The 288,358-nt window shown below is 34.5% G+C and overlaps 10 protein-coding genes across 16 annotated transcripts in view; 6 read left to right on the forward strand and 4 right to left on the reverse strand.

Annotated features, from left to right (window-relative positions):
• The window catches only part of LOC129000011 (putative ATP-dependent RNA helicase TDRD12), a 62,003-nt gene extending 44,457 nt beyond the window's left edge, over positions 1 to 17,546 (forward strand). Inside the window, exons 21-29 of the mRNA XM_054426855.1 lie at positions 5,789 to 5,936; positions 6,580 to 6,699; positions 6,905 to 7,046; positions 7,506 to 7,640; positions 8,457 to 8,801; positions 13,462 to 14,033; positions 14,589 to 14,713; positions 15,569 to 15,673; positions 16,224 to 17,546. Coding sequence (XP_054282830.1) covers positions 5,789 to 5,936; positions 6,580 to 6,699; positions 6,905 to 7,046; positions 7,506 to 7,640; positions 8,457 to 8,801; positions 13,462 to 14,033; positions 14,589 to 14,713; positions 15,569 to 15,673; positions 16,224 to 16,336 — 1,805 coding nt within the window. The 3' untranslated portion in view covers positions 16,337 to 17,546. The remainder of the gene's footprint in view (positions 1 to 5,788; positions 5,937 to 6,579; positions 6,700 to 6,904; positions 7,047 to 7,505; positions 7,641 to 8,456; positions 8,802 to 13,461; positions 14,034 to 14,588; positions 14,714 to 15,568; positions 15,674 to 16,223) is intronic.
• Positions 17,547 to 24,867: 7,321 nt separating this feature from the next.
• On the forward strand, positions 24,868 to 38,721 carry LOC129000107 (tudor domain-containing protein 1-like). 2 transcript variants are annotated; one of them, XM_054427004.1, is made up of 7 exons: positions 24,868 to 24,992; positions 28,184 to 28,328; positions 30,687 to 30,834; positions 31,996 to 32,115; positions 34,443 to 34,584; positions 35,346 to 35,489; positions 38,234 to 38,721. In XM_054427004.1, exons 3-7 carry the CDS (start codon positions 30,701 to 30,703, stop codon positions 38,471 to 38,473), a joined length of 780 nt encoding a protein of 259 aa, XP_054282979.1. In that variant the 5' UTR covers positions 24,868 to 24,992; positions 28,184 to 28,328; positions 30,687 to 30,700; the 3' UTR covers positions 38,474 to 38,721. The 2 variants fall into 2 exon arrangements, with proteins under 2 accessions (XP_054282979.1, XP_054282978.1); XM_054427003.1 differs by lacking the exon at positions 28,184 to 28,328.
• Positions 38,722 to 40,366: 1,645 nt separating this feature from the next.
• On the reverse strand, positions 40,367 to 48,012 carry LOC128999838 (peroxiredoxin-6). Of its 2 annotated transcripts, none has more exons than XM_054426543.1 (5): positions 47,952 to 48,012; positions 44,998 to 45,154; positions 43,928 to 44,145; positions 42,561 to 42,633; positions 40,367 to 40,786 (listed from the first exon to the last, which is right to left on the reverse strand). In XM_054426543.1, exons 1-5 carry the CDS (start codon positions 47,963 to 47,965, stop codon positions 40,652 to 40,654), a joined length of 597 nt encoding a protein of 198 aa, XP_054282518.1. In that variant the 5' UTR covers positions 47,966 to 48,012; the 3' UTR covers positions 40,367 to 40,651. The 2 variants fall into 2 exon arrangements, with proteins under 2 accessions (XP_054282518.1, XP_054282517.1); XM_054426542.1 differs by having other exon boundaries at positions 40,371 to 40,786; positions 47,747 to 47,985.
• Positions 48,013 to 76,298: 28,286 nt separating this feature from the next.
• LOC129000875 (uncharacterized) lies at positions 76,299 to 92,148 on the forward strand. 2 transcript variants are annotated; one of them, XM_054427935.1, is made up of 9 exons: positions 76,299 to 76,433; positions 77,162 to 77,313; positions 80,987 to 81,165; positions 87,889 to 88,138; positions 88,720 to 88,989; positions 89,809 to 89,936; positions 90,361 to 90,461; positions 91,226 to 91,361; positions 91,954 to 92,148. In XM_054427935.1, the coding sequence occupies exons 1-9, from the start codon at positions 76,307 to 76,309 to the stop codon at positions 92,099 to 92,101; spliced, it is 1,491 nt and encodes a 496-aa protein (XP_054283910.1). In that variant the 5' UTR covers positions 76,299 to 76,306; the 3' UTR covers positions 92,102 to 92,148. The 2 variants fall into 2 exon arrangements, with proteins under 2 accessions (XP_054283910.1, XP_054283911.1); XM_054427936.1 differs by having other exon boundaries at positions 91,229 to 91,361.
• A 6,212-nt stretch (positions 92,149 to 98,360) lies between these two features.
• LOC128999548 (UNC93-like protein MFSD11) lies at positions 98,361 to 154,310 on the forward strand. Its single transcript, XM_054426119.1, has 8 exons — positions 98,361 to 98,610; positions 122,286 to 122,455; positions 125,567 to 125,743; positions 132,345 to 132,640; positions 136,504 to 136,629; positions 141,351 to 141,525; positions 149,055 to 149,190; positions 150,219 to 154,310. The coding sequence occupies exons 1-8, from the start codon at positions 98,467 to 98,469 to the stop codon at positions 150,378 to 150,380; spliced, it is 1,386 nt and encodes a 461-aa protein (XP_054282094.1). The 5' UTR covers positions 98,361 to 98,466; the 3' UTR covers positions 150,381 to 154,310.
• A 1,403-nt stretch (positions 154,311 to 155,713) lies between these two features.
• LOC129000918 (UNC93-like protein MFSD11) lies at positions 155,714 to 172,606 on the reverse strand. Its single transcript, XM_054428002.1, has 8 exons — positions 172,455 to 172,606; positions 162,855 to 163,024; positions 161,671 to 161,847; positions 161,187 to 161,452; positions 160,476 to 160,598; positions 159,162 to 159,336; positions 157,868 to 158,003; positions 155,714 to 156,427 (listed from the first exon to the last, which is right to left on the reverse strand). The coding sequence occupies exons 1-8, from the start codon at positions 172,560 to 172,562 to the stop codon at positions 156,275 to 156,277; spliced, it is 1,308 nt and encodes a 435-aa protein (XP_054283977.1). The 5' UTR covers positions 172,563 to 172,606; the 3' UTR covers positions 155,714 to 156,274.
• A 10,205-nt stretch (positions 172,607 to 182,811) lies between these two features.
• On the reverse strand, positions 182,812 to 206,174 carry LOC129000939 (apoptotic chromatin condensation inducer in the nucleus). Of its 3 annotated transcripts, XR_008491377.1 has the most exons (16): positions 206,079 to 206,174; positions 202,788 to 203,148; positions 199,363 to 199,520; positions 195,280 to 195,813; positions 194,464 to 194,613; positions 192,281 to 192,380; positions 191,773 to 191,824; positions 190,967 to 191,100; positions 190,278 to 190,376; positions 189,454 to 189,634; positions 189,036 to 189,253; positions 188,026 to 188,250; positions 185,167 to 185,317; positions 184,470 to 184,582; positions 183,735 to 183,953; positions 182,812 to 183,319 (listed from the first exon to the last, which is right to left on the reverse strand). XR_008491377.1 is itself a non-coding variant. In XM_054428033.1 (15 exons), exons 2-15 carry the CDS (start codon positions 203,124 to 203,126, stop codon positions 183,837 to 183,839), a joined length of 2,565 nt encoding a protein of 854 aa, XP_054284008.1. In that variant the 5' UTR covers positions 203,127 to 203,148; positions 206,079 to 206,174; the 3' UTR covers positions 182,812 to 183,836. The 3 variants fall into 3 exon arrangements, 2 of the variants coding, with proteins under 2 accessions (XP_054284008.1, XP_054284006.1); XM_054428033.1 differs by having other exon boundaries at positions 182,812 to 183,953; positions 190,967 to 191,094; XM_054428031.1 differs by having other exon boundaries at positions 182,812 to 183,953.
• Positions 206,175 to 208,389: 2,215 nt separating this feature from the next.
• Positions 208,390 to 221,379, forward strand: LOC129001557 (ras-related protein Rab-5C). 2 transcript variants are annotated; one of them, XM_054428886.1, is made up of 6 exons: positions 208,390 to 208,539; positions 213,949 to 214,124; positions 214,677 to 214,828; positions 215,804 to 216,020; positions 217,369 to 217,512; positions 220,533 to 221,379. In XM_054428886.1, exons 2-5 carry the CDS (start codon positions 213,962 to 213,964, stop codon positions 217,479 to 217,481), a joined length of 645 nt encoding a protein of 214 aa, XP_054284861.1. In that variant the 5' UTR covers positions 208,390 to 208,539; positions 213,949 to 213,961; the 3' UTR covers positions 217,482 to 217,512; positions 220,533 to 221,379. The 2 variants fall into 2 exon arrangements, with proteins under 2 accessions (XP_054284861.1, XP_054284862.1); XM_054428887.1 differs by having other exon boundaries at positions 208,396 to 208,539; positions 213,955 to 214,124.
• A 30,397-nt stretch (positions 221,380 to 251,776) lies between these two features.
• LOC128999897 (eukaryotic translation initiation factor 3 subunit H) lies at positions 251,777 to 259,965 on the forward strand. Its single transcript, XM_054426654.1, has 5 exons — positions 251,777 to 251,959; positions 255,107 to 255,263; positions 256,609 to 256,776; positions 258,739 to 259,124; positions 259,721 to 259,965. Exons 1-5 carry the CDS (start codon positions 251,885 to 251,887, stop codon positions 259,925 to 259,927), a joined length of 993 nt encoding a protein of 330 aa, XP_054282629.1. The 5' UTR covers positions 251,777 to 251,884; the 3' UTR covers positions 259,928 to 259,965.
• Positions 259,966 to 260,040: 75 nt separating this feature from the next.
• LOC128999896 (cullin-3-B-like) lies at positions 260,041 to 282,441 on the reverse strand. Its single transcript, XM_054426653.1, has 16 exons — positions 282,182 to 282,441; positions 281,243 to 281,437; positions 280,440 to 280,625; positions 279,364 to 279,567; positions 278,740 to 278,919; positions 277,721 to 277,909; positions 273,294 to 273,470; positions 272,614 to 272,781; positions 270,694 to 270,801; positions 270,230 to 270,354; positions 268,929 to 269,094; positions 265,438 to 265,607; positions 264,607 to 264,742; positions 263,507 to 263,634; positions 260,837 to 260,877; positions 260,041 to 260,162 (listed from the first exon to the last, which is right to left on the reverse strand). Exons 1-15 carry the CDS (start codon positions 282,293 to 282,295, stop codon positions 260,853 to 260,855), a joined length of 2,271 nt encoding a protein of 756 aa, XP_054282628.1. The 5' UTR covers positions 282,296 to 282,441; the 3' UTR covers positions 260,041 to 260,162; positions 260,837 to 260,852.
• Positions 282,442 to 288,358: the final 5,917 nt, after the last annotated feature.

Below are 288,358 nucleotides of genomic sequence, written 5' to 3' on the forward strand. Positions count from 1 at the left end.
AGTACGGTTAGTACTCATAGTCACTGTGGAATCCTTCCACCATGGTTAGTACTGAAAGATTTGGCACTTCGGGGATGGATTGGTCAGATTAAGATTGGAGCATTCCATACACAGGACTAAAACGGGATGCATGATAAGCCCCCTGCAGACGGGGACCGTAGTGGCGTCCAGTAGACCTAGCCATTAATGGCGGCCAGTAATTGTACGCCTACTGTCTACGCGTGATGAGGTACTGGACGCTTCAACGGCCAGTAGCTACTGGCTGCCAGTAAAGACAAAATAGTTTGAGTTAAGTGGCCGCTCAGAGGACAGTAGCGTGGTCACGTGACCTACTGACGGCCATTTTTCCTAACCTTAAATGTTCTAGTCGCAAATCTAGAGCACTGAGGAAACTGTTGTCGATCCGTGATTTCCATAACGAAATGTACAATCTAGGCCTATTATTAAGTTGGTAACCTATAACTTATAGACGCTGGACACATTCATTTAACTTACTATCAGACATGAAACTTGACATTGTTTAATGGTACTGGAAAAAATATTGCGAGTGATTGATAGGAATCGCCACTGGCTAAAAATCGGACTATGGGAACGGCGGTTTATGGGGGGTACTTTATGGGGTAAAAATAGGGTTTTCCCATTTTTGACCCTAGAACAAAAATTTCACAATTTCTTTCCAAACCATTTTGTATAGCTTAAAAAACAAATAATTAAGCATATCGAAGCGTTATTGTGCGCCTAATGGTTACGGAGAAAATTCCAAAAAAATTTAAATTTAAAATTCCCATGTTATTTTTATGGAGAATAAGTCTGCTGTTGTAGTTTGCTTGTTTATGAACATATTTTGATTGAATTTGGGAAAAAATACATTCATTTCTCACTAAACTATTTAACTAACATTTTACAACAAAAACACTTTTTTACCCTCCCTGTTGCAGCAAACCTAAGTACTCGTCAAACTAATTCCATTCAAATAGGACATTTTTAAATGTGACATTTTTAAGGAGGCATTTTAGTGTAAATCAAATCAGGCTAATGGAAATTTGCCTATTGTCTGCAGGACTGCAGGTTTGCAACGGCGGGGGTATTTACTATATCTTCCAATTCTTCACTCAAAACATTAATTACTTCATCGACAACTTCTTCAACAACTTCATCCACTGCATTTTCGTATTCCACGTCAAATTCATCCATTTTGATACTGAACAAAAACACTGTTGTGTCACACTGGCCGCCACTAAAACAGTTTCTGTGGCAGCCAGTACTGTCCCCGTGTGTAGGGCTACTGTCTTGACAGTACAGTGGCCGCCACTTGTGGACGCCAGTACTGGACGCCACTACTGTCCCCGTCTGCAGGGGGCTATAAAATGGGAGTTTCGGCTATGACGTCTGTTTTTATTTTATATGCTTTATTTTGGTGAAAACTAACCTCAATTGATAAAATTAGTGTAGCAAAACATAATAGCAATGTTTAAACAACTTCTTGAATCTTTCATGATTCAAAAGTGGGATTTACAGAATCTTTCATGATACAAAAGTGGGATTTAAGGATAAACTAAACTGAATTCAAATTAGTAAATTACAACAGTAACACAACCTCAAATTAAAACAAAAAGTATGTGTTAAAACAATAATCATTGAAGCAACTACAATTTCATTTGGACGAAAATAGGCTTGGTTTAGGGCTAGCTTAATTGCAGTATTTGCCCCTTAACTCAAACGGAAGAGTTAGCCTAATAGACATTTTCGAAGAAGTAGAAGATGAAGATTATTATGACACTTTAGAACCTAGAACAAGAGGGCCTACTAAAATAAGGGACAGAATTGACCATTTCAATAAAAGCCCACCGAAGATTCCACAAATGCACATTCAGGATCAATCAATCAATCAATCAATCAATTATTGAGATGGGGACGCCACCTAGGTGCGTATTGCCAACCCCTCGAATTGCCGTTTGTTGGAGAAACCGAACACACATTTTAAACGGAGTTTAAAAATAAACTAGTTTATTATAAATGTAGTTTACACCATTTTGGGGGAACCGGGCCAAATTAATACCTAGTTTAAATTCGGGAAAACACAAATCATCGCCGTTTAACTTAAAACTAAGTTTAAATGAGTTGGGAACACCGGAAACGGGATTTCTGAACCCAGTGGAGTGAGTAGACTGGAGTAGACTAGTGTCAGTTTCAGTGAGTGGGTGTGGTCACTGTGGTGTGGCGAGTGAGACGAGACCGAAACTGCGACGGCGGACCGCGAGGGCGAGGGCCGCGAGACGAGACGATTTGATTTTGATTTGACGACTGAGATGAGTGCGGTACTGTACTGACTGACTGACTGCGGACTGCGGTTTTATTTGAGGTAACCAGTGTTTCCATTTGAGGGATAAAAATCCCTTTCTAGGGATATTTAGGGCCTTTGAGGGATTGAAAAGGGATTGAGGGATAACTAGGGATAATCAGCGAAATTGAAGGATTTTTGAGATTTTCTGGGGATTTCAGGCCTTTGACATTATAAAATTGAAATATTGATAAAATAATACATTATGGCTGTATTTCAACAAAGTTAAGGACCTATTTTGGCTAACTTTGCAAGGTATTGATAACAAAGTGATTATACTACTTTTTCCCTAGGATTTTCCCTTAAGGAGGATGTTTTATCTATGGTTGTAGGTATTAGTGACGTAGTGTTTCAAAGTCGGAACGGGAACACTCAAGAAGGGGAAGAGTAACAGTAACAGCCAAAACTGCACGAAACAAGCGAAGTTGGAGTTGGTCGGTGGAATGGAATATGGCGGATCTAGATTACTGTATTTGTTTATTAGTAGCCCTGTGCCCTGTGTCAATGTCGAATGTTTGTTTTCGTTTTGATTTTATTTGCCGGTGATTTCTGTGATGTTTTTTGGTTAGTAAGTGAACTTGGTCTAACCTTTTCACCAAGGCATGGTGGCCATGTTTGAAAAAGACTATTAAGTTTGAAATTTGGACACTTGAGTAATATTTTTGAAACAATTGTAAATGCTTATAAATGAAAATTATTAGTTTATAGAATTTTAAAAATAACTATTTGTTTCATTTTTTAGTTAATTAATCTTGTTTTTGTACCACATAGACAGTTTTTAATCACGGCTACCTTTAATTCCAGGCCGGAGGCCGCGGCCTTCGAAGTGGCAACGTTGCAAGTATAGGTAGTGTTGTAGAAGGTGTTTGTTTCAAGAACGCTAAGCTAATGATATTTATGAATTTTTTTAAGAATACGAAAGCTTGGTTACTGAGCTATGAAAATGTTGACTCCACATTGAATGTACAGAAATAGATTTTCAATTTATATTGTTTTGGTTTTCGATTCTATATGTTTTATTTCCATGTTAACTTATGGGACATCTGGCGCTAAACAATACTACGGTACTTGCAACGTTGCCAATTCCACCAGGCCGCAGCCTGCCATGAGTTAAAGATGGCCGTGGTTTTAATGGTACAAAAATGTTTTTTATATAGTATTAATTTATAAATAATATGGGATATTGAAGAATAATATCACCAGTTACCATATTTTAGGTGGCTATACATGATATCCATTGGTATTGCTGCAACAATAATAAGTTATCTAGATATGATATAGAGGGATAATTGGAGGGATTATTAGAACACGGACTAGGGATAACTAGGGATTTTTTGACGTTGGCCCAGGGATATTTTTTTCTTGCGGATGGAAACACTGGAGGTAACCGGTGAAAAGAAAAGTAGAGTAGGCTACCGGCTACCTACCTGTTGAATTTGGTTGGTGGGAATCAGGATGGAAGCTGAAGATATGGCTTGTAAGTTTCTGAGTTACAAACTTACAAATTATTTAGTGTGAACAGTAAGTTTGATTTTATTGAACAGCTCTTATTTTTATTTGGTTGTATGGAACCTGTCGTACCTAACCTAATCTTCAATACACGAGTGACAAAAAATACGCTGAAGTTAGTTAGGTTATCATACAGTAAGTTTATTACCTTGATCAAGAAGTTTAACAAATCGTTAACAGAACTTTGAAAGGGTGAATGGTAATATTTGAGGCCAAGATGCTAGGCTATCCAAACTAGGCCTAGGCCTTGTAACTTAGGATATTAGTTTTTTTTATTTCCTGTCACTTATGCTCCTGTGCTTATAACTTATTTTCCTCTCTTTTCAAATAAACACACTTAGCCTAATAAGTAATAACATAAAGATGGGCTAATACTGAACTTACTTAACTTTATTAATGGTAGCCTACTTTCCTGTTATAGGGAACATTTATTATTATCGATGATTTCTTTTTGATAGGCCTATAAGTTATCGATAGCCTATTTATTTTTTTTTTTTGTAATGCCGAGCAATTAGGCTACTTGGTCAACCCCAGACTTTTTCATATTTTACTACGGTCATAAGGATGTTCTCAGAAAACAAGAAACATGTATGTTAGGCCTAATTCAAGGCCATCGTACAGGTTGCCGAGCGATGAGCAGGTTCAAAATCCACGCGATAACAGTGGCTTGCGGGAGATGCGCGGAAGGCCAGTTGTGACAGTACCGTTATGTTAGGCTGGGTTAGGTCAGGTTAGGTTAACCCATTACCTACCTAACAATTTATTCCTCATCTTCAACGTATTGATAATTAATAACCTAGAACCTAACCTTGTGGGGCTTGAATTATATATGTTTCTCGTTTTCTGAGAACTTTTTATGGCCGTAGTAAAATATGAAAAAGTTTGGCGTTGACTAAGTTAGCCTAAGTAATTGCTCAGAATTACCCTTTTTTTTTATTCTATAAGTTATAGGCAATTGATAACTTATTAACAAATTGAAACTTAATTTGAAACTTTTTTGTCAGCTGACAAAGGCTATGATTAATAAATAAATATTGTTTAGTATCAACTAACAATAAAAAAAAATCTATATAAGTACGGTAATATAGGTAGTAATACGCTAAGCCGATTTTTGTGAACAGAACTCCTCCCTCATTTTTGGACCGATTTTGATGATTGCGGTGTCAAAAAAATGGCCCTGATCTGTAGTTTTGCTATGAAGTTTTTTTTTTCATTTTTTTATCTTTAGGTATATTAGTTTGGGCAGGATCTTCCATCAAAGTTAGGTTTTCTCCCATAAGATTAACTTGGGGGGATCTAAATATTTGATTGGAATCTTTGTCTCCACTAATTTGAAAGAACGGCAGGGTGTAGAAACTTGGTAGAGGTGTCCAAAGAAAGGTCTCGGTCTGTAGATGAGCCATCAAAATAAAAATTAAGTAGGCCTAAATTCCCTTAGGGCTCTGTCTCAGAAGCCTTTAAAGTTCCTTTCCTAGATTTGTTTACATTATTGTCATTATATAAAAAATGTTTCTCCACTTTTTAATGTAACGGCTGTTAATATTTTAATTGTATTTTAAACAACATATGGGAGTTATTGAGTTTGTCCAATAGGCCTAGAAGTATTTGCTATGTAATTTTCTTATTTTAAAATTTATTTTGTTCTGCATCATCTCATGTTTTGCAATATAACATTCAATTACGAAATCATTGGAAATTCTTAATATTACAGTAACTCTTTAAATGATTTCTTTCCATCCATGATTCATTCATTGGTAGGAAAAAATCATTTCACCTTTTGCAAGTTTTGTAAACCGTTCAAGATTCTCGGAATTCACTGTGCGTAGCCTACAGATTTCATCATGTCTGTTCAGTTTAGAATAGGAGATCAAAAAATGTTTAGAAATGTTTTTATTTTGTACCTAAGATTTTTGTTGTTAGTCATGACACTTGTTGCAGCTCAAGAAGACCCTGTGGTGATGAAGAAAGTCAAGCAACCTCACCCCCAGTGGGCCTGGCTGCCAGTGGATGAGATGGAGGATGTACACATTGTAGTAGTGGAGAATCCAGAAGCGATCTTTGTACGACAAAACAAGTTTAATGACAAGTACGTCCTTTAGCCGGAGTTGAAGAGATTAATAGTTAGCTATTATCATATTTTGTATGGAGATTCATAAGTGGACTGTTGTTGTGATTTTTCTGTTGGCTACACGAAAGATCACTAATATTAAATACGTCAGGCATCAGTTGATACAAAATTTCAAAAACACCACCACTGCAGTAAACCTGCATACTGTAATTTGTTTAGATACCAAAGGTAGTCTCGGGGACAGGTCCTACTACAGTCCTACAAACTATTTAAGCTGATTATTATACTGTTCAAAGCTAATTCCCTCACAGACTGTAGGCTACAGCATTTTAGTGATGTAAAACTAGTAGGCATAATGCTGCCGCTGTAGAATGTGTCTCTGACTAAAGAATGTTGGACTATTGACATTCTTTTTAAAACACTAAAGTACAACAAGGTTGTTTTTATGTGCCATAGAAAACCTTTCATTCAAAGAAAAAGGTTTATTATTTTATTACAACACATTTATTTATTTGTAATGTAATCCAACAACAATAACTTTGGAATTTATGGGCAAATAATTACTTAGTGCTTGTCCTTCTTTTGACTAATACAAATTTGCCTTGTAGTCAATTGCCTTTGCTATCTGTTGGCCTTAACAAATGTATATTTATTATTTTAGCGTGGACAGACTGATGAAAGAAGTTCAAGAATATGCAATTGCTGAAAAGCAGCCTCCTAATTTTGACAAGATGCTTGATGTTGGTGATTGTTGTTTGGGAAAACTGTCTGAAACTGAAGAGTAAGTGGTGTTTTATTATTTTATAAACTTGTACATATCGCTTGAATAATTATTTTTTAAACTCGAAAGCAACTTAATAGGCCTAGTTATCAGATTGTAAAATTAATTATCGTATAAGAAGGGTATTTTAAAAATAAGTTTTATTCAGTGTAGCATTTTTTATGGTTGTAAGTTCATTTGAGCTGTAATTGATTTTATCTCCTAGATGGAATCGAGCCCTGGTCAGGAGCAAGCCTACTGAAGATACGGTAGAGTTGTTCTTCGTGGATTTTGGTGACACCAAAGCCGTACCTTGGAACCATGTGTTGCCGATTCCTAACAAGTTCATTACTAAGTTACCGTTCCAGGTAAGGTTTATCAACAATTTTCAATGTTACAATACTTGTGTGAAAAGGTCCACATCTACTTGTATTAAGATCATAGTTTATTTGTTTTGCACCAACTTTTAGAGGGCTTAAAACGAACTCATCTGTCAATACTTTTGGCTTTTGTACCTGATAAATAATGTTTAAGTCATTAGCATTGTGTTATAAATTATTTTTGTATCCATTGTTCATTTTTGCACCTTGAATTTGTGAGTGAGTAAACATTTTTATTTTGAGAACATTCATGTGGCTAAATAGATCCCACAATGTTGATATTTTTTTCTAAAATTAATCTAGCTTTTTTGACAACATGTAATGTAATGGTCGTAGAGCAAGTATAATCGGGACTAAGTCGCAGTGTGGCTAGGTGGTCAGAGAGATGCGGGGAATTTAGGTTTTTTAGGTTGCAAAAATAACTACAAGCATTAAACGTTTTTACAGGTCGTAGAATGCTGCTTGGCTGGAGTAAAGTACTTCCAAGACTCAGACAGCAAAGACTGGGAGGATCAAGTGATCGACTTGATATACGATCTATCAAGAGATGAGAATGAAGGAGCAATATCCTTAGCTCTTAAGGTACAATTTTTTCATTGTTAAGCTCAAACAACTTAATTGTAGTATATGGTATATGAATGGATAGGCCTATGTAAAATCTGAAGAAGAGGACTGGTCATAGAATATGAATTCACTGTTTACCTGAGTGGCATCCAATTTCTATTTTGAAGTGCGAAATAGTTACCTAGTTAATCAAGAACAAAAACTTTGACTTGAGCAAAGTGTTACAGCGGCCCAACTCAATCAACTTAATTAGTTACCTTACAGTAAGTAGGGCTGGACCCTACCCTTGAGTATAACTTAGCAACAAACAATTTTGTGATTGTTTTGCATTTGAAATTAATAATAATTAAAAGTTTTTTCAGATAACAAACTTATTTGTCCACCTAAGCCTATCACTAAATACAGTCCTTTTTTAGTATGCATCTGTATTTGTGTTTTTATAACAAAAAATAAAAATGTATGCACTTCTGCCATTCTAGACCACAAAACTACTAAAAGCCTCAACCGGTTTTGTTTTGATGTTTTATGAACAGTGACATAAAATAATAATTGTAGTCTAATTGGATGGATTTCACATAGGCTACAAGCACTAAGCAGTTAAAAAATTGACTTTTACTGTCAAATTTGTCTGTTGAATCTAGAATTTGGATATTTGTTATCAACTGTTGGGTACCGGTATTAATATCAACTCTTGAGTAACAATTCTCGATACCGTTATCAATGTGGTATTGAGAATTGGCACATTCCTTGTTGTTTTTAAGGGAACAGTCCAAACACTCATTGAAAGAGTGAAAATACTGTAAACATTTTAGTAACACAGTTTATTGTATCTAGGTTTGTTCAGTGGAAGAGAATGCTGTATACACTGGCGGAAGGCGGTACAAAGTGATTTTGGCAAACCTAAATGTGGAGCCCGACATAGTAATAAACTCCAGACTATTATCTTCTAACTATGCTGAACTTTTAAACGAAGACATAGTTAGTGGTATCAAAACCATGTCAGTTGGAGAGAACAAAAGCAATGAGAGCTCCGATAGCGAGGAAGATAAAAAAAATCTAGATGTCGCTCTTCCTAATGCTTTCAAGACAGAAGATGAATTAAAGATGGAGGAGATTTTGAGAAGCTTAGAAGCAAGAGTAGATGACTTTGATTTTGGAATCGACTTTACTAATGCTGAGGTATGACAGAATATTGTCTTGAGTTAGTTTTAGTTGCTTTGCTTTGGTGTTTCAAGACATGGGTCAAACTATCACTTTTTGCTTGCAGGATGAAATTGCATTTTTGCAGCAGCCGTTTCAGTCATGGTTTTGACTAGAGGCCGATGAGGTATAGAAACTTTATCTTTTGTTCGTGTGCGGTGGTTTTTGGTGTGTTTGGGTGGTTGAAGAAAACTATTTGATGTTTTGTGCTGGTAAATCCAGGGTGTCTGCCAGTCACGGGAAATAACTAATAAGTCACTGATTTTCCATTGTAAGGGGCCAAAAAGTAACAGAAGAAGTCTGGCCTAACTAAAATTTAGTTCCCCAGTTCTGTCTTTTGTTTAACACTCAGCTGTAGGCAGTGATTAGATTCATAAGGCCTCTTTTATGCAGTTTCTCCACCAAGCGGAATCTGCTAGTTTGTTACGATGGGGGTGGTCATTGCTGCCAACTTTGTTCATTTTTCTATCGTCAGTGACCCAAGATGGATACTTGTTTAATGGTTTATACATATTTGTGTGTAAAGAAAAATAGACGACGGCGATGGAGGTGGGCTGTACAGTTTACACCCGGTGAATGAAAGTCTTAGGGTTGGCAGCAATGATAGTGTTGGCAGTACTGCAGGGTTGCCAATGAGATGGTGTGATTGCCTTTTGTACAACAATTCCAGGGTGTCCACCGACCGGGAATTATGCGTGAATTTTTTGAACCGGGAAAAAACAGGGAATTATGCGTGAATTTCGTATTTTACCGGAAATTTTCAATTTACCACAATTGCGCATAAAGATGACGTTTCTGTGACCGCGGGAGACGATGGCGTTTCTGTGACTGCGGGAGACGACGACGCCGTTTCCGTGACCGCAGGAGAGGATTATAATGTTTCCGTTACCACTGAAAAATATCAGATTTTTGTCACGACTACTAAAGACAGTGGTCATGTTTCTGTTACTGAGTGAGATATTCAGGATTTTTTAGTTATCGTATAAAACGATGATGGTGTCTCTACGACGTTAGATGATCACGATATAACCTCGAGTTTGGCTTGACCAAAAATTTCTAAATGGCACACTTCTTCTCGTTTTATTTTTTATATTTTGTAGGTAATATCTTCATTTACCTTTAATGTGGTATTTATTTAATGTGTTTAGAAGGGTTTAAAATTTAAATTGGCTACGTGAAATTTTTCTAGTTTCTGCATTAATTATTTCTGCAGGTCACTTGAGACACAACCTATAACTCCAAAATTACATGAAAGTACCGTACATAAAGACAGGGGTTGGTGTAGTAATCATTACAGATAGTTTGGTAAAATTGAAATTATCAGTACTAAGACTCTATTTTTCGGGTGTCTGTACAGAGATTCAAAAAATTTGGTATCGACATACGGTATCACTGTTTTTAAGAAGTTATTGACAAATTGCAGGTTTAAGGATTAGTTTTTAATTTTTGGAGTATTTAATCAGTTAATATATCAAAATTGAATACTTGTGTCAGGCAATATTACAGTAATCATAAATTTTGTGTCTTTAACTGTTTTTTGTTTCTCTTTCCAATAACTAAACTAAAATAGCGAGCTGTGTTAGCGCTAAAACAGCATTGTGAGGTTTGGCGCAAAACGTGTTGGAAATTTTAGTATGAAAAGTACGAACTGAACTAGGCCTACTTGGATTTTTTTACTCATGAATTACTCATGAATTTTTCCTGGTTTGCCCTGGTGGACACCCTGAATTCCCATAATAAGTCCTCCGTCGGCCCCCGAAGGAACGCTGAAACGCGACGGAGATTCCGTCATGCATAAAAGGGTCCCATGTTAAAACACTCACTGACGGAAAGCCTGATAGATTCTGATAGATTCAGCCCCACGGAAAACACTGTGCTTAAAAGAGGCCTAATGCTGAATCAGTGAGATCAAACAGATTTTGGGAGCGGGCAACCAGCTCAAATTGTTATGGCATAAAATATTCTATGCCCGACTATCTCATGTATAGGTCACTGAAAATGTATTATTTTCATAAAGGTATCAAGGGTCCTGCATATTCACTCTTAAAGTTGTTGTACCCCTCTAAAAAAGTCCCTGAAATTTAGTTTAATCAACTGGTAGACACCCTGGAAATCTATGTTTTCTTATTCTCAAACCCTTGAAATAAAATTTAAACTAAGATATTTTCAGTTTTGAAAACTCAAAAATTAGTTCTCATTCAAATAATTCCCACAAATACCTTAGCTGAAGTGAATCTGCAGACTAAGCAAATTCCCATTTGGATTGCTTTTTCAATAAAAAACGTTTCATTAAAATGGTCAGATCTATTCCATATTTAAATAACATATTCCTATTGTTAACCTAACAAATCAAACTTTCTTGTACTGATTACAGGACACAAAGTAGCTAATTCTTGCATTTACTTTGCCACCCTCATTTTACTTCGTCGCACCCCAATATTTCAACCAAACAACACAAAAAAGTGTGATTGTATTTGGCAGGTAATACGAGAATGCTTGAAAACAAGTTGTCAACGCTTAAAGAAACTACGACTTTAATCAGCTGTATATACGTCAGTTTATTCGTAATTTGATTCGATCATTGATACGACTTAGTGTAACCTATAAGCATTAAGCCTGTCATTGCGTGTTAACAATTGTCATTCAAGGCTTGTATCTAACCTAACGTAAAATGTGTTGTTTAATGTTTGAAAGACTAATAATTTATAAGTAAAATGTTTGCAAATAATGAACACAGTGAAGGTGAGTATAAATCTGTTGTTGTGTGTTTGTGAGACAACTTCATTTATGTTTGAACTTGTACTTGTGAAACTGATAAAAAGTTTACCTACCTACAGTCAGGTAGGTAAAAAATCTGCCCTATCCCACAGATCAGTAATTTTTTATTTTTAAGTTAAAATCAATTTTCAATGTAGGCCCATAGGTATTTGAGTTCTACATGAAATTCCAAAAATAATGAGTCCAAACACGATGTGGATACAGATCTGAAAGTCGGACAAAGCTGGTGATGATACAGAGTAATTGTACTGCTTTCAGATCATAGATATTAAGTATTCACATCGTGTTTGGACTCATTATTTTTTTTAGTTGCATGAAGAACTCAAATTTATAAAGAAAAATGTATTTTAACTTAAAACAAAAGTTACAGATCTGTGGGACTGTGACAGTGGGTGAGTCACTGTTTGTCTCCGGCCAGCCCGACGAACGGGGCGAGAGGGTGAGTTGAGTTCCGAGAAGGTCCATAATCCGCTGGGTATCATAGTCAAACGGACGGACTATAACACTTCAGCAGTTGTTTGAAATTATCCAAAATAGCTGCTAGACTCCAAAGACTCTTAATGCAAAACCTTAATACCTTAACTGAACTGTTATGTACCTATTGTAAGTGGGAACAATAATGAAAGTTCTCGTTAAATATAGCTTTTTATATGGTTGATATCTTCAGTTTCGCCAACTCTGTGAGCCATAGAGATGTTTTTGTATCATAAGCACAATTATAAAAAAATTTTCATTTTACGATACTAACCCACCTAGGCTAACGGGTTATAATCTAACGGAAGAGGAGGTTGGAATTGAATGGTTACATTGAACTGAGGTTAATGTAGATTATATACTGATTTCTACCATCCCTTTTTATCTGAGGGTTTGTTTCAACATAAATTGGCTCTCCTTCAATTGGAACCTTGGTTTGACAAAAATTATAATTATTCCATGTGTTATTTAAATGGACACAAGACAGTTTACCATTTTGTTTCAGTTTGCAATATATAAAGCCTAATTATAAAACAATAATTTAGGAAAAATGTCCCCCAACGAAGTTTAGTATATTGAAACTTAATGTACCTATAGGAATACCCTTATTTTGTTTTAGTTTTTTGTCTCTTTTTAAAACTAATTTCTACCTGATTGAGGTAGAACCTATTTCATAGTCATAGGTTGTTTTTAACACGTTCGCGGCGGCATGGGAGCGATTGCTCCCATACGGAACCCTAATGCCATCCTGGTGGGTGCGATCGCTCCCAAGCTGCAATGCAGTAAGAAATGATTTATTTTTAAGCCAGGATTAGAGCTAGAAACTTGAAACCTCGCACAGCACTGCTCAATAGTATACTGTATTTTGTTGTGGTGTTGGTTGGTAGTAAATCTTCCCGTAAATCCCCGTCTGGCAATCTCAAAATTCTACTTTTGTCCCATATTTTTCCCTCCATTTGGCAATACAATTCCAATGGGACCGGCTACGTTACAAGCAGTGCTGCTATCTGTTGGTGTTTAGCGAACTACGTCGACTCTCGTTGTAAAGCAGGACATCCTCGCACGTTATTTGCTATTTGTCAGCCCGAAATTGGAAAGCCAATCACACGCGGCAATCGGGTTTGTTCGATGCTGAGGGCTGCGCCGGACCTGGGATACGCCCGCCATTTGACGTGCCGCCGCGAACGTGTTAACTTGCTTATTCACAGTTTGTGTCGAGTTGTTGGTTAAAATAGTACGGATTAATCGATATACAAATGTCCATTGCGATGCATCATACACAAATAAAGCAAACTGAACACTGTTTCATTGTAAACTTTGATTAAGTAGAAGTTTGCTACTATTTCATTTATTGAGCCAATGACTATTGATGCTGTTTGTTTGACAGGATGACGCAGAAAGATCAAACTCCTGCTGGGCTCTACCTCCAGCAGATAGTGAGGACTTGAGTGAATGTCCCAGCAACACCATCAATCCTCCCATCTCATCTCTGTCCTTGTCTGAAGTGGAACAACTACCGGAGGCTTTATCAACGCCTCTCACTCATAGACATTTACAATCTCACCTATCTACTTCTGCGAAAAACTGGAATGTCAAGGAACTAATGACTTCCAACATTCTAGGCCAGTCCGGCGGTTCACCGTTGCTTCCATTTGCTCAAAACATCAGTCCTCGTTTGAAAGAGCTTTCACAAATTCCCTCTGCTTTTCAAGACGATGATCTAGATGAAGATCCAAGAACACTGCAATGGATCGGTTGTATACCTGAATCAGACAGCTCACTTGATCAGTCTCACATCAATGAGGACTTGTCGTTTTCACAAGTTGCTGTACAGTCAGATGAAATCAGAACCCCGATGGTAGAATGGTATCAGGATGATATCTTTGTGTTTATACAAATAAAACTACCAGCCCTCGAAGCTTACAATATCACTTTTGACATTGGCAACGTCAATTTCAGGTAATATTTTTTTATAGTCAAAACTCCTTGAGATAACTAAAAATTCTTTTACGATTCTTCATTCTTATTTTAACAATACACAACCCATATGTGGTATTGTTTTACTTGAATAGCAAAATTTATGAATAAATTGGTAAATTACAGTCTTATACTCTTTTTTTCACTCAATAGCTTGGCAAGTGTAGCAGATATTCTTTCTGGTAACAGATTTACAGTATTGAACTAATTTATTATGGTTAGAAAATAAATATTTATTAGATAATGCTCATAAGTGCAACAGTCTTAAAAAGTTACATTAAATTTATATATTTTTAGGTAATTTTACCATAAAAATCAAAAAAATAATGTAAAACTCTGATTCTCAAGGATGTTATGGTCCTTGTAATTTACACAAGCCCAATATTGTTAAATTGCTGTTCAAAAGTTATTGCCACTTTAGTTATTTTACCCTTAAAATACCATAGTTACTCCCTCCGCTTGTTCATGATAACAGTTGTTGAGAAGCTAAAGGGAGAACGTATGTAAAATATTGCTGATGACGTTTATTTTTTACAGTGCCAAGTATAGCGGAGTGATGTATCAAGTTGATTTGACTCTGTTTGGAGCTCATCATAGAGATCGAGCTGAACATTCTGCAGAGGCTTTCTACGTAGAGATAAAACTTGAGAAGATGCTAAAAGGTAAAAATCTTAAATATTTATATAAAGGGTGGCCGAGAAAAACCTGTCTTAAAATAAGCATTGCTCATTTGTTTTTGTTTCAATTACAACTTGTATTAGGTACATTAAAATGTTTGTAAACCCTTGCCATTTAAGAGTACACTATTTACCTAACATTCTTGGCTAAACAAGTCTGATATCCTTTACTTAAAAAAAATACAGAAGTCCACTTTTATACAGGTTTGAGAATCATTTTTCTTATATTCTTCCATTAAACGTCCCAGCATGTCACGCTCATCTACAATTTTTTCTGCCAAACCCTGCTTCCTTTAAGATCCACCAGAGTACGCGGATTGTGAGTGTAGGCGCAAAATTTGAGAATGCTTAGATGAAAAAAAATCCACATTAGCTCAAATCTCATGACGTTGGGGCCACAGAATATCACAGACAGGAACGTTAAATAACACTTCCTAGGGACATGATAGACACCACAGCCATTCAGTGCCATCAACATTTTGATAGAACTATCTCAGAACTAACGATTTACACTTATTTCAAAGCTTTTTTAAACATAGGTAGGCTTGCGTGAAATTAGCACGCCCCTAAATGAATTTGTATGATTACTATTTCAGAACTAACTATTAAAATGCATAACTGTTGGTAGGCTGTTTTGGTTAGGTAAAGTGACTTAGTGTGGCCTTTTGTCTATTTATTAAAATAAATGAAAAATCTTTGAGGATTGGCAAAATTTAAACCACAATCCCAGAAAAAACTTACTATGCTATAACTACAAGTACAGCCACATTCTTTTTAATTCATTAGCCTAACTGTAAAGAGATGACCCAAATTAAAAGAATATTTTCTTTTTGATTTTAGGAAAGAAAAGATGGTGGCCAAGACTTACAAGGAACGAGGAGAGGCTGCATTGGCTAAAGTTGAATCTTGAAAAAGTTTGTCCTGATTCTGGAAGTGAAGCATCAGGTTAGTGATTTTAAATTTTGTTATTCAATTCTTATTATACACAAAAAAATGTTAATGTGATCTGAGGAGTGTCTGATAAATAGATGTAGTTTTGTACAAAAGTGTTATGTTAAGCCCAATAGAACAATTTCTTTTAAACATGCTATTGTGTGTCCTAAGTTCGATAGGTGGATAAAATTTTGCCCAATTTATAAATTTGGAACTTGGATCCAACAAATCATTTATTATAAGCTTCCATTAGCTTATTCAAGCCCTTTTGTCATCTGCTATTTCACTCATATATTTACTATTTCTTTTAATTCAAATTTATATCAATTATATCACAATTGATCTAAGATAATATTTAATAGACAGTTCAACCATACAATGAATTTGATTTGTGGAATTGCTATTGCTGCTTGCTCTTGTATTTGTCACACAATACATTGGAACCAACAACATTAGAAATGTTATTGCTGGATAAGACCTATTATTATTACATTCCTACAAGTTCTGCTTCATTGATTACTTATTTGAGCTATTTATCTTTACATCTTTTTCCCCCACTTAGAACTTGAAGATATGAGGATCAGACTCGGATACTGCGACAATAGAACAGAAACACCTACCTCCATTGCATCTTCGGAAATGTCCGAACTAGCCAACTCAGAGTTATCCATGTGAAGAGCACTAGTGTCTTTGAAACCATAAGTGATCAGTTTTGGTGCTGTGAAACGTAGAGCATTTTTCCTATTATGCATATATTTTCTATAGAGATTGGTTTATGAAAAGTTGATTTCGAGAGATATGTGTTTTGTTTCATGATACAGGTTTTATTACAGAATTGTAGTGATGACTGTGATGAGTTTCCCGAAAAGACAGTTTTGCAAGCATACGTTTATACAAAATCTAGTGTCACTATGAAGAGTTAAAGTACAAACAAAGTTTGTATCAAGTTTCTTACTGTTATTTAGTTTATTGTAAAATTTGATACTGGTTTTAGCTCGTTAAGCATTTTATTGTTGCTCTAGCTTGTGATGCTATTTTTATGTAGTTAACTAGTTTTCTAACTACTGTTATTTAACTTGACTGAGAATAGGACTGACAGACTGAGCTTGTGTGTTTTGTATCACAATCGTGTCTTGTAATGTTGAAGATTCCATATTTTCCAATATGTTTTATCAATATGATGGATAAAAGTAAAATGGCACAAATGTGCAGTACTTTTATTAGTTTTACATAAAAGTGTTATATAAACATGATTTCAGGTTGAGATGTGTTGAATATTCTACTTTTAGTGTTGTCGACCTAATTTAATTTCCACAAATAATTTTATTTAAATGCAACCTCACATCTCCATTTATCTTGTAAATGTATAGTATTTGATGCCTGGGAATTGTGGGCCTTTGCCTACCAATTGTCATTTTTAGGCTACCTGGATTCCTGGATCTGAAGATATGTTAAGTTAATTGGTATCTAAACTTTATTGATCTTACCATGTTCATTCTCTTTTTATGAGCGAGAGAATGATAGTTTTAAATTGATTCCTTGAAATAACTTATATTTTCAAATATGTATTTCCATCCATTAAAAAATTTTGTAATTTGATATTTAAACCACATATGTTTGCATAAAGGGTTTTGTGAACTTGCAGTTATCCCATAGTTTAATATTGTTCTTATTTTAATGCTTATAACTGTGATTTAATTATTATGTTTTTGTTTTTTATGTTTAAGGAAATTGTTTATACGTTTGTCTTTATTTTTTTATTTCTGTTTTGTAAGTACTAGTCTTAGAATTCTTTCAACCATTGTATTGGTATTTCCTAATTTAATATAAACCAATAGAAAGGTTAATGAATTGAGAGTTTTATAATAAACAAGTTAAAACCTGTTGTATGTGAGTTAATTATTTTCATTTTTTCTTCACTGAGTGATAAGTTTACAGTTTACACATTCGTAATAGGAAAGTAGTATAGGTAAAATTCTGCCAAGTAGAAAACATAAAAATTAGTCTGTTCATGAAACTTGCTGGAAACATAGTAATTACCATTAGTTTTTTCAATCTGATGAGTCCCTAGTGATTGGGGGGTGGGTACAATTTTAGGGAGGTTAAAAATTGGGGGTAGTGATTTTTGGGAACATTTTTATTTATGGGATCCAAACAATAGGGTGTCATTTTCTATGCTTCTTAGGATGTAGAATTGAAAAAAAAACATAATAAAGTCAATACAACGGACATTTTATGAGAAATACCCCCGCCGCAGCAACCCTGCCGACTAAGCAAATTTCCATATATTTGAATCTTATACAGGGTGAGTCACTACTGAATGCATTTATTTTAACAGCTTATTCTAATCATCAAACGAAACCAGAAAATGTAAACCCTGGTCTGACCTTTACCGTTTAGCTGTTATGGCGTCATTTGTGATTTTTTCAAATAACAGGACTTTTCACTGTTAATTTAACGTTATAAGCCAAACCCACGTTTGAAATATATTAAAACTTGTATCATTTGAAAGAGGGTTAAATTTACTGCAAATTAAACACAATACCAAAGTAACAACTCTTCATACAATGGTTTGCAAATAGCTTCAAATGTAAAATTGATTTTTATTAAAAATTCTGTTTAAATTTTATAGCTAAAAAAAGTCAGTAAAATGTTTGATATTCGAATATTCAACTAACTAAAAAACTTCCTTATTTATCTATCTTTAAAATGGTGTATTAACATTAGGGGGTTATGTAGGGGAAAAATGCAGCTATTCGTAAAAAACGTGAGGAAGGAGAAGTTTGGATTCATGGCGTTTTTTTTTTTTTTTTACAAGTATTTATTTACAATCTATTCAACAAGAGAATAATAAGTAAATTCAATAACCATTTTAACATGGGTTAGTTACACTCCATCAAGTGCACTAACATACAAAAACTTTAAAAACTTTTTTTTTTTTAAAGTTTAACTAAAAACGATTTGGAAGGTCTATTGGATTAACTCTTTTGAGCCTATATGTAGCTTCACTATTGTCGAGGAGGTTAACAGCCAGGAAATTTGGATGGGTTTCTAATTTTCTTTGGTATTTTTCACTTCGTTTCTTTATTTCTTCTTTAACATAGGGTAATTTCGTATCTTGATGAATTACTTTATTTGTGACAAACCAAACCAAGGTGCTTGTAAAATTTTTCTCAGTGTTTTCGATTGAAACCTTTGAACTATTTCTATGTTTGAGTTGGAAGTGGTTCCCCAGAGTTGGATACTGTAGGTCCAAATAGGTTTCAATATAAATTTGTATAAAAGTAATTTATTTTCAACAGATAATTTTGAATTTCGACCAATGAGCCAATTTAGTTTGTTTGTTTTTAAATTTAAATGAAGTCGTTTGTTCCAAATGTGTGAATGCCATGTAAGCCGTCTGTCGAGATGCATACCAAGGTACTTAACTTCGTTGGATTGTGGAAGCATGACATTATTCAAAAATGTTACTGGGGGACAAGTTCTTGTAGACATAGTAAATGTAACTTGAACGGATTTTGTTTCATTTACTTTAATTTTCCAATTCTGTAGCCACTGAGGCAAATCGTCTAATGCAGCCTGAAGGTTTGATGATGCCAGAATAGGATCCTGATTTGATGATAAAAAAGCAGTGTCGTCTGCAAATGTTGCAACCGTAATACCCTGAGTACTTGGAAGGTCATAAGTGAACAAAATATACAAAATAGGTCCAAGAACACTGCCTTGTGGTACACCTGATTCAATTTCATGCACATCTGTAACTATATCTTGATATTTAATTTGAAAAAAGCGTTTGGACAAATACGATTTCAACACTCCATAGTATGTATGGGGCAACAAAGTTTTAATTTTGAACAATAATCCTGTGTGCCAGACTTTATCAAACGCCTGGGCTACGTCCAAAAAAGCAGATGAACAAAAACGTTTATTTTCAAGATCTTCCTTGATTACATTCACTATTCTATGCACTTGCTCAATGGTAGAATGCCTTCGGCGGAATCCAAACTGATGGGAAGGCAACAATTCTTTTTCATCAATTATAATTTGGAGTCTTTTTAAGAAAAGTTTTTCAAAAACTTTGGAAACCACAGGAAGAAGAGATATAGGCCGATACGAGGATGCTTGATTTAAAGGTTTACCAGGTTTCGGAATAACAACAATTTGTGAAACCTTCCACTGTATTGGGAAGTATTCAAGGCGTAAAACTGCATTGAAAAGTACTGTAAGGAAAACTATTCCTTTTCTAGGAAGCTCTTTCAACACTTTACCTGTTATCAGATCATAACCGGGGGCTTTTTTGCCGTTTAAATCGTCTTTTATTACTTTAGCTACTTCAGATGGTGTGAACAATTTTATTGGTAAATCAAGTTGATTTGGAGAATCGAGGAATTCCAAAATTTCTTGCTCAACATTTGAATTAATATTATATGGCTTGAACACTTCCTTGAAGTATGAAGCAAATACATCTGCTTTCTCGATGTTGTTTTTGGCCCAAGAACCGTCTTCTTTTAGAATAGGTGGAATGAAAATTTGTGGACGTTTAAAGTTTTTTGTAACTTTCCAAAGGGAGTAGTCACTAGCTTCAGATGGAGAAAGGTTTGATGTGAAATCTTGAAATCTGTCATTGTTTAATTTAAACAGTAACCTTTTCAGTTGTTGAGTGGCCCTGTTTAGATTTCTTTTATCCGTCTGGTCTCTAGAGTTTTGCCATATTCTACGGAGTCGGCGTTTTTCGGCTATTTTCCTATTAATTTCAATTGGATAGTGTATTCCTGATTTTAAATTATGTTTATTCTGGTCTGGAGTTGCTCTCCAAGCGGAGTCTTGAACTGTTTTGTTGAAATGTTCAACAGCAAGATTTAAATCTTCTTCGCTCTTCAAACACACAGAAATCTTTAAATTTTGATCCATTAATTCACGAAAATAATTCCAATCTGTATTTTTGTTGCCCAAATGTGGTGGAATAGGTTTGAATATAACATTTGAAGCGATCGTTAAAATTACAGGTGAGTGGTCTGAGGAAAGGTCCAGAGATTGCTCGATTGTCACAAAATCTCGGGATACACCTTTTGTAACAAAAAAATCAAGAAGGTCTGGTATTTTTTGACGATCAGAGGGCCAATATGTCGGTTCACCTGTCGATAGAGTATCAAGGTTCCGTTCTTGGATTGACTGCAATAGTTGTCGACCCCTAGGAGTTGCCAGACGGGAGCCCCATGTAGGATGTTTGGCATTGTAGTCTCCTCCTGACAAAAATTTACAGCCTAAAGTGCAGAAGAAATCATTAAACTGTTGGCGTGTAATGTTGTGTCTAGGTGGGCAGTAAATAGAACTTATAGTAAGTGGGCCTGTCTCAAACTCCACTACAACAGATGAACTTTGGATGAAATCGAACTGATATTTTGGCAATTCATGGTGCTTGATATGACTTTTAATCAAGATAGCACAACCTCCATGAGCTCTATTGCTAGGATGGTTAGTGTTGTATAGACTGAAATTTGGAATTTTACAAAAGTTTAAATCAGTAAAGTGAGTTTCAGAAATAAGAATAATGTCCAACTTATGTTTAGCAATGAACAGTTTTAATTCTTGGCATCGCTGTGCCAAGCCGTTAGCATTCCACAAGGCTATTTTCAAGGTTTTCACCATTAATTGAGCTTTTTAAGAACAGTTGTAAGTAGGTCAAGTAAGGAACCTATTTGTTTAGATTGTTGCATAAACAGTTTTTCAAACCGATCAAAGAATGAAGTTATTGTATTTCTTAACTTTTCTGTGGATGCATCACTAGAAGCATTACTTGGCGTGCGTGCATTCACATTATCAGAACTTGTGCTGGGTTTAGTTTTGTTACTTACTCGTGAGTTGCTAACTGCCTCCGCATACGAAGTGTCAGGACGTGTTAGATTGTCAGAAGAGGCAGAATGTGATGATTGAGTAACTTCAGCTTGGTTTGGTACGGTAGTTCTTCCTCGAGCCTGGGGATGTGTTCGACTCTGGATATTTTTGAAGACCATGCATCCCCTGTAATTGGCTGGATGATCTCCTCCACACAAGGCGCATATTGCAGGAGTAGAATTGTCTTTAGTGCATTTGATTGTATCGTGTTCTTTTCCACATTTAACACATCTAAATGGATGCCTACAGTAGGTTTTTGTGTGACCATATTGTTGACATCTTTTACATTGAACAGTTTCCCTTTTCCTATAAGGGGGTTCAAAAGTTATCTTAGCATGTAACAAATACTGAATATTGAAGATGTCTTTGTTATTTGAACTCGGCTCTAAATCAACAAAGAACATTGACAGTGGCTGTTTGGTGGTTGAATGAGAATGAAGTACATTAGAAATATTTCTTACCTCATGACCCATCTGTCGTAGTGCTTCTTTTAGTTCTTCTGTATCAACTGAATAGTGCATATTCTTCAATACAACTCTGTATGCTCGATCTTGTTTAAGCTGAAATATATGGAAGCTAACATTACTCTCGTTAAGTTTTCTCACTATTTTTCTATAAATATCAGCAGATGTTGGAAGAATCTTAACTGAATTGTTATTTATGCATTTGTAGGCAAAAGCAATAGTGTCAACGTTCATGGCGTTAATGCTAAAATACTAAACAAATAACTGTATCCCTTTAATTTCATTACCAAATAAATCAGTTTACCTAATCTGCTGATTGAGAATTGGAATTGGAAACTAGCAGCAGAGTACAAACTACAATCTGCAGCGTCCTCACATGCACCGTGGCTCCACTAGCAGTAGCGCCGAGGTCAACTTGGCCCTGGATCATGCCGCAAATTAACATTCATAGTGTTTTTATCAGTGTACTTTTATCAAGACGACGCCGATCACAGCAGCGAAAATGGTGGATCTATCCAATACAACAGAAAGTCCGAAGGGATGTTCCACACATTGCATACTAAACTACAAAAGTATTCAGAATTTTTTTTAATATTATCGAATGTCCCAAAACGCTTTTTATTAATTAATAGAAGCAGTATCAACACGTTTGAAGACGAAGGATACCAAACTATGACAAGCAATTGGAGTAGAGGAAAGGCTTTCAGTGACATTAAGGTAATTTTAGTGTACTGAATTTTAACTCATTAATTGTAATACAGTAGTGAACCCTCGCTTCAACAATCCTCGATGTGTCGAATTACTCTACTTTAAATGGTCATTTTATCTCTATTTCTATTCTATTTCCATTTTAGTTTTATTTCACTCATATACCCTCAGAAGTAATATTTCTAAGTAACCAATGTATGCTGAATATCAATGAGTTTCGTGAGTTTTTGTTGTACCTATTAATAATAATCTAAAACAGCCATTAGGAGCTTTTCATCATAGGTCTAATAATCATAACAATTTTATGACTGCTGCATTTAAAAACCAATGGAATGCTTTCACTATTTGTTTCTCCAATCACTACTGTATTACTTTATAATATACAGTAGGAAACCTCTAGACAACCTTAACCTATATAAAACAAGATTCCCACACTCCCGATATAATAATTTAATAATTGTGCCTGTATGCCGGTCGGCTGTACGTACAGTGACTTGGCGCGGCACTACAATCTACAGCTAGTGGAGCCACATGTTGGCTGCAAAATGTAGCGCGAAAATGTTCCGAGTTCCATTCCCGCGCGACGCTACATTCTACCATAGATAAAACATACTCCCTACCATTCTACGGCGCGCCGTCAAATGTAGCGCGCTGCAGACTGTCGCTATAGTTCGGCCGCTTAGAAAGCGACCTCCTCCAGCATTGGTTTAGCATTAGCGCGCAGGTCGTTTTCTAAGCGGCCGAACTATAGTGGAGCCACCTTCGTTTGATCGCTGCCTTCCCATTTCGTCAACTGACCGGCTACAATTTGCAGCGCGGCAATCTACGGCAAATGGAGCCGCGGCCTAATCGGGTTGGTTCAATGCAAAGGTTCAGTCTGTCAGTCGTTCAGTCCAGTCCTCGGTGCCGAGCCGACTGGTGGAGTGGAGTTGAGCGTGGGGTAGGGACTAGAGGCAGGATGGAGTTGGAAGTTGGAGTGATGGAGTGGAGTTGCACGACCTTCTAGTCGAAGGGGGAGGTGCAGATGTCGCGCATGCGCACAAGCTGTCACTGTTGTTATTTTCAAAGTAGCAGTAGCAGTTTTGAGAACCTATTGCGTTACTTCCCGTTCCCAGTCACTACACCTTGTAACGTTGTAACCGTTAACGGAGTTGCCACGCATACTCACTCAGTTTGACAGATATTATTTTGGTTTGTTTGTTTTGTTTCCTTTCACAACCTCGAACTTCGAGTTAAAGTTTAAAGGTACTAACTTAGACCAAGGATGTGGATGAGTTATGTTAACTTCGATTAATTTTTAATATTGAATGTAAAACTTGTAATAAACTATTTTCTTCGGCGTAATTTTAGATTATCATATTTACTAAAAGCCATTTAGAAATAGAGAGATTTGAATGATGACAAAGCTGTCCGTAATACTAAAGGGCTATAACAGTGTGTAGGAGAGTGGCTGGGTATAACAGCTAGTGGGTACGGCAATACACATCTATAAAGCACAAAAACTTTTAAATAGGCCAAGTTAAATGCTGCCTTTTTGCCAACGATAATCGAGCTTAGTATTTTAGTTTGTATTTTAAATCTTATTTGTGTAGGTAGGCCTATGTACCTACTCTTACTTTACTTTAGATGAGAATGCGGATCTGATAGCCATAATTTCTAGCCTAGTTTTTGGCTAGGCCTCTTTTTGACCTAGGCCTACATTTTAACATTCTCACAGATTAGCGGATAGCTTTGAGGATTTAAGCTTTAAAGGGTGTAAAAATGTAAACCAACACATCCTAATTACTATTAGCAAGTAATATCATAGACAAAAAGAATTCTTATTGTCTATGGTAATAATAGGCCTAAACGAAAATAATAATAAAATCCACCACTAAAATGGTTAGCAATATAATTCTAGCCTAGCCCTAGCTAGAAAGAGACCTATGCTTCACGGCTTTAGTGCCAGCCTCAGCCTGTGGTTTGGAGAACTTTACAAACCTGCAAACAGCTATAACGGTTACACGGTGGCCGTGGAACGGAACCAAAAGTTTACTATTGCTAACAATGCTAACTGTGCAAATAACAGTGACAGCATAGCAGTGCTTGTACGCATGCGCGACAGCTGCACCTCCCCCTTCGACTAGAAGGTCGTGGAGTTGCAGTCGAGTTGAGTTGAGTTGGTTGGATTTTGTTTTGATTGAATTGCCGGATTTCCAATCCGCAATCCATTGCCGGTGCCGGTATTTTCATTTTGGAAGAAATTAAAAGCGCAAGAATGACCTGTAAGTTTCTAAGTTAAGCTAGTTGCAATTATTTTGTGTGGTTGTTATGTTATACTTCTTACTTATTTTATTGGCCGGTTCATGTTTTCATTTAATGTTTAAAACTACATCGTGATGCTGGTCTAATCTTCAACGCATGAGCTTAAAACATCTTTTGTAGGTTATGTCATGTCCTGTCTTTTATAATAATAGCCAAGCCTAGCCTATGCAAATTTTCCTCACACTCAAGTACTAGGCAGTAGGCCTTGCACAACTTTGTTATCATCTAATAAAGTTAAAGGATTAAGTTAGTCTATAAATTAGCCTACCTTGATACAAAAAGTAACTTAAAAAATTTGTTTAGGTACCGTATTTGAGCAACTTAAGCCTACACACCAATTTAAGAGGCTAACATAGTAGGCTATAGGCCTAACTTAAAAGGCTACTTAGTTTTGTTTTTGTACTTTTTGTCATTCATAAGCTTAGAAATTTTCCTTTATCCACATTAATAATCACAAAAGTCAATATTTGAAAGCACTATTATTTACAAGAAATTTCAATTTTTATATTAGCCTAGGCCTAAGTTATTCATTACAGCACGGTAAGTTTTATTAATCATTAAGTAACTTGAGGGTAGATTTCCGTATCTGTTGACATAAACAACCGAATGAAAATAGCGATCTAACTTATATTGAATGAACCAATCGAATAGCCTAATCGATATTTCCATTCAGGTGTTTGTGCCAACAGATACGGAAGACAAGTAAGTTACCCTAACTTCAAGTATTTGCCCTAGGTAACTTGAGGTTAGCCTCTTCAATTGTTAACCCTCCGAGTGTTAAGCGTTGCATAATCGGCGCACAACACACCCGCCGTGGTGTTATGCGTCGCTTTTGCGACACACCAACATCGTTTACGGGGAAGGCTCTGGGACTAACTGAATCAGATTGAACTTGATCGAGATTGGTATCGTTGTTTTCAGCAGATTCTAAGCTTTCTCCTGATGTCTGTTTCTAGACGCTTTTCATTTTAGTTCCAAAAATATTGTAGCAGACAGCTGACGTGTGTATTTGTAAACAACTTGGTTAACCTCGCACCGATCACTGATGTGTTTTATTACGATTATCATTGTTTTAGTGTTAAAAATAAAAAGTAGTGATAAACTTATACGTGGTGCATTATAAGAAGATTTAAGTGATTTTGAAGGGCTGGTTGATGATCCTGAAGAAGTAGATAGTGATATTGATGTAAATTATCAGCCAGATTCCTAGCTGTGGTTTGGCTATGCATTCTTCGCTAATGCCAAATGTACGAAATCTGTTTTTCACCCATTATTTATTTGCAAATTTACTTCCTTGGGCCTATATTATTATATTTTTGTAACCTTATTAAATTTAGAACAAAGTGGCTATTTTAAAATATTTGTCTAGACTTATAAATTATAAAAATTTATTGAGCGCAAACATAAATTTTTTTCATTTATTTTATATAATTTTTGAAAAATGTTACCCCAGAAAAATTGTTGAAATTTTTTTTTTGTACGAAAATGTTTTATATATATTACATTGAAGCCCATAATTTCCCAAACAAAATGATATATAAAACAGTAGGCCTATACTTTACATTGTTTTTAAGTTTCTAATACATACATTTTAATAAAACCCTGCAATTGCGCAATAAATGGGCGGACATTAGTACCATTAATATATTTTTGTAGGCCCTATATTGAACCATTGAATATCTACATCAATTCACTTGTAGAGATAGTATACACTCTTACAATACAAGAGGCAAATCCAATCTAGAAATCCCTGCCCATAGATTGGCCAAAACACATAACTGCCATAAAATAAATTACTTGATACTTACTTGATACTTGGTGATCTCCCACTGGTAGCGCAGCTGCGCCGTGGTCGTCAGTTTTTTTGGCCTATTTTTCTTTTAAATATTCTTCAACAGAATAATATGGCCTCTTCAATAGATATTCTTTAAATTTCCTCTTGAATTCATCTTGATCTTCAATGCTTTTTATATTTAGAGGGATCAAGTTGTAGATTAAGCTTGATAAAAACTTTGGTCCGTCCTTTACTAAACTTGAGTTGACTTGATTTAGATGAATGTTGTTTTTTTGCCTTGTTGAGTAGTTGTGAATTGTATTGTTTTGTGGAAACGTGTTCGGGTTCTTCTTAACTATTAGTGCAGATTCCAAAATAAATATTGCTGGCACCGTAAGGACTTTTGCTTCAACAAAAAGGGTTTTACAATGGGCAAGGTATGGAGCATTATAAATTGTTCTTATTATTCTTTTTTGAAGAAGTAGTATTCTGCTTGCGAGAGGACTGTTTCCCCAGAATAAGATTCCGTAGTTGACAATACTTTGAAAGCAACCAAAGTAAATTTTCATTAAAACATCATTATCAACAATTGACTTAAGCCTACGGACCATATGGCACACAGCTGTTAATCTGGGCGAAATTTGTTGGATCTGATCCTGCCATTTAAGATTGTCACTGATGGTTAGGCCTAAATACTTTATGTGATTGTCAATTTTGATACTGGTGCCTTCAAGTTTGAGTAATGGTGAGTTATCTGGGATTTTCCTGTTGTGGAATTGAAGAGCTTTGGTTTTTCCTTTATTTAAAATCAGCTTGTTGTCCTTACACCAATTGTTCATTTGGTTTAACCCATCTTGAGCTTTGTGCCTAAGCATCTGTTCGTCTCTGTCCTGCACCAGGTGGCTAACATCGTCTGCAAATAGCCAAATCTTTCCTATTGAGACAGATTCAGGTAGGTCGTTCACGAACAGCAAGAACAGTACAGGGCCTAGGTTGGAACCTTGCGGTACACCGGTGTTTACAGGAGATGAGGTGGCCGATCGATAATGGCGACTTAAACCATCTTGCCCAGAATACCTGACACTAACAATTTGTTTCCTGTCTTTCAAATAAGATGCTACCCAATTTAAGGCTTTACCTTTAATGCCGATAGCCATTAACTTTTTTATAAGAATATCATGGGAAATTGTATACGGTTTTTTAATAAATTAGGTCTGGCAGCCAAACTGGTTCCTTTTAATAGGTTTAAGTCAAAAATGTTTGAGTGGCTCATCAAAAATCCATTTTATTGTATAACAGAATATTTACTTTCTAATGTTGACATTGATTTTTAATATAGAACCCACTAAATATTTTAAATGCATTATACCTGCACAGTAAGCAACAGTTAATCTACACTACCCAACTAAAGTTGCCCGTTGCCGTCACTACTACCGCCTGAAGAATTGATTCTCAGTGTTCTCAATTTTTTCCACGCCAGTGGCATTTTACAAGGGGACAACGCTCGCGCTACTAAAGTTTTGTAAGTATAAAGTTTTTGTGAAATGTTTTTGTGGTTATACCGGGAATAAAATCTGTCACTCTAAGTCCGCATCTAAGTCTGAGACACTAGCCTACCCTTTTATTTTGCTTTTGTTTCGTGGCTAGCAACATACGGTACCAATTGGGTTGTGATATTTTTTAGTGATATCAGGTGCTCTAAATATGAATATTATTTGATAAGGGCCAGCGAGAGCCGTCACGAACCCCTGGGCTGAGCTATCCTGGGCCCCCTATTTTCCTGATTTAGTAGTGTCCAGCTGCCTCCGTGCCGTTTTGTTACACATATAACAATATTTAAAACGCATGTTAATTCTCGTGCTTTTATCTCGTTGCATTAATTCTCATGCTAAAGAGATGTCATTTCCCCTGAGTTTAATCTGGTGAAACCGATGTCTGGTTAAAATTTGTCCGGATAAGAGGGAGTCTACTGTAGGCCTACCTTTCAAGCGTTGATTATTGATACAACTTCTTTTCTTTGTCCAATACCCAATTCAAGTTTTCCAAAAATGAATGATAATTTATAAAATGCCAAAAAATTAAATGAAGAAGAAGAATGCGGCGGAACGTTGAACGCCAGCATCGCACACTGTCGTTGCCGTGTGTGGCTGAAAGCATCTGTCTGCCGATCTCCCCTACTTTTCATAACGTTCAAAAAATATTTGAACTTTTAGGTCAGAGTTTGTAATTATTCCTTTCGTTTGCCGCAATTGTAAAGACTACAATGAATTTGGTAGAACAATTTGCAATAAAAATTATTACTGGTAAGGTTCCCCTAGTATAATAGTTAATCTATATATAAACAATATTTTGGGTTGGGGTTTCACGGCCCCGTGACCCCCCCTGGGACCGCCCTTGGTTTGGCATTGACTTAGGCTAACAATCCATCGCAAATTAACTTAGTCTTGTCCACATCTCTGATTAGACTTGACCATCACTGGAGGACCTTGGAATGCTTTGTTTTTAGCGAATTTCCCTATAGGGAAGTAGCTATTACCGTAGGTGGCATGGTAAGACCTAGACCCGGGACCGATTTACTTTTTCATTTTGATGTCCCCAGAGGCCAAAAACACCATTCGTTCAAATTTTTATATATGTATATATAGACTTATATATATATACGTCCGTGAACGCGATAAGTTGAGTAATTTTTGTCCGATTTTGATGAAATTTGGTTTAAAGGTGTAAAGCGGGATAAACTTGAATGAGTTTGCGAACCAGCATGATCGGACCATGGGAACGGGGCTTTACGGGGGGTTTTATGGGGTAAAAATAGGTTTTTCTCACTTTTGACCCTCAAAACACAAAATTTCCCAATTTCTCTTTAGACCTTTTTAAAGAGCTTAAAAAAACAATTAATTTAGTATATAAAAGTATTTTTGTTCGGTTAATAGTAACGGAGAAAATTAAAAAAATTGTAAATTTAAAATTCCCATGTTATTCTTATGGAGAATATTGTCAAATGTTGTAGTTTGCTTGTTTATGGATATATTTTGTATTTTGATCAAATTTATTTATTTTGTACTAAGCTATCAATATTTTACAAAAAAACACACTTTATTAGTTTCCTTGTAGCAGCAAACCTAGGTACTCGTTAAACCTAATGTTATTAAAATATATTTTATTGAAAATCAATTAAGACAAATGGAAATTCGCTTAGTCGGCAGGTTTGCTGCGGCGGGGGTATTTTATTGCTAATCTGTAAGGTGTATTTTTTACCTGAGTAAGTTAGGTGAGTGGAAATAGTTGCCTCGTAATCTGAATGCTGCTGGTTCGATCTGGAGAAAAGTCACTAGTTTTTTGCTGATATGATAGACTACTTGGCCCATCTGTCTTTGATCATTTGGCAGATTGGGCTTTTATATTAAACGATCCTGACCAGAAAAACTTTTTATATTAGTTGATAATGAAGCTATCATTCCATTCATTCTACACTTAAGAAGGCATTAGTAGACAAATATGTACCGTACAGTCAAACAGATTTCTATTTAGGCCACACAAAAATAGCCCACTAAGATCAGTCGATTAATTTTTTTTTCACCAAAATCAGAAGCAATTAGCAGATGAAAAGTGATTTACCGGTAGTTTACCAGACAAATTAGGAATAATTTGATGTAGGCCTAAATATAATCTGATAAAACATGAGGTTTAACTTTATCCTTAGCACATTTAAATCAATTCTTATAATTTAATCCATTTGTTTTATCTTTGACTATCGATGCTTTTATCAGTTTTGATCTGATGATAATAATAGAAATATAGGTACTGTAGAACGTTGTGTTATATAGCTAAGATTTTGTTGTATCCAAGATTTTCGTGAAAGTCATGACACTTGTTGCAGCTCAAGAAGAACAGATGGTGCTGAAGAGAGTTGAACAGCCTTCTCCACAGTGGGCCTGGCTGCCAATGGATGAGGTGGAGGACGTTCACGTCATTGTAGTGGAAGGTCCTGAAGCAATCTTCTTACGACTAAGCAAGTTTTACGACAAGTACGTCTTTTAGTCGGAGTTAAAGAGTTCTGTCTAGATCCATAGTTTATTAACACTCAGTATAGGTCTATTGTTTAGACTGATCAAATCCAATACACTCTAGAGATACACTGAAATTGCTTTTTACTCTTTAAAATTTGTACATTCAATTAGGTACTTTTCTGTTAAAGGGAACATTAATTATTATCAATGGTTTTGTTCGATATATCAATATTTTTGATTTTCCTTTACGATCCATTTCTTCTGTTTTAATACCGGTATCTTTAATATTTAAATAACAAAGTAAGTTTTCCTTTTCAAAATTTCATTTTATAACAGAAAAGACTTGTGGAGAATATCAAACGGAATTTTAAAATGTTGACTTACAGCAAGATTCGTTGGTTAGTAACGTTAGCTTAGAAGTTTTGTTTCTTTTAATTGTTCGTTGGTATTGAACAACATTTATTTATCGTAGTTGTCATCTGATATGTTTCAATTTGTTAATATCGATCGATATCAGATCAAAATATATAATATCGATGTTTAAAAATATCATCAATAATAATGAATGTTCCCTTTAACAGGAAAGTACCTAATACCTTAAGTAGTTTTTAAGAAATAAAATAATACATACGAAACAAAAATCTCGCTAACGAGGCCATTTAGGAAAAAAGTGTTATGATATTCTTTATTTTCATTTTATTTTTACCCATTAACTTTTTTATAAGTTGTTTGTACTTATTGGACACCCTGTAAATATTTATTTATGCAGGGTATTACAATATTTTATTATATTTATTTGTATAATGATCAAACTTTCATTTCAGTGAAGTTTATATAGACAAAATTATTCTTAAGAATTACTTCTTGCATTTTCCTAGTTTAACAAAAGACTACTGAAGTTGTAAATTCACAAATGCTAGACAAGAGTAAAAATATGTATATTTAGTAAAAAGATAAAGTGAACAATAATAATTGAATGAATTAGTAAACAAAAAAATATCATCTGTTAAATAAAGATTTATATACAGGTAAGTAGTTAGGCACTACAACTACTATAGGCCTACTAAAACAAAAAAATACTGAAACCTATAGTTTTATGTACTATACCTACGTATTTGTGTGGTAGTTAGCTTCCTCTGCTGTCTGTGGACCTAAATGAATGTGCAATTCTTATTTCAGCTTGGAGAGACTGATGAAAGAGATTCAAAAACATGCAAGTATTCAAAAACAGCCTTCTAATTGTCACATGATGCTCGAAGAAGGTGATTGTTGTTTGGGGAAACCATCAGAAAGTGAGGAGTAAGTGGTATTTTACCATTTAATAAAGTTAAACATCTTACTTTAATATTTTTAGAACCGTAAAACAACTGATGAGTCAAATATTAAAATTATTGAGTAAACGAAGCTCTTTGGGATGGACATCAATGCAAACTTTGTTCCCAATGATGCCTGAATATTTTTCAGCCAAACTTATGCAAACTTTGTTCCCAATGATGCCTGAATATTTTTCAGCCAAACTTACCAACATTGTTCCGACAAACAGTAGGGAGGTTTAAGAATAAGAATATTTTATTTCCATTGATCTGTTTGTACAGAAATAGGACAAGTCAATTTGTTATACAAATGTTTCCAATGTTATACAAATGTAACATGTAACAAATAAAAATAAAAGAAGACATTAGTGTATCAAGAAGATATAAAAACTTGTGTTTCAAAAAACGTTTTAGAAACAGATTTCAATTTAGTAATGTCTATGTATAAATAAATAAAAATGCTGTTATTTACAAGCGTCTTGGTGCGGCATAAAAACCAATCTATTTTATACAGCACCATTGAGTATAAACGTAACTAGAGAGCCCACCGCTATACTATTAGTCGGTACCGATTTTGACGATGTAGTTCGGGCCGCTGACGCTTGGGTCATGGTAGGCAATGGTAATTCAGTACGCCGCTGAGCTCAGTCACAGAAAACATACTACTGTAACCCAGAATGCCAACTGCATGGTAAAAAGCATTAAGTGTTTTGAGAGAGCTTTGCCTGTCAATCGTAAGCAGCGCCACCAGCGTTGCTATGCTGAGTGAATGGCAACGCTGGTGGCGCTGCTTACGATTGACAGGCAAAGCTCTCTCAAAACACTTAATGCTTTTTACCATGCGGTTGGCATTCTGGGTTATAGTAGTATGTTTTCTGTGGCTCAGTCTGCGTTGAGACACGCTGTGCTAAGGGAGCCTGCAACTCGCTTGCGCGTCAGTCCCCCCATACTTATTGTCGATTCCCCCAGCAGTTAAACCGAACTGCCCACTAAACAAGGTCGGATAAAACAAACTGTAACATTTTACAAGCAAGGGTGAATAATCCGATTATTGGTTAATGGTTAATGAGAGGTCGGTTAAGAGGGGGTCAACTGTAGTACCCACCTGAATACCTACAGAAAGAGTATAACCCTTGTTTTGGATGTTAATAGTCTTGAGATGAGCTGATAATTCTAATTAGTATGAAAGTTTAATTCCATCTAGATGGACGTTGTTTTAATTTGTGACTTCATAAAATCATTATACAAATTTATCACAAAGTTTAAATTGATCATTCACTGAAGAATATCCGTAACATAATTTCCTTTTTGCATGGACTGGGTAAACTTAGTAGAACCCCTGATATCTGGCCTTGGTTTTACCGGTCCTCTGTTTATCAGGCCACTTCCAGGAAGCCAATATCAAAATGTTTTTCTCAAAGCTTACAGATGTTTAGACGCAAGCACTAGTCTTTGCGACTTGTCTGAGCTAAACTATTTATCTGTTTGTTTAAATACATTTTACTGTTTCACTAAACTCAGTTGAGCTAAGCCTAACCTCTAAACAGTTGGTTGATAATTACACATGGGGATTGGGAAATTAATCTTTTGTATTATTTCACAAAATAGATAAGAAAGTTGAGTAGAAATGTATTTACTATTTAGGTCCTAAAAATCTTCATTGCCGATTTATTGTAATTTTTACTTCCATTATTTAGCCTAATAGTTTTTGTTACCTGAAATCTCAATACTCGTATGTTCATTCCTTTACAACTTTAACTTACAAATAAATAATTTTTTTTTATTTCTACGAACATGTTAATTCTTCTAAAAATAATCCTAGAATAGACTTAAATGATACTTTTGACAGCATGCATTGATTAAATATTATTAGGTATGAATTATTTTCATTTTCATAGTTGGTTGGTTTATCCAGCCAAATCGCTATCCCGCCAGGGGCTTGGTCCCATGGTGGCCGGATATGAGGGGTTCTACTGTATGTTAAAAATTTGTATTGTTTTGTTTTTTGATTAGTTTTCTAACAATGCTATTTATTAGAGATAACTTGCTGTTTATGAAACATGCAAGTACATGTGCATTGCCAAACTATGTAGTAAAAGAGATAATTTTGCTTTTAAGAGAAAGTATGAAATATTCAGATGATTCAAGCGATGTTTTGTCAATTGACCCTTTGTAGCGACTATCAGATATTTTATAATTTTTTGTTGGTACAAAAATTGTATTAATTTTGAATTTTTTTGTATTTGTGCCAGAAAATCATTTTACCTTGTTCCTGTTGAAATTCAGTTTGAGGTGTAATTTTTAACCCCTCAGGTGGAATCGAGCCCTGGTTAGGGGCAAGCCAACTGAAGATACTGTGGAGTTGTTCTTTGTGGATTTCGGTGACACAGAGGTCGTACCTTGGAGCCATGTGTTGCCGATTCCTGACAAATTCATCACTCAGTTACCATTCCAGGTAAATATTTTCAACACCTTTCAATGTAACGTAACTGGTGGGTTACTCTCTGTATACAAGTTCACCATAGAACGAACATAGAATAAACGGTATCAGCAATCTGGCTCTTACTTTCTCCCATTAGCTTGATTAACAACCTTTATCATGGGTAAGTAGTAATAGGTAAAATAACTAAAGCTGCAATAATTTTTGAGCCGTAATTTTTACAGCAGCGGGTAGTTGCACTATTTTGTTTAAAGCAATAAGGACAGTAAAAAAAAATGTAATCAAAACCGTTTTTTTTCTTTTTCAAAAATCCAATTTTTGTTATTTTATGGTTTTTAAATGAGAAAATAACATATGTTACAATAACTTTTAAACCAAAATTCTTACAGCAATGAATGCTATACAATTTTTTAAAGAATTTAAAGGGCTATAACATGCAACATTTTTGTGAAAATGGTTTTGGTCATTTTTAAGAAAATACAATTTTTTGCTATTCTATAAGTTTTTAAGAGACAATCACAATTAAAAATCTAAATTATGGGAAATATTAAATTATCTAAATTATTTTTGGTTCCAGGGGGACCCAAAACGGATATATCCACTCATAACTCAAACTCGAGTTATGAAAATTTTGAGGAAAACAATTACTTTCTCCATATACTGTGGTATGGCCGAGAAAGTAAAAATTACCATTATTTAGTCAGATTCAATGAGTATTAGTTTTTCATTGTTATACACTGTAAAATGACTAAAAAATACATTAAACCTTTCTACAGATCATAGAATGCTTTTTGTTTGGAGTGAAGTTTTTATACCAAGACCCGGATGACCAAGAGTGGGAAGATGAAGTTATCAACATGATCTACGATATAACACAGACTGATGATGAAGTACCGGTAGCAAAACGTTTAAGTGTTAAGGTAAAATTCTATTTCTTCTGTACAGTTAAAACAATTAATGTGTGGTATATTGTATACGAGGGGGTACCTAATAATAACCGTGATAGCGCTGCTGCAGGTAGTCGCTGCTGCAGTCAAGCTGGTTGGTTGCTTGACATTTTATTCTTAAGTGGACCAATAATTCCTTCCATTTTACTTATCATCGATTGGAGTGCACTTGAATACCCTAGTTTAAAAAACTCTTGTTAAATTTACACTGTTGATTTGTCAATTGTCAGCTATCTACAACATCTATAAAGTAATTACTAAACACTAGCTTGTACCTGCGGCTTCGCTTGCGATGGTATAACAATAAATATTATACAGCATCTATATAAATAAAATTATAGTTTTGTCTGTACATTGCTCAGAATCATAAACTTTTCAGTTATTTTTACGTTTAATACATTAAAGAAACCGAAACAAGTCTCATCTCTATTTCTGTCTGTCTGCCTGTCTTCCTGTCTGTAACAGGCCGAGAGCCATTTTACGTGGCCTTCTCCTGAAAAACGAGAGTACCTATCAAGTTCCGAATCGTTTTAATGTATTCACTGGATTGGCGAGATTGTCTTTAGCCATTAAAATATGGCGTCACTACTTTGTAAATAAAATGACGGACGTTTAAAAACCCAATTTTATGCAAATTTTTGTAAAGTTTTCCCAATGTTTATCACATATTCATCTATGAAATAACGAACAGCTGTTCGAATCAAGATTATTTCTTCTAGCTGTCACTGATATGTTTACATTGAATGTTGTTTACAAATACCGCAACCATTTCAGATCGCGTTTTGAAAGCAAATCCAAACCAAGTAAGATTAAAAACGTTTTTCCTTACATAACGGATTTAATTAATTGCCAGTGCAATAATTTGTAGGGTATCCCTAAATGAAAATAGAGAGTCTTTGTGTATAAGATTGTTCTTGAGTTTTGACAACCGGGAAAAAGACCTTGAATCAGTGTTGTATATGGCTGGGAAACTGACATTTTTTGAATGAGCATTTTTCAGTCGAGAATCGGCACACGACCGACGTGCGTCTTACATGTCCATAGTAAAAATAAAAGTAGGCATACCGTGTATTTATGTTTTATTCGTCATGTGTAGTGTATAGTGCGTGTATGTGTTTCAAAAACTCACAGACACACCTGGGGAAGCTCAAAACCTTATATTAAGACTGATGATGGCGATTTAATTTTGCCGAAATGCATCTCCTGTAATAGGGTACATTAGGATCGACTGGCGGTCACAGGTAATTTAACCTTTTATTGAATTTTATTGTCATACCGATCCGGAACAACAACAAACAACATAAAATTAAGCTATGTACAATAGTTTGGCCAGCATATCTGAAAATATGCAAACCAACTGCTGTTTTTATATATGAAGGTTTCAACTGAATACTAAAAGATCCCCATGCGTAGAACGGGTACACAGCTAGTAAGAAATAAACATAGTATTACAATCATTACAATAATTATCTGTAGTGGCTTCCCCAATGATCACAAAAAAACAACACTGCCTAAATAATGATAAACCGATTTAATTACAAACTACAATACAGTTCACTCTTGGTAATTCAAATACTCAATAAATCACAACTTTCGATAATTCAAAATAAAAGCTCACTCCTTAGAGATTCTCTCAATTTTTCAATTTTTTACCATGTATTTTGATAGGCCTACACTCGGTATTTCAAAGTCCAAATAAAAGGCAGGCCAATTTAGAACACGCAGTAATTCAAAGTTTCGTCCCCAAAACACTCTCGTCAGCAAAACATTCAAAGTCAGGGCTCCCTTCATGTTATAACAGAAAACTAAAATTCTGTTCCACTGTAGTTTTGGACGTTTTGATGTTTAGTTAGAGCAATAGGTACTGTCTGGTTGACGGTGTTTGCGGTCAAGCACAATTTTGAGGTTAGGTTCCTTAAACAATGATTACAGTACTTTCATTATCGTTTTCTATTGCATGTCATTAGATCCAAGCCTAAACCCCACACTATAATAACCCACAATGCATTTTTAACATTCCCTACCACCAATAAAATAGTCTGATCTGAAAACCAATTATAGCAGATTGAAGTATAACACTGGAACACTAAGCGGCAACTGAAACAACGTCTCACGGCAGTGGCTAGCATTGGAACAATAGTTTGTTAAGGGTACTTTGACGAGTGAGTATACTCGTCGCGTGTCGGCAGTGTCGAGATTACTCGTCATGCACAATGAACGTATTTTAAGTTCTGTTTCATTGAAGCCTTATGTTGTGCAGAACCGTGGCCGAAGCTAAATTATTTGTTGTTTTGTCATGGAACCTAATCATAAATACAAACCCCTTTCGATTGCGGAAAAAAAGAAGTGATCGCGGCAGTAGAAAGTGGTGCAGCCCAGTCAGAAGTTGTGCAGTATAACTGTTGAATGGTTTATTTTTTCCCAATAAATCAAACTCTTAATAATTCAAATTGATTTGCTTGACCCACCAATTTCGAATTGTCAAGAGTCTCCTGTACCTGGAATTGCTTTGTCTGTGCATAAAACAGAGTGGCAGCTAGCTAATAATACGAGTATAACACATCAAAGAACAAACAAATCTTGTGATGTAAACATTATTTGATTTTGTATTTAGTTTATAGTGTGGTAACAATCATTAATTGTTTTTGTAGGGAATAGCCTAACACTCATTGAAAGAGTGTAAATGTTTTAGTAACACTTGTTTATTGTACCTATAGGCTTCTTTCGGAGAAGAAAAGGGATTGTACACTGACGGAAGGAGGTACAGCGTAGTGTTGGCAGACTGCAGTGTGGAGCCTCTGAATCCCTCTTTTATCAATTCTATAATGGCCTCTTCCAATTATGCAGTGCCGGCAATTCTGATGGACTATGTAAGAGAAGATGACTTTGACGATGAAGACTTTAACTTTCTTTTCTTAGATTATAGATCTAGGCCTAAATTAGCTCAGAGGGGATAGTGCAGAAATTTAATCTTGAGGTAAAGTTCATTCTTTTTTGTGTTTCAAAACTGAATGTACCATCATAAATAATGGTTTTGAATAGTGGCCATGATAAATCACGGTATTGAATAATGGCCATGATAAATCATGGTTTTGAATAGTGGCCATGATAAATCATGGTTTTGAATAGTGGCCCTTAAGGTATGAAAAAAATTTTCTTTTGTTTGTTTTACATGTGTTTGAAGTAAATTAATGTTTTGTTCTCATGTGTGATTTATTATTTCCGAATCCTTGGGCTAATAGGGAAATTTGGGGGGTTGCAGCTTTCCTAGAACCTACACAACAAAGAACCAATAAAAGGTTTTCACAGCCATTTTTACTCCCTAATGCCAGTGATACATTTTTTACCACTAGAAACCTACATACAAAATTTACTTAACCTTCACTCATCTGATGAATGTCGGTATTGTATGTTTCTCATGGTCAAAAAAACGTACCACCGACCTCATATCGCATGCATGGAGATTCAATAATTTAAATTATTTTCTTACACAAAGCGTACACGTCAGCTACAGAGCTGTAAATGGCGTCATTCTGTTCACAAATGATGACAGAATAACTATTTATATTGACTGTAGGAAAAATATAATGTGTAACACAAGCACAAATGGCCTTTGCTGCACTCAAGAAACATTTTGCACGAGCCGCATGCAGCAAAGTGCCAGTTACACATGTAACTATTTTCTACAGTTACTATTATAATTACTACAGAAATTATAATTAGTCTTTCAAACAGTAAACATGTTTTAGGTTAGGTTGAATCCAAACTTGAATGAAATGAGAAACAACTGCTCCAGCTGATCGTAGTCGTAGTGTCTTTAAGTTTGAATTATTTCCAAGTGTACACGGACGGATTACAACATAACAAAACCTTGTTGTTTTGTATTGTTTGGTTGGAATACTGGTGTGCGACGAAGTAAAAACTGTGCGGCAAAGCTATAATCAGTGCAAGGAAGCCCACTTTGTCAGGAATGTAGGAAAAATCATTTTCACTTTTGTTACGTCAATTTTTTTTAGATATGGGCACAGAAAATATACTACTATAACCCAGAATGCCAACCGCATGGTAAAAAGCAGTGTTTTGCCATTCAGTTGGCATTCTGGGTTATAGTAGTATGTTTTCTGTGATATGGGTTAAGCCATGATATTGTCTACATTACCTATATGTCTTCTAATTTAAAAATGAACAAAAAATGTGTTCTCTACAAGCTAAGTTGACAGCTGTAGCTAAGTACTAAGCTGACATGGATTGCACATACGGAATTCAAACCCGAATAGAAAGACTTCAATGCTAACTGAGGTACCATGCCATAGGTTCTCTGCAGTAGGGTATTTTTGTTTTGACCCACTTGCATGTTTTATCTTTCCCATTCACAAAATTAATATAAACATGATCTAGGTTATTACAAAATATTTATCTTTTCTTTATTGGATTTTTACAACAAACTTCACTTATGGATTTATCTATTGTTATCTTTTCTAAGCTCTTATCACCATTGTGACATATGGCTACAATAAAATTAAGTGAATTCACATGTTCACTTAACCTGGATTAAACCTTCCACAATTTTTTAGGTAAAAGACATTTATAAAACTGATCTTCTATGGTCATTTGATTTCATTAATACATCTTTTACTCAGTAGATCCTGAAAGCGTACCACAAAGATTTCTTCTAATTCTAAGATTTTTATGTTAGCAAACAAAAAACACGAACATTAAGGGGGCCGATCCTTCTAAGTGCCTTACATACCCTTAAAAATATGCTTAATAAATGTGATAAGCATTTTAACATAACAATGAAAGGTAGTAGGTAATAAATTAAATATACAATTTTACAATACTAAATTGTTATTATTTTATTAATTTACATAAATAACATATTTATTACAAACAAGTATCTTAAACATACAAATGGTAGGCACTTACTTCTTCCTTAGTAGGTAACACAGTACAACTTTGTTTTAAGGTTTTAAGGAAAAATTTAAAAAAATTTCACTTAATGAAAATAAACTCCTGAAACTAAACAGAGTAGTTGCAAAAAAACAAGAGTCGTAAGACTTTATCCATTGTAAAATGGAATTTAAGAATAATATTCAATAATTATAAATGCTGAGATCACTGAAGAAAAAGACTTCTTACTCCACTGGCTGTGGTGTTTCCCGGAGATATTTCTTTCCTGAAGGGACTAAAACTGTTGAAATTCCATTCGGAAACAACGATTTGGCTTCTTCTTCACTTACTGTGGGCAACACCATAACTTCTTGCCCTTGCTGAAACAAAATAATGATAGTTAAAAGGGTTTTATCATTCACTAACATTTATTTTTCTATTAAACATTTTTTGCTCAAAATTAAGAAGTTATATATTATGTTATAGACAAGTCATATATCAAGTTGGAATTAGTGTATAAGCAAACCCCATAGTTAAGGTTGCAGTAAGAACAACTGTATTGAATCATTGCAGAATACGCTTATCTTAATATTACATTTTGATACTGTGTATAATGTGATGATAATTGATGTTTTAGGACTAGGAAAAATTATTGGAAATTTTGTGGTATATCATATTGTGAGACATGAAAGCAAAGGTTTAGTTAAAATTTTGTTCTATAACTGTTTGTTAGTGTGAGGGATATGAAGCACACTATTTTCAGCTTGGGCAACAACTGTAAAAACTATTTTACTCCACCATAAGTAAATATGTATTAATTAATTTCCTAATTGACATATTTTTACATTCCACCACATCATTTCAAAATAATGAAGATAAATTTGAAAGGGTGAATCACTTGAATTGGGAGTATATTAGGAGGAAAAGAAACAGATTAACAGTTAAAAACACACACAAATCACACTGTGACTGAAAAAAGGGTGGTTTACAGTAACTGACTTTGGTTGACACTTCTTTGGCAATGTCAAATAGATTTTACCTGTTGATGACTGTGGGGACCATGAATTTTTGATAAATCTGGTAATCCATGCTTTGATTGATATGTTTCAAGCTACAAACTGTTAAAGTCATAACAAATAACCAATAATTTTTAGCTCACACTTTTACTGCCTTAGCTAAATATTCTCAGATTCAAGTCATAACGAAGTATAACTGAATGATAAATTTTCCTATAAGCATTCAAGGGTAAACTAAGTTAAGCATATATTATCGGATGTTATTTATTATTTTATATAAATATTAATTAAAAGAATATAATAAATATTGAAGTTTTGTAATTTTTTGGTCCCTTCAAGTAGAGGCCAAAGAGGGCCTACCACTCTTTTACAGAGCGCTGTGGCGTTCGGTTAGTTTAGATCAGTGCAGTTTATGATAATGCCAAACAATATATCATTTACAAAATTTGATTTGTTTATAAACTTAAGAAAAAGTGTACCCATCTAAAATTTAACGTCTTTGAATTTATCTCCTTAACAAGGCTACATAAATGTTACATTGTTTGATATTGTTGTAAACTAAACTAAACTGTCGTAGAACAGTCTAAAGATTAAAAATTGTTTTTTTAAAGACCCCATAGCTTAAAATTTTCATATTCAATACATACGACGATCGATACTATATCCGTAAAAACAGATATCTGATACAATATATGTATCGATCAAACTAATATTTCATCCGATAACATGTCGTATATTCCCTGCAAAACCACCCACATTCAATTACAAATTAAATTCATTACCTAGCCTTTCTTGACAAAAGATTTTTTTAATATCTCGACAGTTTAAAATAGAGCTTTTGGTTAATCATATTGCAAAGAAGTAAGGTACTAAGGAAACTCGCTAATGGAACCACAGTGCGCTTTCAGCTCAAGTTGTGTCGGAAATATACTTATGAAGAGCAAGAGTGACAAGCACTGTGCGAAATTCCTATCGCACAGGGCACAGAGCTTTCCTCCACCGTGAGCTTGAAGTACATTAGGGCGAGGGGGACCTGTTAGACTTTCTCCTAGACACCAGCGGCTAGCGCAAGACACCACTCATACCATTGAATGTTTCCTCTGTACCTTACTTCTCTGTGATCATATGGAAAAATTACCTTCCAGTCTGCCGGGGTGGCCACTTTGTACTTGTCTGTCAGTTGAAGAGAATCCAGAACACGCAGAATTTCACTGAAATCAAACATTTTAACTTCAAGGTTGACATTCACTTAAAAAGTTAAGGGTAGGCTAATCAACTTAAATACATAGTAAATTATATTGATCACAATTCAAATAAACTTTTAGGAAAAAAGAATAGGACAAAGAGTACAATGAAAAAATAAAACTTGAATGTGAGACGAGAACATATACACTGTAGGCCTATTTTAGTACCTACGTTTGGTAACCCATTGCTCACTCAAATATATGAATACTAAATTTAAAGCTCAGTTGACTAAATCATTACCAAGACCATGCCTTAAAGAGTTAAAATTTAATTCTGTCCGGCACAAATCTAAAATGTATTGAAGCAAACTACTCACACAAACTAATTTTAGAAAGAAGCCTGTTTTAAGTTTATTATTAGGTACCATTAAGTACAAAATATAAGTTTACAGAATTGAGACCGTATCCCATAAGGTTCATGAAACAAGATTATTGTCTGAATCCTGCAATCGTGATAAATGATGTTGAATTTCCATGACCGCGTGAAACAATCATGTCTACGACCTTAGGATAAATTTTTCCGCCATCACGGAAGCTGATAATAATGTTTCTGCGACTGTGGGAGACGATGAAAATGTGTACATGACGGCAAGAGAGACCTTCTTAAACGATTCTTATTACTGTGGTTGTACGTTTTTAAAATTATTATTGCTGTATGCCATTCAGATTATCGGCAATTAGGACCGTTGGAGGTCTACTGTGTTTACTTTGCAGGATTTTAGTTTCAGCCCAAAACCAAATAACCTTTTAGACGTGGCAATGTTATGGAGCCTGGGTTTTAGCGATTTTTGTTAGGAAGCAGGCATACATGGATCTCAAAAAGTCCATTCTGGCACAAAAATAAGAAAAACAAAAGAAAAAACACACTAAACACAAAACTGGTACATTCAGCTAGGTTTCAATCTAACAAGGTAACCAGGATTATTAATTAATTGGAGATTATAGAGAATTTATGTTACAGTATTTGGTCAATTAATAATAATAATGTCGTATTGGTTGTATCTTACTTATGATTTCATACATGGGTTATTGTAGGTAAGATACAGCGTGAACAAGTGTAGTAAAATGTGTTTGAGGCAAATTTGCCAACATCAACTTCCTGAAACCACCATTTGAATATAACAGTTCCTAACTCAAACTTTCCCTGGTTGAAAATACTGTGACAGTAAAATATTCAAACTTTTGTGTAAGTGTTATTTTTTTCTTGTGCCAAAGTGTACTTCCTCCCACTCAAGATTAGAGGCAGAAATCCTTCACTTACTCAAAGTTTCTGCCAGTTGTTGCTGGATACATGAAGTAAAGCCTCAACACCTTGTTGGGATCTATGATGAAGACTGCTCGGCAAGTCAACGGCAGCCCATCCTTGTCCTTCTCTGCAGGATCTATCATGTCAAACCGGACAGCCAGGTCTCTGCTTTCGTCGTCAATGATCGGGTATGGAAAAGCATCTCCTTGAATCATCGAGTAGCTCTTAATATCCTGAAAAATATAGTGGTGTAACAGTTAAAGGGGGCTACGTGTCATTTTTCAAAATTGGGCACATAGTATAATATAACTTTTTTTCCATGGTATGCATGTATAGGCATTGGCTCTAGCCTGGGATAGTTTTTTCACATTACTTCAGGCTAGACCTAGGGGTTGCGGCTTTATCACTTAGCTCAAATCCATTGGTGATTTGGCAGGATTTGATTCGGGAACCAAAGTCACACACTCTATTAGTAAACAAGATTGATTAGCACATAGTGGTTAGCTGAACGATGCTCGGCTACAAAACAGAGGTTTGTCAGTTTTATTCTGAGAAAAAATGTACCTAGTAGCTTTTGATACATAAAAATTGGACCCAGCTGACCATAATTTGAAAATAATGAATTACGCTCGCTCAAAGACAGCTCTGCTGATTTCAGTCAGTAAAAAAGCTTGGATTAAACCGTTTGGATAGTTTACGAGTGTTAAAGGGTTTTAGGTGATGTCTTAACTGGGAAAGAGGGAGTCTACTGTATCTCATTCAATTCTATCTACACCCACCCTGCATTTATTAAGCATAAAATATGTTCATAAGTAAGTTGCTGCCTTTTAAATAACTGTCGGAAAATTCAGATTAATTGAGCTGTGGCACAGTACAAAACAAACAACACATTAGTCTGCAAAAATATTTGTGCAAATTTTTCTTAAATTTCTAAAAATATAAATCTTTTCTAGAGTTATTGAAGGTCTTAGAATACACATGTTTCACCCTGATGCAAGATGAACCTTATACTAGATTGTGTTACATTTCCTTAATTTTTGTATTTCATCTCAACCAATTTTGGGTTTGAAACAAAAAGTACATACCTCAATCCAACCTTTGTGTGAGTTAACACTGTTGCAAGACAAAGCAATAACTTTGACATTTCTTTTTTGGAACTGTGGAACGAGTCGAGCAGCCTTCCCAAGCTCTGTAGTGCACACGGGCGTGTAGTCTGCTGGGTGGGAAAATAATATACCCCATCTGAAAGAATTCGGAAATAAAGTTTTATTTATTGGTTCAGAAATAGATCAGTTATAGTTTTTCTTAGGCAGGAAGGCTAATAAAGGTTTTTAATGTTCATAAATTGGAAAACCCAATTTTTACTTTCTCCCTTATACATAGTAGGCCTACAGTACCTATACCGTATGGAGAAAGTCTTGTATTGTCAAAATTTTCCAGTTTGAGTTTTGAGTAGGCCTAGATATATCCGTTTTGGGTCTCCCTGAACCAAAGTGATGTGTGTCTGTATGTGTGGATGTGTACAGAGCTACGGACTACACCTGTAGTCCGATTTTGATGAAATTTGGTATGTAGGTTAGTAGGTACGGTACTAATTCATGGTATCTCCAGGCGTTTTTCATGTTTTTGAAATTTAGATTTTTAATGGTAATTTTCCCATCAAACCTTTTCAAAAAATCTGTTGTGTATTACGAGCAGTCATTGCCGCTCTCAAAATGTATGGCTGCACTCAGCTTAATATGCTTCATGCAGCCAACTACAGTGATATATTTTGTTTGTATTCTTGTTATTGATATACCTAGCCTATAGTCATTGTTATATTTTGTTATTGTTATTTCTATATATTGTTATATTTTTTTGTAACATCAATATCCATTGTTTTTGCCATGTAGGCTATTAATTAGTTTTAAAGATTGTTTTCAGCACCTCTGTAATTGACAGCTAAATTTTCATAATATTTTCCTATCTGTAGCTTACTCAATGTAAAATGGTGTTTGCCGTTGGTGTTCAGTAAATAAATACAGCTCTCGACATTCTTTGCTCTCTTAAAACACAATATAGCTATTTTAAGACATCAATATGAGAGCTTATATGATATATAAGTATTAGCTTTGACTAACTTATTAGATACCCTAGTGAAGGTATCAGCAAGTAAATTGGATACTAAAGATAGCAAGTAGAAATAGGCCTAAGCTCCTTGGATTACAGTAACAACAAGTTCTTACGCTTCTCAGTTAATCCCATAACAAGCTTATGTGTGTACGATACTACAACCATAACTTATGTCTCGATTGATTAATTTAGTAGCCTATATACTGTAAAATCTCTTTCAACCGCTCCCAGTTAAACTAAAATCCGAGTTAACAGAAACCCAAGCAAAATTCTAAATGAAAAACAAGCAAGACAATAGAAACTGTCCACCGTGGCACTTAAGTAAGTTTAGGCCTAGATGGTCCAGCATAGAAAAAGGAAATAGAATGGAGCAGACAATATGGATCTCATAAGCTACCGTGTTTGTGTTATGGATTAAGTTCAGAAAGCAACTGGTTGATTATTTTAAGAAATTAATTTTGTGTTTAGGCTACAGATCTAGATTTGAAGACGACAGAAATAAAAATAACACTCTCCAACGCTATGTTAGCTATGGAACTAGCGAATTTCCATGTGTCTGATTGGATTTTCATTAAAATACTAGGGGAAACCCGTTGAAATCGACGGTTACTCTCGAGGTTTTTTTTGGATGGGATGGACCATAATTGTAGTGAATTTGACCACAAATCTTGAACATTTGCTGAACCACACCCATAATAGTCTGGCTTGGTTGGCAAATGAGATGAGATAGGCCTAAGTTACATCAAAGTAAAAATCCTTTCCCCCTTTTACCTGAACTGCCATTAATTCACCTACTGCACCAAACCATAGATTAAACCTATTCCGTGCTTAGTCTATTCCAAAACTTGTAACAAAGCTCACATCCTCAACATAGTACCGTACATTAGGTAGCCTATGTCTCATTATTATGCAGGTGAAGAAATTTTGTATCAAATAGGCCTCTAATCAGTAGATTTACAAAAGTAGGTAAACAAAACTTTCAAGAGCTGTATTTAGTTCCGTTAACTTAGCCTTAGAAGTTATTATTTTTTAGCTAAAAATCTAGTTTCTGGTGATCATAAATAAATAAGTTATAGATTCACATGGTCACTTAAAATCAAATTAATTACCGTAAGTAGCCTACCTTTTTTTATCTTTTTCCATGACTCAGTTAAGTTAAAAGGCGTGGCTATTTAAGTAGATAGGTACTAAGTTACTCTGCCTCAGCCACTTAAGTTAAAACAATCCTTCAATCCATCATTGGAACAACTCCATTGAGCATGAAATCTGAAAACTTTTAATTTTTGGAGGCTTTAAAAATACTGGTGGGCTTATTTTAGAAGTGTTTCTTTTTTAAATGTTATTCTTTGGAAGGTTTTTTCATCAAAAATCTATGAGTGGACCGCTGTTAAACCAATCTTTTTTCCATTAAACTCAAGGCCTAGGCTAAAACTTATTTAAATTCTAAAAAAATAACACGTTAGACGATAAGTTCTTCCAGAAATTACATTGGGCTATTCTATTGCCTGTTGACATTGGCCTACTGTAATTTTGTAGATAACGAATGACTGAAATAGTAATTGAGCTTTGGAGACCTACCCTAACTTTAACTTAACTTATGAGGCATAGGCCTAGGCTATTTGGGTTGTGAAGGTTTACTCTAACCGCGCAAACACCTAACGATTTCATGATGTTTGTAGTAATAACCTTAACTTATGTATAGTTTGTTAAATTAGTACTTACGAGTTTCCTAACCATTCGTGGAAGTTTATCTTTCCAACTGTTGTTTCCGCAGAGAAGTCTGGAAATAACTCTCCCAATCTAGGTTTTCCGGACATAATAGTAAATAGCCTATACAACTATTCAGAAATAAAAAGTAAAATAACTCAGTCACAAATCTAGACTAACTTAATAATTATTCAAAATCTGAAGGAATGCAAACTTTTACCTCCAACTCCTCATTCCTCAACAGACGAACATAAATAATAACCTCCTCAACCAAAACGATCGTGAAGACAGCTATCGCCAGCTAACGGCGGGCGGAGAATTCCACACCCCACTACCCTACCTGTGTACAATCTAATACAACAGTAATAGACCTCAACTGTGTTAAAAATGTTAATACCTTAATTTAAACGATATAACACATGTTGTAACGTTTTCCGGCACATTTTCACAAATGAAATGGGAGGAAATACTTAAATTCATAACATATAAAATAATATATACATAAAATCTTAAGTAAATTTGAGTCTGAAATCCAGCGCTCGGCGTACTAAGAATGTTCGGACAAACATTTACCTATGTTGTGACGGTATTCCCCAAAATTTTATCATTTTAATTTGAAGTATACACTTGAATGTACAACATATTAAAAAATCATTAAAATCTAAACATATATATTTAGGTTAATTTTAGCTTAAAGTCCAGCTAACGAATTAGCGCTCAGCGTACTAAGAATGTTCGGACGAACATTTACCTATGTTAAGACGATATTCCCCAAAATTTTATCATTTTAAATTAAAGTATACACTTGAATGTACAACATATTAAAAAGTCATTCAATTCTAAACATATATATTTAGGTTAATTTTAGCCTAAAGTCTAGCTAACGAATTTGTTCTCAGCGTCCTAATAATGTTCGGACAAACATTTACCTATGTTGTGACGATATTCCCCAAAATTTTATCATTTTAAATTAAAGTATACACTTAAATGTAGCACATATTAAAAAATCATTCAATTCTAAACATATATATTTAGGTTAATTTTAGCTTAAAGTCCAGCTAACGAATTAGCGCTCAGCGTACTAAGAATGTTCGGACGAACATTTACCTATGTTAAGACGATATTCCCCAACATTTTATCATTTTAAATTAAAGTATACACTTGGATGTACAACATATTAAAAAATCATTCAATTCTAAACATATATATTTATGTTAATTTTAGCCTAAAGTCTAGCTAACGATTTTGTTCTCAGCGTCCTAATAATGTTCGGACAAACATTTACCTATGTTGTGACGATATTCCCCAAAATTTTATCATTTTAAATTAAAGTATACACTTGGATGTACAACATATTAAAAAATCATTCAATTCTAAACATATATATTTAGGTTAATTTTAGCCTAAAGTCTAGCTAACGAATTTGTTCTCAGCGTCCTAATAATGTTCGGACAAACATTTACCTATGTTGTGACGATATTCCCCAAAATTTTATCATTTTAAATTAAAGTATACACTCAGATATACAACATATTAAAAAATCATTCAATTCTAAACATATATATTTAGGTTAATTTTAGCCTAAAGTCTAGCTAACGAATTTGTTCTCAGCGTCCTAATAATGTTCGGACAAACATTTACCTATGTTGTGACGGTATTCCCCAAAATTTTATCATTTTAAATTAAAGTATACACTTAAATGTAGCACATATTAAAAAATCATTAAAATCAAAACATATATATTTAGGTTAATTTTAGCTTAAAGTCCAGCTAACGAATTAGCGCTCAGCGTACTAAGAATGTTCGGACGAACATTTACCTATGTTAAGACGATATTCCCCAAAAATGTATCATTTTAAATTAAAGTATACACTTAAATGTAGCACATATTAAAAAATCATTCAATTCTAAACATATATATTTAGGTTAATTTTAGCTTAAAGTCCAGCTAACGAATTAGCGCTCAGCGTACTAAGAATGTTCGGGCGAACATTTACCTATGTTGTGACGATATTCCCCAACATTTTATCATTTTAAATTAAAGAATACACTTGGATGTACAACATATTAAAAAATCATTCAATTCTAAACATATATATTTAGGTTAATTTTAGCCTAAAATCTAGCTAACGAATTTGTTCTCAGCGTCCTAATAATGTTCGGACAAACATTTACCTATGTTGTGACGATATTCCCCAAAATTTTATCATTTTAAATTAAAGTATACACTTGGATGTACAACATATTAAAAAATCATTCAATTCTAAACATATATATTTAGGTTAATTTTAGCCTAAAGTCTAGCTAACGAACTTGTTCTCAGCGTACTAATAATGTTCGGACGAACATTTACCTATGTTGTGACGGTATTCCCCAAAATTTTATCATTTTAAATTAAAGTATACACTTGGATGTACAACATATTAAAAAATCATTCAATTCTAAACATATATATTTAGGTTAATTTTAGCCTAAAGTCTAGCTAACGAATTTGTTCTCAGCGTCCTAATAATGTTCGGACAAACATTTACCTATGTTGTGACGATATTCCCCAAAATTTTATCATTTTAAATTAAAGTATACACTCAGATATACAACATATTAAAAAATCATTCAATTCTAAACATATATATTTAGGTTAATTTTAGCCTAAAGTCTAGCTAACGAATTTGTTCTCAGCGTCCTAATAATGTTCGGACAAACATTTACCTATGTTGTGACGGTATTCCCCAAAATTTTATCATTTTAAATTAAAGTATACACTTAAATGTAGCACATATTAAAAAATCATTAAAATCAAAACATATATATTTAGGTTAATTTTAGCTTAAAGTCCAGCTAACGAATTAGCGCTCAGCGTACTAAGAATGTTCGGACGAACATTTACCTATGTTAAGACGATATTCCCCAAAAATTTATCATTTTAAATTAAAGTATACACTTAAATGTAGCACATATTAAAAAATCATTCAATTCTAAACATATATATTTAGGTTAATTTTAGCCTAAAATCTAGCTAACGAATTTGTTCTCAGCGTCCTAATAATGTTCGGACAAACATTTACCTATGTTGTGACGATATTCCCCAAAATTTTATCATTTTAAATTAAAGTATACACTTGGATGTACAACATATTAAAAAATCATTTAATTCTAAACATATATATTTAGGTTAATTTTAGCCTAAAGTCTAGCTAACGAATTTGTTCTCAGCGTCCTAATAATGTTCGGACAAACATTTACCTATGTTATAGGTAAATGGTTGTTTACTCAGAATATTAATGATGGAAATGGAACTGGAAATAGCTGCAATGACAATTTAACCAGAAATGAAGAGGAAAAAATGTCCGTAAAAGCTTATAATGAGTATTGTGAAGGAAACTGGTATGAAAAACAACCTGATAGTGACGTCAATGTTGAAGCGAGAAATAACAAAACTGACTCATCTAAAAAAATCCAGCAAAGTACACAGCATACGAATGAAATGACTTTTGATGATGATTTATTATTACCATTCAATGATAGAAGTATAACAAAAAAATCATTGATTTCAATCGGTGCCGAAAATAGGGAAACAAAAGATTCTTTCGTACATGACAAGATTCCAAATCAACACTCTACAACGAAACAAGACGTTAGTCGTGACGTTGGCTACTGGGAGTTTTGGATTACGTCAGAGGACTGGAATAAAGTTAAAGTAAAAGGTGACAGCTATTCATGGTTCATGATTCGCGAGTTGATAAAGCTTGTTGCTGCTCCAGTTTTTAAGATTTGTTTGGTGAACTTTACAACCCACAGAAGGAATAAGTGCAATATTGGAGAACCTGAGATTGTTTACTATGGCAAATGTAAACATGAAGGCTGTAGACAATTTCGGTTTGATTTAACTCAAAGTGCTGGTGGAGTGAAACTTACTATATCTGCAAGTGGTAATAAAATACATCAGGGTAAATTGTCATCGCGTCTAAGTGGCTTAGAGAGAAGCGTAGCAAAGCAAGAATTGCTTTCCAAAAAGGCGCTGAACTTTAGGAGTGAAAAGATTCTACAAGCTGAATCACAGACTGTTCTTTCAGGAAATCTGTTACAAATAAGATCTTTGGATGTGTTCAGGCAAGCCAGAGCAGAAGCTGCAAAGATGTTGGATAAGCACAATGACGATGGAATAGATTTGATACTACGATTCCGTGAAGACAGGGATGGGGATGAACAACAGAAACAAATTTAAAAAAACGAAAAACAAGAAACTGAAGATGACGAGAAGATAATTCAGAGAATTGGCGAGCCACTGCATGTATACATGTTTAGCAAGATTCAGTTTAAGACACTAAAATTTACTATTCAAAATGAAAACAGTAAAATATGTGTTCTTCATATTGACAGCACGGGCTCGGTTGTAAGACCTTTGAAAGGTGATAGAAAAACTGTTTACTACTACTCAGGATGCGTGAACGTATCTGGAAAACTTCTACCAATGATGGATTTCATTAGCTGCCAGCATGATGTGGCTTCGATAACATCGTTTTTCTTGCAGTTTGTTCACTTCCAGAAAAAGTACTTTGGAAAAAGGCTCATTTTTACGCACATCGTCACAGATTTTAGCACCGCGCTTCTGCCGGCGGTGATTTTGGCTTGGAACCGAATGACAGTACTTGCATACCTAATAAAAATGTTCAGATTTTGCTTGAAACCTCAGTACAAAATTAAAGGAATCGTAACACTTCATCTGTGTTGCAGCCATTTCATGCATATGGTAGCAGGTGATTTGTCAAAGATTGGAATGAACAAAGATTTGAAAAGATTTTATATGTATTGCATGGCATCTTTGATCAACTGCAGCTATTTTGAAGAATTTAAACTAAAGGTACAGGCACTAGTAGTTGTTGCAAAGAGCAAAGAGGTAAGCGAAGCAGTGGAAGCAGCTAAACATATGTTTGAAAGGGATGAATCTGCAATCCAACTTATCGACCAGCTCGGAGATAAAGTTGACGAATCCACTTTGATAGAGAGTGAAAAGAAGACGATTTACCAATCAAGCCCTTTCTACAAAGTCGGAAAAGAATTAGAAGATAGGTTTGACGTTGAAGAAGGTGAAAACAATAACAGTCCAACTGAAAATAATAAAAATCTCCTGCAATCGATTCAGTTCTGGGATTTGTTTTTGACCAAGTACATGCCCTACGCTCCGTTATGGTCGGGCATTGTTATTCGACACTCGACGAAAGATAAGTGTAAACAAACCAGGTTTAGCAATGCACCTGTAGAAGGATGGTTCAAACAAATCAAAGAAAGTGTGCTCGATGGATTGACAAATATGAAAGTTGGTAGATTTGTTGAAAGGCTGAGAAATAGAATAATTTCAATTTGTAAAGAGATTTATTTAGAAATCCCAACTGCAGCATGCAATAAGAAGAAGGGAAATAAAACTAGAAAGATGACTAAACTGAAAAGTAATAGTTTTGATACCGGTATGTGTTCTATCATTAGTGGGAATGATGAAGAAGTTGAAGAAAAATGGGTAAAACGACCTGTAAAAAAGCCTGCCACATACTTCACAATGAAATTCCCAGAAACCGCGCGGAATGAAGTTGCAGTTAAACAGACGGAAAAGAAAAATATTTATGCGAGAAATATAATGGAAAGCACAGCTATTGAGCTTATAGAAGATCAAACTGAACAGATGGCCCAAAGATTATTGGTTAAGGATGAAATACAGGAAGAACAACGCATGGAAACGTATTGTAATGAAATGTATCAGAAATGCCAAATACATGTAAAAGATAATCTGAATCAAACTAAGGAAGGATTGGAAAATGTGAGACATTGCGACCCAGACGTTAGAAAATCCAATAGAATTGTCAAGTATGGTCCGCTGCAACTTGAACTTGAACCCAATGACTACGAGTCTCTCCGAGGAAGCAACTGGGTGACAGGCGCAGCAATAGACGCAGTGGCAGAAACTTTATTACGTTTCAAGGCGAATTGCACATACTTTCAGTCAGTTTCGATATAGCGACAAGAATATTTCATGGAGAGAAAATATACGACGCCTCTTGTATTAACATTGAAGACTTCAATCACAGTCAGTATGTGCTGCTTCCGTACTCCACAGCAATGATGGACTCACATTGGTGCTTGGTTGTAGTTGATTTAAAAAACAAGTTTGTTTATAATTTCGATTCGTTGGACTCAAAATCACGAAATAATAATAACATTCTTGGAAGAGTACTTAATTTTCTAGACAGTGTGAATCTAATGTCTGAAGTGGGTGCAAAAATCGATCTGATAGACTGGACTGACAAATCTGATACAATAACATACCCAAAACAAAATGACGATTACAACTGTGGAATCTTTGTCATATATTACATGATGAAAACTGTTGAAATGGGATTAGAGAGTAATAAGCCATTTGAAGAATTTGATACACACGAGTTTAGAATAACATGCTTAATGATATTAGAAGATCCAACACAAAGTTTGATTCTTCCATGGATGGCAAACGGCTTGATTGCATTATCAAAGTATTACACTCCAGAAACAACAAAGATGAACTCAAAAGAAAAGGAATTAGTCCAGCGATTAACCGTAGCACGGATGAAAAACAAGAACATGGGAAGATACTTGGAACATATTTCACAAAAGGATTTTGCATCACTCACGAAAGGACACTGGCTGACTTCTGTCATAGTTGATTACTGCAATGCTACATATGTAAAAGATGGACAGTTTTGTTTCGCCATTGGGGAGGCTACATTTGCTCTCCAAGAGGGAAGACCTCGCTACACCCAGGTTTTCAAACCAATTTCAACTGAATTCAAGAAACTAAGTTTGGTCTTTGTCCCATACAACGAATGCAGTCACTTTAGTTTGTATGTTGTAGATCTGAAGAATAAATTGTTGACCCATCTAGACCCAATGAATGATAGTCCAACAACAAATGAAAGGAAATGTGAGAAAATCAAGGAATTCCTAAATATCAGAAACCGTTTATCTACAAAGGAATCAATAAATGTTGACGAATTAAACTTCATTAAAATAAACTATCCCCAGCAAACTGATGGCAACAGCTGTGGTGTTTACGTAATTTATTACATATCAGTATTAAGCGAAAAGAACATGATTGACAATATAGACATGACATTTGACAGCACGGAATTTAGAGAGAAACTTAAACTACGGTGTCTACGATTATCCGAGCGTATGATAGACATTTGCTTAGTATGCGGAAAAGGGTCTGATCAACGTCGTCATCAGTGGTGCCAGTGTCAAACATGCAAAAGATGGCTACATTACCTCTGCATGGAAACACAGCAATCCTACGAATGTCTTCAAAGAAGAAGCATTTCATTTCGATGTTTACTTTGTACTTTATATAAAGCAACTTAATTGTTCTCTATGGTTTATGTGGGTAAAATAGTATTCCCAAATTCATATTGTAAACTTAATGTATTCTTAATAGTGTTTAATTTAATTATGCACCCAATTTGTTCTGCGCCTACAATGGCTGCAATCATAATAATTACAAATTGTTTTCAATTTGTTCTGCGCCTATAATGGCTGCAATAATAATAATTACAAATTGTGTTTCAATTTGTTCTGCGCCTACAATGGCTGCAACCATAATGATTACAAATTGGTTTCAATTTGTTATGCGCCTACAATGGCAGCAATCATAATTAATACAAATTGTTTTACAATTTGTTCCGCGCCTACAATGGCTGCAACCATAATGATTACAAATTGGTTTCAATTTGTTATGCGCCTACAATGGCAGCAATCATAATTAATACAAATTGTGTTTCAATTTGTTCTGCGCCTACAATGGCTGCAACCATAATGATTACAAATTGGTTTCAATTTGTTATGCGCCTACAATGGCAGCAATCATAATTAATACAAATTGTTTTACAATTTGTTCTGCGCCTACAATGGCTGCAACCATGATGATTACACATTGGTTTCAATTTGTTATGCGCCTACAATGGCAGCAATCATAATTAATACAAATTGTTTTACAATTTGTTCTGCGCCTACAATGGCTGCAATCATAATAATAACAAATTGTTTTTCAATTTTTTCTGCGCCTACAATGGCTGCAATCATAAACAATTTAACAATAACTTACTATGCGCCTAAAATGGCTGCAATATGGGAGATAACTGTTGTTCGCGTCCGTCAAACGGTATAGAAATAATGTTTCTATATTGTTTGGCACGTGTCTCCTGGGTAACGCTAAATGAACAACGCCTGTTAATATTTTGTTTAGGTATGTTTCAGGTAAAGTACAGTAAAATCACCATTGTAAAAAACAGTCGGGAAGTAAGGCTGTTTAATAACTGGAGGGAGATAACAAAAAACTAGAAGTCAGACTAACATAAAGTCCTGAGGTAAGCCCAAGTTAACCTATATATATATATATATATATATGTTTAGATTTTAATGATTTTTTAATATGTGCTACATTTAAGTGTATACTTTAATTTATAATGATACAATTTTGGGGAATATCGTCACAACATAGGTAAATGTTTGTCCGAACATTCTTAGTACGCTGAGCGCTAATTCAATAGCTGGACTTTAAGCTAAAATTAACCTAAATATATAAGTTTAGAATTGAATGAATTTTTAATATGTTGTACATTCAGGTGTATACTTAAATTTAAAATGATAAAATTTTGGGGAATACCGTCACAACATAGGTAAGTGTTCGTCCGAAAACTCTTAGTACGCTGAGAACAAATTCGTTAGCTAGACTTTAGGCTAAAATTAACCTAAATATATATGTTTAGAATTGAATGATTTTTTAATATGTTGTACATTTAAGTGTATATTTTAATTTAAAATGATAAAAGTTTGGGGAATATCGTCACAACATAGGTAAATTTTTGTCCGAACATTATTAGGACACTGAGAACAAGTTCGTTAGCTAGACTTTAGGCTAAAATTAACCTAAATATAAATGTTTAGATTTTAATGATTTTTTAATATGTTGTACATTCAAGTGTATACTTTAATTTAAAATGATAAAATTTTGGGGAATATCGTCACAACATAGGTAAATGTTTGTCCGAACATTCTTAGTACGCTGAGCGCTAATTCGTTAGCTGGACTTTAAGCTAAAATTAACCTAAATATATATGTCTAGATTTTAATGATTTTTTAATATGTTGTACATCCAAGTGTATACTTTAATTTAAAATGATAAAATTTTGGGGAATACCGTCACAACATAGGTAAATGTTCGTCCGAACATTATTAGTACGCTGAGAACAAGTTCGTTAGCTAGACTTTAGGCTAAAATTAACCTAAATATATATGTCTAGATTTTAATGATTTTTTAATATGTTGTACATTCAAGTGTATACTTTAATTTAAAATGATAAAATTTTGGGGAATATCGTCACAACATAGGTAAATGTTCGTCCGAACATTATTAGTACGCTGAGAACAAGTTCGTTAGCTAGACTTTAGGCTAAAATTAACCTAAATATATATGTTTAGAATTGAATGATTTTTTAATATGTTGTACATTTAAGTGTATACTTTAATTTAAAATGATAAAATTTTGGGGAATACCGTCACAACATAGGTAAGTGTTCGTCCGAAAACTCTTAGTACGCTGAGAACAAATTCGTTAGCTAGACTTTAGGCTAAAATTAACCTAAATATATATGTTTAGAATTGAATGAATTTTTAATATGTTGTACATTCAAGTGTATACTTTAATTTAAAATGATAAAATATTGGGGAATATCGTCACAACATAGGTAAATGTTCGTCCGAACATTATTAGTACGCTGAGAACAAGTTCGTTAGCTAGACTTTAGGCTAAAATTAACCTAAATATATATGTTTAGAATTGAATGATTTTTTAATATGTTGTACATTTAAGTGTATACTTTAATTTAAAATGATAAAATTTTGGGGAATACCGTCACAACATAGGTAAGTGTTCGTCCGAAAACTCTTAGTACGCTGAAAACAAATTCGTTAGCTAGACTTTAGGCTAAAATTAACCTAAATATATATGTTTAGAATTGAATGAATTTTTAATATGTTGTACATTCAAGTGTATACTTTAATTTAAAATGATAAAATTTTGGGGAATACCGTCACAACATAGGTAAGTGTTCGTCCGAAAACTCTTAGTACGCTGAGAACAAATTCGTTAGCTAGACTTTAGGCTAAAATTAACCTAAATATATATGTTTAGAATTGAATGAATTTTTAATATGTTGTACATTCAAGTGTATACTTTAATTTAAAATGATAAAATTTTGGGGAATACCGTCACAACATAGGTAAGTGTTCGTCCGAACATTCTTAGTACGCTGAGAACAAATTCGTTAGCTAGACTTTAGGCTAAAATTAACCTAAATATATATGTTTAGAATTAAATGATTTTTTAATATGTTGTACATTTAAGTGTATACTTTAATTTAAAATAATAAAATTTTGGGGAATATCGTCACAACATAGGTAAATGTTTGTCCGAACATTATTAGGACGCTGAGAACAAGTTCGTTAGCTAGACTTTAGGCTAAAATTAACCTAAATATATATGTTTAGAATTGAATGATTTTTTAATATGTTGTACATCCAAGTGTATACTTTAATTTAAAATGATAAAATTTTGGGGAATATCGTCACAACATAGGTAAATTTTTGTCCGAACATTCTTAGTACGCTGAGCGCTAATTCAATAGCTGGACTTTAAGCTAAAATTAACCTAAATATATATGTTTAGATTTTAATAATTTTTTAATATGTTGTACATTTAAGTGTATATTTTAATTTAAAATGATAAAAGTTTGGGGAATATCGTCACAACATAGGTAAATTTTTGTCCGAACATTATTAGGACACTGAGAACAAGTTCGTTAGCTAGACTTTAGGCTAAAATTAACCTAAATATATATGTTTAGATTTTAATGATTTTTTAATATGTTGTACATTCAAGTGTATACTTTAATTTAAAATGATAAAATTTTGGGGAATATCGTCACAACATAGGTAAATGTTTGTCCGAACATTCTTAGTACGCTGAGCGCTAATTCGTTAGCTGGACTTTAAGCTAAAATTAACCTAAATATATATGTCTAGATTTTAATGATTTTTTAATATGTTGTACATCCAAGTGTATACTTTAATTTAAAATGATAAAATTTTGGGGAATACCGTCACAACATAGGTAAATGTTCGTCCGAACATTATTAGTACGCTGAGAACAAGTTCGTTAGCTAGACTTTAGGCTAAAATTAACCTAAATATATATGTCTAGATTTTAATGATTTTTTAATATGTTGTACATCCAAGTGTATACTTTAATTTAAAATGATAAAATTTTGGGGAATATCGTCACAACATAGGTAAATGTTCGTCCGAACATTATTAGTACGCTGAGAACAAGTTCGTTAGCTAGACTTTAGGCTAAAATTAACCTAAATATATATGTTTAGAATTGAATGATTTTTTAATATGTTGTACATTTAAGTGTATACTTTAATTTAAAATGATAAAATTTTGGGGAATACCGTCACAACATAGGTAAGTGTTCGTCCGAAAACTCTTAGTACGCTGAGAACAAATTCGTTAGCTAGACTTTAGGCTAAAATTAACCTAAATATATATGTTTAGAATTGAATGAATTTTTAATATGTTGTACATTCAAGTGTATACTTTAATTTAAAATGATAAAATTTTGGGGAATATCGTCACAACATAGGTAAATATTTGTCCGAACATTATTAGGACGCTGAGAACAAATTCGTTAGCTAGACTTTAGGCTAAAATTAACCTAAATAAATATGTTTAGAATTGAATGATTTTTTAATATGTTGTACATTCCAGTGTATACTTTAATTTAAAATGATAAAATTTTGGGGAATATCGTCTCAACATAGGTATATGTTCGTCCGAACATTCTTAGTACGCTGAGCGCTAATTCGTTAGCTGGACTTTAAGCTAAAATTAACCTAAATATATATGTTTAGATTTTAATGATTTTTTAATATGTTGTACATTTAAGTGTATACTTTAATTTAAAATGATAAAATTTTGGGGAATATCGTCACAACATAGGTAAATGTTTGTCCGAACTTTCTTAGTACGCTGAGTGCTAATTCGTTAGCTGGACTTCAGGCTGAAATTAACTTAAATATATTATATATGGTTTTTAATAATTCTTTAATATGTATTTAAAACAATAATATTTGGTCGAATATTGTTTCAACATAGTTTCAAGTACGTCCAAACACTCCTTGTATGCTGAGAACATATATATGATAAAATTTATATGTTTCGATTTATTTATACTTTTTGGTGCGTATATGTGCTATATTACATATACACAGTTATTAGTTTTAGTTCGGATAACTATTAATTATCCATAGAAGGTAAATTCAAATGCGAGGTCTTTTTTTTGTGCATCGACTGTACTGCTCAAACCTAGGCGTTATCTGATTGGTCGAGAGGGCGAAGAGGGGAAATCGTTGTGGGAGGGGGAAAAATGTAGGGTCGACAGCTGGCGATAGCTGTCTTCACGATCGTTCAACCAAAACCAATCAACAATCAACCCAACCTCAACCTCAACCTCGACTGGAGTCTGGGACCGACTGGGACTGGGACTGGGACTGACTCACTGTAGTGACTGACTACTTTTATCTATGCTAGTGTCTACTCTTTTACTCTACAGTACTTCATATTGACTGACTGGGCTCGGGCTGGCGCTGGCGGGCGGCGGCGGCTGCGGCCGCTGCGAGACGAAGACGATTTAGCCCAGTTAATGAATGCAATAAAACACCCTTTTTCGCAACTAAATGGTGAAAAGCTGGATTTTTTATATGTGATAGAACCACATTAGAGGTGTATTTTCCCAAAAGTCCCCACTTCTACCCCTTGAGCTTTCCCCCCATCCCCCTCCTAATATAGAAATTGCAGTGTTTTACTTAATTGGTCATAATTCGAATGCTATGTCAGCTATGGAGCTGCAATTTATTTTGTTTTATTTCCAAAAAGTTTCCCTACAACTTTTGTATTTACAACATTTTTCTAAAACCAATACTTAGGGAGATATAGAATTTAAACTTCGTTAAAAGCTTAGTTTCAGAGTGCAAAATTTTGTTTTTCTCTATGTATACTTTTAAATAGAAATAATACGCAAATATGGTTCACACAAAAGTTTTAGTACGTTACGTTTTTCAAGGTTTACAAATATATTATTGGTTAGTCATCTAGGTGACCGGGTGAAGAGCTGGACGTCGGCAAAAGAGCGCGTGCGGGCTAGTTGAAACATTTGCGCTGCGTCATCTCATCTGTCCCAGCCAATAAACGCACAAACTGACTTTTTCGTTGCTAAATAGTGGAAAGCTGAGTTTGTTATATGTGATAGAACCACTTAAGACGTGTTTTTTTTTTTCAAAAAGTTCCCGATGTTCCCCTTTGACTCTTTGAGCTTTTCCCCCCAAACCTGCAAATTATAGTCGTTCACTTTACTGGATATAATTCAAATTCTACGCATGCCATCGTAGTGAAATTTGATTTGTATTATTTGTAATTAGTTTATCTTCAACTTTTGTACTACAGGTTTTCTTATAAAACTATTAATTAGCAGCTGTGTCTAAGGAACATGTCGGCCTTAGTCACTAACAAGACTACAAGATCTGAAACTATTATACATAACTTCATTTTATGTTGTTTATGGTTGTTTCGGATCGGTATGACAATCAATAAAAGGTTAATTACTTGTGTCCGCCGGTCAATTCTCTAATGTATCCTATCACAGGAAATGCATTTCGCCAAAATTAAATCGCCATCATCAGTCCTAATATAAGGTCTTGAGCTTCCCCATTAGGTGCGTCTTGGAGTTTTTTAAACACAAACACAAACTGTACACTTATACGTATGACGAATAAAACATAAATACACGGTAGGCCTAATTTTATTTTTACTATGGACATGTAGACGCCCGTCGATCGTGTGCCGAGTCTCGGCTGAAAACGCTCATTTTAAAAATATAAGTTTCCCAGTCATATACAACACTGATTCAAGGTCTTTTTCCCGGTTTTATTAAAAATCAAGAACAATTTTATACACAAAGAATCTCTATTTTCATTTACGGTTACCATACACCTTATTGCACTTGCGATTAATTAAATCCGTTATGTAGGGAAAAACGTTTTTAATCTTACTTGGTTTGGATTTGCTTTCAAAACATGATCGGAATTGGTTGCGGTATTTTTAAAGAACATTCAATGTAAACATATCAGTGACATCTAGAAGAAATAGTCTTGATTCGAACAGTTGTTCGTTATTTCATAGATCAATATGTGATAAACATTGGGAGAAAACTTTACAAAAAATCGTACAAAATTGGGTTTTTAAACGTCCGTCATTTTATTTACAAAGTAGTGACGCCATATTTTAATGGCTAAAGACAATCTCGCCAATCCAGTGAATACATTAAAATGATTTGGAACTTGATAGGTACTCTTGTTTTTCAGGAGAAGGCCACGTAAAATGGCTCTTGGGGCCGTGACAGACAGGAAGACAGACAGAAATTTAGATGAGCCTTGTTTCGGTTTCTTTAATCTATAAAACGTAAAAATTTCCTAAAAGTTTGATTCTGAGCAATATACAGACAAAACTCTAATTTTATTTATATAGATATAGATATGAATTTGAACGGATGGTGTGTTTTTGGTCTCTAGGGACCTCAAAACGAAAAAGTAAATCGGTCCCGGGTCCAAGTCTTACCTTGAGCACTACGATAATAGCTTAATCTCTATATGGAAAATTCTCTTTTTCAGTCTTCTTTTCTTAGTACTGTAATTTTAATTATTTCACGAGGTTTTGAGCACGTTAAATCGAGCAAAAATGATCCCATTTTGATGAAATTTGTTATGAACGTGTAAACATACATTTATTTGAACTAGTTCGCTAACCAGCTTGATCGGACTATGGGAACGGAGGTTTATGGGGTAAAAACAGGGTTTTCCTATTTTTACCCTTAAAACACAAAATTTCATAATTTTCTTTCCAAACAATTTTGTACAGTTAAAAAAACAAATAATTTAGTATATTGAAGCGTTATTGTGCGCCTAATGGCTACAAAGAAAGTTCTAAGAAACTGTAAATTTAAAATTCCCATGTTATTCTAATGGAGAATAAGTCAACCGTTGTAGTTTGCTTGTTTATGAACATATTTTGATCGAATTTGGAAAATACATTCATTTTTTATTAAACTATTCAGATTTTTACAACAAAAAACCACTGTTTTACCCTTCCTGTTGCAGCAAACCTAAGTACTCGTTAAACTAATTCTACTTAAATAGAGAATGAATGTGATATTTTTAAGGATGCATTTTAGTGTAAATCCAATAAGGCAAATGGAAGTTTGCTTAGTCTGCAGGTTTGTTGCGGCGGGGGTATTTTGTATTTTTATTAAAGACATTTCCAAAAATTGTGGGGCACGAGGGGGACGCCTATGCTTAAAATAAATAGAATAAGATGAATTTAGCCAACACAAAACAAAGGTTCATTAAATATTTTACACAATGTTTATTGTTAATTATTAAGACTACCTGCAGTTTCCAAAGTCAATGTTATTATTTATATGACCAAAAACAGCAGGTGTTAATATAGAGAGTATTTTGTCTATGGTAGTATTATCAAAACATAACATGAACCTTCTAACTGTTTCAAATTTGATTAAAGTATAATTTATAAGAACATTTATAGAATGACACAATATTAAAAAATGCAGAAAATAATGCCACCTGGATAAATTTACACCATTTATTAGTCTTACAACATCAAACAATTGTGTTCAGTTTGCAATGAGAAGATATGATTTTGATTTTAAGTGAACAAAAACTGTGACCAGAACACTTGATATAAAAACCATTGACAAATACTTTAAACAAGTAAAAATTATGTGTTCGAAGACAAAATGTGCATTTTCTAAAAGTTTGTTCGGTTTCTTTTGAGAAATTATCACATTCATCACCCTATGACTTGATGGTACGTCCAAATGAATGAGAATACAGAATAAAAATATAAAACATATAAGGATAAGTGTTAACAGAAAAAACACTATGTTTAGTGAGAGTTTAAAAAGTTGTTGGACTTGGGGGAACATGTTTTCTGATAACAGCAGCAATAAAGTCCTCAGCACACTGATTAGTAAGAAAAACGCAAGCATAAAAACAATATAGCTGTGAAAACTCATAAATCTGTCAAAGTCAAAGTAGTTGTGTCTCTTGTTGTAGTACCTTTCCCACAAATCGTTAACGTTACACTTGTATAAATGGAAGAGGTAGGCCACAACAACAAGGTTACTTGGAATCACAATCAACAGGAGCAAGTTGTTTTTCACATCCTTAAAGAACTTTATAAATCCGTTGTAGTTGATTAGATAAACAATTTCTAACATATACACAAGAGTCAATACGATAAAAGCTATGTGATGAAACCTGATACCGTCACAGTCAATGATGACAGATGTCACTCTAGCTGCCCTCAGAGATACATCTGCCGTTAGAAACTCTATGATCAAAGTGATTTGACTCAAGCTGCGGAGGTCGACGTTGTATAGAGTCAGTTCTATAAACACAGATTTGGTCATTTGATCTATCCAATGGTTCACCACTAACTGTGTTGTAGTCTTGACTGTTTCTTTTATTGAAGACCCAATCCTGGCCTTATACCCTCCATTGTTGTAGACTATATCAGACTGTCCCTGAAGTCTGTAGAATGTTTCCAGCCAGTCGGCCGTCGGAGGATAGTAGACCCAAGGGTCCTCCATGGAACTTTCCGATGTTCCGGAAGGTGAGTAGACAGACCAGCCCATATTGTAAGGATCCTTATCTTCTGACAGAGAACTCCAATGAGGGATACAACGGTTAACCGGGGGTACAAAACTGTTACAAGGAAAATCGTAGACTCGCTGTTGCCTCAAAGAAGGGGTTCCGACCAATCTCCACGAGTAGTCAGAAGTCCAGTACATAGAGCTATCCGTTTGATTGAGAGACCACATATTGTACCATCTGTTTTCAAAAATGACTTTCAAAAAAGCATTATTAAAATAATTATTGAGTTCTATTAAACCACTAGCTTCAAAAAAGTCACTGTTATCTCCATATTGAGGTGCAATCATCGTTTCCAAATGGCTGATCCTAAAAAAGTGTGAACGCCTTAAATGATGTACAGTGATGACCACAGTGATGATGTAGCATACAGATATTACGAATCGTAGAGTTTTCACAAAATAAATAACTTTAAGCCATTTCTTCAATAACTCTTTTCGATTTTCAAGTTTAATTGGTTTGTACATGGGGTGTTTCCTTTTAGCAAATAGGTCTTCAACACTATTGTTTTGTATTATCGTCACAGAAAAGTTAATATCTTCTTTAGTCGCTCGATAGTTAGATAATGCAACAAAGCCGAAACTGGCAGTAATTGAAGTGGCTAGGAGCACGATGCTTATTGGGTTAAGGAACACTTGATCGTAAATATAGGATATACAAATAGCAGAAAGCCACTTTTTACTACTCACTAAGCCCATTTGAAGACCGTAAAGCATTATGAAACAGACACTGAAAAAGATAATGGTAGCACATACAAACCAGGCTAATATCAGCCAAAATGCATTAACACGTATCGTACAATCAGTGTGAGGTAGCACTGCGGGGATTAGCTTTTCAGTTTTAACAATTTGTTGAACTACTCGAGCAATCCTAGACCTGAAACCTCTTGATTTAACAGTTATAGCTGCTGGCTTAGGAATAAAAGCAGCTGTATTTCTGGAGTAGTTATCAGACTCAAAATATTCATCCAAGAGCTCACTGCGCCTTAAGTACAGTGAACTACGATTGCGTGATATCACACAAGTGTAGCTTCTTTCAAATAGCAATTTGATAATATAGTTGACTGCAACCATAATTATTGCTGTTATGAAGCTAACAAATAACTCTTTGTTTCCCACGTTGTACCTGTAATAGTCAGGTCTGGTTCTTTTAGGGTTAGTTGTGTAAAACATTATACTAAACAATAAAGCGATGAGTAAACTACAAGTAAACATGTTGACTCTCTGCACTCGCTTGACAGTGCTCCTAGGATGTTGTGTGAGAACTCCTGTCACAAACCGTTGTTCTCTCATACACTTGGATATGTTTTCGCTCAACACATGTTTTATCTTGAGAATGTCGTCACTGCTGGCCGGACATATCAGAGCCTCAGGGTAGTTTGTCTTGTTCAGTACTAACCATTGCTCTACAATAAAGAAACACTCTAAGCTACTGTTGATGTCATAAACATGCACTTTGACACAATACCAATCTGGACTCATGCCGGAATTGTCATGCCATATTTGAAGATATTTTATAATACCCAGAGGTTTGGGACACATCATGAGGAACCAGTCATCGGAATGTCTACTGAACACCTTGTAGTAGCTACTACTCAATATGTGAGCTCGACTTTCAGCTAGCTCTCCAAAGAGTTTAACTCCAACATTAGAGGAAGTCCCAGCAAACAGACGCGAGCTTGTGTAAACTGCCAGCAAATAAGGGTGTTTGTCTAATGGAAAATTGTCATTCAGCACCGTAATAGACCCACGGTAGCGATCTTTTTTGTCCAAGTGATGAGCAATCACAGAAAACACTATGTAGAATATAATTACGATCACCATTAAACATACGACAAGTGGATTGTCCCAAACAGTCAAGAAAAGTTTTATATCGGATATAGGATCTATTTGGGTTGGTGTATAAGGAAATAATGCCCCAAATATTGAAAGGTGGTTACACTGACAGTGGATTGCCCCACCTTCAGTGTCTGAACCTACATTGCAGCTAGCAGAACTCCACTCAACCGTTTCCCAGGATACACAGGCTATGCTGTTTACCGTAAATGAAAAAGAATATGTTTCATTTACAGGAATTCCAGGTCCTGGTAGCACACCCATGTAATAAAATGCGTGATCTTTAGTTCTCGTATAATTGGGAGAATAGTGTGGTGATTGTTGAGAAATCAAGCTGGAATCAGTCATCATCATCTTGAATGTTGGCCGATAATTTTCCATGATGAGTACTCTTAGAGTGGTGCTCGTTGGTGGAAACTGAAAAGTCACATTGAGTTTGCTGCCGACAAAAGGCTCTAGCCTATGAACCCTGACTCTGAAGTCTAAACTGTCTTCGTCTGAGGTATCGGCTATTGGAAAAGTTTGACTAAGTGTCTGAACTTCTTCTATGGAATGATTCAAATACGTAACGATGTCTAGTGGGGAAGAGAGTTCTCTTATGTTTGAAATTTCATTTTCTTTGGTACGTTTACTCAAAGTAATAAACAGCAGGTTGGAAAGAGAACCACTGTAAGACCACTCAAATACATTCATGTTCACAGTAGCAAAGCACAAAGATAAACATTCATCAGGATCTAAACTTTTCTCCAATCGATTCATCAGCACTGAAGACATTTTAATGGGCAAATCAGAATAATTTTTTAGCATGTGTGAAAGTTTGACGTTGTACTCAGGATCCTCTTGTAAAACTTTAAAAATAATATTATTATTCTTAGAAGAAATTGTTGTAGGTGGTAGGCCAGACTTTTGTAAAACACTTAAAGTTGTTTGAATATTTCGGAATATTTCTATCAAATCTTCACTGGCTTGTAGTAAGTTGTGAAAATTATTTATAGTTGTATGCTTACTCATTTCTGTTAAAATCTTTGTTTTATTTTCATTATCAAGTATTTGTTCTAAAGTATTTATTATAGTCGTTAAAGTTTCTTGAACTTCTTTCGGGTGAGCTGGCTTAACACTATTGGAAATCAAATACTTTACCTCATTTGTAAATCTGACAAATATTTTTTTAACAGACTGTAATACTTTGAAATTTAAATTCTCAGTACCAAGTTTTGATAACATGTTGTATAAAACCAAGCTTAATATTTTCACATCCTCAATTAGAAAGATTTTGTATGACAGTAAATTCTGTAATAAAAGATCAATCAAAGCTTTTTGGATTGTGTTTTTTGTTACAATATCAGCCACAGATGAAACATGCTGCACAAGTTGTGGAAATTGATAACCTTTTAGGTAAAGTGGATTAAGCAGTATTTCATTCAGCATTCCACCTTGTTCTGTACTATTATCTGTAAGCTTAACTTTGTACACCTTACTGACACGAGAGTAGCTATAACTTCTCACATAGACCACGAGGTTACCTCTTGTCAGGAGTACTGCTTGAAGCTCTCCATTGTTCGAAGTTCCTAGCATTCTACCGTTCATATAAACCTTATCACTCACTTCTTCAGAAGTTTTGTCAAAAAATTCAAAAGTTGTAGATATAAGATCTACCGTTGTACAACTAATGTCAAAATAAGTTACACCCCTAATACCTGATTCTGGAACTACGGTACATGTCCCTTTATAACCATGATCTTCAGTTTTAAATTTATATTTTGCCAATGTCTCATTTCCGAAAGACACCAACACGATATAGCTAGTTGAGGGTTCTAAAGTATTTTCAGGAATTTTAAATATGTACGCAAGATCTTTTGTAGTAAAAGCGTCTGCTGGAGCATCATCAATTTGGTTTACAACTTTGTAATAAGTCCACTGGAAAGCTATTTCGTCTTCTGAGTCAAGATTAGAGTCGTCGTCTGTGTTAAGATTAGAGACCTTTAAAATCAATTCATCACTCACAATAACTGAATTTCCACAATTCGTTTGACACAGAATTACCGGTTTCGACCGATCAGTGATTACTACAGTTTGGTAACTAAATTGATGCTTCTTGACCATCTCTGTTTGAGGAGATTCTTCATCCTTGTACAAATTTGACCAAACCTCCAAAGTAAACTTGAATTCTCCCTCTAACAGTCGCCATGGCTTTATACGGTAAATCTCTGTACTTGGTAGCTCTACTGGATCACACATGTCTCCAATATCTTTCCCAGGCGAATCTAAGCGGACAACGGAGCAGCTCCATTTGGTCATTATTGACTTACCTTGTTGGTTCGGATCCACCGAGTTCACAGCACTGAGTAACAATTCCTTGTCCTTTGATTCACTTCTATAATCTCCACCCTCTATTACTGCTTCTAACGGTAGTGATTGAATTTCAAAATAACAAAATGCAAAGTTTGTAGAGACTGTTTCGCTAAAGACATTTTGGACCACGAGTTCAACCCTGTACAAGCCGAATTGTAAATGGTCAAAAATAGGGTCTACGAGTATGGATTCCTCTTTAAACCTCTCTACAAATAATGTGTCTTGCGATCTTCCTCCTGGAATCTGCCAAATCTGCCATTTTAGATTAACTTTTGGGTCTTGACACGATCTTCCGTATTTCTCTTTAGATTGACTGAGACTGTTGCCATTAGGAACTATAGTTACAGATGATGTTATTCGGAACGAAGACATCTTGTTGTAGGTTTGAGGTCTATTGTGATTTTTGCTACAGTCATACAGTTTTATAACAGGCAAACACAGATTTTTTTCCGGATAAGACACAAACTGTACTATTCCTGCATTGAAAATAGTTCTACGCTCATGTTCGACTTGTATCCCCAACCTACTGAAATACCCCAGTACATTTTCGTTTAGATATAGCATCTCCTCATTCTCAGTACCATAGGGTTTGAATGAATAACGCACAACGCTTTTGTAAATGAAATTACACGCTGATCCATCACATTCATTATTTTCATGGCGATCTTCATATTTCATACCAACGTAGTAACCATCTTTTGTGATCACTGTTATTTCAGATAGCCTTATGTTTGTCGATAAAGATAGTTTAACATTAACTTTGACATGCTGCATGACCATAGGTGAGGATACATCAGTAAATATATCACTTACGTAGAATCTTTCAATCTTGTCATACTTTGTTTCGCAGGACTCCCCAACATAATATGGTTTACACTCGCATAGATATTTCATATCATATGTATTATCATGACACTTGCCGTTATTTTTACAGGGTTTTAGTTTTGCACATGAATTTCTTTCCCCTTTACGTTTGCATTCCAAAGTGTTGGGATCAACACTGTACAGATAGTCAAAGGGATATATACATGATGAAACCCCGTTGTCAGAGGACACACACAGTGAACAAATTGAACTTTGCAGTTGTGTTGAACAGTCCTCTTTTGTTTTACAAGATTTTCCAGTCAAATTTTTTGTCCAAATAATAACAGGTAACATGAAAAATATTAAAAGATTATTGACATGCATTTTTGTTACTTTGATATAGATGTCTCTACAATTATTTACTAAAATGTGAGGTTATAATGAATGTATTGTTTTTATTTTTGTATGACAACTTTTCAACAAATGGACCATGTGATAAAAAAGTTCACTACAAATCTGAACACATATGTATTAAACATTTGTTCATATAATATACTGTTACCTTTTGGATACTGAAATAGAAATCCCATCTACATATACCTAAGTATTTATCCAAATAGAAAGAAGTTGAAAGCCACGAGATTAAAGTTTAAAATTCTATTTTCGCCCTCAGTTTTCAATATTCTGATGATATTTGACTGACATAAAATTTGCTACAAGCTTCCATAAAGTTCCCTTTCAATTTTACTTGGTTTTTTAAAGTGTTGGTGTGCTGTAAGAAAATCAACTAATTCAACTTTACAAGTTAATGGATTGTATTCTATCTATGGTCTAAGATCATGCACATTTTGGTTTACAAAATATGAGTCAATCTATATTGCTCAAAATCAAGCACATTAGTATATAGTATAATATGGCATTTTGACATTGACAAAATCACAAAGTTAGGTAATTTAAAGATTATCCTTATATTTTTTGCTGCTTTGTGTATACATGATAATAGTTCAATTTTCTTGCAATCAACTTATAAAACGATAGTTTGACATTGTGTAGCATATAAAGTCCAATTGGATGAAATCCAGAGGATATTATAATGAGATTTTCATCCATACTAACATAGATAAAACATACTCCCTTGGTAGATTTCTCATCCTTATGGATCAGCCAAAGTAAGTTTTATTGTTAGTTCTGTCCATTGCACTGTGGTAGAGGTTGTGTGTTGTTTACAATTCATTTCTTGTTATTTCAGACATTAAAAACCTCGGTCAACCAAATAAATGATAAAATCATAAACATTTTTTCTTGTGTTCCACATTACTTCAGGCTGGATGTATGGGTTGCAGCGTTACCACTTAGATAAAATCCATTGGTGATTTGGCGGGATTTGAGCCCGGAACCTCAGGGACCAAAGTACTGTACTAGATCAGCTGGCTCCTCAATCATAAACAATAACTCGTCCTCTAGTTATATAACCACATAGTAAAGCACAAATCATTAAATTAACAGCATAAAATTAATAGAAACAGAATTTCGTCGACATTATTGCGATCATCGTCACTGGACATAAACTAGACGCAAAAAACAATTAAGCTTCAAAATTTACAATGGGAAAGTCTACTTGTGTTCGTTAGTCATGATTTTACCTCGTTTATTATTGTAATGTTGGGGCTACTCTGTACCTGGTATGTTATATTGATTGTGTGTGTGGAGTAGGTCAGTTGGTAACAGATTGTGTTGTTCTTGGTATCTCCCTCTTCAGGTATTTATCTACATACTAGAGGTTTTCAGTGGTCGAAAACTCGACCAAAAATATGTAATGTAAAGATATTTTCTACATTTTCACCCCACGCTGTAAATAAAACATGTTATTTGAATTTCTTCCATTTGTTTTGATTTTCTGTTCATATTTCATTGTTATTTTGTCACCAGCAAGACAACCCATGTTAACCTTTTTTAAATTTTAAATGCATTTATTGTGCTTATTTTTGAGCCTAGGGATATTTTCTGCTAGGAATGACACCGCTGTTATTAATACCAAATAATATAATCTGAATCAATTAAACTGTACCCTACTAATGTACAAGTTAATTTGACTGTCCAGCTTTTTAAAGATCAACAAGCTAGCTGCCATGTTATTCACAATAAATTGCAATATAAAAAATGCAAAGGAATCTCATAGACTTCACACTGTAAAGAAAAATAAAAGATTCTTTACTTATTTCTTTTGTAAGAAAATATTACTACTTTATTTCCTTACTTAATTGATCATTCCATCTATATAAATAAAATTAGAGTTTTGTCTGTACATTGCTTAGAATAATGAACTTTTTGGTTATTTTTACATTTCATAGGTCAGAGAAACCGAATCAAACCTTATCTCAATTTCTGTCTGTCTGTCTGTCTGTCTGTCTGTCTGTCTATCTGTCATTCTCTTGGTAACGCTAAAATACGCACTTTATTACAACTACTCCTCAATAACTATAGCACTGTCCCGCCTGAAACTTATTTTCCAAATACTATACATATATGAGATGGTTTTAGACGTATTTCATCGAATATGAGACAGTTAGATATTTAACAGTAAACCCTTGAAAATCAAGTTTTTGTCGATTTTTGACGTGGAATTTCTGGAAGCCCATGTTAACCTTATGAGAAATGAAATTATTGAATCTTAACAGCTGTTTCAATTAAACAAGTTGGTTCTGTTCTGTGATGTTCAATAGCATTAAAGTTACAAGGATTACCAACAGGGTGCAGCACTAGCACTATTATTTCTTTTACATTTATGACAACAGCTAATTTGCAACCTGGAGGCGAGTGAGCGTAGCGAACGAGCTAACCTGAAGGCAAGTGAGCGTAGCGAACGAGCTAACCTGAAGGAAAGTGAGCGCAGCGAACGAGCTCCAACATACAGGTGAGTGAGCGTAGCGAACGAACTTCAACCAGGACGTGATTGAGCCATGCAAACGAGATCAGATAGTAAAAATAAAAGTAAGCCTACCGTTATAGGATCGACCGGCAGACACAGAGGTAATTTAACCTTTTATTGATTGTCATACCGATCCGGAACAACAAAAAACAACATAAAATGAAGCTATGTATAATAGTTTGGCCAGCATATCTTAAAATATGCAAACCAACTGCTGTTCGTTATATAAGAAGGTTTCAACTGAATATTATAAGATCCCCGTGCGTAGAACGGGTACACAGCTAGTCAAGTATAAAATCACCTCACACCTTTATGTAATACAATTTAGATATTCCATACAGGTGTGAATATACTAAAAGTTGCCCCCTGGTGGGGTTTGGAAAAAATGAAATTTAATTAACTTAATCAGACAACTGAGGACCAATCACAGAGCTGGCAGTGGAAGTAAGATGTTGAATTGAGCCCTGGTTATATACCCCAGAAATCCGATTTATGGACCGTGAGAGGTCTGATATGTCCTCCAGTAATGGAAGCCTATCCTCATAGCCTCTACTGCAACCCTACCCTTCAACCGGGGCTGGTTCAAAAACTGAATTTGATACACAATCAAACACTCTCAGATATCTATATATACTTTAGAAATGATTTGATCAAATATTTTATGAAAGAAGGAAGTTCGTAACAGCTTTATATGACGGACAGATGATAATGTTGAAAATGAAATTAAATATAAAAATTACAATATAATTTCGATTGATTGAAAATTTCCTCAAATTATTTATCTAGTAAAATCTACAAATGCATTACAGTATATATTTAAAATAAGTAAATGGCACTAACTTTGAAACAATGTGACTGAGCTACTAAGACATGAAACCTGCAAGAAACATGATCAAACAAATATGAAATATGGACAGATTGGCTCATCTAATTGATATAAATACAATTTACACAGAACATTTACTTACATAGGTACACTGAAGACAATTTGACGACACTTAAACATAATAAACATAATAACTTAAACATATGCCTATAGAGAGTTGAAAAAGGAATATAGATCCAAGATTAAATCGGCAAAGAAAAAATCAAATGATAATTTAATAATTAATTCAAAAAATACTGTCAAGTGTATCTGGCAAGTCGTAAAGGAAACGACTAAGCCTAGTGTAAGTAAAGATGAAGTAGTTATATCACCTGATCATTTCAATGAATTTTTTGTGAGTAATTTAAGTGAAAAGGGCCATAAACGTGAGACAGGCTTGGATGGTCATGTTGAATCTTTTACTGTTGAAGCTTCAGTACCTAACTCAATGTCATTATTAAAGAATCATAGTTTTGTGGCAGATGTTTCTAATAGTTTTAAGTTTAAATGTATTAATGTTGCTGATTTGTCTAAAATTGTGTCTTCCTTGTCTTGTAAAACTAGTAAAGATCATTTTGGTTTCTCTAATAACCTTGTCAAAGAAACTGCAACCTATTTTATGGATATTCTCGTCACCATGGTTAATCAGTGCTTGTATGAAGGGACTTTCCCAAGTGTGTTGAAAATCAGTAAGGTACATCCTATTTATAAAAACAAAGGTGCCAAGCAAGAAGTAAATAGCTACCGTCCCATTGCTATAGTACCTGTATTTTCAAAAATAATTGAACTTGTTGTAAGTAAACAGCTTATTGATCATTTTAACACGCACAACATTCTAAGCACAAGGCAGTATGGCTACAGAAAGGGTGTTTCGACAATTACAGCCTTGACAGATCTGGTTGAGGAAATTTTGGACTCTTTTGAGTCGAGAGATCTTGCTGGGGCCGCATTTTGCGACCTCAGCAAGGCTTTCGACAGAGTCAACCACAATTACTTGTTGGATAAGCTAAGTTTTTTTAATGTTAGAGGCAGGGAGTTGTCATTTTTTAAAAGTTATTTAGAGAATAGAAGTCAATATGTTTTTGCCAATGGTAAATGTTCAAAGATGTTAAATGTTACACAGGGCGTGCCGCAGGGCTCCGTATTGGGGCCCCTGCTCTTTTTAGTATTAATTAATGATTTAGAAGTTAATGTGTCATCTGAAATTTTCATGTACGCAGACGACACTACATTGATCGCTAGAAACAAAATCAAAGAATTGGCTGAAGTTGACATCCAGGAAAATTTAAATAAGGTTAGTGGCTGGCTGGATGCCAACAATTTAATTTTGAATAGAGAAAAAACCACCACTATGTTTTTTGGCCTGAGGGATCTTACCAAGGAGGAGGGGGGCATTTCAGCCAAGTTCCTTGGTGTCCGGCTGGATCCTACTCTTTCTTGGTTGGATCACTCATCGGAATTATGCATGAGATTGGCTTGTGACATTTTTGCTCTAAGAAGACTCTGTGGTGTCGTCTCGCAAAATGTAGTTAGAACAGCTTACTTTGGTTTATTTCATGCTAAGATTACTTATGGTTTGATTGTCTGGGGCAATTTGACAAAAAAATTGACTTGCAATGATTTTGTGTAAGATGGATGAGCCCTTTGTTCAATTTATTATTGTATAGATTATATATTGTAACCTGACATATCCAATGTATTCAAAAGAATATCTAATGGAAATAAAGATCTTATCTTATCTTATCTTATCATATAGTTACGACACTGCACTTGGGGTTGACTACGTAAAAATGGTCAATTTTGACGAATTTTGCCGGTCGATGTCGAACTCTAAGACTTGATTTGTTAATTCAATTCGTAATATTTAGCAAACGTTGTTTCCCGATTCAAATTTCTATGCACTCCGGAGATCAAACAATTGTTTTCGTTGCCGATATACACGTTACGATTTCCAAAAGTGAGTTTTTGCGAATTGGAAAGAGAATTTAAAGATTTCCGAACATCACCGATCGAAGCCTGGTCCCCAAGTAAGCGACCGTTGGGAAAACTTCTTCGACGTTAACAAGTTCATATCACTCCGCGCTCACGTGATTGGCCGTTGTTGCGTCCTTGCTTTCGCGCGTTTTCTGTTTGATTTGAATTTAATCGGTACAACACTTATTATTCCAAATCCAAAATGGTCATTAAAATACTATTTTATTGTTTTGGTATGGTCTGTACACAAAATTTAGGTGGTTCCTGGATTCCCCCGCCACTTTTTTTAGCTTTAATGAATCAATCAGCTGATCAGTTGTAGGGTGTTGTTTTAAAGTGTAGGGAATGGACCGCTTCCATTCAAACCGCCTGAATTTTGTAAACGGAGTATGCTATTACATTATTTGTTAGTATGTAATTATTCTACACACTAACAAATAGTGTTATATCTCTGTAATAATCCTATACTATATTCAGTTTAAAAAATTCAGGTAGTTTGAAGGGAAGGGGTTCCATCCCCTCCACGACATATGTAATCATTCTGGTGAGCGAGCTGAGTGGTTAGTGCGCGGGACTTCAGTCCCTGAGGTCCTGGGTGCAAATCCCGCCAAGTCACCAATGGATTTTATCTAAGTGATAATGCCGCAATCCCTAGGTCTAGCCTGAAGTAATGTGAAAAAACAGGTTCTAGGCTCGTGCCTAGCATCCTAGGACAAAAAATTTCATCTTTCTATTATTCAATGTTCAAACGTTGTCTCAAAACATCCCGCAAGATGAATTTTCCAGACAATTAAGTTGTTTTAACCATTTCCCAAACCACTAAGTGACTTTAACCTTGTTAACACCACACTTTTATTTAGTATTTATATTCTAGAATACTCAGTTTTTAGCCTTTTTCAGACCACTAAGGGATTGTGACCCATTACGAACCACTGAGTTGGCTTAACTACCATGACAGACGGGTCTGCACCAGATCGGTTATACCAACTATGCCTGGCACGACTGTGTCCTGCGCTTGAGAAGATTGGCTCCAAACTTGACTGGAACCCCGCCATAGCTGGACCTCTAGATAAACTCGGTAGGAAAAAACTAAAAGCTATACAAACTCAGTTTGAAAATATCGGTTAATATATTTACTTTAGAAATGAAGAATAAAAGGTAAACTTTAATTATGATTTGACTGCTAGCTGAAATGCTGAACAAATACGTTGAATGCATTATTGTTGTCATACTAAAGCAAAAACAGCTGTTTTCAATATATGATTTGGGATTGAAAAAACATCTGAAGTTAAGGATCAGCTGATAATTTTTTCCTTCTGTTATTTTTATCCTCTGATCTTTAGAAAGAAGGACTATTGTCGGGACCACGTAAGTTTGCAGTTGGTAGCAGCCAATCACAAGACAAGTCTAGTGCTACGTTGCCATATCGCCCATTGACAACACTTATTAAATATACAAAGCAATATTTTTAAATCAGCTGGTATTATTAGATTTGGCAACACCGCACGGTTCTTATTGGTTCATTCAAAACCATATGGTAAATAGGCTCCTCCCTCAACTGCAAACTTATGTGGCCCCGACAATAAAAATATATTATTACATAGCAAATTTAAATTTAGGTATTATAAGGTCACAATTTATTAAAACGGTAACAGCTTTCAGTAACAAGATTTTAGCATTTTTTGTGGGAGCTAACTTAAGAGCATTTATTTTTGGATACTGAAGTATAAATCTCACTTTTATGTGTGTAGCCTTTTTTTAATGGAACAAAATTGAATTAGCCATTCATAAGTTTATGTTTTTCAGCAAGCAGGATTGCTGAAGATTTGTTAACGTATGCATCCAAAGATGCAACATATTGGAATGATTCTTGGGTAATATTTTTAACACCCAAAATATCATCAGCCATTTTGAAGTGGGACCGATTTATTCTTGAATTTGTTGGTAAAAGATGCAAGGTAGGTTTGACAATCTTCTAATCTGCCAAAATAATCACATTCCTTCACAAAGCTTAATTTAAGGTAGGAGACCGCTAGCAAGTAACTCTCCAGAGGGGGCAGTAAAATATCACTCATCAATGTGCTCTGCATTTTAAGACTCCCCACACCTTAAATAGTCACCTGTCTATTTGCATCCCAGTCTAAAAACAATGAAGAACAGAACATGATAGTTAAATGTTGGTTTAAACAATAGCACTGCCACTGAACTGTTGATGTACACAAGAGATATGTGGCCATGGACACACATATATGTAGGGCGGACTGGACTGCAGACATTAAACAGTCTTCTATGGCTGGACTGGGAACCATAGACATTGGCTATCTTACTAAGAGCAGTGACACTCTACAATCATTTGAAGAAATGGTCTTTTTTATTTTATTTATTATTTTTCAGTGGCTCTAAAATTTGAGAGTATATTGGTCCAGACATAGAGGACTGGCTACCCTTTATAGGAGAATTAACTAACTTTACAATGGTCCAAGACTTAGATACCGTACAGTGAAAAACAGTCCCGATAATATATATTCTTCCTTCAGGGAAATCAGCTATAACCTAAAACACTTTAAAAACTACTAGATAGCCTGTTGCTCGAAATCGAGCAAAACTGCAACTTGTAATAAAAAAAATAAACAACTAAAAACATAAACAGCAAGACCTCAATCAAAGAGTAATTCTAAAGTCTATGACTGATGACTTTTTTCTGGTGGTCCTCTGTTTTCAGCTTTAAAAGTAGCGGTGACATTTATACAGGTCGCATCATTGTAGCGAGGAAATCCAATTATTTTGTCTCTTATTATGTACATAAGAATCTCCCTTAACTCCTCGGAGCTCTCGTCCCTACATACATTTCTGCCACAGTTTTAAAAGATTGGGCAAATGGGTTGGCAATGTGACCATATTTTATCATTGAATCTTTTCCTTTTAGTCCAGGAGCTGAGGGGGGTTGAGCATGCATGAAAGTAGTACGCAATGTTATTGCTGATTATTGTAATATGGACTGTGGTGATCAAAATTACGTATGTCGCCTATTTCAAAAGTGGTCGATAAGGTGGGGGGAAGGGGGCAAACATGGCGGTTTGCGCTATGCGTTAAAACGCTGATAGTTCGAAAACGGTAAAAGATAGAACATCGGTTAAAACGTCGTTGTAATCTTAAAAATGTGGACAACAATAATGGTCATTGGGTCCGAGGTCGTATCTCTATAAATAAACAAGTTATTGTATAAAATATGTAAAAATGGACTTTTCGTTTAGTTTTTTTTACCGAAAGTAGAATTAATTTGTGAGTGTCGCAAAGAAGTAATATCAAATATCTTTGCTGATAGTTGTAATATGGACTGTGGTGATACAAAATACGCATGTCGCCTACTTTTCAGGTGGTCGAGAACTTGGGGGGAGGGGGGCAAAGATGGCGGAACGCGCTATACATCGAAATGACTGTAGCTCGAGAACGGTACGAGATAGGACATTGGTTAAAACGTAGTTTTAATCTAAAAAATATTACCAATAGAAAAGGTCATTGGATAAAAAGTCGTATCTTAACTAATAAAAAAGTTATAACAATAATAAGTTTAACAAAATCTACATCGTACAGCTATTTTTTTCGAAAATCGTATGGATTGTTGATAAATAATAGTGTAATTACTTAATTACTCGGCTAAATATTAACTAGATGCATTTTCTCATAAGAAAAAAATAAATTATTACGAATACATTTGGTTTAAAATGTAAAACACGGCCTCCAAACTACATAATATAATACTTGGGGTTTCGCCGCAATCAAATGCATAATACAGACTACCACTACAAATCCAATTTTAATTATTATAATGTTGTAGGTTATTACAATATGATTTTGTAACAGATTCTTATTTAATACAGTTATATGAAATAAAAAACATTACTACAAAAGTAAATACCTTATAATAACAAATACGGCAAATCTTTTCATTCTATCCATAACAATTACACTGGTTGTTCATATTATTTGTTGAATTTAAATAGGTACCTTTTTAATTTCTCTTAGCACCTGTAATACAAATAAAAAATTGTAAATATTTTCTTTGATACAAATGTATATACATCTATATATAATTAATGCATGAGAGCGGTCAAGAAATTTAAAGTTTATGGTGTTTATATTTACAATGGAATTAAACTACTATATATTACATTTCATATTTAATTATTATCTTATTTGTTTGATTATTTATTTATCATTATTTCAGTTATATACTCAGTGTATAATGAAATACAAAATACAAGCAATCATTATTTTAAAAACAGCAGCAATTATAACGCAACCTAACAGACGAACCCCAAGGCGTTTGGAGGCCGTGTTTTACATTTTAAACCATATGTATTCGTAATAATATATTTTTTTCTTATAAGAAAATGCATCTAGTTAATATTTAGCCGAGTAATTAAGTAATTACACTATTATTTATCAACAATCCATACGATTTTCGAAAAAAATAGCTGTACGATGTAGATTTTGTTAAACTTATTATTGTCAACTTTTTTATTAGTTAAGATACGACTTTTTACCCAATGACCTTTTCTATTGGTAATATTTTTGGATTAAAACCACGTTTTAACCGATGTCCTATCTCATACCGTTCTCGAGCCACAGTCATTTCGATGTATAGCGCGTTCCGCCATCTTTGCCCCCCTCCCCCCAAGTGCTCGACCACCTGAAAAGTAGGCGACATGCGTATTTTGTATCACCACAGTCCATATTACAACTATCAGCAAAGATATTTGATATTACTTCTTTGCGACACTCACAAATTAATTCTACTTTCGGTAAAAAAAACTAAACGAAAAGTCCATTTTTACATATTTTATACAATAACTTGTTTATTTATAGAGATACGACCTCGGACCCAATGACCATTATTGTTGTCCACATTTTTAGGATTACAACGACGTTTTAACCGATGTTCTATCTTTACCCGTTTTCGATCTATCAGCGTTTTAACGCATAGCGCAATCCGCCATGTTTGCCCCCTCCCCCCCCCACCTTATCGACCACTTTTGAAATAGGCGACATACGTAATTTTGATCACCACAGTCCATATTACAATAATCAGCAATAACATTGCGTACTACTTTCATGCATGCTCAACCCCCCTCAGCTCCTGGACTATTTCAAGTGTCATGGATCTTGAAATTGTAGATCCCCTAGGTATGACTCTTCATTATGAACCAGACTTAGTTAACAGATTGAAACAAAATATAAATTCCAGCTTTGCTCTGGAAGTTTTAAGTCCTGCAGTCTGTGGTTAACCTTAAAAACTATTTCAAACTACGTCCATATGTTATTTGTAAATAAAAGAAAATGAGTTTGATCAAATGTCAACAGAGAGCGCCACCTTCCAAACTTTAGCCTTTAAGTGTACTTAAGTTGTGCGCTTTCTAAATATTTTGAGACATATTTGCACATCTACGTGAAAATACCTTTAATTTGACACCTCAAACTTTAAAATCCATCAAGCCGTTATTGAGTTATGACTGTGAAAAGAAAACTGCTTGCGTGTTAATATATAGATTCCTGTATAATCCATCCTGCTGAAATTCTATTCATCACTACTTTCTGGATAAGAGTGAATAACGGACAACAATCTTTTAGAACCTGCGGAGAGTTTTCTTCAAGTGGGTGGCAGAAAAGTTTGACACTAGTCTGTTGGGGTTACTGCCAAAGTCAGTCTGCAGCGTAGACTTTGACGGGGAGCTTTACTACAGGGGAAGATCCAGTTTCCCAGACTTTGGCCAACAATCATGGCTGCCTGAAGCAGAAGGAATATTCAGGTAGGTGTCTCTTTCTGGTTTTTTAACAACGGTGGGACTAATGTAGAATGGATGGCTAAGAGGATATTGTGCTCACCTTCTCGCAAGTGGATTACCAGTCTAATAATGAGAAAAGTCAGAAGCAACTGTTTTTGTATATCGTCTGCTGGCTAGATGGAAACATAAACACAAATTATTAAAACAAATAACACAACTCATGAAATAGAACTTTGAAAAACTCCAATCCCAGTCCTAAATTCTTGAAGTGAGAAGCTTTTTGATGATTCGCAACAACTAGACCCAGCTGTCCTTGATCACAAGGCTTTTAACAAATGATTCTGGCTTAAACCAGCTGATCTTATAGATTCACCATTAAATAGAAAGAAATGGAAATGAAAGAAAATTGTTTTCATTCACTTACCTTTGCCTTTAAGATATCTATCGTGCTAGAGTTGAATATAATCATATACAGGGTGTTTGGTACTCAGTGTGAAAAAATTTTTTGGTGTAAGTACAAAGTAAATGCAGTATGATGATGCATATAAAATGTTCCAAGTCTAAAATTAGCTTCCCAAAGAATTATTTTATGTTTTTCAAAAATAACTAAGTTTTTAAACTTAATACAACTATTTCTCAATTACCTGTAAATGGATTTGAGTAGACAATGTCATTTTCGTGTTCTACATTAAATTTTGAATAAGAATAATACAAAATGACAGAGGATCAGTTGTGAAAACTCCATCGTAAATAGATTCAAAGATAAAAATTAAGATTGTAATGTTTCAATTTAATTTAACCATTGTAGGCTATGTTATGCCTAGGCTAGGTTAGGTTTTTGTTAGATCAATTGTAATAAAAGTTAGGCCTATCTCACATTTTTCATAGTTTAAATATTTCTTAATGTTCTTTAAATTACTAATGAAATAATGTTTCTAATAGTTTATTTTGTAAATAGTGGTAATAAAGAATATTTCTACCCACTTACCGTACCTAGGTTAGCTTACCCACTTACCGTATTTAGGTTAGGTTATCCATTGTAAATATTTCAGCAACACAATAACAGTTATGAATGTACATTACTATTTTATTTCACACTCAAAGGGATAAACATGTAAATTTAACAACTAACTAAATAAACATATTTATTTATTACATTTGTTTTAATGTTTGTTTACTAGTTTACAATAGCTTCTCTGACAGCTCGAGCTCCAGCCGACAGCAGCTGATGCATCAAGAACGATCAAGTGGGCAGCGATGACGTCAGGCTGCCGGAAAAGGAAGATAACTTTTGGTGGAAACATCTGGGTTTAAAGTTCTAGAACATTCCATGGTCTCCATAGCAACCAAATCGGGTATAAATACAGCAGTCCACGGGCCAGTCTTCAGTCTTCACTTCACGAGTTGACAGTCAGCGCTGCGGGTTTAAACCATTTGCCAGGCGCAAATAAAACAATAATAATTAATAGTAATCAAATTTGTATTTGTGAAAGAAAATAAAAACAAAGAATAAGGTCAGTCCCAATTGTGTACTCATTTGAAATATTAATAAGGTAATTTGAATTAGACAAGTAAGTAGGATAGAAATTAGAATAGGCCTACACACAAAGCATTTGTCAGGCCCCGGCAGACCGCTGGTGCTGCGGCTTTAACACTCAACACTCACGCACATTCGGTAGTTGTCTGGCACTTTTTTTAAAGAGTGCTGCGACCGAAATAACACTTACAAGTAGTGGCACTAACAATTTAACTCCATACAAAGCATTTGTCAGGCCCCGGCTGACCGCTGGTGCTGCGGCTTAACACTAAACAAGCACGCACATTTGGTAGTTGTCTGGCACCTTATTTAAGAGTGCTGCGACCAAATAACACTTACACATAGTGGCTCTGTATAACTTAACATTATATCCCACATTTCACACATTCTGCAGTTAGGATAAAATCAGTCACTTGGCAAAGAACCCATCCCTGAGAAACTTTGGTAAAAAATATACAAAATAAAATAAATACAATTAAATGAAATTCAGATTTAAGTCATTGAGACGTTACAAATTGGCACCCAACTAGGTGGCTTGATTTTATCACGGTTATAGATTATTTTAATGCAGAGATATAATTTACGAAAATATATAACACCTACACTTAGAGCACAAGAAGCACACTTAAATATGAGCCGGCAATTAGACGAAATCAATATGGAAGAATTATTAAACCCTAATAATGACAATCCCGGAGATGACTTATACAGTATCGATAATCAAAATTTAGCGTCTGGCGACAATCTAAATCATAGTAACGTAACAAGTCCCAGTAGAACACAGCACACAAACATGGACCAAACAATAATTAGGCCTATATTACAGACACTTGAAGAGTTTAAAGAACAAGTATTGTCACAATTTAAACAAACTAAACAAGAAATAGAAAAAGTTCGGAAGGATCTGACCATCGAAATAAGACAAATCGAATCCAAATTTGATACAAAAATAACAGAATTAAGGGAAGAAGTACACAACCATATTGAGGAAAGAATCGCAATGATTCAAGAGAATCAGGAAAGAATCAATAAGGAATTTGAGGCAAAGTTAAAAGCTGGGAATAATGGGAAACCAGTAGGCCTACATATCACATGTCCTAGCACCATAGCTAAAGACTTACCAAAATTCAATGGAAAATCAAAAAACCCAAATCAATTCCTTTCTAGGCTGAAAAACTATTATAACAGGGAAAATGAACGAAGGCTTTCACAGGATGAACAATCACTGAATTTAGAAGAAATCTTAGATATATGCTTGGAAGGAACTGCAGCACGATGGTGGGATCTAGTTAGGACTTCAGTACACGATATTGAAGACTTTGAAAAATATTTTATGAACAAATATTGGAATGAGGAGATTCAAGATGGGATTAAAACTAAATTAGACTTAGAAAAATACATACCAAGGAGGGGACTGACAAGAACAGAGTATTTCATCGACAGGGTAATACTGTTGCAAAATATGACACCAAAATTCACAGAGAGGGAAATAGTTCGTCGCCTTGTTCGACATTTTGACGAAACAATTCAACAGGCCTCCAGAGTGCAAAACATAGTTTCAATACATCAAATGGAGGAACTATTAAGTAGAGAAGATACGATAGAAATTAACGAATCTATACGGAACGAGGCAGAAAGGAATGTAGAACGAAGAAGTTCATACAGTCACAGACCATCAGGAAGAAACATGGATCAACAAGGTTCATTTAATCACAGGCCATCAGGGGACAGACACTATTTTGAAAAGAAAAATGAAAATAGGAGGGATCATTTCCAAAATAATTATGGAAATAGAAACAGCTATGATCGCAATCAAAAACCAGGAGATAGTAACCGAGAAGAACCTAAACAAAAATATTTAAACTAGATAGCACTGGAAATAATGCAGGCCTAAGGGAAATTTTGACACCACCAGATAAGACACTTAATACATTTCCAGTGCAAGATGAATTAGAAAATATTAGGCCTATAAATAATATTTATGTCAACAAAGAATTCTTACTAAATGACAACATCAATAATGTTGAAGAAACTAAACACATGTATCATGTACCAGAAATTGACATTAATTTTGAAAAAGTAAGTACAGTGTGTATATTAGACACTGGAAGCACTGTTACTTGTATGCAAAAGGAATGGTTTTTAAAAAATAAACACAATTTAGGAAAATATGAAGAATTTCCATTAACAAATACTACAATAACTACAGCAGTGAATCAGAAGTCCCAGCGAGTTAAGAGTATTATCTTAATAAATGCAAAAATAGGCTCAATAAGTACACAAATCCAATGTTTGATTATACCAAACTTGATTAAGGAAATAATAATTGGAATCGATACGATGAAAGAACTGAACATGGTTATAAATTTAAATAAAAACTATGCTACTATAGGAAAAGAAAGCATTAAATTCAACAATAATCCCATTCAAAGCATAAGGTGCAATATATTACAAAAAGAAGATTTCACCCCAAGTATGGATGAGAAGGAAGACAATCTATTAAGTAGAGAAGAAATTTCTGAAGAAATCAACAAAATTAGTCATATAGATGAAGAAGATAGAGAAGAGAAAATATTGGAACGGCAAAGTATGGAGCAATTAGAAGAAACATTAGGGTGGAAGTTAGAATCGGAACAATTTTCAGAAATCATTGAAAATGAAGTGATAAAAACAGCCCAGACAGAAGTGAGAATGTTAGAAGAAGAAAATATGAAAAATGAAGAACTGAAGACAGGAGAAGAGAAGAAAAGAAAGGAAGAAGAGGAGAAGAGCAAATGGAAAAGGAGGAGAATAAAGGAAATAGAAGAAGAACCAGAAATGAGGAAAGAAGAGGAAGAAGGAATACGAATACAAAATTTCAAAGGAAGAAATGATGGAGTGCTAACAAACACTTTTCCGGAAATGGTTCTAAATGTGAATTTAGTGCACTGGCTTGAGCCACAAATCAATGAGTATAAATTGATAAAAATAGATGAAGATGACGACGAAGACATTTTGGACTTAAGACCAAATTATATGGAAATAGAGGAGTAATTTTCAAAATAAAAAAAGACTATGTATTGTATAATTTTTGTATATATGTAAATATTTAATTTTTTATTTTTCAAATTAGGGGACAATGTAATGTTTCAATTTAATTTAACCATTGTAGGCTATGTTATGCCTAGGCTAGGTTAGGTTTTTGTTAGATCAATTGTAATAAAAGTTAGGCCTATCTCACATTTTTCATAGTTTAAATATTTCTTAATGTTCTTTAAATTACTAATGAAATAATGTTTCTAATAGTTTATTTTGTAAATAGTGGTAATAAAGAATATTTCTACCCACTTACCGTACCTAGGTTAGCTTACCCACTTACCGTATTTAGGTTAGGTTATCCATTGTAAATATTTCAGCAACACAATAACAGTTATGAATGTACATTACTATTTTATTTCACACTCAAAGGGATAAACATGTAAATTTAACAACTAACTAAATAATTAAAACATATTTATTTATTACATTTGTTTTAATGTTTGTTTACTAGTTTACAATAGCTTCTCTGACAGCTCGAGCTCCAGCCGACAGCAGCTGATGCATCAAGAACGATCAAGTGGGCAGCGATGACGTCAGGCTGCCGGAAAAGGAAGATAACTTTTGGTGGAAACATCTGGGTTTAAAGTTCTAGAACATTCCATGGTCTCCATAGCAACCAAATCGGGTATAAATACAGCAGTCCACGGGCCAGTCTTCAGTCTTCACTTCACGAGTTGACAGTCAGCGCTGCGGGTTTAAACCATTTGCCAGGCGCAAATAAAACAATAATAATTAATAGTAATCAAATTTGTATTTGTGAAAGAAAATAAAAACAAAGAATAAGGTCAGTCCCAATTGTGTACTCATTTGAAATATTAATAAGGTAATTTGAATTAGACAAGTAAGTAGGATAGAAATTAGAATAGGCCTACACACAAAGCATTTGTCAGGCCCCGGCAGACCGCTGGTGCTGCGGCTTTAACACTCAACACTCACGCACATTCGGTAGTTGTCTGGCACTTTTTTTAAAGAGTGCTGCGACCGAAATAACACTTACAAGTAGTGGCACTAACAATTTAACTCCATACAAAGCATTTGTCAGGCCCCGGCTGACCGCTGGTGCTGCGGCTTAACACTAAACAAGCACGCACATTTGGTAGTTGTCTGGCACCTTATTTAAGAGTGCTGCGACCAAATAACACTTACACATAGTGGCTCTGTATAACTTAACATTATATCCCACATTTCACACATTCTGCAGTTAGGATAAAATCAGTCACTTGGCAAAGAACCCATCCCTGAGAAACTTTGGTAAAAAATATACAAAATAAAATAAATACAATTAAATGAAATTCAGATTTAAGTCATTGAGACGTTACAAGATGTCTGATAAAAATGCAAAAAAAATTGGTCAATTGCATTTGTTCACACCCTGTATACAGGAAAGTGTCGGAATATGTTAAAAACTGCGCCATTTTATAAGCTTTCCAACCATATGCTACACTATTGAGGTTTAGATATTTTTTTGTTTATTTTAGTGGTTTGAATGCCAGAAAACAGGGAACTTTTTTACTGTTTTTACTGTTCAAGCTGAAACAAAAATACAACTTTTGCTTAATACATGCTGACTTTCTATGTTTTAAATGATAAAGACGCCATGCTTTGTAGTCTTCAAACCACGAAAGCGTACATAAGCAGACAGAAAGCTCAATGGTGTAGCATATGGTTGGAAAGCTTATAAAATGGCGCAGTTTTTAACATATTCCGACACTTTCTTGTATACAGGGTGTGAACAAATGCAATTGACCAATGTTTTTTGAATTTTTACCAAACATCTTAATTTTTATCTTTGAATCTATTTACGATGGAGTTTTTACAACTGATCCTCTGTCATTTTGTATTATTCTTATTCAAAATTTAATGTAGAACACGAAAATGACATTGTCTACTCAAATCCATTTACAGGTAATTGAGAAATAGCTGTATTAAGTTTAAAAACATAGTCATTTTTTAAAAACATAAAATAATTCTTTGGGAAGCTAATTTTTAGACTTGGGACATTTTATATGCATCATCATACTGCATTTACTTTGTACTTACACCAAAAATTTTTTTTCACACTGAGTACCAAACACCCTGTATATAATTTTTATTAACTTTGAGTTGTGTTTAAAATGTTATTCTGTTGTAAGATCTCTGCTGCTCAGCTACAAGAAACAGCACTCCTTAAATGACAAGTGTTTGGTAGAGTTGCACCTCGGTACGTCGTCTGTATCGGCTGATCAGCTGACTCAAGTGTTGCGGACCGCTCCTAACATTCGTCTGCTGCGGCACTATCAGCTGGTTTCAGCATTATACAAACTGCACTCTGAGTCTTGGAAGAGTGGCAGCACTATTCCAACCTACAAGCTCAACAACTTGGATGCTGACTTTTCTCATGTGGTTTGTAATTTTATCCACTATGGATGTTCTCTTCACAAAAGAAACTATTTTTTTTTCTTTTTCTTTGATTAGTGAAAACCTACAACCTACAACCTCTGGTGAATGAACAATTTGTTAGCAGCAATATCAAAAAATTACTTTTTCTTTTCACAAAGCCATCCCAACGTCATTGACTGGAAAAATAACCTAATCTATGATGTAACGGAACATGTTAGGAAATGTTCCAATATTCAAACAAATAGTATCAACGGCCACATACTAGATGTGTATGGTGGATAAGTAGCCATTTTTTGTCAAACAGGACAGATACATTATAGTATTAGACCTAGGTAATTTATAACTCAAGAATCACTTAATTTGTATTCTCAACATATATCTTTTACAAAAAATAAAAAAAAACTGTCAAGATTTCAGCCATGCCAGGTAATATTGAAATATCATTCATTTTGATAAGCCAATCAAAAATGCATCATTGAAAGCCCAGTACTTTTTGAATTGCTGACAGAAATTGTAACTAAATATCAAATTTTATAGCAAATGTCTCAAACTCAAATACATCTTTGACTCTAGCATTTTCTCAGGTTAGATGCAGGATGTCTCCACAAGCAGTTTTGCCGGGAGACGCGATGCGACTAGCCTCTCAGCTGTGTCCGGACGTAGCCTCGGTTAGGGTGCGCATCGACTGCTCCACCCCTCATGACATCCTCGGGCCTCTCACCTCATTCAAGCGGCTCCGAGAACTGAGCGTCGTCTGCGTCACCAGTGGCGAGAGGTGCAACCTTGACTTCAGCGACATCTGTCCCATCCTCGAGGCTCATGGCGAGACTTCACTCACCTCCTTAGAGTTAAAGGTATTATTAAGAATCTGTGTTGAATTTGTTGTTTATAAAATTGATCATTTAACTTTGTTACCTTTTTTTGCTTCAGTTCTTGATGTTGTAACTTAGTTTAATTCCCTATGCACATTTTGTCAGTATAGGTGGCATCCTCAGTGGGTCTTATATTATCTTCTTTACAACACTAAAACTAATTTCTATAATATTTAGCAAAAATTACACAGGATTGGAAATTTAATTAACCTTAAGTCACTTGAGCGTGGTTGGACCATACTGATCCTGTTATTACGGTAATTCCAAAGTAGTTTTGTGGATATTTTCACCGTCACTTGCAATCTCAGAAAAATCCGGTTCATCTCTTGTACTCTTAGAAAACCGTCTTCGTGCTTGCAATGGCAGCAAATCCTAAACATGAACAGAAGTCGTGTGGAAATCATCATCGTCTACCCTGATCGCAGAAATATCCTGGACATCTACCATGGTTGTGTGGACACCATCAACAATTGCGGCAAAATATTAAACATTTCCTGCGTTTGCTGAGACATCATCATCACCAAGGATTATGGAAACTTTATCGTCATCAACAGCAATCTTGGCAAAAGTGTGATTTTTAAAATGACGTTATCTTGGCTGACAATTATCTTTTTATTTGATCTCTCAAGCTTGTAAGCTAGGTTTGGCTCAGCTCTAACATCGAGCTCCACGCAACTCTACTGATGGTATATCCCACAACTTGTCCCCATCCATGACATTTTTTCACCTACTTCATTCCTTGCTAAACAACAACCACTGTTAAAAACATTCTGTATTCTAATATCAAACTACTTCTTGCAGGTGATTGAAGAAGTTGAAAGTCACCAGATAGTGTTTCTGTGTCCGAGACTTGAGGTTCTGGTGCTTAGTGGATGTGGGTTTGTCTGTCCTCCAACATGCGGAAGTTTCATGTGTGCCAACAATCCAAGGTATATCAAACCAAAGTCACTATGGATTTCATTGCACCTTCGTCTACCTAGGGATTATCCGATGGTTTAAGGTTGGGACCAGTCCCCAGGTAAACCTTCAGGAGACAGGTTCCATCACATCCAAAGCCTGCATACCATTAGGGGTAGCTTAATTTTAGAGGATTGTAGTAAAAACAAATTAAATAATCAATGCTTAGTTTATGACTAAAATCTGCTGATTCTTTAGTAAGGATCTTAACAGTGGATAAAAACTGCATGAGTTTGCAAAGGATGGAAGAAGCAGGTAGTTTGTCTTTAGACTTTTCAATTTCTTACTTCATAAAAAATCATGAAACGTGATCAATATCATTATTGCTCCGCTCAACTGGATTGTGCTGCCCTGAAAGCAATCCTAGTAAACTTGCTATAGAGTTTTGTTTTTTAGGTACCTGAGGAAACTAAAACTGCTCTTCTATGCCGATGGCGATGACTTCAGTTGGACTCACAATGTTCCGCAGTGCTTCTGGAAAGCCGCTCTGACTTCAGGTGCTCTTGGGTTGTGTGACAAATAAATATTTATTATTCTTAGGTTGGATTGGAAAAGGTTTATTGCCCGACAATTTAGGAGATAAAGGACAGGTTAAGGAGACTTACCAAATAAATGTATGCCCCACTTCACAAAAGCAACGCAAAAGAAAACACAGAAAAAAAACTGAATATTTTTAGGCCACTGGCCCCTTCTCCAACATTGAGAGTCATTGAATATTCTGGAAGTCTTTCACTATGTACAGGAAGCAGTGTTGCCAACACATTTTTGTGTTTCTTTTGTGAAGTGGGATGCATACAATGTTTAAGGTAAGCCTGCCCTGTTTTTCGTCTCCTTATTTATTACCTATTCTTACAACTTATTGGAAAAAATTGTAGGTATTGTGAAGAATTTAATTTTTTTTTACTTTTACCTCAAGCTATTTAACTTCTTACTTTGCTACACTATGAAGTGGACCTGATAGATATTATAAGAATGATTTATGTCTACGGTACCTACTTCATGAAACTGTGGTTTCAGCTTGCAATAAAGACAATAGACAATAGACAATAGACAAAATCTTTATTGAAATATTCCTAGAGAACATTCATGCGTCAGGTTAAGAAAGGTTAAAGAAGTTAAACTTTACACATTTAAAGAAGTGTGGAGTTTCTGTTACACTTTTATTACATTGAAAGGATAATAATTCTGAATTGATCCAAGCATGTGTGATTTTGATGTAAACAGATTTTTAATTCTGACCTTTTAATTTGTTGTTACCAAGTAGGCCCAACAAAGAAGTCCCGGTTGTCCGGATTATTTCTGGAGTCTCCTCGGATAACAGAGACGACTGCTCGGGAGCTTTGGACTGCAGGACAAACTGTTTTGTATCCTGAGCTACGAGTAGTTAGCCTTCTTAGGTAAGTGAAGCTTTTGGGGAAATTTTAACATCAGATTGAACACCAAAACAAATTTGCAAAAAATTGATAAATTACAGTATTGATTTTGATTTGTAACCACATGAGAATTATTTCAGTCAGATAGCAAGTCAGGCCAGTTTTCTAAATGTGTAATAAACACGTTGAACCCTTTAATCTTATAAGGGTGATATATCATGTGATATAACAAAACCTTGCCATTTTACACATGAAAGAGCTAACTGTTAAAAATACTGAAATACATCAAAAAAACCAAAACTGTAGCTGAAAATGAGCTGCAGTCAATCAGTGTCACATTTGAGGGACAGGTCCACTTACTATAAACATTGGACCGATTGGATGTAGTTTACAGGATGAGTGGAATTTGTGAGTTGCACGGTTGCACTTAACAGCAGGTTTAATTTTTACTACTCTATAATTATTCTTACTTTGTGTGTCCACCAAATCTTTTTAAACAAATATGGATTTTTGTAAGAAAAATGGGGCAAGCAGATTAGTCTGATAAAAAATAATTGGGAAAGGGGGATTTGATTTCCGACAATTTCAGATTTATAAGATGTTTGTGTTGTCACAGATACAGCGAGATAACTTTAGATGACGTACGCAACCTGACTAGAGGAGCTCCGCTAAAGTACTTACGAGCGACCGACTGTGAGAGACTTCACTCCAAAAGGCTACGACAAATGTTTACCTCTCAAGGCCTTGTAATCTGTACATCGTAATCTTGAATTACAAAATAGATTTGCATTGTACTGATTGTTTTTAACCTTCTAACAAGGCGTACTAATAGCCAACTTTGTCCAAATTGACTGTGACTTAGTTTTAGTATGTACTTTGGATTACTTTGAGTTAAAAGTATAGTCTTGTGTAGCTTGTTTTTTGTTGATAAATTTCTTTATACATTTTGGTAAAATAAGTTTTTTCTCAAGAAAGACCCTGCAACATTTGAATCTCCTGCTCTTAATAATATACTTTTGTGTTTTTAGCACGAATAAAAAAAAAACCATATGTAAATTAATGCTATTAGTATAGGGATTTTGTTTACTTTCGGGCCAAAAACATCATTTGTTTATTTTTATGATCCATACCGGTATTTTTCTAGAATTCGTGGTTTTTACTGTACTCTAATGCACATCTATCCTACAAATTTCAAATTTGTGGTAGTGGAGCTCCATTATTTTCTTTGCGCTTTCTTTTGGGTTTGTTAAGTTGAGGCTCTTTAGAAACCCCAATAAAAGGTTTAGTGACTAAACCAGGAAAAAAGACTTTGGAAGGAAAATGACTTGGTCAAAGAATTTTTACAATCAAATGATTCTGATACGTCAAAGGCACTATCATCCATTTCTTTCCATTTTCTTCAATTCAATGTTCAATATAAGAATCAGTTTTGTTTTAATTTTTGTTTAACCCTTATTGATCTTCTAAAAAATTGTTCTTCAAATATTACGTTTTGAAGCAGATCAAACACTACCTCGTATTTCATACATAATGCCATGTTTCATGTTGTACATTCTTTTGATATCATGAAGAGGTTTTGACTGTTGTGAGATATTATATAATCACAAGTGAAAATGAAGTACTGTAGTGGTATTAGGAAAATACAAATACAATTCTAATACTATGAGGTTTTGTAGTTTAAAATTAATTAATTTGTTCCCAATTAGCTAAACGGCTTTTTTTCCTTATTTTTGATTTAGCTTTGCTTTGGGAAGAAAGAAATTGGATGGACATAGAGAGGAATATACCTCCATTAAATAAAATTCTGTAAATTAATTGCTGACTTTATTAGTCCTTTATGTAGTTTTCTTTACATTTCCGTTACAATTCCAAATCACAAACAAGTATCTAATGTCAGGTAAATCAGATAAAGTTAAGAGATGAGAAACTGGAACTAATTTTGTTTTATCGGCCCACTTCCTTGATATATCGTTTCCCTAGCCTCCAGGTATAACATTTCCATGTAAGTTTCCTACTTTCTCAGTGGAAATATCCATGAGTACTAACTGACAAATAAGCTGTCCTTCAGGAAAATATTATTGAGATCATGTATTTATTGCTTTTGACAGTTTTTACATTGTTTATTAAACATAATTATGCTTATTTACTGTATTTATTTTATCTTTTTTGTCCGTTTTTCTTGCAAATATTTACAGTTAAACCTCGCTAACTTGTTAATTTTTGGACTCAGAGGCCAATAGTTTGGGGGTTGTAGATGTATAGTTATCCAGAACATTGAACATTTTAATGGGTTTTAATAAATGATAATATAACAAACTAATTTTTACATATAAGTTCATTATTTACATGAGTATTTTTATTGAGTAAACAATCTTCAAAGAAATGTAGAATATTAACAATTAAAACTAAATTTTTAGATAAAAAGTTTTTTTTGTGTGCGCCTGTCGGGTTGACTGTCGAGTTAATGGGAGTTACCATGTGTTACTTTAGAAGGAATCGTCTATTGTTTATTGCTAGTTGGATGCTGTTGTTAATTGCTTATTTGTTATTCTTTTGTTACCTACATCTACTCATTTAAGGTTTAATTTAATATTAGATCAGTACCGTACTGAATCTGTCATCTTGTAATACTATTGCATTACTAATTGATCTCATGTTTGTAAGTAAATTGTGCTGTAACATATCAAAATGGAGTCCGTTAAGACAAAAATTAAAGACTAAATTACTACCTATTCCAGTATATGTATAAAGTTCATGTATCAAAATATTACAGACTTATACCAGTCTGACACCAGCCCAAATAACCCCATATCTGATATGAACCTAATTATATTAGTACTAAATATTAAGACATATAATTAGTCATTTGACTTATCAACTTTGGAGATGCAAAAATCAAGATTAACTAAAGATAGTGTGCCTGAAGTGAAATACTTACATTTATATGATCTAGTCATATTTTGAATAAATATTAAGCATCCAAACCCTAGTTTAGTGCTATAAACATGATTAAGATAAAACTTGACGTAAAATCTGATGTTCGTGAAATGATCAACATGTGTTGGTTGGGATTTGTGTTTCTAGTGATGTATGTGCCTTATAATTCTGTGGAAAACATTGAGGTAAATATTTCATCATATTGTAAAAGGGTGAAAATGGTCAGATGAGATTTGAAGTAGGTACCGGTACAGTATGTTGTCATGTTTCTATAGCATAAAACAGCTGTTTTTTTATCAGCTTTAATAAAAAAACAATGTTGATGATATTGGGTAAAGCTTTTAAGCTTGTGTTTATTCAAACAATTTCGTGAATCAGAATTATCATACTATGAGAACTGGGAGGGGGGGGGGGGGGTTACAGTAAAATTTGGGTTTTCTATTTTTTCACTATAAAACTCAAAGTTTCACAATTTCTTTCCAAACCAACACGTTTCCTATCTCGTTTAGTGTATGTATGTGTTTTTTTTTACAAAAACATTCATAACTCCTTTAACTGTTTGAGCAACAGCGTTAAAGATAAACAAAAATGTTTATCTTTCTGGCCACTATCTTTGTGCAAAATAAGAATACAAACTTTTGAACAGTTTTAAAATGGTGGCTTTTAAAAATATATGATGCCTAATTTCATGAAAACCATTAATTACAAAAAAATCTGCAAGTAATGTACGTAAAATTCAGTCAACTTTATGCAAATATTAACGATATCTTATAAACTTAGTTTGGACAAATAATAATCAAATCTCAGGGCCATGCATATCTAAGAAGATATTTCGCCACACCAACAAAGCCTCTCCATCTTGCTATATCCTCTGCATCCTCCTCAGTTGCTCCTAGTTGCTCCATGTCTTTCTTTACTTGGCTCCACCATTTTTGTTTTGGCCTTCCTCTCGGTCGTCTTCCTTCGGGATTTCTTATTAAAACTAATTTTAACTTATTTTGCTCCTCTCTTCGTAAAACATGTCCAGCCCATCTAACTCTTCTACACTTAAATTCACACACCACATCTGGATCTCTGTAGAGTTCTCTCAGTTCTCTGTTGTGTCTCTTCCTCCATTCACCACCTTCATAAATTGGTCCATAGATTTTTCTTAAAATCTTATTTTCGAATGTAATTAACTTCTTTTCTTCTTTTTTATTTGGTTTCCATGTTTCAGCTCCGTATAATAATACTGGGCTGATTATTGTCTTATAAATTCTAACTTCTGGTGTTTTTTGACAGTAACTTAGAGGACATCAGTCTGTTGCAAGCGTAGAAACATCTGTTTGCCAGATTTACTCTATTTTGAATTTCTATTTCTTCTTTGTTTTCCCTGGATAAGATAACCCCTAAGTACTTAAAATGTTCTACTTTTTCAAATTTATGGTCATCTACCTGCAGTGGGTCTTGGGCTATACCTTGATTTCTTGAAAATTGCATATATTTGGTTTTCCCATCATTTACTTTTAGTCCTAATTGTCCTGTTTTGTCCATAAATACTTTTTTTAGTTGGCGTAGGTCCTCTAAATTTTCTGCAAAAATGACGATATCGTCTGCAAACGCTAATATGTCAATTCTGGAGCCAATTGAAATTCCCTTATCTATTGTTGCCACTTCTTGTAGAGCTTCTTCTATTGCTAGGTTGAAGAGGATTGGGGAGAGCCCATCCCCTTGCCTTACCCCTGCATTTACTGTAAAGGGCTCCGAGACTCTCCCATTTTTTTAAATTAAAATATACCCATAAACAAGTAAATTACAACAATTTTCATTTTCTCCATAAGAATAACATGGGAATTTTCAATTACACTATTTTTGAATTTTCTCCGTGACCGTTAGGCATACAAAAGGGCTTCAATATACTAAATTATTTCTTTTTTTAAGCTCTACAAAATGGTTTAGAAAGAAATTGCAAAATTTTTTGTTTTTAGGTTCAAAAATGGGAAAAACTTATTTTTACCCCATAAACCCCCGTTTCCATGGTCCGATTACGCTGGATCGCGAAACCCGTTTGAATAAACGTGGGTTTACACGTTTGTACCAAATTTCATCAAAATCGCATCATTTTTGCTCGAGTTATCGCGCTAACGGACACACACACACACATATATATATATATGAATTTGAACGGATGGTGTTTTTGGCCTCTAGGGACCTCAAAATGAAAAATTAAATCGGTCTCGGGTCCAGGTCTTACCATGAGTACTACTGTAATAGCTTATTCCCTATATGGGAAATTCGCTAAAAAGAATATAAAAAAAGGGTACTCATGTTATTTTATATAGGCTATTATTTATTAATATACATATATATATATATGAATTTGAACGGATGGTGTTTTTGGCCTATGGGGACCTCAAAATGAAAAAGTGAATCGGTCCCGGGTCTGGGTCTTACCATGAGACCTACGGTAATAGCATAGACTAACCAACACAAGGGAGTATGTTTTATCTATGGTAATAGCTTATTCCCTATATGGGAAATTCGCTAAAACCTTCCCTGACACACATATAGAACAATTTTCCTAAAACTCGCTGTGATTGGATGACCGTATTATTCATATGTGACACACAAACGGACATAAATTTCATTTTGTTTAAGATGATTTTCTATAAATCATTGTTAATTTTATCTTAAAGTGAGACAAAACAAAGTTATTATTTGGACCTATATTTTATTGGACCTATATTTTAATTTGTATAAGATATAAGAATAGTGAACAGGGTGTACAGTAACAGCGGGACAGAATAACGATGGAATGCACGGCCGACTTGATTAGTGTGGAGACAAGAAGGAGACACAATCCACCCTTTCATCCAATAACGATCATAAAGGCAGTGTGGTTCATTGACCAAACAACTTGTACTTGTAGCTGACGGCGACTTTCCCATGTTTCATGCTGCACGCATGAAAGACAACAGACAAAGTTACCACTGAATATATTATTGTGACGATGATGACAAAGATAATATTCCTGCAAATTACTTTCTGAATACTATCTTTCACAGAAATAGGGTTGTTTATTTTGACTCTATTTTGTACTAACGGTCACTAAATCTTGATTCTAAACCCTTTGTTGAAACAACCTATGCACTGAGTCCCACGAAAACGGAAAAACGAATCCCAGCCACACGTGTTGGAAGAAAAAAGGATTACTTTATTTAAATTGTAAAAAATCTATTGTTTTATAAAATACTAGATCGGAATGACAATGAATAATTATTGTGTGTAAATTTGGAAATTTGTATGAGAAATGTCCATACATTTTAGAATAAGACCGGTAATTTTTTTGTACAAAGAAATAAATATTCGCAGTACTGCATTTTCAAATTATCTCATGTTCCCATTTTTCCTGAAAACCAACCAATTTCAAAGTATATCTTAGGTTTTTTATTTAATTAAATTTTTTTATAACGAGCGTCTGTATAAGTATAGGTGTTTTATTAGTCTACAAACACGGGCCTCACGCCACTCAAGGGTAACGTTTTCCTGCTATGGACTGGTATTAACCATCGATCTCTATTATTAACTGGTGCTTTATAGAGGAAAATGGACTGAAATTATTCACCAATTGACGTAGGTAGGTATCTAAAAGTAAATAATGTTCCTGGAAATATTGAGAAACGTGCTGTCGTAGCTTCTATCTAAAAACATAATACTGCTTAATCAAAACAAATTATTAGCAATAATAAGTTATATTAGTATGCTTAAATTTAAAGCCCCAAAGTTCCAGTTAGGCGGATAAGTGTTGTGGCATTTTTTGGTAAGATGAAATACACTGAGCACCTTTGCACACGTTGCTGTAATTGGTTATCAAAATGATTTTACGATTCTGTCTGAACTACATATACATTGATAAAGGTTAAAACCGACAAAGTAAAATCAAAATCAATATTTTTTAGTTATTAATTCGGCAGCAAAGATGGTGGCGGGATTGCGGAAAGGCGTCATAGCGCTGCTAGTGCTAGTGCTGCCCCCACTCAAACCATTGTTGAACCAAACCAGCTGGCAAACAGAAACAACGCTTCTCTATAAACATCCCAGCTGTTACCTCAATCCAACCTCAACCTCAGTAGTAGTCAGTCCGACTAGTGCCTCGCAGACGCGTAGACGTGAGTTAGTTTCGTGTTGTGATAGTAAACAGTGAAGTGACAAAATGAAGACAAACAAAGAATATACCGTGGTTAAAACCAAATCGTCTTCCAAGGAATCTAATCGACGTGAAATACGGAACATGATTATGTTAGGATCGGGCTTCATGGTCATGTTTTCAGCGTTTAACACAATGGAAAACCTAGAGGTAACTAACTTACACAATGCTTTGTTTTGACTATTCTTAGCCCTACCGAATGAATTGTCTTTGTTCCATTTACCAACAAGGGACGAAGGGCACGTTTATAATATCAGTAAATGTGTGTGACAAATTCTGGTACTTACGTATTAAACGGAGGCCACATTTTGTCAGCGCGCTGCGGCGGTTATGTTAGGTTGGGTTATCGCAAATATTATGTGTGTAGGACTTTCCTCGCTTCGTTATGAATCGATACCAGACGAGTTATACTTTCTATTATGATAACCCAACCTAACATAACCGCCGCAGCGCGCTGACAAAATGTGGCCTCCGTTTAATACGTAAGTACCCAAATTCTTTTATTTCAACTTTAAGTTCAATCCAGAATTTATCAACTCAACTGCTATTGTACATGACTTCTAGATATGTTTACAAATTGTGTAGGCAAGCCATTTTGAAAATTAAAAACAGTTTTTTTACTTTTTGAGTCAACCTGGTGGGCAATTTTAACTCCCTATTGGTGTAGAGTCATAGAGTACCGGTACAGTAACTTAACTTATTGGTTTAAATTATATTATTATGTGTAAGTTTAAACCAATTGCACTAAGAACACTTTGGATTGTAGGCCTACCATAACTTAGACCTAGGACCCTCAATGATTTGACATTCATTGGTGTATTTTAAAACTAGTCCTAGGCTAACAAGACTAAAAGTAAGGGAGCCTAGATGCAATTTAGTGTTAAAAAAATAAATGTTGAAAAAAAGTGTTAAATTATTAAAAATCCTTAGGCTATAATAATTTAATTAAGTTAAACACAGAGGATACGCGTCCGGTAACCAGACGTGGATTAGGCGTCCGGTAGTGACGTCACCGGGTTGTGGGGTCCTGGAACGCCATTACCACAACGATACGATGTTCGGTCAGCGTTGTTCGTGGTGTAGTGGATAGAGTGCTCGGCTGATATTCAAGAGGTCCCTGGTTCGAAACCCATCGGTTTCTTTAACATTTTGTCACAGATTTTGCTTTGAATGTAATTTCTTCTTAACTGTAGGCTACATCTTTTGTTAAAATTTTTGGCATTTATAATTTTACTAGCTGTAACCCGCGGGCTTTGCCCCGTTTAACTTCTTAATTTTCAAGATTATCTCGTTCGCATGGCTCAATCACGTCCTGGTTGAAGTTTGTTCGCTACGCTCACTCACCTTTAGGTTGGAGCTCGTTCGCTGCGCTCACTTGCCTTCAGGTTAGCTCGTTCGCTACGCTAACTCGCCTCCAGGTTGAAGTTCGTTCGCTACGCTCACTCACCTTTTGGTTGCAAATTAGCTGTTGTCATAAATGTAAAAGAAATAATAGTGCTGCACCCTGTTGGTAATCCTTGTAACTTTTATGCTATTGAACATCATAGAACAGAACCAACTTGTTTAATTGAAACAGCTGTTAAGATTCAATAATTCCATTTCTCATAAGGTTAACATGGGAAACTCCAGAGCCACTGGGGCGGAGCCCGAAAGGATTTTTGAAATAAGAATATGCCTATATGTTAATCGGGAATGTGAGCTATCATCATGCCAAATTTCAGCCCAATCCGACCAGTATTTTTTGCGTTCACTTGTCACAAACATACATCCATACATCCATACATCCATCCATCCAAACTTTCTCATTTATAATATTAGTAGGATGTTATGAAGAGAATTGAACCTTCATTTGATTTTTTTTCATTATCAGCAAGTTTGGTTGGTTAGGTTAGGTTATGACAGTAACTGCTGGACGCCTAATCCACGTCTGGTTACCGGACGTGTATCCTCTGCGTAAGTTAAAACATTTAACATTGGAAACAAGTTAATTATTAGCCTATGGACTAAGTTTAGCTTTATTCCTTATATAATAAATGATGATTTGAATTCATGACAGAAACAACAATAACTTGCTAACTTAGGCTACCTACCTTAAGTTTACCTAACTTGCAATTTTAGCCTAAAATTTAATGAAAAAGTTCAAGCAAAATGAAAAAAATAAATAATTGTTCAGAAGGGTTCCGAGAACTACCAAGTTAGTCTAGATCTTGGCCGCAGATCATTTGGGACTTATCCCCCCAGTAAGTTAGTGTAAAATGTTGGGAGAAAATGGGTTGAGTGTAGTGCTTAACTCATTTCCCAGCTCGGATGAAGTTGCCTTTGAAAAACATTCTGAGATCTGGTGCATGTAATTTAGGGACAAGGAATGAAAAGCTTTTGAAGTACCGGTAGGTCTGGACAGTCGATATCGCATATCCCCGCTAAGTCTTAATAATGATTCTAAACAACAGAGAAAATGATCCACAATTTTCCTTCTTCCAAACAGTGAAACCAGGTGGTGATGCCACCTTAATTAGTCAACGGATACCTTTGTGAAAGATAAAGCTATTTCTAGTTAGCCTACTGAAATATACAGTAAGTAGCCAATGACTAGGGAAGTTATTGTTAATTAATAACCGAAAGGAATTATTCTTCATGTAGCGTCTCAGAGGGACAAAATGTATCCTTGCTTGTTGCCCAGTCGTCACAAAATCACAATACGAGTCTCACTACACCATTTTCCAAGGCTAACAGGCCGAGATAGTGTTCAGGGGAACAAATAAAGAGTTTAATTTAACTTACCAATTGATTTGAAAATATCTCAATAATATATCTGGTAAAAGATCCTTGGTCCGAGTGGTTATAGTGTTCCCCTAACAATCAAAAGGTCGCCAGTTCGATCCTGTGTAAAGTCAGTACCGTAGCTTTTTGATGGTTCAAATCTGGACACAGCTGTTCCTGATCATTGGGTTTTAAATTAATGATCCTGGCTATTGAAACAACTGATCTTAGTCCGTAGGCCTTTTTTTAAGAATGACAATGCCTATTGTAAGTTATTTGTACTACTAAGTATCCATTAGAAATCCCATCTATATTGACCAGTTACATATTGCCAAATTTTATTTCAATAAGAGTATTAAGTTAAGTTTGTGAGCCACTCACAGAATGCACTGGCCTACCGTAGTTTGTCTGAAATTCTATTTATACCTTATTTTTTGTGCTGACAGTTGATAGATTATCAGTTTCTATACCGGTAGCTCATAATAAGTCATTCCATCAGCTTGACTTGGTAAAAAGTTCATATGACAGAAATTAGTTGCCTAGGTTTAATTTATACTCATCATTCACTCATATTTGGGTTAAAATATGCTCCTAGGTGACATTTCTGTCCCAAATAATTGATAGTTTTGATTAATAATCAAAAGCTAAACACGCCTTAGTGAAAGTTATACAGTCGATCAGTTTTTTAATACATTTTAAAATTTAAATACCGGTAAGCTACTGTAACCATCACTTTGGCTATCAAAACATTTTCAAATAAGCTTATATAATGCTAAAACAAAATAAATACTGTAATGGAACTTTAGATATATTTTTTTGGTGGTGATTGTTTTACTAGCTTTCACCAACCTCTTCAAATAATAATATGACAGCGCTTTTAGGCTCCTGTAGGTTCATAGACCTCCAATTCATCCTTTTGTTTGCTCACACTATTGTTGGCCGTTAATAATAGCTGAGGAAAAGTGGGCATACCTTTGTTTTGGATCCAGATTCTTATTTTAACTAGGTTATGTCCAGAGGCTACCTGCCAATTAGTTGCACAACTGATAATTAAGCTTAGCCTGTTTTTATTCATGCCAATTCTTTACCATTATAGTCTACCTTGTGTCTATATTAGTGAGAAGTTAATGTTATGGATTTTGCTATTTTCCATCCAGAAAAAGGGCATTGGTAGATAGGGAACAGCTTTTTGAGTTAGTTGGATATAGGCTACCTGGGAGATTTTTGTGGACAAGTAAAATTAAGGCTACACTTTATTTTTTCAAGATAAAAAGTGGAATACTAAAATCTTCCAGTTGAGAGCATTAATGATAAGCTCACTTTCTTGTAAGACCAGAACAAATTATATTGTTAAAAATACTAAGGTTTTTCTCTGGAATTTTTAAAATGAATTTTTCTTAATTATTTAACTTAACTTGAAATTTTTAAGAGACACGGCTCTTTGGAGATGATTAAAACTTGCAAGCACTACATCTAGTTTATATGCTACTTAAATACTGACAAAGATTGGATGGTATCACAACTAGGATACCTTGTTGATTGCCAATAATTAAATTTGTCCCTTTATTTACTTATTCGTAACAGAAAATAGAAATACATGGGAAGAGCAGTATAAAACTAGTTTCGTGATACTTTGTGTCCGTTGTTTGTTTAGTTATTGGTCCAAGCACAAAAGAATTCCGGTTTACAAGTACAAAAGATCTCATTTGATCAAAAGCAATAGCTACTAAAACAGTAAATGACAGTGATTGTAACAGCAGAAACTGATTGTTTCCCCCAAATGTTGGGATTTAGCTTAGTCCAGAAACAGTTTTGAATTATTACTGTAAGAGCCTACGTCTTACAACAATGAGAGACCATTGTTAGAGTTAGAGGTTAGCTGTGAGAAAGGTCCTTGAGGTCCTAAAGTACCTAGATAAAGAAGGATAGGGTTCATTTAATCTTGTTCATCTTCACAATATCAGCTATTGAAAGTTCTCAAAAGTTCCTTTATTTTCTGTCAATACCTCAGGAATGCACGATATCTTAATTAGATAGTTTCTGATCTGGCTGTCTGACAATTCATGATGCGTTGAACTGAAGATTAGTTGGAAACAAAAGTAATAGAGTACTGTCTGCCTTCTGGGAAACGCAGTGAGTGACTGCCAACTAAGTCAACAGCTGGTCCAATTTAAAACAACTCTGCTGCTAATTCATTTTGACATTTAATTTACATGATAGTTCAACAACCCCGTTATATAAACAATGTTTTTACAAATTACTCACTGTACCGGAATATTAAGATAAATGGATCCTGGCAGATTAAAATAGGCTAACAAGTTTTCAGTGAATCTTATTAAGCCAATTAGGTACATAGCTATCAATGTTGGGTGATAATAAAACTGTATCACAAATGTCATAACATTGATGTAACTGAAAGCTCCATAAAACAAATCCATACAGCTTACTTTGGCTGAAATTGGGTTAGATAGTAAGCAAATTACTATAATAAAAAAGTACTGCGGGAAAGATAATCTGCCAAGGATTTCCTTTTGAATTGCAGTTTAATCTTATAATCTGATAATTAAGATTTTACCTCTGTGAAAGTAGAGAGTTATTGCTAGATAGGAACTCATTGTATGGTAGGTTTTAGTCTTTGTATCTTTAGCTTGAAAAAAATATTTTGTACTGCTCCGTTGGTCTAGTTTAGTTCCAAATGATTGACTTAGGAATCCAAATTTTCATAACCACTGTTCCTATTGTTTACTTTTACAATAGGAGAACTCGAGGAGTGAGCTGGTCTAGTGGTTAGAGCGCGGGACTTTGGTCTCAAATCCCGCCAAATCACCAATAGATTTTATCCAAGTGATAATGCCGCAATCCCTAGGTCTAGCCTGAAGTAAAGTGAAAAACAATCCCGGGCTCCTACCTAGCATCCTAGGGGGGGGGGGGAATGTTTACTTTTACATTAATTAGATCAATTTGTTCCATCAGGACTGATGTTGTTTACAGATGGGAACTAAAGGAATTGAATTTGTAATTTTAACAAGACACATTTCAATGATTTTTATTGATCAATAACTGTAAAATTTAATTTATGTGCATCTGTCTACTTTTCCCTGATGAAAACCGTGTTTTTATGATGGTATGTCAACCAAATGAATATTTCAGTGCCAATACAAACGTAATAGGCCTACTTTCAAGACAACTCACTTTTTAAAGACCAACCTTTCTCAAACATTTTGTAAACTTTCCAAGTTGTCACAGGGTTCAAGTTTTAGTTTTAACTAACAACACTCATGTTTAAGAAATTTATTAAAAAATGGAGCTATGTTCTATAGCCCTATGTATCAAATGATGTAAGAAGCTGCATGTAAGTGGAATGTTCAATACTGTACAGACTCTGGCAAATGTTCAATTGTAGGTGGTCCAATATGTGGTCATATGCCAATAGCAATGTTTGCATTCATCACGTGTCCTGTTTCGGGTCTAATTTACCTGGTCGGAATCTTAATTGTTTTATGCTTAGTGCAGTCAGTGTTACACACAAGTCTTCTTCAGTTCAGGTTGATCCCAGGTTTAATCGTGACTAGGGCTCAAAATTTTCTATTAGCCCTTAGTTAAATGCTTTATCCACCATCTGGCATATTACTCCCTCTTCTATTGTCGCTGTTTGTTTATTATCCATGTTCTTCTATACTCCATCCCATGTGCACCGTGCAGTTTAGAGAGACGATTAGCCATGTATTTTAAATGGAAGTTTCAGAGATACCAGCAAACTAAAAGCATCAGAACTCCAAAAACACAACTTTTCCTTTAAAAATTTCTTACACGTTTTTCATTTAATTTTGAGCATTGCAAGGTTAAAATCTAAAAATACCAATCTAGTAAAAAAACTAAACTAAAAGGTAAACAAATGATAAAAACATATTTTTCCAACCACTGCACTGATACGATCACATTGCCATACCTGTAAACATAGCGCAAAATAGCTCATTGCCTCTCTAGAGTCCTATTGCTAATCAGCTGATTTCACAAAGTTGTCATTTCTACACCAAAACTGCGGATCCCGTACGTTAGTTAACTACCGGTAAGCAAATAACATATAACCTTAAAAAGCAAACAACCTAAATGACATTACATCTAAAAAGTTAAAATCTGTGTGTTATTATTATTTAACTATGGTGGTAGAAAAAAATCATGTGTGTATTACAAGCACAAACAGTTATTGTGCTCTTCCCTACACAAATATAGTACCTTCCCAAGTGACGTGACAGACAGTTTACGCAACCAACTTGAAAATAAGAATGTTACCAGTAATGATACATAATCAAAACTATCTTCCATAAAACCTACACTGTCAAGTGAACCTGGAATTGAGCAGTCTCTCCTGGTCTTCCTACTATCAACTACACTTTACTTCAAATTTCTTGTATTGCATTCTTCTCACATATAAAGCATCATGCTTTTCCACTATCCCTTTTGATGTCTTCAACTAACCCCTCTTCTGTTTTTTTTTTGTTCCTAACTTCTCAACTGTTTGTACAAGTAACGTCATCTTACCTTAAAGTTGTTAGACTTAAAAATTAAAATGAAGACCAACAATCTTAATGGTGCTAAAAAATCTCATTTCTCCGGCTTGCATTCTGTCATCTTGTATTACTTCCTCTATTCGGATTCAAATTTACCTGGTCATATTTTTGTATATTTTGGGAGATGTTTCTATTTTTGCACTGAATCATTGTCTCGGGTGTTTGGTTCGTTGTTCAAACAAGACAAACACTTGCGGCAAATTTGCGTAGTTAGCTGAGTGGCTCTAATTGGTCGACACTGATCTTGATGACTTTTAGCGGATGTCCGGGTGTATTATGTAACGCTTGGTCACTATTCTCCTCTCAGTAATACTGCAATGTAGATCATACATATCAGAGCTCGATTTGAAGTAAAACAGTTATCCGGAATATTTTTTGAAGAAATTTTTTTAACTTTGTAACCTTTTTTCAAGATAATTTCATTAAAATGCAGGTATTGTGTGTTTTTTACTGTTTTGTTGTGTGGATAATTATTGTTGTATGGAGAGAGGTTAAATGAAAGGGAAGTGGAAAATGGAGAGGAGGGATGAATCTCACCCTTTACGGGAGAAGTTTATCAATTATTTCAATTCATGCCAATATTCTCCATAGGGTACTAGTAGGATATTTTTGGTGGCTAAAAGTGTGCTTTTAGTAGTAACACTATCTAATAGCACACATTGATATTTACAGTAAATATTGATAAAAACTAGTTTAAGCTTAGACTTTTTGCGTTTAATCTTAAAGGTTCTGATGAACTGGTTCTCAATGTCTAAGTTTTCTATACTTCGTTGATAATTGATCTGTGACTTAAGATTGAATAATCAAAATGGACCTGTCCTTTGGAATGTAAAATAAAATAATATTCCAGAATTTCTTGCCATTGTATCATGATCATCTGTTACTTTAAGACTAAAGTTAATGATAATTGAAGAGCTATATATTTTCCTTACTATCTTTTCACAGGGAACGCTATACAAAACCGTACAGAGGCTTTCCAACTACATGTTGGTTTTCCTTTAAGTGTGTTTCCGTGAGTTTAATTCACAGTAACAGATAATCTATATTGTATTTTTATGAGAAGCTCCACTATAACAATGTAGGCTGAAGTATAGAGAAGTGTTGTATTGCAAAACAAGCTCTTGAGTATTTTTAGTCAGCTGGGTGGTCCATGCAACATGGCCTAGCTGTATCTTTGTTATCAGTAGATTGTAAAGTTTATCTTGTTTGGAACTAACCCATCAATAACCCTTGTCTAGGGTGGAAACATTGTTATGGTTAAAGGGATTATGATTTGCGACAGTGATCAATCTACTGGATCATCTACTGGATCGATCTTTAAAGCGATGGGGGTAAACTTAATATGTTAAAACATTACATTTCCATAGGAGAATAATGTGTAAGCAATTCTTGTAGCCTAATGCACAAGTGAAGAATAACACATGAAAAAAATGTTTTTCATCAACTTTTTAATTGACAATAGACAAAAGACAAAGCTTTATTGTACATGACGCCTGATACAATAATTACAAAAGTAATTCCCAAGCTGGTACATGGTCAATTTATATCTAATTTATATCTAGGTTCCTTAATCTAATTATACCCTAACAAGAGTAAAAACGATTAAAATTTATCTTTAAAAAAGTCTGAATTTTGTAATGTGCTTTCTGGCTCAAAGTCTCTTTCAGCTTATATGTAAAATTTGATTTTGATAAAGTTCTGTATGAATTAGGTAAATGATTGTAGATTTTTAATCCCATGTAAAGAGGCCCATTTTCAAATTAATGATGCTATTTGACAAAAGGTCCCGACTTGAGATAATAACAAGACTATGGTTTGGACCATTCCCTTAAAATCCCGTCTGGAATCTCAATGGTGTAAAACATACAAAACTGGTAAAAATATTGTGCTTTGCAAAAAAAAGGAGACTATGCTATATAAAAGTCATCATGGACACTTTAAACTTTGTGAATGAGCCATTTAAAAACTATGATTTAAAAAATTAGAATATCCTTAAAAATTAATCTTTATTGGCAAAGCCTGTTAGAATTTATTTTCAAATCATAACTCGACCAATAAAGAGAAAATACTAAATCCAGCCGGTCTATCTGAACACCATTCTAAAGTCTATATTTAATTTATGATTTCAATTAATTTTTTTTTTATGCACGTAAAACTTACGCCATCGTTGCCTGAGAAGGAAATTTCACAATTTTTTGTATAACCGGTTTTTTTGTAATGTGAGTTATGACAGACGGTGTTGTGTGATTGATAAGTCTGAGTGTGAGTGATAGAGGAAACACTCATATAAATCTCCCAACTTATCAATACCGCAACGATAAGGCATGAGTGTCGGGACTGTGACAAGTCAGTACTTGTGAATCATTTACGTGTAAATCACGAGCACTACAGACAAGTTCAGTTAGCACTTTAGCACTAACCGATTGATGGTAATTTTGAAACACTATAGTAGCGACCGTCATTTTAAAAGATGTTGGGAATGAGGATGATTTTATTTTGTCAGTTAAGCCAATATTTATAACTTGTAGCTCTGCAACAGATGTACATTTGAAAACATAGCCATTTGAAGATGTTACAAAAAAGCTAGTACAGTAATAACTATTGTGGTTTTTTTCTATTATTTTCAGTGTCATCATTATGGAATATAAACCCATAAAGCGACCACGTAGTTTTATCTGATATATTTGCCAATTACTTGTGCGATTTTCTACAAAACGGTTTTAAAATGTAATCAAAAGAGATTGTAACTCTATAGTAATACTCTTTCAATAGGTTCCAATCATCAAACTAATTCTAATAAGCTTACATGGTAACTTGTAAAGTCTGGGGACAGAGACCTGACTTAAGTCAGGGAATATTATGACAGAAACTTTTACAAATAGAAAAATGTCCGTCCACAAGTTTAATACCAATCAGATGGAGTTGAATGTTTTGGTAACGCATAAAGGACAAATTGCTGACATTTTGATTTTATATACCTTAGGTAAGAAATTGACGCTTATCTTTGTACACCTTAGGATCAGTTAAAAAAATTCATTCTTCAATAACTTATGGCAGTTTAATTTGGAATTAACACAAACACAAATATGGTTTATGGTATCTGTTAATCTTTAGTAATTTTACAAAAAGTTAAATGAAATAGCCTAGTTTTTGCAAGCGTTAAATTGCAGAAAAAATTATATTATTCCGTTCTTTTTAGTTAGTTTTTGGTCTCAAAGTTCAGACTGTAAACTGAAAATTTTCCGAATATTTTACTGAAATATTAACTACCATATATTACATTATTTTTTTATATATATATCTAGTTAACAAAAACTGTACTCATGTCTACTTCTTAGCTGTGAGCCTAACAATGATGCCAATAGCAACGTTCTATTGTCGGGAAGTCTTCTAAAATAGATGATTTCCTTAAGTGTCCAGTTGTCAACCATGGCAGAGCTGGTATCCGTGTCAGGGCCGACCATTGTCTCTGCAGGACAGAAGGTGACTCTGGTCATGATGTGTTCTTTATTAGGTCATGACCCCTAGCTCATGTGAGTCTTCAGCAGAGGCGCCCTTCTTACAAATGTTGAAGCTTGGATATCTGAAAAAATATGATAAATAAATGCATAGCATATTTTCATATATCCATTCCTAACTAAAAGTCAGAAACTTTTGATGGCCCAAAACTGGACCCAGTTGTCCTTCATTGGGCTTTTAAAATGCCCTGGCTGAAGAACCAGGCGATCTTTATTAGTAAAAAAAGCTGTCATCTTATCAATTCAACACTCATCCTTCTGCTATACACTTTTATATCAAATTTCCCATATAGGGAATAAGTTATTTCCAGGTCTCATGTTAAGACCTGGGCCCGGGACCAATTTACTTTTTCGTTTTGATGCGCCCAAAGGCTAAAAATAACAACCGTTCTAATTTAAATATATAAGTGTCCACACGGTAACTCAAGCAAAAATCATTCAATTTTAGTAAAATTTGGTAAAAAGCTGTTAACATAACTTATGTTTATTCTAAGAGTTTGCGAATTAGCATGATCGGAAGCAATGTGAATAAAAGCTTTGAAAAGACTTTAAACCTTTAAAGCTATATTTCAAAATCAAATATTTTAATAATATTACTAGGCTACTTATTTTTGTCTATCTATGCTCTGTCGACAGTTGACTTTTATGATTTCCTCCTCCTCTCTAATGTTCCATCAGTGTTGGCATTGCAAGTTTATGAACAAGTTAATGTGCTAGTAAATAGTTTGTTTTGAGTCTCAGCACATAAATAGCTGTTTGAGAACACATAAACGTGTCCTCGGGCATTAAAATTAGGCAACTTTGCATCAGAAGCCACTAGATTTTCCTAAAATATTGTTAAATTAAAATTACTTTCCAAGTAGGTTATTATTACAGTATATTGAAATTTTGATTGTCAAACAAAAACCTTACAAGCATTTCGAAATAACTGACCGACCATCCTCATATGTAAACTATCAGGTTCTTAGGCCAAGGTTATTCCATGAGAAGAATAATTTATTACTTCAAGTCTGTTTGAATTCCGAATATTTGTTATAACTAAAATTGGTCAAAGATCGATTAATGTATGAAACTATTAACCTTAAATTAATAATCTGAAATATGGTTATTATATTTAAATAGGGGTTATTTCATATCAACTCTATTGAGTTGATTATTACCCAGTTTAACTTTTACCTGACTATCTTTCAATCAAGATTAAACCATATTTAAAGAAATAGAAATTACAGATATCAATACACTTTTGGTATACTGGCACATATCAATCTCATAAAGACTAAATAAAAAAAATAAACTTAATTCTCAACCGCTTTCAAAATTACATCTTGCTAAAGTTAAAAATTTCAACGGATAAATTTAATTTTCAAACCGCCTTAGTACCTCTCAAAATCAAGCTTGAAAGATGAGAGAGAGGATTCATTTTGCAGCATTTTAATAAGATATTTATAGAAATGTATAACAATGCAAAGGTCATAATAAAAAAAATTTGTTATAAATATTACGAGATCATTATTTGTAAATATCTATAAATGACTTATTTCAAATGTATTTTTGTTAAGAAACCATCAATCAACTAGGTACCATTTGAGATTGTTTTTAAACATTTTTAAGTGTCACATTTTGAATTATGCTAAAACATTTTTTTACTTAAATACATTTTCATAATAACTCGTTTCGTAAAACATAAATATAGGTTTACCATAATGCTTAGATGTGACAACAAATCCCCATTTATTTAAATAATCATTGTTTACCTATAAAAAACCATTGCTTTGTAATATGTACAAAAATAACTGCTTTCATTGAAATAATCATTATTCAAGCATATTTCCCAACTTTCAACGCCAAAATATTAGTTTGAAAGTAATTTAGCAAGTGAGTTCACACTGTAAGCGGATGAAGTGTTTTGCAGCAGTTGCGAAATGGACACATCAGCAGAAAGAGGAGTGGGTCATGAAAAGTGATAGCGGGGGAATCTGATGATGCATATGCATATCTCTGCCTTTCTGGGAACAACAATCTGGACTTAGCTGCTACTGCTGAATATTAGATTATATCAGTTTTGTTTTCTAGCACAGCATTTACATCATGTTTCACCTTGTTTAGAATAACTTTGTAATTTTGTTTAGGATGTGTTTTACTTTTGAATTTAACATAAATATTCTGATTAACTTGAAAACTTTTGACTTTCAGATATACAAGGTTTTTTTTTATTTTTTATTACATATTATGAAAATAAATAAAATTATGTTGGGGTATTTCTGTTTAATATTTAGCAGTTATTATTTTGGGAAATTTGCTATTTTACTAGATAAACATCTATATATATAATACGTGAAGCCGTTTTTTGTTAAAGCAACTCCTCCCTTATTTGTGGGCCAATTTCAACGTTTAAGGTGTCAAAAGATTTGTCTCAATATGTAGTTTTGCAATAAGGTTTTATAATTTTGAAATTCCTACTCTTAAGGGTGTGAGACCTTCTCAAAGGTCGGGTTTTCCCAATAAGAAATACATAGAACAAATTTAAAAATAAAAAACAGCTGTTTATAAAAAGAAACTCATTAGCTTTTTGGGAGTAAATATTAATGTTAGTAATATTGAATATTATTTTGGGAAATTTGCTATTTTACTATATAAACATCTATATATAATACGTGAAGCAGTTTTTTGTTAAAGCAACTCCTCCCTTATTTGTGGACCAATTTCAACGTTTAAGGTGTCAAAAGATTTGTCTCAATATGTAGTTTTGCAATAAGGTTTTATAATTTTGAAATTCCTACTCTTAAGGGCGTGAGACCTTCTCAAAGGTCGGGTTTTCCCCATAAGAAATACATAGAACAAATTTAAAAATAAAAAACAGCTTTTTATAAAAAGAAACTCATTAGCTTTTTGGGAATCTATATATATAATACGCTAAGCCGATTTTTGTGAACAGAACTCCTCCCTCATTTTTTGACCGATTTTGATGATTAAAGTGTCAAAAGAATTGCCCTGATCTGTAGTTTTGCAAAGTGTTTTTCGTTTTTTGATATCTTTATTAGTTTGGACAGGATCTTCCATCAAAGTTGGATTTTCTCCCATAAGATTAACATGGGGGAATCTAAAAGTTTAGTTGGAAACTTTGTCTCCACTAATTTGAGAGAACGGCTGGGCGTAGAAAATTGATAGGGGTGTCTAAAGAAAGGTCTTGGTCTGTAGATGAGTTATCAAAAGAAAAACTAAGTAAATTCCCTTAGGGCTCTGCCCCAGAAGCCTTTAAAGATCCCTCTACAGATTTGTTTACATTTTGGCCATGTGGATAGTACTTTTTAATGAAACAGCTGTTAATTTGTAAATTGTATTTTAAACAAGACACATTAATCATTCATTGGGAGTTACTGAATTGTCCAAAAGAAGCATTTGCAATGTTTTTCTTATTTTAAAATTTAGTAAATGGGGACCAAGCTTTGCTCGGGGGAAATCATTAGTTTACTCTTACAATTATTTCTTATTGAACTATCTTATATCTATTTTACGGGTTGGTGTTTGCCTTTTTCACATCTTTCCCCTATATTTTATCATATTATTCTAGACAGATCATCATAGGTTCATGAGATTATTGTCATACATGCTTTCAATCATTGGAAAAATCTTCGATTGTGTAAAAACAATACAAAATAATACAAGTGGAGAAGTATTTTGTTAAATTAATAGTGGTTTATAGCAACTGGATAAAATAAATTCATCTGCAGAAGAATTTGATTGTGCTCTTACCGTTTATAATAACATCCAAACACAGAAACCTTGCCTAAAATAGTACCTATCTTGACAAATTATTTGCAGTGGCCTATATTACGGACCGTGGCCCACTGGATTGGTAACAATATTGAAAATAACACGACATTTTGGCTGTAAAAATGGCCCAATGAGTAAATACTATTTAAGTAGCTACTGTCATGACAGAAAGGTCATATTCCTTTCAAACTAGATCACATCATCCTTTATAAGATACGTTGATTAACAATGCATGTAAACGTAAATATTAATTTTACGTAACAGCCAATTTACATTATTTTTTATTTTTTTGAAATGCCACATTACTATGTCATTCGAATTATTTGTTGCCAATGAAGCTGCACGACCATATAAATGAGGAGGCCCCTAACAGTTCAAGAATAAAAGCCAACTTCACTTCAAGTATATTCCACTACACCTAACATTCCGTAGAGAGATTATATTGACAACTTTGTGTAATTGATAAGGCTGAGACAAATAACTGACATCCCCATGTCAAGGAATTCCAGCTTTAACAGTAACCACACAACCAATTTCTCAAAACTGTGATAGAGGGTTATTAATTGGCACAGAAGTACGATATGAACTGACGCGACGTGACGTAGGAAAAATCTAACTTACACTGTAACGGATATACCTCCATTTGAAGTTAGAACGTGTCTTCCCAACAAACGGAATTTTTTTTTCAAATAAAATCATGGATTAATCTGCATTACACTGATGGAGCCACGGAAGTATTTAGCTACAAAAGATCCACCAATACGATTTAAATACTATTTAAAGGTTTTCCAAAGGAAGAGATACCAGATAGCATACTAACAACTCCGATGACGTACAGTATGAGAAATATTTTATTCATTGAATGATCAACCATATTTGGTAACGAACGCAATTAATATCATTACTGTTTTACACTTATTAATCTTTAAACAATGCTAAATTCTCGAAATACGTATAATTTCACTCAATTTTTCGCAGTTAGATGAATTAGGGCAAGTCTTGAAAGTAACCGTCGATTTCGACGGGTTTCACCTAGTAAATATTAATGTTAGTAATATTGAATAGGTTAAGACCAAGTTAAACAGTTAATCAGTTTTGTTGGAAGAACAGAAATTGCCTCAAGTTAAAAGAAGAAATATTGAAAACGGAAGGAGGAGACAATTAATAAATAAGATATCTTATGCGTATGAGGAGAGTAGAAAAAGGCCTGGTAGTGTATCCAGATACACATTCACTTGGTGAGATGAATAATATTTGCCAGTTCTGCTACATGCAACTTGCCTAATGTCAGATCAAATGAATGAGTGCAAGAAATGTTTACTTCTGACACTGACAGATCGAGATATCCAAAATATTTACTAGAAACTATAATAATACTTTGACTATGAGAAGTTCAAGTAGTAAGTTTATTTATACCAAATCTTGGCGGACCTTATGTTTTTATTGTAAACTTTTTTATTACTCGCTCTACTTCAATTGAGAAAAAACGCAAACGGATTGTTTACGACTAGGTTATGTTGCCAGTTCCTCGGACAAACTTATACAACGTTTTTTGACTGAATTCACCAACACAATCCAGACATTTCAAGTCAAAAATAAGAAGTTTCAAGAACTCATTTGCTATTGAAAGTTTTCGTGGTAATATTACCAACAACCAAACATAAGTAAAGTAATTAGTGTTTGTGTATCAAATGATCAAGTAGTTACGGTAAAGTTTATTTTTATGATTCAGGAGAGGCAAATAATATACACTGTTCAAAAAGAGAAAATGAAAATTGCTATCCAAATCTTATAGCTACATAAGTTATCCAACCTATTTTGACAAATGAATCCATACTTTCAAAACTTCGGGACAGGTATTAAGAGAAACTCCACTGAACAACGTGAGATTGTTCTGATGCGAGGCATATACTGTGACTGACAGACAACACGTTAAAAAACGTTAACCAACTTTCAATGGTGTTTTAGCCTATTCAAAGCAGATTATGGCTGTCCAGGTGGTAACCCAGAGTTTGTGGGTAAAAAATGGAGCACAGGAAATGGTTCATATCACCCCACTTTTCAGGGCTCTCTGCGGAGAAAATTCGTTTGATTAGGGGGATGTCTCAAAATCAAAGAAATAAAATGACCCAATTTAAATTACTTAACACAGGTTATCTGTAAGGCAACAGTGTTCTTCATTTGCTAATGCTGGAAAAACTGTGTTGCAACATGTTAACTCGAATTGAAGCAGATCTTTTAGCATTCATTAGAAGTTATCAGTTAAAACTGAGAGCAGAAATAATGTAGGCGAACCTTGACGACGCAAATATACAGATATTTAAAATTAGTTTCTACTTAAACAATTTTAAGATGTACGGTAACTAGAATTACTCGAATTTAAGCATAACGTTTTCCTCGGCGTTATGTTTCATACTATGCGGCTCATTGAGCCGCACGGGTTCTCTAGTATACAACATAATACAAATATACTATATAAAATGGTATATCTATGTCATTTCTATATTCAACAAATTTGAAGAAACAATACATGAAATCAGTACATTCACAGTAATATATTTTTGAAGGATATATTATAACCTACGGGTCATAGAAAACTATGATAGTGTAATGAAAACTTTTGATTATTCCATAAAATACTTAAAAACAATTTTTAATTTCAATAATAAAGTTTCAGAAAAATAATTATCATATCATCTTTTAAAATGTCACATAAAAAAAATGCTGGCAGGCAGAAGCCCTAGAAAGTGAGCGGAATGGCCTTGGCAGGTCACAGCGCGTTCCAGCCTGTTGCATCGCACTCGAGTGTAACAGGTTCGGTTACATAAGGAAAAAACTGACAAACAAGTTAGAGTGTACTGTAGTGGCTAAATGACGTTTAAATGGACTATTACTCTACAGTAATTGATAGTCAGAGACTAGCAAATTAGCAATGCTTTTTAATTTAATTAATTTTTTTTAATTTTTTTAAAACCTACCTTTGTGGCAGACAACAATATGTAGCTTCCGGCAAACAAACATCAGCTTTTAAAGAGGTTCTTGCTGGGGTGCCGCAGGGGTCAGTACTTGGGCCAGTATTGTTTATATTATATATTAATGATTTGCCAAATGCTATGCCTTGTAAAACAGTTCTATATGCAGACGACACATCGTTTATTTGGCCTTCTGACAATCTTAACACAGCAATCCATGGAATTGATAACATGATCGATATTGGTAATAATTGGTTTAAGAGTAATTTTCTTGAAATTAATAGTGATAAGACAGAGAAAATATGTTTTACACTACGTAGAAACCAAATTGAAAATCCAGATTTTGTTAAATTGCTAGGTATTTTCTTAGATAAAAAATTAACTTGGGAAGAACATACCAACAATGTAATATCTAAGTTGTCACGAGTTTGTTTTTTATTGCGAAAACTAAAAAACTGTGTATCAAATCACACACTTCTTTCTGTTTACCATAGTTTATTTCATACACACTTATTATATGGAAATATTCTCTGGGGAAATAGCTGTGGGGCCAGCAGGGTGTTTACTTGGCAAAGAAAAGCCCTGAGGATCATGTTTGATATACCAAATAAAGTCAACTGCAAACCTTTCTTTATAAATAATAATATAATGACACTTTCAAGTATTTATATTTTTAATAATTTAGTCTTTGTTAAACAAAACATTACAAATTTTACTAAATGTCACTCAATACATAACCACTCAACTAGACAATCAAACAACCTGTACATCCCACCAATTAGACTTTCAAAATTCACAAAAAGCCATAAATATTTACAATTACAACTTTTCAATAAACTTCCCATTCCATTTAGAGAAATTGATAACATAAACCTTTTCAAATCAACATTATCAAGATGGCTAATTAGCAAAGCCTTTTTTTCTATAGACGGTTTTTTTTAAACACAAATAATTACTCTGAACTCTTAACACTATTGGCCACTAGGAGGCAGCCTGCATGACCAAAAATCTTTTTATAAATTTCCTGAATATTTACAAATTGTTTAGTTCTGAAACATTATTTACTTAAGTTTTGTATAAATTTGTGTAAAGCATTCAATCTTAGAATTTTAAATTTAAATATTTAGGCCTGTATGTACAGTTTTTGCAACAAAATGTTCAATGTTTCATAGGATGATGTATAGATTTAAGCATGATGTCACATTTGTGTCCTGACTTCTGACGTTGTCTATTGTAATTTTATGTTGCTGAATGACAATAAAGATTATTATTATTATTATTATTATTATTATTATTTATTAATGATACTTTGTAACTACAAATAATAGTATGGGTAGCCGAGTGACTGTTGTGCTGCCCTACGTTATGGTTGCTGGATTGATCCCGTAATAAGATCGATTCTGAACCTAAATACCTAGATTGTCAATTAACGAAGTTGCTATGTTTTACAAAAAGGTCATGTTAGGATGGTGACATTATGCTATATGTAGTTTTCGTAGGGTGCGTGGAATGGAGTCTAGCGGTACTCACCTTCTATAGGAATTGAGCGTTGCGTGGTGCACAACGTCTATAAGCAGGCTTTTGATACCTTTTGAAGTAAATTGTGAGAACAGGGAGATAGAATTAATTAACAAATTGTTTTATAATTACAATTAAACTTTGGAGTAATTTTACAGAATTTCACTTTAACAATAAAAGACAGGGATCCTCATTCTTGCTGCTTCTTATTTAAAATAAATTCTGCTTTCTAAATGAGTTTACATGTTAAATAAAAGAAAACTATCTGGAAGATGCATTGACAGAAGGTGTAAAATTCAACTTGTCAATGGTGTTGGCAGTTTTTGTCGTTGTTGTTTAGAACTTACATTGAATAAATATTAGGCTATACATGATAATAATATGCAGTAATGACATGATGCGTTAATATACTAGCAGCTTAAAATATATGCCTTAAATTTCCAGTTTTGACTAATGAATATTTTTTTTTACGAATATAAAATATATTTATAAATGGGAACAGTTAATAAAAAATAAAGACTGCAAAACTAAAATTTATTTCCATTTAATTTTGGAATAAATTAATTTCAACAACAGTTACATGACTTTCATTGCTTACTGACCTGCTACAACAAATACAGTTGCCAGAGACAGTGGATTTATATCAAGTCTATTTCTGCAGTCAGTGAACGCTGTACCATCAGATTGGCAGCCTGTCAAAGAAACTGGCCTACCTCTCGATCAACCTGTCTAGAGAGGAATGTTTTAAGTTGTCTGACCTGCAAACCGTGTCGGGTGTTGAAAGTGTTGATTTAATGTTACTCATCATACATCTATGGTTGAATTGGATTTGTCACAGGTGTGACTGTTCGGCCGTAAAATTTGTCGTTTGCTTAGCACCACCCGGAAGAACATCTTAAGGAGTTTTTGCCTCGGGCGCAAACATCATCACATGTTAAAGAATCTTTTTAAATGTATAGGTACTTGATTCTTACTTACTTACTTAACTTGATACTTACCTACTTTACTTGATACTTACCTACTTTACTTGATACTTACCTACTTTACTTGATACTTACCCACTTTACTTGATACTTGTAACTCTCCCACTGGAAGGTCTGGTGTGCCGTGGTCGTCAATGTGTTGTTGGCCTGATGATTGAAAAAGTCTCTTGAGAAGGAATTGTTTTAGTTTTGATTTCGAGGCTTTTTCGTCTACAATACTTCTTATTTCTTTTGGAACCTGGTTGAATACCTTTGTACACATGAATCTTACCCCATTTTTCTCTAGGCTTGATGTTAATAGGCTTATTGTTTAGAAAATTGGTGCCAAACTAAACAGGTGTATTTTCTGTTTGCCTTGGCAAACTCTGCTGTTAATGCTAACAATGGATGGATTATCTTTATAAGTTTGTTTTTATTTGATTATTTTGATTTGATTAGACTACTTGATTAACTGTAACAGACTTATTAAATGGGTACCAAACAGCAATAAATAGCCTTTTCTGTGTCGGAAATTACTCAAATGGGAACATCGTGCAGCCTGCTTCAACAAAATTGCCAAAAATATTTTAGTAAGGATCCTCATCATGAGAACGTTTTGTGTCCGAACAGCTCCAGTCAAGCCAACTCCAACACACATAACCCCTTTGTATTGCATTAAAGTAGCCATTCCTTAAAGTCTGTCACAGTTAATCACATAGCAAAGACAAAACAACCAAATCAAAACTAACAAACCTATACCATCCATTGTTGACATCAATCAGCTGTTGTTCAAGGCAAACGGAAAATATACTTCTGATAAGTTTTGCACCATTATTTTGTTAACGCCCAGTAAGTGAATGTATGTAATCTATAATATTAAAACGAAACAGTGTTTTTTTATTTCACGATTCTGAATCAACCACTCGACGGATTTTCATGATTTTTGTGTTGAAAGAAAGATAATTTTGAGAACTAGGGAATGTCGAAGCCAAAAATTTAGTTTAGGGTCCCAGTTTTTTAGAAATTAAGTTTTAATTTTTAAAAAGTCTAGCAGCCGACGCTAAGATTCTAAACTAGCTTTTGGCATAAAATAATTTGCTTAACATAACAGCTGTAAACATTCAGCTTTTGTGTCACAAATTCAGCATTTGGATAAAAATGTAAAGACATACTTAGGGTTGACGTATTTATACTATGTGTAATGCTAATCATTGATACGTTCAATTCTTCTGTAAGAGGATGACAGATTAATTAAACTATACATAGTAAAATACTAGGATGTTCAAATTATTTTTTAAAGCAATCTTTGTAATCTTCGATTTGTTTTAGAGCAATATAATTTGTTTAAACTAACAGCTGGTTAAATATAAACTATGGAACTATGAGGTTATTTTATTTACTCTTATTTTGTCATTGATTATAGGAAATAAGTAAGATTAGTAGAGATAATTAGACAACAGTTTAAAATAGTTTAGACCAAAATTAATTAAACCACAGTACAAATCGAGGCTCTGTACACGAGTCTTAATAAAAAAGGATAAATGCAAATTATTTTACTACTCCACTTTTCAAGGAAAGAAATAGAAAAATAACAATGTTTACATGTTTTAATTCTTCATGGTAGCTTTTTGTTTACAATTAATGTTAGTCTGCTTTAACTTTGTTTGGATTAGTCCCGGAAATATTGATGTCATAAAAAGATCAAGAATAACCAGGAATCGCGATTTTAAATTACCACCACAACCTCAGCCGGGTTTTATACAAAGATAAACAGATGGATGACATAGATTGAACACAACGTCAACATTGACCTAGGATACTGCAATTAGACAAACCATCCTTTTATGAAATCGTGTTCAGTTGTGGTTACGTTTGGGGGTGCCTATATCAGCGCCCCCAAACGTGAAAATATCACTTATATTTCAACTATGAATATATTGTAGTTTAAATTAACTAATATGGGAAATTACGATGTAGCCTACATTTATTCAATGAGGGTGGGTAATTATCAAGGAAAGAACTGACAACGGTATGGATAATAAACATTGACAATTGATAATAAACATTGACAATTACGTCATTAGCTTTACTAGCGTGTTTATTTTTTATATTCCTGCTACATGAGACCAGTTTTTTTTTTCAAATGAATGTTATTTGAACCAAACAGCTGTTTCAAAACAAACTGTTATTGTTTTTACTTTTCTTTGTTTACACTTTTTTATTTAGCAATTAATGCAGTAAAATTGATATAAAGGATAGGTGTGACGATTAGTTTTGATGTTAGGACACCAAAGTTAAATTATGTGTACTAACTGGAAATTGTGTATAGTAGTTGTATTGTGGTGATAATAATTATGGAAGAGGCAGGTATGCTATGGAAGGTGGTATCGTTGACTAGGTCTATACACTTCTCAATTGACTATTACTCTCTCCACTGTAGGCTACTTATAATCAGTGTGCGAATCGGCTGCAAATCTCATTTCAACGCTTTTCACATCGTAAAAATTGCGGAATTTTGCTGTTTTATTGTAAAATTATTGGATTTAAAATGCATATCGTATAGGCCTATGATGGAATAAAAACATATTTGGTCACACAACATTTGTTTACAAGACGATTTTTCACATTAAAACTGCAAGAAACTTTGTCTTTATATGTGTAAACTAGCTGATCTGAATTATACACGGTTTTAACTGACTACTGAATTCCCGTACGTAGGACGGGCTAACACCTTGTTTTATTTAAAATAATAATTTTTTATTCTCACTTGACACACTTAAACTATACCTTCAGCCATATCTAAAATGGTGGCAGTGTATAAAATAAATTATTTTTAGCTATTTTTTTGTAATGTAATAATTGAAAAATGGTTGTTTTCAAAGACTAAAATATGTTTATGTGTGAAATTACCTACCATGTTTGTTAACTAACCCAGTCCAGTGAAATATTACCCATGACACTACAGCTGATTTCATGTTGATTGGCCTAGAAAAGAGTATCACACATGCCAAATGGTTACAGCAGAACCTTGCTTGATAAGATAAAAGGTCATAAACGAAACATCATTAGTTGTTTACTGACACATTCAAAATAATTATTTTGTATTGCAATTTGTTGGGTTTTCTGCAATTTTACATCTGCATTTTATTTTCTATAAATTTTAAGCCAAAGTTTTGTCATATGAACACATGTACTATTGTTAGAGAATGTATACAGTAGCTTAATTTAATCATAAATTAACTTGCTTTTTAGTTCAAAATCATCAGAGAATGTGAACAAAGAAAACTTAAACTCCACCGACTTGTTTATTTAGTTGAACCGATTCTCAATCAAACGACATTGTAATCAACAAGCTCAAACAAGACAAACAAAATTCTCAACGTTTGCCGCTTGTTTAGAACTGATTTAAGTTTTCTTCGTAGATTTAATGAAAATAAATCTTGAATACATCTTGTTTGCAATGGAGTTGGAATACATTACGTTGAATCATTTTTTTTCTAAATAAACCTTAAGGATGATAAATTGTTGTCCTAGTTTATACAAAGTTGTAAGTTTAAAAAAGAGCTATTAATATCATTGTTTTGCTGTTTTTTACCAAAACATTTTTGTTGGGAAACTTTGATGGTATAATTAGTTAAAAATAATTGTAGATTGTTCTTGAAGAAAGAAAAGTGTGATAAAATAATAATAAAAAGTAAATTTTACAGAGTATATAATTTTTGAAAATAATAATGTTTATGTTTGTTTCAGAAACCATTTCTGGCCAGCGCACAAGAAGATGACCCCACATTCACAGCGGACGGCTACGTCGCACTGGGAATTCTTTACCTCTTCTTCGGTATCTTCCTATGGGTCGCCCCGAGCATAATCAGCATGATCGGACCCAGAGCTGCACTGGCCGTTAGCTCCCTCGGATATAGGTAATAGGTAATGCTGACTTCTTACCCCCTCCCCCTCCCTTCCTCCAGTCATACCTGTGCCTGTCCTTTACATGATAGGCTACTACTAAGAGAAAAAGAATATTTTATTGCATTATTTATAAAAACAATACTAGGGACCTTGCAAAATTTTTTATATCCTTAGAGCGAAGCGGTATCTTTCTCCAGTAAAACAATTTATATCAAAAGTTTGAAATATTTTAGGACTGTACACAATATGGGATTCTCTCTAAACGTGTTTACAACATAGGCTACTGTCTCCAAAATCTTAATGAATATTTAAATAATCAACACAATTCACAAAATTGGGTTTAAAGTTACAATGAAAATTAACACATATTAAATTTAGTGCCACAAATGACGATGTCTATAAAAAGTATTATGGTTTAAATACAAAATACCATCACTTGTCCGATAGTGTTTTTGTATCAATATCTCTAATTATGCGGTGTTTGGCCATAATTATATGTTTTGAGAACAAGAACTGGCCACCAAGGCTATTGTCTGTCAGTTGTTTAAAATATGCTAACTAATTATTTATTGAGGTTCCTGTATTTTTTCTATCTTTTTCCCTAGACATGTATTGCTTTCAGTAGGGTACTTAACTTATTAGTGTACATAATTAAAATAGATTTATTTTGATTAGCTGTGTAAAACCAATCAAAGCTTAGTTTATTTCAAAATTGAGTTTATTTTTTTCTCAGAAGGGCCATGGGCCTCTCCTGTCTATGCCCATAGCCCATGTTAAAGTATGAAATAGATAGGACTCTTCTCATTTCAAAAGATTTCAAAATAATAGGTAATCTGTTAGTGTTAGTATTTTGGTTTTAAGGGAAGAAAGAAAGTTAGGGTCTCTTTCCATCCATTTGTGTCACAGTGTGTTGAACATTGATTGTTAACAATAAAGATAAGGGGTTTTCTAAATGGATTGGGAAAAGTTACTATTCATAAAAGTTTTTAAATCAGCTAGGTATGAGGTAGAGGAGTTTCTGCTAATTTCAAAGTTCCAAAAGCAATTTGTAATCCGCTAGTGTGCTGAGGTATTTGAAGGCCACAGCACTTACAGCTATAACGGGCCGAGTCGTGCCGAGTGTTGTGTTGTGGTGATCACATGTCGAGCACGTCCAGCGTTTGTGATGAGTCAGGCCTAGTCGGCTGGTGACAGGAAATGCAACTCTAGCGTTGGCACAAGCACCTACCTACGTGTAATTATAGAGTCTTACAACACGGACTACTTGAATATACTATCAGTATCCGCTTTGTATTTATGTAAATCACTCGTGGTTATATTGTGGCTTCTTAAAATGCTGAGAAAATTGTAAAATTTTATTTTCAAATGCTTGCTTAAGGGTTTGAAATGAGTCGTGAATAACTTTCAGTTTTGTGTATTGGCTCATTAACAATGTTTTTTAGAGTGGGAGATAGGTGTGGTAAATCCATTCAAACAATAGTTTCTGTTATGTGTTGCCTTCTCTTTTTTATTTACTTTTTGTTAAGTATTTCATTAAGGGCCAATATAATTTTTGCTTTTAAAAGTAATTGTTTTTACAGACAACGAATACAATTTTTTTGTGACGAACAAGTTTTCTTGCTAGTTTGTTTTAAAACCACTTAAATTAGTGTAACTTCAACTGTAGTTTCACACATTTTCTTCGCCTTATTGTTGATTTCAATAATTGTTAACATTTTCACATATTTTTACACTACATTTCTTAAATGTTCTGTTAAATGTTAAATTAATATGGGTATTTTGTTTATATTTGGCCTGACATTGTACTTTAATATCTTTATTTCTCCACCTTGAGCCTAATACATAACTTGACTGATAAGAAAACATGTGTATAACTAGGTATGAAATGTCTTATCAACATGCCTTAAAACACCTTCTAGTCAATCTAATCAGCTGACTTTTATTTAAGATGAATATTTACCAGTTGTTTCCTGTTTTAGTTTAAAGTTTATTTAACTTCAAGGTCAAGTTAATGATAAGTTCAAGGTAATGAAACATAGTGTTTCCCTTCTTTGAAATCTAGGTTAATGCTGAAAGTTAACAATCCGAGAAACATTTTTAACTCACTCCAAAGTAATCTTGTTTGAGATAATAATTTCATTTCAATTGAATTATCCTATTTATAATAAAGCCATTTGAAGACAAATTATCACATTTAGACAGTATGGAGAGTTTTATCATTTCAACAACTACTATTGTACACTCAAGCATCCCATTATATTTACATAATATTCTGACATTATAAAGATATAGATATCTACAATTCTTTTGTTAAGAGTTTACAGCACTTCATTTTTGCAAACCTTTTTTTGAAGATTTGTTATAGGCTCTTAATTAGAAGTGATTGTAATTTAAATTGTATTGTAAAATCTTTTTCATTAGTGTAATTAACTTATTATATTTTGTTGTTACATCACAACTTGATGATTTGTAAAACCACACAAAAATATAAATAAATTATTAAGCCTCTCCAATCTGTCTGTGTACATTTCACCTTATGTAAATACTTTTTTAAAGAGTTGATGTTTGTAATTTTTATCTTTTGTGACCAGTCCTAGATTTTGGTGTTACAAAAATGTCTAAATGCCGGAGTCTTTTTTCAAGCTGTGTAGTTCCCAAAAGCTATGTTAAATCCACTAAAATTGTGCACATTTTACTTTATCCAACGAGATGATCATGATCATTGTACTAAACTTACCGATTAGCTGGAGTACACAATCCACTATTGTAGAACCCTATTTTTGTGATCATTGATTTTTTTTCATCCTGCTGTATTACTAGTTTTACTGAAAAAAAAGAACTGTACATTACCTCATTGGTTATTGAACCGACGATGCCTCCTACTCTCTTATGTGTTATTCTGCATAAAGAGTTAAGTACATCAAAGTTCTCTTGGACATAGGTCTTCGACACAATTCTTGGTCTGCCGATCGATGGTTTTACCTTCCGAGGTTCTAGGTATTTTTATCATCATATAAAAGTTAATATTTTAGCTTATAGTTTTGTGTGTGTATGACTCATTTGACTCTCGTACAATAAAATATCTAACCTTAAGATTTTCTAATGGTCTCTCATTGTTTCAGTGCCTTTATCGCATCGTTCTACCTGCGCAAGACATGGCTCGTGTACGGAGGCTCGATAGTGAACGGCTGCAGTGCTGCCTTGCTGTGGACGGCTCAGGGAAACTACACGATCCTCAACTCAAGGCCGAAGACCATCACCAGAAACACCAGCATATTCTGGGTCCTGTTTAAGTGCTCGTAAGTATACATAGATTTTGATTGGTTAATGGCCGAGTGAAACTGGAACACATATCTGAAAAGATAGGGGGGGGAGGGGGGTTTAGAAAAATATTTCATGGCTAAATAATTGGGGATGTAAAATTGAGATGAAATAGTCAAGTAAAACATGATACAGAGCAACAGGATGATTTTTGTAATTAGGAATTAGTTTTAGTAATTCTGGATATCTAGGTTATCTTTGTGTAAAATGTCAGTTAATTTGGTTTAGATTCTGATATTTGGTTTAATTTGATAAGTGTCGTCAATGTCAACCACCAAAATGTTACCATCAAAGTTCTAAATTGTTAATCAGTTTCTCATAATTTGTTATATTGTTATAATTTTTTTTAGGTATTGTTATATTTTATAAATTATTTTATATTTTATCAGATATTGTTATATTGTTACATGGTCAACATTTAATTTATATGCACATTTATTTTAATTTTTCTAAAGTCCATATTGTTTGTCCAAGCTAAATTTTCAAATCAGAATGATTGAAGTCAAATGATATTTAGGTATTCATCATTACACAATTTTTCAAATTACATTTACGGTTTAAGTGTAATTTTTGTTGTTTTATCTTATTTATTATTCCATAATCTTGTTGTGTTGTGCATGTGCTTAATTTTGTCCTTTGGATATTCAACAAATAAGTATTGTAATTCCCCTGTGATTAATGAAAAAATGGTAAATCCGTAAATAAATTAAACAGATTTTGCATGTAAACAGATACACACCTCATTTTTCTATTGCAAAGTAATTTTATTTATCTGTTTTTCCAACCCTGAATGTTATTTTAGGGTATAAAAACTTTATTTAAAAGAAATGCTTTGGCTGCTTTATAGTTTGAAGTGAATTTCATAACCCAAGCAAACTATAATTGCCAAAGTAGTTTTGTAAAATTGAGCTATACTGAATGATCAAACATTGCATTTCTTGATGCAATCTTCCACTATTATCAGTTGGATAAGATAAATTTCACAGTGTCTTGTGTTGGGTATGGAATGGAGCACAACTAAAAAAGTAAAAAAAGTAATTTAAATGTTCTTGAAAACTCTTAGTTTGTACTCGTTTGTACAGTTTTTAAATATAAAAAATGTTAAGTGATTTTCTTCTTGGTTTTGATGAACAAGATATATTAATTCTATCCAATGTTTACATTGGTTCAAGCTTAAAACATTACTTCCCTCAAACCTGGGTCATTCTTATAATCAGTAAATATCTGATTATATATGTTTTCTCACCAAAATTAAATTTGTTGTTTTTAATTTTTTTTCATATTTATAGACAAAATTCAATTCTTACATCCAAAAACATCTAAGCAGCTTAGGTTGATTTCCTTTAAAAGCTTTTAATGTTCTCAATTACAAAATTCCACCGTTGAAACTGAATAAAATCTTCAATACTACACCTAAGAAACAAGTTAGGCCAAATAAACATGTTTGTTTGCTCCTATAGCTAAGGTAAAGTTATGTTATGTTTTGAGTGGCAATTAAAGCAGTTTCCATTCGGAAGTTTCCAAATCGTTCAACAGAAAGTCACTGGGTTTGTGTGGATTAATTTGTTTGAGGGTGTTTTAAACTTTCCACTCAGCACAAGGACAGACCACTGTGCCCTTAGGTTGGCCAGTCCAATGCCCCAATGTGACGAACAGTGAAATCTGAGTTAATTGATGCTTGTGAGAGTGTGAGTGTTTCTGCGTAGGACCTTGACTATCCCAACGTTTACAATCTCGCCCAGCCTAACCGGTTCTCCGGTCAACCGGTCACATAATTGATTCATATTGCCTTCCTCATTTCTGCAGCGAAACAAACAGCTGTTTGAGAGTTGTTGTATCTGCAGAGAAAACATATTTATCAGCGTTACGTAATATATTTTTTGACATATTTTCTTTATGTTTTATAAATTTAGTAATAATAATTTTGTTTACAATTTTACACGTTTTAATTTTGTAAAGTGATTTTTTTTATTGTCTTCAGTTTATTCCTCAAATTAGTTAAAATAAATTTCCTTGGCAAAAGGTTGTTGTAGGTAGGTGTATTTAAGTTCTGTACAGTACCATATAAACCTTAGTATAAACTAACTATATAATAGAGGTATTTTAAAGTTATATTTAATAATAAACGGTCTAAAACTAAAACTTGCAGCCATATTGCCGGTACTAAATATTGTGTAAATTATACCTATACAATCTTGGCTGATACATAAGATAATTTCAAATATAAACGTTTAATTTTATTATATTTATGTAAATAACCAATTTTCATAGTTTTGAATCACACACTTTGTACAACACATTAGATAAAATTTTTAACAACAACAGTTGTCGATAATTATAAACCACTCTAACTCTTGAGTGTTACTAAACGGTAGAGTGGAGAACTGATCAGCTGACCTGGCACTCGAGACAATCCAGCCACAACCGGATACAACCGGTAGACGGTACTGCACATAGCACTGAGAAATTCTCTCAGACTATAGGACATGCGTTTATATTCAATTTAATTAGCCGAAACGTTTAACTATTAATGAGAAGGTCAAAATGATCAGCGTAGTCTAGTTGGAAGCCACCATCTGTTCTGACGTCATCGTTGTGGCCGTGAACTTACAACTTACAGCTGAGAAGTGGGTCGTGGGTGTCGTGTTGGTAATCAAGGCAATTAACTGGCCGTTACTTTCACCGATTGAGCTAGCTGCTAAATTATGGCTACTGTGTGGGGTTCATGCTAAAACTTGTCTGTCTGTGTGTTCGTATGTTCACGGTGCTGTTATTTGTGTCACCAGCTGGAAGTTCATTTAAGTCAATGAAGTCAATAGACTATTCGTTCAAAAAATTAAATTAAACAATTTTAGTAGATAATTTTAAATTAAAGTTTGAAATGTTAAATATAATAGTTTTAGCATATAATGTCCTTGCTGAATTCTACAACAAGACGCTTAGCGCTTTATGATAGGTTTATGATTTAAATTGAATACCTTTCTATGACAAATAAATAATATTAAGTAAAATATAAAAACATTACACTTTTTGAATACATTTTAAATGTACAAAAATACTATTGTAAGATTAAATAAACAATATTTTTTACTTGACCCTTCTTTTACATTGATTTACTATTTAGTTAATTGTAACGGGAATAACGTTAAATGAACATGTTTAATGTGTGCATTTCAGTATGGTGAAATAACAAAATAAAACACAATTATTGGTAATTTTAAAATTGAAACTCAAATGCAGTTTTTAAAACTGTTTTTATCAGTGACCAAAACGATTTGACCTAAAGATGACCTTATCTACATCAATACCGTTAGTAAATCTTTTGTTCATATTTATTGTAGTGGAAACTAAAATTTAAAATAAAAACTGTCACAGTAAGATTATCTCACTTAAAGGAAAAACAATAATGTACAAAATCATTGCCATATGGTTAATAGATTTAAAGAAAATTTAATTAAATTAGCACAAAAAGCACCTAATCAGTCTCTGTGCAGTGTGCATGACCTAAACATGTTTATAGATTAATTCACTATCAAGTCACTATCAATAACTTTGAATGTGAGTCATTTCCAGGAAGTGCCAGTTTATCATGTTTATTTAGTTGAGAATGCATAGGCTGCATTGCAACTCAACAATTAACTCTGTAAAATATTTAACCTTTGTACATTTTTTATAGTGACATGCTATTATACAGTATGAAACATTATCTATATAATTAATACGCTACATGAAACTTTGTCGGTTGAACTCCTCCGCCATTTCTTAACCGATTTTATCCATTGACGTCTCATTGGAAAGAGCGTGTCGCGTAGATTTGCAAACTGGCCTTACATTTTTTTTAAAGTCCCTTGGACTCTGCCCCAGTGGCTTTGAAAGTTCCCATGTTATCCTTATGAAGAACATAATTGTTTACATTTTGATCAGCTGTATAAATTAATTGCTGTTATTTATTTTTCAAAACAATGAAACGCATTGAGCACATTTATTGACTATTGCATATTTATTGAGTTTGTGTAAACATAACCCCCAAGACGGATCGTGTTAGTATGGTTGTACCTTAAATATGTGTATTTATCGTTGTTTTGTGTCGCTATGAGGGATCGTGTTAGTAAGATTGTAACTTAAATTTGTGCATTTATCGCTGTTTTGTGTAGCTATAATTTGTTTATTTGTTTTTTTTTAATGCCTCCGACGTGACGACAACGAAACATAGACAGGAGGCGTAATCGTGATAACGTCCGCAGCTACAGAACAGTGGCGCGTAATAGGCTTAACTCATCACGGTCAGCAAATGACCCTGGACAAACTCATTTATTAGGTTACAAATGCGCCCTAACACTTTCCCCAAAACAACTTTTTGTTCTCAATTGGCCCTCTATCAATGACCTGTGTTGCCTGTACAGCGAGGCATTTTGAGAAGGAGAAAACCGGCCGAAATGCTTTAGGTTTATCAATAACGAAGATAAACATGGTCTGAGTTACACACCGGTAATCTTTGAGTTGACTCTTTTAAACTCATTGTAAATATGACTGTTATTCGTTTTGAAATAACTCCTGTAATACTTTGCAATTGCTCGAATTCGAGCAACATGTACACTAGTATGAAATAATACTGTACTATATCCACAATAAATATCCTTATGAATAATCAGTCTACGACCTAATGTTACTTGCCACAGTATAAATAAATTTGTCAAAAACTGTTTCTGTTTGTTAAATAAATAAAATTATTCTACACTGTTGATGGCAGAAGAAATTTTTGAAAAATTATGTAGTGAAAACGTTGAGCATAGGCTGATACTAGGTTTAAAACTAACTTTAAATATCCGTGGAATCGTCTTTCATTAGTAGAAAAAAAACCGACATACATGGGCAAAAAACTGTTTAACTGAACAAATATTTAACTGAAACTGTTTAACTGAACTGTTTAAGCAGTCTCAAGAATTAAAGAACAAAATACAGTCCAAGCATTTCTAAAGCAGCCTTGCTAATTTTCTTCTAAGAAAACCCTATTACAATATAGATGAGTGCTTAACTGATCAGGATGTGTAAAAATAAATTTGTTTTTATCAAAAATGTTTAACTGATACATTTTGTTTAAACCACTTTTATTTTTATAGTTTTAGTTTATTTTAGTCTTTTATAACTCCTTAGTCTTGAGGTATTTGTATTTTGACAATGTCGCCTGTTTTATAGCATTGCTATATTATGTAAACGTTACGTGACAATAAAGATTTCAACCTACTGTGAAGTAAACATATCACATTGTTTTTTCCTCTGGTTTAATCCATTCCAAAAGAAAATGTTTTGCTGGAATCATTACAATTTGAATGTTTTTTTTTATGTTTGTAGATTAGTAAATTTTTTCAACTAATAAATAATTTTACTTTAGATTCAATTTTTTGAAATTTTTCATGCATTGTTCATATATACCTCCAATACTTTAAAAGCCCAGGGGGTAGAGCCCTGACTGAAATATTAAAAAGTAGTTTTATTCATATTTGAAACTCACCAAACATTTTTAGTATGCCCTTAGTAATACCCCTACAAACTGTTCGGAGGTTGTTGCAAATTTTATCATACAGTAATCCATTTTGTAGTATTAATAAATTTGTTTACAAAACCCTTTAGTATGGACATAAACTGTATCAACTTTAAAAAAGTTGAAAAATTTGTACACATATAAAACTATATAAATTCATTGTACTAAAGGATATTTTAAAAAGGATAAGAAAATATTGAAGACTTCATTAGAGAAAATGTCATCAGAACACCGGGATAGGGGCTGTAAACTCCCACATCCAATGACGTAAATGATCAAGGTCAAGTTTACTCCAATTTCAACCAATTGGTATTATTGGTCATAACATACTCTGTTGAGATTGTGTTGGTCAGAAGCCAAAGCCCTAATCCATTATAATGAATATCAGTCCAAATGTTGGAAAAGATTCAAGTACTATTGGATATCTTAAATATATTTTAATGTTGAAAACTAGGCCAACCTTAAATGGATGAAATTGAAATTCTCAAAATATTCAATTTATTTTATTTACTCAAAATAAAACATAACCTTCAATCACTGTTAAGTTTATCTTCATTATGGAATACATGATTTCTGTGGCTAATTTAATTGCTGCAGCCTTTATTTTCAATATTAATGAGAGTATGAGCATATACGCTGTATGTGCAATTCCAGATTTGAGTTCTTCCTACTCTTTTTCTGTGTTAGTGGAATTTTGTATGAAAGTGATTGTAGAAATTTGTAATTCATTTTGATAGCCCCAGGATTGTGTTTTATGACTAATAATGGTAAAAACGCACCTTGTCAGACAATCCTTGTCATGTATTGTGTTTACCATTATTAGTCAGTGGAATTTGGAACGAAGGACAAGTGATTCAAACTTTTAAATTTTTAGATGATGGGGATGGACCCGTCCTCTCGTACTGAAGTTTTATATGCTTAATACTAGGATAACCCCACACACCATTATATACCACTTAAAAGTACATTTTTGAATTATTACCTAAGATGTTGCAACATAAAAATCCTTTGGATGTTTCATTAAACCTATTTTACAGGCTATTCTTCGGCAACATCTTTGTGTTCCTGATGTTCCAAGGGAAGACGAGGATTGACTACGAGACGGGGAACACTGTGATCATCACGCTGTTCTGCGTAGCCGCCGTCGCTACGTTCCTCATGTTCTTCCTGCAGAAGCCGGAGCACGAGAGTCAGAAACGAGATGAGGCGTCGCTCTGGGCGTCTCGAGTGTCTTTCATCGCAGAGGCCGGGCCTAAGGAGGCCTTCTTGAAATCTCTCAGTCTTGCTATCAAACCCAAGATACTTATGTTGTGTCCGCTGTTTTGCTACTTTGGTAAGCGTTTGATAAAGTTGCTGAAAAAAGATTTTCTAGTAAGGGGTAATAATGCAGAGGAATAGTGCTTATAGTAGTATTAGTGCAAGACACATTCTTAAGAATCATTACAGAAACAATGCTAAACGTTGCAATAAAAATATCCTGGTTAATAGCAGGACAACAAGCTACAACGTGAATTAATTAAATTCCAAATTTGATGGTATTATAGCATGAAAGTACCTGGGGACCAAGCTTTGCTCGGGGAAAATCATTAGTTTACTCTGAAAACAGTTTAGTATTGCAGATACATTAATCCACTCCCAAACTCCACACTGCTTACCTTTACTACTTCCTTCACCACTCCCTACGTTGTGGACCTGTTTGCCCTCATTTTAGATTTGCAGATCTATAAATGCCACAGACAGTTCCCACACTCTGCACTGCTAGCCTTACTACTTCCTTCACCATTTCCTACGTTATGGACCTGTTTTCCTCCCTTCTCATAGCATTTTAGGATTGTAGATACCCTAATCTAATCCCCATTAACAGTTCCCACACTCCAGACTGCTCACCTTTACTACTCCCTTCACCACTTCCTACGTCGCAGACCTGTTTCCCTCCCTTCCCATAGCATTTGAGGATTGCAGATACCTTAATCTAATCGTCATAAACAGTTCCCACACTGCTAGCCTTTACTATTATTGATAAAAAAAGTCCTCCTACAATGTATCTAGTAATCTTCAGTATCATCTTTGCTCAATAGTAACAACTGATGTTTTTCCTTTTGTACTGTATTTTGTAATTGCTAGTATACTGTGGATAGACTACTAACAAGTCTTTTGTTTACTTTTTCCTTGTTATTCAATTCAACTAACATGGTTACTTAGCAACCCATAAGACTTTCAGTTTCATTTTTCTACGTAATTAGAATTTTGTTGGCAGTTCTAACTGCAATAAACTCGTTTTTAGACCAAAAATAAACTATTTACAACATTTGAAGACAATCGTCGGAGCCGTTTTCGAGATCTTGGTGCAAGCATACATACATACAAGCAAACATTGCTCGTATTAGAGTATAGGATAGTCCAAATAATTGAATAATAGATAATTTATTAATTGATAAAATTACAGGAACGATCTTGAAGTTACTCGAACCCAAAACTCTGATAATGTTCATTATCTATTGTTGGTGAGCATCTCCTCATGCCTTCTAAATTAAATCATAACAAATAACAAATCTTCTGGTTATATATATAAAACATAAATTAACTTTACAACAGATGGAGTATGATAAAACCCCCTTTATATCAATTTTAAATTAAGTGTTTAAAGTCATGCTTATAAGGTTACAGGCCAATGGTGTAAATCTTTATAAAAATTGAATAACATTTGTTGGAAAGTGACAAATGCTATCACCCTCTTTGCCGAACTTTGTTATTGTTGGATTATTTTTTTTTAAATTAGTGAACAAAATAGAATATTTTCCAACAATTTTAAAAACAGTGAGATGAAAAGTCAGTATGAATTTTTTGATGACTGCATAATACCGCTACATAAACCTTGTTGTTCTAATTGTTTAAAAAAATTAGTTTATGTACTGATACCTATATAATTTTCTAAACAAACATACATCTCTATTATTTTTTGTTCATAAACTTTTTAAACTTATATTTTCACAGAAATGTAGCTGGTGTAATTTTGTTTGGAGTAAAAATGTATATAGTGTAATGCATATAAAATGTTTAAAAGTATTAATCAACCAAAACAACAGATTTTGAGGAATTTTGTTGCAAATAAGGGAAAAGACCCGGGTATGTGTCATGAAACTTATCTATTGTGATACCTAAACAACAAAAATTAATTAGGTACAAAGAAAAAGTTTTAAATGTTGATGAAGATTTTTTTAAAGTATGAACATTAAGATGAAATATTTTTCATAACTACGTGTTGTATCGATAATCCATTTCACAGTGAAAGTTTTTGCATTTAATTATCTCAGAACAAGTTCACAGAACCTGGTTTTCCCTTGCGCTAATCTCAGGTTTCTCTTGAAATTGAGCATTAATAGCCAATCCATACTAATAACCTAATATCTAATATCCAATGTGCCCAACATTGGTTATCCCATGGGATGAATCCCATTATCGTAAATGTATCAGAGATTGTTAGTGTTTTCCTTATCAGCTGATGAGTAAGGTAATTCAGGGTTGCCACTGAAACCTAAAACTTTATACTTAATGTTCAAATCACCAATCAATTCCTTTGATGGATTGTAATAGTTACCTGTTTGTCTTCGCGGCCAAGCACTAGGCTTGTCTTATCAATCGCCTATGAAAATAGCAAAGTGAGATTGTAATGTCTTAATTGCCACAAAAGGTATCTTATCAATTTTTGTAGGAATTTAAAAATTGTAAGTGGAATAGAGTTAACAATTTTCAGTAGTTCTTGTTTTAGTTGTAACCAGTTCAAACATGATATACCGGTTCAGTACAGTTTTAACTTTTCATTATAATTTAAAATACTTTTGAATTGAAAAAGAAATTTTTAATACATATTTTATGGCTTGTTTCAATAAATAATCACAATGACCACTTCATGTAATGTTTGTAGGCAAAATATATTTTAATGTTTGTAGGTAATTGACAATAGTGTCGTGACTATTGTCTTGAAAATTTGTGTGTTTATTAAATTATACAGGGCGTTTATAAAAGAATCATCAGGTTTTAAAGGCGTGTACCTCACCCAATTCTTGTCCCACATTAATATTTGAAACATGTGCTTAAAAAGCATGTTTCCAAGTTTTATAATCAGCTGTTCAATAATCAGTCTTGGTTTTTTCTTGAACGTGTTTGCATAATTTTCAAAATGGTTACAATTCACGAAAAAACATTTTGAGTTTTTCATTATGACTCAAGTTTATCTTTAATAACTGTCCAGCGTGAGTTTCCGGAGCATTTTAGACGGACTCCTACTACAGACCAAAGAATTTTAAGGTGGTATCGCTAGTTTAAGAACTCTGGAAGTGTATTGAAACGTAAAATCATAGGTCGTGAAAGAGTTCTCTTAGAAACTGAGATGGATTGGCAGATGTAACGATAATGACATGACCCTTCTCAAATGGCCCCCTAGATCCCCTGATCTTTTGGTATGTGATTTCTTCCATGGAGTAAAAGACAAAGTTTATATACCGCCAATGCCTCAAACGCTTTAAGAGCTCCGTGGACGAATTCGCATGTCGTAGAATCAATCAACCTTGCGATGCTAGCCGGTGTATGGGACAATTTACAGCATAGATTGGAAACTTGCTCCACGGTTAATGGATGGCACATTGAGCACTTATAGGGGTATCTATGAAAAATTTAAGAGTTCTCCTTTCTGTTGATATATTTTATATCCGTATTTGTTTTCCATTAACGTCATTAAAATGTTTTAAAACCTGATGATTCTTTTATAAACGCCCTGTATTATGGGGGGTTTGTGAAATAGAGGTTATGTAGTCTATACTACTAATTGCATTTATTTTTTCCTGCTTTATCATTTTATAATGGTTAACTTCTTGAATTTCTCCATGATTGGAAATTTTACTTCTTCTGTTTACTTTGTAAACATTTAATTTGTAATTTATACATTATAATCACACATTTTCCTAAGTTAAATTGTGATATATCAACATTCATTGTTCTTGAAAAGAAAGATCTTACAGTTTTACAAACTCTGTACATAATTTTAAGATTTTATGAACAAAATCTTAAATGACACCATTTTTAAAATGGTGTTTAGTTAGGCACCCTGCATTCATCCATTAATAAAAATTATTCAGTGTTTGGAAGTTTTGCGGTATATCTTATGGTTTCTATACATTTGTGTTTTGTCTTGCGCAGGTTTTCAAGTGTCGTATCACTCCGGTATCTACGCAGCCTGTGTAGGGTTCACCAAGAGCTTCGGTGACGACAGCAAGAAGCTGGTACCTCTTGTCGGCATTGCTATTGGTCTAGGAGAGCTAATCAGTAAGTTCATATAAATTCAATCAAATTGTACTGTATTGTTACATTAAGTTACATTATTGTTAAATTATTTTGTTCTTAAATTGTAATAAGATAAGTTGTTTTAAAACACTTTAGTTAGTTAGGATAACTAATTCTTATTAAATTTTTAGTTATTGACTCTGTTCCTCGTCACAAAGTTATTTCTAAGAAGGTTAATATTGTTTATTTATAACTGAAGAGCAGCAAAAGCTTCTCTCTAGTTTACAAAACATCACCGACATCCAATTAATGCCAAATAACAGTTTTATATTTACTTCTTAATAGGGCTTTAAATGTCAGACGCTTATCTAAACAAAGGATTTGGCGGCAGGCAGCTAAATTTGTGTGGTAACATAATTTAAGTACTCTACCATGAAATTGCCTTAAATAGATACTTACATAAAATTGATGGTATGTGAACATTTGATTTTTCCTTGAATTTTTTACCTCTTTGCCATTTGGAATGTTTTCCCTAAAATGTATATTTAATCTGGTTTATCAATGTTAATGTTCTGAGAGTGATGATATCTGTTGAGTGATAGACAATCAAGGCTAAGTGTTTGTAGATTAAGTTAGCCGCCAAGGCTGAGTCCAGGGATATACTCATTCACTCTTGTGTTATCTTAGGCAGTGTAAACAGGTTTATAATCTCCAGATGAATAATTTCACTTAAACCAATAGTAATAATTGCTTGTTGTTTACTACAATAGACTATATGTTATACTTCTATATCATTCTTTCTGCCACTTTCACATCCTAGGACACTGGTTTCTAGCTTGGAACTGTTTTACACATTGCTAGTCTTAGAGGGTCGTAGCATTGTCACAAGGATAAAATCCATTAGTGATTGGGAGGACTTGAACCTGAGTACAAAAAATATTTATTTATTTTAGTTAAACATTCTGTAAAAAGAGTTCGCAAAAGGAGTTAGATATTGTTTAAACCCTCTTTTAGATAACATTTAATTTGTCCATAGCTTATACAGGTATAAACCATGATAAAGAGGACGAGTCCGTTTCAAATGTCCTATTTTATGGTCAATCAATCTTAAGAAGTTAAAGGGTATTTCAATTTAGAGAGATCTACGTCAGTAGTGTTTATATTATACGCAAAATCTATTTCTTAAAATAATTGACAATTTGTTTACTAAACTTTATCTTTATCGAGATCCGTATCGTCGTCTCCTCTATTATATTCTGTTGGCTAGGCCAACTACCCATGCCATGGGGAACAGGACGTATTGCCTACCCAGTTAATGCCAGACGTAGTTAATTTTCCCATTGATTTGAATTTTTTATTATGTTTTCGGTTGACCTGGGTTTTAGTGTAACGGGGTGCGGTTAAGGAATTTTAAAGGTATAATATTCTGCAGCACCTAAGTTTTGTCTTAAGTTCCAAACAGTTATTTTACTATCAAAATTGTTTTTACTAAAAGATCATACAGTGAATACAAAGGAGTATTGTAACTTTACAAAATGTAACTTATTGAAGGTTTCAAAATCTTGACTCGAGTCATGTACAACTACCCTGATTTGTATTAAGTACCAGTTAACATGGACACATGTGATTTAGAAGTGAATTGCGTTTGATCAACTGTCTCGCTTGCTGATGTAAGAAAATTGTTGTGTCCAAGTAAGTGAGTCAAGGACAAACGAGTCAATCAAGCAATTACTCTGTCAAACTGATCTGCGAGCGCGAGACGTTTACTTGTTAACTGTACGTCACCAGCGGAATAACTGAGACAACTAACACAACTCCCATCAAATCAATCTTGGAAGTGGATTTTAGCTTCTCACTGGTAGAATTGTGTTGAGTTTAAGTTGTTTCAGGACTACAACTGTTAAAAATGTTTGAAGCTTGGATATAAAATGCCATTACAGCTCCTAAACTGAATTCGGAACTTTGGTTATTATACCGACCACACCTAATAATAATTGTAACCTAACATAAGGGTGGACTATGTTTTAGGTTAGGAAGATTTTGTTATTTTAACTAATTTAAATCTTATTTGGAAGTCGATTTATCGGTGTTGTTGGTATAGTGCCAAAGTACCCTGTATTCTATACGACTAATATAGTTAAATTACCTCGTCGCCATTTCAATGAAAAGTACTATAGTATATTTCATCACTAGGGCCTAAAGGGACTCTTTTTGCCCCGAGGTCAAGTTTTACGATGAGGGTTAAAAGGACACTTTTTGCCCATGTGGTGAACTATATTTTTTGTCATATTGCATCATTAATTATTAATTAACAAACTAAGCTAGGAAACGAAATAACGTTTATGTAAAGATAACCGCTCAAAACGATTTCCAGCTTGTTTTCAATTAATGCAAATAAGCAGCTGTTTAGTAAATGATTCAATCATTTCGTCTAATATGATTGTGTTTCAGTACATTATACCATCGATATGTCGAGCGATCGACAACAATAGGCTAAAACCTTACCTAATAAATCAATCGATAAATAATTTCGATCGATACGATATCCATAATCAAAATTTACATCTGTTTACAACATCTGATTTTTACTCCCTAGAGAGTAAAAATGCTACTTTAGACTTGCAACGCATACATTAAAAGGGCTCTTTTTGCTGCAGTATGACGAAAAAGGATTAAAGTACCTTTTCTTACAGTATTTTACTGCGATTATTCACATGTTTTGTTCCTAGTGTAGCATAATCAAGTGTAACTTTTTTTCCACCTTAACATCCTAGAAAACTAGGTTCTAACCCAGAACCGTTTCACACATTAGTTAAGGTTAGGCCTAGAGAGTCGTGGCATAAAGACTAAGATTAAATCCATTGGTGCTTGGTGGGATTCGGACACGGGACCACGGGAGACTAGTGGTTGTGCTCTACAAGACCAGCTCAGTCTATCATGTGTAACTTAACAAAATTGTCCTTAACTTGTCCAAATGATTAGTTCATTGAAAATGCATAATTATTATTTGTATTAATGTTAATATCATAACATTAATTCCAATTTCTTTACTTTTCTGTGTAATTTTAGTTGCAATTCAATATTAAATGTCTGTGACCAATGCTTTATCTTTAATGTAAGTGATAAATTCCACTTAGACGAGTAGATTAAAATTCTGTATTTAAGGTCCCACCTGTTGATGCTACAATAATTGTAGCGAATCATATAACTAACAGCCACACAACAGAACTGTGTCCCAATTTTGTAACTGCGTGTATATTGAGTTATTTTAACATTTGATAAGATATAAATTCTGCAATGATAAAAGGCTTGGCTTGTTTTTGGGGGGATTTACTTATTTTATCATGCTTTTTGTGAAAGGGCCTCTAGCTAAACACATAATAGAATTTGGTAAAAATTAGTGCAATAATCCAGTCACAGTTTCCGAAGATTCAGAATTAAATTTGAGACCTTTTATGAAATTTTACAGGGTTTAACATTTTAGTCCACTACTACACAAATACACTAAATTCATCCAAATTTCATTAAATAGATCTTATTTTATGCTGTCGATGGACAAGAGCTTGAAGTAAGATATGACAAAATAACTAAAATAAGTAAATTACCAAATAAAACGAGCCAAGTCTTTTATCATTGCAGAATTTATATCTTATCAAATGTTAAAATAACTTAATATACACGCATGTGTTTCAGCATCTCAAAACATGAAACATTAATTTCTATGATTTTACTGTATAAAATAGGTTTACGCACCTTGCGTCGTCAATCCTGGTTTGGTCTCTGGCGTTGACAATGTAAAGTACGTAAACATATTTTATTTCGTCAAAAATCAATCCTGGTTTCAATGCAAAACTTTGTGCTGAAACCTAGGTCACAGTTACAGACTTATTTTGAACTGGAGACTGAATGTAACTAAATCATTATATTAGTTTTTAACCAGCTCAGGGGCAATTCCACATCTCATGATGTCAAAAACATTTAAAATTTCAATTTATTATCAATTAGACCAAAGATAACTTTCACCATAAATCTGCACTTCTAATGAGGGCAATAAGATAAAACAAAACTGCAATCAGCAGTGTTTCTAGATGTGTTAATTAATCATGTAAATAGGTAATAAAATTACTTTTTCATTAGAGTTTGATATATTGAGAGCAAGGTTCAATTCCAAGGTCTATTTTCACTTGAAATAATATAAAACTCTACTAACTCCATTAAGGCCAATTGATTGTTCAGCTCATTCACTTAATCTTTTTTCTTTTCTTTATTTCATAAAAGATTTTGAAATTTTAGCAATAGGTGTTAAGTAGGATGAGAATCGATAGTAGATGTTTTTGAAACATTGATGTTGTTTTTCTATCTATTTTCAATGGTATTTACATCGATGGTACTTTACCGATGTTTTTATTACATTGATGTTTTTGGCCGAGTATTGAAATATCGACGTTTTCCATTATTGGAGAGTACAGAGAACAGACAAAAAAACTGAAAAAATCGATGTTTTAGTCCCAAAAACATCATGATTGGTTACATAGTGAGAATCGATAATAAAAAAAAATAATTAAATAATGATTTAAAAATTGTCACATAAAAAATCGAAAAACTACATAATTATCTTCTGTGCTCTCACCTTGTTGCAAAGCACGGGTAAGGCCACTATTGTTTTTAAAGCTTTTTAAATTTTTTGGGCCTGCTGATTTGCTGACAAACTATTGATGTCGTCTGCATGCTTTAATTTCTTAACATTATGTTTACTGTTTCAGCTGGCTCAGTTCTGATCCTCAAGGGCACGCACATCTCCAAGTTCAAGTGGGGTGGAGTTTACATTGTTTGCATCGGATTCTTTGTTCAGGCGCTTTGCTACTTGATTTCATTCTTCAACTTACCAAACTCTGCGAATTTCGGGGACACACATGAAGCAGCTTATATTGAAAGCAAGTAAGTAAAGACTTGTTTGTAAGGTTAGAGAGTATGTCCTGGTACATAGGAGCAGGACACACTTGTATAGTAGAGTCTCGATTGTCCAACCAAAAACAATTGCAGTAAGGTCAAATAAGCAAAAATATCGCATTGCACAGTGAAAAAAAATTCTTTACCTGTTAAAAATATCAGATTTATAAAACTTTTGTTGCCAAACCTGTTGAAGGCTTGTTACTAAAACTACTTTTAGCGAATTTCCCATATTTTTATTATAGTCACAATTATATCACATGAAAATATCAATTGATTTTCCTGTATTAAATCTCCCACAGTGTGGATGGAAGGTCTGATAGTTGAGACAACTCTGTATAATTAATCATGTATTCATGATGTCTTTGTATTTTATTGAGATTTTGAACTTTAACAAGGCGTCTACTTAAGGCAAAAACATTTATACACTTTAGTAAAGTGAGGGACTGCGGCGGCACTCACTTTACTCACTTGAGTGCCGCCGCAGTCCCGAGCCCGTTCAGCCGTGCGCACGGTGATAGTTTTACTAACTGTTTTCGTCAGTGTCGTGTTTTTATGTTTACGTGGTCAGACTACGTTTCTCAATGTAAAATATTTTACGCGGTTGCTACACCAACAATGCAACTAAGTGTGGAATAACCTAGTGCAACAGCGGAGCAGAAGATGTCCTAAAGGTCGAAACGTGCGTCCTCCATAGATATACTGGATTGGTTGACATAAGTTGTAATTATTAATTTAAACATCAATCCGTTTGCTACAAATCAATCATGATAATGACTGTTGTCTATTGGCATGTGTAATATTACATGTCATTCATTCATCATTAACATTAATTTCTCTATTATTTTGTATATTTTCTCTCATAATGTCTGTTAATGCCCCTGATAATGTATTATCAGTTATTTAATATGTTTCTCCTTGTTAATGTGTTATTTTATCAAATTTTGTTCAATGTTATATAATATCCCATCACCCCACAGAAACATCATCCTATTTCATGTTACAATAAAATATTTATGCAAATTCTCTCCATACCTATTAAGTACTCATCAAAAACCAACAATAATCATTTATTTAGAATGATATATAATTGTAAGAAAATTGCAATATAGTAATAAAATCTCAAATATAGTATTATTTTTCAAAATTATCCAAAGAAAATCAAAATTACTGTGGCAAGTGTCATTCATGTAAATTTAACCAGCTGTGCATCATTGCAACAATGGACATGGACTTCCTGAGCTTCTACCATTGCCTCTCCCCAGATCCTGCCAACTCTTCACAGTGTGAACATCATTCTATCGGAAATTGTGTTTGATTTAAACTAAAATTTATAATCCCAAAGTAAAACCTATATTTTAAATTTCTCATCATCCAAAAGTATTGGACAAGTGCATTGAAGAGTACCAATTTATAAGAAGACAGACACTCCAAATTTGGTAACCATCATCCATCCTATTTAGCTAAGGACAAATCTTCATTGGACATTTAATCAGAATAGCCTACTAGGCCCAAAAACTCAACTCATCAAGATATACATATTTCAAATTGAACTTTTATTCAAAATTTAATCTTCAAATTCTATTTTATTTCATTAAATTCAGTGAAACCATTTGGAATCTTTCTTTGGACATTAACATTATTAGCCTATATTAATAGCATCATGAACCTAGCTTAACTTATTTCAGAACAATAACTAAATTAAATTATTTGCATTTTAAAGAAGCCTAACATATCATTCGAACCGGCACGACCACCCCTCCCTGGATTAAGAGCTCATAGCCTATTTAAATATTAATTAGTGTACTTTAGAAGAAACCAGCCCAATATAAGCCTAGAATCTTTTGATCCACTTTGGAACCCCCACCATTTTGAAAATTTACCATTGTTAACTTACCCTGTAACTAAATTCAACCAATAACTTATCTTATATTTGTATTTCATTAATAAATTTTATATTGTAACTTACCAAATCTATTTATTCTTAAAATAATTCATAATTATAAGATTAAGACAAAGACTTACCTTATTAGACAGAAACAAAACACAAATTAGGAATTATCTTTATTAAGAAATAAAATTGACTTTCAGTTCAATGTGGGCTAACTTAGTAGCCAAAGGAATTTTGTAGGCCTAAGTTAATGAATAGCCTATAGAAAGCTTTATGGTGCGTAGCAAAATTGGCGACCCAACGTGTCGGCTTTCGAATGATATATTACGGTAGTCATAAAATATTGCAATTTTCGATTTAAGCTAAGTTAACCTTAAGTTGTACTAGATCGTAAGAACCCATAGCCTATTGTACTGTACGTCCCGTAATTAACATTCCCTAACCCCAATAACAACACAAAGCCGTTATACAAAACATTAATTAATCACGCACAATTTGCATAATTAGTACAATAATTAATCATGGCCGAGAAAGGATATAATTTAAGACCCAACCGGAAAAATTCTAACCTAAATCCGAATTACGAATACGACACTCAAACTGACAGCGAGAGCGAGATTGAAGAAGAACGTCGCCATCTTGATGACATCACATGCACGGACACAGAACAAAAAACACATCCACAGCAGACATCAGAACACACAGAGGAAGAAAACAACGAGTCCATGGACCAATCAGACAATAGTATTCCCATTCCTACAAGTCTGTTTGCATATGTTGCCACTGAACTGTCTAGTAAACAAAGTCTGAATGTTTCCAAAATGCCAGGTGATAGCCAAGGTCACATTAGCGGATCAATAACTCAGACACCCGCACCCGAACACAGCCGATCGTTACCGAATATAGCCGACGACGACGAACGTCACCTAGACCTACCAACACGGCAACGACTTGACAATCCTAGCGTCACTGTCGGTGAAACAGCGACAACAAATACTACTGTCACGTCAGCACTAATTGCACCATCAGATATTAATACTTTAATTGCTCTCATGACTAAACTAGATACTAAATTGAGCAACAAAATTGACGAATCAAATACCGAAATTAAAGCAGAAATTAATAATAAAATCAACAGCAAACTTAATGAATTAAAAGTTGAACTCACTCAAAGCTTCAATGATAAAATTGATGCTAATAGCCTAGAAATTCAAGCTTGCCGAAATGCACTAGAAACTCATATTTTAGAAAATCGTGAAAGTCAAAATAAATTCCAGATCGAAATCAACTCAATTAAGATCACTCAGACAACACAAGCTGAAGAAATGATTAAACTCAATGAGAAACTCACACAAAAAATTGATGAATCACAAGATCAAATGCGCCAATTCGTGATTGATAATCTTACACAACAACAATCAATATCTGATAATAAAAATCAACAGAGACAAAATGACATCCTATCTGCTGTCAAAACACAATTGGTAATGCATGAACAGAATTTTGACCAAAAAATTGAAGAACTTTCTCATCGAACCAGGCAAGAATCCAAACAAAATTCCAAAGCTAATTTGGCCATCATACAAAACGAAATTCTCCCAAAACTCACCATCCAAAACAAAACTTTAGAATCTCAGCAAGCTGAAATACAAAATTTAAATCGCAATCTAATAAAATGTGAACAAGAAGTGGAAACCCTCAAACAAAGCAAAACATTTGAAAACTTCCAAGGCCCAATCAAAATTATATGCAATGGAAATGAAGAGAAAGACCGACAAATACCAAAATTCAACGGCCGAAGTGGCAACCCAAAAGAATATCTTAATAAATTGAAAAGATATTACGACAGAGGACTTGAGCGAAACAGCAATTATGACCCGATTGAATATCTCAAAGACCTGCTAGAAACTTCATTCGAAGGTCCCGCCTCAAGATGGCTACAACTCGTCAAGACTGACTTAAGTTCCTGGGAACAATTTTCCAACGAATTCGAAGCTAAATACTGGTCAAGAGAAGTACAACGCAGCTTAAGAGCCAAAATCGAATCAGAAAAATACCGGTCAAATGGTACCCTCAGCCGCAGTGAATACCTTACAGAACGTGTAATTTCACTCCAATCTATGAGCCCTTGCCTAACCGAAGAAGAAATTGTGACACTGATGGCAGAGAGATTTGACTCCATCATACAAGACTGCATCAATGTACAAAACATCACCACCGTACGTGCATTAGAAAGACTTCTATAACGTGAAGACCTCAAAGACGGACCAAAGAAGACACGCACCAACAACCAGAATCACAACAGCTCATCCAATAACCGACCGACAACTCCAAATCAACAACCACACACCTATCATCAAAACGGCCGCTACGAGAATCAGAGAGCGTACCAACCCAAGATAACTTCATATCACAACAATTCATACAACAACAATCACCAACACAGAAATTATCCAAATCATCAAAATTACCGTCCTAACTACAATCATCCTACTTACGACCGAAACCATGAAAACAAACCATATCAACGAGACAGATATCCTCCACGTAACGGTGACAACAACCAACGGACCTACAGAAACCACCCAACCCAAGAACAAGCTCAGCTCTGCGCAGTAATAAGACAAAATAACTACGTGCCAAGTGCTCCTCCAAACGACCAATCATCACACAGTTACGAGCCACAAACTCATCCTGCACCAAATATACAGGAAAACGGTTCGGCGCTGTAAGCGACAACCGAGAGGGTCAATTATCATTAGTTAACTCTAAAATTACAGCGCCTATTTATGAAATTCTCGGTAATGAAATAAATCATCTTCAATCCCAAAGTATAATGTGCGATAAGAACTTCTTATTAGAAAATGATTCAGAAAATAATCAATCTCCAAATTTCACTCAAATAAGTTGCCCAGAAATTAGCATCAAACTTAATAATATTAGAGTAAACGCATTAGTTGACACTGGTTCATCAATAACTTGTATATCAGAATCCTGGTTCAGTGAAAACAAATCCAAAATTTCACCATTTGAAGAATTTCCAGTTAATAACACAGTAATCAAAACTGCTACAAATGAGCGATCTAAAAGAGTCTCTCGAATTATTTACGTTCCCACTACAATTGCAGAACACACCTTGCCATTGGAATATCTTATTGTACCAAATCTAATAAAACCTATAATACTAGGAGTAGATGTTTTGTCTAATCTTAAAATGGATCTGAATTTCAACACAAATGAAATAGATATGCAGATAAATAATCACAATGTTACTTTGAAGTTTTGTATGTGCAACCAAGAGGGACAAATATGTCACTTAATAATTAATGATAGCCATAGGCCAAATAATGAATATTTTAATGATGAAACGTTTGATGTATATCACGATGATCCAATATATAATAAATTAAACAGCACAATAAATAACTTCAAAAATAGAAAAACAGATCCAATCGAAGATGAAACATTAACCCAAGAAGAAATAGATAATTCCCTAGCAAGAAATACGTACATAACCGCAGAAGAACGTGGAAAATTAAGCATTTTATTAAATAAATATCAGCGAAAGAAGATGAAGATGTTTTATACGGCCCCTACCATGTATCAGCCCTCAAGAAATATTTGGAACCAACCCGAGCAATAGAAGCTGTGATCGACGAGATAAATAATGATGACCCTACCCTCGAAGACATTCTATATCAATAAATTTCATAATGTGTTTCATCCATCAACAGACTTTTGTGCATCATCATCTCTAACCAAATTGTGCCATGGACCTTAATCGCGAGTGCGTGACCCCATAAATTGTGTTTTCCATAAACTGATACCCAGGTGATAAAGTTTATAAACAATACTCACTTACTAATAAACTGTGATCTCCTTAATAACAAAGAAACAATAAAGTTATTTGGTATTGAACAGTATGGAACAACAGCCATAATATCCCTTTCTTCCCATGCCAGGCCATGAACACTCTATTCTATTTTCCCCCTTTTAATGTTATTGTCCTACACATTTGTTAATTTATATTATAATTTTATTGTATTATCACCCAATGTTCTATCATCCAGAAAATCAATCATTTAATGTTATTCATACCTATCTGTAAGTATCATTCATATTAATGATTCATGATTCCATTTCATATTTTGTCGAAATCTGTATTTCATTTCATAGCATACAGATTTCTGTGGGGATAATTTGTAATATTACATGTCATTCATTCATCATTAACATTAATTTCTCTATTATTTTGTATATTTTCTCTCATAATGTCTGTTAATGCCCCTGATAATGTATTATCAGTTATTTAATATGTTTCTCCTTGTTAATGTGTTATTTTATCAAATTTTGTTCAATGTTATATAATATCCCATCACCCCACAGAAACATCATCCTATTTCATGTTACAATAAAATATTTATGCAAATTCTCTCCATACCTATTAAGTACTCATCAAAAACCAACAATAATCATTTATTTAGAATGATATATAATTGTAAGAAAATTGCAATATAGTAATAAAATCTCAAATATAGTATTATTTTTCAAAATTATCCAAAGAAAATCAAAATTACTGTGGCAAGTGTCATTCATGTAAATTTAACCAGCTGTGCATCATTGCAACAATGGACATGGACTTCCTGAGCTTCTACCATTGCCTCTCCCCAGATCCTGCCAACTCTTCACAGTGTGAACATCATTCTATCGGAAATTGTGTTTGATTTAAACTAAAATTTATAATCCCAAAGTAAAACCTATATTTTAAATTTCTCATCATCCAAAAGTATTGGACAAGTGCATTGAAGAGTACCAATTTATAAGAAGACAGACACTCCAAATTTGGTAACCATCATCCATCCTATTTAGCTAAGGACAAATCTTCATTGGACATTTAATCAGAATAGCCTACTAGGCCCAAAAACTCAACTCATCAAGATATACATATTTCAAATTGAACTTTTATTCAAAATTTAATCTTCAAATTCTATTTTATTTCATTAAATTCAGTGAAACCATTTGGAATCTTTCTTTGGACATTAACATTATTAGCCTATATTAATAGCATCATGAACCTAGCTTAACTTATTTCAGAACAATAACTAAATTAAATTATTTGCATTTTAAAGAAGCCTAACATATCATTCGAACCGGCACGACCACCCCTCCCTGGATTAAGAGCTCATAGCCTATTTAAATATTAATAAGTGTACTTTAGAAGAAACCAGCCCAATATAAGCCTAGAATCTTTTGATCCACTTTGGAACCCCCACCATTTTGAAAATTTACCATTGTTAACTTACCCTGTAACTAAATTCAACCAATAACTTATCTTATATTTGTATTTCATTAATAAATTTTATATTGTAACTTACCAAATCTATTTATTCTTAAAATAATTCATAATTATAAGATTAAGACAAAGACTTACCTTATTAGACAGAAACAAAACACAAATTAGGAATTATCTTTATTAAGAAATAAAATTGACTTTCAGTTCAATGTGGGCTAACTTAGTAGCCAAAGGAATTTTGTAGGCCTAAGTTAATGAATAGCCTATAGAAAGCTTTATGGTGCGTAGCACATGATGATGATATGTGTCTAATGACTTGTATGTTGTCAACAGTGTGTGGCTGGCAATGTTGTGCTCCATGATGATCGGAGTGGGTGACGGCTGCTTCACATCACAGATCTACGCTCTACTGGAGGCCATGTACCCCAACGACAGCTCGCAGACTGTTGCTCTTTTCAACTTCATCAATGTGAGTGTTATTTGTACTTGTCGTTCTTCTATTTCAAGCTGTAAATGTTTATCAATCTGTTGTTTTTGATCATGTCCATGCAACTGTAAATTAATAAAATTTACTGTGCAGTGTCTAATTAAGCTTGAACAGCTTATATTTATAATAATAATAATAAGCTTAAGGAGGACACTAAGACAACTATCTAAATACACAGCTTGATTGGAACCAGTTGATCAGCTTCCGGAACTCTTGTCACCCAATCAAGGAGCCCTACGCAGATGTAGGCAGAGCAGCCAACCAATAGCTTAATATTGTAACTTAATATTGTCCAATAACAGTAATATTGTCCTATATAACAGTTGTTATTAACTTAGATTACAGTGGATCCTTGATAACAACACCCCATGGACATTTAAATAAGACTTGTTATCAAGGTTGAATTCTCATTGACATTTATAATAAAATGTGATAAAGGGGTAAAATAAATTTTAGGGAGTTTGAACATGACGCTTGTTATCAATGGTAACTTGTTATAGAGGGTCTACCTATGAATCTAATCTAATATGGTGACCGAGGTGGAGACTGGGACGGCGTCGTCATCCTGTAATCCAGCTACTAGGAGGTCAATTGTGGATATTTATAGGCATGCACTGTGGATGCGATACTCTCTAGTGTGGATTAACGTCCGCACTAGTGAGTACTACAACTATCCGCAGTACTATCATGATAATTAGATCAATTTGTTAATACCTAGGCAAAAATGTGGTTCGGATTCCACTATAATCTGTAGGTCCCTTAGTTGCCATTAGCTGGGAGCTGTGTCTAAGGAATATGTCGGCCTTGGTCACTAACAAGACTGCAAGATCACGCCACTCATCCTACGCTCATCTCCATTTATACTTGGCTTAAAAAGTATTTAAGGTCACCATTAAAATGAAAAAGTATTAAGTATAAGTATTAGAGGCTGAACCAAATGAATGGTATTGAGATTTTTATTTGTGTTTAGAATTTGAATATAGACAGTGTACACTGTGGTCTTGTTGCAGAGTATGTCTACAGCCCTCAGCTTCTACAGCAGCACCATGATTAGTCTACATGTCCAGCTGCTGATCCTGGTGTGCGTGGGTCTCGCTGGCAGCATCGGCTTTACCATCGTCACTGCCAGAGTAAAGAAAAACATGAACAGTCAGTCAGTTCCGACTCACTAATAGTACTGCGACACTGAGCGACTCGCTGTGATCCAGATCATACAGACCTAATCTATGTGTACAAATTTTTTCATTATGTGTGACAATGTATTTTACTATTCGACTATTCGGTTATTTCAAAAGGACCAGCTTATGTGCAGTACATAGAGTAGTGGTCGTGTGAAAGAGATCCGTTCAAAATCTGCACTCAGACGAAGGTCTTATATTTTCTTTAAATGTTTAATCACATGGTGCTTATTTATTTGAACAAAATAACCTTACACAGGTTAGTGTTCCAAGGGTTATAGTTTGCAGATTTATTTTGATTGACTGTGATTTGTAGAAACTGACCGGCCAGTGGCGGTTCTAGGGCTACTGGGAAAAGGGTGTCCAGAATTTGGTATTTTTAAAGCCATTGCGTGGCTGTCTATAGCAATTTTTAAACGTCTAGAACAGTGTCCCAAAACCTCCCCTAAGTTTTTCAGACAAAATGTATGTTTACATTTTTCCCATGGTCCAATGGGAAGATTTTAGCCCCTCCCCTGAACTGCCACAGAAACCAGTTCTAAAGTTATGGTTAGTTTCAAATACAGTAGACTCTAGCCCACTTGTATTATCAAAGTTCAAGTTAGTAAGAGCCAACTGTAGTTTATTTATAGTCTGTATGATGAAACCTGTCTCCTATCCCTCCGTCTACCTGGGCACTGGCCAATAGTTTAAGGCTCAGGCCAGTCCCAGGTAGACACAGGATCAGGAGACAGGATCCATCATACAGACTGTAGGCCATTTGTAAAACAGTCTTATTGCTTTGTTGTAAAAGCATTGCTATTTTAACATTTTAGTAGGGATGGTCAAGTCTCGAAATTTCGGGAAATTTTCGGGAAATTTTAAATCTCGTTACACGAGACGAGATTTCTTTTTGGCCGAGATTTTTATCGAGACGAGAATAAAAAAAAATTAAAAACGCCTGCAGAAAGTCAATGCAATACCCGCAATACAGGAGCGTGTTGTAGTTGCGTTTCCTTTGCGAAGGCGTTCTTATTTAACTAATTCTTTAAATGTAAATATTACTTTAATTATTTTAATAATATTACTTTAATAACATTTGAGAAGTTTTGTTAAGTGTAAGCAGTGTGAGGAATGTTTTATTACTATAAAAAGTCAAAACAAGTAATTATTTTATAAAAATTAATATTGCTTTTATTTTATGATTTATTTTATTTTAGGATAAGTTGAACTCTATCCTAACTGATATCACTATGTTTCCTAATCGTAGGCATTTTTAATAAGTTAGGCGTGATTAATAAAAAAATGTTATGCTTATGTTTTTTAATAAAAGATTGTAAATATTCTTGCCTATTATCATTATTTTTGTATTTAAATAGTCATCTAACAATGTTACAAAATCAGGTAAAAATTTTGAACGTGCATTTCCCGTTGTGTATGAGAAGGGAAATCCCGTCTCGATCTCGTCTCGAAATTTTATGAGAAATAAAAAATCTCGTCTCGTCTCGTCTCGAACTAAAAATCCAATCTCGTCCATCCCTACATTTTAGACATAAACTCCAATGTAATATTAAAATTAATCTGCAACGTTGAAAACAACAAATTTTCTAGTTTTTTTATATTAATTGTAATTGGAATGAAATTTATTGTTGCCATAGGAAATACTTTGTTCCTACTACTGTGCCTTTGAGGGTTTTAAGTTCAACTGAATTATTTATCAGCCTAGTGTGTCGTGAAGAACCGTTTTCATACACCTTATGATTAGACAATCTAAATATCTGGGAAACATATATACTGTCACTTATGACATCTATCCGTCTGGTAAGTGAATTAATGAATCCTTTTGAACGAGAATAACACCAAACGATGTAACAGGATTTTTTGGGATACGTTTATCATATTCGCTTATTAATAGATTCATCATTTTTAATGATCAGTTGAAGAAAATTTTAGTTCTGTCTGGTTCATGTAGATGGTGTTTTTGTATCTTTTTATCTAATTATCAACAATAGCCCATCCTCTTGTTTTAAAACCAAATTGTAAAGCACAAATCATACTTTTTTATATTGCTAAAAGCCGAACACGGAACACACAAATGCTGAGCATGTGAGAGTAAGTTTCACGTACGAGACAAAGCCGTAATGAATAATAGGAGAAAATGCCGGAAAATCACTTTTGGTACAAATTATGAAAGCTACTTTTCAACAAGATGCAAATTCCTTCCTATTTCTGTTTACAATTAGATTGTTATACAGTGAAAACAACTGATTTAAATTATAAAACTTATCTCAAGTAGTGGACAAATAAAGAACTGATTGAGAGCTAGGAAAAGTAAATTTATGGAAAAGGCAAAATCAGCTGATTGGTTTTCCTTGCTCTAAATTAGAGCTTGGAATATTAATTTTCTTTATCAGCTGTCATTAAAAATACTTTCTCTATAGAGTGCTTAAAAAATCATCCACACCAGTACTTAACGCCAACAACATGAAAATAACAAAATAAGCTTTAGGTTTTACAAAAGAATGAGAGGTTTACTCATACTATTCAATGGTTTTGGTTTATCTGATCATAAGGTGTGTTCAAAAATCTGGATACTCCTAACCATTGTTTATCTGAATCAAGTTTTTGTTCAAATCAAACTATCCATCAATTTCAAGGAACTAAACCTAATAATAAATTTTAAAAATTGTTCAACAATTTCCATCTCCAAAAAAGCTTTATATAATACCGGTGTTTTGCTTAGTAAATTTACAAAATACTTAAATCTTGTAACGTTAGTTCTAGTTTGCTAGTTGCTACATTACTGCTTAATTTGTCAAATATTTTCATCATTGGTGAACAATTTACTTAAGAAGGTCTTGTATGATAATCTAGTTCTTAAGTCGATATACTTATTTTTACTTAAATGTTTTGATGATTATTTAATGGAAAAAACGTAAACCTACTTAATATTTTGTATTCGAAAACCACTTAATGTTTGTTCCTAACATTTTAAAATTTATATCACCCATCTTATGTAGTTTTATGATTGTAACAAACTATTCTTATTTTCATTTCATGATAAGGGAGTAAAAGGGCTTTCTTTTAGAAGCCTTTTTGTATTCTTCAAGTCTACTTTAGACCGCCCCGATAAAAAAATTATGCTACAAACTGTTGAAGCACAATAATCATCTGTTACGTTTTAAAAGCACGTAGCAAATTGATAGTGGCGTTGTTTTATTATTTGAGTTTGTAATAAAATATTTTGAAGTATTTTTTCTCTCTTGATTATGGTTAATTTTGGATTGTTTACTAAGAATGTGTGTAAACTTAAGTAATGTAATATTCCTTACACTGTAAAGTACTAGATGTATACAAATATGCTAGATAATTTTATTTCACACCGTAGCACAAGAAGCGGCCTGTTTATGCTCACACAATACAATGAAGATGATGATGGTTCCCAAAGTGCTTCATTTTGTAAATATTCTGTGCCTTAAAACGACCAATACATTTAATAGAACTATGACAAACTATTTTTTTTAGCTTTGCCAAGCCTAAAAATGCACAAAATGGTAATATTTACTAATTTTACAACACTTTTATCTATTTAGTAGGTAATGTTCTAAAATACTACTTAACCTTTTGTATGATATTGAATGATTGTATTTAGTTTGTGTTAAGTATAAGTAAATACGTATATACTTAGTTATATAGTGACAAGGGTATGATATGTGAGTGTTTTAGTTAATGTGCCAATGTTTATGTATGTGTGTGTAAATCAACTAAATAGCTTAAACTCTGTTGATTGTTGAATTGTGTTATCCAGAGTTTAAACTATTTCGGGCAAACAGTAATAATTATGTTAATTTTATATGTATATTCCTTTCTCACTTTCACTATCAATGAGGAAATTAGTTTTTTATGATCTTTAGTAATTAAGTAATAAACGAATGATTAATGAAATACCAATGATTTATTATTTTTCATTCCTTAATCCTTAATAGAATTTAATTTGGGCATTTGAAAAACAAGACATTGTTTCTTTCAGTTCTTATGCAATGCCTTAATGATGTGATTACCCTACACAGTAGAGCCCCTCATATCCGGCCACCGCGGGACCAAGCCCCTGGCCGGATTAACCATCATACTATGAAAATGACGATTCATTCCTAATAATAATATAATATTTAATCAATATATGCAGTCAAAAGTATCATTCAAGTATATTCTGGGATTATTTTTTAGAAGAATAAACATGTTTGTAAAAATAAAAAAAATATTTGTGGGTTAAAGTTGTTAAGGTAAGAACAAATTAAGTTCATTAATTCAAGGTTCTACTGTATTGAAAAAAGAAGAAAAACTATTGGATAACTTAAATTTACAGACAAAATTAATGTGTGATCGTATTGCGGAACTATCAAAACCATAGCAGAGCCTTGAAGTAAGATTGTAGTCCAGACACCCAAAATTATTCATAAAGGCTTTCACTAAGCAGTTGTGCCATCTGCATCAGTAAGAATCGTCAACAAACAAAAAGAAAAGAAATTAATACAAAACTGCTTTTGATAAGTACACACTTTGATTTATCAAGTGATATTCAAGTCAATTGAACAAATACAGGGTGTTTATGAAAAAAATTTACACCTTCAAAGAGCCATAAAACCTTAATTTTTCCACTTTAAGTTATGAAATAACAATCAAAGTCTAGAAAATCATTTCAAGTTCTGGTTAATGATAAGAAGCTAACTAAAATCAACGTGTTTGCCATTATTGGCATGCAAATAGTCAAGTCTAAATTCCAGTTTGGATCAAACACTACCAAAATGAAACCATTTATTTCAGCAAATGCTCTCCTGATTCTTTTTCTGAGTGCATCCATTCAAGGCCACAGTAAAAAAACAGGCCGTAATGCTCGTCAAGCATGACGGCAATGACGTAGGTATTTATTTATTTATTTTCCAAGGAAAGATTAAAACAAGCAGCTGATCACAAACGGCCAACATTAAGTCATTGCCGTCTTCTATCGTGACGTCATGCTTGACGAGCATTACGGCCTGTTTTTTTAGTGTGGTCTTGATCCATTACGATTCTAACAAAACTCATCAATTATTTGTTATTGTTTACAAAGCAACATATACAATTCAATCAGCTGATAAAACTGCTACTGATTAGAACTTTTCAGCCAATCTTTCATGTGGTGTTTTAGACAACTTTTATGTTACATAGAAAGAGGGGGGGATGGTAAAGTTGTAAACATTTTTTATTAACCCCTGTAAAATATTGAAAATATATCCCACCTTTGTAAATGTCGGTTGATCAAATAAATAGATATCAGAAAAATAATAGATAACACAGTTTAATTTCACTTATAAAAATAATCAAATATTAATTTACTAACACTAATATAATAATTAATTATTAAAATATAAAACACTCTCTAAATGTTTTTGTCCACAGTTTCTTTACAATCGGTCAACTTATCTTTAAAATGTGATATCAATCTATCATTGTAGGTTGGAAAATGCGATTCACAATTGCACTTCTTACAATCAATTCGTCTCTTATGAACTTTGGAAGAAATGCCGAACTAATTTAAAAAATCAAACAAAATGAACAAATCACCTGTTACTAGCTATACAATCATAGTCAAAACACCTGATACAAGTCTCAGTTAAGTCAGAAACTGTTAACAGTTCAACGAGTCTGTTTTCTAAACAATTGCAATCACAAATATACTAACATTAACAAGAAACACATCAATTTGATCAGCTGATTTCACTTGTTAACGATACTGCAAAAGTCAACATAACGATTGCATAATATGGACACATTTTCTGAGAGCATCCAATTCATATTAAACAAAAATGCAGTAAAAAACCTTATAAACTTACTGAAGGAACTTATTTGTCATTAAGTCGTTCTACTTTCTACATCTTTGTCTGCTGTTTTCCCTTGTGGATGTCCAAACTAACGTAGATGTAACTCGCCGCACCCATCGTGCCAGTCACCGTTAGTACAAGAAGTTGCCAGTAGAGGCTGACGTAATTGCTGCTGAAGAATCCAACGGCAGAGAACAAACTCTGTAAATAAACAGAATGTGTTGTTATGTATAGTTTCCCTTATTAGTCACCAAATCATCAGCTCAGCTCTATTAAATTAATATTGGAGGTCAGAATGTGTTTTGACAGAATTAGATCACCGTTGTTTGAAAGGTTTAGATGAGAGCTTAGTCAATAAAATAAACACGTAGAGAAATATCAGCACATGAAAAAATAAATTGTCATTAATACAACAAACTGATCAATGGTTCGCTGAGTAACATCTCAGAATAAAGACGATGCTTCTCATACATCAATGAGAATAGTGTTTGACATTTAACCTGAGATGTGCTCTTAGCAGCAAGAAACAGCTGTCCTTCTCTTATTAACACAACACGATCAATTAATTGACACAAGAGGTAATCTAAACTTATTAATGTTAAGACTTAACTCAGAAGTTTCACTGCGACAATAAAGATTTTGCGGTTGAATCTGCTAGGGTCTACACCAAATTCTAGGAGTGCTGTAGACGCTTTGAATCTATACTTATTTAATACGCAACTACGCAAGCAGGTTTTTTGTGACAATTACTCCTCCGAAACTACTGAACCGATTGACATGTTTTTGGTGTCATTGGAAAGTGTTTAACTTGAAGTTGTGCAGGAAACTTTCTTTTTAGGGAAATGGCCCTAGGGCCCTTTAAAGGTTCGTATTTCTCCACAAGATTAACATGGGAAGCAAAAATTGTTATGAAACTCCAGCTGTTGTCAGAAATTAAATAGTAATAAATGGTCTCCATGGAAGCATGAGAAAATTCACAATGTTTGCTTTGATATTTAAATGTAAACAACTAGAACTGTCAAATGCCTATTTCACAATTTCAGACAGCTGATCCAAAAAAAATATATATATTTTACACAACTATGTGGTAGGTTTATTTAATCTTAAACTTTATGATAGATTATTTATTCTAAATCTATTTCAATGATTATGAAACTGATTTTTTCCCGATGCGAAGCACGGGTACAGCAACTAGTTTTTTTTAAATGTCATATAACTTTACATGTACATATAATCAGCTGATGGCAACAGTGTAGAGACGTCAGTTCAACCAACAACAGAAGTGATCCTAGATTCTGGTGTAGACACAAGCAAATTCAAACGCAGCTTCTTTTGGCTCAGTGATATTTTTAGGTGGATATTTTATTCTGTAGGTATATATTTAAGTGTTAATATAACACAAAAGTTAATCGTAATACTGATAACAAGAGTTTACAACGTTTCTGCAACAAACATAGGAATGTGGTCATGGTAAGTAATAGTTTGATTCCTAGAGTTTGACTTTGTTTGCGTTCAGTTAGTCTTTGTGTAAATAAGTGTACTCATATGTTTTGGACATAATTTATAGGAAGTGCAGGCTAAAAGTACTGTAACACTAAAACTACGTAAAGAGAAGTTGGTATATATAAATAAATAGCTTACAAAGACGAAAGTGAACACGGCACATCCGTAAACACTGTCGTTCGGGAAGATCGCTCCAACCATGGCAGGAATCATAGACATGTAGATACCGTCGGTGAGTCCGATTAACAGAGCTGCTATGACGGCGATCCACCAGCTGAGGATATAAATATAAAATAACATAGTAAAATGTTTGGTTGGAGGGCAATGTTGTTTGCGTTGTTGTAGTCCTATAAACCTTCTTTCAGCAACAGAACTAACTTGTTACATTCCAATTATGCCGCTGAAACAATGTGCTTGTGTTTTTAAATAAAGGAAAGAATATGCCGACACTTATGTGCTGTAATGGAAAAGGATTAAAAGCAGCTGCACGATCTGTCCTCGTACTTATCTTGAAGCATTTTAAATGAAAATGTTACTACATGATTAATTAAAAGTTGACTGTGATGTAGACTCTAATATTAATGAAGATGGACCAAGCTGGGCCGTCCGAAGGGGGGGGGGGGGGCAACCCCGGCTGCCGTGGCTGAGGAGAATGCGACTATTACTGCTGGGGGGGAGGGGGCGCCACGACAACGTTTGCTCCGGGCGCCGCCAACTCTAGTGATGGCCCTGGGATCAAGAAGTCACCTCTTATTTGATCTGAAAAATTATGTAATAGTTTGTTGATTTGAGTGAGACTGTATAATAATAATAAATGATTCTGGGTGAGGAATTAATTGTTTTAGAGTATTATTCTCTTCCTCTTCTATCGTTTAAAACATCTGTACCTTTGCTTCTATACTTTTGATTTAAAATACATCAATTACAGAGGGTTCCACTAGCCGGCTGTTACCACAAAAACATGGTCCTACAAAAAAGAACCTCGTGGCATTATTAATGTGTTAATCGAGTTTAAATAAACTGTAAAATATTTACAAAGCCAAACTATCCCCTTGATGAACTGGAACTTCGTAACTGATTCTTTAAGTATTTACAAAATCATTTTGATAATCTGTAAATTAGTCTTTTTTTCACGTGTGATTTTAGCTTCTAAATAATAGTTAAAAATTAATTTATCTCCTTGCATTGCAAGCTCCGATATGAGTACAAAAGCACACAATAATTGGAAACAAATTAGATTTAGCGTGTTGCTATACCGTAGCAGCATTTTTAGCCGCCATCTTGAATTGACCGGGTAGAACCCTTAAAGGAGGATTAATGTGAGCTTTGTCTCATTTTTTGGCAAGTTTCTCAAGAAATAAAAAAAATCTTAACATTCAAGAAACAACCAGCTCAACCTACCTGCTTTCAATAATGGCATAGCTCAACCTACCTGCTTTCAATAATGGCATGATCATTAGTTACTCCAAACACTGAGTTGTCAGGGAAATTGAGCAGGATTAAGACGAAAGCAGCGTACTCTATGGCAAGAGCTGACAGCATGACAATGGTCTGGCCATACTTCCACAGAGCAATCCTCTTACCGAGGCCGATCAGAACACATTCCGCTGAAAAATATAAATCACTTTATAATATGGTAATTTTAACTTATAGCATTGACTATTGGATACTGTTGTATTAATAGTCAAAGTTTCACGTCATGTCCCTATCAGAACTCACATTGGAGGCTCAAGGAATACAATGATTTTTAGACCCCACATTGGAACTTTAATACCCCTCAAGTGACTTAACATATCAGAAGACACCAAATATTTCCAAGAAGTGTTTTATCATATCATCAAATCATCAACCCTTTCAGCCTTAGAGGTTAGGTATTCATTGACAAATTATGTCAAATTCATTGAAAAATTATGTCACTGGCCCGAATGCCTATATACTTAAAGCTGTAACAGCTGGTTTTACAGTTACATCTATATATATAAAATCCAATGTATGTTTGTATGTTTGTATATTTGTATGTTTGTATATTTGTATGTTTGTCCTTTATGGACTCCAAAACCGCTCGACAGATTGTAATGAAACTTTCAGGCATTATTAAGCATTATTTAAGGATGGTTTGTGTGAAGTTTGGTGCAGATCCGTCAATAGGGCTCCGCCCCAGTGGTTCTGGAGTTTCCCATGTTAACCTTATGAGAACTCATATTTAAATGGAATTAAAGAATCTTAACAGCTGATGCAACTAAACAATTTGATTCTGTGATGTTCAATAGCATTACAAAGTTAATAGGTTTACCAACAGGGTGCAGCACTATATTTATTTTTAATTTATGAGAACAGTTAATTTGCAACCAAAAGGTGAGTGAGCGTAGCGAACGAACTTCAACCTGGAGGCGAGTTAGCGTAGTGAACAAGCTAACCTGAAGGCAAGTGAGCGCAGCGAACGAGCTCCAACCTAAAGGTGAGTGAGCGTAGCGAACGAACTTCAACCAGGACGTGATTGAGCCATGCGAACGAGCTCATCTTGAAAATGAACGAGCATGTGACATAAAACCACAATAGGACAGGACGACGTCTGTCGGGCCAGCTAGTTTGAAATAATAATGAATCATGTTTACCTTTAGGGCCAGTGACATAATTTATTTTAGTTTATGATCCATTCATGGTTGTAGGTAAAGAGATTTGGCCGAGATGCTTAACAAAACATTACTGAATAAGCTGATTTCTTGTTTGAAAGCACACAACTCACATAAGATCTCGCCAGCCCCGATGATCAGACCGACCAAAGGAACCAGCTGCTCAGAATTCTCCAGCTGTTTGGTAAATCCAACACAAGCTCCATACACCCCAGACATGAAGCAGATTTGAAGCCCTAATGGAAACAAAATACGAACAACTTTATTCCAAACCAACGTACAGTCTGCTTAGTGCCTTGGATTTTAAAATACTAGTGATCAGTTTTATGGTTTGATATTGTAGGTGAATGTTAATTACATAACTAGGCAGCTGCGTGGTTATAGTGCTCGTCTGGGTAGTGAAAAGTTTGCCGGTTAGAACATGAGAAAGGGTAGTAGCTTTTACAGGGTCCTGGCTAAGTAACAGCTGGTCTTGATCAGTAAAAGAATTACTCTGATCATCACACACCCCAGTTATTTTTAAATTAAGATATGCACCTAAGTGTGGGTCGCTGTCTTAAATCCCCAACAGCACAATGGGCTTGCTGGGAACTTGTTCCAAGTCCCCAGGCCTGGTTTAAACTCAGGGACCCAAGTCTATGGGCTTGCTTTAGAGACCGATGTTGGCAGTTTTTCAACCTGTTATGAGTTTGGCTCGCCAAGTCCCAACACCAAACCATCTATGTAATCCTCAGCCAATTGCAAAACACTAGTAAAATAACTCATTTATAAATGGATTCTAAAGTAGATTATCTACGTTATCATCTATTTGGCCTTATACTAACCCATGTAGACGAAAGATATAAACATTATCAACATGTATCTGGTGGAAGCGATTTCCCAAGTCTTCATCAGTGCTTGAAGAGGACTTCCGTGGTCTTCTTTAATCTTTTTTCCTTGGGTATCAACTGGTGAAGGTAACAACATAAAAGCCACAGTTCCAGCTATGGAAATAGCCAAGAGTGCGAGCAAAACAGTCGTTCTAGTCTCCTTGTCTAAATGATCCTTCCCTTCAAATGTCAGAAATGCAAATATGTTTCCGTAAAACATCCTGAAACATTATATTGTCTGTTATAAATTTTCAAAGTAATACTTTTTTGGATTAAGCTAAATCTTCGTTAAATACCTAAAAATTCAACACCAAGACACCAAAAAACTCAGGAACGAATTTACTTAAATAAATTAAAGATTGTGTAGTCTATTCATTATTATGTAAACATAGGGAAATCAAATGAGTTAACGACCAGCTGTGGATGCCTGATTACTTACGATGACTGCCAAATGACGTTGAAGATGGCCAAGTTGCGAGTGAGAGTGAGAGGGGATGATGTCAGTATCATGTAGTTACCCTGCGAAGTCCATATCATGGAGGCTCCCATACCACAACACAGGGAAGCTGCGTACAGCAACCAAGCATTCTCCAAGAAGAACGACCCTATAAACAGACTGTCAAAAATCAACTGGGTGCAACAAAGGTTGAATTTTAAAATCGTACAGGATGATATACTGTTGCGGATGCATATTGTTAGTAGAACATTGAAAATAAAAGTATTTTGGTAAATGTGGTCTTTTAATTGTTTTCTGAATACTGAACAGTGATTTGAGCTGTAAGGAAATTTATTATGTCAGAAACTGTTTGATTGTTCATTTCATACATGAAATGTTTATCTATTAATTCATAAAATGCTCATACATTATATTTTTTGTTCATAGCTTACAGTAAAAACTTTTTTTAAATATGTTTAGACTTGTTTAGGTTTGGTATGCATTATCTTTCATGCTAAAATATTTTACAAAGCCCTGGTACATCTTATGATGCCCAAGGTCCATCTATTATCCTCCTTGGAGTGCATGTCACCCTCCAACAGATTGTTCAATTGGATGATTGAAATTCACAATATTGACCTTTGAGGTTACAGCATATGTTATTGTCAAAGGGTCCTGTAGAACATTATTTTTCGCTAGACTACTGTGAAATTACCTGTTTTCGTTAGATGTTTATTGCCGGCGAAAATTCATCATTACATTGTTTACTACAGAAAAAGAATGTTTACTATGTAAAAGTAATGTTTACTATCTTTTTTTTCGATTTTGTTGATGTAAACTAACAAAGATTTGTTTTTGTTGTAAAAACCGTGTGGCAAAGTAATAAGGCTTTCTGTACTATAATCTGTGCAAGGAGCCCACTTTTGTTAGGTTACTGTAGGAAAATATAATTTTAGATACTAGTGCAGCCTGTGACTGGCTCAAACAACTATGTTCTTTATATGTAAAAAATTGGCAACAACTAGTTTATACATAGATACATGGGATTTCTACTTCAGAATCCAAAAGTTAATGGTTATATTAATTTTTTTAGTTATTCGTTGTAAAGACGTATGGTGGTTTGGTAATCATTTTTTCGTTAGAACTCGAAGGGAAGGAAGTTGAATAAGTTATGTTTCTTTCTCTACCTGTAGCCTACAGAGCCGATGATAAGTGTCATCTTGGGTCCGATGACACTGATGATGGATGGAACCATCCACATAAACACTGCGAATGTAGAGTACAGAACGGCCAAACTGATGTATCCATCTCCCGTGAAGCTGGGGTCCTCTAGCTGAGTTGACTGAAGAAATAGTTTCTGAAAATAATAAAATTGGTAAGTAAAATAGGTAGATAAAACAGATCAATAAGAATATAGATTTTAAGAAGTGTTTTTTTAGGATAGCAAACTTACCTTAATATAAACTAGACATCCCATCTATGGACCAGCTGTGGCCACTTTTTTTTAAAAGAACGTAGTTGTGTGAGCCAGTCACAGAATGCGCTATTGTCTAAAATTCTATTTCATACCTTATTTTTTATTGCTAACGAGGTTGATGGGTCATAAACAGTTGCTATAGCTCACCATAAGTCATTCCCTAAGTTTGATTTGATAAAAAAGTTTAGTGTATTCGACTGAATTTAGTAATTTACATCAGCGCAATCTGTCGGTGGCTCACATCAACTACGACGATTTTGTTAATAAACCTGGCTACAAATTAAACATGGGGATGGAATGTCTAAAAGAGCCACTCCTAGCACAAGAAACATAAAAAAACATAACCATTAAATCATCATAATTCGAATATATCAATGGCACTCACACTCCCAAACAAAGACATTTTGCTTTCAATGAGAAAGAAAGATATTTTCGGAGGATAAAAGTACTGTTTGGACCGGAAGATCCATCTTTCTAACTTAAAAATTTCTAGCATGAAAATCCTAGCAGTTACACTGCAATGTTCTAATTATTTTGCGGTTTTTTCTTTGACAGTATGGAATGGACTCTTTACATTAAGTTGTCTGAATGGAATTCATGTAAATCAAACAACAATACTGAGTTTTAATTCTTCAGTAGCCTAAGTAAAAAAAAATGATTGATATTGGATATTGCAAGCAGACTTCTCGTCCCTAATGTAAAATCTTAATCTTGTTTTGGTGTTTGTTTCACGTGCAGTTATGTTTGAGTGTGCTGATGTCTACTATTATTCTCTTATGACAGAGTAAATTTTATAAATTACTATACGAGTTTTACTCTCTCAGCAATAATGCAAAAGAAAGAGCAACATTTTACAGCTAGGGTTGGACCGTTCCCTTATAAAAAACTCAATCTAGGTAACAAAAAAAATGCCACTGGGTTAAAACACAAACATATAAATATAAAAAATTGTTTTTTTAGTTGTTATAGTACATAGTTGGTGAAATAACAGAAAATATAATAGAACATCAACATGCACTCTAACATACTGGGTGTTCAAAAAGTCTGACAACGTCTTAAGAGTTTTCTTATTAATTACTCAAGAACTAAAACTAAGAACTAAAGTAGTTACTGACTTTTTTGGTCATTCAAACCGTATTATTTCGCTCTTGGCGGACGTCCTGTGGAGGAAGTCTCAAAAATCTTAAATGTAAGCATAGGTCGTATTATATAGGCCTACCTTATTTAAAGGTCTTTAATAGAGAAACACATTGCCTCAAACCCGACTGGAAAAGGACAATTCGTTTGGAAATAGCAGCCTCTCAAAGTTTGTTAACTTTAACATAGCGGAGATTAAGAGACAGAAGTGAATACTCAACCATGTTGGTTATGATAGAGTTTTAACTTAGATAACTTCACAGCTGGAGTGTAGAGGGAACGAAATATCACTAATGGTCGATTTAATTGTTAAAAAACACGTTAATTAATTAAATAAATACTAAGGCGTAACCAGTCTTTTTGAACACCCGGTATATCGGACATCATCCAAATATCTTTTAGTTAGGTAATTTGGTAATACAAAGGATGACAAATATTTATAATGGTCCATATGCTACAATTCACTAAGAATTGGGTTTAACCAAGATAACATATGGCACAGTTTATATGATTAGAGAGCTGTAAAACATCTGATACCATAAAACCATAAACTTTGATCATTTTGTTCAGCACATTGTCAGCTATACCCAACTGATTATTTAACAATGTCAACCAAGCCAAATTGGTTGAAAAACATCTGTTCCATTACTTAAACACACTGTGCAATATTTTTAGCGAATTTCCCTATAGGAAAGTATTAGCGAATTTCCCTATAGGAAAGTAGCTATTACCGTAGGTCTCATGGTAAGACTTAAGCCCGGGACCGATTTACTTTTTCATTTTGATGTCCCCAGAGTCCAAAAACACCATTCGTTCAAATTTTTATATATGTATATATATATATATATATATAGACTTATATATATATATATATATATATATACGTCCGTGAACGCGATAACTTGAGTAATTTTTGTCCGATTTTGATGAAATTTGGTTTAAAGGTGTAAAGCGGAATAAACTTGAATGAGTTCGCGAACCAGCATGATTGGACCATGGGAACGGGGCTTTACGGGGGGTTTTATGGGGTAAAAATTGGTTTTTCTCACTTTTGACCCTCAAAACACAAAATTTCCCAATTTCTCTTTAGACCTTTTTAAAGAGCTTAAAAAAACAATTAATTTAGTATATAAAAGTATTTTTGTTCGGTTAATAGTAACGGAGAAAATTAAAAAAATTGTAAATTTAAAATTCCCATGTTATTCTTATGGAGAATATTGTCAAATGTTGTAGTTTGCTTGTTTATGGATATATTTTGTATTTTGATCAAATTTATTTATTTTGTACTAAGCTATCAATATTTTACAAAAACACACTTTATTAGTTTCCTTGTAGCAGCAAACCTAGGTACTCGTTAAACCTAATGTTATTAATATATTTAATTGAAAATCAATTAAGACAAATGGAAATTCGCTTAGTCGGCAGGTTTGCTGCGGCGGGGGTATTTTTTATTTCGAGCAGAACATGAATCACTAAGTCAAATGGTAAGATAACCTTGTGTCAACAAAATAGCATAGATATAACACTCGCCTTTGGCTCGCTGGGGGCTCTGCCCCCAGCCCCCATTGTAGGGTGGTGGCTTATTGGATTACTTACTACAATCTTGGTAAATTTCAAGTCTCAGATTAAACATACCAAATTAATAGGCCTACACTTTTGAGATTTTCCCCATAAAAATAAATTAGGGGGTATTAGAAACTTCAGGAGGGGGAGGGGGTGAAAGGTGACCTCAAGGTATATAAGAATTTAGATTTCTGATATAAGCCTTTAAATTACATACTAAGTTGTGTATACTAAGTCGCTTATATTTTGTATACCAACAAAAGAAATACTGGAGGCTGTTGCATAATCAATATGCAAACTTACAAAACAAATCTTCATTTATACATCACACTCTTTTCACCAATACATTTCTCATATCTCCCCTTTAAAATATTTTTTTACCATATTCCTGATTGTTTTAACCCTCATATAAATAGACCAACTGTCAGTAACCGACAGACATTTGTTCTACCTATTTGTTTAACCAGAAGTGTATATGATTATAAAATTTCCTATTTGAAGTATATGTGTGATACGATGAAATTACAATAGTAAACTGGACTTTTAACCGTTTCACAGCCAGCGGGTACTCTCACAATTACATGTACATGTGATTATTTGTATTTTATACATGCTGCTATATTTAGTCAATGTAAAATTATAAAAAATTATTTCATTATTTTAATGACACTCTGATAAAAAATCTGTTTCAATACACTAATACAGCAAACATAACAGCAATATAATGGTCTCATTAAGAACATTCATAGTTCGTTATAAAAGTTGTAACAATGACATCTAAAGTGAACAAGTGAGGTCATTTGTAATCTTTAATAGTGACTTATCTTCAGAGTCGTGAAAATGCTTTATCCAAGGTTTATTAGTAGAGGTAAATGCGTCTATTGTAACATATTTTCTTACTAACTATGTAAACATGCTATTAACCTAAACAGTGCCGTTCTTGGGGGGGGGGGGTGAGTGGGATTACTGTCCAGGGAATTTAGATCTAGATCTTTGAAAAGTAAAAGGGTATTATTATTTTTACCTTGGAATTTACCTTGCATTCTGTAATGTGCAATTTGCTCATGGGTCCCCTTGTTATTTTATTATTTTGACACGGTACATATTGCAGATTTTTAACTCTCTATGTGAGTACAAAGTGAATATAAAATGGAGTGAGATGATCCGTCTATTTTACTGATCCAGCTGATTTTTAGCCAGAACTATTTATTTACCCAATGATCAAGGACAACTGGGTCCAGTTTTAAGCCATTAAAAAGCTATTGGCTTTTCTAAGGATCAAACCGGTGACATTTATAATGTCAGGAACTAACCACTGAGCTGCTAAGCTATTATTTGCCACTTAGCACACCAGAGGTAACTATGAGACTCTGTTCATGATGTTTGTTGGTCATTGTGGAAAATAAAAAATAGTTGAGAATGGCATTTTGTACTTTTTGAGTGGGTTTCAGCAACACGTTTTTTTTTTTATTTTAATTTTACTGAAGTTAATCTAGATTGATTAGTAAAAGGAAAACTGATTGTTGATTTAGGGTTTGCACGAGATTTTTGGATTTTTTTTTCATTCTACTCAAAATTCAATGCTGATTCCAAAGATGTTCTTTTCCTGCGGAAAACTACCATAACCCCGAAAAACGACTAAAAAACCTTTTTTACCAAAATATGTCATGTGGGTACTGGACTCGAATTAATCGGAATAACAAGCATATTACGAATGGCAAGAACGACCCTACGTCAAATAAGCGATATAGACGAAATTTTGCGGTGCGTATGGAAATAGTTCCTCAAGTATACAACAATAGTTCCATGGACTTAGGTAATTTCAACCAGTTCTATTACTTGCCCTTGACAGAGGTCTTTTGACAGTAGATTTGCTCATGTTACTGCATAATTATCAGGTAAACTTAGTAGTCTAATTGAGGAAACAATGCCAGTACGAAATCGTACATAAACTACTGAAAATGTAAAGTGGAATGAAAAATGAACATTTCGCTTACTCCAAATTGATTAGACATGTTTTCAAAGAAAATTTAAAATTATTATAGTTAAAATTTCAGATTTAATATTTATTTGTATTTTGTTAGATTGAATATCTATATAATTAATACGCGACATGAATCTTTGTCGGTTGAACTCCTCCGCCATTTCTTAACCGATTTTATCCATTGACGTCTCATTGAAAAGAGCGTGTCGCGTAGATTTGCAAACTGGCCTTACATTTTTGAAAAAGTTCCTTGGCTCTGCCCCAGTGGCTTCGAAAGTTCCCATGTTATCCTTATGCAGAACATAATTGTTTACATTCTGATCAGCTGTATAATATTATTGCAGTACATTTATTTACTATTTGAGTTTGTGTAAACATATCCCCCAAGACGGATCGTGTTAGTATGGCTGTATCTTAAATTTGTGCATTTATCGTGGTTTTGTGTAGCTATAATTTGTTTATTTGTTTCTTTCTTTTAAATTCCTCCGACGCGACAACAACGAAACATGGACAGGAGGCGTAGTAACTCATCACAGTCAGCACCTGACCCTGGACAATCTCAACTACCTATTAGGTTACCAATGCTCACTAACACTACCCCAAAACGAATTTTCGTTCTCAATTGGCCCTCTATCAATGACCTGTATTGCCTGTACAGCGAGGCATTTTGAGAAGGAGAAAACCGACCGGAATGCTTTAGGTTTATCAATAAAAAAGATAAACATGGACAACCTTATTTGGCTATAAGTCAGGAAATGTTTGTAGAAAACATTAAAAAGCAATACCAGGTTACGAAATATGATCAAATATTTACAGGAAATGTTTATTACCGTTATATACATCGTGAATTTCTCCATGAGTTACACACCGATAACAATGAATACACATTGTGTATTCATTGCCGATAATCTTTGAGTTGACTCTTAAAAACTCATTGTAAATATGACCTGTGCAATTCGTTTTGAAATAACTCCTGCAATACTTTGCAATTGCTCGAATTCGAGCAACATGTACACTAGTTATCTTTATTTGTCATTCAATGTAAATGATTAAATACTTCTAAGCCAATAAATTAAAAATTTTAAGAAAATGCAGCCAAAAACTGTTTGGAAACATTATTATACAATATAAACTGTTCTTTAGCTGCTGGTGTAAATAAACAAAGGTAATAAATTTGCCCTTAGCCTACAATATTTTATCTATGATTTTAATGTGCCTTAAATTTGTACTTGATCTTGGACAATTTAGTTTAAATTGAGGTTTTAGCTTATTCATTTATGAAGGAATTAAAAAAAGTTAGGTCCTACCTAACTGGTTAGGTATCAGATAAACTTTAATGCAGAGTATGAAATTTTTGTTTTCATAGAATGAATTATAAAATAAAGTCTCCTTTATTAGGAGTTAGAGTTATTTAAGGCTGTTGAATAAAACAATATTAAACTTGCTTTTTTAACAGTGAAATTACAGTTGCCATGTTATAGTCTACCAAATGCAAATGTATCTACACTGAAACATTAGATTTAGTTCTGCTAGAAAACTAGATAACACTTGTTAAATGCCATGCTTTGTTTACATTGTTAATACATCTGACATCAATTTGTTCAAACTGCGAGTGTATACTTGACATATTTTATATTTAGAATTTTAAAGTGGTTCTTACAACAAACTTTTTCAGCCATTGAACTCATAAAACATTGAACGGAAACATGTTTAGATGTCAACATGAAAGGAAAACCAGAGCATCATTTGAATTGCAATTAATTAATTTCGAGTACCTATAGCCAATACAAATTGCTGTACTAGTGGAAAAAAATGTTGTTTTGGTTAGATGTTTGATCAGTAAACACATGTATATTTACGTAGAAATAAATTTGACGTTTGGGTTGCTGAAATTTTTGGTTTTTAACTTAGGCAGCATTTTAATAAAACACTCGAGAAAAAAAGCTCAGTGCAAAAAAATTTGAATAAGATTGGTGAAAGGTATAGACTAAGTTCTATAAGTCCACACTCAATTAAACTGGAATTTATTGAATATTTTTGGGTAATCTAAGTTAAGATAAAATTTTAAAAGGACACAACATATTTTCAGATGTTTGTTTAATGCATGCGGAAACCTTAGTTTCTGCCACCAGCCCCCTAAAGGTGAAGTTGTATTTTTCTATTCCATTTTTCAAAATACAGTAGCTATTTTACTTAATGATACTTTTCATTTGCTGTATTTTAGCTATACTTTTACCAAGTCATAATGTATTAACTATTAATAAACTTATGTAAAGTTATTGATTTTAATCAATTTAACAGGTGCAATATCACTCAAATATTCTACACTCTTGGTTCATTTACATGAGTTAAATAGATAAATAATAAAAAACTGACAGAAGAAATGACTAATGCTAATTCAATGACAAAGATGTTCCTATTAATCAACTGGCATGTTAAAATAAAACAACTAACTTCTATGTTTTAAACTATGTTATTCTATGTTTTAAGAAATATAATAATTCTTAAGGGGATTTCTCAATAACGTAACAGGAAAAAGATTATTCAAATTATATTTTGAAAAACGGTATTGCAGTTGGCCCACATAGTGAACGAAACCAAGCATAACAAAGTTAATTGTTTCTACACAATTATTGCAAAGGAACTTAATCAATTGACGATAACCCTTGATTTCATCTTTGCACATCAGTGTCAATGAACTTTTAGGAAAATACAGTAATACATCCTAGACAGAGTAGGTCATGTGGTACAGAAATATACACATTACAGTATCCTTTTCATTCTTTTAAATCTTTAACCTATGTTTATGTTTATGTTTTTGTTGTCTTAGTTCATGATTCCCTTGAAGATCCTCCTTAATTTTTAAAACCTAGGGAAAGCTTCAACTTTCTTAATTGCTATAACTGAAATAGTATAATTGCAAAACATCTCAACTTTAGTAGCAACAAACTACATACAAGTATTTACACATTGTTTTACCACTGTTACATGCCAGCGTTTGTATAAACTTTTTAATCAAATATAACAGTAGTATTCTTGACGCCTTTTGTTAAATTAGTTTCCACTATTATAAAAAAAGTTGAATGATTTTAATTTAAAGTGGACAAGTGATAACAAAGCAAAAATTAAATTTGAGTTTAATTCATACACAGTATACAAACACCAAATTGGATTTTTGGTGTTTTGAAATTATAACGATTTGCTGCTTTTAAATCATTATGCCTATCCCATTATTTAAAAGCCACAAATGCAAAAATTGTGGGAGTAGTCGCCTCAATGTACACCCTTAACTTCAGTACCTAATTTCATCCAATACAATAAAAGTGCTCTTTGAAGTTTACATTTGTTACGAATTATAAGTTATTTGAATTCATGTCCAAGTTTTATTACAGTAATTCCATTCTTTTGGTATCAACAGTATTTCCAAACAAACTGTTCAAAATCTTTCAATTTAGAACATACAATACAAAATATAAAAAAAACTAGAGTAACTTTTCATTTAATAACATCTGAAAAGGTTATTTTGAAGTACTGTATCTATATCCAAAAATATAAAACACTAGCTGTAACCCGCGGGCTTTGCCCCGTTTAACTTCTTAATTTTCAAGATTATCTCGTTCGCATGGCTCAATCACGTCCTGGTTGAAGTTTGTTCGCTACGCTCACTCACCTTTAGGTTGGAGCTCGTTCGTTACGCTCACTCACCTTTAGGTTGGAGCTCGTTCGCTGCGCTCACTTGCCTTCAGGTTAGCTCGTTCGCTACGCTAACTCGCCTCCAGGTTGAAGTTCGTTCGCTACGCTCACTCACCTTTTGGTTGCAAATTAGCTGTTGTCATAAATGTAAAAGAAATAATAGTGCTGCACCCTGTTGGTAATCCTTGTAACTTTAATGCGATTTAACATCATAGAACAGAACCAACTTGTTTAATTGAAACAGCTGTTAAGACTCAATAATTTCATTTCTCATAAGGGTAACATGAGAAACTCCAGAGCCACTGGGGCGGAGCCCGAAAGGATTTTTGAAATAAGAATATGCCTATATGTTAATCGGGAATGTGAGCTATCATCATGCCAAATTTCAGCCCAATCCGACCAGTATTTTTCGCGTTCACTTGTCACAAACATACATCCATACATCCATACATCCAAACTTTCTCATTTATAATATTAGTAGGATTATTTTTATTATTACATTTTTAACCTGTTTTACTACAAATTCAGTCCAATAAATAGTATAAGATATGTATCTATTAAAAATTTCATCTAATAATAGTATACAAATTATTTGTTTCAATACCTGCAACTAATTATAAAATTTATAATCATTACCATTATTATGAAACAAATTTTCGAATTTTTTAATGTTTACAATGCTGGAAAACTACGGTACTTGATGTAACTTTCATTAAATAATACAACTTATAAAATATGTTCACTACAATTTTCAAATCCAATAAAAACCACATGTTTTTCATACCTGATTCTTTTCCAAATTTATCTTCTATCAAAAAAATTAAATTGTATCTTATTTACCATTGACAAGACATAAATAACTTTACAAACAAACAATTTTCACTTGAAACACAACCTAAACATTTTCTCAAAATAAAAAATATTGATACATACCTCTAAATTAGAAATCGTGTAAAATCCAGAGAAAAGTATCATAAAACATATTCCCATGTAGGCACTCCGTACAGTTTCACTGTTTAGCAGACTTATAGTGTGAGCCATGTTGTGTGTGTGGTGTTACCTCTGTGTAAGCTAGGACAGTTGTGTCTGTCTGTCTGTCTGTGTGTCAGACCTTCTGTCCCATAGCCACAGACAAGTAATATTACTGTGTTCAGAGCCAAAGTTCCTCGGTTCTCACACTAGGCTCATCCATCAGTTAAATCTTTGTGTAAAATGAATACCAGTAATCTTTGTGTAAAATGAATACCTGTAACCTTGGGTATGATTTTCATGTCCTATTCACATATTTACTTTATGCCAGGATGAATAGCTCAGTTGACTCTGAAGTTTTGGTTTAGTGCCTTTATGATGGGGGTATTGGATTGAAACATAAAGATTTATTTCTCATTGAAAACAATTGTGTAAAAGTAAATGTTATCAGTGATAGTCTGAAGAAAGTGTGTTGTTTAAGAAGTAACAGTTAGTTTGACAACTTTAAACGAGATAATTTCTGCTAGAAATCAGTTTATTGTATTTTCCTGTAATAGTATAAATAGTTTAGTCATCTATTTGAAAATACAGCAATTTAACACTAATTTAAGAACAATACAAAAATATCATATACTTTTCAATTGATATTTATTAAATCGTTGTGAAATTTCTCTTTGAAATAAATTGAAAAAAAACTCTTTGCTGTCAAACTTCTGTCATAATAGCACAAAACAAGTGATTTTTAAAGCTTTGAACTTGAATGTCAAAAAGGTTTATGTTCATCTGCAGCATAAACAAATATATAATGTACAGTAAAAACGACTTTAAAATTTTAAAGAATTAAAAACAATTATTGATTGTGCATAGCACTACTTACACAGCTTATTATGGTTGATTATCATTTGATTGTTTTCGTGTACTTTGCACTTTGTTGCCCTAGTAACCTATGACTTACCTTTTTTATTACTTTAAGTTGCAGGGCAAATCAAATCCTGCCTACTGTATATAACTTGAATTGAGAAACAATTTTTCTCAAATGAGTTAATAGCGGATGATACTTCCCGTTTTTAACTTTCTCCCCCTATACATAGTATATTAAGAAAGTATTGTTTTCAGAAAGAATTTTAAGTTTTATATCTTTATTCCCCTGCACCCCCAAAAAATTGTTTTCCAAGTGTGTGTGTGTGTGTGTGTACAGAGCTATAACCACACCTGTGGTATCTCCAGGAATTTTATTTTTATTTTTTGAAACGGGGATTTAAATATATACTAAACATGCTTCAAATATTTAATTATTTTAAAAATTATAACTACACACCGTTTAAAAATAGAAAATTACTATTTTACTAATGATTTTGATCTTAAGGTAAAATACATTGGATCACATTAGTACATCCATAAAGAAATGATCACAAAGATATCCACAACTAGACTATCCAGAAATTTGCATTAAGAAAGTAACTTTGAGGGAGTAAGTTGAACTTTGAAAATTGTAGTAGGGACCTAATTGTTTCCCCTCCTTTACTTGGGTGAAATTAATTTAATTACAAAAAATATTGGGTATTTTCTGGTTCAAATTCTTATTGGGAACTGTTAAACCCAGAAACCCTGACCTCACTGATGCTATGTTGGTAGGAAACTGGTTTTAAACTGGTCATGACATCTCAAAGTTCAACCAACTGTTACTTCCTTAATGCAAATTTCGGGATAGTCTTGTTGCAGATTAGTTTGAGATAATTTTTTATAGAGTACTAATAAATATAACCCAGATGATTTTTTAATCTTAAATCAAAATTATTAGCACTTTTAAGTGCAAATGTAATTTTAAAATTACCTAAATATTTTATTGTATGTTTTATGACTATTAAATTCATCACTGTATTAGATCATTTGGTGTAGTAGTATGGTAAAAAAAGGCTAGATAACATTTACTCAATTGTGCAGAAACTTTTGTCAAATTATATATCATTTCTCGGTCACTCATTAGCCCTAAAATACAAACCCTGGTGTTTAGGTGTTGTTAAAATATCCCCAAGTATTCTTCTGATGCAGTTGAAACGGGACAGTGAATAATTCTTGCTAAGAAGGCGTTTTTAAGCAAATATATCAATTGCATTATTTTAATAAAAATTCCTAATGAAAAGTGATTTTTATTACCTGAAAAAAGACAATGTAAGTTCTGTATCATTGTAAAAAAGGGTCCCCATCATCTATATCACCAAACTCCCATGTTGATTTTCAGGACATAAACTCGCAAACTTCTGTGATATCAATAAGTTTCAAACCCTGCCTCATAAAAGTATTTTAACCAGATAAAATTTTGGGGGTTTAAAACGTAAAAATATAATATAAAATTTATATTATGCAAAAATTTCTCTAATGAGTCGATAAGAGGTTGGACATCTATTCTTTGACACTGCGGAAGTAAAAAACCGTAAAATAAACTATTACATAATCCAACTTATGTAACTTCCGTATTAAGTGGTTAACACTGGCCATCTAGGTCATTGCCAAGCCAGTGTTGGCAGGATGTTTTCTGACTTTGATCTTCAACTTCCTTTTTCGCCTTTCACATCAGAACATTATTAACGGCTAATCTCCCCTCACCCATTATCCAGCATCATTATCTGGAGTACTTACCAACCTTTCAAACAGCAATTTGGTGATTCAGGTTGTGTTGATTAAACATACTTCCATTATGGATTTTGTATCCTTCTATATCTTACAATTTTCAAGTGGGTTCCGGCTAGATTTTGCTGAGGTCCTGTGCTTTACGATAGTGCTTCTGATTATCTGTAAAGTTTTTAAACTATATAACTAAATAAAATTATCTAATAATGTAAAATTGTTTCTCTCAGGTATTACAACCAAATAATAGATCAGTAATTGGAAAACCGACTTAAAATAAAAGATAAATATTTACTGTAGTTATCATCACCACACTAAAATTTTAACAACATGAACATGAGTTTTCAAATTTGACAATATAGTACGAGAACTCCTGAACTATTTATAATGGTGTGTGGTTACAAACTCATATTACATTGACATACACCGCAAAACACAAGAAAACAGGTAAAAGATACTAGTTTTCCATACAGGAAAGATTACTACAAAAATTGAATTGAAAAAACCAAGTTGTTGGTGAAATTAAAATTTTAAAACAGTCAATTCTCACACAGAGCAGGATGTAGGAAGGTATTTCAACAATAGGTTGGAACAGCTGATAATTACAGATAAGAACTGCAATTAGGGTCAACAGCGCAATTGTGCAGAAACTACAAATTTAATACAGGGTTATGACTAATGCAAGATTTCATGCAATCCATTTACAACTAACATTCTAATTTAATTTTTAAGCATATTAGAAAATTAATTTTAATATGACATAGTACACTTACTACTAATCAAGTGGTAGTTATTTGATCTATAAATAAGTATATCCACATTTGATATGACGTCATGTAGGCTACATTTTTTTTTTTTTTTTTTTAGATTTTGGCTGCAATAAAGGAATGTTAGGTCCTAAAGTCTGTGAAAAAAAAAAACACAATTTAACGTACCAACAAATAAATAGATATTTTAAAGAAAAATAAATATGCACATGTAAGAGAGCTATATATTTAATTTCCCAAAGCTAGAGCAAACTGAATAAAAATTCAAGATAAACTTTACTGTAAAAATGACTAAATTAATTTGTCTTTGAAGTTCAAACCAAAATCGAGTTCAAGTAGCCTTCCATCATGGATCAAGTGTTGATTATGGTAAATTGTTCAAGCACCCACATTGTTGGCTCCATACAATATTGAACATTTAGATATTGAGATACAACCACACACGCAAGTCCCATAGATAACAATCATAAGATAGCCTCTTTGCGCAGCAGGATAGTTAGAAAGTGTGTCACAGCATATGGCACAGAGGTCTTCTAGTGATGCAATGCATCAATCATCACGTGATGGATAGTAACATGTTCATATATACTAATAGTGTGCAGTACTAGTGAGGTATTTATTTCCCATTCAAAGTTTACGAAACTGTGATTAAGTACCGGTACTCACATATAAACAACTAAAATCCTTATACAAAGTTCTAATATCATTTGGTAGCCTTACCAAATTTATGTGTTTTTTTAAAAGGATGTTTATAGTGTAAAGTGCCAAACCCCAGGATATGTTTTTCGCATGAAAATGATGAGAAATAAAAAGTGAAATTTTTTTGTATTTAAGAAACGATTTTGGTATCAAAAGAAAGCTTATAATGTCCTCTTAGGAGGCAATACTAATTTTTTTTCTTAACTCAAGGTAGTTTTCATTTAAATTGTTTTATCAAAGCATGTCGTAGAAATCACATTCTCCATAAGATAAACAAAATACCTCTTATTGGGACCGCAAAATTTGTGATTTAATATATAAAATATTGTGATAAAATATTTTGTTCTCCGTAAACTGAACTTTGTTGTAGTCCTCCAAATTTCCACTAGAATGCAGGACAATTCATTTTTTGGACTAAAGCCCGTTTATAAAGTGAATATTAAAAATGGGACCTCCTGTCATTATGGCGAAATAACATCGAGCGGCAAGAGACCTTTTCTCAGACCGTGCAGAGGCTAACAAAATTATTTATTTCAACCTTTTACATCTTTGATTCGATAATTTAAACGTTACTATCCTTTTCTATGTTAAATAAGGTATAACAATCGATAAAAAACCAAATTTTGATATTTTTGACCTTAATTAAGCCTACTTATATTGGCCGTACTGAAAATTTTGCATCGCCGAAAAGCGGTCCCTTTTCGCTTACCACATCACATTTATTAAAATAAAAATACCACTAATTTAAGACAACTGGGTCCAGTTTCGCACCATAAACTATGTTTAAAGATGCCTAACAACACTACTCTTTACTCACACTACACTTTACACTACTCGTATGTCAATTATTTTGAATGCTAACATTCGTACACACCTGTGTTAATTTCAAGGTGAAGATGAATGAATGAGATGACAGCATTGTTACTGACCAAGATCAGCTGGTTATTAACTGGGACCATTTATTAAGAGGCCCAATGATCAAGGACAGCTAGGTTTTGCTCTATAAACAACGTTCAATGACCAACAACTCTACAAACATATCACAGGATGAACCTTACACCTTCATTGGAGAGAACAATATCCATTCAGCTACCTGTAAACTGCATCCAAACATATGTTTTATAACTGAATCTGTTTCTTGACATGACAATCTTTGGACAGAATGCAACAATATTAATTTGGAACATTTGGATTTGTTAGAGAAAAAGCTCTAGACCAGGATTCCAAAAAGAATATATTTGTGAATTCACTAACTTTTTTCTGGTAATTTCCCTGACAACGGCATATTTTAGGTAGTGCAAGTTTTCTTAATAATAATTACTATAGAAATATTTATCGGTAAAAACACAACTTTTTATTATCTAATACTACAATAAACTCCCTCTTATCCGCACTCCTCGGGACCGAGGCCAGTCCAGATAACGGGTTTTCCGGTTAAACCGACGTCCCCAAAAACTCGTTTTGTAACCCAAATATTTGACTTAAATTCAGGATAGCATTGTATTTAGACAAGTGATCACTGGTCTCAAATCTTTCCCACGAGAACAGTCATTTCAGTACCGCCCACTTCTTGTCGATCTAGTCCAGTTAAACCGACGTGCTGATAAAATTGTCCGGTTAAAGAGATGCCGTTTCCGCCGAGTGTAGTCCGGTTAACACGTTCGCTGCGGGCCATCAAATGGCAGGCGTAGCCTCAACGCGGCGCAGCCCGCAGCGTCGAACAAACCCGATTGCTGGGTGTTTGGCTCTCATATGTCGGTATGACGAATAGCAAATAACGTGCGGTGATGTCCTGTTTTATAACAAGAGTCGACGTAGTTCGCTAAACACTCACATATAGCAGCACTGCTTGGAACGTAGCCGGTCCGATCGTATTGCCAATTGGAGGGAGAAAGACGGGACAACAAGTTGAGTTTTAAATTTACCAGACGGGGATTTAATGGGGAAATTTTACTACCAACCTACAACACAACAAAAAGCAAGTCACCCACTACACGCTAACGTGGAATTGGTCTGCCTTCGACCGGCGCTAGAACAAAAACGATGATATACGAAAAGGCATTGCCTAGCGTATCCGATCGGTTACGGCAGCGTCTGAACAGCGCTCGGCCCGTATCCGATCGGATACGCCCGCAGTGAACGTGTTAAACCGATGTCGGGTTAAAAGGTGGTCCGGATAAGGAGTCTACTGTACCTCAACCACTCCGTTACGCCTCTTTTTAGCTAATTACAATAATATAGGAAAGTAGCAGTAGGCATGGTAAGCCATAAACCTGGGACCGATTTACTTTTTCATTTTGATGTCCCTAGAGGCAAAAAGCACTATTTGTTCAATATTTATATGCACATGTGTGTCTGTAAACACAACTCCAGTAAATTTGGTCTGATTTTGATTCAGTTTGGCTTTAAGGTGTAAGGCGGGATAACCTTGAATGAGTTTGCAAACCAGGAAAATTAAATTGAGTCACGGGAACAGGGTATTAGTTTAGAAATTTCCAAAAAAAGGTTTTTTTTCAAAATGTTACCCAACAAAGCTATTTAAATAATTTGTATATTGAGGTGTTTTTGTTCAACTAGTTTTGTAGAAAATTAAAAAAAAAAACTGTACATTTAAAATTCCTGTGTTATTCTTATGGAGAAAACTAAAACTGTTGTAGTTGGCTTATTTATGATACTGTATGTTAATCAAATCTGGCAGCTTATTTATTCCTTCCCATACTAAGAACATTTGGTCAGGTAACGGAACACTTTATAACTTCCCCGTGGTAGCAAATCCAAGTTACTTGTTAAATCTAATGTGATTGAAATGAGGAATAAAAAATATGTCTTGTTTGTGGAAATATTATAGTGAAAATTAGTGATGGACAAGACTAGATTTTTCACTTCGAGACGAGATTTTTTTTAATTAGCGCAGGACGGGATTATTTTTTGGAACAAGATTTAACGAATAGCTAGAAAAAAATTTAGTACCTACTTTTTAAGTTCAGAAATATTTGCAAGTTTTGAAACTTGACAAAAATATTTAACATCTTTTATTGCATAGGAAACATGGAGATATCAGTTAGTATATAGTTCAACTTTGAAAAAACAACAGTAAACTAGTTAAGAATCAAGTAACAATTTTTAAGTCTTGTGTTATTTTTAGATCGATTTTTAAGTGACTTATTTTGGCTATGTTTACAGTAGTAAAACATGGCTCACACTGCTTAGACTAACAAAACTTCTCATTTTTTGCAACTTCTCCAAAATTATTATACTATTGAAGCAATATTTCCATGTAAAGAATCTATATATATATAAAAGGCAAAGCCCTCACTGACTGACTCACTCACTCATCACTAATTCTCCCACTTCCCATTTACCTAGGAGGCTGAAATTTGGTACACTGATTCTTTAGGCATTAAATGGGAAAACTAACGCCTCTTTCACACGAAGCGGCGCGCGCCGTACGGCGTCCGCCGCGCGGCGCTGCGCCGGACAAGCGTGTGTCTTCACACTAGTACGGTTTCGTGCGGCGCGCGCCGTACGGCACTCCTAAATATTTATTATTTTCTGTTCAGTTATGGCTTTTAAATGAATACTCCACTTAAAAGTTCAAATTAAATGAATAGGATAATTTTAAATATAATAAACTAGTGCACCTGTTGCTCGAATTTGAGCAATTGCAAAATATTAAAGGAGTTTTTTTATGAATAACTGTCACTATTTCCGTTGACGTGTGAGAGTCAACTCAAAGATAATGTAACCAATCACTCCACTCCAGTTACCGAAACTGGAAACGAACTCACTCTGAAAACGAACGCTCACTCCACTCCATCTATCGAAACTGAAAACGAAAACTCTTGTGTGTATCATGTGTGTACTATGAACAGCTGTAATTAATACAAATTATTCGTCCGTTTAACTAAACAAAATCTTGTCTTCATAAGATATACATTGGGATTTTGATGGCCTGAGCGGCAAAGCCCGAGGACTTTTACTACAGGAATTGGTGAAAGGGGGTGTGTACACAACAAATACTTAATTTTGACACATCGTTTGTAAAAATCGGTTCATTATTAACGGAGGAGTAGTATTTCGTAGAAATCACCTTCACGTATTATATATAAGTATTCGTCATATCTGAAAATATTGTATTCTAGAAGTTAAAAAAATGTTTCATTACGTATAAATTACTAAATTATTAATTTAATACTAAATATTCTCCTCTAGTTATTAAAGGAAATTTTTGTTTTAATACTTTAAGTTGGTCGATTTGCATGGGATTAACATAAAAATGTATGTTTTGTAATAACTTTAAATATATAATTTTCCGATACAACGATATATAATTTCTTAATTAACTGTTGCACCCTCTTGGTCAGGTAGTTTGCCTAAAATGAGGCAGCGTAGGGGTTGGGCCGTGCGGCGCGCGCCGCACCGTGTGAAAGCTCCCATAAGAACCAATGCACCTTCACCGAGTTGTCCGGCGTGGACGCCGCGCGGCGCTGTCGTCCGGCTCAAGGTGCATCCGGCGGTAACTCGCGCGCCGTGCGGCGAATTCGCCGCGCGGCGCGCGCCGGACATAGTGTGAAAGGACTCATATACTCCCATAGCCCTACGCCGGATCCGGCGGGCGCCGCGTCGTGTGAAAGAGGCGTAAGTCGTTTTTATTCTGATCGGACTCTCTGGCTCCGCCCCAGTGGCTCTGGAGTTTCCCATGTTAAACATGATTTTTCATATTTAAAAGGAATTAATGAATCTTAACAGCTGTTTCAATTAAACAAGTTGGTTCTATTCTATGTTGTTCAATAGCATTAAAGTTACAAGGATTACCAACAGGGTGCAGCACTATTATTTTTTTAATTTATGACAACAGCTAATTTGCAACCAAAAGGTGAGTGAGCGTAGCGAACGAACTTCAACCTGGAGGCGAGTTAGCGTAGCGAACAAGCTAACCTGAAGGCAAGTGAGCGCAGCGAACGAGCTCCAACCTAAAGGTGAGTGAGCGTAGCGAACGAACTTCAACAAGGACGTGATTGAGCCATGCGAATACTTATGAAGTTAAACGGGGCAAAGCCCGCGGGTACAGCTAGTAAATAAATAAATATAGGATGGAGAGGACACAGCTAACTCACCTGATAGTTGTTTTGTAACTACCATCTAGGCCTTCTGAAGAGGCGAAATATTAAGTATATTATGTGTGTGATTTTATGTGTTCTTTGACTCATCTGCAACCTTTCATCAGGTGAGTTAGCTGTGTCCTCTCCATCCTATATTTATTTATTTAATCCAAGCTAAATGCTTTTTCCTAAAAACATAACCATGTAAAGAATAAATCACTCGTAAAGTTTATTTTAAAATATAATTTTTTTTTAAATCCAATTTCTTTTTTAATTAAATTTTTTTTTAATTCTTAAAATTTTAAAGTTTTTTTAAATTCTAAAAAAACTTAATTTTAAAAATTTGGACAATTTTTTAAACTTTAAAAAAATTTAAATTAATTTTTTTTAAACTTTAATATTACAAAAATATAAAAAACTAAAATTTAAGAAATTTAAAAACTTTAAAATTTCAAGAATTTATAAAACTTTAAAATTTCAAGAATTTATAAAGATTTTATAACTTTAAAAATTAATTTTTTAAATCTCGTCTTGAAAATATCACGTTAGTATTTCAATCCCGCCCAAAGCTTCGAGATAAAAAAAATCTCCAAGTTTCGGGTCTTGTCTATCACTAGAAAAAATCCAGTCAGAAGGATTGAGATTAGCTTTGTCTTAAGGTATTTATTAATACAATACCAAATAAGAAATCAAATTCTAAATCCTAAATACTTACAGCTCTAGTAAGACAAATATAGCCCCAGGATCTCGTTTTATGACAAATAATGGCTTTAAAAAACATATACAGCAAGTTTTGACACTACATGTTAGAGATTGTCTGACAAGTTACGTTTAGACATTATTCGTCAAAAAGATTTTCAAAAAATTACACAGACTACAGATTTTTAGTAATCTCTGCAGAAACTAGATCATGTTACCCTGACTGAAATTCTGACGGACAAGCAAGCAATCTGATAAATAACAAACTAATGAACTCATGACAAAAATAACTCCTATCAATAGAAATCAAACTGTTAGACTGAAAGAATTAATTGTCAATTTAATTTGATGTTATAATTTTCAACAGTAGTGAAAAATTACACTAAAATTGGTGATACAATGGGGTACAATCAACAAGCAGGTATGGCTTTCAACAAAATATTTATTTAACTAACATGTTTTAGAAAATATAAAATACATTTACAATAGTTATGGTGTAAAATAATACTCATGTTGTCAACAACTTGATTCTAATTAATAACCTTGAAAAAGGTTTGACGTTTTCTTGTGTGTGAAGTCAAAAAGCAGAGTATACTGTTTAAAATCAAATTATTAAAAAAAGGTTAATGTCGCTTGTTGTTTCTCAAAATGTGCACTGCTAAGAACGTCCTTCTCCTATATGAAATACGAAGATAAATGTCCTTGTAGTTGTCTCATACAAATACACATATTTGTACTTCATTATTGCACATCCACTTCTCGAGTCCTGTGACAACTTTATCAAAGAATTTTGTGAAAAACTCCATTAATACAAAATCATTATGAAGTTCACTCCCATCAAAAAGCTGCAATAAGACAAAATCGCAAGTAGATTTTCTTGAAAACATCTTCTTCGTGAAGAGAAGAATCCCGATGGACGACTTACTATGATGACCTGTAAAATAAATGCTGTAATCCCTGAACAAACTATTGTCTAGAGCAGGGAGGTTAAAGCAGACATCTCTGTCACCGGCATGTTAATTAAACAAATGTCAAACATGCACTTGAATTTTGAAAAAAATTTAAAGTCATAAAAAATATAGATAATTAATTTCAGCAACCGAAATGCTGATCATTTGGCATGAGAAAATTGTTAGATAAAATGTTACATCTAACCCGTACGATTAATAAAGTCTACAAAAAATCTTACAACAAAAAAACCTTTTTACAAAAAACCTAGAAATAGCTACGGGAATCAATAATCACAAAAACTGTACAAAAAACAAGGGAACAAATAAAATTGACAAGACGCCTAACGATTGGGCCAAGAACCGTAAATTGGAACTAGGTTAGGCAAAACCTTGCCTTACCCATCAGAGACCGCGTCAGTTACGAGAATGTCGCCTAACGCTGTGGGCTGCTGCGAGCCTATCTTGGCCTCAATATTTCAGACGTCATTGTCTGTCCGTATTTCATTTACGGTTTCTTCTCTCGCGCTCTCGACGAGCGAGATCTGCCTTCTTTATCTCTGCCATTCTCCGTTCATGTTCGGCCATGTGTTGCCTCCGGATTTCTTCTTTAACTGCAATCTGAAACCAACCAAAAAACACACCTGATAAATCATTCGAAAAATCTAAAATCATCCTGGTGAGAAAATTGTACTTTGTAAATGTAAACCGTTTTACGTAAGAAGAGCAAGAATTCTCTTTGCCTCATATCAGCTTGTAAAAAACATCCTACGACTTGCTGTCAGCCTTTTCAATTTTAAAGGTGGGGGAGTGGAAAACTAGTAGTAAAAGTTGTATGGAATTGAAGTATTGTATTGAAGTATAAGATCTGTCTTGCAGCCCCCTTAAAATTTGCTTCATAAAATTGGTGGTTAAAAGAACATTGTGCAATTAACATACTTTTGTTCCAATAAGGTTAGATATGATCAAGGTAAAGGCTCCGGGCCAGGGATTTTAATTGTAAAATCTTTTGAAAACTCTCTTCAATCTCTACACTTGACAAAGTCCTAGAGGACAAAATATTGTGTGTTTAGTGGCTCTTCTGAATGTTCTATGGCCTACAACATCATTCCCTCAACACATGACACAATATATTACCTGTTCCTGAGTCAAAGGAAGCCAATATATACAGGGTGAGGTTTTTGTTTTCCTGAACAAATCGTCCAACAGTTTGGCAGGTGCGTCGTCCTCCTTCTTACGTGGCTTGCGAGCTAAAAACATTACCTTAGTTATTCGGGGACAATCTCACAGTCCAATTATAACGATGAAAAATAATGTGAGGAAAATGTAGCAGGCGAAATATTTGCCACTTAGGAATTTGCAATACGTTGCATTGAGAATTGGTTACTTGGAAGGGTAGTATCATGAAAATTTTGTTTTAAGAATGTTAGAATGATAACAATCACATTAAACAAGTCTTGTTTTCATACAAACCGATCAAGAGAAAATGATACTCTAGATTCTCTGAAGTACTATACTAGGACAAACCATCAGTGTTGTGTTTTTCTGCCAATTTTCGTGCCTATTACTTCTTAAACCCTATTTATCAGTAAAATAAATTAATTTTACCCCTTTAAAATGTCCCTATCAGTCTTTTGGCTTTTCTCTACTTCTTAAACCCTATTTATCAGTAAAATAAATTAATTTTACCCCTTTAAAATGTCCCTATCAGTCTTTTGGCTTTTCTCTACATACTAAATAATTAGTTAGGTAGCGCTTTGTAAACTAAAAAGGTACATTGGTCGATACTTGGATTGGTTTGAAATGGAACACTTGTAAAAGGACTTGTAATCACCTGGAGGTCCATTTTCAGGACTAGCACTACGATGATGTCTCTCTTTTCTGGCTTTGCGTTCTTGTTCCCTTTTCTCTTTCATTTTCATCTCGTACTCCAAAGCTTCATCGGGATGTTCAGGTTTACCAACATCCCACTCTCGGACAACAGCCTTTTAAAAACATTAAATTATTTAAATTATGCAAAACGACACAAGTAAGGATATTTGGATATGGCTCACAGACAGATAATGCATGTTCTACAATGGTAATGATCTAGGATTTTACATCAAAACTAAATTGAAATAAAATTTTTATAAAACAAAACATAGAATCTACTGTAAAAGTTGATTCTTTATGTTCTTTTTTAGTTAATTTTGCAATATAAAATTTATTTTCTTAACTGTTTTCATAAAAATTACATCTAAGTTGTGATAATCTCCTGCTGTATCTGGTAACAACCATGATCATCTCAGACACTGTGATCATTTCCTATTATTTGCACAATATTTTAAAAACACCATATTACTCTTTAAGGTTTTTTTTCGTGGGGATAGCAGGCTTGCCTGAATGGGAAAGAGTCCAAACTGGCACAATGAAACACAAAACTTTACACTATATATACAAAACATTCAAATATTTCACCGTCACTGTCAGCATTTTCAACTAAAGAAGAGAGGGTTTAGTTTAGGTCTAATATGGTGGCCAGGGAGTTGCAGTGACAGTGAAGTATTCTACGGGCAAAAACTTGAAAACAGGACAATTGCTGTCTCCAGCTAATTATCTCTCTTCTGTCATGTATTTCTTACTTCTAATGGTTTTAAATAATTTATCATACTTTACTTTATATAAAAATGTGTAATTTGTATTTGTTTTTGTTGTATTTAATAAAGAAAAGTGTGTTTAAAAAGTTCATGTTGTCTACATTTAATGCAAAAACCCTGTCCCCAAGATTAGAAGTTGGATACAATAACCCTACCTCTTCAGTAGTATTAAGACGATATTGTTGTAATATTTGGTTTTAAATTGATGAATAATGTTAAAAGATTATAAAAATACATCAAACGGACTTTTTAATTAAATATAACGGCAATAGCGGGCGTTAAAAGTCGCGTCCCCAGCCGGGAACGTAATGCTGGGTTCGAGGGTTGGGACCGGTTCTCGTCGGGTCATTGAACCTTCTCGACTTCGGGTGGAACAAGACTTCGCCCTCTCTCAGTTCCTTGTTAGATGTGGGTGTGGTAGGTCAGACGCGATGTGACTCCAGGCTTTGCAGGTTAACAGGTAATTCGTTTTTTAAAACCTGTTTTGTTAGCGTTATGTTTTTGCGTAATGCTCGGTACCCTTGATAACTGTGACAATAAGGTGAATAAGTTATTGAAAACTAAGAAAATATAAGTAAAACAAATATTAAATCAAACATAATAGCTTGCGAAGGGAACTATGCCACCATGTTTCGTTTTAGTCAATGACGAGAGTAAAAATGCTAATATCGGTCACGCTAATGTCGGTCACAAAATCTGAGGATCTGAGGTGAGACCAGCATTACTTTTGGTACATTTTGTGACCCAAATTACTTCTCTTATGAGTTTTCAATGTCGAGAATTTTTTTTTTTCCAGTAACCCACGATATGATTGGTGATTGCTTATATTTATTTTCTTTACGATAAATATTCCGATTGTGGAGACTATATGACAATCTGGGCGGCCAGAGTTTGGCTGCGAGATTAGCGAGAAAATTACGAACCTCGCTCAGTCTGATGTGACCTATCAGCAGACGATAAAATCAAAAGGTGACACAGCGTTACTAATATTATGCATTACTGTAATTAACAAATTGCTGACACCTCTGTTGTAATGTTAGTTAATGGATCCAGCTGAAAATTTGTTACCTGCATTACATGTAATGTCAGTCACGTGACCTACATTAGCTGTAATTTGGGTCACTCTTGTAATGGTGGGTCACAAAGTTTTTGTTGCCATATAATAAAAACCACTAATTCAAATGGTCGTTTTATAATTGGAAATTGTACTTATAAGTACATTATTTGAAAAAAAACAAAAAACAACCTATAATAAGTATTGTGTGTTGGATAAAGGAAAAAGAGAGATCCTGAAATCATGTCCACAAATTTATTACAGTTTTATTTGAGCTTTTAACATCAAATATATTCATAAACTATTATATTTTTCACACTTGACTGTTATTTGGTAACCTAAAAAGCTAATGGAATCATAATTACCATAATTCTTTCAAGCTAACTGTGTCAAAACTTAGGATTTTGTGTGTGACCCACATTACACAAAAACCTGTCCCCAAATTTCTCTTCTAGTAATAATTAATTATATAAATTAATTTCAGACTTAAAAACATTATATTTATGAACTACAAAGACCAAACTTTCAAAAAATATAAGATTTATTAATGTAGGTAAGTATAATTTTTTTCAAATGCTGGGGACAGCAATTGTCCTGTTTTCAAGTTTTTGCCCCTACGGTTTTGTGGATATAGTCGTAAAGCTGGGTTTTCCTAGACGCGGAGTCGGCCAGCGGAGAGCGGACAACGGAGAGCGGAATTGAAATTAACATGGCATTCCGCTCCGCTGCTAGGAAAACAGTAACATTAAATTACCTAAGACAAGCTGAGTCCGCTCTCCGTTGTCCGCTCTCCGCTGGCCGACTCCGCGTCTAGGAAAACCCAGCTTTACGTTTTGTGTTTCTTGTGCCTGAATGGTAAGCTTGCTATCCTCGCAAAACTTAAAAACCTAGGCCTTTGTGCTTTATGTTACATCTTTAACCTCATACTGTATAGCCCTACTCTAGTGGATTATCCATCTAGAAAATGAACTTGGACGTCATGGTTATTATGTCTCACACTGACCTTCTTGGTGCGATCCTTTATCCTCGCCTGTTCCGCCAACCAGCCCTCCACCATGGTCAGAGGCTCAGACTTGCGAGGCACCTCAGGCTCCTCCGTCAGCGTCTGTGCTATAGTCAGGTCCTCCTTGGACGCAAACTCCACCACCAGAGTCTTAGGGTTGCTAGAGGGCCAGCGCACACCATGCAGTGCATGTCTAGTCTCGACTGCCTGGTCCTCTGTCATATACTGCAAAACACATCAAGTATTAAACATCTGATTAAATCCACCATCGGAAACACAGGGAAAAGCCATGAAAGAACAACCATAGACTGAGACTCTACTAAATAATCGTCTGCCGTTTCCCATTTCAAGCAATATTTACATCATCTCGCCTAAATTCATGGCAAAAGTGAGGAGTGTCCACTACTTTCATGGGAGGTTCTCTACTCCTGATGATGCTTCAGAAATCAGAAAGCTGTTTCCCATCTCCAAGGAATAAAACTAAGCACTAAGAGGAAAAATGCAAGTTTCTCGAGAAAAAAACACTTGGCTTAGGAATACTCGTAAGGGAAATCTTAATTGTGTAAGCTAGTCATTTTTGATTCATCACAGGAGGGTGTTTGCCAAGGTAATTTCTTTGTGACTTTAAAATTGAAGACTATAATCAATGGGTAACTTAGGAGCAGATAACATCTTATACGCCGTAGTTAGTGACTCTTTACGTGAAATAGAGGTGTTCCCATTTCGTACCACTAATCATTTTCTCATGGCCTATTTATTTTTACTACATTTAAATAACAAAACTATTTAAGATGTATTTAATAAACAAAAGAGGTTTAAAGGGCGAGATACATTGAACAATCTTGTCACTAAGGGCAGCTGATTCTGCCTTGAATACCCTTAGCCTAAACTATGTTTTTAATTCCCAATAAACAGATTTCAAAATAATTCATCACAATTTAGAAGGCTCAGTTCCAAAGTTTTACACCAACTCATAAATAATGTGTAATGGTGTAAATGATAAATCTCACCTCAACATAGCATTTACTCTTGATCTTGTCAATCCAGAAGCCATTTTCAGCGATGGCGCCCGTCCGCAGTAGCAAGTTCTTCAGTTGCTGCACAGTGAAGGGACGCACTAGATGCGTGATGTACAGCACATTGGTGGGTTTGCGCCGTGGAGGAGACGGCGACCGCGCTACCTTCTTTACATCATCTGTCAGCAGCAGGATCTTACGAGATGCAGAACCTGCGAGTAACACACTTCAGTTAATGATATTACAGCTTTGTGTGACAGTGCAAACATCTAGTTATTTATCAGGGTGTTTGTGTTAAACTTAATTTGGGTATTACAGTGGTTATTAATGGAAAAGATTCTGATTTATTTATTGTTAATAATATCGGTATCAAAGAGTTTGAGTACATTTTGTTCCAAACTGCACCACATACTTTCTTTTTCTTGTTTTGGCGCTGTTTGAGGCTTGGGTGCTGGTGCTGGTTGTTGTTCCGAGGCAGTTTTGGCAAATCGTGCTTGTCTCTTCTGTCTCTCTTTCTCCTGCCTCTCTGTATCTTTTTCTCTCTGTTCTCGCTGTCTTTCTTTTTCTTCCTCCTTGGCCACCATTGCAACAATCTAGAGTAGTAAAACATCAAAATATTTAATGATTTTGTCTAGGGTAAACCTCATCTAAAAATTGGTGTCTATCCAGCTAAAATAACTACGGCACTGCCTTTCTTCTACATTGTCTACAGTACTCATTATTAACTTTGCAATTAAAATCGTGTAATTTGTGAAGTGTGTTTATTGCTTGGTTTGGGGAGAAAAAAATTAGAACATATTAAAATAATTTACTACTAAAATTTATCATGAACAAACAAAGAAACAATCTGGAGTTTATCAATATAAAAGTGTTGTTAACAATACAGCATAAAGCTATATACAAATGTCTAGAATTGTGCATGCAGTTAATTCCCATGCAGAGGACAGAAAAAAGGGGCCAACATAGCATAATAACGGTTAAAATTACAACAATGGTTAATCTAAGAATTCAACTACTCCTTCTGAAGGAGCCGGTCTTTTCCCCGGCTGGCCCTTGCAGGAGCATAATATCTGTTGTGAAAATTTGTGTGGGTCAACTGAATGGAACTATCTTCTAGGGTAAGTTTGATGAGTATTCGTTCCTTCTTCCTGAATGTATTCCTCATCCAAGAGCTCATTCTTTCAAAACAACTATTTTTTATTCCAAAACTTCCATTACTTTCTGGACAACCCTCACCTCATCTTCCTCATCATCATCGTCCAGTTGCCCTTCTTCTTCCTCCACTGACAGTTGTAGTTCGTCTGCTGGCACAGGCTTGGCATCCGGAATCAAATTCTACAACACCACAAAACTCAATGTCAAGTCCAGCGAGTCTTTTACCCTTTCAGATGTAAACTTAACCTAATTTAACAGTTCAAAACTAATTATTAATGATATTGACATTTTTTAAGATTGTACTAAACATAAATATCTAAAGCAATATCAGAACAAATTCAATTTCTTCACCATAGGCTTTAATTCTATGAAAGTTGTCTAAAATACATTAAAGTAAAAGTTTTCAACTAGTAACACAACCTATTACTAAAAATTACCTCCAACAAATACAGCCTTGAAATATTTACACAAACTTTTGTTGGAATTTTTTAAAGATGCTTTTTAAAATAATATGTTTACTCGTTAAGTCTTTTCTGGTTCTTTTATAAAATCCTTTAGGCCTACCTGTATTAACTTTGCTAGTTAATTTTTGTTACAACACTCCAGTCTTTATGAGTGCATTGTAAGACAAGTTAAGTGTTGTTACGAGTGAATACAGAATTTTATTTTAACTTACACAAAATCCATCATTTTTCATCTGAGCCGTACAACCTTTACTTTCTTAACCTCATTGCATGAGTGTATTTAATATTTATACTTTGATTTAATACCTTTAAACAGTCTGTATTTATGAGAACTGGTTTCTTGCTTGCCCTGCTTGACTTGCTGGAACCCCATCGTCTTTTTCTGGGTAAAGGCGCTTTATCAGTTTTTTCATAGCTTTCATCAGCATTTGAATCTGGAACTATAAACCCTGACTTTTAACTAGAAAATAAAAAAAAAGAATAAACATATCTGTGGATTTTCAAACAGATTTCATGACTGAAAATAAATTTAAATATTATAACTACTTAAAAAAAAGTAATAACTGAGTCTGAAAAACTGAAAAAGCAAAGAAAATTCTTAACAGATCATTAGATTTTTGTGTACAACCATTGACAAACAAAATGTACCCATTCTTGAAGTCCTAATACATTGATTTCTTAGACAAAGATTTGTAATGAACCTATTAGTATCGTAGTCCTATTACAGAAGCAACAATCAAAATGTAGACCTAAATATACCCAATACTCTCCTTGCTTTCCATTTCAATTGAAAATTGAAGGTTATTAACAAGGTAACAATTAGGATCAATAAGGATTAAATACTTACGTAAGATGGCACAATCTATAAAAATACTTGGAAACTGAATGGTTTAGTTATCAATAGAGCGTAGAATCTGTATAGGCAATGCTTGAACCTATATAAAATCCTTGTTGGGATAGAATCCTCAAGCATCAACAAAATTACTTGACTTATTTATTTTACGCTAGAGAGGACTTTTTTAATACTTACAAGGTTCACTATTTTTAAGCCAATTGGTAAATGTTTGTTTTTTCCTTAACTAATAAAGTAACTATTTACACATTCAACCAACCTGTAGGCCCACTAGATGAAAGATGGTTTTCCTGGCCTTCCGCCTCATTTTCCTGCAAAAAACAAATAGTAAACAATACAGTACCAAACAAGTATAAATCAACACACAAAATACAACGGTTAATGCATTTTTAAGAAATATTATGCATGTATCACTCTCCAAATTTAAAATTAACTATTTTACAAAAATATGTAAAACGTTTCATAAACTGAGAGAACATAATATTGAATATTAATTAAAGAATAAACTGAAGATTTTGATATCCTACAGTGTATCGGTAGTGAGTGCTTAATCAAACTAACTTTAAAAGTAAATTTACTAAATTAAATAGGCTATTTTTTTCATTTAAAAAAATCCCACTAGATCACATCAATAATTCATACAGCAGGCCCATCTGGGTTTAGTTTTCTATTTATAGAAAGGTTTGTTTTCTCCATATACTTAATGCCTTGGACATTTTCCAACGGCTTATAAAACATTAATGTTAGAGAATAGGACTTCATCATACCTTGTTGTTAATACTAATGGTTTCTTTGGTCTCATTTGTGTCCGTAGATTCCCGTCGATCTTCTTTCTTCTCTTTCTTCTTGTTCTTGCTGTCTTCAGAGCTGAAACAAATATTCTCAATGTAACAAATCAGTAGCAGTCCGAGTCTTGGCTCTTCAAGCCATTCTATGTCAAAAACTATGGTAGTTGGATGGTCATTTTAGGTATTTTCGCTTTTCTTTATCTAGCCTATACAAATTTCAACAGTAAAAATTAGTATTATTAATAATTTTTTACTCTTTTGGTTGCTCAATAGTCAAAATGTTGAATTAATTCCAATTCCTATGAAATAACTTTCTGGAATGAATATCGCAAGAAATAAAAAAGTAATATTGAAATATTGAAGATGAAACTAGTATGATATTTATTTAATCAACAACAGAACAAGTAACGGTGATTATCAATAGACAATCTAAAGAGTACTTATTTGATCATTAAATAGGAAACATAGAAAAGATCACATCAATAATGTTACAGATAACAATTAACTAAAAACAAATAACACTCAAATTAAATCACTAGCAATTTTTACTTGCAAGGTAATATTACAAGATCAATAATGAAGAGGACTACTAATTAATTTGGTCATAAAGCAACAATATTTATATTTAAACTTTCTATATGTTACCATCAATAAGGCACAGTATTTAGGTTCATGTTAATGGTCACAGTTGAAAAATAAGAGAAGAAACAAAAACTAATGACTGGTGAAAAGGGAAAGAGTAAAATATTTTAATACTAGTGTTTTGTTATTGACACATGTACAGATTTTTTTTTTTCAAATGGTCATTTAACCGATTAATTTTTTGCTGTTTGATTTCAAACATAATTATTTCCAAGTAAACCGTTACCAGGGTGTATGGGTGTAGAAACTGGTAGGATTAAGCCAATGCTACTGAAAAAGAGGTTGACTCAGTCGCGCATATGACGTAACCCAAAAAACAAACAATAATATCAAAGAATTTGACAGGTGGCAGCTGTGTGAATTAAAAGCAGCACTGACCAGGTCGGTGGGTGACGTCATACGCGCGACTGAGGCAACCTCTTTTTCAGTAACCATGGGATTAAGCTACCATCAATCAGCTGGGGGCTTGCTATTTTGGTTAAAAACTAAAACAAATCACACCACTTAATGCAAAGCACATTCAACCAGACAAATTGGTAAAAGTAAAACCTCCCCTTCATTTTGTTAAATGTATAAAATCAAACATTCAAATCAAAACTTACAATTACAATTTAATGAATGCTAAACTACTTTCACTAAATAACGTGACCAACATTTCTTTGAAAGATAAAAAAACAGAGGTTTAAGTTTGAACTAACTCATCTTGCTAGTTATGGTTTGATTGACATTTGTTTATACGCAGTTATTTACTACATAAAAGCGTGTATGCCAATGGACATGCTTATAGGCTTGCTATACAATGTTTTAGAAGTAAAACAGTAAAAAAAAATTTTAGCCTCTATATAATAACTTTTATTTATTAGTTGATTTTTAGTTTAGATAGCGTTTAGGGTTTTATTATTCTATTTTAGAGTAGACTTTCAAATATGTTCTGTTAATTTTTTCCTAAATGTAAACTTTCAAAACTCGATTTCCCAACTAATTCTTGGACTTTTTAACTTTCATTAAAACCTTTAATTACCTACCGTACCTATGAAAAATGCACGTTTACTATTGGCAGGTACACAGTTTTTCCTATATGGCCACTCTCAATAGTCTAAAATGGTTATTTTTAATATGATTTTATTTTTAAAAACAATAAAAACCTATTAAAGGAACTAAATCTGAGTAAAGGTTAAGGTTTAATTTTAATAGCATAGAATATGTTTCAAGAGTAAAATCGGTGAAAAAAGAAGAGTTGGAAGACCAAAAAAAGCGAGACATAAAAGAGGACCTAATGAAAACCGATCTTAGGCTTAATGGTAACTACGAGCCTATTAGAAATTTGAAGATGATAAGCAACTTCATCACCTATTATCATCTGTTGATTATTATCTGTTTATTTAAAGAGGGAAGAGGTCCACCCCCAAACCCAAGAAACTAAATCCGCTTAATTGATGACGATAATGAAAAGGCTTGATTGTACGCTAGTAATTTATATGAAACTTGCTATGTAAATTATTTTGCGTTTAGATACTCACTCAGAAGACTCTTGTTTAGGGCTATTTGAAGTGGTAGGTTTCCGCTGAACCGAGGATTGAAGTCCTTGACGTTTGTTTGCTTCTTGTTGCGACTCATCTCCTGAATTCTCGCTGTTCTCTGTTGATCTGCTGAGATTCCTCCTCGCAGGACTACAATTTAAGTTTCTCATTAATTTACAAAACAACGAAATTAATTTAACATGCAATTATGCCATTACCTAGGTTAGTTGGTTAATGTGGTGAACAGTAATATTGTTTAGCAGGGTGTCCACAGAAATTTTGTCATCAATTTCCCTGACTTTCCATGACTATCCATGACCATTAACCATTGATTTCCATGACTCACGAACTAAACTCAAAAATTATAATATACCGTACACACACGAATAATACTGCCTAGACAAGTTATTTCACAGAAAATATTGAAATATGTATTAACAGATAACAATGGAGTACAATAGGTACAACAATGAACTAATAAAAACTCAAAACCCATAAACTAAGACGACTGTATTAATTGAAATTGTCGTACATTTGTTAAAAAATCGGAAAAATGCTACAATAGTCGCGGTTACGGCCGACTATAGCATTGAAAGGTCCCCTGAAATCCATCCATCATTGGGGATTTCCATGACTTTCCATGACTTTTTGCCTATTTCCATGACTTTCAATGACCATAATTTTTTTCCATGACTTTCCATGACTATCCCTGACTTTCCAGAATGTGGACACCCTGTTTAGGGTTAGTTGATGAAGTGAATGGATGATTTGTAAGGAGTGCGATGAAATTGTGAGAAATGTTGACCAAGTTTATACCTTGGGCTGGGCGAAGCTGTTTTTCTTGGAGAAACTTCAGCGCTTTTATCTTCTTTCTTCTCTTCAACTGGAAGTCCAACTTCCTTCCCTTTATCTTTAGAATCATCACCAACTTCAGATTTAGGACTATTTTCTTTGGTGTCAGGGGTTTTCTCTTTCTTTTGTTCTTCATTTTTCTTCTCAGCCACAGATTCGTTTACTTCAGCCTCTATTATTTGAGATTCTTCATTTGGCAAAGCAATATCGAGAGTATCACTTTGACTTAACTCCAGTATTTGTTCGCTTTTTGATTCAGTATCTACAACTTCCCCAGCCTGTTTTGCACTTTTATTTTCTGTATTTAGATGGCTGACATTTATTATTTTTATTTTTGTCGGTGAGCCTTCAGACATATCACAAACCACTGTGGGAGAAACTAACGGACTATTCCTGGACGAAGTGCGTGTTCTGTGCTTGGATTTCTTTGTGTCCTTCTCCGTTTCCTCTTGTGTGGATTCGTCGGTGCTGCGACTGTCTCTCGGCATCCGGCTTAACCTTAACACAAGTAGGAAGACTTGTACATTTCAAATCACACCAAAATCAACTCTTCTTTATACGATAAGATTATAACTCATAACTAAGATTATTTTGTTTACTAAAACTATTGTTCGCTTAAATCATTTTACTTTATTTATGTATTATAACATCACAGAAAGCAAAAAGTATGAATGGATACACTGGAATTTTCTTCAAAACAGCTGAGTGGAATTGGACGAAAAGCAGATGGTACAGAGGTGAGAGATATTTTAGAATAGGACAATATTATTTCATCAATGTGTTTTTAATTCAGGCTTATGAGAAGTAGGGGGAACCAGGGATACTTGACCCATAAGGATACTTGACCCAAGGGTATTTTCCCAGCAGTGGGAAATTTTGGAGAGTTGGCAATGGCATCACTGCTTGGCTTTAGGTTGTATGACAAATTGGAGGGAACAGCCATTCTGATCTGTGGAGTTGCTTGTGCAGTATAAAATTAAATGTGTTTCACTGGCCGAAATGTAAATTTTTGAGTTTATACAACTATTTGTATTAACAGAAAACAGTTCAAGGTAAGTTATTTTCTGTGATTTATATTGAATAAGCATTTGTTTAGCTACAAAATGATGATATATAACCGTTTCTAAATCAGTCCAAGTTGGGTGAAATTTGAGGTTAAATGAGGATGGAACAGTTAGGGATACTTGACCCAGGCAAGTTAGGGATACTTGACCCAACCTGTACATATTTTATTGCCTGGGTTCTAAGTAAATTTATGGCTACCAGAAGTAAATAATTGGGTTGTTGTGAAGTTTATTGGTCAACGAAGCATTAAATATTATGTTGGGTTAGTGCTTGAGATATCTTCGGAGGAGGCAACAGTGAAGTTTGCAAAAAGGATCGTCGTTTCCAAGGAGGGGAGTCGTTTCAAGTGGCCTGAAATAGAGGACATTTCCACAGTTGAACCTGAGCAGATCGTATCACGTCTTCAACCACCAAAATTCATTTACCAAAATGATCGTGTCACTAGTTTTTTTATTTAAAAATGAATTTAACTTTATCATTGAATAGGAGTAGGGCCTATTAAACTCAGTTGGGCTAATATTAAAATTTTGTTTTTATAGCCTACATTTTATGATTGTGTCTATGCACTTTAAAGTAGGCCTAACTACTTTTTTTAGTTACTGTAGGGTACTATATAGGCTTCAATGAAACCTTACCTTGTAACTGTCATTATATGCTTATGCATTATGCTTCTAAAGGCCTATAACATTAAAAATATTGTTTTTATACATTTTATGACGGTGCCTATGAACTTTTAAGTAGGTCTAACTACTTAAGTAGGTATTTTTTAGTTCATGTACTACAATAAAACATTACTTTGTAACTGTCATTATGTGTTAATTTTTTTTATACATATCCTTGCTTCCAAACATACATGGGTCAAGTATCCTTAATCGGTGGGTCAAGTATCCTTACGGTCTGGGATACTTGACCCTTTTGCAATAGTTTAGAAAAAAAATTCTAACTATTCTAAAACCTAAAATTATAGTATACAAAAATAATATAGGGTGTATCAGATGTCTGAGACTACATTAAGGCCTTTGATAAGTTTATCCAACATTTAGAATAAAAAATAAAAATAGAAAACTGAAAATTGGGTCAAGTATCCCTGGTTCCCCCTATAGGCCAACCTATTGATTGATCTTTACGGCAACAAAAATAAAAACATAATGTTTAAGTTATACTAGCTTAGTTTATATTTCCTCTATTAGAATCTTGGAAGGTCTTTAACTTTATTCTACTGGAATGCTGGTTATTAGATAGAAATAGATAACACATAGTAGGACTAGTTGTGTTTCTATTATCAATGGTGATAGAGAATCTTTTGGCTTAAAAAATTACAAAACAGTTTTGTTGCTGCTACCCAAGCGTTTACAATCCATAGCATTTAAACCACATCATAGTATTATGAAGTACAAGCAAAGCTAAGCAGTATTTTATTCATAACAATGTAGCCCTAATGGCTATGATATGAAGCCTCCCTTAAGTACTGTACAAAAATTAAAACACCATTTATGTGGATTACAATTAATTGAAACTTATTAAACCACATAACACATAAATAAGTTTATTGCTTGGACCAAGAGAAAATGATACCAGTTAAAAAAAACGTATCTAGTGATTGCATTATAAAACAAACAGACACCTACTTTCTCTATGGATTTTTAGTGTATTAGTTATATAGCATTAAGAAATTGTTGCTTTAACATACTAAATGACCATTTAAGGTAAAGGAATACCGGAATACCTGTAAAATGTCCTCTCCTATAACACCAACAGCTTATTTGAAGTTGAAAAACACATTTGTGTATGCAAGCAGATACCAAGTTATTGATTTTAATTAGTTATTTGACAGCAGAGTGGTATTAAGCACACTCAATATGACGTATACGTACATAAAGTAATTATGATTACATTATGTTCTACATTATCCAGCTGTTGGACTAAACTACTTGACTCGTGAATAAATTTTTTTTCAAATACAAACACACGCCATGATAGGCTACTATTAAAATACGTTGAAAAAAACTTAATGTAAAAAAATTTAAAGAGATTATTTTCCAGGTTTTATCTAAAAGAAAGTCTTAAAATCAGTGATGAATATACCTACACTGACAATGAACCTTCATTCCCAAATATATTCAATAAGTAGGCTAGACGCTACAAAGTCTAGCTAAGAAACATTTATGGTATTTTTCTAATTAGCCTAATATTTTTGTCTACTTAGGTGGGTCAACTAAAATTGTTTCCATTATTTTGCTTGCCGGTATAAGATACACATTTGATCTTCAAAAGTATACTTAAACAGACACAAACTAATAATAAATAAGTTTCAAAGGTTTTTAAACTTACTAAGTTTTTCAATAAAAACTTCTGAAGGGAAATTAGGTCTGACGAAAACTTATGACGTGAAAACATCAGTACAATCTAGGCTTATCAAGTATTTAGTTACTATAAAAATGTTTCTCTAAACCAAAAGTAAAATTAGCGAAAACAAAACTGACTTCTTTGGTGAGTAAAATTAATAATTTCTTCATAATATAGGAAATTACGGACTTAAAAAGGTTTTATGTGATAGGTGGTGAGATAATGCTACTAACAGCTAAGCCATTAAGTGATTAGCTAAAAAAAAACTAATTTAGTCATCGATTTCAAGAAAAGATATTTACAAACCCTGATTTTTTATAAAAAACAATTCATAAACTGATAACTTTTATTGATGAATTTTCTTACATGAAGCCACTGATTTTTTTTTTATATTTATTTTTTTAAATTCAAATTGCTAAATTCTTACAATTGGTTTTTTAAATTTTTGAATTGGCCTAGGCCTATTATTGTTTTTGTAAACAACTGAATTTTAACGGCAAATATTTTTAGCAATAGGCCTACGGTAGCCTACCTAACACAGTCTGTCATTTAATTAAAATTTAAATTGAATGGTAACATATATACATTTTCTAATATACTTGTGAACCACCAGTAATTATTAACAGCTTCACTAACCTCTTACGCAAAGAGGTTTCACTGATCTCAGGCGATTCTGTTAGTTTCTGACGACAAATTTTCAGTTTTTGGATTTCTCCTCCGCTTGCCCCATTGGCACTCTGTACTTTCCACAAGGAACTTTCCTCCTTATCTTCGGCAGTAGCCTCTTGTGTTGGCTGTTGAAGACATAATAATAATATTTTTATTATATAATTTAAAACGAAAAGTGTCTACAGACAGACCTCCGACCTCACTATTCCGGCATTAGTACGGGTTTTTTTTTACACAAGAGGATTTCAGCAGTTAGAAGGTAAATCTTGTTAAATGTTTATCTACATCACTGCAATGTTTTATGATTTTTCTAAAGGAACGGTATGGCTATTTCAGGGTGTCTAGTTTATTTCCATTATAAAATCCAAGACTAATTCCAGACTTTTCAAGACTAATTCCAGATTTTTCAAGACTAGTTTTTTCAACAATTAGTGGGTGTTGATACCAAAATGTATCGATTCTCGATACCGATACCAATTTTTATTGCTTAACCAAATTTTCTAAACCACCAACCCCTGTCTTTGTCATAAAGTAGTATTATGATAATGTGGTGTTTTCAAGTAACGAAATAATGCAGCAATAAAAAATTCTAACTAGCAAATTTGGTTTTTTTTATCATGAAATCTTCCGCGTACCGTACGTTTGGACATCATCATTGACTGCAGCGGTTACAGAAACGTGATCGTCATCGTCCGCGATCACGGCAAAATCATGAACATTTCCCGCCGCCTTGTAGACATCAATGACATCATCGTCTCCCGCGGTCTCAGAAACGTCATCGTCATCGTCCGCGATCGCGAAAAAATCATGAACATTTCCTGCGGCTATTTAGACATCACCGTCATCTCCCGCGTTCACGGAAACGTTATCGTCATCTCCCACGGTCACGGAAACGTCATCGTCATCTCCCGCGGTCACGGAAACGTCATCGTCGTCGTCCGCGATCGCGACAAAATCATGAACATTTCCCACGGCCGAGCAGATATCATCGTCGTCTCCCGCGGTCACGGAAACATCATCGTCGTCGTCCGCAATCGCGGCAAAATCATGAACATTTCCCGCGGCTGTTTAGACATCACCGTCATCTACCGCGGTCACGGAAACGTTATCGTCGTCGTCCGCGATCACGGCAAAATCATGAACATTTCCCGCGGCCGTGTAGACATCATTGTCGTCACCCGCGGTCACGGAAACGTCATCGTCGTCTCCCGCGGTCACGGAAACGTCATCGTCGTAGTCCGCGATCCTGGCAAAATCATGAACATTTCCCGCGGCTGTTTAGATATCACCGTCATCTCCCGCGGTCACGGAAACGTTATCGTCGTCGTCCGCGATAACGGCAAAATCATGAACATTTCCCGCGGCTGTTTAGACATCACCGTCATCTACCGCGGTCACGGAAACGTTATCGTCGTCGTCCGCGATCATGGCAAAATCATGAACATTTCCCGCGGCCGTGTAGACATCATTGTCGTCACCCGCGGTCACGGAAACGTCATCGTCATCTCCCGCGGTCACGGAAACGTCATCGTCGTCGTCCGCGATCGCGACAAAATCATGAACATTTCCCATGGCCGAGCAGATATCATCGTCGTCTCCCGCGGTCACGGAAACATCATCGTCGTCGTCCGCGATCGCGGCAAAATCATGAACATTTCCCGCGGCTGTTTAGACATCACCGTCATCTACCGCGGTCACGGAAACGTTATCGTCGTCGTCCGCGATCACGGCAAAATCATGAACATTTCCCGCGGCCGTGTAGACATCATTGTCGTCACCCGCGGTCACGGAAACGTCATCGTCGTCTCCCGCGGTCACGGAAACGTCATCGTCGTAGTCCGCGATCCTGGCAAAATCATGAACATTTCCCGCGGCTGTTTAGACATCACCGTCATCTCCCGCGGTCACGGAAACGTTATCGTCGTCGTCCGCGATAACGGCAAAATCATGAACATTTCCCGCGGCTGTTTAGACATCACCGTCATCTACCGCGGTCACGGAAACGTTATCGTCGTCGTCCGCGATCATGGCAAAATCATGAACATTTCCCGCGGCCGTGTAGACATCATTGTCGTCACCCGCGGTCACGGAAACGTCATCGTCGTCTCCCGCGGTCACGGAAACGTCATCGTCGTAGTCCGCGATCCTGGCAAAATCATGAACATTTCCCGCGGCTGTTTAGACATCACCGTCATCTCCCGCGGTCACGGAAACGTTATCGTCGTCGTCCGCGATAACGGCAAAATCATGAACATTTCCCGCGGCCGTGTAGACATCATTGTCGTCTCCCGCGGTCATGGAAACATCATCGTCATCTCCCGCGGTCACGGAAACGTCATCGTCGTCTCCCGCGGTTTCGGAAACGTCATCGTCGTCGTCCACTATCGCGACAAAATCGTGAACATTTCCCGAGGCCGTGTGGACATCATTATCATTGGCTTTCGCGGTTACGTAAACGCAAGACGATGATCGCGGCAAAACCATAAACATTCCCGACTTTGAAATCAAATTTAAGACTAAATCCCGACTTTTCAAGACCATTTTGAAATTCAATACTAATTCCCGACTTTCCCGATTTTCCCGACTACTAGACACCCTGCTATTTAACAAAGGATATTTAAAGCAAAGGAGGCTATTTAACGCCAACCTTTTGTTAGGTACATATTACTAATTTATAACCCAATTACTAGATGCATCTAAAACCAGAATTGATCTTGCTTGGAATATAACCAGTGATTTTTTTAATTGAAGGCGAGCACTGTAACCCAGACAGTTTTGAGTTAAACTAATTCTACACAATTGTTTTAGACTACGTATACGTTTGTTTACCTTCTGTGTTTTAAAGTACATTTGGGCGTTATTTTCCTTATCATTAATTTGTTCAGTATCTGTTCAGTACTAAGTCTACCAACTCAGTGAATGAGAGTCCTAGTCTTTTCTTGTTTATGTAGGTTAAGTGGCAATACACCCACTTACATTGTCTAAAGTTGTATTTACAAAAGTTGTATTATGATCTTGTTATACAGCGGTTTGGGTTTGACTGTTAAATAAATACAGAGATATTAGTGATGAAAAACGCCTCGTTACTCTTACATTGATACTCATTGATAAATCTCAGTAAGGTTTACTGTAAAGAAGTTTGAAGTCTTTCCCCCAATAAGTACTTAATTCTTGTGCAACGCCTCTGGTTATAACTCCCTCACAGCAGTTTGATAATAACGTACATCTACATCTCTTGTCCAAGAAATAAAACAATTAGCCTACCATTTCTTTAAATTCAAATTTGAAGATAACTCACTAATCTTGGCTTAGAGATCCTCTTTTTAAGTCAAGAAAACAACCAGTATGTAACTTATATTTTAATACATTGGCTATACATAGCATAGACCTACCTTTGGTTTATCAGAACCTTCCCAAAATGAACTGTCCTCCTTCCACTCGTTATTTGCATTTCCTGGTTTGCTACTAGTCTCGTTTTCATTATTGGCAGCAACACTAGTGCTTTCCGTTTCCTGTGGCAGTTCTATGTCTTGCACTTGAATTTCCAAAGGTTGGGACAAGCTTTCAGCCACATCTTTCTTACCGGTACTACTGTTACTTTCCCCATCGGAAGAGGATGTTGATTTTTTCCGCCTTCTTGTCCGCCTTTGTGACTTCCTAACAGTTTTTTCTTGTGGTTCCTCATCTTCTTTCTGGGTAGTTTTAGTTTTTCCTCTCTCACTTCTTCTCATTTTATTACAGGCCTGCTTATTCCTGAGAGAAAAACATTAACAAAAATCAATAAAATTGGATTTTATATACAAATTCTAATTACCGTACGGTACCGAATATTTTTACTATCTAAGATATGTTTAGTGGCACCAACTTACGCCCCCTTGTCAGTTAGGTAGGCCTATAAACAATCAACGAAGGTTATAACTCCTAGTCAATGTTTTAAATGAGAAGTAGACACATAGAATTGGGGAATTTGTAGAAAGGTTTAAATAACCTAGCTTAAACTATAAAACATTACAAATAAATAAAAGGTTAAAATACCCGATTGTCGCCTTGTGGTCCAAAGTATTGTCCTAGTGGATTATGTAGCCTACATTTCGTCGCGAGCGCCATCGTCGGATCCGTATAAGAACTATTAACTAAACTTCCCTGAAGAGGTGCGTAAAAAGTTCACAACACACAACACACATAAACACCGGTCGATCGTTAATTAACATTTGTTTTCTAACTTTAACTTTTTTAACTTTTGCTACACGTGCGCGGGCAGGATATGGAGGCGCGCCAGACGTGTGTTGAGACTCGAAGTTAATTAACGGTCGACCGGTGTTTATGTGTGTTGTGAACTTTTTACGCACCTCTTCAGGGAAGTTTAGTTAAGTTCTTAAACGGATCCGACGATGGGGCTCGCGCCGAAATGTACATACTAATCCACTAGGACAATACTTTGGACCACAAGGCAACAATCAGGTATTTTAACCTTTTATTTATTGGTCAATGAATTGGTCCGGAAACACCACAACAAAATATGAATATAAAACATTAAAGGCTAAATGGACGTATGCAACTTTGTACTTGTAACCCCCCCAACACTTGAAATACAAAATAATTTAGGTAATACATTTGATAAGTCAACAGACTTCACAAAAATTTACAAATAGGATTATTAAGCCTAGCCTTCTGTTAAATAAAAAGTAAATATCATAGAGTCTGTCTAAAAGTAAATATCATAGAATAGGGCATGTATGTCTAGGCCTACAGGGCTACCAACACTGACAAATAACATATCTAAGGATTGGTGAGTCGACGGGTACAGTTCCGCATAGAACCTGCGATATATTATTGGATGAATAATGATAAATATCGATGTTTATTTGGTTCGATATTAATATCATATTAGTGCAATCTATATAATAGGCAAGCATGATTAAAACCTTTTTTTCAGCTCGTGTGCATCGCAGGGAAAATCTACGCTTAGGTACTGTTTGAAAGATATTTTCCTGTAGATGTGCTAGCTCCCTTTATAAATGAAAATAGGCTCAAAAATAAACACAACAAATTACCGGTGATTTAAAATTTTAATAAATTAACATGGGTAACTTTATAAATGCTATTGAACATCAAAGAACAGAACCAACTTGTTTAGCCTAATTGAAACAGCTGTTAAGATTTATTAATTCCTTTTGAATATGAAAAATCATAAGGTAAACATGGGAAACTTCAGAGCCACTGGGGCGGAGCCTGAAAGTTCAATCAGAAAAAAAAAACTAGCCTACTTAAACGGAAGACAATGCAATATTATATAGCCTAGAATTTAATTTTCATATTTCCCTTGGGCTGCACCCCATGGGCTTGTTTTTATTAAAGATGAAAGTTTGGAATCTCATCTTTCAAATGGGATCAAAATTATTCGGGTTTGGAATAATTTTAAATGATTTATAAGCTTGTTGGAGAGAGTATTTTTATTTCATCTTTTGTGTACATATCTTTAGATTTATGTTCTTAGAAGATTGTTAGCCTACGTTATCCAAATTTCAAATAAGTATTGTCAAACATTTAGTTTTTTTTATCATTGCATCAACCACCCATTCGTTCTGCTAGAACAATTAGTCGGCTTCTTAACCTTTCAGAGGGCGCATTGGTTTTCAAAGGTTTATGACGATTTACGTCTTACTTATGGGCATTTTGGAAGTTGCACAAACATATGATGAAAATTGTCATAACTTAATTGCCGGTCCTAGGGTTAACTAATTTAAGTTAATACTTAACTCTGCTTAAAATGAAAAGACCCAAAAACATAAAATCAATTGCCTATTTAGGTCCAAGTTAGGCTAACTTAGGGATGAGCATGGGTAACTTAAGTTTAGGCCTAGTAGGCTACTTAACTTAAATGTTTTTTTATCGATGTTTGACGTTTTTTAACATTGATGGTAGATTACCACTGTTATCTATGTTTTTGTTAATCATAGATTTTTTTCGTCAAGTAAGTTAGCCTATTGATGGGCTATAGGCTATAAATGTTTTCCATGGCTGTACCTATTGTAAGTAGCCTAGGCCTATAAGTTTAAGGTTAGGCCTAACTAGCGGTTGCATTACAAGGAGCAGACGGAGCAACTGAAAAACATGAACGTAAATGTTTTAGCACCAAAACATCGATGTTTTCACAATTATGTTATTGGTACAGTGATGGTTAAAGACCTATTGATGCTCATCCCTAGCCTAGGCCAATATTTCATTTCATCCAATAATTAGCTAGGCTATATCGTAGGTTCCTGCGGAACTGTACCCAATTTCGTCTGTTCTCTGGAATCGTAAAAAATATCCAAGGCCTAAATAGGCTTAGGGCTTTAGCTAGGAAGCTTCCACTCACTGAAACCACAGACACTCACTCAGCATATCCTGACATTAAAACAAGACTGACGGGATTACAGTAAGTTGAGTAGTCACATTTATTATTTGAGGTATTCTAAGTCAATAGGGCTACTAACTTATGCATGCAAAGAATTTTATTGGATTGTAATTTAACCTAAACTTTAGCATTGTGATGTAGCTCTCAGGGCATAGGCTAACACAGCTTACTCACAGAGCAAAGTATCATTTAATTGTGATAAATCCTGCCACTTAGCCACACAAAATAGTATTTATTAAGAGTTGTCTTCTTAATTTACACTATTATAAATTAATACACCTACCTTAGGTTTAGAGATAATTTTATGTACTGCAAATGTATGAAAAGAAAATGGCGGAAATTTGTTAGTTGTTGTTACCACCACCAACACCAACCATTGATATACACAGACGGTGAGCACTCATCGGGACGGGAGGCTAGATCATTGACTATGTACTAAACTTGGTGGGTATTAAGGATCAAAGGATCCCGTAAGTGGTAAGTGTATAGACCGTGTGATGTAACGTATAATGATGAGTGTGTTATTGAGCATGGATACCAAGACTCCTTAGTAACTCCTAAAGGTCCATTTCCTATCCTGCGACTGTTACGACTCTAGCCGCGCGGCTCTAGCCTATACCCAAAAGCGCGTCTAGAGCCGTACGGCTGGAGACGCTTGTCTCAATTCCTATGCCGCGACTCCTACGACTCCCACGACTAGTGACTTGTGAAATTGCACTACTGACCGTCATGAAATAAGCACAGTTGGCAGCGAATATATTACTTGGAGAAAGGGAGGAAAAGGAATTATTAATGTGCATGGTAAAAAAACAATGAACAACCTAATCCATTGTTCATGGTACGGTGAAAATAGCGGTTTCAGAGTATTCTTATTCAGAGACATCTTCTTCCAGTATTGGGGGTGAACGTATGGGTGGTGACCACTGAGCTAAAATTATAACTGGAGGTAGCACTGCCATGGCAGAAGTCTGTCAAAAGCGTGTCGCTGATTTTGTTAGGTTGGTATAGCAGTAAGTTTTCTTATCATAGCAATGACATGGCTTCTTATAACTAGGTTGGTATAGCAGTGAGTATTTTTGTCATACTTGAATACTTTTAATACTTTAATAATTTTCTTTGAAATGGCGACCATACAAAGTAGGTATTTTAAGCCAAGTATAATAATAGTTATAGCAATAATATGGCTTCTTATGACACCAGACTCACGCAAACATGGCGGCTGGCGACACGCATCTTTGACATTCAGTGCTACCTCCAGTTAGAATTATAGCTCAGTGGTGGTGACGAACCAGTTCCATTAACTTTGAATCATCTATGAAGGTACACACCTCAAACTTCGTATGTATAAACAATAAATTCGTTACAGCCGCGCGACTGAAGCGACTGAACTGCTCACGGAGCAGTCCAGTCGCGATGGCTCTAGCCGCGCGGCTGTAGATGCTCGATAGGAAACGCAAGTAAATATCTGGTAAATATCAAGTAAACGCACCCCATCGATGTATAAACTTGCAATCCAAGTGACGTCAGAATATGTGGGAATAGCACACCTATGTTTTTTCCTTCCACCATGGTTGACGACGGTGAGTTTCGCGAAACGGCACACGGAAGATTTCTCAGGTGCCGTTTGACGTCACTAACTGCTGAAGTCACTTTGAGGGAACACAATTACCGCAACTATACGGTATTGAGCCATCGGTCTCTGAGGTGTAGTGGCTAGCGTGTCGGGTTTAATGTACCGGGTTCGAATCCCGCTGGTAGCACTAACTTTTTGTCAACTTTTTTTCATATCAGCAATTTGGTTGGTTTGGTTAGGTTAAATCAAATTAAATAAAAAAAATAAAATAAAATTTTAGGCATTTATAATTTTATTTTATGAACAAAACTGTTTTTTAGATTTGTAAACCTTCATTCAATTTTTTCATTATCAGCACGTTTGGTTAGTTTGGTTAGGTTATGACAGTTTAATTTAATAATAGAAAAATTATAAAATTGTCTGTTTCTTCAGACGCAGCAGTTAGTGACGTCAAACGGCACCTGAGAAATCTTCCGTGTGCCCCACCGGTGAGTTTCGGAGTGGTGACTTTCGTTCCCGTCAAAACATGAATTGAAATAATAAAAAAAAACAGCTGTATGTGTCTGAGACAAATTTTTAATTGTCAATTTTTTGCTTTTGTTTTGAGGAGGTGAGGTACCATAACAACACAGAGCTAGAGCTACATCGGGTCCCTCTAGTAACACTGTATTTAATACTTTATTTGAAAACTTCCATGACGTTATTTTTGACCACTCAATACATAAATGGTAGTGTAAACCAGTAAACCCCATCGATGTATAAAACTAACGTAAACGTAAACCCATGGACAAACGACTTGTCAAGAACATTCAAATTTAGCGCTCAACGAATGATTATGTCAAAACCTTACGGAATATCCTCGAATGGTCAAAGCCAAGACTAAACTTCTATTGTCATATACAACTCTACGTTTAATCAAATATTTAATCAAAGTACTTACTATTGAAATATAAATTTGATTTTATTTTGATATCTTGAGCAGAGTCCTTTAAAATTTATTTCGAAATGTATCTTGATATGAATCATGAAGAATGTGATGTGGCCATTGTCCACAATTGAAGGAGCGCTGTGATCGTCTGACGTCTCGTTTCGTTTCGTCGTTTTGTGAACTCAGACATTGGTGGTTTCTGTTGAGTAGTGAATTCGGAAAATTGTGATTAATTATTGGGAGGTAAGTAAATACGTTAACTTTATAATAACATTATATTAAACACTTAAACCGAGGAGAATCATAACTCTTGACCTAGACACGTCTTGAAGCCGTAACATGCAATGCATAAAGGGGAGGCAAATCACGATACAAAGATCGCAGTAATTGACGTATCTTTCCGTATTTAGTGTTGCTTATAACATTACAAAGTGAGTCTTTTTGTTCATTTGTTGTTTTGAATATAGGTATAGCTGTTGATTTATTCAATTTTGTCACACATTGGTATTTGAAACAAGAATTTACTAGTTGGGTTTCCAGAAATCTGGTGGTGAGATAAGTTAGTTGACAAGATTGTCAAAACCCATGGGCTGCCTATGGATGTCAGCTGATAAGTCTTCATTCGTTGTGGTAGCCTAGCCTATTTGTCAAATTATTGGTATCATAATTTTTTCTCTTAAACCTAGATTTAAAGAGTTGTTGTAAATATATTTTATCAAAGTTTAATTGTCAGCTTAATTGTCATGACCAGGTAACTGAAGTTTCTCTTAAGTTAATTTGTTGGCTGTCAAGGTCCTTAAATTTGATCTGAAATGTCAACTTTCAGTGATAAATTAGGCTAGAGCCCAATTTGAATTGAGCTTTTCTACTGGATAGGCTAGATATCTTAAGGTCTCCTGCCTACGTAGCCTACTTTAATCCTAGCTATGTTTATTATCGGACCTAGCCTATGTCAAACTTGGAAATGCATTAAGTTACACTACCTAGTCAGAATCACAATCCTTATTGCCAATGATCAATCAATTATCAATTGTTGAGATGGGGACGCCACCTAGATGCTTACTTACTTGATACTTGATGGGTATTTTAACCCAATGAGTGAAGGATGAGTGTAGAATGGTATGTGATGACCTGTGTAGCTGTGTTAAGATCAGCGGTTTCATTAGTCAGGATCATTTATTTAAAGCCTAATGATCAGGAACAGCTGGGTCCAGTTTCGAACCATCAAAAAGCTAAGTTACTGACTTTTCTCAGGATCGAACCGGCGACATTTTGATTAGCCTAAGTTACTAGGTGAGCACTATAACCAGCTACCCAGCAAGTTTACATTGAAATAGGCATAGTCAAATTATGTCTAGATCTTTACATAGGTCCTTAAGGGACACAGAGAAAAATAAATAGGCCTAAAAAAGTTAATAATAAAAAGTTAAGAGTAATAGTAGCGCTAAATAGCCTAAGCTTAATCTAATGGCTTGATTAGAATAGTCGAATCAAAGAATTCATTAAGAGTGTAAAATGGATTTTCTAACAGACATGAATAAACTTTTGACCTAAAAATAGAAATGGTTGCTTCAAGGAGAGGTTCAGACAGCTTATTATATAACTTGATACAATTAATTTTGAAAGAAAGTTAAGTGTAAACCGGTGCTGGGGAATGTGCTCCTTTGCCTCTTGTATTGTATGAGTGAATGTCCTGTCGAGTGTAAAATTCACGTAAATTACATTTTTGTGTATGTCAGGACATTGTAAATGTATTTAAGTTAGGTTGATGACTGTGCAAATGCAAAATTTTACAAAGAGTGGTTTACAGTGCTCCACAGGGCCCACCCCACCAATAGTGCAGATAGTTTTCACACAACTACTAGTTCTTTAATAACTTAAGTTAATAGGCTTTAACTCTGACTGATTGCTAAACTTAAGTCAATAAACCTTCAGAAACCTTGAAAAAACATTTTCTGTTTTATAATTCAGGTCACGGCACACAACTGCAGACGACATTGAATAACTTAAACTACTGTAGTCTACTGGGTTTCAGTTATGTAATAGTTCTAAATTTAAGTTAGGCTTCTGAACTAAATTCATTCTAAGTAAAATGTAAGCTTGCATTTTGTAAATTGTTGTTTAAAAGTCAAAATGGCAAATATGCTGTAGAAAAGATAAGTAAAGTAAATAAATTAATTTAAATACCTTGGCTTTAGGTAAGGCATAGCCTACCTAAGATCTTGAGGCTAGATACTTGCAATCAATATCAATCTTTTATCAACTGTCAATAAACGTTGTGGAAACTTATTTTAGTGATATTCCACAATTATTGTAACTTAATACTTTAATACTTTTCATTGAAATGGCGACCATACAAAGTAGGTATTTTAAGCCAAGCATGAATGGAGATGAGTGTAGGATGAGTGGCACGATCTTGTAGTCTTGTTAGTGACTAAGGCCGACATATTCCTTAGACACAGCTGTTAATTAATAGCCCATACAGCTAATGGCAACTAAGGGACCTAGGCCTACAGTTTATAGTGGAATCCGAACCACATTTTTGCCTTGGTATTAACAAATTGGTCTAATTATCAGGATAGTAGGTACTGCGGATAGTTGTAGTACTCACTAGTGCGGACTCAATCCACACCAGGGAGTATCACATCCACAGTACATGCCTATAAATATCTACGATTTGTGAACTCCTTAGGAGCCTGCTGTGAGTTAGTTATACAAAATCTTTTTCTCAAATGATGCTAATATTTAAGTAAAGTAAAACTTCTTGCTCAAATCATTAGGTTAGGCATATGGATTTATACTTAAGCCTAGTTTTTAAAAGCTGGTGGTCAATAGAGATATTTAAAATTTATTAAACTTAATGGCAACGGTTTGCTGTTAACTTTTGAAATTTGGTTCAAGATGGAAAAGAAATAGTCTTATGATTCATCTTAACTTAGTCCATCTCAGGAACAGTCTTTAGGACCTAAACTACAATTTTAAAAAGTAGCAAGAGACTGATATTGGTAGGATGGTTTGTCTTTGTTGTTTTTAAGGCCAGTACTGTAAATACTAATTAAGTAGTACAGCAGTACTGTGAGGAAGTATAAGGGCGCAAATGTTTACGATTATATCTATGACGCTATGTGTTGCACAAACTGCATCAGTTAGAAGTGCTGATAATTGTAATATGCGAGTGTCCATTCGCTTCAGTAAAATACAAGGATATAATATGTAAATGATTTTCATATGGATCGTTAAGACCTAACTTTTATGCTAACTTTAAAAAAAAAAATGCCAAGTGTGGTTTTCCTTCTGACACAACCTTTTAAATGGCTTGGTCAAAATTTATTATTCTAACTTAAATCACCTCGGTAGGATTGTTTCTTTTTAAACTATATTAAGCTACTGATTAAGACCAGTTGTTTCATCGCGCCACTCATCTTACACTCATTACCATTCATAGCCTACTTGGCTTAAAATACCTAGCCTACTTTGTATGGTCGCCATTTCAATAAAAAGTATTTAAATCAAAGTATTAAAGGATTTACCCAGAATCATTTATTGAAAGCCCGAAAATTTAAGGACAGCGACACCCAATTTTAAACAATAAACACTTTTATAAAAGAAGTTAATCCAAGTCAGTTTCTAAGAGATCAATTTGTATGCAGTTGAGTCATGCGCCTACTCAAGTGTACGATCAAAACTGTGACCTTGACTCAGTCCTTATCTCGTACATACTGTTTGATAATAAGCATTTTGAATCACATTATTTAGAATTGAAATCACTGTAGGCCTATAATAGGCCTAGATAGGTTATTGATGAAAGTCAAATTGTCAGTCCTCTAAGAGATCATAACATTATTTTCTTAAGGAAATGGGTTTTTTAAACTAGGCTATTGCATAACAGTGTTTTGATGAATATTAAATTTGCATTATTTAATTTAAATACAACTTCCTGGTTAATATGTAGGCTATAGATTAGAATTATTTGCCATAGGGATGACCTTCTTAGAGATTTGAATATAAATTTATGACAGTGACTGTCACAATATTGTATTGTCATTTTTTTCTTGTCCCAAAATTGACATGACTTATTTCAAGCCAAGGTATCTCAAGATGAAGTGTGTTTTTAAAACAAGTTATTAAAGACGATTCTTAACATCACTATACAGAAATTATAGTAGACCCTCTAGGCCTAATTATAAATTTAGACAAATTGTCAATAACTTAGGCCTATTAAGTTACTTAATTTTATTTAGTAAACCCAAAAACCAGTAACGGAACAAAATGTTGGGTGAATTGTCTTGAGTCAAACAGTGGTAGTTTGAACAAGAAAGTAAAAAAGTTTTATGTTAAATACTACCATGGACTTAAAAGGCCTAAGCCATTTTGTTTACATTTCAACCTCCTATCACCAGGCTCTTGATCATGTTTTATTTGTGGAAAAGTCCCCTATTTCATAGAAAACCCATTTTTTGTCATATTGCAGCATAAGCAGCCATTTTAACATTGCATTGTGGCTTTAATAGTTAATGGTTGCAGGTTTAAAGTAGCTACTTTTCTTCTAAGGGGGTAAAAAACTACCAACAACTGCTTGTTAACATTAGCAAAATTGAAGTCTAATAAGTCGTTTTGGGAGGTTATCCTAAAATATTTTTGTTTTGTAACTTAGTTTGCTTAACTAATGATGCAATATGACATAAAAATGTTGTTCATCACATGGGCAAAAAGTTTTCGTTTCACGCCTCACACAATTTCCGACCTAGGTTTTGCCTAAACTTGAGCTCGAATCGAAAAGAGTTACTTTATGCCATAGTGATGAAATAGGTATACTATTGTTTAGTTTAAAGTAGGCAAATTTGGGGTGAATGGCCAATGTAATCAAATTTAAAAGCAGCTTCTCAATTTAGTAAATTTTTAAAATATTTTTGTTCACTGTACATTTTAGACAGATTTTATATAAAACAATCACTTTATTTTCCAGCCACTTGCACCTCAACCCTCGAATGTTAGGATCATTATCATTAAGATGGGTACGCCACTTATCTGCTTAGCCTATTATATTTCTAATGTAAATATCATATTTATGCTGTAGTTGCGTAGCATAGTAGGTTTGCTTCCCATTATACCTACATTTTATTTTCATTTATTACTTTGATCTTGAGTTCTTAAACTGAGTGTTTGTGATCAGATGTTGAGACAGTTGATTCAACTTCTAGGCTATATTTTTTTTTGTCTTTATCAAACATGACTGTTCACAGTTCCCAATTTATCACTAGGCAAGCAAAATGTACAAAAACAAACTTTTTAGAACGCAAATATGGAATTTTAATTTTCTAAAATTAATAATTTGCCAAAATTGCGGGTGGGTAAGACAATGTCTTTGTGATCTTGGGAGATGTTTACAATTTCTTTGCAATCATGGGAAGCTATACCTAAGGGGCGGGGGCCGTTCAGGTACCCTAAATGTGGCACTGCCTTTTCTTAGCATTTTCGTTGTCAGATGTCAATTCTGTGATGTTATTACTTTCCTTTCCACCTGAAGATGAGATTTTAGGTTCTAAAACTTCAAAATTATATTACCAATCAGTGTTTGAAAAATGTCAACTATATTCCTTTAAATAGTATTCAGCTGTGTGGTTACGTAATGTATTTAGTTGATTATCTCAGTTTCAGATAAAAAATGGCCAACCGTGGCGGGGCTCAGAGGCCTAATGGGACACCTCAAGGCAAGATATGTCAATTCAAGTTGGTGCTGTTGGGAGAATCAGCTGTGGGAAAGTCAAGCTTGGTCCTCAGGTTTGTCAAGGGACAGTTCCACGAGTACCAGGAGAGTACGATAGGAGGTATGTTAATTTGTGTTTATATTTTAGGTTCTTTTTATGGTTTTTGGTTACTTTTCTGTCATATTGATCCACTAATTGTAGACCTATTCCATATTTGGTCAGGTAATGTAAGATTTGTGTCATGTCGTTTAAAATTTTCAGGTAGGTACTTTTAAATTATCTTTACCTATGTAATTATATGGTATTAAGCTACGTTCAAAGTACCTAACCCCTACCCAATGTGTACAATAGCACAAGTGTGGTCGTTAAAACAGAAATAACCGTTTTGTTTATCAGGGGACAGCCCAAACCCTAGTTCTTTTACTCTCTAATGTCAACCTTTTTTTATCGTTAACAGAATAAGAATCAATCCCACTGATAGCTTATTGTGCATTTGTATGTATTTATCCAGAACAAAAAGAAATTGCGCATCTATACACTCTCTTAATTTACTTTATGATCAACTTGTGGTTTAACTACTTGTTCTGCAAATTTTAATAGGACTTAGGTTCTGCATTTCTGAATGACATCATAATTTATAATTTAAATTGATTGAGTTGTTGTGGATTTCAGCGGCATTCCTCACGCAGACAGTGTGTCTAGACGACATGACAGTCAAGTTTGAGATCTGGGACACGGCTGGGCAGGAGCGATACCACAGTCTTGCGCCCATGTACTACAGAGGTGCACAAGCAGCTATAGTAGTGTACGACATTACCAATCCTGTGAGTATACATCCCTCCTATCTTGTATCTAGAAGAGACTTACAGTATCATGTTGAGTTCAAATGTGTGCCCACCCCTAGTAGTTGGTGTTGGCGACTATATTCAGTGAATGAATGTCAATCCCTAATTTACTATCAAGCCAGTGTGAGCCAAGTCCTTGAATGTTCCGGAGTGTGAAATATCACCTATCTTTTCTCTGCTCATGGTATCCGTTACCGCTAGTGTCTTCCGCACACTCCAATAAAAAATAAAACCGCTGGAATTTAGATTACCTATTTATGGACATGCTTATCATAACATAAAATACATTTTAACATCTACCTGTAATTCATTCATTCTGAATTTCATGTTGAGGTTTGGGGTTGGACGTTGGTCCTGAGAACTACATACCCAACATAAAGTTAGGAGAAATTTCTTTAGAGTCTCTGCAGTAATGAGGTGATCAGACTGGTCAGGAGAATAAAGGTCCTGTACACAAGTCATTTCTTAGTTGAAAATGCTGTTAGGGACATTGAATTATTTTTGTTTAGTGTTAGCATAGACAAATCGAATAAATATAGACCGTCCGCTGCGGTTAGCATAAGTTCTGGCGTCCACCGCTAGGTTTGCCATGTAGTTATGGCGCACACCGCTGCAGCGTTTGCTGGTCGCATATGGCTCCTGCGCTCCTCGCCTGCAGCGGTGTGCGTCGTAACTACACGGCACTCCTAGCGGTGGGCGCCAGAACCTTCCTTTGAGAGTCTATATTTATTCTTTTCGTCTATGGTGTTAGTTCCACCAGGTTATGGACTCCTTCCGAGGTAAGCCTACTATCCTCACAAAAAAATCCTAATAAGGTCCTGTACATAAGATTTTCTGAGCGCAAAGAATACTGTAGGTACAATGTTAGTACAATAGGAGTGTAGAATTGCTATTCAAACCCTGCTATATAAGATCTCTTTTACGACTCGTTGATAAGATGTTGTTCATTCGCAGGACACATTCGGCCGAGCCAAGACCTGGGTGAAGGAGTTGCAGCGACAAGCGTCCCCCAACATTGTGATTGCGTTGGCCGGCAACAAAGCGGACCTAGCCAACAAACGGAGTGTCGAGTTTGACGAAGCTCAGGCGTACGCCCACGAGAACGGCCTGCTCTTCATGGAGACATCGGCAAAAACTGCCATGAACGTCAATGACATATTTCTGGCAATCGGTGAGGCAGTTGAATAGTCTTTTAAAGGCTTACATTATTTGTGTAAACATTTAAAAGAGTAGTGATCAAGTTTTTTTCTTGAAAATGAGAGAAATTAAAATTTAATTCATTCCAGCTTTAAAATTGTGACCAGTTTTAAATGTAGAATTGAGGCTGACAGAGTGTGCGGATGCAAGTTGCTGAATACGCTGACTTTTTAATAATGCTTAACTGAGGACAACTTACTTTTAAACTATACCATCTATTATGGCATGTACACACAGCTGTCACAGTAACAAAGTTAAGGGGGGGGGGGAAATGACCCATTCAACTACGTTATTTTTAGCACAAAGTTGGCCGTAGCTTGTCCATACAGTTTCAATGTCTGCTTCAGCAAGTCAATAGTTTTTATGATTTTCACAACACTGATTTACAAAATTAATTGAAAATTTTTTTTTAGTTTATAAAGCCTGCTAGCTCCACAAATATGGGGAGGTAGGTCAAAAGAAGTTGAATGTGATATTATGCATTAAATAAAATTTCACCTTGATGATTTGAAAAAACCTGATCCAATACTGACAGAGACTACGGTTCAGACTCCTAAACCACTCAGCTAAACAACAACCTTTAATTAACATCATACCTTTACAATTTACAATCCAGTCTCCATGAATCCAAAGGTAGGCCTATGACTTATACATTAGTTTTAGCTTTTTACAAATCTGATTTTAAAATGCCATTTACACCATAGTCTCGATAATCCGAACCTTGCTATTCCCAAAACTTCTGTAAATCTGAACCACCTGTTAGGAACAGCTGTGTCTAAGGAATGTGTCGGCCTTAGTCACTAACAAGACTACAAGATCGCGCCACTCATCCTACACTCATCTCCATTCATACTTGGCTTAAAATACCTACTTTGTATGGTCGCCATTTCATCAAAAAGTATTGGAAACCCAAGTTGTAGTAAAGTTAAAAATTCTATGGCTTAGGGCCCATTTCATTAATTCTGTTCGGTTGGTGCCACTTAAACTATCGCTGGAGATGATCAAGTGCCTCAAACGGGTAACACGTAAACGGTTCAGTATATGGCCAATTTAAGTAACAAAAATATAGGCCTATTCTTTTATTTTTTTTTATGCAAGTTTACTGTATTTTTAGCTGATACAAACAATTTGGTAATCCGAACAAAGTCTGATCCCAATCAATTTGTATTACCGTAGTTGAATTCTGGTGTATTTTCATTGGTCTCAAAACAATTTTGAAATCGATGTACATATAGCTTCTTATCAGTACTCTCTCACTGAAATCCTTCTGTCAGAATTGAATTATTCATACAAGCCCTAATACTTTTTTTTACCTTTTACAGCGAAAAAGCTACCTAAGAATGAACAAGCAGGTGGTGGAGGTAGCAGTGGTCAAGGTCGACGGCTGGTCGAGTCAGAAGCAACACAGAAAGCCCCGGGCAGCTGCTGCAAATGATCACTCCCTGTACAGCCCGGACTACTGAGTCGTAAGTCAAATATTTCGAGTCTTTCTTGAAACTAAGTGGCTTAAAATACCTGCATTATCAGTGATCCAATTGGTTGCTGTATCAACTAGTTTCGGCTCACAAAGGAGTCATCATCAGGCGTTAAAAGGACAGAATCTCTTCTGAAGGTCATCATAATTTATACACATTTTAGAACAACGGAACACAACACGCGTGACTAGAAGAATTGTTTATGCCATAAGCATTTTTACGCTTTTTGAAAGGCAATAGTCTAAACCTTGGGGTTATTTCATTACCACTACGGTAAAACCCCTGATAACTTAGTGGGACTCGGTTTTTTAGGTTCGTCATTTTATCTAGACACTTATCAGAAGCCAATAATAAAAAAACTATCGTCCGTAAATTAAGGTCTTGAGCTTCCGTTGCAGCCACACAAGCTATATAAAATCTCAGAACACATTGTGTTCTTTACTTCATCCATTACCGGCCTCACCGGCTAGCCAGTGTCAACCCAAGTGGGATAATTAGTCTTGTCATATTGTTTGAAAACGTTGAAAGGTAATTTACTCTCCTGCCAAGTAAAATTCTGTCTTTACAAGATTCGATTAACACTCGGATAATGTGCCTTGTACCTACTCGACTAGTCTAACAATTATATTCATTTAGGCATACATTCCTTCTGGTTGAGTTAAGTTTTTAAATTCTTAGCCCAGACATGGCCCAATTTTTAAGATGTTAAACTCCTGCTGTTTTACCACACTATGAACGGGTAATGGTTACCTGGTCCCGTAATCTGAGGGTCGAAAAAGGTCAGAGACGACTCCACTGGTCCCGAGGGATCCAGGTAGTTTTGGGGTGACTAATCCAGCGACGTGATGAGGCATGAAGCGTGATGTAAACAAACAATAAATACTTCAAATAAATACTTCGTTAAAAGTTTGTGCGAATTCTTGAGTTCCCTCGCCAGGTCATCATGTCATCGCAAAGCTCTAAACAATGCATCACTTCACTGTACAGGTCAAAAACAGCGAATACTTGCAGCGCTCTCTCAGCATCAATGAATGTGGCGAATTTGGGGCTTCGAAGCGAAGTCTCCCCTACCTTTAAAATGCACCACTATGACGGAAAGTCTAAATACCTTTATGCTACCCCTTCTCCCAATAAATCCCCGATGTGTGTTAGGGAATGGAGTAAGCAGATCGACATTTTTGTCATGTTAAAAAAGTTTTTTAGTCAAAGGGGGGCAACTTAATAGAACACTATGTTGCGATATTTATATAGAAACTATTCGCGAGGACCTGCCTTCATGGTGGAGCGGTGGAGGTGCACGAAAAGTCGTAGGCCTAAGTAAATATTTATTTTGTGTGCCTACACTTTATTAAACGCAGTTTCAAACGAATAAAAAATAATCTACACAAGATATTGGAAAAAGTGAATTCAATCAAATGTACTCATTGTTGTGGTTTGCCCCTGAGCTGGTAAGACAAATATTAATAGTGGTTTATTTACCTTGTATTTTCGTCACAGCTCAAAAATGTTGTATAGAAGCTACAACCATGGTTTCAATCAAATGTCTTGATAAATAACTTATTTATCAGTATTTTGCGTGTTTTTAAATATACTAAAAGTAAATATAAATACGTCCAAAATATTTGATTAGATTTGATCAACCTACGCAAGAACATAAAAGTGTATCTTATTTTTCTTCGGTTGCATAATTTTACATTACAGAGTTGTTAATAGTTTAGCGATAAAATGTCTATGGATTATAATAAAAATGTTTTCCGTAAATTATAAAATGTGTTTACGATATTGTTTTATCGACTAAACCAAATTAACCACAACCCAGCAAGGCTCGGTCCCCCGGTACTTAATTTTAAATTAAACTAAATCTAAACAGCAAAGAAACCTAAACTGTAAACTTTTTATATAACATAAAATATTTTGTTCTAAAAAATAAGTTATGTAATTTTTTTAGGTATTGTTATCGGTACCTATTAGTATCCCTAGGAATTAAAACCCAATGAATTCTGTTCCATTACTGAAACTCATTCGCTGAAATTTCTCACTAAGAGTACTTGGAGCATAGACGTTTTAACTCACAAAACAATTAAAAAAACGTTGGCTTCCATGGACTCCCTTGGAAATACATCCAAAACAACAAACAACATTTCTAACCTCACAGTATACTAGATATTTACACTGTAATCACTTTGGTGTTTGAAAAACTATTTTTGGATGATAATTAACTCTTCAGCAGCTGTTTGAAACTATCCAAGATGGCCGCAAGCCTTCAAGAACTCTCAAACTCACAAGCATATTATCATATTATATATTTAATTCAGTGCTTTTTAATGTTACTGATAACACTATCTGATTCTATCAAACAATCTCCAAACAGTTGTTGTCAGAGACAGTGAAACACCTCAGGCTCCTACCGATGAATGGGCATTGATAACTATACAAACACTAGCCGCAATCCCGTAATCCTGTTAGACAAATTGCAAAGGGACTGCTGACGGGACCAGTAGAAGTGGGGTACCTGACTTGCGGGACCAGTTGAGTCTGCCCCCTATAAACTCCTGCCATTTTACCACACTATGAACTACACATTTAAAGACAGAAGTTTGACTAGGATGTTCCCAATTTTTTTATACATTTCCGGACATTTTATTTAGTTTTTCAGGAGGGATAATTTGATAGTTTATTTCTTGTACTAATAAAGGGATTCAAGAGGATTTTGTAAGAATTATATTTTAACAAAATAGCAGTGTCACGTTTTGTTAACTTTTGCTGTTCAAACAAAATCAAATCAAAAATATCTTTGTACATTTTGTAATTACATATAAGTTTAGTGTCATAAAATAGAAGTTAAAACAATAAAACAAAAATTAAACCATGAATACAACAATAGATCGATTTATCGTTTGATCAAACTTGTATTATTGTTTGGAATATTTCTAATTTATTATCTATAGGCTACTTGTATTATTATACATATTATATATTTGTCACATTGGCCAACTGTGGTGTTGTTCCAGGCCTGCTCCTCCATGCGTAGCCGGTGGAGCGCTGCTGACGAGCTGTTAGTGGGAGAAGTGATCAGTGTTGCGGACTCGAACCTCTGGTGATAGGGCGCATTCATTTTCTGTATATATCTTTCACTTTTACCTTGCATATTATTTATTAGATACCCTCATAGATATATTAATTCGACAGTAAATTCCTTTGTCGTATCGACCGTTGAGAGTTTGTTGGAAAACTCCTTTCCACCTCTAAGAAAAATCGGCAGTGTCCGCTTTGATGTTCCAAGTGTCAAACACGAGTCGGCTCCAAGCCAATCTGCATTTTAATACAGATAGTTAGTTATTAATTATTTAGAATTCCTTTATTTTCTGTTACGATCGGTTTTATATGATTTGTATAAACTCGTTTAGAATTTTAGTAGACGTTGTGTTGAATATATTTTGTACAATCGCTGTGGTGAGATGGAAGCGTTGCGACCGTAGGACCAAAGCATACACTGGACTGCCCGTTGACTTTCCGAATGTGGTATATATAAATATTGAATATTGTATTGTTGTTTTACACTGTCGATAATAGTAATATTGATATAATATTGATTTATAGATGTATTAACATTTCCTAAATAAATCTGTGTACTTTTATTCTTTTAATATTACTTAACCGTTGAATTGAGAAAATATTTTGTGGTTATACATATAACATATGTTGTTATTATGCTTAAAGTAAATGAGATATATAAATATATATGCCGGTTTTGATTCGGCTCTTGTAATATATTGATTGGCTTGTCTTGCTTTCTGTATGCACGACATTTATCATATTGTACAGGATAACAAGTAATAAAGAATCATTGAGTATAAACCAATTTTATAAACCCATCCATTTTCCTTGGCTTGTGTTTTACTAATTATATAGTTATTGCACAGAAAAATGTCTACAAGCACTCTTTAAGTCCGCATTGAACAAATATTGGATGTAAAGTAGGACAAATTTGGCAAAATGTGGACTGAAAGAATGCTTAATTTTTACCAAGTATTATTTATCGCCATGTTATTATAACTAATTGAAGGAAATACAAGACTATACTTTTTCTACAAAATCAAAGCTTATGGTACTGACTGACTGGTTAAGCCGCTGGCTAGTGTTCCAGTCGCTAGGTATGTGTGTTGGGGTCTTGTGGGTCTATCCCGGATTCGATATACCCACATTGAATTTTCACATTTTATTTATTGCAATCCCAGGATTAACTGGAATACAAATCCTACAGTTTATTGTATTGTTAACTTTGGGAATTTCGCTTGACATGAAAAGTGCAGCTCACATTTCGAAGCATTATTTTTTAATATGGTAATTTGATCAAATTTGTCATAAACACAAGAAGGGTTCTAAAACACCAATTGCATTACTAAGAGGGTTATTCTTATATACCCTAACTGTGTGCTTCGCTCACGCCCTATTTCATGAATATATGTTTCATCATTTGCATCATAAAACTGTTTTGTGGCTGTAAACTTAATCTCTTTTCTGCCGCAACTGAATGAATGAATTAAGAGCTTTATTTTATAAAAAAATTCCTCTCAATTATCAATTATTTAAGATGGGGACACCACCATGTGCATATTTTAACCCAAATATGAGTGAGGGATGAGTGGTGTGATCTTGTAGTCTTGTTATTGACTAAGGCCGACATCATTGACTATATAACGTTTCTTAGACACAGCTGTTAATTAATAGCCCATACAGCCAATAGCAACTAAGGGGCCTACAGTTTATGGTAGAATCCAAACCACATATTTTCCTTAATTAACGAATTGTTCTAATTATCAGGATAGTACTGCGGATAGTCGTAGTACTCACTAGTACAAACGTTAATCCACAGCAGGGAGTCTCGCATCCGCAGTGCATGCCTATAAATATCCACAATTTGTGACCTAGTAGCTGGGTTACAGGACGACGCCACCGCCCCAGTCTCTTTGGGACCAAAGACAAGGGATCGACTTAGCATGTTTAGTGAAGAGAGATATTATCATGTGAGTGCGGTTATTTATGTTGTTGGGAGTTTATTTCACAAATTAGAATGACTGGTTATAAAGTATATACTGCATAAGAAGGACGATGATACAAATTTGATTTGTTACTATTTTTAACTTAGATAAATTACTGAGAGCAGTGTGAAATTTGTAAGACCAGTTTTAAAATATTAAGGAGTTCAACAAAAGGACTCCAAATTCATTTGAAATGGCTCAGAAAAAAAGGGAAAGTCCCAATATCCAGGGTTATTCACCACCAGGATTTTAATAGTAAAGTTGGTTTGTGAAATTCTTTTCATGTTCGCCAAGATCCAAACTGGCATATTATTGGGTACCGAATTACTGGCACTTTATTACTGTTCTTAAATGGTCACATTTTGGCGTCCCCATCTAAATGTTACTGTAACTGATAACCTGAAGGTACAAAAATACGTCAAATAACACTTATAAATATATTTACACTTGTACTGTTTACTCACAAGATGGTAAATACATGTAAAAGATGATTATAAGTGGTGATCAATTTTGATTGGACACTCCAATAATCACCAGACCCAATAGGCTAATGACAAAGTCAGGTATACATACATCAGGTATACAGGTAAACATCAGGATTCCAACGAAACAACACAAAACAGCGTGGTTCTATTATGCACGTAATCCGTGTACGCTTGGAAATAGGTTGGCAACACTTAAAGATAATGATACTATGAGCAGCTGATTGACTATTATAACTATGATTTAACCTGTCATTTCATTTTGTGTTTATAGTTTCGGTATTTCTGAACTTTCTGGACGTTTGTTTTAAACGTTTTTAAAACATTCCTTCGATCTTAATAAACAAGAAAATACCTTGAAAGCATTTTTTAGGCGCGGAAACCACTTCAAATTACAAAAACATACAGAACTATATTCTCAAGTCGCGGAGCACAATTCTTGCTGAGGAAAAATAGCGGAGTGATTCGGACCGGGTACTAATTTCTCTAGGGCACCTTTTTGTGTTGCCAGCTGAACCTAAAAATGTGTTGTATAGTGTTTGAAAGACTAATTATTTATATGCTTTATAGTGACTGTAGGAAAAATATAATGTGTAACACGAGTGCAAAAGGCCTTTGCTGCACTCGAGATTATTCCGCACGAGCCGCAGACGAGTAAACGTTGATTAAGTAAACATTGCTCTCGTGTGCAGCAAAGTGCCACTTTGCCCACTAGTTACACAAATAACTATTTACTGTGAAAAAACAATGTAGACATTTTTGATCAAGTCAAGGTTTTGGAAAACAATCGAGCCAAGATTTCTTCTTTACGAGTTTGATGTATTGTCATACGGTAATTTAATCCGTCTCAAATCTTCAACAATCTTATGATGTATTACAAGCAGTATTAAATTGAGTAATCTTAAAATTGGTGTAAAAAGCATGTGTCACAACAATGTTATTGCGGAAATACAAATAGCATATGCCTTGACCATGTAGACACCATCATTGTTCCCTAAACAAAAAACATATTGTCGTCATCAAAGTCAAAGTCATCTTTTTTGTCACAAAACGTTTTTTTGAATGCTCTGGCACAGCCAGACAAAACAGGTGACATTGTCAAACTATACTAAAATAAACTAGCTTATTGGTAAAAATAAATACGGTACATAGTAACAAAACAAACAATTCACATTGATTTGTCTTCGAGAAACTGATCTATACTATAATAATTCTTTTCTAACAAAAATTCAAAAATTTTTTCTTTAAAAGATACTAATTCTATTATAGATTTGTAGTACCCAGGCAAATTGTTAAAAAATCTTTTACCCATATAAGAAGGTGTCCTTTTCACAAGATTTAATCTGTGTATAGGATATTGAAAATCTGTATGAAATCTAGTGTTATAATTGTGCCAATTATTTTCACTGTAGAGTTTTTCAAAATTTGATTTCACGTACAATAAACATTTAAGAATATACAAATTAGGGACGGTTAGAATCTTCAGTTCTTTAAAAAGTTGTTTGCAAGAATGTTTTACGGGTTTAAAAGTCATAATTCTAAGTATTCTTTTTTGAAGTTTAAAAAGTTTATACGAATCAGAGGTGACGCCCCAAAGCTCTATTTCATACCGTAAAATTGACGAAAATAAAGCGTGATAAATCATTAGTCTAAGTGTTTAAATCAACAACATTTCCTAAGACCATAATTTGAAAACATACTGAATTTAAATTTTTAGAGGTGTTACGAATGTGATTCTTCCAAGAACATACAAAAAATGACAATAGCGAACTTATTTTAAATGACAAACTACAATTCAAATCACATGTAATTTTCAATAGTATTTTAAGTAAGAGGAAGGATTCAAGACCAAGAGGGCAAAGTACAAATGATAATGCCGCCACTGACACGACACCGCAAGAATGACTCCAGTCAGCTACTTGCTCTTGTGCGGATATGTCTAATCAACAGGCCTGTTTAGTAAAAAACCCCCGTTTATGTTTATGTATGTGTACGTCGCGTGTGACAGTTTGTGTTTTTGTATATTAACGACGCCACTTAAACTGAACGTCTGATGATGGCATGGATATGCTGAAACGGCCGTAACAATGGGAGTTATATTATATTAGTTTATATTGGGAGTTATTGAATTGTCCAAAAGAAGTATTTGCAATACTATTTACTGATTTTAAAATAGATTTTCTTCTGTATCATGCCATGTTTTGCAATATATATAACGTTCCATTACGAAATCAGTTGACAATCATTTTATAGTAACTATTACAATTATTTCGTATTGAACTATATCTTATATCTATTGTACGGGTTGGTGTCTGCCTTTATTACCACTTTTGCCTATATTTTATCATATTATCTAGACATATCATCATAGGTTCATGAGATTATTGTCATAGATGTTTTCAATCATTGGAAAAGTCTTTGATTTTGTGTAATACAATACAAAATAATACAAATGCAGAAGGGCACGTTGTCCATATGAGCCGTGTCCATATTTTGATAAATTAATATTAGTGTACAGCAACTTAATAAAACATTTTACAATATTTATGTAGAAATATGTGCATGATTTCAAAAAGTCATTAAACTGGATAACTGCAATTTACTGCAGACTTTTCAGAGAGGTTACTTCGATGTATTCATTCCGCTTAGTAAAAACATAATAAGGGTATGTATACAAATAAGAACTTCAACTTTTAGAGAGCCATTAGACTAACGAAGAGGGTTCTGCATGTTAAATATCGCTTCTCAGCAACAAAAACCATTTAATTTATCTCTAAAAAATATATTCTTAAGTGGACTGAGCAGCAGCCTAAAAATACTATGTATCATACTTATACAGTTAGAAAATGCCCAAACTCACATTTATAATTCGACTTATATATTCCCAACAGATTAATTATCTGTAGAAGAAGTTCATTGAGCTCTTATCGTGTCTAATAACATCCAAACACAGAAATCTTGCCTAGAATAATGGTACCGGTACCTATCTTTGACAAATTATTTGCAGTGGTCTATATTACGGACCGTGGCCCACTAGGTTGGTAACATTATTGAAAATAACATGACATTTTGGCTGTAAAAATGGCAAAAAGAGTAAATACTATTTAAGCAGCTACTGTCATGACAGAAATATCATATTCCTTTTAAACTAGATCACAAACGTCAATATTTACGTAACAGCCAATTTACAGTATGTTTTTCCCTTTGGAAATGCCACATTGCTATTTCATTTGCATTATTTGTTGCCAATGAAGCCACACAACCATATAAACGAGGAGACCCCTAACCGTCGATTTCGACGGGTTTCACCTAGTTCTTAATAAATTTCTATGAAATCTATTTAAGTTTTAATTGCTTTTGAAAACTTAGCACTTGCTAGACTTTTATTACAGAGAAGGGCAGGAAATATTGAATGACTAGTGTACATGTTGCTTGAAATCAAGCAATTGCAAAGAATGTATTAAATGAACAAAGAGGTTTCAAATCGAACATTATATATGAATCAGCATTAAAGTTGGCAGAACGGTCGGCTCCACTATCATCAACAAAAGATAAGGGAGGGGGTGGACAAAGGACTGCAACCTTGATAACGCTAGTCTAGGCTAGCTCCTCGCACGCGTCGTGCATCAATCAACCCATGGGAAATGTTTGTGACTCTTACGTGTGTATTCGTTTTTTATGTTCGTGTTCATGTCCGTATTCGTATCTGTGTTCTCGTAGTTTAAATGTCACGAACTCGTATGAATGACAACGTTTGACCTCCTTATTTGACCCATGAAGAAAGCCCCTGAGGGCTGAAACTGCAGTAGTGTAAACTACTCCAAGGATCACCTGACAGTTAAGGTAATTAAACCATTTTTAATTGCAAAGATGTAAAGTAGTTATTTAAAAACAAATAACTTATTAAAAAACTTATAAAAGTGATAATTTCCGATGAGTATTGAAGACTAAATTCTTAGATTACGTACCTAACAGTTACATATAATCAACATTTTTTGTACGGGACGGGTGGCGTCGTCCTGTAATCCAGCTACTAGGAGGTCACGAATTGTGGATATTTATAGGGATGCACTGTGGATGCGATGCTCACTGGTGTGGATTAACGTCCGCACTAGTGAGTACTACGACTATCCGCAGTACTATCCTGATAATTAGACCAATTCGTAAATTACAAGGAAAAATGTGGTTCGGATTCCACTATAAACTGTAGGTCCCTTAGTTGCCATTAGCTGTATGGGCTATTAATTAACAGCTGTGTCTAAGGAACATGTCGGCCTTAGTCACTAACAAGACTACAAGATCGCGCCACTCATCCTACACTCATCCTTCACTCATATTTGGGTTAAAATACGCACATAGTGGCGTCCCCATCTTAAATAATTGATAATTGATAATTTATAATTGACAATTTTTCAAAAGCTGATCTGATTTTTAATTTATTCTACAAATGTTTCCCACTTAAGCCGGGTTTACACGATGCCAGTTGGCGAGACAATTGTCAGGAGACAACTGACTGGCTTGGAATTACTGGCTTCGTATAAACACTTCAGGCCAACTGTCCCGAAATTCAGTTGTCTCCGGGAGTAGACTGAGGACAATGAGCTGGGCCCAGTGAGGCCCCCACCCCTCGAAAACCCAGTTGTCGTGACAATTGGCGCCGTGTAAACGGTGTAGAGGCCAATAGCACTGTCTTGTCTTTTAGCAGTAGTACCCTGGTTCACTGTAAAATGCCTGGGCAAGTGTTGGCCACGTGTGAACAGGTTCTCGCTCAACTTGCCTGGGCTACGACAATTCCAAAACCACGTGATGCCAATTGGCAAAGACAATTGTCTCGCCAACTGGCATCGTGTAAACCCGGCTTTATAGCCGCATTAGGTTGTCCATGTTGATCTTCGTCAATGATAATGTAGTCTGCATGGTACTACCTATTGTCACCAGTACGTTTACAAATTTCAGTCATTTTTTTATAGCGATAAAATTTTGTTTACATTACTTAAGAACTGCTGATTTTTGGCATAACCTCTCTATCACAATTGTATTTGCTTCAATTGGTATTAATTTGGATAGTTACTGTTACTGAACGTAAGTTATATTTACCTGAAAAAATTCAGAATTGAAAGGTCTATCTATTGTTGTTCAGATGGTTTTTTGTTTCCCTTAAATGTAAATAATGCAAATACTTCAATGAAAGTTTTATTACGGTTTCTTAGATGTAGTCATATTATTTTAAAATCACTTGAATTTTATGAAAACATATATTTAATGCCCTTGCAGTACCAGTTTAATTCAGCCTTAGAGTGTTTTCCTTTGCCAATCATCATAAGTCCGTGTTTCCTACAAAATAGTAACACTTCGGATAACATCCTTGTTTATTGTTTGTAGGAATCTTCATATTTTAGGTGTTCGTCATTATATAGGAGGTAAAATATATCAAATTGCCCAGGCTTTCTCGATTTTTTATATTGTAAATTAAAGTAGGTAGTAAATATTTAACTTCAACAAAATCAGTAAATGTACCCAATGCGTTTTGTTGAATTGAAAAATAAATAACAGCAATTAAATTATACAGCTGATCAAAATGTAAACAAATATGTTCTTCATAAGGATAACATGGGAACTTTCAAAGCCACTGGGGCTGCGCCCATGGGACTTAAAAAAAAAATTTAAGGCCAGTTTGCAAATCTACGTGACACGCTCTTTCCAATGAGACGTCAATGAATAAAATCGGTTAAGAAATGGCAGAGGAGTTCAACCGACAAAGTTTCATGTAGCGTATTAATTATATAGATAAGTGTAGAAAGGGGAGAAAAGGTGCATTAAAAGGGTGCATTAAGGGGAGGTAGAAAAATTTTGAATGTTGTAGTATTAAGGGCGAGAGAATATTTAACGAGTGCAGTTTAAAGTATAATTTAGTATTGAAAGGGAGAGACAATTAATATTAAATGAGTGAAGTAGTAAAAGGCAGGAATTATTTTAAGAGATTGATAAAAATGCAGATGGAAAGTCAAAGTCAAGCTATGACACCATGACCTTTAATTATGAAATCCTTCCTCGATTGCACATTGTAAAACAAGCAATGCGGTGTTTGGACTTGGTTACCAACAAAGTCGGTCTTGCGTATGTTTGAAGAGTGTGGCTTCACAGGGGTCTGAACTTGGGGGCTAAAGAAAAAAGATGAAAGCACATTTAAACTCAGTTGTGTATAGGAGTTTGCCTTGTGTGCGCGAGTCAAACAAAGTTTAAATTTACTGAGGAAGCGGGATGTTATTCTGGTCCTGCGAAACGTCTGAATAAATCCAAGGTTGATTTTTTATTTAATGGATGTACATATTTTTTTATGAGTCTTGGATCATGAATTAAAATTTGTTTCTCATTATTCCAGTCATTTAAAACCTCGTTAAACAAAAATAAAAAAACAATCTAATCGTAAACAATAACTTGTCCCCTAATTACAACCAAACAGTAAAGTAAAAATCATGAAATTAACCCTAAAATGATAGAACCAAAATTTCGGACATTGGTCTAGGAAGGACATGAACTAGACACGAAAAACGAGCTTCAAAATTTACAATGGAATGAGAAGTCTTCTTGTGTTGTTTGGTCTATGGCTCAACCCAAGTGGAAACGTTTATGTTACTTATTTTGACATAGGTTATAATATGTGTTCTTGGTTAAGTTTGCTTTCTGTCTGTCAACAAATTTTAGAAACATAAACACAGTTTTTAAATAACTATTTCATAACATGGATATGTTTTTTTCTAAATATGATTTTTTCCACCATTTAAATAGTACTTAATCCCTTAATCATTATAAAAGGTCTGAAGAAAGAATCTAAATTTAGTAACAATTTTGTAATAATAACTAATATCTGAGCAAAGTAAAAAATGTTGAAAATGCCTTAGGTACCGGTACCGGTAACACTTTTTTATGAATTAAGACCAAGATATGATTTTGAAAGGCTTGGATACACTGTTTAAGTGTTGAAACATCAGCCCAATAAACTCACTCAGCCAATTCATAGCCTTGCTTTATCTTTTAATTGTTTACTAGCAGCCTGTGTCACTTCTTGACTTCAAAATCTGTGATATATTTGATATATAGTAAGTATAATTAAGGGTGAAAACGATTATTTCTCATCATATACCTATTTACTTGCATTGTAGACACTATTATTTCCATTGGGTGCGCAATTTCTTCTTACTTTTTACTTTTTCTTTGAAATGGCGACCATACAAAGGTAGGTATTTTAAGCCAAGTATGAATGGAGATGAGTGTAGGATGAGAAGAGATAGCGAACTCTGGTTTTCACCATTCTTTAAGTTTTTGTAAACACTTCAAAATGAGGTGTCTCTTGATAGGGGTTTACATTGAAAAATGTTTAGTTGCCCCCAAAATCCCACCTTTTTGGGGGGCACTCAAAAATATTAAATGTGAACCCCCTTCAAGTGACACTTTGTTTTGAAGTGTTTACAAAAACTTAAAGAATGGAGAAAACCAGATTTCGCTATCTCTTCTCTATCCAAAATGGTAGCCAATATTACCATCACGAACCAATTTTACCATTGATTTTCCACAACATTTGACGGGCTACCATTTTGGATAGAGAAGAGATAGCGACATCTAGTTTTCACCACTCTTTAAGTTTTTGTAAATACTTCAAAATAAGGTGTCACTTGAAGGGGGTTTGCGTTTAAAATATTTGAGTTGCCCCCCAAATCCCCCCTTTTGGGGGTACACTCAAAAACTTCAAAATCATAAAATGAAACTTCCTACTAAGATTGTACGACTACCAAAAGGATATCTCTGTTTATTTACTTGGAAAATTATTAGAGGGAGGGGGGTCTTGACTTATTATTCACCCTGTATTCCTTAGACACAGCTGTTAATTAATAGCACATACAGCTAATGGCAAGGGACCTACAGTTTATTGTGGAATCTGAACCACATTTTTGCTTTGGTATTAAAAAATTGGTCTAATTATCAGGATAGAACTGCGCATAGTCGTGGTACTCACTACTGGGGACATTAATCCACACCAGGGAGTATCTCATCCACAGTGCATGCCTATAAATATCCACAATTCGTTACCTTCTAGTAGCTGGATTACAGGACGACCTTTTTATTTGAGATATCCTAGAAAAATTACAAATAATAATGAATCATACTATGAAAACACAAAACCTAACGCAAGTCATTTTCTTCTTTACATTTTAAACAAATAACATTACAACATCTTACTTGAATTCAGTGAAACATCACCAACTTTAGATAATTTTCATATGGATGTAAACAAAATTGTATCACGGCCATCTGTTTTGATATAAACTTCAAAAATTTCAGATGATAAACTACAGAATTCAGCACAAACTGTGAAATTTGAAAAGCCCACAGGATGAAGAGCTTTTACGGGATATCATCCAAACCCGTAAAAGGCACATCTAGAGGATAAGAGCTTTAAATTGATTCCGAATATGCTTACAAAAATAAATATTTAAGGGTCGATTTGCTGCACACAATAATCCAACAAATTCTTTTAATAATATAGACACAAAACTACATGAAGAAAAATACATATGTAAGACTTCATGTCAACTTTGTTTTCAAACAACTAAGTTTCTTTTATCTTTTTAGTACATAAAAAAACAGCTGAATAAATTTAGTCTGTTTATTTGAAACAAAACATTAAGTTGTATGGTTGTATTAAATAATTTTTCTGTTTACTAAAATTTACTTACAAATATTTCAAAGAAGTATCATGATGCATACTTTGAATTTGTTATTTGTATTAATTCTCTCAAATAACTTTTGTGCTTATAATGTAACTGCTGATAAGTTTTGTAAAACAAATGAAGACTGTTCAACACAAATGATAAGGTCAGCTTGTTCATTTTGTGCATCTGATAAATCTGGTATCGGTAGTTCAAAGTGTGTTATGCCATTTGATAAACTGTACAACATAGACCCAAATACTTTGCAATGTACATTTAGAGCGAAAAAAGATGTGTGTGCAAAGCAAAAACCATGTAAAAATGGTGGTAGATGTTACGACTATTTGTATGAATTAGACTACCTTTGTGAATGCAAGCCATATCACGTTGGGAAGCAATGTGAAAGAAGATATGATAAGATAGAAAAATTTTATGTAAAACTCATTAGTTACACAATCGCACCTATGATGTGTCAGTCCGTAGATGTTGAAGTTATAATCTCACTGTCAAATAAAGTTCAATTAGATAAAGTAGTAATTAGCACAGAAGACGGTTACTACGTATATTTAAAAAGTGTTCAAAACAGAGGAGGGTGTAAAAGTAATGGGTGTATTCTTGTTTATAAAGGTCATGTACGTTTTTCATACCAACCACGCCATCCTGCAAGTATGAACCTACACAAAATTTTGTTTGGCTACATCACCAAGTTTGACCTTGATATTTATCACCAGGGTACCTCAATTTTCAAACGTTCATTCCAAGTTTTTGTGAAATACCCAGAAAAAAATGTCTGTCTGCCTGTTTACAAACTGAATGAAGGTTGTTCAAGTTATAATAAACCTACTGTTTACAACAGATGGCACTCTTTTAGGATAAGTCCACCCAGCATAAGATTATTTAATGATGGTAATAGTCTTGATGATGGATTAAGAACAAGTTATGGATTATGTACACATAAAGGGATCATTTTAATGTGGAAGGTCTGGTGGATGAGGCCTGAGGGAACATTTCCTGACGTTCCAACTATAGAAAGGTTTGATCAAGAGTCTATTACTATAAATGCATTAACAGATGAATTACAATTTGGCATGTACAGGGTTGAACTCGACGTTCAAAATGTTTTTAGAGGACTAACCTCTAAAACTTTTGCATTTTGTTACTTTGAAATTGAGTCGTTACCTTTAGAAGCAGTTATAGAGGGAGGTACCCATCGTAGTGCTTCAAACAAAGAAGGATTATTGCTTAGCGCATTGAATTCCTTTGACCCGAACCAGTTAAGTTCTAATCAATTCATTATGACTAAATGGAGCTGTTCAGTAGTGAATTCTCCTAGGGCTGATGCGAGTGACATATGTAAACCGGTAGTTCTACCATACACAGAAACCTACTTCATCCCTGCAGACCGACTGCCTAAGGGGGAATTCATCTTTACTTTGGAGGTATGGTCAGATGTGTATAAGTACATGAAGTGTCGTCAATGTAAAAAGGCCAAAATGCATCAATTTACTCACCAAACTGTAGTGGTCACTGGCAGTCTCAATCCAGTAATACTGTGTCAAGTAAACTGTGGCAAGTCAGTTGTTGTAAGTAGTGAACTGATTCTAAAAGTGTCATATCTTGACAATCCCGATGAAAAATTCCGTTGGACGTTTATAAAGATTGAAAACCAAAGAAATACAACATTACCCGTACCAAAAGGTTATTCTGCATACATATTTAATGTTCAGGAAGATGGTTTGGAACCTTCAAGTAATTACCTCGTATCAGTCTCAGTGTTGTCGGAAGGTGTTGAACGTACTGGAATGTATGGATTTAAAACTGAGGACTTTAGCTATACGGGAAATTGTACAGTTTTACCAGAGTCAGGTGTAAGAGGCGTCACTTATTTTGACATTTCTTGTTCAGCTGTAAATGATGAAGCGTTAACTTTTGAGTTTTATGATAAAACTCCAGGAGGGAACAAGTCCTATGTGAGTGATAGAATGTTGGGAACTTCAAATAACGGGGAACTAGAAGAAGTTATACTGACTAGGGGTGTTGTTGTTGTGTATGTGATTTCTCGTTACATTTCTCGTTACAGCTTGTCTTACACAGTAAACCTTACAGATAATGTAAAAGAGCAACAGGCACTGATTAAAAACATGCTGTTCAATCCACTGTTCTTAGAAGGCATGCCATTTGCACAAATTTTGCAGCACATTTCATCTATGCCTGATATTATGACAAACAATTCTAAAGTTGCTATGTTAAATGTTTTGTTGTCAAAGTTATTGCCACGTAAAATAAAACAAATTGATGATGTAAAATTGAATAGCTTAATTCTTTCAAACACTTTATTGAAACTTGATGACAAAGATTTAAATTTGAATGCAGTACGATCAGTAAGAAGATTGGTTTATAAAATGACAGACATTTTGAGAGGTTCAATTACAGAGAGTGTGAAACCATCTAGTTGGACAGAAGTTAAAGAAACTACTGCAATAATTATAAATATTTTAGAAAGAACACTTGTCATTGAAAATAAAACTGCTATTATTGGAGCCAGTCAAAACAATACCGTGAATAATTATCTTGATTTAGCAAAAATTGGTGTAAATTTATCAAACATACTAAAAAATATTGAAACCATTTTAAGTGTTTACCAGAAGTCTGGTTTACCCCCAACAACTATTTCTTCAGATAATGGTAATTTGATTTTCAAAGCTTTACAAGAGGATCCAAAATACAACATCAGGCTTCCACAGATATTACAGGAGCATCCTGACGTGCCCATCACTATCTCTTCAGTACTGATGGATCGGCTGACTAAGAGTATTGAGCCAAACGATCGTTTATCAATCTGTGTGGGTATTATCAGTAAGAATTTATTTCCGTGGTCTTATAATGGTGCTGTTTCTAACTTGTTGTTTGTTTCCATAAATAAACACACTGAAGGAAATGAGATGACCAGTATGAGAGAGATTACATCTCCGATGGATATGGAAATGCACCTAAATAATTCCTTACAAGTAGTAGAAATGCATAGTGAAACATTTCCGTTGGATCCTGCATCAGGCGAGGATGATTTAGACTTGCAAGTCAAGGTTCATAGGTTTGAACCTTCCACTGGTAGCAAACTTTCAGTTACCTTCCTTTATCCACCAACAGTCGCCTCTCTCAGGGTTCTCATAATGGAGGGCTATAGACCGACTTTCAAGATGATGATGACTGATTCAATCTTAATTTCTAAACAATCACCGTACTACTCTCCAAATTTTACTGCTACTAAAGCGCACATGTATTACTACATGGGTGTAGTGCCTGGGCCTGGAAATCTAATGAATGAAACTGTCTTATTTTCCTTCACTGTAAACAGCACAACCTGTGTATCCTGGGAGAAAGTCGAGTGGAGTTCTGATGGATGCAATGTCGGTTCAAACAGTTCAGGCCCTACAATCCATTGTCAGTGTAACCATCTATCAATATTCGGGGCATTGTTTCCTTTCACGCCAAACCATATCGATCCCTTTTCCGATATCAGTCTTTTTTTATCTGTTTGGGACAATCCACTTATCATATCCATGATGACGGTCATTCTGGTCTTTTATTTAATTCTTTCCATATTCGCTCATCATGCAGACAAAAAGGATCGCTTCCGTGGAACTATTACGGTGCTCAGAGACAATTTACCATTAGATAAGCATCCTTATGTGCTGGCAATTTATACAAGCTCTCGTCTCTTTGCTGGAACTTCGGCCAATGTCGGTGTCAAACTTCACGGAGAGTTGGCTAACAGTCGAGCACACATACTGAGTAGTAACCACTACAAGGTGTTCCGCAGATACTCTGATGACTGGTTCCTCATGCTCTGCCCCAAACCTCTGGGAATCATACGGTACCTTCAAATGTGGCATGACAACACCGGTCTTAGCCCGGATTGGTACTGTGTCAAAGTACATGTTTATGACATTACCAACTGCTTGGAATGCTTCTTCATAGTTGAGCAATGGCTGGAACTGAACTCGACTAACCACCCGGAGGCTTTAATTTGTCCGGCCAGCAGTGACGACATTCTCAAGATAAAACATGTGTTGAGCGAAAACATATCCAAGTGTATGAGAGAACAACGGTTTGTGACAGGAGTTCTCACACAACATCCTAGGAGCACTGTCAAGCGAGTGCAGAGAGTCAACATGTTTACTTGTAGTTTACTCATCGCTTTATTGTTTAGTATAATGTTTTACACAGACCCTAAAGAACCAAAGCCTGATGGTTTCCAATACAAAGTTGAAAACAAAGATTTAATTATAAGCTCTATGACTGTTTTCATAATAGTTTCTGTCAACTATGTCATCCATATGCTTTTTGAAAGAAGCTACAAGTGTGTCATAACGAGAAATCGTAGTTCACTTTATCTAAGACGCAGCCAGCTCTTAGATGAATATTTTGATCCCAAACACTCTAGACGTACTGATATTTTTATACCTAATCAAGTTCAAGCTGTAAAAACTAAAGGTTTTAAAAAAAGGATCGCTCGAGTAGTTGAACAAATTGTGAAGACTGAAAAGCTAGCTCCAGCGGTATTACCTCACACTGATTCTGCAACCCGTGTTAATCAGTTTTGGCTCATTTTAACATGGTCTGTATGTGCCGTCATCATCATTCTTTGTGCCTATCTAATAACACTATATGGCCTTAAAATGGGCTTGATAAACAGCAAAAAATGGCTCACCTCCATCTTCATATCATATGTATACGAGAAAGTATTCATTAATCCTTTAAGCATTGTACTGCTAGCTGCTTCAGTTACTGCCAGTTTTGGCTTTGTAGCCTTATGTAACTATCGGGCGACCAACGATGAAATACAACTGTCCATGACTGAAATACAAAATGACTTATCTGAGGAAATATTTACGAAGAGAAAACAACCGATGTACTCTCCAATGAAACTTGAAGTTCGAAAGAAAATGATAAAGAAAAAGCTCAAAGTTCTTTATTGTGTCAAGACTTTGCGATTCCTGATTTCTTTATGTTACATAATTATTGTAGTCAACATTGTGCACAAGTTAAGACATTTTCATTTCCATAGAACCAGTCACTTGGAAGTGATGATTACGACCGCTCGGTGGGACGACAGTAGCAATGGATTTTATGAATCGTACGATCTAATGGAATTGCGTAGTTATTTTAATAATGATTTTCTAAAAGTAATTTTTAGCAACCAATGGTATAATACATGGCCTCTCAGTCAAAATGATAGCTCTATGTACTGGACTAATGACTACTCGTGGAGATTGGTCGGCACCCCTTCTGTGAGACAACAGCGAGTCTATAACGTTTCTTGTAACAGTTTTGTGCCTCCAGTGAATAGTTGTATCCCTCACTGGGGTCCAGATGAAGAAGACAGGGATCCTTACAGTTCAGGGTGGAACACTTACTCGCCCTTAGATGTGTGGGATCATTCATTTGATGATCCTTGGATATATACTCAACCAACAGCCAACTGGCTGAAAACATTCTACAGACTTCAGGGGCAGTCCGATATAATCTACAACAATGGAGGGTATAAGACTAGGATCGGATCCTCAGCACAAGAAACAGTCAAGATCGTCACAAAGCTTGGAGACAAAGTGTGGATAGACGAGTTGACCAAAGTAGTGTTTTTGGAACTGACATTGTACAACGTAAATCTGCGTAGCTTGAGTCAAGTCACTTTGATCATAGAATTCATGACAGGAGGAGTGTCCCTGAAAGCAGCTAGAATATCGTCAGTTCTCATCGAATGTACCGGCCTTAAGTATCGGCACATGATTTTCATTGTGCTGACTTTATTATTTGTACTTGAAATTTTTTACCAAATGAACTACTATGGATTTTTAAAGTTTTTTAAAGATGTGAAAAACATTTTGTTACTCGTAATAGTGATCCCGAGTATTTTACTTATTGTGGCATTCCTATACTACCTTTATCGCTGTTTTTATTTTGATCTGTGGGAAAGGTATTACAGGAAGGAACATGATTACTTCGACTTTGACACATTCATGAGTTTTCACAACAATATAGTTTTTACCCTATCATTTTTCCTCTTATTGAGTGTATTGAGAACATTGCTGCTGTTATGCTCAGAAAATATATTTCTCAAGATTAACAAACTGTTTAAACTTGTACCAAAGACAGTCGTGATCCTGATAACACTTACTATTTTAAGTTTCACATTTTTATTCTGTGTTATCATACATCTGGAGGCACCATCAAGTCACAGGATTATGGATGTGATTATTTCACAAAAAAAACCCAAGTCATTAGGAAGTGAACATTTATTATTTGAAAGTGTATTTTTTTCTATTATAAAGTATTGTGCTATGGTGTTTCTATCAAGTATTTTCATCACTATATTTGTACAGTTGAACTCAACATCTTCTTCTGTGAAAACATAAACAAAATGTTTACTAAAATGAGTAAAATGTATATAAAACAGGTTCAGCCCTTTGTGTTGTATTATTGTCTCCTCTTGGTAAACTGAAAGCACAATATGAATAATATTTTTGTTACCCTTTTTGAGACAATTTTAGCATTTCGTTTTAACAATTAAAAAAAAACAAAAAATGTGTAAATAATAAAAGTTACAAAAAAGATAATCATGATTTTGACAGTATAAACATTCTGTATATTCTTTTTATTTATTTGCTTTTGTCCAACCCAGCTGATAGAAGAAGTAAATCATATAAATTTTAAATATATAATTTTTTTTACTTTGTTTTATTTACAATCTGTTCAAGTTGATATGATGATTCTTTGACTTTGGATGGTTCTAGAAATACCATTTACCTGTTAAAGTTTTTGTCAGGTTTAGCAAATTTCTCATTTAGGGAATAAGCTATTACCATAGATAAAACATAGTCTCTTAGGAACTATGTTTTATCTATGCTATTTACTGTACTCAACCTTGTACTTTATTGTCTCGAGTCTTGATGACCCCAGAACACCATAAGCTCAAATTTGTATATATGTGTGTATCTGAATGTGTGTACACGTGTCTGTTATATCTTAAATGTAAAAAAAATCTGATTTTCATGAAATTTGGTACAAATGTGTAAACTTACATTCACGCCAGATTTCATGGGGTAAAAATTGATAGAATCTTCCAATTACTCTCCAAACTATTTTGTAGAGCTTAAAAGAACAAATAATTTAGTACTTTATTTTGAAGTGATTTTGTACAATATGGTTACTGAGAAAATAAAAAAAAAAATTGTAAATTCATAGTTCAAATTGTTCATTCATTCCCCTCAAATCAAATCATATCATTTATTTAGACAGAATTTTAACAAAACAATTTTCATTAGCTAAGTCATGTTATTTTTAAAACATGCCTTACATATAGGTTTACAAATATACAGTGATTTACAATCACATTCCTAGAGCTGATATGAGTTAGGAATTCCTGGACGCTGTAAGAGGTAAAATTTATCAAAAGAGATTTTAATCGTTTTTTAGCGAATTTCCCTATAGGGAAGTAGCTATTACCGTAGGTCTCATGGTAAGACCTAAGCCCGGGACCGATTTACTTTTTCATTTTGATGTCCCCAGAGGCCAAAAACACCATTCGTTCAAATTTTTATAAATCTATATATAGATATATATGTGTTCATCCGCACGATGACTCGAGTAATTTTTGTCCGATTTTGATGAAATTTGGTTTGAAGGTGTAAGGCGGGATAAACTTGAATGAGTTCGCCAACCAGCATGATCGGACTATGGGAACGGGGGTTTATGGGGGGTTTTATGGGGTAAAAATAGGTTTTTCCCATTTTGACCCTAAAAACACAAAATTTCACAATTTCTTTTTAAACCATTTTGTAGAGCTTAAAAAAACAAATAATTTAGTATGTTGAAGCGTTATTATGCGCCTAATTGTTACGGAGAAAATTCAACAAAATTGTAATTTTATAAATTCCCATGTTATTCTTATGGCACATAAGTCAACTGTTGTAGTTTGCTTGTTTATTAAAATATTTTAATCAAATTTGAAAAATACATTAATTTTTTACTAAACCACAGTACCTTTTAACATTTTACATAAAAAAAAACTTGTTTACCCTCCCTGTTGCAGCAAACCTAAGTACTCATTAATAAACTAATTCTGTTTAAATAAGGAATAAATGTGATATTTTTAAGGATACATTTTAGTTTAAATCCAATCAGGCAAATGAAAATTCGCTAAGTCTGCAGGTTTGCTGCGGCGGGGGTATTTTTTATTTTGAAAGGTTTGGTTCTAGCTGAAGAGAAAGTGGAAGAATTGAAAAGTTAATGCCATTGTACGGTAAGTGTCTTTTGAAAAATGTTGTAGAATGTTTTGGGATTGGTTATATTCTTTTGGGGAATTAAGTAAACCACTGTAGATTGCTTGTTTGGATATAATTTTGTCAAATTTTCCTAATTGGTTTATTCTGTCTTAAGCTATTATAATATTTCACAAAAAAAATAAACTCATATCTTCCCTGTAGCAGAAGCAGCAGCAATTTAAAAAGGGGATGAATCTGACATGTTTAAGGAAATATTTTAGTTGACAATGAGAAAGGAAATTACATGCCTAATGACGTGGTTTTAGCGAATTTCCCTATAGGGAAGTAGCTATTACCGTAGGTGGCATGGTAAGACATAGACCCGGGACTGATTTACTATTTTCATTTTTGATGTCCCCAGAGGCCAAAAACACCATTCATTCAAATTTTTATATATGTATATATATCCCTATACGTCCGTGAACGAGATAACTTGAGTAATTTTTGTCCGATTTTGATTAAATGTAGTTTAAAGGTGTAAAGCACGATAAACTTGAATGAGTTCGCTAACCAGCATGATCGGACCATGGAAACGAGGCTTTACGGGGGTCTTATGGGGTAAAAATTGATTTTTTCCACTTTCGACCCTCAAAACACAAAATTTCTCAATTTCTCTTGAGACCTTTTTAAAGAGCTTAAAAAACAAATAATTTAGTATATACAAATATTTTTTTCGGTTATTGGCAACAGAGAAAATTTAAAAAAATTGAAATTTGAAATTCCCACGTTATTCTTATGGAGAATATTGTAAAATGTTGTAGTTTGCTAGTTTATGGACATATTTTGATCAAAGTTGGCAAATTTATTTATTTTATACTAAGCTATCAATATTTTACTACAAAACACACTTTAGTTTCCTTGTGGCAGCAAACCTAGGTACTCGATAAACCTAATGTTATTTAAATATATTTAATTGAAAATCAATTCAGACAAATGGAAATTCGCTTAGTCGGCAGGTTTGCTGCGGTGGGGGTATTTTGTCATCTGAATGTGCGGTGGGAAATTATTTAATCATATATACCAATCTCCAAACTGCAAACGGCAAAATAACCACACTTGAGAGCCTACTTGCTTTCCCTTTGGAGACCACAGAAGGGCCTTGCGATTTCGATCGACCCGACATACGTTTTTTTTTTAGGTTTAAACCGTGCCATGAGGTCCCGGGTGGTTGACCGGCTCACCCGGCCTTGGATCCACCCCTGCCTACCCCTGCCTTTTGGCAAATATTTTTTAAAATAACCGTTGGTTGCTACAATATACAGGTGTTCATAGTGAGAGGAGATAAATGCTTTTTCCTTTCACCATGGCAAGTGTTATTATAGTTTTATTCATGCGCCTGAAGGTGCGGCAGTCGTCACTTCATGAAACGTGTTGTATCTTATTATTCAACTCCTTAAGATGATGCAAGGTAATCAATATTTTATATGAACACCAATCATTCTAGTTAATTGAAAACCAGAGTCTTTGATTATACCATGGGTAAAACATACTCCTAGTAGATTTCTCATCCTTATTTATCACCAGGACAATTTTATTTTATTGTTAGTTCTGTCCGGTGCACTGTAGAGGAAGTGTACATCCTTTAACCAAATAACTTAACACGATCTATTCATAAACAATAACTCTTACCCTAGTTATTTACCCAAACAGTAAAGAGTAAAGCACAAATCATCAAATTAACCCTAAAATACTAAAAACAAAATTTCGTCAACACTAGTGATCAGCGTCAACGGACATAAACTATACACGAAAAACGAGCCTGTGGTAATACCAATACTGAAGGGGCGATGTCTACTTGTACCGGCGTCTAGTTGTACCTGCTGCATTTTGGTGACAGGCGTCTAGTTGTACCCCGTCCAAAGCTGTAGAGACAACTCGACGATGGTGCGGACGTCTAGTTGTCTCTACGTCTAGTTGTCTCTACGTCTAGTTGTCTCTACGTCTAGTTGTACCTCTTAAAAATCTACAGGTACAACTAGTCGGGAACGTCACCGTCTACTTGTACCTCATACGTCTGCGTCTACTTGTACCTACGACTACTTGTACCTACGACTACTTGTACCTACGACTACTTGTACCTACGACTACTTGTACCTACGACTAGTTGTACCTACGCCTACTTGTACCTACGTCTAGTTGTACCTGCGGCTAGTTGTATCTCCCCTTCAACTTGTCACCGGTTTAAGAGATTAATTTTATTTCTTTAAAAATCATACAATCTTACAACAATTTATTATAAACAACTTGCTACAAAAGCCAGGAAAATTTGGCTTGTCTGCAGCTCATTGAGAAACCCCTGTTCTTGACAAAAACGTACTTGTGTCCCTTGGTCAGTCCTTTTCCATATTACACTTTGGTTTTCCTTATTTCTTGTCAAGATCTGCTATCATTGTTTTTTCCACTTAAACTCTATTTCTTAGGTTTATACACAAAACTTTTATCATCTGACCACCAAACCCCACCAAATTTCGATTTAAAAGACACAGCAGACATAGCTCAGCACGATAATTCACCAACTTCTATGACCACTGCTCAAGACGAACTGACATCTTGCATATCTGGCATTTACTTATACCTACGGGAGGGATGGGGGTGAGATGTATTTCCACGAAACGTCCCCGGCGCCGGGAATGCAGTGTATGGCATATGTTTCTTTTCCATCTACCTTTCAGTAAACTAAGACAATTGTAAAACTGGAGCCAAATTACATATCCTTAACAAACAAAGTGTTTCATTTAAATAATATTACTAAGGGCCTGGTTATAATTAGTAACTGGTGTTGAAATATTAAAACATTGTGCATACTCCTAAGCCAAGCCGAGATCAAACATCACAATGAATTCTAGGTCTAAACATTGACAACACATATAAAAATAAGTCACATAATAAGGAAAAGTAATGTAAAGGTATATCTTATAAAAATAAATTAGATTAAAAAAATAAATATAGCGTATTCCAAATACACATTAGTATATAGTATACAGATTCACAATTCAACAAAGCTGGTTTGAAAACTAAATAGGCATATAATATTGCGCATAACCGAACCAGTCCCTAAAAGTCCCTAAAAAGCTCAAATACAAAACAAATTATTATAATATTTAAACAAACTCAGAATCAAATTATCTATGTCAGGTTAGAAATCCCAGTACAATATACTGTATATTTTGTACAAAAACAGTTTGTTATTAGTCTTTCTTTGCTTTTGTTGACGTTATTTTTAATAAATAATTTATATTACTCCAGAGGTTTAACTCAACTACTAAAGGCAGCAAACATGTTTGTGAATAAATATTGGTTTACTAAGGTAGCTTTGGTCTTGTGTTTGATGATAATGATGATAAAAAGGCTTCCCTGATTGAAAGATTGGAAATCGTCTTCGTCAAAAATGAAAAGGCAAATAAAGGTGTGTTGAGATAAGCTTAGTTCTTGGTCAAAACCGCTAAATTAGCATCCCTACGAAGTTATTATTTCTATGTTTATGCTCCTTTTGGAAAGGTTTAACAAAATTAGTGTAAAGTAAAAGCATCCCATTGACCAAACGTATCGCTAGATTTGTTTCTGATCAACATAAAAACTACTATTAGCCTAGTGTAAGATTATGTGGTGGTATTCCTCCTAAAGGTGCGATTGATTTTAAATATTCTATCAAAAAGGGGTCTATTCAACGGCTGATTCCTAACTATTTTGCGACTGGTTAGGTTTCCATTACCCAGTTAAAAAACAATTAATTACTTTTCATCAGAATCTTCGACATGCATATTTTTGGTTGGTTTTAAGAAACGGAAACTACCTCTAGGTTTTACTGTTATATATGGATGCTTCCTTTACCACCGTACATGCTGGGCTATATTATTTGAACCTTTTTTGCAGTACCTGGTTAAAATCTCCTCTAAAAAATTATGTGTTTCCGCCCATTGGAACTTGTCATAGTACTTACTTGATGATTAATGAACAAATACATTGCCTGTCCTGAACGAACCTATTTCATCTTTATTCCCAGGTTGATTTCCAAGAGTGGCCGTTGAGGTTTATCCCTTTATACAATAATTGATTAAACACCACAATAAATTAATCTAAAATTAAAATTGGTAAAATAAAATATAAAAAATTGAATAAATCTTGAACATATGTTTTGAAATTAAAACAAAGCAAAAGTTTTCCATTAAATCCTGAATCGTTTATTTTTTAGTCAATGTGGTTATTTCATGTTAAACATTCCTTCAACACAAAAATAACCTTCAAGTTATAAGAAAAAACTTCATTATTTTTTCAGCTATTCTAAGTTAAATCCCTTTGATTTGAGCCATCTTCGATGATTCTACTACTTATCACGTGTTTAACTAATTTACAAAAAAATACACAAGTTTGTAAATTGCACAGTTAAATAATGATTTCAACATTGTAAGACTAACTAAAAAGTCTGAATTATTATAAGTAAGGTTATTCGTGGTTTTATATTGTGTACAGTAGGCTACATTGCAGAATTGGCTGGCAAATAAGTAGTCCAAAGGTAATATATTTAATTATTACTAGAGGTTAAAATACCTTATAATCCGTCAGTGTGATCAAAAAGTCACACTGACGTATTATAAGGTATTTTAACCTCTAGTAATAATTTAGATATTGTGGGAGGAAAAAACAACAAAAATGAAGTAACATATTGCTTACTGGCTTGATGATAAATCACAATCAGCTGTATTGAAGTAAACAAAAATCAGCAGCAAATGACTTCCAATGCTATTCTTATGGAGAATATTTTACGTTATATCTAATTTTGTGTTAAAATTTCACTATTTTTCCCGCCGTCACGGGGTCAAGACCTTTAATTTGAGCCCTCTCCCGTCGTTCTACGATTTCCCAGTCTCTCATCACCACAATTTTGACGCAAAGAATCGGCTCACGTAAATAATATACAGATAGAATAGATAGAGTGTAGATGTAACAGTCGCTCATACATTACTAGACAAATTTTACTTAAGCCAAATTCAAGTCTGGAAATGTATGAAGCGGCCTTTTGGTCTTTTCAGTTGTATTCCTATATGCTGTTCTTACCATGTACATTCTTAGCGGCCACTATTTACATCAACGTTATTAGTAATGTACAATATTTACAGTTTCTTAATTACAATTAATTATTTATCGCTCAATTCTGTTAGGTTTGAAGGTTTAACTAACCTGTTTTACATAGCTAAATGTAGTAACCAGCCAACGCGGAATACAACGTCGCAATCCCTTGTTAAATATCTTTAACTGTAAAAGTTATAGTAACATATAAATACTATTTTTAACATACACAAATCTGGGTTTCAATCAATGTTGCTTCAGATAATAACGTTGAGCTACCATTAAACATTATTAGTTTTAGGAGACACTTTATTTTGGCTACGTTATAATTTCTGGTCGCTATCTTATGCTGGACCAAAGGATCGAAAGAATACGCAAACAATACCGGTATCATTACAATAGAGACATAGCTCCGTGTTTAAAGCGATATTATACCTCCACAAACTTGGGTAGTAACTATATTTAACTAAGTTTGTTAAGACCAAAAGAACTGACTAATGTAAATAGTTTTAATTTAGAAACTGTACTATTGTAGATTACTAATAACGTTAATTGTAATAGTAGCCGCTAAGTATTTACATAATCAGAACTGTAAATATGAATAAAACCGTCAAGGCCGAAAGACCGCTTATACATTTCCATACGTGACAATTCTGTCTAGTGTATGAGCGGCTGTTACATCCAACAATCACATAAGACCAAGTTACATATACATTTATTTATCTAGATAGTAATTTAAAAGCGGTATATTTTTATTACTACTTAATATAGTTAGTAAGTTTTATTTAATCAGTGAGAACTGATTGGTTGCTTTAGTCAAATGTTAGTCAAATAGTCAACACCTAGCCGTGGTTCTTGTTGGTGTACGCAAACTTCGCTTGTCAAATTCCACTGACACAAGGGTCAGGCCTTGTCTCACCCTCGTCAAACATCAACCTGGCGGGTCGTACGCAGTCTTCGCTAAATTCCAGCTGTACGCAAATTTCGCTGTACGCAAACTTCGCGACACCACTTGGTAGAGGTGTCCAAAGAAAGGTATGTATTGGTCTGTAGATGAGTTATCAAAAGAAAAACTAAGCAAAATCCCTTAGGACTCTGCCCTAGAAGCCTTTAAAGATCCCTCCACAGAGTTGTTTACATTTTGGCCATGTGAATCATACTTTTTAATGAAACAGCTGTTTATTTTTAAATTGTATTTCAAACAACGGAGTTAATGTTATTTTCTTATTTTAAAATTGTTTTTCTTATTTTTCAGCCATGTTTTGCAATGTAACATTCCATTACGAAATCAGTGCAAAATCCTTTTATCACAGCAATTCATAAATTATTTCTTATTGAACTATCTTATATCTATTGTACTGGATGGTGTCTGCCTTTTTCACCACTTTTGCCTACATTTTATCATATTATTCTACACATATCAAATATTTATGTACAAATATCTGCTCTTATCATGTCCAATAAAATCCAAACATAGAAACATTGCCTAAAATGGTACATATCTTGACAAATTATTTGCACCTGCCTATATTACGAACTTTGGTGCACTGGTAACATTATTGAAAATAACACGACATGTTGGCTGTAAGATATGGTACAGAGAGAAAATACTATTTATGCAGCTACTGTCATGACAGAAAGGTCATATTCCATTTAAACTAGATCACATAATCCTTTATAAAATACGTTGATTAACAATATTTAAACGTCAATGTATACGTAACAGCCAATTTACAGTATTTTTTGTTTTTGGAAATGTCCCATTGCTATGTCATTTGCATTATTTGCTGCCAATAAAGTCAAAAGGCCGTATGAAATAGGAGGCCCCTAACAGTTCAAGAATAAAATCCAACTTCACTTCAAGTATTACACTACACCTAACATTCCGTAGAGAGATTATATTGACAACTTTATGTTATTGATAAGACTGAGACAACTAACTGACATCCCCCATGTCAAGAAATTCCAGCTTCAACAGTAACCTCAAAATAAATTTCTCAAAAGTAAGCTAGAGGGTGCATTTGTTGGCACAGAAGTAAGATATGAACTGACGCGACGTGACGAAGGAAAAATCAAACTTACACTGTAACGGATATACCTCCCTTTGAATATGTCTTCCCAAAAAAAGTTTTCTTTTAAAATAAAATCATATTACACTGATGAAATCACGGAAGTGTTTAACTACAAAAGATCCACCAATACGATTTTAATACTATTTAAAGGTTCTTCAAAAGGAAGAGATACCAGATGACATACTAATAATAACTCCGATGACGTACGGTAAGGGGAATATTTTATTCATTGAATGATCAACCGAATTTGGCGACTAACACAATTAATATCAATATTGTTTTTACACTTATTATTCTTTAAACAATGCTAAATGCTCAAAATATGTAGCCTATATTTTATCCAATTTAACGCAGTTAGGTGAATTAACGTAGTCCTTGAAAGTAACCGTCGATTTCGACAAGTTTCACCTAGTTACTATTAAATAGTAGGATTAGTTAATATATCGATGTTCACATGACCGGATGAGTCATCAGCTCTATCCCTAGTCCGTCGGTCATTATCCCTCGAGGCACCGGCCGATAGACCAGGGAACAGCTATGATTTACACTATCACCCTCTACTACGACATTTTTTTAGGTAAACATTCCAACGCTCATGATGACATCGAACACTCATGCATATTTGTATATAGGCCTAGCCAGTCCAAAACCTGAATACACTGTAGGTATGAATCTGACCGCTTATATCATAAACAACTAAATATTAAGGCTAGTTTCCTAACCAGAGAACACACAAGAATGGCACTTTACAAGACTTTTTATACCAAGCCTTCATAAACTAAGAGTATTTCATAAGTTACGTTGCCTGTGTAGATTTAGACTTAAAATCAGTATAAAATCAGTAATGGATTGAAAATCTAAGTGTTATTTACGTTTTGTTTGCACTATAATGTAGTGTACCTGTTTCTCGAAATCGAATAATTTTTAAGCTATGTGTATTACCAGGAATTATTTCAAAACTAATAAATAAATAACGTCTTTGTTGGGCAGCGTACATCAGATTATAGATCTGTTTTACATTAAAACTTTTGTCATTCAAGGAGTTTAAAATACTCAACTAAAAGCTTATGTTATTAATAAAAAAATCACACTGTTCATAACAGTTTGATATAATCAACATTTTTTTGAAAATGTTTAATACTGTGAGTGAAAGAGTTTTTTTTTAGCAACTACCACAGTACTACGTAAAATCAAAACAATATTTAGGTTGATTGGAGGCCAATCACTTTCTCGCAACTACGCGATAGAGGGCTGACCCAACACCCCAATAACTGGAATGGATTGTTGTGAAAGGAAACTCTAAGAATTTGCAAATGAAGTCCATTCTGAGTAACGTGTGGGGATTAACGGGACATTCTGTACGCTGTTTACAAAATATTTCCTTTGCCTTTCCAAGTACTGAATCTATATGGTTTTGCTTATATTAAACAATAAGTCAAATACGTTGTAGCAGATGTCTTTAGTTGCATTTTACAACAGGTATTTCGTTCACCTTTCTCAGAAATAGCTGTTCATGGCGTGTTCAATAAGGTATATTGTGTTATTGTCCTAATAAACACGAGAGACATTCGCCTATCTTTATGGTCGAATTATATAAATAACATTGAACTGATTAATTTAACAAATGATCATTGTTAATTTAATGTAACAATTAGGCCATTTATGTACTGTACATTTATGTTTTATGTTTTACATTTATGTTTTATATGTTTGTTTTGTGCTGTATTTATGTTTTAGTATATATATATATATATACTGTTTAAATATTTATTTATTCAATCAATGTCCTGACTAATCAATACACAACCTAAACTATATTAAATAGAGATTTGATCATATTGTCATAGCATCTCTAGAAATCTGTCCGGAGTATGAGCAATTTTGGTTTATTAAACTTATTGGTAAATTGGTGTAAGATTGTTTTAGGTTTATTCGTAATCCGGAAGCATACGAAGTTGAAGCTTTTGCTTTGGTATTAACAGTCAAGTAAAATATATAAATAATTAAAATAAATAAATAATTAAAATAAATAAATAATTAAATAATCTTATAAATTTAAGAAAATGGGTTATTCGTTTGGCTCTGCTACCCGACCATTTTTATTATTGAGGTCTCAAATTAAAGGTATGCACGCACAGATTTGCCATCAAGCATCGGCGTATATTTTTCTATTATCTCACTCGGCTTATACGTAAACGAAATTGCTCCCCATGTTTTTCTTATGGGAGTTAAATTTGGTTTTCATGATTTTCTTCGTTAGGCTAAACAAATCATGTTAACAATTTAATTTTTGAGTTGTTCTAATTCTTATAACGTAGTTTTCTAAAGTTATCTGTTGTGGCTGCCTAGAAATAATCGGACGTTTGTTTCTCCTTTGAAAATGTATTGATAATTATAGTAGTGGTAGTTAATTATGTTACAAGACTATGACAAATTGCCAATTATTAGTCAACTTGGTCCCCACGCACAGGCTTCGCATATGTAGGCTCTGTCGATTTTCAGAAATTACGTTCATTCTGTATCTATTATTTTTTTGTTATGAATTGCTTTTGATTTTATTTATTTGATTTAATTTTACCATGGTATTTTTTCGGACAAACTCCATTAAAAATATAGCACGGGTCGAGGTTAATTTAACAACTTAAAACTAATTCATTCAACAATAGTTTACCTGAAAACTATTTTACTAATATTTGTTTAAAGTTTTACAGAATACACTTACACATGATGCTATTGTATGTTTTTATTTATACATGATATAGGTACTTACAACAAAACTTGTGAATTTTTGTGTTTATTTATACATTTATTGTATGGCAACAACGTAAACTTAAAGATAGGAGCGAGTGTATGCAATTTCAAGATAGAGTTTAGTATCCACCGATCCTACGATAGTTTAAGAGTACATTTCGTACCTGGGGCCGAAAATGACTTTTTTTCAGCTCGGGATCATTTTTAAGTTCGAGACGAAGATGAAATCGGTCCGTGGTACGATTGCTGTTTTTCACCAAACTATACAAAACTGAGAAAATATATCAATAATGTAGGCAAGCATGTTTCTTTACAACCTTTTTATCAGCTCGTGAACATCACACAGAAAATATCCGCATATCGGCGGAAATGTATTTTCCTGTCGATCTACAGAATGCCTTTATAAATTAAAATAGGCTAAAAAGACATAAAAAAGAATTACAAATGTTTAAAACTAACATGGGTTTAACGGGTTGCTATGCTGGTGACGAAATAACAACTAATTATGAAAATAAAATCAAAACAAATGGAACATATTCCAATCACATTTATTATTTACAGTGTATGTTAAATGGAGAAGTATGTGTAGTACATTGCATAGTTTTTGTCGAGTTTTCAACCGCTGGACCTCAACTTCATTGTACACTTTGATAACTGGGAAATCCATTGTAAACTATAAGATATGCACACTAATCAATGCAAATACTTTAAGGTTATGTGAAAAAATATTTAAAGGAATCAGCAAAAATAGTAATACATAATTGCTGGGCAGCGGTCTATTGCAATTCATTAGGGATATACTGCTTGTATATTTAATGTTATATATAAATGTTTTAATTAAATAAGCGATTTTCGGTACTAGGGCTGGGAAATTTTAATCACAACTATAGCTGCCATTTCGACCCTGGACAGCAATGCGTAGCTTTCAGCCTCCAATTAACGTCTGTAAAACTACTAAAACAACGTATTGCGGTGAAAAATATTTGCCAATCATACTCAATCGACTCGGAACACTGCAGTTCCTGATTTAATTAAGGGTATTATTAAAAAGTACTCGTGCAGTAATCAATTAAACAGGTTAACGAATTGAAGGATAGATACAACTAGACTATAAGGACGCAAAATACGCGTAGGTACAACTAGACGTAGGGACTACTAGACGGAGGGACCACTAGTCGTAGAGACTACTAGTCGTAGGGACTACTAGTCGTAGGGACAACTGGTCGCATCCGTACAAGCTAGGTGATACTACTTGTCGGTGGGATACACGTCTAGTTGTACCTACGTCTACTTGTACCTACGTCTAGTTGTACCTCCTAAAAATCTGCAGGTACAACTAGTCGGGTGAGCCACCGTCTACTTGTCCCTCCGTCTAGTTGTACCTACGACTAGTTGTCCCTAGGCCTCGAGGTACAAGTAGACGGAGGGACAACGAGACGGAGGGACAACGAGACGCGGTCCCATACTGAACAGCAATAGGGATGAAAAAGGATAAAGATAATCTATTACATATTATATATATTTTACAATCGAATGATGAATCACTTGCAAAGACCAAAGCCCTTATTCTGATACGTTAAAAGAAACAATTATATATCAATATATGGTTTTATTTATATGTAGTCATTCACATGATCAATGGTGACAAATGAAAGCCATTTAAATACTCGTTTACCCTGCACTATGTTGTAACTTCTTCTTCTTTACCCATGAACTCCATCTCATTGATCATAATCATATCTTCTGCTAAGGTAAGGGTAAGAAGAATCTTCTTGTTCTTATTCTTCTTACCCTTACCTTAGCTAGCTAGTGAAGTGAAGTGAAGTCGACTCGTCGAGTTTTAGTGAGAGTGAGGTTAGAAGTTGGGATTTAAGAACTTTAGACTGTATATTTTTCAGTATTCTTCATAAAACAACTATGGCTAGTGGTTCAAGATATAAGAAAATGACTGAGGTCGAGCAGCCCATAGAGTATGTTCAAATGGATGGTTTGGTACGTGCATTAGGTTTTTATTACTCCCGTTCTGTAGGCCCACTACGCCCAGTCTATGCCTTCTCACAAAAGATTTCAATTTGTAGCAAAAAACGCATTCTGTACACACTTTTTGTTCAACGACTGTTAACCTAAACTCATAGGTACAACCCACCTGTATCTTTTTTATAGGCAATCATAATTAAGAGATGGTTGTACAAAACATGGTGGCCTGCCTGGGAGCAGCTGGGGTGTGTAAGTAGGGATATTGCGATATTATGGATATCAATGCATATCGATATTTTCGTTTCGATATTCCCGATTTTGTATCGATATTAGGGTTTTAATAATATCGTGATATCGGAAGAATTTTGTCGATATCAGTTCTCGATATTGATATTTCTAAGTTTAGACATAGGCTAGATAGCCTTTTAGATAAAGTTTTAGTGATATCAACATAACTTACCTCACGGCCGCCTTTAACTCCAGGCCGCAGCCTTCGAGTGGCAACGTCGCAAGTGGTGTTGTAACAGCTGTTTTGTTTGGAAGCAGCTTATGGTATTTGTGTATTTGTGAAAGATTATTTACTGGAGTATGACAATATTAAATTCGCTTAAAATGTACAGATCTAGATTTTTAATTCATATTGTTTTGGTCCTTCAGTGCTAACCTTGTCTAACCCTCTGAGTGTTATGTGTCGCTTTTGCGACTCACAAACACTGTTTATGGCGAAGGCTGTGGGACTGACTGAATCGTATTGAACTGGATCGAGTTAGGTATAGTTTTTTTCAGCAGATTCAGAGCTTTCTCCTGATGTCTGTTTCTAGACGCTTTTCATTTTAGTTCTGAAAATATTGTAGCAGACAGCTGACGTGCGTATTTGTAAACAGCTTGGTTAACCTCGCACCGAAGACTGATGTGTTTATTGTACGTTTATCATTGTTTTAGTATTAAAAATCAAAAGTAGTGATATATACGAGGTGCATTATAAGAAGATTTACCTAAGTGATTTTGAAGGGCTGGTTGATGATCCTGAAGAAGTAGGTAGTGATATTGATGTAAATTATCAGCCAGATTCCTAGCTATGGTTAGGCCATGCATTCTTAGCTAAACACTATGTACCGAAATCTGTTTTTTGCCCATAACTTATTTATGCAAACCTACTTCCTTATATTATTATATTTTTGGAATCCTCATAAAATTCTGAACTAAGTGGCTATTTTAAAATAGCCTACCTATTTGTAGACCTATAAGTTAGGCCTAAATTATAAAAATTTATTGAGCGCAAACATAAATTTGTTTCATTTATTTTATAATTTTTAAGAAATGTTAACCCCACAAAAATTGTTAAACATTTTTTTTGTAATGTATATGTTACATTGAAGCCCATAATTTTCCAAACAAAATTATATATAAAACAGTATACTTTACATTGTTTTTAAGTTTCTAAGATACATTTTGATAAAACCCTGCGATTGCGCAATAAATGGGCGAACATTAAGACCAAAACTATAGACACTTGAAGGGTTAATGTTGTAAATACGGTAATTAACTTATTGTTTTCATTGTAACTCGAAAAATAAGGCTGGTTTTGAAATGCACTGTGTTTAAAGCTCCAAACAACTATGTTTATCGCTTAGATTTTTATTATTAATTTCAAATTTCACTTACTCTTTGAAGAAGTGTACTAGGCCTAAAGTGAAAGTAACATATCTGCCTAAATAGATTTCCTGACAGAACGCATAATCAAAAATCCTAAACCAGCTCAAGCAAATCATTAAAAAGTATATTCCTCCAAAGTAATATCTATATTCAATATTGAAGATCTTATCGATATTTGGATCCGATATTATCGTGATATCGATATTAGAGGCTGGAATCGTTATCGATATCTAATGTCAATAGATTGCTGATATCGCAACAACCCTATGTGTAAGTCAATGATAGGCCTAGCAGAAATGATGTTAAACTTTTTTATAACTAATTACGGAGCCAAATAGTGAAAAAATCGCGTAGAACTGTCAAAGTAGGATTGTTTACAGTTATGTTTATGTGTTTAATGTCATGAATAATTTGTGATTTTTAAAATTTGTAATACTTTATTTTTCTTTATTGTTTAGGTGAAGAGGTAGAACATTATGGCTATGGTAGATGTGTAATACCATAGTATACCGTCAATTTAAAGAAGCAAATTTTATCAATCTTTGTCCTCCCCCATTGCAAACGCAAAGCTTGAGTATAACTGCAATAAGCAATTTAAACTTATATGCCAACCCCGTACGAAGGTACTCTGCTAGTTAGTAATAAAACGAGGCCTCAGCGTCAAAAAATTCTTTAATAAAGTTGTAGTATTGATGTCCTAGAATACTTTAAAAGTTATTTTAGAACGTTTAAGCTGGGGTCTGGGTCCTGAATATGTAGGCTACCATTTGTTTTTTTAACTCACCAACTTTTTATAAAATAGGCTAACTTACATAACTTATAGGCTAAACTTAATTTGTTTCTGGTGAAATACTGATAGGACTAAAGTTAAATTTGTAAACAATTCATAAATCAATTTGGTGATTACGTTGGAACGTATAAACAATATTTTGTAATTGAATCAAATTTTTGGAATCTAATCGAATTTTTTGAATCAAATCAAATTTTGTATTGAATCACCATTTAGATATTTATTGTTATTCATCCGATAACATATCGTTGGTTCTCTGTGTAACTGTACCCCTTTTCTACAACAGTTACTCAGTGGATGTAGGCCTACTTATTAGATAGGTAGGCTACTCTTATAGGCAATCTATAATGGCAGGCCAATTATTAGGCCTACATTTTTTTCAAACCTTTGATTGCATAATTTGGACATATTTAAGATTCTTGTCTTAATCTCAGAAATATTTTTTTTATCACATGTTTACATACCCTCCTCAAATACAAGGCTGCGGCATTGGTGTTTAGCAACGTGGCACCGGCCGACCTATTGATATAGTAATAACAGTAACGACATACAAGTACCAAACATTGCACATTGTTTATGAATTATTACAAAAGATGGTTCAGTATGCTGGGAATTTGGCGTTGCATTGTTCCGACCCGGCCTTGTAGTAGAAGAGGCCATGATACTAGTCAAAAACATTAACGAATATTTGTACTGAGTAACTTATTTAATTCCAGGCTGTGATGAAAATTGTGAAACATTGCCACGAAGAATGTGTGTCAGGAAACCTGGAAGTTGCACAAGGAGCTTTGCTCGGGTTGGTAGTTGATAATCGTCTTGAGATAACTAACTGCTTTCCATTCCCAAAGACCTATGATGAATCAGTTGATGAGGGTGAGTGAAGGTTTAGTTTACCAAGGTGACATAAATGTTAGTCCTTTTAACTCCCAAGTGTAATTTATCGGTCATTAGTTTCCCATAAAATGTTCACGTATAATTCTTTATGAAAGCTTATTCTTTAATTTTTTTTTTATTTTCTGTTTATATTTTGTTGTTATTTTGACACCAGCATGGCAACCCATAAGGCCCGTGTTATTTTTTTCAAATTTCAAATTCATTTATTATGCTTATTTTTGAGCCTATTTTAATTTATAAAAGGATTCTGCCCATCTATACGAAATTATCTTTCTATGTATGTGTAGATTTTCTCTACAATGTACGCAAGCTAAGCTTTTAAAGCAACATGCTTGTCTAACCCTTGAGGTCGAATGGCGAGTATAGGTCGCCGCCTGTCATTTTCCTGATTGCTCAAAAATGGTGACCTACACTCACAAAAAAAGTTAAAAATCAAAAAAGTTTATCTTTGCAGTCAAATGGCAAGTAGGCCTATAGGTCGCCGGGCGCCATTTTCTCGACTGCTCGAATAGTAAACTATACTCGCTGAAAAATTGGGAAAAAATTTGACCTCAAAGGGTTAACCCTCTAGGTGTCGCATTGAACACCTGCAAATGTCACTCAATTTGCGAGACTTTTGCGGAGTTTGATTAAAAAATTAATAACAAAATCTAAATGTTGACATAGATATAACATTGTATATTTTCTTAAAGCAAATAAAATTGTCTATCTAAAAATGTATTTGTGTCCTACCTTGTACAAAAGCAATTTGTTGTTGGTTCAAATCCAGATAATCAAAAAAAGTTTTCATTTTTTACATAACCGCACATGTAAAAAAAATCACTATATTTACAAAAACTGAGATATACCGGTACATTTTATTCTAAATGTAATAAGAAAAAAGAAAATATATAGTTTCACCCTGTTTTTCTTTATAATAGGCTAACTCTAAAAATCACGACACAGTACAATGTAAACATTCGTTCACTAGTAACCGAAACACAAACAATGACATATTATGGAAAAACTATCACAGAACAAGATAAATAGTTCGGGAAACGGTCGTCTTTTATACTCACCATGAAGCCCAGAATCTCCTGAACACGTTAGTATGCCCAATGACCGGGCTTGTTCGATCTTGTGGGATTATATCAACTGAAACCGTAGGCCTGTCAAGTTGCCGTAATTACAGCGATTGACACTTGTGGCAAAAAAAATAGTCGCTGTAATTACGTTGATTGACACCTAGAGGGTTAATATAATAAGTTAGATATCACCAGGGAAATGGTTGACTGGGTTAAATTTATTATGATTCTTATAACAATTTGTCATCATTTTGTTACAGAGGAGTACCAGCTGGACATGATGAGGAGACTGCGTAGAGTTAACGTAGATCACTCCCACGTAGGCTGGTACCAGAGCTCGGACGTAGGCAGCTTCCTCAATTTACCACTGCTGGAGTCTCAGTACCACTACCAAACCTCCATAGAGGAATCTGTGGTTCTGATATATGGTAAGTAAACAGAGTTTTGAACAATGACGTTTAACTTAAAATTACTTGTTTTTAAAAATATATTTGATCCAGATGTGTAGAAAACGAGAATTTGTTGTATGGGAATACTGTTTAAAAAAACCAAAATAAAAATCCAATTCCCTTTAGGCCTTTAGGCATATTTGTAGGCATAGCCTATCTTTATTGGCACTGATGCTATAGCTACACATACTTTATGTGAGATATATTTAAGGTTCATATTCATATATTTAAAAAATTCAACTCATTTGAAATATTTAGACTTTGAGAACCAGGAAACCGTGCTAGAAAGTTGAGCTGGCATTCATGTACCATAAGATACATTTGGCTATTACCATACCTTTTGTCTGAAATAATCAGGTTAGGCCTACTAATCCACTTGCTAGGGGGGTTCCCGTGTGCATTTTATGTATAGAAAAACACCCTAAGGGATCATGTTGGTACTATGTGGGTTATCATTTTTTACGTGGGTGCCAGCTTGGCAGAGTGGGCATAACCTCAGAATCCGCCATTTTAAAAATGGCGGCGGCATTTATTACATGAAACTCATTAGGAGCTTATATCTCGAAAACGGTAATATATAGCGAGTTACTTTTATAACAATAAATGTTGCTTACACAATAAGGAACAACTTTTGTATTTACAAAAATGCCCTAAATTTAGGATTAGTTGAGCAATTTATGTTAATTTAACCTATACATTTTTACACTGTTTGAGAAAAAAATTAAGCTTAAAAATTAAATTAAATAAAATTAAATTAGCTAAAAATTAGTAATGCACTCATTACAAATCAATGTCATTTAAATAGGAAATCAATCTGTCAATTTTAATATTTTAGTAGAAATGCAGCCAGGTAAACGATTGCTGATTCTGCAGCTTTGCTGCGACGGGGGTATTTAGACCTTAGATGTAAAGAGCAATTAGTGCTATGTGCCAAATTTAAAAAACAGTTTTTTTAAGATATTATAATTTTTTTGCCAAACAGAGTAAAAATTTAGAGGTCTAATAAACATAAGTTGCTCAACTGCTCCTAAATAGTTATATTTAGGGCATTTTTGTAAATACAAAAGTTGTTTCTTATTGTGTAAGCAAAATTATTGTAGCAAAAGTAACTCGCTATATATTACTGTTTTTGAGATATAAGCTCCCAATGAGTTTCATGTAATAAATGCCGCCGTCATTTTTAAAATAGCGGATTCTGAGGTTATGCCCACTCTGACAAGCTGGCACCCACGTGAAAAATGATAACTCACATAGTACCAACATGATCCCTTAGGGTGTTTTTCTATACATAAAATGCACACGGAAACCCCCCTAGCAAGTGGATTATACCAGGTTTTATCTCTTTTCATTGACAGTCTTATGTCAGAGATATGATTAAAAGATAAAAGCTTGAAAGGTTGAAAGTAGGTAACATGTCTAATTATCTTGTTAAACTTTTGTCTGCAGACACTCAAAAAACTGGGAGAGGCTTCCTTACTCTGAAAGCATACAGGCTGACTCCGCAGGCCATAAACATAATACGCAAGCAGGATTTTTGTGACAATTACTCCTCCGAAACTACTGAACCGATTGTCATGTTTTTGGTGTCATTGGAAAGAGCGTAGCGTGAAGTTGTGCAGGAAACTTTCTTTTTAGGGAAATAATGAGAGAGTGAGGCCCTGGAGCCCTATAAAGTTTCGTATTTCTCCATAAGATTAACATTGGAAATAAAAATTGTTATGAAACTCCAGCTGTTGTCAGAAATCAAAAGTGAGAAGAAGAGCATAGGTTAATCCTAAACAGTCAATAAGTTTGCTAATATAGTATTATAACAGTTTGCTACAAATATTTACTTAGCAATTGCTCGAATTCGAGCAACAGGGACACTAGTTAAAAGATAAAAGCTTGAAAGGTTGAAAGTAGGTAACATGTCTAATTATCTTGTTAAACTTTTGTCTGCAGACACTCAAAAAACTGGGAGAGGCTTCCTTACTCTGAAAGCATACAGGCTGACTCCGCAGGCCATAAACATGCACAGAGAGGGTGAGTTCACCCCCGACGCTCTGAGGTCACTCAAGGTCGGCTACGAGACGCTGCTGATGGAGGTGCCGGTGGTTATCCGCAACTCTCCGCTGACCAACATCCTGCTGTCGGAGTTGACCGAGCTGGTGCCTCCGCAGCAAGGCTCCAACTTCCTGGACCTCGGCACGGCCACAGTGCTGGAAGGGCAGCTGCGCAGTCTGATGGAACACGTGGACGACCTCAACCAGGAGGCTATCAAGTTCAACCGGTACCAGCAGCAGGTGGTGCGTCAGACGCAGGACAAACACCGATTCTTGGCCAAGCGGGTGAGTAACCACTCATTTGTGGTTGAAACAATTACTTTACCTTTACTCAAGGGTGGTAACAGTTACCGGATATACCAGACTGCATTTTATATCCAAGAGAATCCGTTATTATTATTATTTTTTGAAAGAGGTTGGTAGCCTCATTATTTAACCTTGCATTTGCCCATCCACGTAGACTAACTGCACGTGCGTGGAAAGTATCCACCAAAGCAAGTAGTGAGCCGGTAAAGGACGAAGGTGAACTTCTTACTGTAAAAAAACTGTACCTTTACTGTAACTTCGTAACTGTACTGATAAAATGTTTGCGGCAGTGACCAGGATCTGAACCCTCGACATCGCTGCCTTGGGCCTGTAGTCCGTGACACTACGGACTCGCCTTTAGAAAAAATTTGGAATATCTCTCAAGTAGAACATTTTTTTTTATAGCCAATAAAACACTGTGCCTACAAACACACACCTATGCAACAGTTTAGAAATAATGAAGGTGTGGCTTCTGGTGACCTTTTAACATAAAGTACAGCAGTTCTAAACGTAGGTCTTAAGACAGTAGTCATAGCTAATAGTGAATGCCTCAGTCTAACAAAGTATGTCTACAGGCTCAAGAGACTGCGGCCAGACAGGAGAAGGGGTTGCCTGCGTTGCCTGAGGAGGACGTCAACAAGCTGTTCCGTCCGATAGCTGTTCCCCCCCGCCTGGCCCCCATGATACTGGCGGGGCAAGTGGATACATACAGTCAACACATCTCACAGTTCTGCTCACAAGCCCTTGCCAAGCTCTACATAATGCAAGGCCTGCATCAGTGATATGAGAGTGACAAATAAATTTGCAATTCCTCTTCTAAGGCTGTTTTCTTTTAACTCATCGTTAATTCATAACTTTTAAGGTAATAATGGTAAAAAAAATAATGAAGAAGTAATGAAAAGGGTGTTAAATGTATTTTTATTTGGAAGTAAGTTTGATAAAACGTTTGAAGGACTGTACACAATTTTTTTAGATCGGATAAATTACTTCAGGTCTTCTGTGCAGTTTCGAATCGTCCTGTAACAAGTTACGTATTTTAGTAATTGCACTATTCATAAATTGGGCAATGTTAACCGCGATCATGTGATGGAATGTTATTTTTTCTTTATTATTTTTGATCCATAAAAACCATTAAAAAAAATAATATCAAGTATGTAGAGAAGATTTTATTTCATAGTCCTTTGCATGAGTGAATAGACTGGCAAAATCTTGTTTTCATATTTTCTACTTTCGTCAGTTATTAAAAATTGTCACTATAAATTTACACTTACTTAAATCATTAAAAAAATTACAATAAAACATTTTTGTAAAACCTCTTTCTTTTGAGGCATAAAAATGCAAACACAAGAAGGATCAACAGATCTTTCACGAGTTGTTAAACAGGGAAAGATGAAAATATTGAAAAAAGCAACTGGAAATTGGACAAATAATGTTATTTGCTCCTAAAATCCATTCACGACAGACTTGACCCTAAAGACAATTTCCAACACATTTCTATCGGCAACAAAAACTTTCAATGCACTCTATAACATGTAGGAATGGTAATATTAACATGAGTTATTGTGCTTGGTTGCTATTATGCAGTTTTAAGTTTTCCCCCAAAAATAACACTTTCAAATCTAGGCTTAGTGCAATTCCTCATTGGCAAAAATTCGTCATAAGATAAAACACAGTGTATCCATAATACTCACCTTCAGTCTCTTATCTTTAGGCCACGTACTCGTAGACTCGTCTGGAAAAGACAACTTGCGTTATAAATCTTCACATGTCGTAAACAATCAGACAATGAACTGATTAAGGTATAAGAAGAGTATATTCCATTCATTAAGTTATTTTATCAGAGAGGAAAATATCCAACCCTGAAGTTTTATTTGGCCTTTTATCGAGTCCTGTCTTAATGTTTCCTCTAAGCATTGGTTGGTCTGCATTCCAGAAATAAAGGATACATTCAATTTATTCATGTAAATTGTCACAAATTACACCATATACAGAGGAGTTTCCTCAATGGTAGATGACATGTCAAAAATATGATACAAAAATGTTAAAAACTAAATTAAAATGTAACTTAAACATAATGAGAAAACAAACTCTCCACATGAACCATTTTACAAACTACTATTACTATATAAAAATTAGGGATGGACGGGATTGAATTTTTAGTTCGGGACGGGACGGGACGGGATTTTTATTTCCTTCCCGATTTTCGGGACGGGACGGGACGGGATTTTTTTCTGTGCATAAAAAGAAAGTACTGTATTGCAGTTACCAAAAAAGACATACGAAATCAATTTTTACCATTTGTGGCAATGATCTATAAAAACCAAAAAATGGGTAACAATTTACAGGTAGGCTACCTATAGAAACTTGTGACTCACGGTCACGGCGCGATCGTCGTCATGACTCGCGGTCACGGCGCGATGTTCGGTATGACTCCGCGGTCACGGGGTTATCGTCTGTATGACTCACGGTCACAGCGCGATCGTCGTCATGACTCGCGGTCACGGCGCGATCGTCGGTATGACTCCGCGGTCACGGCGCGATCGTCAGTATGACTCCGCGGTCACGGCGCGATCGTCAGTATGACTCCGCGGTCACAGGCTTATCGTCGGTATGACTCCACGGTCACGGCGCGATTGTCGTCATGACTCGCGGTCACGGCGCGATCGTCGATATGACTCACGGTCACGGCGCGATCGTCAGCATGACTCGCGGTCACGGGGCGATCGTCGTCATGACCCGCGGTCACGGCACGATCGTCGTCATGACTCGCGGTCACGGGGTTATCGTCGGTATGACCCCACGGTCACGGCGCGATCGTCGTCATGACTCGCGGTCACGGCGCAATCGTGGGTATGACTCGCGGTCACGGCGCGATCGTCGGTATGACTCGCGGTCACAGCGTGATCGTCGGTATGACTCGTGGTCACAGCGCGATCGTCGTTATCACTCCGCGGTCACGGCGTGACTGTCGGTATGACTCCGCGGTCACAGCCCGATCATCGTTATGACTCGCGGTCACGGTGCGATCGTCGGTCCAATAATCGCGGCCACGGCGCGATCATTGTTATGACTCCGTGGTCACGGCGTAATCGTCGAAATGACTTCGGGTCCTGCGTTCGCGGACCTATCGCTCGCAATAACGGCGTTATCGGCACTCGCGAAGCGGAAAAATCGCCGACGATCGGACCAAATCCCGTCCCGAAAAATTCTCGAGTTTAATGTAATCCCGTCCCGATAATCGGGAATATTTTTTTCCCGAAAAATTCCCGAAATTTCGGGACCCGTCTATCCCTAATAAAAATGAAATCCTCTACTGAATAAAACATATGGCTCTTTAGATAGTTAACAAGTTTTCTTTTAAATGCTTTGGCAGAAGATTCATTGCGAATATGAGAAGGTAGTTTATTAAATAATCGGCTGCCTGTATAGAATGGTGTCTTTTCAAAAGCTGCTGTTCGATGTATCGGCAAAGAAAGATTACAATTACGTGTAGGATAGTTATGTGTAGATTAATTCAATTCAATCAATCAATTCAATCAGATCAATTCAATTCTTTATGACAGCGAAGCATACTATGGTGTATATTTTAACCTGAATATGAATGAAGGATGAGTGTAAATTGGATTGAGATGATCTGTGTTGCTTTGTTACTGACTAAGATCAGCTGTTTCATATCCAGGACCATTTATTAAAAGCCTAATGATCAAGGACAGCTGGGTCCAGTTTTGAACCAACAAAAAGCTTATTTATTTTCTCAGATACACAGTCTGATACACATTACACAGTCTGTATGTGATTTTCACAAATGAATCCATCACTTTCAAACTCCTTAAGCGATTGACTTGAAACTTGGTACGTAAGTAGTGACACGTAAGGCTAATCTTTGTACAAAGTATCAGGTTTATAAATTGAGCCAATTCAAAATGGCGGCCATTTGATATTTTCTTCCTTAAATAAATCGAAAACTGTTGATTTAAAAAAAAATGTTTAAGAATAACTTTTTTAAGGCAATTTAAAGTAATTTAACGTTGATTGACGTTATTTTTTAGCAGCTTTAGTGATACATAACCACTAGAGGCTAGTTGCAGTGCATACCGAGGCATGTGGCTAAAGTCCGCCACAACAACGCAAGAGTCTCCGTCCGCTTTGCAAGCTATTTTAAAGTGATTTTAGATTATTTCAAACAAGAGAGTTAAATAAGTCTTAGTTAAATCAATCAACAACTAAACGTCAGTAAGATAAGTCTGCTCTTAAACCTATCCTCTACAAAATCCTTAAAAACAATATGTACAGTATGTTTCAATTACTCAGCTTAAGTACGCTGCTGAGGTTCACAGTTTTAGCTGCTGTAGGTAACTAACCTGTCTTTTTTACTTCTGACAATGAATCCCCTCTCTATCAGGTCTTCAATTCTGATCTTGATAAACTCTTTGCTGGCCATAAATCGGGGACTTAACATTTTGATCACCTCATTCGTTAACATATCATGCTGAAAGATGAAGCTTGTTAAAAAATATCAATAGACTACAAACGATTTTAAAACAATATAAACTTAAGAACTCTTGACAATTTATTGTTTACAGGACTTGGAGAGGGCCGAACTACCAAAAATAATAAAACGTAAAATACTAACCAAAGTAAACCAAGAAAAGTCAACTTTTGACGTTATATACTTTTCCTACAATTGCATGGAAATTATCACATTGCCATTCCTGTAAACAGTACGCAAAATAGCTCATTGCCGCTCTAAAGCGGGAATAGATCATTTCCGCTCGCTTAATCAGCTGATTTTCCAGTTGTAGTTTGTAGACCAACCACAGCTGCGTATTCCGTATGCTAGTTACCAACCAGTAAAAAATAACATAATCATTAAAATAACAAACATAACCTAAATGTAATTTTATGTACAAAAGTTAATACGTGTATTGATATAAGTTAATTATGGTAATAGGAAACATCTTGTATGTATTAGGAGCACAAACAATCATTAGGCTCCTAATACACAAATAGTCATTTCCTTTGTAAGAGATTTAAATTTATCTGTGCTACAATTATTACAAAACATGGTTTATCTAGTTCATTAACCCTTGATTATTACAGCTGTATCACTTTGGCTTGAATACGTAAGGTGTTAACTATGTTCTAAACTTAACTAAGCCTACATCCATTACACAAGTTAACTGTTGAATATACATTATGCACTTCCGAACCTTAGTTCAACAGAGGAATAATCATGCTAAGCACAATTTATAATTTATTTATTCTACACACTAACCACCGTACTAATTCGTGTAAAGCTTGCAAGACTAGACTAGAAACAGAAACACTATCTAAAAAGATGGGAGACTCAATAGTGCCTCAGTATCGTCGACATTGGTTGCTGCCTTATTTAGTCTGATTACTGTGTGGGTCATACTAATGAGTGATCATAAAGTGGCGCTTACATTGGAACACTGCTCACCTTGGCAGTCTTACGAGCTTTTAAAATCCTCATGACAGCAGCTTCAACTTCATGTTTTCGTTCTTCAATTATTCTTGTCATCCTGTCTGGATCTCCTGTGGCCTCAAACTTTATTTGTACTTGTGGAAGCTTTATCCTGAAAACAATTAATATATTTTCGGTACATATATTTGAAAGTATTTTCAAATTCCAAATTTCAACTTAAGTAATTTTTGATGTGATTGTGTTTTGGGTTTAAAATTGTATAATTTCACTCTGTGGCGGTCTTAAGGGGGGGGGGGGGCTACAGGGGCTGGAGCCTCCCCCCATTGGACCTTATAAAAATAAATGTACTTTTTGTCCTAAAAATGTAACAGGATTCTGGATACAGTTCTTCTAGATATTAAAAATAACTTTAAAAGTTACCAAACGACTTTAAAAATACCAAATTTTCCCTGAAGCCCCTCTTCTCTTTGGGGGTGAGATAACCCCTGGTAGCCTTGACAAGGTCCTAGAACAACCACTGATTTCGCAAACATCCTCAACGATTTCAGAGACATCATCATCGTCTTCTAGGATCGTGGCCCCATAGACGATATCCCTGGCGATCGCAACAATTTGATTATCATCTATTGTGATTGCGTAAATATCAAAGACATCACTCGGAAATCGGTGGAGTTTGGAACAAATAATCCCAAATTAAATGTAACTTCATGTTAAAAAAAAAAAAACATAAATCCCAAATTAAAAACCAAATACTACTGGGTTATATTTCATGATCAATTTTACACCCCCACTATAGCGGCGCGGATTCTAGTCAGTCAAATAGTAGTTCAAACTATGCTTACGTACCTGCTACCTTTTGAGCTTAAAGTTTCATTGACAGAGAATACATCATCCAGATGACCCTGTGAAGGACTGGCTGATCTGTTCAGTATTTTCTGGAAGCTTTTACCAGAAGAGAGTGACTGAAGAGAACGCAGCAAATCTTTCATTGGTATCTTTGTATTTTCCTGTAATCCCTGAAAACCTTGAAATTTGTATTACTTTTCAAGAATAGCATGTTCCTTCTATTATACATAATTATTAAAGTAAAGTCAAATAAACTTGGCACCATGTAGTTCGGATCTCTCAGCAAACACTTTAAGAATGTCTAAAGAACCGTACGGTTAAATTTCATTTATTTTCACCACACTACCATGTTTTTAGCCGTTTGACAAACGCTTATTGAAGGCCGAAAGCTACGTATTGCTGTCCATGCCAGCTGTCATAATCATTTTGGGACCGAGCAGGTTTTTACATCCCTAGTGCTGAAAACCTGCTGTTTGCTTATTTACTTTTCAAATATTAAAATGTGTATTTTAAAAACACAAGCAGTACCCAGATGCAATGCAATAGACTTGTTTTATCGTCACCGCTGCCTAGGCAACTATTTATTGTTACTTTTGCTGATTGCTCAAAATATTTCACATAACCTAAATGTTGTAGTTGTGTTGACTGTTAGTGTGCATTATTATTGTGGTGAATACTGGTAATAGAGTATAGTGTGGTGAAAAATAGCGTTTGTACCACGGACCGAAATGGTTTTGCAGTTTTCGATCGTTTCAAGTACTCAACTTCATCTAAATCTCGAGCCGGCAAAACCTCATTTTCGGCCCTAGGTATGAAATATACTATTATGACCCTGCAAGCAACCTTGGTGACGAACTACTAAATAAATTAGCAGCTTGAAAAGCTACTGCCTTTGCAGTTTGGACCTAGCCTATTTAACACTTTAACCGAAACACCGGCCTGTGAGACTGGAGGGAAAATTGATTTTTCTGCAGTTGTTTATGCAAAGGCTTCTTTTTTTCAACAATCCCTTAGGCTGGTTTTATGCACCGCTACAGTCGCGTGTCGCGTGTCGCGGCGCGACTCAAGTTCTATTGAGTTAAATGGGAGCATTTATGCACCGCGACAGCGACAAACTGCCGCGCGAGCGACTCGGAAATCTCTAAATACCCGCGACAGGTTTTAGAATCGCAGCTTCAAAAAATGTGTCCCGCGCGGTTCAAGTTCTATTGGATCAAATGAGCACATTTATGCATCGCGACAGTCGCGGCGCGACAGTAGTATTTTTCATACTCCACGTGGTACATTCTCCATACATTTATATTGATTAATGTTAATCTATACTATTATAAAAAAAGAGGTGGTTGCTGTATGTGTGTATGTGTGTATGGGAAAAGTAAACTCGAAAAATACTGGTCAGATTGGGCTGAAATTTGGCATGATTAGTATATAAATGAGTTCTTAACCCTTTATTTGTAATATAAATTACATCATTATATTATGTAATGTCATTTTTAAGAGGGTTGACCCAATTCCAACTGTAAATTGTATGTGTTGATAAAATAACTGGGGTTTTGTCATTAACGTGTACAACACTACACAACACACAACATTGGATTGAGAACAGGCTGATTTCTTTAATTCCCCCACCACCGGATGTGAGTTACGCGACAAAAAAGTGTCGCTGTCGCGTGACATTTTGGTCAGCCGCAAGACGTGGCGCGACACGCGACTCGCGACTGTCGCGGTGCATAAAACCAGCCTTAAAGTGTGCATAGACTGTGACTGTATGTAAAAGACAAGTTCAGACAAGAATATTTTTATTTTTTATTTTATGTCTCCAGTATATTGTATGTTTTATGTTTATTATACATTTTATTACATTTTTTGTAAATTAATATTACTTTTATAATACATATATTTGTACTAAAATGTATGTTTTATTTTCTTTAAGCCCACATATACTTAAAAAAATACCCCCGCCGCAGCAAACCTGCCAACTAAGCGAATTTCTATTTGCCTGAACTGATTTTCAATTGAATGTATTTAATTAACATTAGGTTTTATGAGTACCTAGGCTTGGTGCTACAGGGAGGGTAAAAAAGGGTGTTTTTAGTAAAATATGAATAACTTTGTATAAAATAAATAAATTTACCAAGTTTGACCAAAATATATCCATAAACAAGCAAACTACAACATTTTACAATATTCTCCATAAGAATAACATGGGCATTTTAAAATACAATTTTTTTGAATTTTCTCCGTAACCAATAATTGTACAAAAACACTTTGATATACTAAATTATTTCTTTTTTTAAGCTCTTTAAAAAGGTCTGGAGAGAAATTGGGAAATTTTGTGTTTAGAGGGTAAAAAATTAGAAAAACCAATTTTTACCCCATTTTTTACCAGATTTTTAAAAACAGTTTGCGGCATTGTAATTAGGGTAAAAATGTAGTTCGAAATAATGGGTCACAACCCCACCTTTACATTTGAAAAAAAAATGTTGCATCCAATATGGCGGGTCCAAGATGGCGGCCGGAAATGACCACCTTGTCAAAATGAAGTACTTACTACCCAACAATGTTTGGAAGTGGTCTGGGATTGATATTTGAAAAAATGTAGAAAAAAGTTGGGGGGGGGGGACAACTAAAACTCACCCTGTATAAATAAAGATTAAACATTAATAAACTTAGTACCCAAGTAAAATTATTTATTAAAATATTTACTAACTATAGTTTCGGCTCTAAGGCCATTTTCAAAGTATATATATCTATATATATATATACATATATAAAAATTTGAACGAATGGTGTTTTTGGCCTCTGGGGACATCAAAATGAAAAAGTAAATTGGTCCCGGGCCTAGGTCTTACCATGCCACCTACGGTAATAGCTACTTCCCTATAGGGAAATTCGCTAATACTTAATCTAAGATTTTACATGAAATTTGTTGATGAAAAATCGTCCGGTCTCTGGGACAGGATGTTTCTATTTACTTAAGTGTCATCCATGTTTCGGTTTAAGTGTTAAGGACATTAAGACCAGGACATGGGTGTCGTGTATACCTGACAATTAGAGGGGTAGCCAGTCAGTTGGACGGTACAATAACCATGAATAACTAAGTTGCATAATTCATTCAAAAATTTAATTCTTAAGTATTAAATTGTAAATGTAACTACAGTACGTTTCAAAAATTAAAAAAATAAATGTAGCCCACTATATTATATCTCATTTTTAATTGCTGCCATTTTTCTTGATAATGGCACTTCTTAAACTTGGCAGCCTTTCAAGATTTAACTTATGTTATTTATATAAGGATCCAAACCAAACACATATACAAGAGCGACACAAAATCTTGAGACAAAATGACAGCCATATTGTGTCTTAACACGTTAGTTGTTGTGTTTTAGTGAAAGAGAAATGTGATTGGTTTTAAACAAAGTACGCGGTAGCAATCAAAGGACAGAAGCTTAAAAGTAGTAACTAAATGTCATTTCCAATCCAAATTTCACCTGAAGAGTCCAGTGGGACTTGATGTTAAACAGCATCAAGATGCACATCTGGTATGTTGATACTGGCAATGTGTACTCTTTCCCTTGAAATGACGCCTTCATCTCCGCAGAGCCCAGCTGAGGCAGTAAAGTCAACTGACGACCGCAGTGACGGGAAAGGTAGAACCTGTCAACAAACATCTGGCTGTAAAGACTCGATTCCACTGGTCTAGGTTACAAGCTACTAGTCAGTCCGTCGTATATTAGCAGTTATTGTATAATTTATGTTGAGGAAATTTGTTGATTTGATGGATTATGTGGCAAACCCTGAACATATACAGACTTAATCCACGGAAAGTTGCCAAACTAACTTCTCCTCTGCAATCTCTTACTCTTACTTACTTACTTACTTACTGGAGTGGCCACTGGTACCCTAAGAGGTACTTGGCCTCGCCCACACACTGCCTCCAGATGTCTCTGTCTTTGGTGTCATTTTCACTCCTTCCCAGTCTTCTTACATCTTTTTGTACTTGATCCTTCCATCTAAGTTTGGGACGGCCTCGTGGTCTCCTGCCTTCTGCGTTTCTATCAAGTACATTTCTCGTAGTGGAGTCTTCCTCTCTTCTCGAAATATGACCAAACCATCTCAATCTTCTGCTCTTGACTTCCGCTATGATGTCAGGGTCTTTATAGCGCTCCCTAATCTCGATGTTGTGTCTCATTCTCCATATCCCATCTTCCAGTGTCGGGCCATATATTTTCCTGAGAACCTTGTTTTCAAATGTTATAATTTTCTTTTCTATTTTTTTGCTCATTGCCCATGTTTCTGAGCCATACAGTAAAACCGGTCTTATTATTGTTTTATAAATACGTAATTTGGTGTTGTGGGATAATAATTTTGAGCTTAACAATCTATTGCTTAATAATCTCTTACTCTATGTTGATTAATTCCACTCGAGACCATGGATGAAATTAGACTCCTTTATAAGATACATCAACCTTAAAAATTCAGCTGAAGGTAATTTATTGTTAGTCCTGTACAGTTTAAATATAAATATAGGGCTGTTTAAATAGGGTGTCATGATGTTTAATCTGTTTCTTTAAGTTATCTTAGTTTTATAGAGGAAAAACACTTAATTTAGGAGTACATTAAGGTAGAAGGAATAGATACAAAACGTAACTTACCTATTAGATGAGTCCTAGGTAGTTAAAAGTTTTCACAACATTTTGAGATTAGTCGTGAAAACTTTGGTTTTGTTTTTTCAATTTTTGATGAATAGGATTGTCTATTTGCTCTATATAAAGTAATTGACGAAACTTACTGCTTGAACGAGTCGTACGCAGTCTGGGTGTGGGAAGGCAGACGACATGGTGGAAGAATATCAATCATTGGCCAGAAACCTGCTGTCAGAAGACGCACACTTAGCTCAACACCAGTGATTGGATCCTGTAATAAACTCTAGCTGATCCCATGGTTTGCAAAAGCCTTAAATATTAAGGTTAGGCAAACTTCACAAACTTACCAGCAAACTATTACAAAAATACCATTAAGTAGAGAAAGTGACTGGCAATTATAAATGCAAATATGATTTGAGGGAATAGTGTAGAATGGAGGGAGATATTTCTGTAGCTACGTTCAACCATAATTCTATGAGTACGAATCCATATTTTATGCAATATTATGATAAACTTCTCAATATGTCCATAGAAAATTTAGAAACTTGATATTGTGATTATTGCCAACCTAAATCAATAAGTAAATCCTTATGAAAATGGACATGTTTACCCAAGTATCCGTGACATGGTTTTGGAACTCTGCAGTGATTTCTGAGGAGTTTAAAATGTCTCTAAACATTCCTTCCATCTTGCGAGTATACTGGAGACCACACTCTGTCTGAAAAGAAATCTCTATCAACTCCATAGTGATATACAGGGTTTTAAAATACGTTGTATGGCAGACTTCTTTGCATTATCTAGGTATTTTACGACTTAGTTAACGCTTAAACTTTTTTTGAGATTACCTTTGTGTTGTAGCTTGCAGTTCTTGAGTAGGTAAGATGTGACTTCACCTTATGCATGTTGCCAGCTTCTGCGCCATCTTCAGGAGTCTTTAAGTTATCTTCTTATCACTAACACTACATTCTATACTGTATTTAGAAAAATATTCACACACAAGCGGTCACTAACTAACTATCAATGTGGTCGGACAACGTAACGACAGAGAGTCTGATCTACCTGGCCCCGATAATAGTGACTGCAAGTGTGTATACATTTTTGTAAATAAAAACATTATATAGACCATAGTGTTAGTGATAAGAAGATACCTTAAGAAGACTCCTGAAGATGCCGCACAAGCTTCAGGCATGTATAGATCTTACCTACTCAAGAACTACTGACTACAACAACAAAGGTACCGTAATCTACTATTTAATTCAAGCTTTTGAAACTGGGGGGGATAAAACATTTATTACATTTTACATATTTTTCTTTCGAACCAAAGTTGGACAAAAGAAACACAAACTAATATTATTCTAATATTTTTACTTAAGTCAAATAAATATTTAAGAAAGTTATTGATTTGAGAATATTGATGAATCAAAATTAATATAGCTATAATTAATATACTGTACTGTACTGTGTGTATGTACTGTGTGTTTTTTCATGTGAAAAAATATTTGTTCTTCAAAAAAGAGCAGTAAGAAAGAATAATGGCCTGAGTTCCCAATAGAACACATTGTAAAGATTTATTTATTCAGTTTAAAATTTTGACCTTTTTTTGCTCTTATCACAGAAAACGTACTACTATAACCCAGAATGCCAACCGCATGGTAAAAAGCATTAAGCGGTTTGAGAGAGCTTTGCCTGTCAATCGTAGGCAGCGCCACCAGCGTTGCCATGCAATAGCATAGCAACGCTGGTGGCGCTACCTACGGATTGACAGGCAAAGCTCTCTCAAACCGCTTAATGCTTTTTACCATGCGGTTGGCATTCTGGGTTATAGTAGTACGTTTTCTGTGCTCTTATATACAAATTGGCATTAATGGTTGAAAGTGATTTCGATACATTCATGGACTGTCAACCATCTCATACACATAACACAAGATTAAAAAATATTATAAAACCAATTCAACATAGGCTTAAAATATTTCATTTATCTCCTCAGTATATAGGGCCAAAAGTTTACAATAAACTACCTGCTGAGATAAAAAACGTTGCCTCAGTTTCTAAATTTAAATCATCTTTAAAAAGTTTCCTTTTGGGGAGGGCATTTTACTCACTAGAAGAATATCTTGGAGATGTGATTACAATTTGAAAGGTATTACTTCTCCCATAGGTTTGTATTGATTGCTTTATTTGTTTTGTATTTTATAATGTAGATTTTTATAATGTAGATTTTTCAATGTATAATTTTATTAGACGTAATGACAAATCACCTGTCAAGAGAATTGATGTAATGTGATGATGTTAAATAAATAAATAAACTGTATTTGAATGTTCATAGGGGGGCCAGCTGGTTTTCTAGTAGAATGCAGAGCTTTGATCCCATAGGCCCCAGGTTCAAATACCGCCAATCACTATCTTTAATGTGGCTACTAGGTATGGAGTGTCAACAATCTGACACAACCATATAGAGTACCTTGGGACTTTGTATATTGGTAAATAAAAAAATGCTCATAACTTTACTGTATCAATATACTAAACTTACCCTTAGTTTGCCTATGAATGCCATCTCTTGCTCTTCACTAATAGTCTTGTTGAGTAACAGTCTCTTTGCCAAATGTTGTTTATAAAATTGTTCAAACATGTCTTTGTCCCGCAGGAATCGAAAAAGTTCTACAGTATTTTCAAGAACAGCTTTGTCTTCGTAGTTGAACTGTATAAAAAAGGTTATTGCTATTATACAAGTAGTAAATCATTTTAATACAATATTTGAGATAAAGTTCTTATAACTTGTATTTACTGTTGGCCTCTGTTAAAATAAGCAGATTAAAATATTTACGGTTTGCCGATGCAAACTTCGATAAAAAAACACTAATTATCCATGACATCAATTAGATCTCAAGACTCAAGGATATCTGTATATTAAGCCTGTGGCAAAAACTATTTAGATAAGAATGCAGCAACAATTTGTTTATGGATAGTTTTTGGAGGAAGGATCAATTGGCTTAGGAATTCGTAAAAGAAGAAGGAATAGATACAACTTACCCGAAAAAGGTTTCAGACATAGTTCACAGCACACAAAAAAGGTTAAAAATAGAAAACTAATTTTGATTTCACTATAGTTAACAATATGTTACACAAAGTCTATCCATATTTTTTTGTGTAGAATTCTTAAAAAAAATATTTAATACACTACCAGAAAAAGATTAATTAGTTCCTCCTTACCCCGTTGGCACATTTCTTCAACCTGTCATCAATGAAGAGTGAAAGATACTCTGGAGACTTGCTGTTTATGTTTAGGACATATTCAAAGTCCAAAGCAATCATTTGCTTGCAGAATTTGTCATTAGAGAATGAGTTTGCTAAGAAATAATCAGTGAACTGTTTAATTTCTAACAGCCTCTGGAAAACAAGATCATAACCATTGTTAGTGATCAAAAATTTCAAATTATGTTAAGAGGACATTTTTGCATTAGCCTGTTAGAAAAATACTAATAAACTGTGCATTAATGATGGTAGTTAAGTAAGGGCCGGTTGTTCTTAGTTTGCGTGTACTTCTCAACAAGCCTCCTTGCCTTTACTGGCATTCTTTTTGTGAAAAAAATGTGTGCCTAAAATGCAGAAATTGGTTAGGGGGTGTAAAAACGACCGTGAAAATGTTCATTTTGGAAGGAATTGTATTTTTAGTGGTACCCAGACCTCTCACAGAAAACCACAAATGAAAAAGGTTTTCTTTCAGGATAATTTCACTCCCTAACCCCTTTCTGTCCTTAAACCTCATTCATGGCATTAGGGCCATAACCTTCAGTCATCTGGCGATGAATGTCTGCAGCCGACCAGTTTCTTGCTGGAAAAAAAACATATCACTGACCTTATCTTGCATGCGGCCTTAGATTCAACAATTTTAATAATTTCTAGACATTTTTGTTCATGAATGATACCAGTAGGGGGCTAGCGGCCTGATTGAGGTGTGCACACCAATGGCAAAAAAGCCCTTACTTAAAATCACCAATCACATCCTTATAGTAACTTTTTTTGGAAATACAGTACTGTGATTCATAAAATAAAAGAATTTGATTTGATTATTTGGTTGTTGCAACTGAATGAGCAGTCCAACTACCTACCACTTGTGGAAAGTTAAGCTGTTTGTATTAGGTTAGGCAATCATTGCCATGGGTATAATCGTTTGTTGCTGTAAAAATTCCTATACCTACATAAAAAAATTTATTTTTTCACAAGTACAGTACCTAACTTACTAATCTTTAAAGAGGTATCATATAGGTAGAGACAACTCCTAATTACAGTGGGAAAAATTCTCAAATCAGTCATGTTATAATTTTTGACAAAAAAAAGTGTTTAAATCCTAGCTAAGCCTATCTAGTACAGGTAAAATTATACTAAAAAACCAGTAGAAAACATAAAAATTAGTCCATTCATGAAACTTGCAGGAAACGTAGTAATTGCCATTAGGTATTGGAATCTGAAGAGTCCCTAGTGATTGTGGGGGTGGAAGTACCATTTTATGGGGTTTTGAGTTTATGGGGGTAGTGATTTTGAGAAAATTTTTATTTATGGCATCCAAGCAAGTGGGGTGTCGTTTTCTATGTTTCTTAGGATGCAGAATCGAAAAAGAACATAATAAAAGCAATAAAACCGACAGTTTATCAGAAAAAGACTAATTTATTAATGAAAAACTAAATATGACAAATTAATTAAGGTAAAATAATCCAGTTAATTAATATCAATCACCTATTACAAAATTGATCATGAGTCTGTGTCACATGTTAAAGTTGTGAGGAAAATTAACCAATAAACTGGTAGTTACGCCTCTTTAACTACCACGTGTCATATTGTTCATCAGCTACTGATGCATCATCACCTTCCATGGAATCGTCAGGGTCTCTAACTCGTTCTTCTCCATCATCGTTTTGACTTAACACCGACAGCTTAGTAGTGGGGATGGGTAGCAGAAACATATTTCAGTTCTGGCGATGATTCTGCAACTTAGGGTGGCGATAATATATAAGACCAAGTATGTAAAACCGCCCAGACCCAAATTTTTAAGGACCTTGGTCACCCGTAATGATGTCATCAATATGGCGCTCGTAAGAGGATGCCGGGTCGCTATGAAGTGGTTATTATACCAAAATGCCTGAACCGATTTTAATGAAATTTGGCATACAGGTGCTTGAATACTATATCTAATCCCAGTTTCTCAATGGTCGAGTTTGATTCGGTCATTTCAAAATGGCGGCCGTAAATAATTAAAATAATTAAAAATTGTTTAATGTTTTGTTTTTTCAACTCTCTCCAGAAATCTGCAGCGATCTTTAATTTTCCTTGCAATCACAGGTTTTGATGCCATCTCTGCATTTCATGGAATAGGCCAAATACCCCCACTGCAGCAAACCTGCAGATTAAGTGAGTTTCCATTTGCCTGATTTGATTTTCAATTAAATCCATTTCAATAACATTAAGTTTAGTGTTAACTATGTTTGCTGCTACGGGGAGGATAATAAAGTGTGTTTTTATAATTAAAACATTAATATCTTAGGTAAAAATAAATAAATTTGCCAAGTTTTATCAAAATATATCCATAAACGAGTAAACTACAACAGTTTACTTATTCTCCATAAGAATAAATGTGAATGTAAATTTACAATTTTTGAATTTTCTCGGTAGGTAACCAATATCCGTACAAAAACACTTCAATAAACAAAATTATTTGGTTTTTAAGGTATTCAAATTCATCATGGTATCCAAATTGGTTTAGAGAGAAATTGGAAAATGTTATAGAGGGTTAAACATTACAAAACCCAATTTTGACCCCATAAATCCCCCCAAAAACCCCGTTCCCATGGTCTGATCATGCTTGATTGCGAACTCATTAGAATCAATTCAAAGATTTGTTTTACTTTTCTATATGACACAACATCAAACTTTAACAGCGTTAATGACTGTAGACGTGTACTTTTTAAAGAACGTTAGCACAACTCAAGTAATAACTTAAGCAAAAATTACCCAATGTTGACGTAATTTGGTAAAAACGTGTAAACCTACGTTTACTCGAACGAGTTCGCGAACCAGCATGATCGGACCATGAGAACGGGGTTTTCTGGGGGATTATTGGGGTAAAAATTGGGTTTTCTCATGTTTGCCCCTCTAAACGTAAAATTTTCGAAATTCTCTCTAAACTATTTTGAATACCCTGATTAGTTATTTTGCTAGTTTATGGTTATATTTTGATAAAACTTGGCGAATTTATTTAACCTATTCATATTTTAATTAAAAAACAAACTTTATTACCCTCCCCGTAGCAGCAAACCTAGTTAACACTAAACTTAATGTTATTGAAATGGATTTAATTGAAAATCAAATCAGGCAAATGGAAACTCACTTAATCTGCAGGTTTGCTGCAGTGGGGGTATTTTGCCTATTCCATGAAATGCAGAGATGGCATCAAAACCTGTGATTGCAAGGAAAATTAAAGATCGCTGCAGATTTCTGGAGAGAGTTGAAAAAACAAAACATTAAACAATTTTTAATTATTTTAATTATTTACGGCCGCCATTTTGAAATGACCTAATCAAACTCGACCATTGAGAAACTGGGATTAGATATAGTATTCAAGCACCTGTATGCCAAATTTCATTAAAATCGGTTCAGGAATTTTGGTATAATAACCACTTCATAGCGACCCAGCATCCTCTTACGAGCGCCATATTGATGACGTCATTACGGGTGACCAAGGTCCTTAAAAATTTGGGTCTGGGCGGTTTTACATACATGGTCTTATATATTATCGCCACCCTAAGTTGTAGAATCATCGCCAGAACTGAAATATGTTTTTGCTACCCATCCCCACTACTAAGCTGTCAGTGTTAAGTCAAAACGATGATGGAGAAGAACGAGTTATAGACCCTGACGATTCCATGGAAGGTGATGATGCATCAGTAGCTGATGAACAATATGACACGTGGTAGTTAAAGAGGCGTAACTACCAGTTTATTGGTTAATTTTCCTCACAACTTTAACATGTGACACAGACTCATGATCAATTTTGTAATAGGTGATTGATATTAATTAACTGGATTATTTTACCTTAATTAATTTGTCATATTTAGTTTTTCATTAATAAATTAGTCTTTTTCTGATAAACTGTCGGTTTTATTGCTTTTATTATGTTCTTTTTCGATTCTGCATCCTAAGAAACATAGAAAACGACACCCCACTTGCTTGGATGCCATAAATAAAAATTTTCTCAAAATCACTACCCCCATAAACTTAAAACCCCATAAAATGGTACTTCCACCCCCACAATCACTAGGGACTCTTCAGGTTCCAATACCTAATGGTAATTACTACGTTTCCTGCAAGTTTCATGAATGGACTAATTTTTATGTTTTCTTAGGTGAGTTTTACCTGTACTAATCATTCTACCGTCACCCCTCCTCAATCTCTGTTAAAGTACAGTCAATGGTACATACAGTGTCACAGTCGTAGTATAGCAACTTAGTGAATAAAAATATTTAAAAATCAATTGTATTTAATAAAGAAATACATCAATCTTGAATAAAGGTTTGAAACTTTATACGCTTTTCTCTTGTTGAATGATCAACATGGGCAAGTTACAACAGCTTGAAGTTACAAACCTCTATGATGTTTACGGGCTTCGGTTCTTGGTTCACCATTATTTCGCATCCCTGCTGACGCAGGTACCCACTCATACTTTCGAACATAACCCTCAAACCTTCCGGCACCCTGGATAAAAGCTGGTACATCATCTTTAGGTCTTCCGTCAACTGGTTGCCCATCATGTGGACCACACCAGATTCTGGCATCTGTCAACAATGTATTTTCCTACATTAAAAACAGGAGGTTAAACAAAACCTTTTGATAAAGTTCATTTGCCCTCAACCCTCAAAGTTTTGCCAATATTAAAAATGGGTCACGATAATGTTTTATAAGACATTTGGTTTTTAACACTCATTGATTTTGTTTTAACACTAGTGCCTTGACTTGTTGAAATGAAAATTAACCTTGATATAGGTAGAGAACTTTTACTTTTGGAAATACTAATGGTACCTACATTTATCAACTCGTTTCATAGAATACTTTTTGTTTTTTATTTTGTTGGTATTAGAACATTGTGAAATCTAGAGATCTTACTGCTTTGGGTCTGGTTATCTAGCTACTATCACAGAAAAGTGAGGTACAGAGGAAATTTGCTTATGGGACGACTGTGCGCTTTCAGCACTAGTATGTAGTATGTTGTGCTGGAAATATACTTGCGACAAGCAAAGAAGAGTCTGAGCAGCGAGCACTGTGCGGAAATTCCTATTGCACCGTGAGCGTTGTAGTAAATGGTTGTGGGGGGTGAGGTGGGTGGTATTGCACTTTTCTCTCGATGCCAGGTACTAGCGATAAACACCACTTAAGTGTACATTAAATGTTTCCTCTATACCTTTACTTCTCTGTGCTACTGTGAAGAAAATCTTAGGATATACCCACACACAGATAAACGAACGGTCTTTGTGGGGATCTCTTATTTTAGCCACTACGTGTTACCATTGTGGTTGTATTATTTATGGAAAATAAATTATTGTATCTTATCACTCATTCAAAATCACAAAATTCACTACAATCCTTTATAGAATTTCTATTGTCTCACCTCAACAATTTGCTTCAGATTTGTGGAGATAAGTTCGTCCTCTACTACTTTTACAATTTTCGGTTTTGTTATCTCGTCAAAACAACCATCAGCCCTTTCACTCTCTCTACAAATATATTGCATAGCATTCCTCAGATAATCAGCTGTGTTCCCTTGAACTATCATCCTTTGGCTTTCGCTCTATAAAAGAAACACACCAAAGTTATAGATTTACATTACATTAGTGGGACAAGGGTTCATATCATAAAGTGGAAATGTATGCAAGTAAGTCAGTAAAGTGTTGTTCAACCTTCAAGGAATTCATTAACTTTAAGACCCTACTTATAAGACCTTATGCAGGAGAAAAGAATTACATTAAGGGTATGAACTGCAACAACAATTAGATAAATAAAACACCCAAAAGTTGTCTATGAACACATAAACAAAACGAATGGATAATAAACGGTATCAGCAATCTGACACATACTTTCTTCCATTAGCTTGTAAACAACCCTTACAATGCGGTAAGCGTGGGTAGTAACTATATGATATTTTATGGGGGAGATAACAAAAGTTGCAATAACTTTTGAGTCATAAATCGGCGTTAGAGTTTATAAAACTGTATAAGCTAAGGAAATTTCATACCTTGAAGAAGGCTATGGATTGTTGGAGGAACGGAGTTTCAAAGTTCACTTGGTACACCTCAGGTGTTTTATTTCCAAGTACCATGAGCATGCGAGTTGTATCTCTGAATATCGGTCGATCTATTACATCTCCTTGCCTCTCTGTCATCACCAGATCCAATAGTTTAGATTGTAAGAAGGTCTGGATGCTACTGTATTGTACAACCTGTCAACAAGCATTGTAATTTAGTTTTTGAAGATGAAATCTCTTAAGTTTTGTATTTATGGTCTCATCACATAGTACTTCACATGTTAAACAATTGTAGAGTTACTACGGTACAGTACAGGACTCAGGATTCATGTTAATACTGGGAACATCTAATTTAAATTGCAGTAAGTAGTGTAAAGAATAACTTATTTTATTGCTGTGTTTTCAATAATTAAATATATAACATGTGTAATGTGGTGGTGGCAGTTGTAAATAAGCTGAGCAAATGCCACTGATCAGCAACTTAACATTACAAACCAAATGTACAAGCTTGATGTCTTACTCAACGCTGAATGAGCAAAGTGTTACACAATCTACACAAAGTGGTAGATTTTTATTGATTTACTAAAACTAGAACTTGTAGGTACAAGATTTTATGATCACACCTTTTAATATATCGTTCATATTATTCTTCCTTCATGTGCAACAGTTATAGCACAACTAGAACTAACTATCTTATTCTTATTGTTCAGAGATTTTTCTTAAAAATAGAGTAAATCTTTACAAAACGTATCACTAAATAAAGAACCATTCTCAATCCATTTAGAGATGTTTCACTTTAAATTGAGCCCTGCATAAACTAGATTCAAATAACTTTCCAAATGGTCTATATATAAAAAAATCTGTGAATCCGTGGCAAAAATTTCAAAATATGAAAGCAAAGCTAAGTTTTTAGCTATTTAGCTAAATGCTCCAAATATTTTTTTCTATTGACAATTATTTTTTGTAATAAAAATATCAGTTTGTTTGTCCAAACAGTATGACACTATACTAAGTTAATCATTTTTCTTAGTTTTTCATTTCACTCCAAAGAGTTCAATTAAGTTCACCTGGTCTTTGAAGAGATTGAGTCCAAGAGTGTAGATATCATCAACGCCGTGGTTCTTCACATAAACCCTGTCAAGGTACATGAGAATGTCTCGGATTGTCAACAGAGACATCTGGTGGATATCCCAAGAACTGGTCATCACTTGCAGGAAATTGTTATTTAAATTAGTTAGAACTCTTGACCGTACCTGGTGAAAGTATTGAGCACATTAGCAAATGAGAAAGATGAACTTTTAAAGTAAAAATATTTTGTAGGATGTAAATAAGTGACTTTATAATTTTTCATGTTGTAAGTACAACACACTGTATTGATTGTTGTTCCAGGATTAGTATTTATGATACATATTGCAGTTCAGAATATAAATTGCTAATTGCTTCAGTGTTAGTTGTGATCTGTTGCAGGACACCAAACAGATTTCCTCAGGTTAAAAACAAAAACTTAATATCTTCGAGTTCAAAATTCTCAAATCTCGTAAACCTGCTGATCGAATCTCAAAACCAAAGCCAAAGTTTTGATAGTTTTAAAATTTTAGTTTCTGTTTAAATAACATGACTAGTTTTAAGTTAACTTGTTTTTGAAACCTTTTTTCTTGTAGAAGATCTTAATCTACTCTCTAGCACTGCCTGAGAAGTGAGAATGCCACCCACGTGGTGATATCACTTTACCATATATAATATATTTAAATCATCTATCAAAATCTTCAACAAGAAAAAAAGCTTCAAAAACAAGGTAATTTAAAATGAATACGGTATTTTATGTGGTTGGGAGCAGGAACCATACGTTAAACAACAAAAAGCTACTTACTTTATGTGTGACATGATGAGAAATTTCATCACGCAGCCCGTTGTACAACATTCCTCCATATTTGTTCAGGACGAGGTAGTAGCCGTATCTGTATAGTAGTTCAAAGTCCAGATCTTGCAGTCGTTCTGTCTGTATTTGTTGAATAGCATTCCTCAGTAGCTGCCACATATGCTCTGCTGTATTCCTGTCCATCAGCTGAAAGTTCCTGAATTGTAGGCTATTGATTTCAAATTGATGAAGATATTAAATTAATATGTCAGGAACAAGGATATAAGACAATTTGAGTGTGACAGTTTTAGGATCTCGCCAAAGGGGACGCTGCCTGGGGCTGTTCCAAACAGGACCTCCTAAAAATTTGGTATTTACGGCTTTCTAAAGCCATTTTTTAAGTCTAGAACTGTGTCCAAAATACCCTGTTACGTTTCAGGACAAAATGTACGTTTAAATTTTTTTTTTCCAGGATTATATTGGGGGAGGGCATTAGCCCCTATAGCCTCCCAACCTTAAACCACTGCCGACCACCTTTTGACAACCACTGAGAGAAGATGGCAGAGGAATATCAGCATTCGGGAAACTACTGGAACTGCTAACTCAATGATGCTGAAAAGTAACTTTAATTACCGGTACCGGTACCTGCTTACAAACATGTTAGCACTACCGGTATTTGAATAAGATAAAGAGTTGGTTTTAAGAACAACAAAATGAAAAGCTGTTTCACAGCTAGTATTAATAAGCCTTTTGACTCTCTGAAAAAGCTCCCTTCGTATATTGGTTACTCCTTGTTTCCATAAGGCATACCAATCTGCCAACTTCTTACGCTGATTAATATTGGAGGTATTGATCAAGCTTGACTGTCTAACTGATTCCAATGAATACAGAAGCTAAACCACATTACCAATTTGTGGCACTACGTAATTTGATTTGCTAGTTCTAAAATACCTGTGCATGGTCCCCGATGCCCATGACGTAATTCGGTTCACTGACGTTTTTTACGTGATACAAGCCTAATTTTGACCCTTCATTGTTGACTTGCACATTGACCTCTTGAGACATTTTGAACAATTTAGAAAATGTGTGGAAAATTAATAAAAGAGAAACTTCTTCCTTTGGAATTACAAGCCAGATTTAAAAATATAACAAACATAATTTAGATGTATGAAGAATTTTATGTTTATGTGTAGTGTAAAATTGCTATAAATAATACCATATGGAATTTGGAATGACAATGTTTAATCTAATGTCCTAGAAAAAGATTAAAGGGAGAGACATCAATGTATACCTATAATCTTTTTGCCAAAATATTTCTACCATATGTATTTTACAGTCAGCCACTAATGAAAAAAATGAATATTGATATAATATAGGATATTATTATTGTAAAGTGAGAAAAACTACTATGAATTATGTGTATGTATGTTTTTGATTGAAAACAAAATATCCCTTGACATATCCATATTCAAGGTGGCAAACCATTGAACCAAATAGGTACCTATGTATATCTAGTGCGGCCTTGCGTACCTAGCAATTAATTCTTCAGTAGTAGGAGTTATACAGCACTCATTCACAATGTATTCCATATTTTGCAGAACACACTCGACCAATAATTATCCGTCCATCCCCATCTAAACTCACCAGTTATTACCCCAGTCCAAAAAAGAATTGAGCCAAATCCAAAAGAAAGCTATGGAAAAAACTCTATCCACCTTCTTATGTTGTTGGTTTATCTCGTAATTAGCCAACGGTAAACATAGAACTATCTTACAAAAATGTAATCATAAATACGGATTAGAGTGGTCAAATGCCCCATACGGGGTGCCTCAAGCAACCATCAATCTTGGCCCTAGTCTTTTAGCGAATTTCCCATATAGGGAATAAGCTATTACCGTAGTACTCATGGTAAGACCTGGACGCGGGACCGATTTTTTTTTTTCGTTTTGAGGTCCCTAGAGGCCAAAAACACCATCCGTTCAAATTCATATATATATATGTGTCCGTCAGCATGATAACTCAAGCAAAAATGATCCGATTTTGATGAAATTTGGTACAAACGTGTAAACGTACGTTTATTCGAACGAGTTCGCGATCCAGCATGATCGGACCATAGAAACAGGGTTTTATGGGGTAAAAATAGGTTTTTCCCATTTTTGACCCAAAAAACATAAAATTTAGCAATTTCTTTCCAAACCATTTTGTAGAGCTTAAAAAAACAAATAATTTAGTATATTGAAGCGTTATTATGCGCCTAATGGTTACGGAGAAAATTCCAAAAAATTGTAAATTTAATATTCCCATGTTATTCTTATGGAGAATAAGTAAACTGTTGTAGTTTGCTTGTTTGTGAACATATTTTGATCAAATTTGGAAAATGTTTTTATTTCTTACTAACTATTCACATTTTACAAAAAAAACAGTTTTACCCTCCCTGATACAGCAAACCTAAGTACTTGTTAAACTAATTCTATTTAAATCAAGAATAAATGTTATATTTTTAAGTAGACATTTCAGTGTAAATCCAATCAGTCAAATGGAAATTCGCTTAGTCTGCAGGTTTGCTGCGGCGGGGGTATTTGTTATATACTTCTGTACTTAATAATTGGGCTTTCAATAAATGGTCCTGACTAATGAAACAGGAAACAGCTGGTCTTTGTCAGGAACAAGCTACACAAGGCATCACACTCCACTCTACACTTATCCTCAAAGTCCTTAACTCATATTTGGGTTGAAATACGCACATAGGTGGCGTCCCCATCTTAAAATGATAATGGTAGTGATAATGGAATGATGTGGTGTGAAAAAGGCCGTTAGCCTAAAGCAATGGTTATAGTAAATAGTAGTGACTATGAATGTGTTAAAAACCCATTTAATAGAATTTTCAGCCTCCAAATTAAATAAACATGTAAACTATAAACTCTAACATCAATGACTCTGAAACCTCTCAAAATTCTTTTGATATTATTTTGGTGTGAAAATCAATAAAATCTAAATTGCAAACTACAACATTATCGATAATCCCAAGGAATAATACCACACCTGCTTTATAACAAGGCCGGCAACATCACACAGGCCAGTCTATTGCCATGGTAAACATAAACATTGCACAGAATCTATATGTTTAATACGCTAGGCATATTTTTGTCATTTTTGTTTTGGAGTGGTGGTGCTACAGATCACCATGTCCAAGGTGTCGTTAGAAAGGTCTTAGCATGTAGTTTTGCCATCAAACAAAAAAAACTTTGGAATTCCATCAGGGCTCTGCCCCAGTGGCCTTCAAAGTCCCCATGTTATTCTTATAGAGAAAATGTTTGTTTACATTTTAACAGATGAATACTTTGAAATTGATACTAATATTTGAAACAGCTGGTTACTAAAATTGGAGACGTGTGCTATTCATAAGATTAGTTTGAAAGATTGATTGCACAAAATCAAAACATAACCAAAAAAACCTTCGACATAATGGAGACTATGAGGCTTCGACTAGGACGGCCAATAGGAGGCCGACAAACTTTAACTGGTAGACACGAACGAAATACAATTAATACTATTGTCGTTGATAGCCACATCAAGCACCCTTCCGTGTTGGGTTTTGGGACTGTTGGATAATCGCTGCATAAGCTGTTGATTTTGGAAGACAAGGAGGCGGGTAGGACTACATCGGAAACAGAAGAGAGGAGATATTAGATGAGTGGCAAATGCGTTGGGAGCAGAGTGTTTTATGTTAACGTTTTAAAGGTAAACCAGGGTTGGTACTGATTTTGGAAAATGAAATTCCCTGACTTTTCCAGGTTTTCCAGACTGATATTATACTTTTTCCAGGAAAAAGTATAATATCAGTCTAATATCAGTCAAGTATAATATCAGTCAAAATATCGAATAGTCAGAATCGAGAATTATTAGAAAAAATGTAGGCCTAAATAGTTTACTCATAAAACCAATAAGAAAAGAATTAAACATCTGGAATCTGGAAAATTAAGAGTACCAACTAACTTAACCTCACACTTTATGTTCTACTTGGCCTTGACTTGACACTAGCAGATAGACGATACGGTGCTTCTGATACTGATATATATATCGATATTTTGCTTGCGATATCATCGGCTTATATCGGAAGAAACATGTGATATAGGAAAAATAACTACCATGCTTGTACCGGAGACAAAAAGTAATACCAAACTAAACTATTAAATGTTTCAACTAACAGGATAACATTTTTTTATAAACTCCTACAAGTGCAGTTTTTTTTAGTTTATTAAAGGTTGAATCAGTATTGAAAGGGTAAAGGTGTTGAACTTTTCAAAGACTATACTCCGGGAAATAAAAGTATTATTAATAAAGAAGGCTTGTCAGAATCTGAGTGGAAAGACAGTATAAAAATGATTGCAAATGTGGTGCCAGTGCGTGTTCTCCACAGCAGAAGTCAGGGCAATAACCGCTGCAGGCATGCCTGTGGTGAGATTGAAACCATTGCACATGCCCTTGGCTTCTGTCCGTTTGGTGAACTTCTAAGAATCACTAGGCATCACAAAATAAGAAGTATCATAGCAAATGCCTTCCGAAAAAGGTATAACACATGGGAAGTGCAAGAAGAAGTACACTGTCTTTCTTCTAAAGGAAGCACCAGAAGAGTAAATATTTTATTGATAGAAAGAGAAACTAACAAAGGCATAATTCTCGATTCAACAATTCGATTTGAAATAAACATAAATCAACCTAACGAAGTAAATGAAGAAAAGAAAAAAAAATATGATCCTACCTTTGAATATTTCAAGCAAAATTTTAAAATTTGGAAAGTTGAGGTGATTGGATTGTTTATTGGTTCAAGAGGAACATTATCAAAATTTTTTGTGAACTTTTGGAAACAATATGATTTGGACAGATCCTTTTTGAAAATTATTACTCATGAAACATTAAGAGGTTCATTGAGCATAATGAGAAATCATCTATATGGCAAACATCAAAATTAATCAGTCTTATACAATTTTATCTTGTATAATTTTTTCTGTGTCATTGGCAACCTTATTTTTTAAGGCAGATGTATTTATTTTTATAAATAAATTCTTTTCTCTTTTTATAAATTCAATGAGGAATTGTATTCAGTATCGTATTGAAATTGAAACGATGAATGTTGGCCTATCCTTCCGCGCATCCCGGTACTAGCAGTGTTTCCATACGTGGGATTATTAACTTATCCCGAAAACTTTTCAGAGCCAGCTTAGCCTTAGGACACATTCCCTTAGGGTGGTGTAATTCACGTATCGCATTTATTCCTAAACCAGGAAGGGATAGTTACACTGATCCTAAGTCATTTAGACCCATTTCTCTATCTTCTTTCTTCCTTAAGATCCTAGAAAAGTTGGTCTCAAGATATATGATGGATACAGCTCTTAGGACACATCCTTTTCATAATAATCAGCATGCGTATGTCTCAGGAAGATCATGCGAGACTGTGTTGCACCAACTTGTAAGCAAGATTGAGAAAGCTCTAGAGAGCAGTGAAGTGGCCCTGGGTGCCTTTCTCGATATTCAAGGTGCTTTTGATAATACTGGTACTCCAGCAATTCTTAATGCGGTGAGAGGAAGAGGTTTTCACGGTATAATATGTAGATGGATTGAATCCTTGCTTCACAGTAGGAAGGTTAGGCTCTCACTCCATAATGACACGATCGAGGCAAGAACTACTCGAGGATGCCCTCAGGGGGGGGGGGGGGGTTCTCTCTCCTCTCCTTTGGAATTTGGTAGCAGACGACCTTATAAGGACACTCAACAAAAGTGGGGTTTTCGCCTTAGGTTATGCTGATGATGTTGCAATCCTTGTGGTTGGAAAGTTCCACGGAACCATAACTGACCTTATGAATAGAGCTTTAAGGGTAGTGGATCGTTGGTACCAGGAAGATGGGCTCTCTATAAATCCCAGGAAAGTTGTAATAGTACCCTTCACAAGAAGGAGGAAACTGGATGGGATCGGCCCACTAAGACTGCAGGGCACTGTAATAGAGCTGCAGAATCAGGTGAAGTATCTTTGTGTAATTTTGGACAGATCACTTCACTGGGGACCACATCTTCAAAAAGTCACTGAGCGTGGCAAATGGTCCCTTATGGCATGCAGGCGGATGATAAGTGGCACATGGGGGTTACAGCCTAAACTTTTATGCACTGGCTGTATGTATCTGTTGTTCGACCCGCCCTTACATATGGTTCGCTTGTGTGGTGGCCAAAGATGGAATCTACTATAGCTGTCAAAGCTTTAGCAGGAGTTCAGAGGCTTGCTCTTATAATGATAACTGGGGCAGTAAGCAGCTGTCCTGGAGCGGCTCTTGACTGTCTGCTTGATATGCTACCTATCGACATTTACATCAAGGTGGTAGCAAGTAAAACAGCCCAACGCCTTAGATGCGAATACTTATGGATAACCTCAGGAAACAATAAAGGGCACTCCAAAATTGTTCAGGTGGTACATAATGATGAATTGCACTTGCCTTCAGATCACATGTCCAAAAAATACTCCTTTGGAAAGCCTTTCAAAGTACTAATACCAGATAGGAAAGATTGGTCTGGCGGAAAAGGACCCATACCCACAGGTGATTTAGAATGCTATACTGATGGTTCTAAGATCAAAAATGGGGGCACTGGAGCAGGTGTGCATTGGATGAATGGAGGCACTGGCATTTGTCTTCCAATGGGGGTGTACCCAACTGTCTTTCAAGCGGAGGTCACTGCCATTCTAGTTTGTGCTCAAGAACATCTTAACAAAGATATCAGAGACAAAACAATCAATATCTATACTGATAGTCAAGCGACCTTAAAAGCATTAAACTCTTACGAATTCAACTCCAGGCTCGTGTGGGATTGTCTTGCTTCTGTGTCTGAGTTGGGTAGGAGAAATGACCTTACGCTTTGCTGGGTGCCAGGACACTCAGGCATTAAAGGAAATGAAGCTGCAGACAGATTGGCAAATACTGCCTCTGCGACTTCAATGATAGGCCCACAACCCTTCTGTGGCATCTCACGAAACAGTGCATGTTCTGCGATTGCGTCATGGGCCAAGGAAAAGCATCGCAAACGCTGGGTCGATGTTCCCCTTCCTAGGGTCAGCCAGCTTACTCTGTTTAGGCCTTCTAA

This window comes from Macrosteles quadrilineatus, unplaced genomic scaffold, assembly GCF_028750875.1.
Source record: "Macrosteles quadrilineatus isolate MER2022 unplaced genomic scaffold, UCM_ALF_1.0 Scaffold_8__2_contigs__length_117827958, whole genome shotgun sequence".
Classification (NCBI taxonomy): domain Eukaryota; kingdom Metazoa; phylum Arthropoda; class Insecta; order Hemiptera; family Cicadellidae; genus Macrosteles; species Macrosteles quadrilineatus.

What these genes read in the sequence shown, in the direction of transcription:
- LOC128999548 (XM_054426119.1), top strand. Translation starts at nt 98,467, where the DNA reads ATGAAGACAAACAAAGAATATACCGTGGTTAAAACCAAATCGTCTTCC. An exon ending in TCCGCTGTTTTGCTACTTTG is followed by an intron (nt 132,641 to 136,503) that starts GTAAGCGTTTGA and finishes TGTCTTGCGCAG; the next exon opens with GTTTTCAAGTGTCGTATCAC. An exon ending in TGGTCTAGGAGAGCTAATCA is followed by an intron (nt 136,630 to 141,350) that starts GTAAGTTCATAT and finishes TTACTGTTTCAG; the next exon opens with CTGGCTCAGTTCTGATCCTC.
- LOC128999897 (XM_054426654.1), top strand. Translation starts at nt 251,885, where the DNA reads ATGGCTAGTGGTTCAAGATATAAGAAAATGACTGAGGTCGAGCAGCCC. An exon ending in TGATGAATCAGTTGATGAGG is followed by an intron (nt 255,264 to 256,608) that starts GTGAGTGAAGGT and finishes ATTTTGTTACAG; the next exon opens with AGGAGTACCAGCTGGACATG. An exon ending in ACCGATTCTTGGCCAAGCGG is followed by an intron (nt 259,125 to 259,720) that starts GTGAGTAACCAC and finishes GTATGTCTACAG; the next exon opens with GCTCAAGAGACTGCGGCCAG.
- LOC128999838 (XM_054426542.1), bottom strand. Translation starts at nt 47,841, where the DNA reads ATGTCCGGAAAACCTAGATTGGGAGAGTTATTTCCAGACTTCTCTGCG. An exon ending in CACGAATGGTTAGGAAACTC is followed by an intron (nt 45,155 to 47,746) that starts GTAAGTACTAAT and finishes GAATTCTTTCAG; the next exon opens with ATGGGGTATATTATTTTCCC. An exon ending in CCACCCCGGCAGACTGGAAG is followed by an intron (nt 40,787 to 42,560) that starts GTAATTTTTCCA and finishes ATTTTGTTTCAG; the next exon opens with CAAGGGCAAGAAGTTATGGT.
- LOC129000107 (XM_054427003.1), top strand. An exon ending in CTAAGCAAGTTTTACGACAA is followed by an intron (nt 30,835 to 31,995) that starts GTACGTCTTTTA and finishes TTCTTATTTCAG; the next exon opens with CTTGGAGAGACTGATGAAAG. An exon ending in CAAAACGTTTAAGTGTTAAG is followed by an intron (nt 35,490 to 38,233) that starts GTAAAATTCTAT and finishes TTGTACCTATAG; the next exon opens with GCTTCTTTCGGAGAAGAAAA.
- LOC129000875 (XM_054427935.1), top strand. Translation starts at nt 76,307, where the DNA reads ATGACAGACGGGTCTGCACCAGATCGGTTATACCAACTATGCCTGGCA. An exon ending in TTGTTGGTAAAAGATGCAAG is followed by an intron (nt 77,314 to 80,986) that starts GTAGGTTTGACA and finishes ACAATCTTTTAG; the next exon opens with AACCTGCGGAGAGTTTTCTT. An exon ending in CGAGTAGTTAGCCTTCTTAG is followed by an intron (nt 91,362 to 91,953) that starts GTAAGTGAAGCT and finishes GTGTTGTCACAG; the next exon opens with ATACAGCGAGATAACTTTAG.
- LOC129001557 (XM_054428886.1), top strand. Translation starts at nt 213,962, where the DNA reads ATGGCCAACCGTGGCGGGGCTCAGAGGCCTAATGGGACACCTCAAGGC. An exon ending in CCAGGAGAGTACGATAGGAG is followed by an intron (nt 214,125 to 214,676) that starts GTATGTTAATTT and finishes TGTGGATTTCAG; the next exon opens with CGGCATTCCTCACGCAGACA. An exon ending in TGACATATTTCTGGCAATCG is followed by an intron (nt 216,021 to 217,368) that starts GTGAGGCAGTTG and finishes TACCTTTTACAG; the next exon opens with CGAAAAAGCTACCTAAGAAT.
- LOC129000918 (XM_054428002.1), bottom strand. Translation starts at nt 172,562, where the DNA reads ATGGCTCACACTATAAGTCTGCTAAACAGTGAAACTGTACGGAGTGCC. An exon ending in ATCGGCTCTGTAGGCTACAG is followed by an intron (nt 161,848 to 162,854) that starts GTAGAGAAAGAA and finishes GATTTTTGACAG; the next exon opens with TCTGTTTATAGGGTCGTTCT. An exon ending in CATGCCATTATTGAAAGCAG is followed by an intron (nt 158,004 to 159,161) that starts GTAGGTTGAGCT and finishes TTATATCCTCAG; the next exon opens with CTGGTGGATCGCCGTCATAG.
- LOC129000939 (XM_054428031.1), bottom strand. Translation starts at nt 203,126, where the DNA reads ATGAGAAGAAGTGAGAGAGGAAAAACTAAAACTACCCAGAAAGAAGAT. An exon ending in GAAACCTCTTTGCGTAAGAG is followed by an intron (nt 195,814 to 199,362) that starts GTTAGTGAAGCT and finishes ACTTGTGTTAAG; the next exon opens with GTTAAGCCGGATGCCGAGAG. An exon ending in ACAGCTTCGCCCAGCCCAAG is followed by an intron (nt 194,614 to 195,279) that starts GTATAAACTTGG and finishes CTTAAATTGTAG; the next exon opens with TCCTGCGAGGAGGAATCTCA.
- LOC128999896 (XM_054426653.1), bottom strand. Translation starts at nt 282,295, where the DNA reads ATGTCTCAAGAGGTCAATGTGCAAGTCAACAATGAAGGGTCAAAATTA. An exon ending in ACCATGTCACGGATACTTGG is followed by an intron (nt 270,355 to 270,693) that starts GTAAACATGTCC and finishes AGTTTATTACAG; the next exon opens with GATCCAATCACTGGTGTTGA. An exon ending in GCGTACGACTCGTTCAAGCA is followed by an intron (nt 269,095 to 270,229) that starts GTAAGTTTCGTC and finishes GTTTGTTGACAG; the next exon opens with GTTCTACCTTTCCCGTCACT.